The sequence below is a fragment of the Grosmannia clavigera genome (genome assembly GCF_000143105.1).
Source record: "Grosmannia clavigera kw1407 unplaced genomic scaffold GCSC_132, whole genome shotgun sequence".
Taxonomy (NCBI): domain Eukaryota; kingdom Fungi; phylum Ascomycota; class Sordariomycetes; order Ophiostomatales; family Ophiostomataceae; genus Leptographium; species Leptographium clavigerum.
The window spans coordinates 648762-856315 of NW_014040810.1; the positions used below are offsets into that span (position 1 = coordinate 648762).

The 207554-nt window shown below is 54.4% G+C and overlaps 53 protein-coding genes across 53 annotated transcripts; 26 read left to right on the forward strand and 27 right to left on the reverse strand.

The window, feature by feature from the left end:
- Window positions 1–21721: 21721 nt before the first annotated feature.
- Window positions 21722–22500, forward strand: CMQ_5220 (arp2/3 complex subunit protein; the record flags this gene model as incomplete). The annotated part of the gene is made up of 4 exons (XM_014318965.1): window positions 21722–21724; window positions 21849–22301; window positions 22377–22421; window positions 22492–22500. The coding sequence occupies 4 exons, from the start codon at window positions 21722–21724 to the stop codon at window positions 22498–22500; spliced, it is 510 nt and encodes a 169-aa protein (XP_014174440.1).
- A 1113-nt stretch (window positions 22501–23613) lies between these two features.
- On the reverse strand, window positions 23614–27329 carry CMQ_5200 (nonsense-mediated mRNA decay protein; the record flags this gene model as incomplete). Its single annotated transcript, XM_014318945.1, has 7 exons — window positions 23614–23825; window positions 23879–24169; window positions 24240–24282; window positions 24340–26233; window positions 26297–26942; window positions 27077–27155; window positions 27234–27329. The coding sequence occupies 7 exons, from the start codon at window positions 27327–27329 to the stop codon at window positions 23614–23616; spliced, it is 3261 nt and encodes a 1086-aa protein (XP_014174420.1).
- A 2129-nt stretch (window positions 27330–29458) lies between these two features.
- Window positions 29459–30179, reverse strand: CMQ_5140 (uncharacterized protein; the record flags this gene model as incomplete). The annotated part of the gene is made up of 2 exons (XM_014318885.1): window positions 29459–29858; window positions 30082–30179. The coding sequence occupies 2 exons, from the start codon at window positions 30177–30179 to the stop codon at window positions 29459–29461; spliced, it is 498 nt and encodes a 165-aa protein (XP_014174360.1).
- A 2094-nt stretch (window positions 30180–32273) lies between these two features.
- On the forward strand, window positions 32274–33815 carry CMQ_5312 (major facilitator superfamily transporter; the record flags this gene model as incomplete). The annotated part of the gene is made up of 1 exon (XM_014319057.1): window positions 32274–33815. The coding sequence occupies one exon, from the start codon at window positions 32274–32276 to the stop codon at window positions 33813–33815; it is 1542 nt and encodes a 513-aa protein (XP_014174532.1).
- A 1236-nt stretch (window positions 33816–35051) lies between these two features.
- On the reverse strand, window positions 35052–38289 carry CMQ_5353 (oligopeptide transporter; the record flags this gene model as incomplete). Its single annotated transcript, XM_014319098.1, has 14 exons — window positions 35052–35245; window positions 35314–35400; window positions 35461–35578; window positions 35639–35820; window positions 35884–35956; window positions 36014–36158; window positions 36213–36674; window positions 36820–36911; window positions 36973–37255; window positions 37340–37456; window positions 37512–37687; window positions 37761–37837; window positions 37904–37960; window positions 38040–38289. The coding sequence occupies 14 exons, from the start codon at window positions 38287–38289 to the stop codon at window positions 35052–35054; spliced, it is 2313 nt and encodes a 770-aa protein (XP_014174573.1).
- A 1331-nt stretch (window positions 38290–39620) lies between these two features.
- On the reverse strand, window positions 39621–48082 carry CMQ_5143 (glycosyl group 1 family protein; the record flags this gene model as incomplete). The annotated part of the gene is made up of 2 exons (XM_014318888.1): window positions 39621–47978; window positions 48065–48082. The coding sequence occupies 2 exons, from the start codon at window positions 48080–48082 to the stop codon at window positions 39621–39623; spliced, it is 8376 nt and encodes a 2791-aa protein (XP_014174363.1).
- Window positions 48083–49449: 1367 nt separating this feature from the next.
- Window positions 49450–50493, forward strand: CMQ_5176 (spherulin 4-like cell surface; the record flags this gene model as incomplete). The annotated part of the gene is made up of 3 exons (XM_014318921.1): window positions 49450–49670; window positions 49758–50109; window positions 50164–50493. The coding sequence occupies 3 exons, from the start codon at window positions 49450–49452 to the stop codon at window positions 50491–50493; spliced, it is 903 nt and encodes a 300-aa protein (XP_014174396.1).
- Window positions 50494–51840: 1347 nt separating this feature from the next.
- On the reverse strand, window positions 51841–53019 carry CMQ_5260 (cell surface protein; the record flags this gene model as incomplete). The annotated part of the gene is made up of 3 exons (XM_014319005.1): window positions 51841–52185; window positions 52435–52789; window positions 52931–53019. 3 exons carry the CDS (start codon window positions 53017–53019, stop codon window positions 51841–51843), a joined length of 789 nt encoding a protein of 262 aa, XP_014174480.1.
- Window positions 53020–54091: 1072 nt separating this feature from the next.
- On the forward strand, window positions 54092–55393 carry CMQ_5148 (udp-glucose 4-epimerase; the record flags this gene model as incomplete). The annotated part of the gene is made up of 1 exon (XM_014318893.1): window positions 54092–55393. One exon carries the CDS (start codon window positions 54092–54094, stop codon window positions 55391–55393), a length of 1302 nt encoding a protein of 433 aa, XP_014174368.1.
- Window positions 55394–57811: 2418 nt separating this feature from the next.
- CMQ_5205 (acid phosphatase) lies at window positions 57812–59991 on the reverse strand (the record flags this gene model as incomplete). The annotated part of the gene is made up of 2 exons (XM_014318950.1): window positions 57812–59582; window positions 59633–59991. 2 exons carry the CDS (start codon window positions 59989–59991, stop codon window positions 57812–57814), a joined length of 2130 nt encoding a protein of 709 aa, XP_014174425.1.
- A 1223-nt stretch (window positions 59992–61214) lies between these two features.
- CMQ_5096 (uncharacterized protein) lies at window positions 61215–61508 on the reverse strand (the record flags this gene model as incomplete). The annotated part of the gene is made up of 1 exon (XM_014318841.1): window positions 61215–61508. One exon carries the CDS (start codon window positions 61506–61508, stop codon window positions 61215–61217), a length of 294 nt encoding a protein of 97 aa, XP_014174316.1.
- A 2056-nt stretch (window positions 61509–63564) lies between these two features.
- On the forward strand, window positions 63565–65307 carry CMQ_5363 (uncharacterized protein; the record flags this gene model as incomplete). Its single annotated transcript, XM_014319108.1, has 3 exons — window positions 63565–63837; window positions 64261–64449; window positions 64924–65307. The coding sequence occupies 3 exons, from the start codon at window positions 63565–63567 to the stop codon at window positions 65305–65307; spliced, it is 846 nt and encodes a 281-aa protein (XP_014174583.1).
- Window positions 65308–66339: 1032 nt separating this feature from the next.
- On the reverse strand, window positions 66340–68667 carry CMQ_5291 (uncharacterized protein; the record flags this gene model as incomplete). Its single annotated transcript, XM_014319036.1, has 2 exons — window positions 66340–66751; window positions 67382–68667. 2 exons carry the CDS (start codon window positions 68665–68667, stop codon window positions 66340–66342), a joined length of 1698 nt encoding a protein of 565 aa, XP_014174511.1.
- A 2084-nt stretch (window positions 68668–70751) lies between these two features.
- Window positions 70752–71222, reverse strand: CMQ_5368 (uncharacterized protein; the record flags this gene model as incomplete). The annotated part of the gene is made up of 2 exons (XM_014319113.1): window positions 70752–71071; window positions 71144–71222. 2 exons carry the CDS (start codon window positions 71220–71222, stop codon window positions 70752–70754), a joined length of 399 nt encoding a protein of 132 aa, XP_014174588.1.
- An 834-nt stretch (window positions 71223–72056) lies between these two features.
- On the forward strand, window positions 72057–76185 carry CMQ_5207 (interferon-induced GTP-binding protein mx2; the record flags this gene model as incomplete). Its single annotated transcript, XM_014318952.1, has 9 exons — window positions 72057–72366; window positions 72444–73081; window positions 73158–73300; window positions 73711–73792; window positions 73856–74113; window positions 74167–74262; window positions 74320–74374; window positions 74419–74491; window positions 74550–76185. 9 exons carry the CDS (start codon window positions 72057–72059, stop codon window positions 76183–76185), a joined length of 3291 nt encoding a protein of 1096 aa, XP_014174427.1.
- A 5377-nt stretch (window positions 76186–81562) lies between these two features.
- Window positions 81563–83592, forward strand: CMQ_5232 (phosphoribosylaminoimidazole carboxylase; the record flags this gene model as incomplete). The annotated part of the gene is made up of 4 exons (XM_014318977.1): window positions 81563–82497; window positions 82549–82831; window positions 82970–83281; window positions 83386–83592. 4 exons carry the CDS (start codon window positions 81563–81565, stop codon window positions 83590–83592), a joined length of 1737 nt encoding a protein of 578 aa, XP_014174452.1.
- Window positions 83593–84927: 1335 nt separating this feature from the next.
- Window positions 84928–86739, forward strand: CMQ_5302 (siderochrome-iron transporter; the record flags this gene model as incomplete). Its single annotated transcript, XM_014319047.1, has 1 exon — window positions 84928–86739. One exon carries the CDS (start codon window positions 84928–84930, stop codon window positions 86737–86739), a length of 1812 nt encoding a protein of 603 aa, XP_014174522.1.
- Window positions 86740–87881: 1142 nt separating this feature from the next.
- Window positions 87882–91592, forward strand: CMQ_5361 (GDP GTP exchange factor; the record flags this gene model as incomplete). Its single annotated transcript, XM_014319106.1, has 2 exons — window positions 87882–89071; window positions 89126–91592. 2 exons carry the CDS (start codon window positions 87882–87884, stop codon window positions 91590–91592), a joined length of 3657 nt encoding a protein of 1218 aa, XP_014174581.1.
- Window positions 91593–92086: 494 nt separating this feature from the next.
- CMQ_5132 (uncharacterized protein) lies at window positions 92087–95060 on the reverse strand (the record flags this gene model as incomplete). The annotated part of the gene is made up of 3 exons (XM_014318877.1): window positions 92087–94148; window positions 94317–94579; window positions 94665–95060. 3 exons carry the CDS (start codon window positions 95058–95060, stop codon window positions 92087–92089), a joined length of 2721 nt encoding a protein of 906 aa, XP_014174352.1.
- A 4134-nt stretch (window positions 95061–99194) lies between these two features.
- On the reverse strand, window positions 99195–101233 carry CMQ_5206 (uncharacterized protein; the record flags this gene model as incomplete). Its single annotated transcript, XM_014318951.1, has 4 exons — window positions 99195–100373; window positions 100423–100797; window positions 100955–101091; window positions 101191–101233. The coding sequence occupies 4 exons, from the start codon at window positions 101231–101233 to the stop codon at window positions 99195–99197; spliced, it is 1734 nt and encodes a 577-aa protein (XP_014174426.1).
- Window positions 101234–101908: 675 nt separating this feature from the next.
- Window positions 101909–102808, reverse strand: CMQ_5267 (indole-diterpene biosynthesis protein; the record flags this gene model as incomplete). Its single annotated transcript, XM_014319012.1, has 1 exon — window positions 101909–102808. One exon carries the CDS (start codon window positions 102806–102808, stop codon window positions 101909–101911), a length of 900 nt encoding a protein of 299 aa, XP_014174487.1.
- A 301-nt stretch (window positions 102809–103109) lies between these two features.
- Window positions 103110–104181, forward strand: CMQ_5203 (thioesterase family protein; the record flags this gene model as incomplete). The annotated part of the gene is made up of 2 exons (XM_014318948.1): window positions 103110–103209; window positions 103265–104181. 2 exons carry the CDS (start codon window positions 103110–103112, stop codon window positions 104179–104181), a joined length of 1017 nt encoding a protein of 338 aa, XP_014174423.1.
- Window positions 104182–104428: 247 nt separating this feature from the next.
- On the reverse strand, window positions 104429–105180 carry CMQ_5325 (40S ribosomal protein s9; the record flags this gene model as incomplete). Its single annotated transcript, XM_014319070.1, has 3 exons — window positions 104429–104840; window positions 104894–104992; window positions 105116–105180. The coding sequence occupies 3 exons, from the start codon at window positions 105178–105180 to the stop codon at window positions 104429–104431; spliced, it is 576 nt and encodes a 191-aa protein (XP_014174545.1).
- Window positions 105181–105618: 438 nt separating this feature from the next.
- Window positions 105619–106213, forward strand: CMQ_5335 (60S ribosomal protein; the record flags this gene model as incomplete). Its single annotated transcript, XM_014319080.1, has 2 exons — window positions 105619–105722; window positions 105835–106213. The coding sequence occupies 2 exons, from the start codon at window positions 105619–105621 to the stop codon at window positions 106211–106213; spliced, it is 483 nt and encodes a 160-aa protein (XP_014174555.1).
- A 798-nt stretch (window positions 106214–107011) lies between these two features.
- On the reverse strand, window positions 107012–112819 carry CMQ_5341 (nuclear migration protein; the record flags this gene model as incomplete). The annotated part of the gene is made up of 4 exons (XM_014319086.1): window positions 107012–107124; window positions 107188–107347; window positions 107458–112281; window positions 112352–112819. The coding sequence occupies 4 exons, from the start codon at window positions 112817–112819 to the stop codon at window positions 107012–107014; spliced, it is 5565 nt and encodes a 1854-aa protein (XP_014174561.1).
- Window positions 112820–114812: 1993 nt separating this feature from the next.
- On the forward strand, window positions 114813–115850 carry CMQ_5271 (ccch and ring finger protein; the record flags this gene model as incomplete). Its single annotated transcript, XM_014319016.1, has 1 exon — window positions 114813–115850. The coding sequence occupies one exon, from the start codon at window positions 114813–114815 to the stop codon at window positions 115848–115850; it is 1038 nt and encodes a 345-aa protein (XP_014174491.1).
- Window positions 115851–116740: 890 nt separating this feature from the next.
- On the forward strand, window positions 116741–117695 carry CMQ_5150 (uncharacterized protein; the record flags this gene model as incomplete). Its single annotated transcript, XM_014318895.1, has 2 exons — window positions 116741–116754; window positions 116837–117695. The coding sequence occupies 2 exons, from the start codon at window positions 116741–116743 to the stop codon at window positions 117693–117695; spliced, it is 873 nt and encodes a 290-aa protein (XP_014174370.1).
- A 451-nt stretch (window positions 117696–118146) lies between these two features.
- CMQ_5116 (pre-mRNA splicing factor) lies at window positions 118147–119139 on the reverse strand (the record flags this gene model as incomplete). Its single annotated transcript, XM_014318861.1, has 1 exon — window positions 118147–119139. The coding sequence occupies one exon, from the start codon at window positions 119137–119139 to the stop codon at window positions 118147–118149; it is 993 nt and encodes a 330-aa protein (XP_014174336.1).
- A 1230-nt stretch (window positions 119140–120369) lies between these two features.
- CMQ_5245 (sorting nexin-3) lies at window positions 120370–121389 on the forward strand (the record flags this gene model as incomplete). Its single annotated transcript, XM_014318990.1, has 3 exons — window positions 120370–120489; window positions 120578–121250; window positions 121361–121389. 3 exons carry the CDS (start codon window positions 120370–120372, stop codon window positions 121387–121389), a joined length of 822 nt encoding a protein of 273 aa, XP_014174465.1.
- Window positions 121390–122269: 880 nt separating this feature from the next.
- Window positions 122270–124332, forward strand: CMQ_5318 (uncharacterized protein; the record flags this gene model as incomplete). Its single annotated transcript, XM_014319063.1, has 2 exons — window positions 122270–123907; window positions 124165–124332. The coding sequence occupies 2 exons, from the start codon at window positions 122270–122272 to the stop codon at window positions 124330–124332; spliced, it is 1806 nt and encodes a 601-aa protein (XP_014174538.1).
- A 415-nt stretch (window positions 124333–124747) lies between these two features.
- Window positions 124748–125392, forward strand: CMQ_5102 (uncharacterized protein; the record flags this gene model as incomplete). Its single annotated transcript, XM_014318847.1, has 1 exon — window positions 124748–125392. One exon carries the CDS (start codon window positions 124748–124750, stop codon window positions 125390–125392), a length of 645 nt encoding a protein of 214 aa, XP_014174322.1.
- A 156-nt stretch (window positions 125393–125548) lies between these two features.
- Window positions 125549–127057, reverse strand: CMQ_5164 (mRNA splicing factor; the record flags this gene model as incomplete). The annotated part of the gene is made up of 1 exon (XM_014318909.1): window positions 125549–127057. One exon carries the CDS (start codon window positions 127055–127057, stop codon window positions 125549–125551), a length of 1509 nt encoding a protein of 502 aa, XP_014174384.1.
- Window positions 127058–127346: 289 nt separating this feature from the next.
- Window positions 127347–128578, forward strand: CMQ_5138 (mitochondrial carrier protein rim2; the record flags this gene model as incomplete). Its single annotated transcript, XM_014318883.1, has 2 exons — window positions 127347–127492; window positions 127573–128578. The coding sequence occupies 2 exons, from the start codon at window positions 127347–127349 to the stop codon at window positions 128576–128578; spliced, it is 1152 nt and encodes a 383-aa protein (XP_014174358.1).
- A 374-nt stretch (window positions 128579–128952) lies between these two features.
- Window positions 128953–129392, forward strand: CMQ_5266 (uncharacterized protein; the record flags this gene model as incomplete). The annotated part of the gene is made up of 2 exons (XM_014319011.1): window positions 128953–129078; window positions 129141–129392. 2 exons carry the CDS (start codon window positions 128953–128955, stop codon window positions 129390–129392), a joined length of 378 nt encoding a protein of 125 aa, XP_014174486.1.
- A 302-nt stretch (window positions 129393–129694) lies between these two features.
- Window positions 129695–133552, reverse strand: CMQ_5137 (histone-lysine n-methyltransferase; the record flags this gene model as incomplete). The annotated part of the gene is made up of 3 exons (XM_014318882.1): window positions 129695–131434; window positions 131500–131882; window positions 131935–133552. 3 exons carry the CDS (start codon window positions 133550–133552, stop codon window positions 129695–129697), a joined length of 3741 nt encoding a protein of 1246 aa, XP_014174357.1.
- Window positions 133553–137882: 4330 nt separating this feature from the next.
- CMQ_5321 (small nuclear ribonucleoprotein) lies at window positions 137883–138354 on the forward strand (the record flags this gene model as incomplete). Its single annotated transcript, XM_014319066.1, has 3 exons — window positions 137883–137925; window positions 138018–138089; window positions 138146–138354. The coding sequence occupies 3 exons, from the start codon at window positions 137883–137885 to the stop codon at window positions 138352–138354; spliced, it is 324 nt and encodes a 107-aa protein (XP_014174541.1).
- Window positions 138355–138848: 494 nt separating this feature from the next.
- CMQ_5360 (uncharacterized protein) lies at window positions 138849–141633 on the reverse strand (the record flags this gene model as incomplete). Its single annotated transcript, XM_014319105.1, has 5 exons — window positions 138849–138881; window positions 139596–140287; window positions 140343–140490; window positions 140556–141373; window positions 141495–141633. The coding sequence occupies 5 exons, from the start codon at window positions 141631–141633 to the stop codon at window positions 138849–138851; spliced, it is 1830 nt and encodes a 609-aa protein (XP_014174580.1).
- Window positions 141634–142573: 940 nt separating this feature from the next.
- Window positions 142574–144303, forward strand: CMQ_5126 (ubx domain containing protein; the record flags this gene model as incomplete). Its single annotated transcript, XM_014318871.1, has 3 exons — window positions 142574–142711; window positions 142777–143993; window positions 144126–144303. 3 exons carry the CDS (start codon window positions 142574–142576, stop codon window positions 144301–144303), a joined length of 1533 nt encoding a protein of 510 aa, XP_014174346.1.
- A 403-nt stretch (window positions 144304–144706) lies between these two features.
- CMQ_5155 (imp-specific 5 -nucleotidase) lies at window positions 144707–146375 on the forward strand (the record flags this gene model as incomplete). The annotated part of the gene is made up of 5 exons (XM_014318900.1): window positions 144707–144731; window positions 144795–144830; window positions 144893–145224; window positions 145375–145459; window positions 145507–146375. 5 exons carry the CDS (start codon window positions 144707–144709, stop codon window positions 146373–146375), a joined length of 1347 nt encoding a protein of 448 aa, XP_014174375.1.
- Window positions 146376–156502: 10127 nt separating this feature from the next.
- CMQ_5217 (serine/threonine-protein kinase) lies at window positions 156503–159598 on the forward strand (the record flags this gene model as incomplete). Its single annotated transcript, XM_014318962.1, has 1 exon — window positions 156503–159598. The coding sequence occupies one exon, from the start codon at window positions 156503–156505 to the stop codon at window positions 159596–159598; it is 3096 nt and encodes a 1031-aa protein (XP_014174437.1).
- A 1377-nt stretch (window positions 159599–160975) lies between these two features.
- Window positions 160976–163961, forward strand: CMQ_5276 (protein mannosyltransferase 1; the record flags this gene model as incomplete). The annotated part of the gene is made up of 3 exons (XM_014319021.1): window positions 160976–161498; window positions 161552–163314; window positions 163368–163961. 3 exons carry the CDS (start codon window positions 160976–160978, stop codon window positions 163959–163961), a joined length of 2880 nt encoding a protein of 959 aa, XP_014174496.1.
- Window positions 163962–164188: 227 nt separating this feature from the next.
- Window positions 164189–165532, reverse strand: CMQ_5253 (autophagocytosis protein; the record flags this gene model as incomplete). Its single annotated transcript, XM_014318998.1, has 3 exons — window positions 164189–164242; window positions 164353–164836; window positions 164982–165532. The coding sequence occupies 3 exons, from the start codon at window positions 165530–165532 to the stop codon at window positions 164189–164191; spliced, it is 1089 nt and encodes a 362-aa protein (XP_014174473.1).
- A 515-nt stretch (window positions 165533–166047) lies between these two features.
- On the reverse strand, window positions 166048–167575 carry CMQ_5355 (dhhc zinc finger membrane protein; the record flags this gene model as incomplete). The annotated part of the gene is made up of 3 exons (XM_014319100.1): window positions 166048–166742; window positions 166792–167388; window positions 167437–167575. The coding sequence occupies 3 exons, from the start codon at window positions 167573–167575 to the stop codon at window positions 166048–166050; spliced, it is 1431 nt and encodes a 476-aa protein (XP_014174575.1).
- Window positions 167576–171576: 4001 nt separating this feature from the next.
- Window positions 171577–173125, forward strand: CMQ_5145 (phosphoglycerate mutase family protein; the record flags this gene model as incomplete). Its single annotated transcript, XM_014318890.1, has 4 exons — window positions 171577–171755; window positions 171973–172509; window positions 172582–172665; window positions 172999–173125. The coding sequence occupies 4 exons, from the start codon at window positions 171577–171579 to the stop codon at window positions 173123–173125; spliced, it is 927 nt and encodes a 308-aa protein (XP_014174365.1).
- Window positions 173126–177685: 4560 nt separating this feature from the next.
- On the reverse strand, window positions 177686–179844 carry CMQ_5104 (uncharacterized protein; the record flags this gene model as incomplete). The annotated part of the gene is made up of 4 exons (XM_014318849.1): window positions 177686–177712; window positions 177772–178373; window positions 179213–179310; window positions 179387–179844. 4 exons carry the CDS (start codon window positions 179842–179844, stop codon window positions 177686–177688), a joined length of 1185 nt encoding a protein of 394 aa, XP_014174324.1.
- Window positions 179845–180457: 613 nt separating this feature from the next.
- On the forward strand, window positions 180458–181237 carry CMQ_5307 (uncharacterized protein; the record flags this gene model as incomplete). Its single annotated transcript, XM_014319052.1, has 2 exons — window positions 180458–180595; window positions 180923–181237. 2 exons carry the CDS (start codon window positions 180458–180460, stop codon window positions 181235–181237), a joined length of 453 nt encoding a protein of 150 aa, XP_014174527.1.
- A 3117-nt stretch (window positions 181238–184354) lies between these two features.
- CMQ_5180 (c6 zinc finger domain containing protein) lies at window positions 184355–186141 on the forward strand (the record flags this gene model as incomplete). The annotated part of the gene is made up of 3 exons (XM_014318925.1): window positions 184355–184933; window positions 185007–185767; window positions 185856–186141. 3 exons carry the CDS (start codon window positions 184355–184357, stop codon window positions 186139–186141), a joined length of 1626 nt encoding a protein of 541 aa, XP_014174400.1.
- Window positions 186142–188079: 1938 nt separating this feature from the next.
- Window positions 188080–188820, reverse strand: CMQ_5202 (uncharacterized protein; the record flags this gene model as incomplete). Its single annotated transcript, XM_014318947.1, has 2 exons — window positions 188080–188423; window positions 188742–188820. 2 exons carry the CDS (start codon window positions 188818–188820, stop codon window positions 188080–188082), a joined length of 423 nt encoding a protein of 140 aa, XP_014174422.1.
- A 4562-nt stretch (window positions 188821–193382) lies between these two features.
- On the reverse strand, window positions 193383–195000 carry CMQ_5247 (transcription factor; the record flags this gene model as incomplete). Its single annotated transcript, XM_014318992.1, has 5 exons — window positions 193383–193699; window positions 193836–194456; window positions 194523–194604; window positions 194675–194710; window positions 194818–195000. 5 exons carry the CDS (start codon window positions 194998–195000, stop codon window positions 193383–193385), a joined length of 1239 nt encoding a protein of 412 aa, XP_014174467.1.
- Window positions 195001–197128: 2128 nt separating this feature from the next.
- Window positions 197129–197719, reverse strand: CMQ_5375 (uncharacterized protein; the record flags this gene model as incomplete). Its single annotated transcript, XM_014319120.1, has 1 exon — window positions 197129–197719. One exon carries the CDS (start codon window positions 197717–197719, stop codon window positions 197129–197131), a length of 591 nt encoding a protein of 196 aa, XP_014174595.1.
- A 45-nt stretch (window positions 197720–197764) lies between these two features.
- CMQ_5352 (sister chromatid cohesion protein) lies at window positions 197765–200437 on the reverse strand (the record flags this gene model as incomplete). Its single annotated transcript, XM_014319097.1, has 2 exons — window positions 197765–200066; window positions 200127–200437. 2 exons carry the CDS (start codon window positions 200435–200437, stop codon window positions 197765–197767), a joined length of 2613 nt encoding a protein of 870 aa, XP_014174572.1.
- A 1554-nt stretch (window positions 200438–201991) lies between these two features.
- CMQ_5154 (uncharacterized protein) lies at window positions 201992–202535 on the reverse strand (the record flags this gene model as incomplete). The annotated part of the gene is made up of 2 exons (XM_014318899.1): window positions 201992–202345; window positions 202467–202535. The coding sequence occupies 2 exons, from the start codon at window positions 202533–202535 to the stop codon at window positions 201992–201994; spliced, it is 423 nt and encodes a 140-aa protein (XP_014174374.1).
- A 1713-nt stretch (window positions 202536–204248) lies between these two features.
- On the reverse strand, window positions 204249–206951 carry CMQ_5255 (c6 zinc finger domain containing protein; the record flags this gene model as incomplete). Its single annotated transcript, XM_014319000.1, has 1 exon — window positions 204249–206951. One exon carries the CDS (start codon window positions 206949–206951, stop codon window positions 204249–204251), a length of 2703 nt encoding a protein of 900 aa, XP_014174475.1.
- Between the last annotated feature and the right edge of the window lie 603 nt (window positions 206952–207554).

A 207554-nucleotide genomic window follows, 5' to 3' on the forward strand; every position in this document is an offset into this window, starting at 1 on the left:
GTCGTTTGCTATTTGCTTAACGTAGTTAGATTTAAGTCCTTATAAACTAAACATCCCTACTATAGACGATGATCTAGCTTTACTAAACCTTGGCTGGCGACTGCTGTTTTATATATAACTGTTTGCTAAAGTGTTTAATACTAATAAGGCGAAGGAACTGCCCTTGTTAGCAAACATAGAGTACTTAATTAAGCTAGAAGACGGCGCAAAGGTGCTGTATAGCCCTTTATACTTACTATCTCTTACCTAGTAAAAGAAGCTTTGCTGCTTTATTAACAAGTTGTTAGCGAATAAGCGGATTGCCTATAGCAATAGTCTAGCTAGAGCCTTAGTAATCTTTGTCTTAAAGAAGGACGGTACTCTTTGTATGTGCGTTAACTACTAGGGTTTAAATTAGGTAACTAAGAAGGACTGCTACCCTCTCTTGTTAATTAGTAAGCTGTTAGATTGTTTAGACGGCGCGAAGGTATTCTCTAAGGTAAATATAAAGGAAGTGTACTATAGGATCTAGGTTAAGGCCTTTAATTAGTAAAAGACTGCTTTCTAAATAAAATATAAGCTTTTTAAGTTTTATGTTATACTCTTTAGACTAACTAACGCGCTAGCTATATTTTAAGCATATATCTACCGCGCACTAGCAGGGCTAGTAGGCACAATTTGCAAGGTGTACTTAGATAACATCTTAATCTACTTCTAGACTAAGGAGGAGCATAAGAAGCACCTCTAATTAGTTTTTAAGCGGCTAGAGGCTGTGTAGCTATATGCAAATCCTAAGAAGTACGAATTCTTTAAAGAGGAAATTAATTTCTTAAGGTTTGTTGTTACTATAAAGAGGCTGGCTATAGACTCTAAGCGGGTTAAAGCTATCGCTAATTAGAAGGCCTTTAAGTGCGTATAGGATATATAATCCTTCCTAAGGTTTGCGAACTTCTATAGACGCTTTATTTCTTACTACTCTTATATTATATAAGCCTTAATAGAGTTAATAAAGACAGGCCCTAGCTTGCTGCATAAGTGTAAAGCCGTTGCTACGCAACTGTTTGTGTTAACTAAAGAGGTAGAGGTTGCTTTTAAATTGCTAAAGATAGCATTTATAATAGTAACAATTCTTTGCTACTATAATAACATAAAGCCTACGCGGGTAGAAATAGATGCGTTAAGCTACGCTATCTTTAGCATTATCTCTTAGCTTGTAGATAGTAAGTAGCAACTAGTTGCTTACTACTTGTGTAAGCTAACGGCCTATAAGATGCAGTAGAGAGTAAGATAGTAAAAGCTCTTAGCTATTATTAAGAGCTTAAAGTACTAGCGTTACTATTTAGAAAGTCTAAAGGACTTATTTATAGTTTTAACTAACTACTAGGCGCTAAAAGGCGTCGTTAAAGTATTAGCAAAGAATCTTTAAAACTAAATTGCTTAATAAGTGTTTTACCTTTTAGCGTTTAACTTTAAGATTAAGCACTACCTAGGGTTTACTAACCTAGCAAACGGTCTATCCCGCCGACTAGACTATATAAAAGGTAACATTATATATAATAACGTACTCCCCTTACTTCTTAGCAAGCTATAGATTATAAACTAGTTGTTAAGGCTCTTTATGCTAAAAGCTTTATTGTTATTAGTATAAAAGGCGCGAGTTGCTACTAGCTAAGAACGGCCGTTGCAACCTTAGTGCTCTTTTAAACTATACAATACTATTTGCGACGCTTAAGGCTAAGACTAATTACTAAACAACTTGTTTATAAAGGCTAGACAAAGCTAGGGGAATAACACCTATTATTTGTAAAAAAGAAACACCTTGTTCTATAAGGATTGCATTATTGTCCTATTAATAGACAAGCTGCGGGCAAGGCTAATTAGTCTATACTACAACTCTTTTATAGCAAGCTATATAGGAGTCTATAAGACTATAAAACTCCTTACTAGGAAGTACTACTAGCTAAACATAGCTACTAACGTTTGTGCGTTTGTTGTAAACTATTTGTTATGCATAAGCAACAAGGTCCTACAGCATAAGCTGTACGGATACCTTTAGTTCTTACCTATGCCTGTTTAGCTATTCTAGCACATTAGTGTAGATTTTATAACCGGTCTTAGGTTAAGCCTAGGCTTAGACGGCCGTCTATATAACGCTATCTTAGTAGTAGTTGATCGCTATACAAAGCATAGTATATTTATCCCTACCTAAAAGACAGTTACAGCTGCTAAGGTCGCCCGACTTATCTATAACTGTGTAAAGACTAAGTTTGGTATCCTAGAAGTAATTGTTAGTAATAGGGACAGCTTATTTACTAGCTAATTTTAGCAGGAACTAATGCAACTTTAAAAGGTCTAGCTAATAATGTTAACGGCGTACTACCTATAGACAGACGGTAGCACTAAAATCCTTAACTAAACCTTAGAGCGCTTCCTACGAACGTTCTGCGGTTGTTTGCAATACTAGTAGACGCGGGTGTTAAGTACGGCAGAGTTCGCGTACAATAACGCCTGCTACACTATAACAAGGACCTCTTTATTCTATACGTTGTACGCATACCACCCTTGTTTTATAGACAACTTCCTTTTTACTAAGGCTGCGGTAGAGAGCGTGCAAGAGCGTGTTGGTTGGCTATAGGCTGTCTAGCAAAAGCTAGAAGTATTGTAGGAAAAAGCAATTTACTAATAAAAGAAGGGCTATAATAAGCGACGCCTATATAAGAACTTTGTTAAAAGCGAATTTGTAGGTTTATTAACAAAGCACCTAAACCTAGCCGGCTTAAAGAAGCTAAACCTAACCTTTCTACGCGTTTGCATTGTAAAAAAGCTAGGCCTAGTTATGTATTGGGTCGCCTTGCTATTATAGTACGCACGCTAACATAATGTGTTTTACGTCTTTTGCCTTAAGCCGTAGACTGCTATAGTAAAAGACAGGGAAGAGCTTTTGTTCCTAGAAATAGTAAAAGACTAAAAGGAGTATAAGGTTAAAGACATTATTACTTACCTTAGCAAAAGTTTGTAAACCTAGTTCCTAGTAAAATAGAAAGGCTAGCCGGCCGAGTATAATACCTAGAAACCTAAAGAGCACCTAGCGCACGCTAGCCGCAAGTTGTAGTCTTATTAAAAGACTACAAAACGCACTTATAAGAAATAAGAAGACTATAAGGCAACGGCTAGCCGCATACTAACCAATCGTTAGTTAACCACTTTAGCTATTTCTTGCGCAATTGCGCACTATAAACTACTCGTTCTAGCTCTAGGAGCGCCCTCTAGAGCTACAAACTTAAAACACACCGTCGGCGGGCTGTCGCTTAGCTACCGGCTACTTGTCACTGTCCTTCTTTGTAGACGTTCCCTTTACCCTCTTGTCCCTCTCCTTAACACTATTCTCCTTGTCCCTCTTCTTGCCGCTAGGCAAGCCTTTGCTAGCTAGTATATAGCTACTACCGGCTGCTAACTAGCCGCCTGCTAGCGCACTCTTACTAGGAACGGTCTTAGCGCTACACTAGCGCTTAGCTAAGGCCGGCAACTTAGCGCAAGACCGTCGCTTGCCGGGCGCCGCTAAAGGTAGCGGCTAGGGAAAGACTACTGCCTAGTTAATCTAGGCTAGCTTAACTAGGGCCGCTGTGGTCTACGGGATTCGCTTAGGCGGCCCCTCTGCTCCTACAGTATAGTGAAGCGTGCTGCCACGGCCGGCTTAGACAGCCGCAGCGCGCTAGGCCAGGCTAAGCATAATGGAACAAGGATTGGCCTAGGTGACGAGTTAGCGATAACTCGACAATAGGGATTAAGGGACTTGCTATTGCTTTAAGGGCAGTGGCAACTCGGGTCTACGCCTGCGACGGTGTGCCTACATCTAGGGACGTTAGCGGCAAAAGCTGGAGCTTACCTTAACGCCTGCGCAGCGGTTGGCAGAGGTAGCCTAGCTCCCGCTAGTACTGGTGGAGGACACTAAGGCGCAATGCAGCCCATTGTGCCGTCTTAAAACGTTCGCGCCGAGAGCGCTAGTTAGTTGCCAGGGGCTCTAACTTGTCTTCTTGTAAGGCGCGGCTAAGTTCCTTGGTTACCGCTGTTAGGGCTATTAACCTTTAGGCGATTGCCGCGTAATCGCCTAGCGCTGCGACGATATTGTTGACCGTTATCCGCTAAAGCAGCAACTTGTTTGTGCCGGCTAGAAATTTCTAAATGTATTAGGCTAAGCCCTTAATCTCTTTAAGGAGCTGTTGGTTAGCAATCGGCTACCGGCGTACACAAGTTAACGCACTTACTAGCAAGCACAACGTATTGTTGGCTATACAACCGACGCAGCGCGCTAGGTTCTTTAGCGTGGCTATATACAAGAATTTGTAGTAGACGTTTAGATAGGCTTTAAAGACGTAGTTTAGACATAGAGCCTACTATAGGGTTAGCTATCGCTTAGCGGACGCCGTGCTAGCGAAGACCTATGCTCTTAGGAGACGGTGCGTGTGCCTAGGAAGGGCGTTTTATAGGGTTTGTATCTACAAAAAAGTCTATTAAGACTTAGAAGCGGCTTTAGTTAGATATTGTCTATAAGCGATTGTTAGCTAGCCGCTACGCAAAGGCGCAAACCGTTGTATCGACCTACTACGCAAGTAGGATTAAAGAAAAAAAGGCTAAAGAGGTAAAAGTAGTCCTATAAGTGCGGACGAATTTGTCTTAAATTATAGAATGCACTTACTCTTTTATACCTTAAGGCAACAAAAAAGCCGCGTTCTTAGACGTTTAAATGCGTCTTAAGAACTTGCCTAACCTTGCTTTAATAGCAAAGTAAGAAACGTCTAAAATTAAACAAAAAGATGTCTTAGCGGCAGACCGCCTTTGCTGTCTAGTAGGCGACAGTTCTACAATCGGCGGGCGACAAACGGCCGCTGTTGCCTTTGTCCTGCCCTGCTAGTAGTTAGAAGTTGCAAGCCTTGCGCCGCCGTTTTCGGTTAGCGTACACTGCACCCTTATGCACCTAGTGTCTAAGGCTAGCCCTCTCGCAACACCTATTAGCAACAACCTAAGCGTTCCCTAACTAAGATCCAAGTTGCACGCCTTCTAAGGAGCTTTAACAAATAGGACAACCTATGCATTAGGCAAGATCCGGCGTTTACTGCCGCCATAGACCAAGCAGTACGTGTGCGCTTCTACGTTACTCGAATGTAGTCGCATAAGCAAGCGGTCTGCGACTGCTCGGCGACAGCTAATAACCTAGAGCGCTTAACTCTTTTTCCTAACTCTATAAGGGGAGGTTTTTTAACGAGCAAGTAGCTGCCGCGTGTGCACCTCTAGGTTAACAGGGGCGTTACCTAGGGAGGGGGGGGATAGTGTAAGGGTATTCTACACACGCGTCCCTACGCACCGGTTCGGCAACTAGTCGCTTACTAAGCGGCGGACTTAACGAACTATCTTAACACGTTGCACGGGACTAGCACAGCTACTTAGCTGCGCCACGCCCTACTAGGTTTGCGCTACACCGCATCTTCTAGCCACGTATATATTAGCTGGCAAGCCTTTGCCTACTAATCTTCTATAGTTTGTTAAGTTGAAGTCTTAATATAATAGTATAAACTAGTTAAGCCTTTGTAACCACGCATTGCACACTAGCCCCTTACAAAAGTAATAAAAAGCGTTATAAATGTTAGCCTTAAAGGTTATAAAGCTAACCTAGTAATAGCTTAAGAAGATATTAATAAAATAAAGAAGATAGTAAAAACTTATATAACTAAGTTTAACTTTAATTATATTTATTTAGACTAGCTAACTAGGTGTAGTTAGCTTTATAAAAGGGTAGTAATTGATAATCTTAGTAAACTTAGCTAAATAATAGGTTTTATAATGCGTATTATAGCAATTAAAGAGAGGAATGCTAGCTTATTAACAAGCTAACTTAATAACGTTATAAAAGGTATAAAGAAGTTTTTTATATATAATACAATAGTTAATAGTAGCTATAAAGTAGGCTATAAAAAGCGTTATTATACTAAGTATAAGAGCTAACTAATTTATGTTATATTTATTAGTTAGTATAGCATACGTAACTAAGTAATTATTGCTAACTAGCACATTAACGCTATTAAATATATTATAATAAATACTATTTTTTAGTAAAACGTTAGTAAAGAAAAGGTTGCATAGTATAAAAGAAGTAAAAAGTGCAAATTTAAGCGTAATATATAAAACTAAACTATCTCTTTAAAAGCATTAAAAGGTAATAAGACTGCCTTATTTAGTAGTAATAAAGACTTTAGCTATAGTAAAGCTATAAATTAAGTTATTAAGCTTATAAATCTAAGTAAACTAGTAAGCTGGATTAACGGTATAGTATAAAGCTCTAGAGTTAAGTATAATTTTATTTATAACTAACGTTTTAGGCGTAAAAGTAGTAGTAGAAAAAGAGATGCTATTAAAACTAAAGTACAAAAGCTCTTTAATAAGCTTACTAAATAAAGCGCTAAAAAGGTTAGTGCTAGTGCTAGTATTATTATTAAATATATTTATACTAGCTTTAACTACTACTATTAAAGACAATGTTTAGTTTTAACTAAAGTTTTTATAAAGCTTTAAGTAAAGCTAAAAACAGCTAGCTTTACTATTTAAATAATAATAAAAATATATATAATAAAAACTTTATTAAGAAGAGTACTAAAAATAATAGTAGTTATATATAAGGTGCGTTAAAAAACATATTTAAAAACAAGACTAATATTATATAAAAAGCTTTTATTAAAGTTTAGCTTTTTCCTTTTTATTTATTATTATTATTATAATAATAGCTAAAGCTACTATTATTATTTTTATTTTATCTTTTATATTATTAATTAACGCTTACTATTAATATTAAGAAGGCCTTTATAAGTTTTATTTAGTAACAAAGCACAAACAATTTATAAAGCAAAGTAGCATACTTAAAACGCTAATTCTAAAGGTTTAGCTTCTATTAGGCTACGCAAATTAAAAAGGTAGACTTAAATTAGCTATATAGAATACTATACTTATAAGCCTTTATAACTGCATATAGCGTAGCTAATAACTACTACGCTAGATCTATAAATCTATTAAGGTAAGACGTAAAAGTATTAAAAAACAACATTTTTAACTTTATAAATTTAATATTAAGGTTAGTAAGAATAACTTTACTTATCTTATAAAAATAAGCATAAACAGCTAAGTAATTAATATAAGAAAAAGCCTTTAGCTAGTAGCTAAATATACGCAGCGTATACTTTATATACTTTATAGTAATAGTAATATAGTTCTTTACTATATCTTAATAAAGTCTTTTATATTAAGTTAATTTAAAATTAATAAAAGAAAGTTGTTTTAAAAGCTAAAATTAGTATTATTTAGTATAAGAAGGTATATTACAAACCCTAAAGAAGTAGTATACTTTATAATAATCACTAAAAAAAATAGCCTTACTAATAAAAGGTAATAAAAACAGGTAAAAGAAAACAATCTTTACCTTAAACTAAAATCTAAACGTTTTTAATTAAAATAGTTAAAGGAAATAATCCTATACAGCAGAAAAACGCTAATTAAAGAAGGTTAGCAATAAGAAAGACTAATAGGTAATAAATAAAGCTTAAAAAAGGCTCTAATAAAAGAATGCAAGGTGTTAAGGTTAAAGAAGGCTATACGTAGCGTTTATATAACGTAATGCACTATAAGGAGTAAGAGGCTAAATAAGGTCTAGTGTAGGCGAAAGAGTGTTGTATACTAAGGAAGAAATAAATACATCGCAACTCTTCTAGGGATCCGTATTAATACTAGTGTTAGGCCCTGCTTTTATGCCTTCTAACCAATTACAGGCCTGTACAGCCAAGTAGGGCGGAAGGGCCACAGTGTAGCGGATTCTAATGCTTAACACTCCCCCTAAATACGCTACGTAGGCGCATCGCAATGCACTAAAATCATCCTTGGCAGCCCTTTTTACGGCTGCTAGCCTATTAAGCAAGGCAACAGCCTCTTAAACGCTGCCTTAGGCAGCGCCTTTGTTATAATATTAGCAATCTAATCTTTAGACTTTACATACTATACTGTTAACAAGCCGCCTAGTACGCTTTTATAAAAGTAGTGCCATTTAACGTCAAAGTGCTTTAAACGCTCTTTAAATTTAGGCTTCTTTGTAATGCTAATCGTAGAGGTGTTATCCATAAACATCTAGATGTTAGCTTAGAGGCCTATTTTAAGCATAAATTGCTTAATCTAGCGGGCCTGCGTTATTGCGTAGTAGGCGGCGCTATATTTAGCTTTATAGGTAAAGGTGCTAACGGTTAAAAGCTTCTTAGCTCTCTAAGAGACCGGCCCTTCTAAAATCCTAAAGACAAAGCTATATATAAAGTAACGATTAACTAGATCGTTAGCTTAGGATGCATTAACCTACTCTTTAACGCAAATGTGCCCTTTTAGAGGGGGCTTTTAACAGCGGTAGACTATTACGTAGTCCTCCTTGCCTTATAGGTAGCAAAGCGATTGCTTAGCTAACTTAGCATACGTTTCCCTAAGTAATTTTATTACCTTTAAGTGCTAGTGTATAGTAAAAGAGATGTCTAGTCTTATTATTACACTAGCGTAGATTAGCTTGCCGTTTATATACTAATATCGAAAGCTGTATGCTAAGGGCTTATACTCGTTAGGAGTTACTAGACTAGTAATAAGGGTTGCAATAAGGTGCGATTCGTTTATGCCTTTATATTTAAGAAGGTTGCGAATGTACGCCAACTAAGAGAGGCTAATCTAAGTACCCTCCTCTATAGTAGTAATCTTAATCTTAACGCCTAGTAACTATTTAGGCGTTAGTGTTATTTCTATCTTTAGCAACTAACGTATACTAAGTTTAAATAAAGCAACGGTAGTTTTAGCTCCTTTATAAAGAGCATTGTTAACGTACATTACTACGGTTACGCCTTTGCTATAATACATAGTAAGGTTTATTATAAAAGGCTTAAGCCTTGCTAATGCTATAGTTTTACGCAGCTTTTTCTACTAAATATAGCCGGCTTGCTTTAAGCTATACAACGCTTGTTATAGCTAAATAATGCGATTTAGCGCTTAGTTAAGCTAGCGTGCTACTTTAGGTTTTTGTTTAAAGTACTACTAAAACAGCTCTTTTTATTCTATAAAGATATCTTTATTTAGTAGTCTATATAAGTAGGTAGCGATTATATTAAATTAATATAAGGTTTAGTTAAACTAAATAGCTAGTGCTATAAGTATACGCTAAGAGTCTAATTAAGAAGTTAATGCAAAGGTTTTATTATAGTTAAGGCCTTACCTTTGCTAAAAGCCTTTAGCTACTAGCCTTACCTTCTTCTTTATCTCTTCTTAATTTAGTCTTTGCTTTTGCTATAGCACCTACCTACTAGTAATCGTCTTCCTGCTTTTTAGTTAGTCTACAAACTTAAAGACGCCTTTTATAATTAAGCTATCTATCTTCTTAAACATAGCCTTACGCTATTAATTTAACTTGCTTCTTAATAGCGCCTTCTTTATAGTTAGCTTATCTTTTTCTATATTATACGCACTTAATGCGCGCTATGTAAGGTTTGCGCTGCTTACTTCTATTAAATTATGCGCGGCTTAAGGCAGCACTACGCGTTTATAAATAAAAGTTAGATCTAAGATTATAACAATCTTCTAAGGTTAATTTAAGATGCTAGCTTAGTCTTACAAGGGCTCTTTAAAGTTTTCTAGATTAAAGATATTATCTAGATCTTTGTCTAAATTAAGCTCTCTTTCGACGTTAAAGTTAGGTTTTAAGATAAAAACGTTGTAGTCCTACGTTTTCTAATTAATCGTTACCTTCTTAGTATAGTGCTAGACTCTTTTAGGCTAGGATTTAATTAAATCTACGTCTTTTATAATTTCTTTAAATATATGCATATCTTTTATAACAACAAGCTTATTATAAAAGATAGCCTAATACTTATATAAGTAAGTCTTTTTAAAGCTTATAAGCATAGCCTCTTCGCCTTATAGTTTAAGCTTTAAATCGCCTGCCTTTTAGATAACTTGTTTAAGTTTTTTAAATTTATAGCTTTAAAGCTAATTATGCATAAGTAAGAGACGTCTAGTATAAAGTTTTCGTCCTTCTTTTAACCGTTGTTACATTACTACTAGACAATTAGCACCTTCTTTTTAAAGTTAGCTATATAGTTTTAAATATAGGTTGCTAACTTGCAAACTTCTAGCTAAAGCATAAGAGGGATATAACCTTAAAGATAAAGTAGTCTAGTGCAAATAATAACCTTCTTAACTGCCCTCTTAGCTTCTTTATTCTTAGCTAAGTTGTATAAAGGGCTAAGGATTACTCTAATGCCTCTTAGCACGCAATAGCGCTTAATAGCTATAATAGCAATGTCTATACCGTTGTTAAGGTGAATTTAAACAGGCTTATAGCCTAGTTTATTTATATTTCTTTTAAGCACTACTTTAATTGTAGGCGGTGCTTTTGTTTTCTTTTTATACACTAGCACTTTAATTAAACCTATAAATTTATTCTTAATAATAGTAATATACCTTAACTCGTTATAGCTAACTTGCTTAAATTAGCCTAGGTTAACGTAATATACCTCTCTTAGTCTCTATGCATAAATTTTACGTTTATCTTTTAGCTTAAAGTGCTTAGCCTTTACTAGTTTATAAAGAGTGCAAACTAGCTTAGTGTTTTCTATAATGTTTTCTAGCTTTATAAGCCCTTCTTCTACTTACTTTAACGTCTTTTTAAGCGCTCTCTAAGATAAGTAACCTATCCTTTAATAAATAAGGCGTAGTTTTTAGCGCTCGCTTAAAGACTATACATAGCTTTTAAGTTAAATTTATTAAATTTAGGATTAGTCTTAGCATCTTAAACAAAGTCTTAGTAAAATTCCTAAGCTACGCAATTTATCTCCTTTTAACTCTTCCCTTATATAGAAGAAGGCTTGTTCTAAATTAGCATAAAGAAGCTAGTCTTTTTAATATTAAATTAGCAAAAGGCTACCTTATTTATAGCTACTAGCTTAGTGCCGTTAATATAATTGCCTGCCTTATAGAAGCGTAGGCTAAACATAATGTTTAAGAGAAAGCCTAGTACTAAAAAAACATAGTTTAAGGTTGCTTTATATACTATGCTATCTAGTCTTATTATTTAGAGTACTACTTAGCCTATAGACTTAGTAATAATAAGGCTACTATTAGTGTAAATTATAATTATAGCAGTATACTCTATACTAAATTTAAATTAACTAAGGTTGCTAGTAATATAAATATTACCTTTTATATTAAATAGCTAGTTGTCTATATAACTACTATAGAAGTTATAGAAAGGGGCATAGTAGGCATAACCCTTTGTTAGTTAGGGGCACAAATCTAGGCCTTTGCAATTTGTTTGCGCATCTAGCGCGCAGCTATTATTATTTGTAGTAACAATGCTATTGTGTAACCTATAGTAAGGGTCTACGTTTACTGCTTTCTATAGGTTATTAGTAACCGTAACTATACTAAAATCGGGTGCTAGCATAAACGCAAGCACCTTGTTTATAGGTTTAAACTGGATAGTAGTTATAAAGCTAACTACTTTGCTAAAGGGTTCTTTTTCTACTATATTGCTAGTTTTGCCTTTAGAGGCCTACTTAGGGCGAAGCTCTAGGTTCTTCTTCTAGCATTTAGTGATTGTATGCCTAGTGCGATTGTAGTGCGTGCATTTCGCGCCCTCTTAGCGTTTGCTAGAAGCCTTAGTTTTTAGGTTTTTAGTGCTACAACTGCTGTCTTTTTCCCTAGTTGTCTTGTTTTCGGTTTTAATCTTATTAGTGCTAGTGCTGCTGCTATTGCTGCTTTTAGCGTTTAGTGTAGCAAACGTCTGCTCCTTATAGCGGTTAGTAACAAAAAGCTTTACTGCTACATAGACTTTGTTGTTAGCTATAGTAGTCTATCTACTTTGCTAAAGGTTAAGCACTTTTGCGTTTAAGGCAAGGAACTTTCTACAGATGCAGTTAATTAGATTTACGGCCTTTTGCTTGCCTGTAAGCGGCTTGACATAGGTATTGTAGCCGCGAATAATTTCTTTAATTTTAGTAAAAAAGTCCTCTATCTTTTCGCTATTATACTAGCGTATTGTTATCTGAAATTTAGTGCTATAATTAATAGCCAGATTAGCTTCCTATAGTTTTAAGAGTTATTTAAGCGTTTTATAAATAATCTTAATATTATTTCCTTTAGTCTACTTAAGCAAGCCGTCGTTAACCTATAGGGTTACGGTGTATTTAATTAATTAACAGTTGTTAGTAGCTATCTGCCTAACAGTAGTAAAATCGTTAATGCCTAGCAGGCTAAGGCCTTTAAATACGTTCTTCTTTTATTTATTCTAGTCTACGCTGCTAGTAAGCGTTAGCACTTGCTTTAAGTAGTAGCTTACAAACAGCTTAATGCATATTAGGTTAACTTAAATTATATTAGGCGCTGCTGCACTAGCTTATAACATAGTAGGAGATTTAGGTTTTAGTTTTAGATTGTAAAAAGATTTAAAGGTTTGTGACTACTAATTAGGTTCTTTACCACTAGCGTCGTTTTTGTTGTTTAGAGTGTCTTTGTTAAGCTTAGCCTTATAAATACTATTTTTGTTAGCTACGTAAATGCTACTTCTAATGCTTAATTTAAACTTAGCGTTTGATTTTAATTTAACAATTAGAGGTCTACTGCTTAGTCTGCTACTAAGAGTTCTGTTCTAGCTAGGCAAGGTTATAAATATAACCTTAGTAATCTTAACAAGGTTCTTTTCGTCCGTTAAATTAGTGCTTAAAGCACTAGGTGCTTTACAAAGCGTATTATAAAGGCTTTTTAGTTTATTTGTTTAGCTTTTTCTAGTCCTCTTAAGCTAGGCTTATAACCTATAAAGGTTAAAGAAGGCTATACATAGCGGTTATATAACGTAATACACTATAAGGAGTAGAAGGCTAAATAAGGTCTAGTGTAGGCGAAAGAGTGTTGTGTACTAAGGAAGAAATAAATATATTACAACCCTTTTAAGAATCTATATTAATACTAGTATTAGGCCTTGCTTTTGTGCCTTCTAACTAATTATAGGCCTGTATAGCCAAGTAGGGCAAAAGGGCCATAGTATAGCGAATTCTAATACTTAATAGCTAGTAGCTATAGATAGAGTAGTCTTTTACTAATTTAACATTAAAAAGACTAGCTTCTTTATACTAATTTAAAATAAGCCTTCTTTTATATAAAAGAAGAGTTAAAAGAAGATAAATTACACAGCTTAAGAATTTTATTAAGACTTTATTTAGAATGCTAAGACTAATCTTAAATTTAACGAATTTAACTTAAAAGCTATGCATAGTCTTTAAGCAAGCGCTAGAAACTATGCCTTATTTATTAAAAGATAGGTTATTTATCTTAAAGAGCGCTTAAAAAGACGTTAAAGTAAGTAGAAGAAGGGCTTATAAAGCTAGAAAACATTATAGAAAACATTAAGCTAGTTTATACTCTTTATAAACTAGTAAAGGCTAAGCACTTTAAGCTAAAAAATAAATATAAAATTTATATATAAAGATTAAAAAAGGTATATTATGTTAACTTAAGCTAATTTAAGCAAGTTAGCTATAATAAGTTAAGGTATATTACTATTATTAAAGATAAATTTATAGGTTTAATTAAAGTGCTAGTATATAAAAAGAAAACAAAAGCACTGCCTATAATTAAAGTAGTGCTTATGTAAGGGGCTAGTGTGCAATGCGTGGTTACAAAGGCTTACCTAGTTTGTACTATTATATTAAGACTTTAACTTAACGAACTATAGGAGATTAGTAGGCAAAGGCCTGCTAGCTAATATATACGTGGCTAGAAGATGCGGTGTAGCGCAAACCTAGTAGGGCGTAGCGCAGCTAAGTGGCTGTGCTAGTCCCGTGCAACGTGTTAAGATAGTTCGTTAAGTCTGCCGCTTGGTAAGCGACTGGTTGCCGAACCAGTGCGTAGGGACGCGTGTGTAGAATACCCTTACACTATCCCCTCCTTCCTTAGGTAACGCCCCCGTCAGCCTAGAGGTGCACACGCGGCAGCCACTTGCTTGTTAAAAAACCTCTCCTTATAGAGTTAGGAAAAAGAGTTAAGCGCTCTAGGTTATTGGCTGTCGCCGAGCGGTCGCGGACCGCTTGCTTGTGCGACTGCATTTGGGTAACGTAGAAGCGCATACATACTGCTTGGTCTATAGCGGCAGTAAACGCCGGATTCTGCTTAATGCATAGGTCGTCCTGTTTGTTAGAGCTCCCTAAAAGGCGTGCAGCTTAGATCCTAGTTGGGGAACGCTTAGGTTGCTGCCGATAGGTGTTGTAAGAGGGCTAGCCTTAAACACTAGGTGCATAAGAGTGTAGTGTACGCTAACTAAAAATAGCGGCGTAAGGCTTACAACTTCTAACTACTAGCAGGGCAGGACAAAGGCAATAGCGGCCGTTTATTGCCCGCTAATTGTAGAACTATCGCTTATTAGATAGTAGAGGCGGTTTGCTACTAGGACGTCTCTTTGTTTAATTTTAAACGTTTCTTACCTTACTATTAAAGCAAAGTTAGGCAAGTTCTTAAGATGTATTTAAACGTTTAAAAACGCAGCTTCTTTGTTGCCTTAAGGTATAAAAGAGCGGGTGCATTTTATAATTTAAGACAAATTCGTTTATACTTATAGGACTACTCTTGCCTTTTTAGCCTTTTTTCTTTAATTCTACTTACGTAGTAGGTTAATGCAACGGTTTGCGCCTTTACTCAGCAGCTAGCTAACGATTGCTTATAGATAATATTTAACTAAAGCTACTCTTAAGTTCTAATAGACTTTTTTATAGATATAGACCTTATAAAACGCCCTTCCTAGGCATACGCACCGTCTTCTAAGAGCGTAGGTCTTTGCTAGCACAGCGTCTACTAAGCAATAGCTAACCTTATAGTAGGCTTTATGTCTAAACTATATCCTTAAAGCTTATTTAGACGTTTACTACGAATTCTTATGTGTAGCTACGCTAAAGAACCCGGCGCGCTGCGTCGGTTGTATAGCTAACAACACGTTGTGCTTGCTAGTAAGTGCGTTAACTTGTGTGCGCTAGTAGCCGATTGCTAACCGACAGCTCTCTAAAGAGATCGAGGGCTTGGCCCGATTTATTTAGGAATTTCTGGCCGGCACGAACGAGTTGCTGCTTTAGCGGATAACGGTTAATAATATCGTCGCAGCGCTGAGCGATTGCGCGGCAATCGCCTAAAGGTTGATAGCCCTAATAGCGGTAACTAAGGAACTTGGCCGCGCCTTGTAGGAAGACAAGTTAGAGCCTCTAGCGACCGACTAGCGCTCCTGGCGCGAACGTTTTAAGACGGCACAATGGGCTGCATTGCGCCTTAGTGTCCTTTACTAGTACTAGCGAGAGCTAGAGCTTACCCTAACGCTTGCGTAGCGGTTGGTAGAGGTGGCCTGGCTCTTGCTGCTAACGTCCTTAGACGTGGGCATACTATTGTAGGCATAGACTCGAGTTGCCACTGCCCTTAAAGTAATGGCAAGTCCCTTAATCCTTATCGTTAAGTTATTGTTAACTTGTTACCTAGGCTAATCCTTGTTCTATTGTGCTTAGCCTGGCCTAGCGCGCTGCGGCTGTTTAAGCTGGCTGTGGTAGCACGCTTTACTATACCGTAGGAGCGGAGGGGCTGCCTAAGCGGATCCTGCAGACTATAGCGGCCTTGGTCGAGCTAGCTTAGATTAACTAGGTAGTAGTCTTTTCTTAGCCGCTGCCTTTAGCGGCGCTTAGCAAGCGACAGTCTTATGCTAAGTTGCCGGCCTTAGCTAAGCGCTAGCGTAGCGCTAAGACTATTCCTAGTAGGAGTGCGCTAGCGGGCGGCTAGTTAGCGGCCGGTAGTAGCTATATGCTAGCTAGCAAAGGCTTGCCTAGTAGCAAGAAGAAGGACAAGGAGGATAGTGTTAAGAAGAGGGATAAGGGGGTAAAGGGGACGTTTGCAAAGAAGGATAGTAACAAGTAGCCGGTAGCTAAGCGATAGCCCGCTAATAGTGTGTTTTAGGTTTGTAGCTTTAGGGGGCGCCTTTAGAGCTAGAACGAGTAGTTTATAGTGCGCAATTGCGTAAGAAATAGCTAGAGTGGTTAACTAACAATTAGTTAGCATGCAGCTAGCCGTTGCCTTATAGTCTTCTTATTTCTTATAAGTGTGTTTTGCAGTCTTTTAATAAGACTACAACTTGCGGCTAGTATGCGCTAGGTGCTCTTTAAGTTTCTAGGTATTATACTTAGCTGGCTAGCCTTTCTATTTTACTAGGAACTAAGTTTACAAACCTTTGCTAAGGTAAGTAATAATGTCTTTAACCTTATACTTCTCTTAGTCTTTTACTATTTCTAGGAACAAAAGCTCTTCTTTATCTTTTACTATAGCAGTCTACGGCTTAAGGCAAGAGACGTAAAACACGTTGTGTTAGCGTGCGTACTACAATGGTGTAAGGGGCTGGTGTGCAATGCGTGGTCACGAAGGCTTAACTGGTTTGTACTGTTGTATTAAGACTTCAACTTAACGAACTATAGGAGATTAGTAGGCAAAGGCCTGCCAGCTAATATATACGTGGCTGGAAGATGCGGTGTAGCGCAAACCCAGTGGGGCGTGGCGCAGCTAAGTGGCTGTGCTAGTCCCGTGCAACGTGTCAAGATAGTTCGTTAAGTCCGCCGCTTGGTAAGCGACTGGTTGCCGAACCGGTGCGTAGGGACGCGTGTGTGGAATACCCTTACAGCTTAAAAGAAACGCAAATAAACTAGGCTATAAGCTTATTTAAATTTACCTTAACAATAGCATAAACATCGCTATTACAGCTATTAAGCGCTACTATATGCTAAAAGGCATTAAGGTAATCCCTAGCCCTTTATATAACTTAACTAAGAACAAAAAAGCTAAAAGGGTAGTTAAGAAAGTTATTATTTATACTAGACTACTTTATCTCTAAGGTTATATTCCCCCTATGCTCTAGCTAGAAGTTTGCAAGTTAGTAACCTATATTTAAAACTATATAGCTAACTTTAAAAGAGAGGTGCTAATTGTCTAGTAGCAACATAACAATAGTCGAAAAAAGGACGAAAACTTTATACTAAACGTCTTTTACTTGTGTACAATTAGCTTTAAAGCTATAATTTAAAAACCTAAATAAGTTATCTAAAAGGCAGGCGATTTAAAGCTTAAACTATAAGGCAAAGAGGCTATGCTTATAGGCTTTAAAGAGACTTACCTATATAGGTGTTAAGCTATTCTCTATAGTAAGCTTGTTGTTATAAAAGACGTGTATATATTTAAAGAAATTGTAGAAGACGTAGATTTAATTAAATCCTAGCCTAAGAGAGTCTAGCGCTGCATTAAGAAGGTAACAATCGATTAGAAAACGTAAGACTATAATGTTTTTATCTTAGAACCTAACTTTAACGTTAAGGAGGAGCTTAATTTAAACAAAGATTTAGATAATATCTTTAATCTAGAAGACTTTAAGAAGCCTTTACAAGACTAAGCTAACATTTTAAATTAACCTTAAGAGATTGTTATAATCTTAGATCTAACTTTTATTTATAAATGTATAGTACTGCCTTAGGCTGCGTATAATCTAATAAAAGTAGGCAGCGTAAACTTTATATAGCGCGCACTAAGTATATATAATATAAAAAAAGATAAGCTAACTATAAAAGAGGCGCTATTAAAAAGCAAGTTAGATTAATAGCGTAAGGCTATATTTAAAAAGATAAATAGCTTAATTGTAAAAGGCATCTTTAAGTTTATAGACTAATTAAAAAGTAAGAAGACGATTACTAGTAGGTAAGTACTATAGCAAAAGCAAAGACTAAATTAAGAAAAGATAAAGAAAAAGGTAAAGCTAGTAACTAAAAGCTTTTAGCAAAGGCAAGGCCTTAACTATAATAAAACCTTTGCATTAACTTTTTAATTAAACTCTTAGCGTATGCTTATAGCACTAGCTATCTAGTTTAACTAAACCTTATATTAATTTAATATAATCGCTACCTACTTATATAGACTGCTAGATAAAGATATCTTTATAGAATAAAAAAAGCTGTTTTAGTAGTACTTTAAACAAAAACTTAAAATAGCATACTAGCTTAACTAGGCGCTAAATTGCATTATTTAGCTATAATAAGCGTTATACAGCTTAAAGTAAGCTAGCTACGTCTAGCAAAAAAAGCTGCGTAAAACTATAGTATTAGCAAGGCTTAAGCCTTTTATAACAAACCTTACTACGTATTATAGCAAAAGCGTAACTATAGTAATGCACGTTAACAATGCTCTTTATAAAGAAGCTAAAACTAACGTCGCTTTATTTAAACTTAGTATGCGTTAATTACTAAAGACAAAAATAACACTAACGCCTAAATGGTTACTAGGCGTTAAGATTAAGATTACTACCACAAAGAGGGGTACTTAGATCAGCCTCTCCTAGTCGGCGTACATTCGCAACCTTTTTAAATACAAGGGCATAAACGAATCGCACCCTATTGCAACCCTGATTACCAGTCTAGTGACTCCTAACAAGCATAAGCCCTTGGCAGACAGCTTTCGATATTAGCACGTAAACGGCAAGCTAATCTACGCTAGTGTAATGACGAGACTAAACATCTCCTTCACTGTACACCAGCACTTAAAGGTGATAAAATCACCCAGGGAAACGCATGCTAAGTCAGCCAAGCAATCGCTTCGCTACCTGCGAGGCAAGGAGGACTACGCGATAGTCTACCGCCGTCAGAAGCCCCCTCCAAAGGGGCACATTTGCGTTAAAGAGTGGGTTAATGCGTCCTAGGCCGACGATCCAGTTAATCGTCACTCCACGTACGGCTTCGTCTTCAGGATTTCAGGAGGGCCGGTCTCTTAGAGAGCCAAGAAGCTCCCGACCGTCAGCACCTCCACCTGTGAAGCTGAATACGGCGCCGCCTACTACGCAACAACGCAGGCCCGCTAGATCAAGCAATTCATGCTCGAAATAGGCCTCCAAGCCGACATCCAGATGTTCGTGGACAACACCTCCGCGATCAGCATCACGAAGAAGCCTGAATTCAAAGAGCGTTCAAAGCACTTCGACGTTAAGTAGCACTACTTTCGTGAAAGCGTACTAGGCGGCTTGTTAACGGTACGGTACGTAAAGTCTGAGGATCAGATCGCTAATATCATAACGAAGGCGCTGCCTAAGGCAGCGTTCAAGAGGCTGTTGCCTCGCTTGATGGGCTGGCAGCCGTGAAAAGGGCTGCCGAGGATGATTTCAGTGCATCGCGGTGCGCCTACGTGGCGTATTCAGGGGGAGTGTCAAGCATTAGAATCCGCCACACTGTGGCCCTTCCGCCCCACTTGGCCGTACGGGCCTGTAATTGGTCAGAAGGCACAAAAGCGGGGCCTGACACTAGTATTAATACGGATCCCCAGAAGGGTCGCGATGTATCTATTTCTTCCTTAGTACACAACACTCTTTCGCCCACACTAGACCCTATTCAGCCTCCTGCTCCTTACAGTGCATCACGTTATATGACCGCTACGTATAGCCTCCTTTAACCTTGACAGCTTTTGATGGAAATGCGGATTAAGAGGGCTCATAACCTTATGGAAGAAAAGCATGGGATTTTCTGAAAGAAAGCTAAAGCTAGTGGATGCACTGCGGCAGTGAAAAGTCTGCACAGTGACCCATAAGGTCACGTGCAACAATAAGTAAATAATTGGGCAACGTCGTACGATAGCCACCATAAGTTGATAGACCATCCATCCTAGATGCATGGTATAAAGTCCTTCCCTCTGCTTTTTACCGTATCCTGCAGTGAGCGGCATCTTCGATCGGTATTATAAGTAGCGAAGTTTTAAATATTGTAAAAGTTAACATATTGAATTGTCTCTTCAGTTATGTAAGAAACTCAAAATACGTTATTCTCCGAAGATGTTGCGAAGAAGCAAGCAAACAGGCACTATGGCAAACGACAGTCACCCCTTACACTAGAAAGAAAACAGAATTTGTTTTCAATGCACATGTTATATATATAACTAATAATTCGCAAATTTATAACGTAAAAAATATTATTCTGTTAGCTATGGAACTGATGTTTATAGGTGCTCAGTAAGTACGCTGTTTTAGTACTTTAAAGCTACATGAAATTCCCTACTAAATAGCGCCCTGCGCCGCATAGCACATACACGGCATATGCCTTCATATCCCGCTTATTCTAGACACAGGTAGGATCGACAGCAAGAGATATGAGAGATTGCTATCGCACAACTACTTCGAAAAGGCGTCGCTGTAACGCCGTCAAGATCTATGACTCCGACAGTGGGAAAACTGTCATGAACAAGAATGTTGCGAGCGTTAAGATCCCGATTAGTCAGCTCAAATGGGCCGGCCTTCTTCTCTTTATTGACACGTGCCAGGTAGCTCGGGATGGCAGGAAGAGGAAACGATGGGTCTTTCATAAGTTCTGGCTTTTTAAGAGCCGAGCTTAAGAGGTGGCCGGTAAGGTCATAGTACTATTTGGTAGACGTATTCGGGTACCTTTTCCTGTCTGTGGCTCCGGCCCGCCGTAGAAATCGGCTGTGTTTCGTCGTAGTAGAGACTAAGGTGCCGAACGATTTTGTTCCACGACTTGGCAGATCGCATTCCGACGCGACACTTCCGTGAACGTACTCTGACATGTAGGGCATACCACCAGCGTTTTGTGGTGGCATTGTCGTAAGAACAGACGCCTAGAACGGGCATCGAGGTTTTCACCTTATGCATTTGGTGAATGAAGGTTATATTATGAGAGAAACAAGCTGATTATAGTTGCAGCCATCTACATATCGGGAACTTCCGTAAAATTCTCCATGCTATCCACTTCAATCTCTACGGATTCAGCTGCTTGACAAAAGCTCACAGCAGGCAAATATGCCGTCGTCTACAAGACGCAGTCCAACACACTGCACGCCATCCGCAAAATCGACTTGCCTGACAAAGATTGAATTGACCGATGGAGAGATTGTCGCTGAATCTACGGAGTACAGGCCACACAGTCTCTGCTTACAAGTTTTACGGATGGCTAGCTACTGAGCTGTCTCGGAGAAGAATGTAGTGGCTTGGGTATGCAAATCGTCGCTGGGCTCATACTCACCAGTGCCCAGCCATGCTTCGCTGCCAATAGTTGATGAAGGCTCCGCCGTAACAGTCTCACTGCCCGCAGACTTGTTGTGTTGGATGACGTAGTAGGAAAGTGGTAGAAACGAACAGGGTAGACTAATGGGCGATGCTTTCAGAGTGTCATATGATACAGGAAAACTTCGTACGGCTTCAAGATTCATTGCAGTATCATTATGTCGTCGAATAGCCCTAAAGCTCCATACGAAGCTCTTATTAGTAAGATACAAACGGCTCTTGCTAGCACACAAAAAAGCCCACAGTACTCCGTAGCTCGCCAGTTCTGCCAATCGGGAAAGTCACGTGGACGCCCACGGGATGCGGGGCAGTGGCTGGTGACCAGCCAAGCCCTCTGGTTACGAGCCAACGTAATCCAGATCTGTTAGGTAGACGGACAGACATCAAGGAGAGCAAGGCGAACCGGCCATTGAGCAACGAGCATCCTCACCCGCGACACAACTCCCCCGATTTGGCCGAGCGAGCGACGACAGGCGATTCCCGGCTAGGACCCTTGGACGCTGCCAGCTCGAAAGAGGGTGCCCCCTGAGCTTTATTATTCTCGCCTGTTTCCTACCTACCAACGAGATCATGGTACGTTGCTCCTGGGAGATGGATGACGAGACGGCCAAGCAGATGGTGGCTGGACACGCGTGCCTTCCTTCTGTTGCTATTGTTGTGCCTGCTGCCGCTGCTGACACTTCCGCCTCCCCCGCAGTCACAATCCCTGCGGCCGTACCTGCAGGCGGTGCGCAGCACCCTGACGGTGGCCATGTGCCTGGTCAACTTTGCGTCGCAGGTGGCGGAGCGGCACAACGTACCTGAGATAGAGGCGCGGTCGTCACCGGAGCTGCTGCTGGCGCCGCTGACGGTGGCACGCAACGAGCACGAGCGGGTGCTGATCGAGGCCAGCGTCAACAGCGTGCGGGTCAGCCTGAAGATCAAGCAGTCGGACGAGATCGAGCACATCCTGGTGCACAAGTTCACCCGCTTCCTGACGCAGCGTGCCGAGTCCTTCTTCATCCTGCGGCGCAAGCCCGTCGACGGCTACGACATCTCCTTCCTCGTCACCAATTTCCACACCGAGGAGCTGTTGAAGCACAAGCTGGTCGACTTTGTCATCGAGTTCATGGAGGAGGTCGACAAGGAAATCTCCGAGATGAAACTGTTTGTACGTCCTCTGCCCTCTCCCCCTCTTTCGGCATGTCCCGCCGTCCCCGACTGCTGGACCACGACTGACCGATAGCTTAACGCACGCGCCCGTTTCGTGGCCGAGTCCTTCCTCACGCCGGTACGTGCTCACCGCCAGCTCCGTCTGGACGCCCTATCCTTGACCCACATACTGACTTTACGGTTTCTAGTTCGACTGATTGCCGCGCCCTGTCATCCATCCATACATGGCCTCCGATACCCCTTGAGCAACCGACCGTTACGCATCTTCACGACCTGTTCCCTTTTACTCACTTTCTCCACCATCTGCTTTCTCCGACTCATCCTTCTCTCTGTCGACTTGGATGGCTGTCGGAGCAGCGGGTACATTTCGAGCAATACTGTCGTGGTTGATTGCGGGCAAGATTCAAAGTGTTGGGCAAAAGTGTACATGGAAGGGCCCAAGACAGCAGTGGCGAGGCACAAAGATCTCTTCCCCCCTCGGTGTTGTAAATAGACGAGCTGGTTGCAAAAATGTAGACAACGGAGAAAGAAGGTTATCGCGCATGTCCCTTAGCCCTGCTACGGAGTACGTCTACGGAATATCTGGCGCCGTTTATGCTATCCAGTAAGCATGTCATGGCTTGATTATTTTTGGCTATGTACTAAAACGCAGTATGATATTTTTTTGTCTTCTCGTTCCCGGTTTTCCTCGCTCTAAAAGGCTTTCCTCCTTCGCCGTTCATGACGTGGTCGGGCCTGCTTTCGCACGCCAAGTCTTGATCTTCGTCCCGCCTTGGAAAGACGACGTTGGGTGGTTGATTTTCTGTGTTTTTTTAAGAATTTTTGTAGTTTTTGTTTCTGAACAGTTCGTCCGGCTCTCCCGCTCGGGTGTATGCATGCAAAATCTTATCGCGTGGGGATTGACATGTGGGGGGAAGGGTGCAAAGTGTATGATGGGAGCAGAAAGACGGGGAAGGGGGGGTGTCAGTGAGTGTGTGTGCATGCAGCGCCAAGAGAGAAGCAGAGCAGTCTCTGAACCACGACTAAGGACCGTAGACGTTTCGTATGCCGCTACCCCCTCGTGCATCTGCGTGACATCTGGCATGCGGGTAACGACGACAGAGAAGTAGTAGGTGCAGTTATTTCTATTGGTATCAGTGTCCGGCAGGCGGTACCCCAAATGATTATGGAAAAAATGTGTCTCGATATCCAACCGAAGACGGATGGACAGAGTGGAGGAAGATTCAAGTGAACATCCCCATGGTCCAGACGTCAGCCGGGCACGGCGAACGCGCATCGCCGGCTTGTTCACGTCGTGATAGCTCGACGGATTAGCTGGGGGAGTTCATCGACTGTGACCCCTGTGTGCCGTTCTGAGCTGTGATCGCAGCCGCGGCCGCGGCTGCTACTTGCTTCATATGGGACTGAGCATTCACGACCTCCTGGTCGGCCTGCTGGAAGACAGTCTCGATCGTGTCTCGCTCGTCCTGCGACAGATGCGACAGCAGCGATTGGTAGTATTGCGGCTCGGCTTGTTGCAGACCTGCAATCGTCAGAACGTGGACAACAGGGCGAGAAGCAGAAACAAAAACGTACGGGTAATTGTGGTCTTGAACAACATATAGGGCTCAATCTTGTCAAGCGCAGACTCCAACAACAGGCTCTCTTCGCCAAGCTCGTCGGCCGGCTCTGTCTGCAGGCGCAGACGCTCGATCTTCTGAGCCTCCTCGCTGAGGAAGTCAATGTAGGCCGTGTTCTCGTCCTTGATGCTAGGGTCGGTCTCTTCCAAGGGGGCCTCCTCCTCGACCCAGCCTTCGTCTTGATCGTCCCACTCGTCGTCGCCTCCGGAGCCGAACTGGAAGTCGTCCTTCAGGGCATCCTCACGGTCTTTTGTGCGGTCAGTATCACGTATTGTGCATGTGCACGCTGTAGGGGCAAGTCTGGGATACACTCTTACTTTGTATCGCCGCCGGAAGGGTGCGGAAGAGGGTGGTGATACCCTGGGATGCACGTCAGCCAAGAACAAACAGACACGACGGACGGCCTCTTCGGCTTACCTTGAGCAGACGCGGCCAGCCGACCGAGACGCTGGGGGGGATATTGCTGGGCGGCAGGCACAGCAGCGTGATGATGGCCGAGATGCACAGCTTCTTGTCGTGGACGCGCGTGAAAATGTCCATGTTGCCGAACCACATGGTAAAGAAGCGGTTCGTCCAGCCGGTGGCCTCGAGCTCGGCCAGCGTCAGCTGCGGGTTGTAGAAGATGGCGCTGATGATCATCTCCATCAGGTGGACGCGATAGCTGCGCGGCTGGACCTGGTGCACGGCCGAGGCGGCACCGGTCGAGAGGAACTCGCTGCTGGGCGTGACGGTGCCGTCGGCGTTGATCACCCCGCTCGACAGCGCGGCCAGGGCAAGCCGGATGAAGCGCGAGACGATGTCGTCGATGGCGCCCGGCAGGCTGACCATCATAGCCTCAGCCAGACGGCACGAGCACACCCGGTCGGCGCCCCCAACCTTCGGGTCGGCAAAAAGGCCGTTGACCATGGAGTAGAGCGCGTCGACGCGGGCCCGGTTCTGGCGCAGGTGCTCGGCGCCAAACTGCACAAAGTTGTCGAGGGCCGGCAGCATGTCCTCGAGATACAGCTCGGCACCGGCCTTGAAGGTGGCGTGGAAGAGGTCAAAGGCCTCCCACATGACCGGTGAGATCTGCTTGGCCGAGAAGGTGCAGCTGTCGACAATCTCAAAGACCTCATTGAACAGGTCGTACAGCCGGTTCTCCAGCGTGACCCGAATGATCGGCATGATCACGCTCTCAATGTGGTGCAGCACGTCCGGCATGTTCTCCAGCGTGACGATCAGCGTGCCGATCGTCTGCAGCACGCCCAGCGCCGTGATGCTCTTGTCGTCCACCACGTCGTTGGCCTCGGCGTCGTCGTCCAGTCGGCTGGCCCGGTCCAGCAGCTCGCGGATGATGCGCAAGTACGTGTCGCGCAGTTGCTCGCTCAGCGCCACCGCAAACGGCGTCAGCTCCTTGGAGAACACCTCGACAAAGTCTTCCATCACGTTCGCCAGCGCGTCCACGTCCGCCTCGTTGGCCAGCTTGAGCAACTGGCTCATGATGCTGGGGATGTTGGCCCGCATGTGCTCCCGGATGGCGTCGTGTCGGATCAGCGGCTGCAGCGCCAGGGCTGCTGTTATCCGTACCGGCAGTTCCGTGTCGTTCATGCAGTCAATGATGCTCTGGTACACCGTAAACAGGTTCGCCGGCTCGCGCCAGTCCAGCGATTCGAACTTCTCGATCGTGTCGCAGGCCCGCGCCCGCAGAATGCCCTTGTCGCTCGAAAAGTCCGGCAGGACGTAGCGAACCAGGAACATCTCCACCTGCTCTGCAATCGGGCTCTTCTTGCCCAGCAGGATCGGCGCCAGCGTGCCGATGAGACGCAGGGCGCCGTCCTTGGCGATATAGTCCCGCTCGGCCGGCGGCGTCTGCTCGTACGCAGTCACGATATTGTTGACGAACTGGAGGATCTCGTACACCTGTCGGCGCCGAGCCTTAGTCAGGCAGACGAGGAAGTTGGTGGCGGCAACATCCGGTGATGAGATCTCCTCATAAAAGTTCAGCTTGCGGTGCAGGTACTCGTCCGGCTCGTCGCTGAAGCTCGTTACGTCCTCCTGCGACAGGCAGAGCAGGGGGAACAGCAGGTGCGTGAGCAGGTTCGGCAGGTGTGGCTGCAGGTGTGGCCACATCTCCTTGGGCCGAATGCACTCCTCGAGGAAGACGACGGTGTAGGACAGACATGTGCGGCTGAGCCAGATCTGCTTCGCCACCCAACGCTCGATCTGCTGCAGGTAGACCTTGAGGATCTCGGGTGCAATCGTTGCCGTGAAGTTGTTGGCAAACGCAATCTGGTCGCGATTGTCCGTCGTGACAGTGTATGTGTTGCCGTGACTGCAGATGGGTCAGTACGAGGTACGAGGAACGAGAAAGAGAAAAGAAAGCTCCAGAACTCACCGCATGAACAACCGGTTGAGATTGAAGTACGCCCATTTCTTCGCCTTCCACCAGTGGTGCTTCTCGCGATCGGCCGTGTCCTCGGCCATAGAGCAGGCCGGCGGTTCCTTCGAAACGGTGCGCAGGAAGACGGTGCACCACTCGATGTTGTCTGCTCTCAGACGCGCCGGCAGGTCCAGCCAGGCAGCCTGCTTGTAGATTTTCAAGGCCAGGTGCAGCATCTCGCCAGCGTCTTCACTGTCGAGGTCCAGCAGCTGCTGACAGAGGAGCAGAAGATGGGGGAAGGATGCCTCGACAATATTGTTAAGCTCGTCACGGCTGACGCCGGAAGATGCCTTGAAGCGGTATGTGCGACAGACGGCGAGCAGACACTGGATGCCGGACACGACGCCTTGGATGTCATTCGTGCTAAGCAGCCGCATGGTGTATTCCATGTAGGTCGGCCATTGTGCCGGGTAGTCCCAATGCAGGATGCGTTGTAGCAGGGGCACCAGTTGCTGTCGGACAAGGCCTGGTGATGCGCCCAGAATGGGTAGCAGCCGGTCTCGCACCTGAGCCTTTTCCTCGTCGGTAAGTAGCCGCTCGTCGGGGTAGACATCCACAAACGTCCATGCCCGGTTCACTCGGTTCTTTACGTAGATGGCGGCTGTAGAGACGAGGAATTGCATTAGTAAACAGAGTTGTAGGACGAAGAAAGAGATAAAGAGGATAGCAGAGGAAGACGAAAAGAAAGAGGGCAACCGAGGACTTGGAGGACAAAGAGAGGCAAAGTGGGCGTACCAGAAAGCTTGATATTTTGGCTGTGCTCGGTCTCGAGAATGGTGAGGAGGACATCGGTAAATCCATTGAGGGTCTCGGCCTAGATGAGGAGGCACGGTCAGCGGCCTGCAGACAGCACAAGAGGAGCAGAGAGGCAGAGGAATAGTGAGGCACGCACGCTTTTCAGTTGGGCCTCGGCCGTCTGCCGGACAGCGCCATCCGGATCAAGAGTTGCAACGATGCAACTCTTGATGTTATTAAAGTCGAGGGCCATGTCGATGCATGTGTCGCGCGGACGACGAAACAGCTGAAGCAGAGCTCGGCGACTTCAGTTTGGATGGCGGGGAGTTTCGTGACGCCGTCCCGGAATTCCAAAGACGCAGTGTTGTGTCCGCGAAGCGGCGAATGAAAAACGCACGAGGGCTTCGGAAATGTACAGATGCACCACTCAGGTAGATGATATGGGCGGCAGACGTGAGCCCGGGCAATGGCACGGCACTCGTCGGGACGTTTGCTTAGATTGTATGGTGTTCCTATATCCAGTTTCGGTGTCCCTCAACCCTCACTCAACCTTGTCAGGCTTGGTTATTATTTACCCCCCCTTTTCGGTATTTTGTATCTTGGGTGGCGTTTCCTACCGATTCGCTGCACCTTTTGGCGCTCGTTGACGACTGTGCGTCCTCGTTTCCGCTTGCCCACGTGGTCGTGCCGGTCGTGGGTTGGGGGGTGTTGTGCGGTGAGTGCTGGACGCTGGACGCTTGTTTTGGCTCGACGCTCGAGATGGCTTGTATTTTTTTCTTTTTCTTTTCTTTTCTTGGCTGGCCCGCTTGTGTTTCTCGATTTCAGAGCATGGCCTGCTTTCCGTGCCTGGAAAAAATTACTGTAAGAAAAAATACAGAAAAATAAACAGTGGCGCTAACTCGGTCGCGGCCTGCTATGACCGTACTAAATGGCGGGGCAGCAAAAAGCAGCAACCACGATTCCGTCTTGATACTTCGTTGTGAGCAGCGTGATAGAGTGAGTACGCGCGGCGGTGTGATGTGGCTCTACTCTGTGTCACTTTTGTGGGACGGTGCAGGTCGAGGACAGTCGGCAGGACAAAGGTGAGAATGGCATTTCTGTGTAAACAGTGATTGCCAATCTTTGGCTTTCTGCATTCTTCATCTTCCCCTCGGGGATTTATCCACGTGATGCTGGGAGTATCTGTGGCGAAGTGTGGCTGGTTGAGCTTCAGCCCCACTAGGTAAGCGGTGTATACTGGCAGATTACTACACGCTAAAGGGCTTGTCCTCGACTCGCTGGATTATGCCAGTTCTCCCCTAAAAGCCAGCATAATCTTTTGCAGCGAACGGCCTGCTATAGAACAACAGCCGAGAATATGGAGGAGGGCACAGAAGTAGGAGACGAGAAAGAAAAAAATCGAGTACGACAGTAGAGTCACCTGATAGCCGATTCTGATTGCCCAAAAAACGGCAGCTCAAGAAGATAGAAAGCAGGGCCCAGGAAGCAGAGAAGCAAAGGGACGACTTGCGTTTGATTTCCGCCATTTACACTGAATGGCCGAGATGAACCGTCTGGCAGATTGACCAGCGGAATGGCTAAAGTCCTGTAAACGCTAAAGTCTTGGGGATAAGTCCCAAGCGGGCGAAGTTTCGATCGCTATGGTTCTTTGTCAGGCTTTCCATCTCAGTGCATGAAACCTTGTCAAGGTCGTCGCGTTCAATGCCTGGGACGGCCCTAAACATGGTTATAGACCCATTAGGCCGTTCTTCCAGCCATTCTGCCTTGGGCGAGGCCGGCCGACGACTGGTTTACGACGGTCATTCGTTAATGGAATGCAGTCCGTATTGAGCCGCAAGCATATGCGATCGTCAGGGACCATTTGCGTGTATATTGTTATGGACTTTTGATGGGGCAGAGTGATCTACCTTTCCCGACTATTTTGGCGTTACCTTGGCGCAGTGGCTGCAGGCTTTCCTTTACAACGTACGAGAGAGACGAGAGAGCAGTGATGGATGATACCGATTCTTCCATTTCAGTTCATATTCCAAGTGTTTGGGATATGCCGCTCCTGACACGCAGCTCCTTCCTGCATATACTATTTTTCCGGTATACGGTGCTCCTGCCGTTTGTTACTGTTTGGTCGCCACGTTTGCTTCATCTCCTGATCAGCTAATAAAGTTGAAGGGACGCCGTCCACGCAACCAAAGCGGCACAACCAAGGATGTGTCCTCCAAGGACAAGCCAACGTTGCCAGACAGCTTTACCGCCGTTGTCTTCCGCAACTAGTTCTGCAAGATTGAAGAGCCCACAGGGGCCAGCTGCCCCAATGTGGCCGGCCAGTACGCCGTCAATACGGGTGCCAACAGTGGCTTGGGCTTTGAGGCCGCGCGGCAGTTGCTCTCACATTGGCTGTCCCACTTCATCATGACCGTGTGCCCGCCTGACGACAGCAGCCGTGTCGCGGCCAAGCGCCTGCAAGGCGATTACCCAAATGCCGTCATAGAACCCCGAGGCCTCGCCATGAAATTCACTGACTCCATCCGTGCGTTTGCACTTCGCTGCCAAGACGAGATCCACGGTTGAATTGACCTTGTCAGCCGTATAACCTGTTTCTACCGCTGCGACGACGGGCCACGAGTCGATCATACAATTAACCACAATCTCACGGGCCTGCTGATCGTCCTCTTGCTTCTGGTTGTTGAAAGAAGAAGACCCTGCAGCAGACTTCAACATCTGCATCTGCATCCGCTCTTTCAAAATTTCCCACCGGCTGACCGTCGTCAGTTCCGTCATGGGCCATCTGTGCAAACTGCCCAACCGCAGCCAATGGCGCCTGTTGGCCTCCTTTGATAACCCCGTTTTGGCTCCGTTTGACCCGACTGGGCGCTATAGTGTTTCAAAGCTCTGGTCTCGGATGTTTTTTGTCCGCCTGGCCGACCATGTCTCTCCTGTTGGCGGCACGCCCATGATTAACAAAGTTGATCATGGTCTCACAAAAGGTACTGGCTTGTTTCGGGACATACCTGGTATCGCCGCTGTCGTGACCGCGGCTTTCTCGTCTGCTGTCGGGTGCCCCGTCGACGGCGGAACAGCGATCTACGTGGATGCTGTGCTGGGACATGGTTCAGAGATTACAGCCGCGGGACTCTGTTCCATGAGTTGGCCCCATAACTTCCTTCACGTTATTCTTCTCCTTCCGACCCGCTAAACAGATACTGACTCATAGAGACTGGCCGGCACTACAAAGACAAGCACTTGACTGAAATTGTCTGGGGGGAGAGACGCTGCAGGACGCTGGATTCTCCGGGTCCCATGATATTCTTCAATCAATGATGTGTTAGGTAAAGTAATTTGGTTCACTTCTCCGCAAATGCTATCTCGATAATATTTGCAAACCCAGAAGCGTATAAAACTGTTCATGTAACGTTATACTTTCTATCTCTTCTTTCTGTAATTTTCTTGTTCAGAACTATTATCTTGTCTGTTGTTTCAGCAGTCCTTTCATAAAAACGGGAAGTTAGGACCATTTCAGCCTACTGTGTATCAATGAGTCTGCAAACAAGCGATTGCCTCTTGCCTGTACGAGGTACAAGGCCAGATGTTTACCGAAAATGTGGATTATCTCCTTGCTTCTCATGAACCACGCAACGGAGATCTTAAGCCCTCTATTGAAGCAGCGACGCCTGGCTAGACACTTAATTGCCATGCGTGCATGAATAAGTTTTTTCCTTTGATCTAACTTTTGCTTATTAGTACGAGTATCTTTCAATTAATCGTATCATTTTCATGGTATTTTTTTTGCTTGCATTGAGGAACATCACACGTCCAGGGCGTTTTTTTCTACAAGTGACAATATGGTGAGCTGCAAAGGACTCTAATTTGAGAAGACAAATGAAATACTAATTGAGTTTCTGGGCAAGAGACACAACCCTGAACCATCTCGCAGCCAAGCCGAAAAAATCGACACCAGACTGCGACTCCGGATAGGAGTGATTAGGTACAGGGCCATTACGACTATATACGACGAAGATAGCGGCAATGGTGAATCGAAACTGTGGACTAAAACGCAGCGCCTACTATAGCCGCAAGTTTCTTAGAGAGGAGAACATTAGGAACACAGCGCCAGCTCAAACGAAGACGGTGTCTACAACGGGAATGGCATCAATGAAAAATGTGAGACAGCGACGAAGAGTAAGATACTGACGACGGGGCCGACCCCGAAAATCCAGTATCCAGGTCCCGGATAGACGCTCACTTTTGGCAATAATTTGGTGTCTTTTCCGGACACAATCTCAAATCGGGTGTATCTAGAAGGTTGATCGCAGTTGACATTGGAATCGAACTTGGTGATAAAGTGCACAGTCGCAAAACGCTGGGGAAATAGAAGAGTACGGATCGATAGGCGAAGCAATGTAAGCTCCCCCGTCACTCAGCTTCTAGCTACCTCCTGCATCTGCTGCACCCAACATGGGCGATCTACTCCGGAGAACAGACGCCCCGTCCCCCCTCACCAAAAAAAGAGGGGCAAAAAAACGATAGCAGCAGGGTTCGAACCTGCGCGGGCGAACCCATAGGATATGGATCTTCAAGTCCTACCCATTAACCACTCTGGCATGCTACCTTCCAGGGAAATTTTGCTAGTTGGACCTATTATAAGGAGTATTGTAGGCTGCCTAGGGAATATTGGGCTCTGGAATGTCGCCGTCATACTATGCTCTGCAAAACCCGAGGCCCACGACTTTAGCTCCGATCATCCAATCGCTAAAAAAGGCTCAGAGATGCCAAAAATTGCATGTACTCCGTAGGTGAAAGGAACCCAACTGACTCCCCGCATATTTCTCGAACCACGTTGTCGCGGTCTGACGTCGTCGAGATTCTGGTAGGGGTCTCAACGCCGTAGTTTTTCAACACCGTCTGTCCGGTCGCTGTAATACTGTGCCAAGGCCGACATTACGTCACCCACGCGCCTTCCACATTACGCGCAATTGCAGTTGTGGATGTGCCCTGTAGGAATTCTGGCTCCTTAGCGCCGAGATGTCCGAGCTCCATAAACAAGTATAAAGACGGCTGCCAGTGCCTCTTGGTCCTGCCTCAGCATACAAGTGCATCTGCCAGTGAATATACGCTCTTTCATCCAGTTCTTCCTTCTTTTGCAAAGCTCGCCTCACGGACAAGCAGCTCCTGGGAGTGCTACGCCCTTCACCGCCCTTTAAAAATGGCCCCGGCCTGGCTGACGCGCCTGGCTACGGAGAGCGGCTTGACCTCGGTGGTGCACTGCAGCAGCGATGTGTGGCTGCTCATCGTGCTGCGTTTCGTGCGGCTGTTTGCGTACGGCGCCTCCTTCCTGGTGCTAGTGCCGCTGCTGGCTGGCCTCGGCATCGCGGACGCGCGCATCGGCCTCTTCATGACGCTGACGCTGCTGGGCGACACGGCCATCAGCGTGCTGTTGGCAGCGGTGACGGACCGCGTCGGCCGGCGACGCATCCTGGCCGTCGGGGCTATGCTGATGGCTGCCAGTGGCGCCGTCTTTGCGATCAGCAGCTCGTTCTGGGTGCTATTGCTGGCAAGCATCGTCGGCGTCATCAGCCCGAGCGGCAACGAGATTGGGCCCTTCCGCGCCATCGAGGAGTCCGTGCTGGCCCACCTGACCGAGCCAGCCCTTCGCAGCGATGTCTTCGCCTGGTACACGCTGTCTGGTACTGCTGGCGCCGCCCTCGGTTCGCTGACTGGCGGCTGCCTCGTGCAACTGCTGGAGGATCGCGGCGACGGTAGCAGCAGCAGTTCTCAGCTCGCTTACCGCGCTGTGTTTTTTGTGTATGCTGCTGTCGGTGTCTTGAAACTGTTGCTGACGCTGGGCCTGTCGCCGGCCGTGGAGCTGGAGGAGCAAGAGGAAGAGGCGGTAGTTTCCCCTTCCGCCAATAACGCTGTCCAAAGCCAGGGTGTGGATTCTCTCTCGGAACCTGGAGAGCGCACTAGCCTTCTGCCAAAAGTTGACAACGAAGAGGCCGATTCTCGTGCAGGAGGGGGCGATTTTGCTGCTGTATCTGCCTCTTCTGCTTCTTCAGCTTCGTCTTCTCCTGCTCTTGCAGCCTCCTCCCCCCCGAAGCCATCCATTCTCAAGAGACTCCGCTTGCTCTTCCCTGTCATCTCAGCTGAGTCTCGCCGTATCCTCAGTCGCCTCATCCTTCTTTTCGCCCTCGACTCCTTCGGGTCCGGTATGGCCTCGGCTTCTTGGATCACCTATTTCTTCATTACAGTGCACTCGCTGGCTCCGGCTGTGTTGGGCACGCTCTTCCTCGTTACCAGCATTCTCGCCGCCGTCTCGAACCTCCTCGCTCTTCCGCTGGCCCGTCGTCTGGGCCCTCTGCGCACAATGGTCTTCACTCACCTTCCGTCCACCATCCTGCTCGCCATGGTGCCACTCCCGTCACCATCCCAGCGAGGCGGCACCACTCTGGCAATGGCATTTCTCGCGTTGCGCTCCTGCACTCAAAGCATGGACCAAGCCCCGCGCCAAGCCTTTCTCGCCGCTGCAGTGCTGCCAGCCGAGCGCACTGCCGTTATGGGTGCTGTAAACATGGTCAAGACACTGATGCAGGCTGCTGGCGTCGGTGTTTCTGGCGTCTTGGCCGGTAAGCACCATTGGATCCTCCTGCTGAGCGGCGCCGGCGCGCTGAAGGCCACCTACGATCTGCTGCTGCTGTGGAGCTTTACCCACTTGCAAAGTCGTGGCGATCGACCCGCGGGTGGACGCTAGAGAGGAGTTCCGTCTGTCTTTTACGAGTTGTTATGGATTGTGGTTTATGAAAAGTCGAAATAGAATACATATTTCATCACAACTTCGGTAGTGACGTTTATACAATAATATATCTCAGTGATGGGAGACAGTTAGAAGACCTAACTTTGAACCCATTTAAAGTAACGGTAAGCCGATGACGCAGTCTAGTACACCCGGACCAGTTTAGACGGGATGCCCCCTATACCTCCATATTGCCTCCAGCTCCGAAAATAAAATGCTGGCACTGCTACTCCGTACTGCTGTATCAACTCCATGATAACCGCGATCGTAGGAAGCAACGGTCAATCGGGAGCAAAAGCAAAAAGAAAACGACAAGAGAGAGATTCGAACTCTCGCTCCCGAAGGAACTGGCTTAGCAGGCCAGCGCGTTAACCACTCCGCCATCTTGCCTCTGCTGACTCATGAACTTGAAATATTGAGGCATTATGCTCACTAATCTTTATTGTCGTCAAATGCCCATCACCGCACGAGTAGTTTGCATGCACGACTTCTTTGACTTTGCAGAGTGACTTTTCAAATCAATGTTGTCTCTTCATAGCCCTTCCGACAAGCCTATATCTGGACAATACCGGATAAGCTTCTATTTATCATACTCAAGTCTAGGTTGGGTTTATATGTAACTTGTATATAGATTCCTCTTCCCATCTTATCCTATTAATCTACTTCAGCAAAAGGATTATAACAGAATATCCGTCAAAGTAAAGTCTTCATTTCCGATGCACGCGGAATTCTGTTGCAATATTATCTTAGCTAGGTTCTTATTATATTGTTGTCGAGTAGCCTAAAACGACTGCAGTGCCAGTCATGGAAAAGAGTCCCCGATCCGTCACGAACAGACCGTTAGCCTCTATTCATCGTGTTAACACCTGTGCCCGATGCTCGCCTTATTCGGCCACTGCGGAGTACGGAGAACGGCAACTGGATCTACCCTGGCCCTACCCGTTTTGCCCGTTCACGGGCCGAAGAACCTGATTTTCGTCGCCGACGCTTACATCGTACACGTGACTTTCCGTGCAGCTCACTACGTCACTGCGACACGCCTTGGACAGAGAACCCGGAGTGACTACAGAACTTGATTCAGAGACACGGGGACTGAATGTCTCTGAATAGCCTATATAACTCATAGAAACGTTTCCACTAAAGTAGTATACAAGAAGTCACATTCGTATCAGAATATATTCCGCTCGCATGTGCTCAGAACTGACCAGGGCCCTTGCCGAAATGGCCGCCTTTCGCAACCTTCAACCACGGCACTGAATTTGCGTCATCTGTGTTGGAACCCACCGTGTTTCCCCACCAATTGAACGTGGTGCGGTGGTAGTCTAGTGCAAAGTAGATAATTATCGTTGCGATGGCCGTACCTGTGTCCATTGCGGCTTGAAGAAGATCTACCGGGGATGGCTTAGCATTCATCACGACAAAGACAGAAGTAGAATAAAAAATAACAGTTTCTTACAGTTATAGCGCTGCCACCAGTTGAAGGCCCGCTTTCGGATGAGGTAGTTGAAAATGAAGCCGAAGATGAACCACAGCGAGTATTGTGCTGTCATTCAGTGTCACTACGAGCACAACAGCAGTTTATCTCAGAAAGGGGGTTACTCACTCGTATTCGCAGGCGGAATATTTCCCGCCGCATTGAAGAAAATGGGCACGTTGATGTATCTGATCCAGCTGTGTGGATGGCGCTTGTACGCAATGTACACGATCACGGTAACAGCTGGCTGTAGAGAGAAGCACTCTGTTAGCCTCAAATTTTCTGCTAGTTCTTATTTCGAACTTACACCAATGATAAAGAAGTACATGATGGACGAATACACCTGCCCATGTTGGAACATGCGTTGTGGACCAATGCTGCCCCAGATCATAGATGCACTGTACACAACTTTGGCACCGGCACAGGTGAACCGGTCTGTGTTCTTTGGAGAGCAAAGATTAGGGATGTGGCCGATCATCCAGCGCAGAACTATAAATTTCTGTTAAACGATGGTTTGTAAATTTGACATCATGGATGCAGAAAGAAACCTACCACCTGTCTGTGCCATCGTAGCTAAGATAGTGGCGTAGATCTGGCCGAAGAAAAGAGGTCGAGGAGGGATTTTCTAAGTGCCGTCAGCACAAAAAGGAATTTTCTGAGGCATCACAGGTAGGAGACATACCATGTATTGTCCAAGCTTGAGATCCTGGGCAAAATCCATGCCGTGTTTGACCGAGTTGTACCCAAAGCACTTGACCATCATATTGGCAATCGGCTTTCCTGGCCACGCATATCCAGCGACAAGCTCGGTGATGATGTTTAGGAAGCTGTGATTGTTGTGAGTAGCGGTTACCTGTGATTGCTTTGGGGGAAATGCTTACATCCGTTGGTTCGTTGTCCCCTCCAAAATTCCTTCTGGCACGATAAGGAAGAAACCAAAGCCTCCACAAACGACAATGAAGCCCCATACCGGAAGGCCCGTGTCCCAGTAACGAATAGTCATGATGCCGAGCCCGAAAACAACGATCGTGAGAACGCCATACCACCAGTCCGGAACCTCCTTGTAAGCGTACATAAGGCGTCTGTGAACATCTTCTCCGCCACTCTTGGCGTTCTTCCATTTCTCCCAGATTTCCGAGCCATTGTAGAGGTACGTATGGACGACAATGGCCGTCACGGCGGCAAATGAAAGTGCGTATGAGAGCGAATAGGACATGGTGATGTACATGGGCGAGTACGCTTCGTATTTGGTAACGTTCAATGTAAGGTCGGAATTAATAACACGCGTAATATTGTATGCTTTTCCCGTGTTATCAAAAGTCGAAGAGGAGAGTAGCGGCAGACTAGATGGCAGGATACGTCAGTGGCGAACTCGTGTATATAGAACGATGCGAGATATCTTACTATGCGCTGTTCCACACGTTTGTGTAGTAAAGAATAGGTGACAAGAAAAGATAAAAAAGTACGACAACAGCAAATGCATTGCACGTGATGTAAAAGGGTGTTTGAAGCGGCTGTCCCGCGTACGTGATTTGGGTCCAGTCTATACTCAAGGGCAAGAGGCCAAGACCAGAATTCATCTAGTTTTGTCAGCTAATCCTCCTGTTGCAATGCGTTTCCATTTAGACGTGGAGATCTTACCCCAAATATGGTATTGACTTTCTGGTTGTGCGGCGCAATCCAGGTGATAAAGTCAAAGGCGCTTGTGCTTGTCCATATATAATCTGGAATCCAGTACAGAACGAAGCTGAAAGCGGAGAAGTAGCTGAAAAACCGGTACCGCCCTACGGTCCATCCATTGACAGCCGACCTGTCCTGCGGCTCGTGCAGAGCGCGAAAGAGAACGGCTGATGGTAGGGACGCCGGCCAGATAAGGGCAGCCGGATAAACGAGCCAGCGGCGTGCAAGTCCTGCAAGTCCGAACCTATTTTGACAGTCAGCGGTGAGCTGGGATAGAAACGTGACGTACGCCGTGGAGAAGACAAGAAAGAAAAAGGAAAGAGCATACCCAAGTGACTGAGAAGTGAGAAGATACAAGAAGGAAAAGCCAGCCCCGTAGTCTAAGCCCCAATACTCATCGCTGATGATAGCCACGAGTGAGCCCGAGGCGTAGGCCGTCGAAACGCTAATGTTACAACACTTCTAAGTTAGCTCGTTGTCCACTTCCCTGACAGGAGGACGGGACATCTCCACGGACAATAGCAATCAGAGCGTGCTCTTTGATCGAAAAGCGCCCGGGGTTGACGTCAAAGGAATATTTGCCGAGAGGCACACGCCAGCGCGGCATGCGTTCCCACAAACGGCCCATGGGGAAGACTAGAATCTGGGCGACAACATAGCTGATCGCGAGAGACGGCTGTACAATATTATCAGCGTCGTCACGGCAGAAAAAAATAGAGACGAATAAGATACAAGGACATTCTTCGTACATAGCGCATGCTGAAGAACTGGTTGACACCGGCCAAGATAAGCACCCAAAATGTGGTCAGAACCCAAGCTCGAAAAGCTTGCGGGCAGCACGGTCAGTACCCCAAGCTGTCTGGTACAATGAGATCAAGAAAACAGAGCTCACTATTGCAGGGAATTGTTGGGTCGTCTGTATTCGGCACACATGCCGCGACCTCGGGGACTGCAAGAGGACAAGATACAACGAGTCAGCAGTGATGCGCAATAGAGCTAACCGGCTGCGTCTTTCTTTCTTCACCTACACGGGGACTGGTCGCCGTCGACATTGGCCTTGAACGCTTCCGTCGGGATCAGCTCCTCCTTGTCGGCCAGCTCCTGCAAGATCCGGCGCTGTTCCGGATTGGTCACGTGCACCTCTTCTTCGTCGTCGTCAAAGGCCCGTATCTTCTCCGACCCGTCCGAGGGCGTCGACGCGGACGTGGTCTTCTCGTGCAGGGCTTTGCCATCTATGGCGTCCAGCGCAATGGGCTCGACACTCGATAGGATGGCCATGTTTCCCAAGCTATTCTGGTGGTTGCAAAGCCGCAATGATCATTGGCAGGACGGCAAATGGACAAGATACGAGGCCTGCTTTTGAAAGCCGCTGAACATCGCTATTGCGACATTGATAGATATGATGACGAACAGTCGGTTGACGTAATATAATCCCTATCTAGGAAGGAGATGGGAACGTGGGGGGGGACAACGAGAAAAGCATTTTCTTGCCAATCACAGCACCTCTCCCGATGACTGTCCTGACGATTGCAACGTAACCCGGACCCGCTGCGCAGTTGCTACCGGGACCGGCCGTTCAATCGTACGGTTCCCATGATAACAAGACAAAGCTTGGCGAGTACGCCGCACTCTCAAAAGGATTTCCTAGTTATCTTGCAAATTGGTCGAGGCATGCGAGACAGAGATTGTACGACATTTTCGAAAGTTGATTAAGTCAGATGTGCTCACAGACGAGTCGTCAGTGCGCTAGCCTGGTTTGGATGGGGCTGTGATAATAGGTACGGATTACAGAGTACAATAGCTTCTTTGCGATACTATTGTGGATTTCCCCGAGGTCACCTGACTTGACCTCGGCCGCCGAAATTACTAGATAAGACGAAGCCCTGATCTGCGCGCATACTGCGCACGGTCTGGTCTTCAATCAGTCAACCACCGAACGAAATATCATCACTAGATTTTCTGAAGGCCTTAGAGCTTACTACGATACGTGCAACTGGTCCGGACGAATATCCCACAAGGATTACCGTACGGGTCTTACACTGGTGATCACGCAGAACGTGCGTGACAGACTAGTGGTGCACGGAGTAGAAGCCACACTATGCGCCGATGCTTTTAAACCACTCGAAGTGCTTCATATGAGTGCAGTAGCCATATTTAGAGCATGCTGCAGCGTACATGGTGACGTCACATCACGTGATGTCCCTAACAACATAATACACACACGAAGGCTCTGCCAAAATGACACGTTGTTACAGTATCTCGTCTAAACTATTCTGGTCATGCACACATCCTATCCGTACGAGCCAACGGCCCGATGCGCTTGAGCAAAGATATCTGGTGTCTCGTTATCTGTCTAACTATGCTGTTTTGCTGCTGGCCGGGTACTAATAAAGGCGCAGGAGGCAGAAAATCCTAAACTAACACAATGGATATGGAATAAAAGGACAAAAAGAACCGAAAAGACAGAAAGGATAGGAAAATGGTAAAATAAGTATGGTAAATATAAATACTGAAGTGAAGAGGACAAAGGAAAGCAGAGATGAAGAGACCGGATGCGATGTCATGCGTAAAAAGGAAAACAAAAAGGCAAGACCAGAACTTCGTCTCTCTTACTTCTCCTTAAAAAAGTCGCGCACGCTCACGGAACTGGGTCCGAGCGAGCGCCAGCCCTTGGCCGTCTCCTCGCTCGACAAGGAGATCCACGACTCGGGTGTCAGACGCGAGACGGGCCGGGATCGGGTGCCACCGTTCTGCGACCTCATGAAGCTCGAACGCACCGACGCCGGAGTGCCGGCCGTGGCGGTGCGCGCAATGTTGGACGGACTGGTCTGCTTGCCGATCCACAGCATCTGCTCGTGCTCACGCAGGTACCGGTCGGACGAAAAGTTCTTGAGCACGTTCTGGCGGCCCAGCATGCCGAGAGCACGGCGCTGGTCCTGCTTGGCGTACATCCGGTCAGAGATCTGCTGCACCTGCTCGGCCGTCGGGAGGGGGTAGCCCAGCACCGGGACTTCGACGCCCGGCTCGTCCTCGCCGTACGAGGCCCATGGACCCAGCAGGGCCATGACGCTGATCTGCGCGCGGGCCAGCGACTCGGAGTCGTTGGGTGGCACCACCTCACTGAACCGGTCACCCGTTGTCCGGTCTGTCACCACGCAGTAGGACGCACCCACGTCCGTACAGACGACCGGCACGCCCGTCAGCGCGGCCTCGCCCATGGCCAGCGGCAGGCCCTCGGAGATGGACGAGTTCAGGAACAGCCAGGCGTCCTGCAGCACCAGCGACGGATTGCCCAGGCCCTTGAGGACGCACACGTCTTGCAGATTCTTGGACGCGATCAGCTCTTGGCATTCGGTCGCAATGGCGGCCGCACGCTCCATGTCGCCGTACACGTGCACCTTGTAGTCCTTGAAGCCCCAGCGGTTGACGATAATGTCTGTCGCCATGATCGCGTTCTTGATGTCCTTGGCGTACTGGAGATGCGACAGCATCACCACCGTCGGGGTCTCTGTCCGGATTGTCTTGATCGGCTCAAACTTCTCCATGTTGCAGATGCCGTTGACGACTGGGTCGATCTTGCGCGCAAACGTGTTGCGGTGCTCCAGCGCACCCTCGGCCGTGCCCAGCTCCACCTCCCAACCCGGGTTGAAGTAGTCGCAGCACGGCAGGACGACGTCGGCGTGGTGCTCCAGCAGCACGCAGCTCAGGTGTGTCAGCGAGATGAGCGAGCTGTTGACAAACGGCGAGTCGAACGACACGGCCGAGCTCATAAAGCTGGTGAACTCGCGGAAGCTGATGCAGTGATCCCAGATGTGCAGCGAGCAGTTGCGCTTGACCTTGCACACGATACCGTACGTCGCGCCCGTGAAGTGATGCGACGCCTGGAACACGTCCGGAATCTGTTCTGGCACCGGCAGCGAGAAGATGAACAGGTAGCGACACCACAGGTTCAGTGCCTCGTCCAGCTGCTTGATGCTCGGCCTCTCAAAGTCCCACCACTGCGAGATGCTCAGCGTGTTCGGCATCTCCGTTAGCCAGAGCTCCCGCCACCGCTGCTTGACCACTGGGTGGTACCACACGTCGTTCCAGTTGCGCGACCGCTCAAAGTACGCATTCAGCGCCACCAGCGCCGCCGTCGCCTCCTCAATGTGCTGCCGGTTCAGGTCGATCGCCCGAGAGCACGTGACCAGGCTTGTCAAGATCGGCAGGAAGTTGTCCACAATGTCGGCCGCCCGCGTGTTGAAAGAGCGCTGCACCACCGACGAGTCCAGACAGGTCTCGATGATGCCGTGCGTCGGGTTGAGGAAGTCGAGGCCCCAGAGTGGCAGAATCGTCAGCGACTGCACGTTGCGCTCAATCTGGAAACGCGGCACGCCAAAGTCGTTTGCCGACTCGGCCACCACGTGCCACTTGATCGTCCGCAGATCGTTGACCATGTCGCGACGACAAGCCGACACACCGCCGGGATCGTTCGGCCACGTCGACGTGTCCATTGCCAGCACATGCAGCTCATGCTCGCTGCCCCAGAGCTGCGAGTCGGCCTTGCGCGTGTTGATCCGGGCATCACCGGCCTGACCGAATGCATAGAAGTCGCTCAGCTTAAAGGCCAGGTTCGTCCACGCGCTCGTCTGTGGGTCAATGTCGACCCGCGCCATGATCGTGTCCACCTGTGCGTCCACGTAGGCCGTGGCCGCGTCGAGCCGGCCAAAGTCGCGCAGCCGCCAGTACCGCCGCATGATCCGGTCCGATCGCAGCAGCTTCTCGTCCAGCCACCGCACGCTGATCGCATCCACGTCCCGGCTGTTCTTCCAGACCTTCCACAGCTGTGTGCGGGCTACCGATGTCGGGATCTGGTACCGCTTCACGTTGAACCGGAAGAAGCGCGCGATCGGGTTCGACTTGATCGACGAGAACGACAGCAGCGGGTTTTCGCTCAGGAAGCTGCAGCTGTCCGGCTTGTCAAACACGTGGAACCAATCCTCCTTGATCATCAGCGGCGTCTCCACCGGCTTGCCGTTCAGCATCACCGCCACCTCGGGGTGGAACTTGTGCTCGTAGTCCCAGGACGCGTGGTACACCTGCTCGCCCTGGATGAAGGTGGCCTCCGTCACGGTCGAGAATGGAATCCACTCCTCCAGCCGCTTGTTCGGGTTGCGTGGCGGCATGCTCCAGAGAACCTTGATCGTGATGTGCGGAAACGTGTACTCGGCCCACAGCAGCTCGTCTTCGTGCTTGGCGCTCTTGCGGTACCACAGCTTCCACGTCACCCTGTTCACGCCGCGCATCTCCGAGCCGGTAGTAATGTAGCCGCGACGGTCGTAGTTCACAATCTCGCCTTCCTTCTTGCCCTCGACACAGGTCCGCTGCATCGGCAGCCGCGAAGACGACTGCTCGTACTCGTAGCGGAACGAGTCCACCACCTTGCCCTTGGCATACAGCTGCCGCTGCTGTAGAACCAGCTTGTCCGTGTACGTGTTGATGGCCTTGAGGTCCTTGGTGCTTTGCGGCTCCTCGTTGTGCAGGCCGCTGTACTGCGACAGCCGCAGCACGCTGGCCCCGTCTTCCTCAGATGAGGTCCAGAACCAGGTCGACGGGCCGCTGAAGTTCTCCGTCACAATCCGGTTCTTCTCCAAAACTGTTGTCATGCCGCTGATAAGCCGCTTGATCTTGTCGATATGGTCGCGCCCATGGAAGAGGACAAACGGAATGATGAGCGCCTGGAGCATTTTGCAGTACACCCAGATGCCGTTAAGGAAGAACGTCACGGGGCCACGGATAAATGCGGGCAGGCCCTGCGTAACGTAGTTCAGCTCGCGCTGGTACTCGGGGTCGGCCGTGAGAGACAGGATCAGGAACTTGAAGCTCAGGTTAAACTTCTGCACCAGAGACGTGGTCATGGGCAGGATGGCATTGAGGCGCTCAGCCGCTACCGCCGCCGTCGAAGCAGAGAAGACAAGACCCTCGTGCTCGTTGTCGCTTCCACCGCAGTCTGTCCGCTCAAGCTCGGCAGCACATGCGACAAGGGCCTTGGTCATGGCCGCACCGACACGGCAGCGAGCCAGGTGCTCGTCGACAGCGACAGGAGCACTCGAACCAATCCGCTCCTGGAGCCAGATGGTGTCGGCCTCGGTCAGCTCGACCTGGGCGCCCACCGAGCGCTTCGTCAGGAAGCTGCGCACCGATTTCGGAAGGCCGTCCCACTCCCGCTCGCAGTCGACGCCGAGAAGAGCATATGTCAGCTGGACCTGGTCGGCGGCACGTATCACACGAAGCCGCTCGGTCGAGGACGCCTTGAGCTGCAGCTTCATTCCCTCGGGCACGCTGATCTCGGCATCGCTAAAGTGGTTGACTGCCAGCAAGCTGGCCAGCGTGGCGTCGCGGTGCGAAAGGCCCATGATGTGCTCGGCGGCCGTCTGGACGATGGCCTCGGCGATGGCGCCCCACTGCTCGTGCACGTTGAGCGTCTGCTCGTTGAAGACGTCAGTGCCGGTGACAACAAAGAGGTGGATAACCTTGTCGCTAGTGCGACGGGCCAGATGCAGCGTCTTCGCCTCCGAAAGCGGCAACTGGCTGCCAGAGATCAGCTCAACCATAATGCGGCCATTCTTCCAGCTCTGTGAGGCCAGGTGCATCAGCTCGTAGGCTGACGGGAAGGCCGCGTTGAGGGCGGTCGGCAGTCGGGCGCTGTCCTGTGGCACGAGCAGCTCCAGGACGCGCTGGCCAGGGTGCTGGGATGATTCCAGCGGGAAGCGCTCCTTGACGTCCTCGAACATCTTTCCAATCGTCGACTGGGACAGCTCCGGAATCGGCTCGATCGTGCAGAGGGTGTAGACCGGCACGTTCTCGCCGTCGCCGCTGAACTTGATGGCAGCATAGGACTTGGCCTTGGAGCCGAAAATGCTGTCAATGGTTGGCATGCCAATGTCGGCCGTCCAGAAGGAGGCGATGCAGGAGGCCCATGTAGCACTGCCCAGGCAGATGACGCCACTGTAGCCGAAGCCGGGAGATGCCAGGCGAACTGCCAGACCGACGGGCAGACCGACGAAGAAACCGCAGATGAGAGCATTGGCACCGTTCGTTCCGCAGAAGATCTTGTTGTACTGGAACCAAAGCAGGCCGGAGTAGGCAAGGATGTAGCTCAGGAACATGATGCAGTTGCCGGAGTCGTCATCGTAAGCCCAGATGAGAGCGGAGAAGATGGCAGTGCCCCACAGGTGGAAGAAGAAGAACTTGACGAGCGAGCGCCAGTACAGCCGATGGCGGGCCTTGATATCATTCTTGGTGATCTCGCTGAGGCTCTCCAGCGACGTGATTGGCTGCTTCGACTTCTCGTTCGCTGCGATCCACATCGGCTGCGAGACAATGTCGAGGGCCACGGCACCAAAGAGATAATAGCAGAGACCGAAGCCAATACCGAAGCGGTAGAGCGTGCTGCTGGCGGCCGACAGACCGACCAGGTGGCTGCGTGTCATCAGGGCGATCCACTTGTCCAGAAGCGCGATGACAAAGTACATGAAGCCCGAGAGGATGTCCTTGCCGGTCGAGCGCCAGTGCAGGAAGGCGCTGTGCATTTTCAGACCCTTCTGCATGTTCGTGATGTTCTCCAGGCCAGCCTTGAGGGTCAAGTTCCAGGTCGTGCTGTAGGGCATTGGCATACGCGAGCGCTTGTACTTGGAGTACCACTGCATCAGGTACATGGTCGCGCCATAGCCCTCGGCCAGCTTCTTGACCAGCGGGTCGGCCGACGAGCGGACAAAGAACCAGCGCTTGGTCTCCTTGACGACGGCCTTGTGAATCGCGTCACGGGCCAGCGGCATCACATCGTTGTCGCGCATATTTTCCAGGTCGACCGTGGTCGAACCCTTGCTGTTGCCACGGAACCAGGCCACGACCTCGGAGTCTGTCACCGGCGGGATATGCAGATACCACGAGCTCCACTCGGCCAGGGTCTTGCGGGCGCCATAGAGGAGCGACAGGCAGAAAACGGTCAGGACAGGGATATAGACGGCAATGTCGTGGCGTGTGAAAATGCTGACGACGGGCGAGATGAACAGGATCGGGATGCAGGTGATGATGGTCGTCCGGCCGGACAAAAACTCGGATCCAGGCTGCTGGTAGATGGAGAGCGCGTTCAAGGCCAGCATGTAGGTCGAGAGCATGACGAAATAGAACAGGAAGACGAGCGCGTTCGAGATGCCGTGGACGAAGATGACGACAATGAAGCCGATAATGGCCGTGACCGAAGTTACGGCGATACCGGCAACGAAGCGAGTCATGATGAAGTAGTTCATGGCCGGGAAGGCATTCGAGAAGAAATAGTAGCTGCCGCCAGAGCAGATCCAGGCACCAAACGAACCGCTCATCAGTAGGGACAGCATCAGGGCCGTCGTGGCCATGGTCTTCTGCTCGGAGCTCATGTACGTTGTCAGGTACAGACCTCGGCCGATTGTCGTCAACAACATGACGTCAACCAGGGCCGGAAGGGCGAAGATGCCGAAGAAGGTGATACGGTAGTAGAATGGGATCTTGGTCTTGCCGTCTTCGGGGTCGAAGTCGACCTGCATGGCAAAGTAGGCCGTCGGCAGCTCGGTAAATCCCTCCTCGCGCAAGGGCGGCTGGAACTCGGTGTAGTACGCACGGTAGCGATCCGAGAGAATGCGGCCAATGCTGCGCGGCGTGGTGTCAAAGAAGGAGTCACAGCGTGAGCCCAGGCCAAAGTTCTCGGCGAAGCAGCCAGCCTGATCGGCCGAGTGGTTCGGGTACACGTTGCGGTCCAGCACCTCGAGGTAGACCTCGTCCAGAGCCATCCTGCGGAAGGCCGAGAAAACAGCCAGCAAGAAGATGTCGGCGCCAGCGTCGAGATATTCACTCAGCACAATCTTCTGTATGCCCTCGCCGAGCTGGGCGAGCACCTCGGATTCGATGCCCATCAGGACGTCATAGAGTCGATCGTACACGTCGTGGAACAGCTTGTTGGCCTCGTACGCATCGGGAATATCGCAGCCCTTGTCAGCCAACCAGGCCAGCCGAGCAGCGATCATCTCCTCAGCCGTGACGTGGCCACTGAGGTAACCGGTCGAGCAGAGAACACGCAGCTGCGTCAACGAGGGCGCATCCACCAGCTGTGCCTCCAGACAAGGACGAATCAGTGCTAGCAGGGCCGAGCTTTCGCGCGACAACGCCAAACGCTTCATGAACAGCAGTGCCTCCTGGGGCGACAACGTCTCGAGGTCCTGGACCAGCCGTGGCGCCAGCTTCCATGGCATCTTCAGCTGGCCATTGCGGTCTGCCATGAGCTGCTCCACCATGAAGCATTCCGTGCGCGTGATCTGCCGGCTGGAGAGGTACGTGTGGAGGATCGCGCCAGCGCGGTCTGTTGCCTTGTTGGAGAGATACAGAATGAGGCACTGGTCTGCCCGCTCGTAGTCGTACATGCCGTAATAGACCGCGCCGCTCTCGACGTGGAAGCCAGACTGTAGACCGGAGAAAACCTTGAGGCGCGGGTTTGGCGAATCGGCCGCATCGCTGGTGCTAGCCTCTGAAAGCAGATCCAGCAAGTCCTTGACGGCGTCCGATGCGGCAGGGCTGAGCTCTTTGGCACCGCGAAGCACCTCGATCGTTGTGCGGGCCTTGTACAGCTCTTCGCCCGTGATGACAGCGAGCAGGCTGAGGTCCTGCAGGTTTTGCTGCGAGCGACGAATGGCGGCAAAGTCTTGGAACGAGGTCTCGTGTCCGAGCTGGAAGCAGCCTAAGCCGGTGAAGTCATCGCCCTTGCAGGAGACACCGAGCGGGTTGACGACAGGCGCATGTTCGCCGCCGCTGGCCATTCCAGGCGGTGCGAGCAGAGCGAGCGACTTGGACGTGCTGCTGCGCGTCATAGTAGTCGTCGGGTTAATCTGGAGCTGTTGAGAGGCCTGTGCAGGAGCTGGCTGCAGATGGAGGCGGGAAGCGATGTTGGGAAGAAAGGAAGAGATCGAATCATAGACGGCAGCGTTGTCAGCCTGCTGCGAGAGCATTTGATCGTTCCCGCGCCAGACGTTGTGGGCGCTCATGTTCTTGTCGTTCTTCAGCCACATGAGGGCACCGAGCGGCTTGGTAGGGATGGCATCGGTTGCAGCGAACTCAGCGTCGGTCAGCGAGCGCTTGTGGCCAATCCAGTTGACAGCGCAGTAGTAGAGGCACCAGTTGAACGTGCGAGTGATGACGGCGTGGTGCAGCTCCATGCCATCATCCACCACTTCCCACATCACGAGGGCGGGGTTGTGAGAAACTCGCTGGGCAGCCATGGCACGCATGACGGCACGCATCGCCGTCATCTGAAAGTAGTTTTGGCGGTCGCCGTCAGGGCGCATGGTACCATTGCGATACACGAGGCCCTTCAACAGGTGCAGGTTGATCATGGGAGCGTAGTCCTCGTCGAGGTAGTCCGGGTACGAAAGCTCCAGCCAGAGGTCGAAGCCGAGATCCTTCAGGTAGCGGGCCAGGTCATTGACAATGGCAGGGTGCAGGTGGCTCGCAAAGCCGGCCAGGAGCACGCCCGTGAAGCTGGCCCCCTGCACAGCCGCGTGCTGCACGTGCGTCTCGATGGCAGAGGTGAAGACGGTCAGACAGGCCAGGCCGTCGTCACCGTCCGCGGCCGTCTCGCCGCCGCTGTGCAGCGCCATCAGGGCGTCCAGGTCGAGGCGGGCCAGAACGTGGGCCGATGTCGGCTGGCAGCTCGCCAGGGCCGGCACCACGCCCATCTGCGTGGGATCAACCACAAGAATGTCCCATTGGGAGAGGAGGCGCTGCTGGGCGGCCGTCGGCGGCTGGGCGAAGCTGCCGAGAAAGGCGCCAAACGACTTGACCTCTGTATCATCATCACGTTTCTCCCTGCGCGTCACGCTCGACCGTCGCTTGGTCGAGCGGCGCAGGTTTTCAATGTAGCGAGCGACTGGGCGAGAAATAGAGTACTTGGGGCGTCGTCGCTGTTCTTCCCGTTAGCTCTCCCTCGACTCGCGATTTGACGGAGATAAAAAATCCGCCGTAGCGCTGTTGGTGGTTGGTGACGTACCTGCAAGTAACGCAGCATGAATCGACTGCCCTGGTAAAGAGCGAATGAAAGTGCAAAAACAATGCTGGCGAGAAGAACAGCGGCGATAATCTTCAGGACGTCAGTTTTGGCATTCCAATGGGTCCTGCCCCTTGTGCAGTTCTGACGTGCTTGACGGGTAGCTCCTGCCACATTCCAGTGGCATTGTAGTGTGCGTGCTTACCTGGCCCCATACCGTCCTTGTCATCACGTGCCAGCCAACGGCTGACATGCCAAGGTACGTAGGTCCCATCTTGCCTACTTGGACCTCGTCTTTTGTACGTTACCGAGAACAGAACACAAACTGAGCAAGAACAGGTGGGTATTTCGAGGAATGGTCCTAGTTCACTTTCTTATATATTGTTGCCCTCGATTCTCCAGGAGCGGCCAACGGCTGACATAGACCAGCCAATCCGCCGATAGCACCAAAAATCCTACTATCCCCCCAAGAACAGGGCAAAAAAAGGCAACATAACGGCGCCCCTGTTTGGGCCCCTTTTTACCGAGCTTGAAAATGGGGCGTGCTGGTCGGCGGCTGGCCGTGGCCGTATCAAGCGGCATCCTCTCTGCAGCTGAAGCGCCACTCTACTTTAGCGCAATAAAAAACTCGACAGCTAGAGAGGGTTGGTACTTCGTACTGGGTCGCCCTAGGACGTATTGCCGAACTAGCCAGGGCCGCATAGACCCATGTCCGTTTTGGTCGTATGGACCCTCCATGCACGAGAACTGCACATACGAGTCCATACTCCGTAATATCTCGTACAGAGTATGTGCTGAGATGGAGCACTATCGTATCGACGACGCCACCGATGAAAAAAAATTTAAACGAAATAAGCAAAAGATTAACGGCTGGTGCGAAGCTGAAACTCCACTTGTATCCGAAAGAGGAATTATCTTGCAGATACGAGATTGATGTGACAGCTGGCACCGCCATCGTCTCGCGTTCTCTCGCATCCGCCGCCATCCTCAAGCTCTAGATCGCACAGGCACCACCGCACCGTTTCGTCTGATGGCAAGGCATCCCAGCTGTGTGCCCAGACCACCCCACCTACTTTTGGTATAGCCCAGCTCGACAACAGTTCTTCCATCTTAAGTTTCTCCCCCCCCCCACCCCACTTTGCTTTTGCAACAACACTTTCAGCCCTCCTGCAGCACGGCGTCTCTTTTGCACCTCCTCTGCACCGCCTCTCCTTTGCAATAGTCCCGTGAACCTGTCCGGACGGTGTGGTCCCGTGAACCTGTCCTGTTCCGGCCAGTCCTGATCGCCTTCTTGACTTGTGCTCTTCTGGTCCTGTGGTCCAGTGGTCCTGTGTTCTATCAGCCTCACACTCTGTGTCCTCCTGTATCTATCTTCTCCTGCCCTCATCATGAATCTCGAGAAACACTTGCCACAAAAGTGGCGTCACTCCAAATGGCTCTGGATCCTTTTGGCCATCATTGCCATTATCATCATCATTGTCATCGTCGTCCCTCTGGCCGTCCTCCTTCCGCGGAACAATCGCCACCACAAGCACCTCAGCACATCCGTCCTGCTGCCGCTCTACATCTACCCGACCAACTCGTCGACGTGGTCTCCTCTATATGAAGCGTGAGTATTCGGTCAAAGACTCCTTTCTCTGCCCTATTGCCCTATGCTATAAACACGCCGCTCATACTCCCCCTCCCTTCCCCACAGCTTGACTAATAATCCCGTTCTCAACTTCACCATCGTCATTAACCCCAAGAGCGGTCCCGGCTCTGGAAACATTCCCGATGACAACTATGTGGCCGGCGTGAAGCGTCTCAACTCGTTTGCCAACGTCCGCACCGTCGGCTACGTCCGCACCGGCTATGCCAGCCGCAACATCTCAGACGTCGTCGACGAGGTCAACATCTACTCCGGTTGGTATACCAACAACAGCGACATCGCCATGCACGGCATCTTCTTCGACGAGGCGCCGCACCAGTACACCGCCGACGCGGTTGACTTCATGGTCACGGCCGACGCCGCGGTCAAAAACGCCACCGGCCTGCGGGGCTCCAAGACGGTAATACTTGTCGCTTCGTCTAGCTCCTCTCTTGCTGATCACCTTCCTGTATAGATCATCCACAACCCTGGCACTGTTCCCGATGCGGAATTCAATGTTACCAGCCCTGACATTACTGTCATTTTCGAGGACGACTTCAGCGCTTGGAGCGTGAAAGAAACCACGGTCAAAGCCTTGTATGAGACATATTCCACTCGGTCGGCGTACAGCATCATGGTCAATAGTTTACCCGTTATGGGTAACAACACGCTCAGCGGTCTTCTAAGCACTCTCTCCCGGTTTGCTGAGCATTTATTCGTCACCGACCTAACGGCCGACTACTACGAGGCCTTCTCGGATGACTGGCTCCAATTCACCGAACAGATGCCTCTTGGCACCAACTAGGTCAGGCCAACTATGGTCTTCTTTATTTAATATGTCGTTACATGTTTTCGCGCACTCTGTTGAGAAACGAGCCAGAGAACGGATTATAAGCTACGATACTAGTATTATAATGGATTGAGTCTCGCCATGTGGCAGGCTTACTATGCGATAACGGACAAAGCCAATAGCCGTGCTTCCGTTTCACGTTAGTAGCGGCGGCAATCGCCGAATTAGTAGGATCAATATTCAGTTTTGGCGCAAGCGTAGCATACGCTTCTCCATACGTGTGGCGTATTACTGCATACAGTTAGTACGGCACGTAGTCGCTAGTCAGGGACTGGTAGTGGCTGGTATCTTACTATGTAGTATTCGCTTCAGCGCATGGCGAAACAGGGGCTACCGTTTTTCCCACAGCAGTTTACGTCGTACTACGTCGTACGTCGTACGGTATTCCCTGAAATGGTCAGCGCGCTGCCGGAGATTAGATTCGGCGTACATACATAGAACCGGGTAAGATACATACGACAGGGTCCCTACACTCGTATCGTTTTCTCTGCTATTTGTCTCCACCGACGTACTTCAGCCGCACTCTCGCCGGTTCAGTGCTGTTTGCGACCGGTCATCCGAAATATCGTTCATAGCAAGCCCAAGTCTGGATGGAGTATACCGCCATGCAAATACTCGTCATGCGAGCACATTAATCACCGAGAAGATGTGCTATTTGATTGGAACGGCTTTAGGTGGGTCCACTTCGACATTTTCGTCGCACTCCGTACTCCGTAGTTTACTGGTTTTTCTTCAGCGGTCATCGTCCTGCCAAGTTGAATTTTACTACTAAAAGCTCGTATTACTATGTATGCCGTACTTCTGTCAAGTTGCACAGCCAACGGATGCGCTGGCGGTCACTTGGTGCGAGCCCGGGCCAGCAGTCCGTTCCTCTTGCTTCCTTCGTCACGGCATCATCGTTCCGTTGGTCGCTGCCCAGTGACGTCATTTTGTACGCGTCTCTGGTGCTCTGGTGCCATAGCTATTCCGTCCTTTCGCTATACTGTCTTTGCTGCCGCCCATTGTGTGCTTATTGACGTGTTGTCTGTGCCCATCCTTCATCCATCGCATCTCCACCCTTTTAGCCAATACTACTCCGTACTCCGTACTATGTATGTCCTATGTCGGGTCCACATGTGGGTCAGAAAAGTATCTTGTGCACTTTCACAGGGACAGTCGTGTCAAAGTGGAGCTCCCAGGCTACGACGTAGTATTTTTGTACCTGTTCTGGGGTATCTATTATTACGACCTATTATTATGTTCCGGAAAGCCTTGAGCGAGCTGCCGTACGACGTATTTGTGCCTCACTGCATCCTGCACCCTTCAGCTGCACGCCGCTCTGGCCTGCAGCTGGTTGCTCCGGTTCACCGCCGCCGCAAATCCTGCCCAGCTGGGACTAAAACTCTCGTAAAAGTCGTCGACCAGGTCGGTTGCAAACACATACTTGGCACGCTGACACAGCTCCTGCACTACGTCGTCCATGAGCTCGGCCGGGATGCCCGAAATCTGATAGATAGTCTGGTGCCAAGGCAGGGCGTAGTCTCTCAGCCGCCGTTGCACGCCGTCGTCACCGTACATCTTATAGGGCTCCTCGCACAAGCACACCATGTCGGGACTTCCAAAGTGCTTCAGGTGGCCCTCCGGGGGTGTTCCTGGATTGTGCACGACCTGCTCACACAACATCAGCATCAGCGCTTCACTAGCTATTAATAAGTTTCGAAACCGGGAATAGACCACGGCACTAGAACGGCGCCAAAGCCGAAAAAGGAAAACCCCGAGAAAACACGAAGAAGGAAGAGGAGAAACAGCGCCACGGCGGTTGCCAGCGGATCGATTGGCTCCCAACCACTGCGAATACGGCGTACGCTCGAGCGGCCATGCACGTCTTCCTTCCAACAAGATGGGATGATCACATACCAGACGGTCGCCCACTAGTCCCTCGGCGTTCTTGATGTACTGTCTGAGAGCGTGCAGGTGCTGCGCCCGCTCCGGCGCGACATGGTTCGGCGTTTCGTCCAGGTAGATGCCCTCCACGTAGAAACCCGGTATGTCGTCCCGCTTCCAGTCGGCATAAGTCCGTATATCCTCAAACGTCTCCTCGAGGGTCCGCCTGCACCAGCCCACGCGCACATAACCGACAGTGCACACGTTTGGATACGAGTTCAGCTTCGGCACCTCTCGAACATAGTCGTGGCCAGGCAGATCGGCGTCGCCTGGGCCACTGTTTGGGTTCACAATAACCAGAAAATTCAGGTCTGGATACCCAATAATCCTGCAGACAGGTGGGGGGGGCAGGATCAGCTTCAGACGAGACGACGGAGACAACGGAAGCAAGCAGAGACACGGAGAGGCATAAAAAAAGCCAAGAGGTCATAGTCAGAAAGGGACAAAACGACGGCTAGGTGACACATACACGTCATAGAGTGCGCCCCATGTGGATTCGGTGAGTGGGTAGATGTACAACGGCATCACAAGCCACGTCTTTGCGCTGGTCTCTTCCATTCTGAGCCTAAAACTAATGGTGCAATTTATTCGGTGTGATGGAAATGAGGATGCAGCTGTGGCGAGACGCTCCGTTGGGCCCTCAATAAATTTATACCAAATCTCAAAGGCTGAAACTGCTAGGCCTCCGTTTGGACGCCTACAATCCCCACCTCCAGGCCGTTTCTCCTCTCCTTAGCGCCCCTCCGTTTAGGCAACCACCACTACGACAACTTACGATCCGAGAACTGTCCACCAGCGCCCAATACTGCGCTAAAAATATTTTTCCCTGTCGGTAGGGCCCGGGGGCTTTTCTAGGCTCACGCCCCCAACGCCCACTCTATATCCCCCTTTTCACCCACTCAACGGTAATATAGCACTAACACACTCATTGACGTCTTATATCGGTATGGCATATTTGATAGGTTCCAGCCACAACGTCCAGCCGGATTTATTTCTGTTCATAAAGGGATCCCTTATAATATTGCCACGGCCAGAATTCGCCAAAGAAAGCTTGGACGAGAGCCAAACTTCGCTTCCGTATGAGCCTGCTGCTTCTAGTTGCCCCGTTCTCAGCCTCTGACACGGAAATTGGGCAATGGTTGCCAACGATGCCCCAGTGCAGCTGAAAGAGACGCAATAGACTAGGCGGATGATAGGCACTGACCATTCCTACATGAGCACGACATGTATTGAGCTGCGCTCACGTTTTCACCAAGTGGGAAATCCTGCTCTACACTAGACAGCTGGGAGTCTCCACCTCCTGTCTCTCTTCCTGTTTTTTTTTCTTCTTGCTTCGTTTTTGCCGCTTGATCGTCATCGTCTTGTCTCAAACTCGGCTCCAGCCACGGCCGAGCACACCCGTCTCCAGTTTTCAGACTACGACTGGGCTGTTCGTGTTTTGTATTTATCTTCCGACAATATAGTTCGTGTTAGTGGCCGCAAGCTTGGCCAACTATTATTATTCACATCAAGGCCGGCTCTTGTTTTCTATCCTAGGACACCAAGCAAATACACACTTCCATCGCTCCATCTCTTTCACTTTTCGTCCACACACACTCCCACTCCCACATACACACATATCCTACGGAAGATGAACCGCTCCTATCCTGCTTCCGAATATTCGGGCAACGATCAGTCCCGTTCCACAACCTCATGTCCACCTACACCCGCTACAGAGACCAGCGACTTTGATGCTGCCGTCTCGGATGTCTCGCTCAGTGACATTCTTCCCATTCCTTCAAGAGACGAGTACGTGCTCGTCACTGGTGGATTAGGTTTCATCGGCAGCCACACAACCGTGGAGTTGCTAAAGGCTGGCTACAATGTCATCATTGTGGACGATCTAAGCAACAGCTACCGCCATGTGCTCGACGGAATTCACGAGGTTGCCCGTCTTCATTATGCTGCACATGAGTGCGGCCAATGTCCGGTAGTCGAGTATCACAACATCAACTACCGAGACCTACCAGCAATGCAAAATGTCCTTGAGCTTCACTCGTCCATCGCACCGTCTCACAACGGGACAAAGATCACCGACATAGTCGGCGTCATCCACTTTGCCGCTTACAAGACGGTCCATGAGAGCATATGCCAGCCGTTGAAGTACTACAAGAACAACGTTAACGGCTTTGTCGATCTGCTCGCCCTGCTCGAGGAATTCTCCATCAAGACATTCATCTTCTCTTCTTCTGCCGTTGTCTATGGCTACCTAGGTCAAGCCGGCCGCACTCTTCTGGAGACGAACTGCCTGCAATCTTGCGAGCAAGCGCTGGAGTCTGAAGATAGCGAGCGTCAACCGCAGTCTGGCTGCGTTGAGATCACCAACCCGTACGGCCGCTCAAAGTTCTTTGCCGAGGCCATCCTCTCAGACCTGGTTGTTTCCGACCCGTCTTGGAACATTGTTGTACTCCGTTATTTCAACCCCATCGGCTGCGATTCGTCCGGTCTGCTCGCGGAGAATCCCAAGGGCGAATCGCTCAACCTGTTGCCACTGGTCACGCAGACCATGACCGGCGCTCGTAAAGAGCTTCTGGTCTTTGGCGGCGACTGGAACACGCCCGATGGCACAGCCATGCGCGACTTTATCCACGTCAGCGACCTGGCCCGGGGTCACACGGCCGCTCTGTCGGCCTGTCGAGAGGGCCGCCTCAAGGGCTCCTACCGCACCTTCAACCTGGGCGTCGGCAAAGGCTGTTCCATTCTGGAAGTGATCCGTGCCATGGAGTCGGTTTCAGGACGCAAAATTCCCTGGCAACTAGTTGACCGACGGCCGGGTGATGTGGAGTCGTCCATTGCAGCTGTCGGTCGTGCACAAGAGGAGCTCGGTTGGAAGGCCGAAAAATCCCTCAGAGATGCATGCTGGGATATCTGTCATTATCTCAATTTGATTTAAAGTACGGGTGATGCGACTTTTTTTTGTTTTTCTGATTACTGGGTTTTGGGCGTTTGAGTGTTCCATAAAATGTTTCTTAGATTTGTTGTGCTATGATACCGCTACATTCATTAGGTTGGCTTTAATACCAGGTGCTTTTCAATGCGATGAGATGTCCTAATACACAATCTTCTACTTGGCGCAATGGAGATTCTACATTTGTGGATTCATACTATAAAGAGGAAGGGATGAAGCCCACGACTTCGTAGGTTGACTGAATTTTTCACGGATTGAGGGCCTAGACTTTTATTTGTCTAGCACAACAAAACGCCTACAGCTACCAGGAACTAGTATTTCAGATGCCCTGAACGCCCTGAATGCGCCGCCCCCTTTGTAAAGATGGCAGCTAGATTATTATAATTGTAACAATGTGGTAGATGTATACTTCAATAAAATGCGGTGGTCAGATTGTGGTAAGAACATGCTTATAATATAGAGAACAAAAGGGCTCCCGTTTAAAGGCATCCGTAAATTAAGCTTTAAACTGATTTGCCACTCGGTTTGCGTTATATAGGCAGTTTCTAGGGTGGATCACGAATGATTTGTGTATTGCTTTGCAAGGCATAATACATCTACTTTTTGATACTTGTTTAACTATGTGCCATGCTAAGTTTCTGAAAAATACAATTACTTGGTGTTTTAAGAGCATTGTTCGGCAACTACATTAGTAATTCCATTTTTAAGGGTTACTACTGATTGACAGTATATGGAAGATTGACTTAGTATTTCTAGCTAGTCAAACAAACAATACTCCGGCGTTATCGTGCAGACTATTTGATGTGCAGTTAGGATACTAAAGTGATGATGTAGTGGCAGAACTCTTGTAAAATGGAACAGGCATCAATTTGCCGAATACTCCGCACAAAGTGTACTAGCCGCTTTTATGGCATACTTATGTACGGGAGGATTAGACAAGCCGGCATACTGTTTTTTCAATGTGCACTGCAAGGCGATGCTATTCGGAGGGACGAACAACAATCACATGACGTGCCACAATGCCGTTTCTATGACTAATAAGAATCTAGCATTGTTGTGCAGATCTGTAAGGCAAGTAGAACAATCTATAAATTGTATACTCGTACTGATCTTCATCATACACCGTACTACTCTGTACTAAAGGCCAGACATGTAGATCCAGGGCCGCTCCGTTGTGGAGGAGACGATCACCTGGACGAAAGTGTATCTATGTAGAAGTCGATTTTTGGAGGCAGAGAGCGCCAGTTCCTTGTACTGATGTGGATCCGTGATCTACACTTGCTACTGATGACTTGAGGATCGCCAGCCACCCCGGCGCCACAACAAAAGATACGTGCACACCACCGAGACAAATAATTCCGACATACATAGTAGGCCACAAATATGGATTTTCGCAGTCTCTCATGTCTTTGATGTTTCTACCGACACGTGACCTTCTGTGCATTGGCCGTCCTGGAGCCCCCTACTTCAGAATCTCGAAAGGCCACGTGACAGGCCACGTAAGATAATTAAACGCTCGGACCCAGCCCAACCGCCACAATTTCCCCCAGAATGTCGTGTTGGCCGCCGAATAGGCCGATATTGAGCTCCAGTTGCGATGCTGTTGCGGGACAGCACGAGCATACGACGTACGTCGTGCTCGTACAGAAAACGAAACGCGATCATTCCTTTTTTAGGGCCATGGTACATTGTACCTATTAATATCACGAAACGCACCGTTCGTCTATTCGTTCGGGCCCTACGACATGGACTAGCTCAGGGGCTGTCTTGGCGCCGACACATTGGCCGCTACAGGGGACCGTAAAGAGTAGGATTTACAAAGTCCCACGTACTGGAGTGCTGACGCGTATCTGATTGTTTCGTTCATCACACGGACCATCTTGAGCACGCTCCCCGATGTCCATCCTAGTGAACATCCACTCCCGGAGGAGTCGTAGCTTTTGCCGATCTTGCGTTCTTCCGCGACGGCAAGAGACCTTGCGAGTAGGGATTCCTCCGTTTCCAGCGGCACGGGCACCGTCTTGGGCGGGTCAGCGGCCCACCATCCGTCCCAATACCCCCGTCCCCCGGTACGAGTACATAGTAAACATCTCGAAACACGCCGAACCGGCCCGTCCTTTTCCAATCGAGGGATTCTGTAACAGACTCTCGAAGTTCTACTACGACTACGGAGTATGTGGCTAAGGGGCGTATACGAGCTTTACACGAGATTTTCACGAGATTTTCACGAGTTCTACGCGATTTCTATACGAGTTCTATACGAGCTCGGTTCCGAGCACGCAAGCGATCGTGTGCCTTCCAGAAGCCGGAGGATTAGAAGACCGACGACCCACGCAATGCACGCTCAACAAATTGCATAATTTTCAGTGTCTAGAGGCTAAGCTCAGAATGTACACGTGATTATTACGTAAAATACCACACTCCACACAGCAAGACTGCGAATGACGCCAACTCAATTGACGTCTTCTGCTGCAAGCTGCCGCTAGTGACAATCGCGACCGTACCAGAGATCGTGGTAGATATGCTGGCGGTCGCGCGATCAGCCGTGCCAGCTGGGGTCGTTGTAGCAATTGTAGCACTTCCTATGGACACACTTGTCGTGGAGACACCGGTGGGGAAGCGCGTGGAAACACTTTTAGTTGATGAGCTGGATGCGATATGGGTTGCATTGTAGCCAAGACTGGACGGTGTCGCTGTGCTATTGTTCGTGCTGTTGCTCCTCTTGATCAGTGTGAGGGAATCTCCGATGCCGCAGCCGTCGCCACGCACAAAGTCCCAAGTGACGACTGACGCGTTGTGCACGGTCAGCTTGCTGAAGCCATAGTGCGTCTGGTCTAGAACGGCAGTCAGGTTCAAGACAACTTTGCCGTCAGCTAGCGTGCTGTGGCTCTCAATATTGCCGGCCATGCCGTTGACAATGTGTGCCATGGACACACCAGTGTTGGTGTAGTAGGTGTTGTTGTCGTTGGCAGCCACGGAGGCCATGTCGATGGTGCCGTTGCGACCCATGGGAAACATGCGCTCGTACCAGTGGATGTGGCCGGCGAGATAGGCGTCCACGCCGTACTGCAGCAGGGTCTCTTCGAATGCGTTGCGTATGTGCAGTTGGTCTGACGAGTAGGCCGTGCTGTACATTGGCCGGTGGCTCATCACAAAGACCCACGGCGTCTTGCTGCGGTCGATGGCGGCAAGATCGCGAACCAGCCACTGGTACTGCTCGTATGCCTCCGTCTTGGTGTAGGCATTGTCTTTGATGTAGCCAAACGGGCCGCTGTCCGTGATATACGTCTGGTTCTCTCTCGGCTCCGTCGCCACGCCGTCAGTGTCACGGATGAACGGCCACTCCGGGCTGTAAGCGTAGTCTGTCTCGCCGTTGAGGCTGATAAAGTGCGCCAGCCCGTAGTCGAACGAGTACCACATGTTGCCGACGCCGCCGGTCTCGCTGCCCGGCATGCGAAACCGGTGCTGGAATGCGGTGTAGTTCCGCTGCGATGGAGGACAGCTAAAGTACGTCAGCTCCGACTTGGGCGCCGTTCCATTGGCCTTGTCGTCGACCAGGTATGCCGTCAGCTCGTTGTTCGGCCCGTCAAACTCGGCACACGCCGCCTCGTGGTTCCCTGGCATCACCATATAGGGGAGCCGGATCGTCAGGTTCTGCACCCACTGCTGCCACAAATCCCAGTTAGATTCGTAGAGAACGCTCATGTCACCGCCATACGGCCCGCCCTGTCCGGGAACTTCGCCCGCCGGCAATGGCTCGTTGTAGCTGTTCGGGTAGTCACCGGGCGGCAGGCTTGAGGATGTGCCGTTGTAGCACACCGGCCAGTCGTCGGAGCACGGAAGAATGCCAGAGTACCAATCGTCGGCGTAGCTGAGGTCGCCGCCGTGCCAGGCAAAAGCTAAGCCGTCGTCTGCGGCCAGGTTTAGGTGCCGGAACGTTCCCTGGGCATTGGTATAGCCCATATCATTCAGCACAGCCACCGAGAAGGGCTTATGATCGCCAACGGCACGGGCTGTAGTGAAGCTGAGCACGTCCGACTCCGTCGTCCCATTGGCTGCTAGGATCTGGTAGTAGTAAGTGGTGTCCGGCTGGAGATCCGTGATCTGGACCTCGTGGAAGAACTGGCTGCACTGCGTCACCGCCACCATGGAGCAAGGCGGTGTCCGGTCATAGCTTTTGGTGTTAGACACAGCAGACAGTAACAAGGAGAAGAGATTGCTTACCCATGGGTCTGGCCTGTGACCGTGTATAGCAAGGCCGCCTCGCTGGTTCCCCATTTTACCGACGGTAAGACGCCTAGGCCGAAAGGCGTCTGGTAGTGGATGTTCATGCCCTTTGGCACGTAGGACAAGGATATGACATTGACGTTGTTCGTCGGGTTGGCTGACGATGGCTTCACGCCTGGCGCCTCTACCAGACGTGGAAAACCCTTCCCATTGCCACTGATCGTCGGGTCGACCCAATCGGCAACGGGAATAGCAGGCCCGGTATAGGGATAGGTGGTATCGACTGTCGGGGCGCCATTGACAGTGGCCGCCAACAGGGCGGTCCCGGCTAGAGAGAGTGCCTGTGAGGTCTTCATCGCTTTCCTCAGAAACAAAATACAAGATTTGAGGCAAATCGAAAGTGATCGACGACTGAGAGATCGGCAGGTCAAGGAATGGAGAGAAAAAGAGCAAATCCAAGAGATCCACAGGGGCTGTGCCTGTACCCACATCCATCAATTGGTGAGCCATTGAAGAGTCCATACTGTTGCAAGTCTCCAAAAAACTACGTGGAAGCTTTAACCGGTGTGGAAGTTGCACCTGCCTGATGAGGGCATGCAGTTGGAGTATTGTTATCTTGTCCAATGAGGACAGAGCTGCCCACCATGTGCAGAGCCAATCAACGGGAGAGCATTTGAGATTGTGTATATAGACCAATAGCAAGACAGCTTTCCCGCCCTAACTGCGCCTCCACATCCTTAGTTTGTCTGCACTATCTCTTGCTTTCAGCTTTTGCAGTCACCGCTGGTGATGCCTGGTGCTATTTGGCGGCAAGTCCCTCTATGCAGTGCTGCAGTATTGCGTCAATTATATGCACCTCAGAGTAAGACAATGCAATTGGATTCAGCAGCTACTGCTGCATTTTATTATACGAGAATGGCCTTGGGACCTAGTGGATACGAATGTGCTAATCCTGGCTGTGCCCAATATTATGGTGATAAAAGAATTCAATGATGGCTCCTTTTGGAAATACTCACGGAAGCTGGACGACAGCGCGCTGTAGGCGGTCGCGGCGAACAGGTAGAGGAAATCATTTTTCTATAGGGGTGTGTTGGGGGTCAGAAATGTGATTTTGCCCATGCCGTTTCTGCTGGGAGTAAGTTAGTGCTTCCTTGTCTTCTTGTCTCTACTTTATACCGTACTTAATACTCACGTTTCATAGCTTATGTACGAGTGCCACTCAATGCTGCCGAAGAATTTTCTTGCCAATTCCCCCTTTTTCTCTTGCGAAGAGCATACTTTCAGCGGTCCTCTTCCCAACATAGGGCGCACTACACTATAGATACGGCTATAACAAGACAACGTTGTCTTGCAAGTTTACGTTCGAAATTGCCTGACTGGAATCCTATGTCAAATGAATGATTTCATGCCAAGTCCTGCTACATGTCATAGCCTCTTGTACGAATGTCTACAAGGTTGCACCATCTTCGAAGCTACGGACTGCAGGTGAATACCAATAAAGCAACTAAAATAATACTGAAGCAAGCCGATTCAGATTCCTTAAATGCTCGTATAGCTGTCATGAAAAGATTACGCTCTCTTACAGCCACTCCGGCTTGTCGCTGCCTAGCGGCTTAGGCATGGTCTCCCCGCTGGCAGCCCGGCCGTCGACCTTGGTGCTGTGGCGAACAGCACGCAGCAGACCGAAGTCAGACGGGTGCTCCTCCAGATGGGCGGTCGGAGCGGTCTGGCGAGGTGTAGGCGTTATCGCAACTGGGGTGTCGAAGCTTGTGGCCAGGAAACTGACCGAGGCTGCGGAGGTACTTCGTGACGGCAGCCAACGAGATGGCGATGCAATAGGTAACAGCGAGTGGTTGCTGGTGCTCACGGGCATCGGCACAGCGATGGTAGAGGACAGCGAGAATGCCGGACGCTAAGAGATAGCCTGCCGCGTAGTCGAAGGCTCAAAAAGGCATAAGACGAGGAGTGAGGACGAGATCTGGTCCTGTTCATGGTGCTTGGAAGCATGGCTGCCATTGTTTCTGGTGCTGTATGTTGTTTCGTACGGCGCCGGAGAGAAGAAAGGCACCTGATGTGTGGGGTAATATACGGCGATGTCAGACGGGCCTCTAATCCCCGATTCGGCCGGTTCCCAGCGCAAGAACACACCATGTTTCGGCCAAATGCTGCTTTGAGTAAGCCGGAATAATCCTATTAACGCGTGGCCCTCGGGGGAGTTGGGATGATGACACAGAAATCTGGCCTAGACGCTCCGTCTTTATCAAGTAAACGTGCAGTCCCTTGGTATATAGGCAAATCTAGGCCTGGATAATGAAATTTGTGTACAAGCCTTTGACTGTCACCTGCATAGTGTTCGACACCCTTTACATACGCCATCACCGAAAACAGACCCTAGAACATCCACATTGACCCGAATTCATATCCCAGAGATTACAGCTTCTTACACGACATATTACCCCACACAATGCCTGCGTCCGAAAGTCGAACAAGCCAAGACCCAGAATGATGATACCTTGGGTAAATACGTAAGTATTTCTGCTTCTCTGCGGGGTCTCTAGTATTGGTAGTCTAGACTTGTGTCTAGAACTTACGTAGTAAAGCTCTGGGCACAACATAAGTGGACCCACTCCCAGCGAACAACAGTTGCTCCTTCCAAACTCACTAGCTTGTGCATCTTACCGGTTCTTTAAAAAAGAGCCATGAAACTTTTCAACGTCAAAACAGTCTAATTTAACTCTTTTGCAGCTGCGTCCTTTCTCTGGGCTAAATAAACTACGACGGTACCGAGTCTGGCGTGCATGAGGGCAGGGAGACTAAATTTTGGCAGGGTTCTCCGCATTATCTGTTGCCAGCTAACCCTCTTGTGGCTCGTTCACGTTTCCCCTGCAGATGTCACCGAGGCTCACAACCATCACCAATTCTATCGAATCGGGATTGACAGCTGATTGCAGGCGCCGGTACGCTGTTACTTAAACATGCTCGTCCTCGTTTCTTTCTTCGACACATCCGGCATACTGCAATCTTACTTCCACGACTGGCATCGATTCCATCTACTATGTACAATTGTTCCGCTTTTGCTCCAGATCGCCATGCCGGATCATACATTCCAGCCTGGACAGGACTTCCACCGGTTATTTGTCGATCGTTGGTGCGTGCACGCCTGGCCGGACCCCTGCTGTCCTGCCGATCCACGCCATTTCCTCAATTTCACACCGTGTCTCGGATGAGACAAGGGAACAGAGTAAGGAGTACTTTCGCATCAACATGTGAGTACGCTATTGCTGTCTTCCCCGCCTTTTAGATCGTCACACTGGGCAGAGAACCCGTTGCCTGTGGGGGAATGGATCACACTAATCAGGGTCTCGTTGTTTATTTAGACCACAGCTCCATTTTTTGCCGGCAATCTTCCATCGCCACAGGCTATTACTGTATTGAGCCATGGTCCCGCTTCCTGCACTCTGAATACGACGCCTTGCATGCACGGATAGCCTGTCTCGGCTTGGCGGTACGCTGGATGCCCGTTGTTATACCGTGGAAGCATGTCCAACAGAGGAATGTGACTGACGTCAAGGCAATAGTTTGTTTAGTCCAATGTTACCACCCCGCTCGAACAAGTCGATAGCATGTTGGCGCCGATCTGGCCGGGAAAGGGTCGACTGAGATGACTCCAGACTGGTCTTTTGGCCAGCTCTGCAGCGGGCGGAGCGGGCCAGCTTTCGTGGACGAGCATGTGAGAAAAAGGTGAAGTTTGATGAGGGGAACAATCCATTCTCTGCTACAAAAGAGCGACGACTTTCGGTGATGAGATCTCGGCCGGGACAACCATGACATACAGAGATCTCACGCAGTCTCCTGCGTCTCCAGTGCCTCTACCTCGGCTATACAAAGTAAACAATCCGCTCGTTATTGCCATCAGGACGACCACCACGATGAAGAACGCCGCTCTGCTGGTGCTCTTCACAGCAACTGCCGTGCGTGCTCAGGCCGCTGCCTGTCCACCGTGCGCCGCCCAGATTGCCCTGGTGCCTGTGTGTGCCACTGACTGCATCGAATCTGCAGCCGTCACCAACGTCGGCTGCGTCAACGGGGACTACGCCTGCCAGTGCGCCTCCTCCTCTGCCATCCAGAACGCCGCGCTCAACTGTGTCGTCAGTGGCTGTGGCATCGCTACCGGTCTGGCCGTTATCAGCTCCGTGTCAAACGTGTGCACCTGCGTCTCGTCGAACGGCTGCTCTGTTAGTAGCAGCAGCAGCAGCAGCAGAAGCTCTGTCACGACTTTGACTTCGACTTCCTCGGTGCTTCTGACCACCTCCTCGAGCTCGTCTTCTTCGTCGACACCGGCATCCCCGTCGTCGACGCCATCGTCTCCGGCTTCCTCCACGTCCCCGCCCTCTACATCTTCGTCGTCTACATCTTCTTCGACCTCGACTTCTTCTTCCTCTTCTTCTTCCTCCTCCTCTTCTTCTTCCTCTTCTTCAACTTCTTCATCGTCCACTTCATCCACTTTATCTACGCTCACGCCTTATTCCACGCCGTCTTCCTCGCCCTCTTCTACGTCTTCGTCGTCGATAACCCTATATCTCACAACCACACAACCATCTTTCTGTACGCCTTGTGCTCCACAGATTTCTGCCGTACCTGCGTGTGCCACCGGCTGTATATCGTCTGCCGCCGTCACCAATGTTGGATGTGTTGATGGCGACTATGCTTGTCAGTGTGTCTCTTCGTCCGCCATCCAAAACGCCGCTCTGAACTGTGTGGTTAGCGGCTGCGGCATCGCCACCGGAATGGCCGTCATCAACTCTGTCTCCAACGTGTGTACATGCGTGACTACCAGCGGATGCGGAGGTGCCTCGTCATCGCAGCCTTCGTCATTGTCCTCAAGCACAACCTTGACTTATCCATCGTCTCCGCCCCCGACGTCTATACTACCGTCGTCTTCTATCTCGTCGTCCTATCTTACTTCGTCCTCTTCATCTTCATCTTCTTCGTCTTCTTCTGTCCCATCATCCATCCTCTCATCCATGTCCTCAACACGGACCCTCGTCCTCCCTCCCAATCTCTTCACCTGTAACTACTCCCCCTCCGGTCTGCTCTCCCTGTGCATCCCAATTCTCCGCGGTACCAGCATGTGCCAGCAGCTGCATCGAATCCGCAGCTGTCACTAATGCCGGTTGTGTTGAAGGCGATTATGTGTGTCAGTGCGCATCAGCTTCGGCCATCCAGAACGCCGCTGTGAACTGCGTCGTAGGTGACTGTGGTATCGCCACCGGCCTTGCCGTCTTAAGCTCGGTCTCAGATGTCTGTACTTGTGTGACGACAAGCGGCTGTGGTGCTTCCACTTCAACTCCATCCACCGCTCCTCCGGCATCCTCTTCTCAGCCTCCAGTATCTTCTTCAGCTACACCCTATTCTACATGGACCTCCAGCTCATCTCCACCCTCTTCTATCCCTCATTCCATCCCTTCTTCTCCCTCGGCTACCCACTCATCTGTTATTACCACTCCCTCTTCGACAACTCCGTCAACTACCACGCCGCTGCCTTCCTCGTCTTCACCAGTGACAACACCACCTCCGGTGTGCTCACCTTGCGCAGCGCAAATCAGTGCCGTCCCGTCCTGTGCCAGCAGCTGTATCGAGTCTGCCGCCGTAACCAATGCTGGCTGCGCTGACGGTGACTATGTCTGCCAGTGCGCATCGGCGGCCGCCATTCAAAATGCCGTCGTCGGCTGTGTCGTTGGCGGATGCGGCATTGCTACCGGTCTGGAAGTCATCAGCTCTGTGTCCAAAGTTTGCTCCTGTGTCTCCACAACTGGATGCAGTGGGCAGATCTCGTCCTCAACTCCCGTGACGTCATCTACCAGTCCCTCATCGGTGCCCTCGTCCGTGCCCACGTCTACACCGCCATCGACTTCGACACCATCATTCACCACATTGTCTACCTCGTCATCTAGGTCACGAAGGCCGTGCTCATCCCAATCCACCCCTTCGTCTTTCATATCGACAAAGCTGCCAACGTCTTGGACAATGACCCCAACGACTTCAACATCAAAGCTGTCAACGTCTTGGTATTTGTCCCCGTCTTCGTATGTGCAGTCGTCGGTTCTTTCGTCATCGCCGTCATTGCTGTCGTCGTCTTCAACGCCCTGGTTCATTTCTACCAAATCCGAATCTTCACGCTCGCACACTTTTTACTCATTCGGATCTATCCCTCCATCCTCCAAGCCAATAAAGACTCTGTCATCTACGTGTCTGTCTTCACTTGGCTCTGTTCAGTCCGGCTCTTCTCCTTCTAAAAGCACAAGTTCCGCCACATCCACAGCTACAAAGACCTCTCCCACCACCACTAGAGGAAGTTCTGGTGGATATGGTGGTTGGGGTGGCTCTGGAGGTGGATCTGGAAGCGGGAATGGTGGTGGCTACGGTGGCAGCTTTGGTGGCGGCTATGGTGGTGGACATGACTGGAGTGGATCAGGTGGGAGCCCTAGCAGTTCTGTAGGTGGCTCTAGTGGACATGGAGGTGGTTCTGAAGGCTCTGGCGACAATGGTAGCCCTGGTCACTATGGTTACTCTGGAGAACACAGTGGATATAGTGGATATGACGGCGCAGGAAGCTCTGAAGGTCCCGGCGATTCAAAGAGCCCCGAAAGCTCTGGAAGCCCTGCTAGCCCTGGTAGCCCTGGTAGCTCCGGTGATCACGGTGATCACAGTAGCCCCAGTGGATATCCTGGTTCACCTGGCGATGCAAGCGTTCCCAACACGGGTGGAACAGACAGAACAGGCGGTAGCGGCAGCAACAGCGGCTCTTGGAAGCCAGTTGAGGACAATACTACCACCACCAGCAGTGCCAGTGGTAGCACAGACGTTGGATCTTCTAGTTCCGGCTCCGAGCCTAGCTCAGCATCTAGCTCCAAGTCGGAATCAGGGTCAGGGTCAGGGTCGACATCAGGTTCTGAGGCCAAATTTGACAGTGAAAGCGGTGGTAGAACTGAAGGTTCAAGCACGAGCTCCAGTTCCGCGAAAGGTTCTGATTTCGGTTCGGAGTCGGGAAGTACCACATCTGCCTCTGGTGGCAGCGCTTCATCTACGGTGGTCACAGCTGGTGCAAACGCCCGGCTTGAAATCGGTTCTGTGACGGCTTTCTTAGGCGCCTTACTTGCAATCATTGCCATGTAATCGGCATAAGCGTCGGGAAAATCAGGAGAAGAAAAGCATAGTAGAATCATAATTTGATGTTTTGTACAGCCTTTGTTCGTGACCAAGTAATTGTTGATGGTTGCTCTCTTTTAACTTCGGAGCACCAGGCTTTCAGCCTTTTAATCACTGACAAAGTTCAGCTACCCCCATCATCACAGTTCGGATCGGAGGTGATAGAGTCATGGCACAGAAGGGTTTTCATGTTGGGTTCAATAAATATTGAGGCACAATCGGTATCTTGCACTGTGACATGGCATCCTCGTGGAAATTGATGTTTTTGTATCCTTCGCAAAATAACTAGAGCTAAGTGAGAGAAGCCTGCGTTACAAGTTGTATCGGCGATCTCTTGTGGAATTATCTAGAATCATCTGCAGCAAAGTTGGTGAGGCTGGTCAGGCCCTCTTGAATTACAACATAAAGCAAATCGGGTTTGAAGCAGAAAATAATCATACATTCTTCCATTGCCTTGCATCCTGGTATCGTTAGCAATGGACAGCGATTTCGGATTCTCACGAAGCTTACCTTGTTGTCTGTGGGCTTGGCGTTTACCACAGCTCCATGCCGAGGTACCGACGAGAGCCGGATGCCTTGTATGGGCTGGTGGAAAGACCAACGTACAACTCACCATTCAGACGGTCAGTGAGGACGTTTTGTCGCTCGTCTTCCGTCGGTTCGTGGACCGACTCAAGATCGTCATCTTCGGGCTCCTCTTGGGGCTGCTCATGAGGCTCCTCCTCGGGCTCGTCGTCGAACTGCAAAAATTGTTCCGCAAAGTGATTCACGGCCAGGTGAGATTTGTGCGCTTCAATCATTCCCCGAACTTCGGCATCGTCCCATCTGATCTTTTCGCCATCAAATTCTGAGGTTACCTTGTGGTTCACATCGGTGAGCACAGGGTGATCTCCAAAGACTGCAACCTCCTTCAGCCCAGGAAAAGTGTCAAATCTGCCGCCGTTGCGGTGGACATTCATGTTTCGGTATACCCAGTTGCGCATTGTAATTCCAATGCGCCGGATCAGATGGGTTTCAAAGACGGAGAAGGCCTCATTTTTTTTCAGAGACCATTTTGGGACATGGATGCAGCCAGAGGACCTTCCGTAGTTATCGATATTGAAGCTTGAATGATGACGAGATGAAAAATCAATCCCAACTGCTTCATACGAGACACCAGATCGCGTTTTTGATATCTCTTGAGCCTTTCTCGCAGATACAACAGCTTCATCAATCATCATGGGAGGCCAGAACGAAGGAAGATGATACCTCTGGAATGGGTAGAACTTCGGTTCGTGTCTGCCCTTCACAAAGATGTCGTCTTCGTAGGAAATGAAAGGGCAGCGCATCTCGACAATGAAGTGCGGCCATGTGGGGGTACGCAGGTAACGTGGCATCCGCGTGTAGCGAGGACTCGAGCAGTTCTTGCCACAGTACGTAGTCAAGAAGTCCAGAGACTCGTGGCAGACATAAAGCGTACTTGGAAGCCGCTGGTCCTTGGGGAAGACTGACCAAGTGCTGAAGACGCGGCCTGCTCCCTCCTCGTCAGAGACAATGTCGTATGCCAAAGATGGCGGGACGAAGCAAGTGACGGGGCCAAGAAACTGGCCATGCACGCGTGTTGTTTTCTGAAACTGCTCTGCAGAGCCTGTATTGTCATCCGGCACCTTTTCGGCAGGCTGACACACACCTGGGTCCAAGAGGATGAAGCGGGTCTGACGAGGTGTGGCCAGGAGCCAGATCGTGACCCTCAGCTCAGGGGGCAGGCCTATGAATCGATGAAAAGTCGACGGGCCTGCCGGCTGAATGCCGAGATGGTTGGAGGACAAGTCTGTATCAGACATCGTTGTCTCTTGTGCTTGAAGTGTCTTGCTTGATGAAGATATGATTCAAGGTGAAGAGAGGGATATTTCTTCTGTTGGTCTGAGTGAAGATGGATGGTGAAAAACAAAAGAGGGAGAAAAGGGTGAGGAGAAGTGGGAGGAAGGTGGGAGAAGAAGGGGGGTGAGACAAATGAGAAGAGGAAGAGGTGAAGTGAAGTGGAATACTTTGTCCCCAGCCACGCTTTCTCGTCCGAACCTTTGTCAAAACAACAGTGACGTGGAGTGTAGGCGTGTAGTGACGTCCGCAAAGCAGGAAAATCGAATCAAACTTTCATACCACGAGAAAGCCCGGCTTCGATCCTTGTTGCTTGATATAAACAGGATCAATGTATTTGTTTTTGCCTGAAGCATCTCTGTCATGCCTAGAATTCAAACGACAGGAAATATATCCTGCTTCAAACATCATTCTGTTGAACATTGTGCTTTATTTCAGACATATCTTCGGCGTTTACGCGCCTTGTTCACTCTCTTCGTGCCTTTTGTTTTCGGCTGCCCCTTCGTGTTTTTCTATCTGTTTGTTGTTCTTGTTTTGTGGCGGGACTTAATTTGTTTTGCACCACGGAACAAACGCATCTATCTTGTGTCACCTAATCTGTTGACGTGTATTTTCTTCATCTTGGCCAGAAGATAATCGTTCCAGCAATCTAGTAGAAAGGAGGCTGTGCTTATTTCTCACTATGAGTTGCTGGCTAGTTCTGACTTTGTTGCCTTGATTTATTGATAGAATAATAGGACGCTTTTGGGATGGGATGAAATATGAGGTTCGTGTTCTCTATGAACATACACGATTGTTTCTGGCTCTTTCTGCTTCTACTTTCGATTCGGACTTAGGAATTGGACAGACACTTTTCTTTGAGGTCACTGAACAAAACCCGAACTTCTAGAAATCACTTTGTCCGCCCCAAAGAAATTTGTATTGTTCATTCTTGAAACGACATACAATGTCAAGAAGACAAGTCCAGTCGGTGCCCCCTGCCAACCATTTTCTATTTCTGCTCATCTCCTTCCCAGCTGGCCCTGTGGTCATTTCCAGATAAAACTCTTTCGACGGTCATTCGAACGAGTCCTCTCAAGCGCAAGAGTGGACGTATACAAACGACTTCGACGGGCAAGATATAGGCTATAACCCACGTCCGTTTTTCAATAGTACAATTTGGCCGGTGTGACAAATCGGTGACGGTGATGCTCGTGCAGGTGCTGTCTGATGATATCTCGAAAATCCGCAAGTCAACAGGACTAACATGTGTCGACGACATCAAAATAGATGTTCACGATTCGCTTCTGGCGCCTGATATGTGTGCAGACATGGATTTTCTGGATGTCGTAGCAGCTGGTCGGGACCCTTACTCTTCTGTATACAGTCAACTCCGACAGAAAGGCATGGAAAGGATCTAGCGAGAGTCAGTCTCTTGACGGCACCAGAGATGTTGACGCGAAGGTGCTTGGCAGGTTCGGTCAGGTTTTGGTACCAAGGTATAGCGGGACGCATTGGCTCCGAGTTGGCGAATAATTTGGTGAAAAACAACTTGCAGGGCAATCTTGCGGAACCAATTTGAGCCACGGTCCAGACAAAGCACGTCTCGTTAACCTTTGTTCAGCTGGCCCTCTTTAGTCTAGGCCCACCCGCACTAGCGGCGGGCCTAAGTGCCGTAAACCATGTCTTTCTCCATAGCCTATGGCCCACATGACGATCGAGTGGATTGAAGTCGGGGTTGATCGAGCGCCATAAACTGAATTCTATTTTCAATACTTGGCGTTAACAAGGTTCGACGCCCAAAGTATGGATTGGGGAAGAGGTAAGCCTTCGGGGGACACCCAGGGCAGGTGGGAAGCCAGAAAACGATATAGAAATCTAACACCAATGTTTTGAACCACATCTACTTATCTATCACGAGACATCAGTCAAAACCCCAACTCGCATGCATCATCAAACCCATACAGAACTGTCTCTTTACATACACAACTTCAGAGAATGTACCGTAACCGAGAAGCCCATCTTTAGATTTCTCTGAACCCATCATCGTCCCGCGCATTACCACGATTCCTTAACCTTGAAGGCCGAGCACCCTCATGTTGGGGGCCATCGCTACCACCAGCTCAACAGCAATCATGATAAAATAGACGGCGAGGAACAGAAACCCAACCGAGCGAGGACCAGCAACGATGTTCTCCCCCCCTTCTGATTCGTCGTAACTCATCCTGGCCAGCTCGCCAGAGAATTTATGCCCGGACACATAATTTGGGGCAGCGCTGCGTTCTGTGTGGATGAGGGCCAGATACTTGTAGCCGCGCATCAGTTTGCGGCACATGGGGCAGATTCCATTCCCAAGAACATCGTTGTAGCAAGCGGTGCAAAAGAAGTGGCCTATGAGTGCGTGATCTGTGTCAGATAAACACGGTCAAACTTGGGGAGTAATCGGGATTTACCTATACTTACCACACTTGAAAACGACGGCGACATCGGGCAATTTGTCGTAGCAAACAGAGCAGCTAAGGCTGTCTCCATATAGGCGCATTGTATAATATGTAGTGCGTCTGTGCCGTGGAAGACAGATGATATGTTTGCTGTTTTTGGCACACCGATAGCACACAACGCAACCACATGACAGTAAGTGTAACTGGCTGTTCTTATCGCCTTCGCCGGATGTGTCTTCAACTATACAACCACAGCCGGAATTCGCCGGATGTGTCTTCAACTATACAACCACAGCCGGAACAGATGAGTACGGTCTCTTTGCCAGAGATCTGGGTTTCTTCCCGCTCGAGGGATTCCATATCGATGGACATATTGATTTGAGAACGATCGGCAGTGAGCACGTAAATGAATGAGCTGATATAAAAGACAGACAGTATTCAAGACGGACGTGGGACATATACAAATGTAAACGCCAGTGAACACTCACGTCAAGGCCTAGGGACAATAGTTTTCCAGTCCGAACTCATTATATCATCAACTCATGTAAGCGATAATTCGTAGGAGAAGCATCGTGTTGCTAGTGGGCATTCTATCAACTTACAATGCTCTCTCCCAACTGCTTAGTAACATATGTACATGCGGTTATGCTTCAGACGCACGATTCCACGAATGACACTCAGCCCTGTCTACCGGGTGTGCCCGTGAAACTGCGAGGCTGCAGCCCGATTTCCGCTAAGTGGTAGCCTAAACCACCAGCCACAGCACAGCCGCGTGTGACTTCCATTCCGAGGAGCTTACGAGCATGTGCACATCACGTGATGCTTATATTCTTGTTGCCTAGATATGTCGGTTCCAAGATGAGATCTTTATAAAATAAGCGACAGACCTTTCTTCACAACATAATTTCTGACTTTCTATATTCCCAACAATCGCAATGGAAATCCCCCCCAACTACTGTGACGACCCGCGCTTTAGCAGGACCTTTGTGCTGCCACCGAACCCAGCCAACGGTCGACCCAACCCATTCACAGTCAAGTATGCTGACTACGGCTATCGCAATGAGGCCCATCCCGAAGAGGGGATTGTCCTGCTCGTCTTCGGATCTATGCTGGCGTCCCGCCTGGTACACATCCCCAAGGACGAGGTTGCCAAGAAGCACAAGGTCCGCGTCATCAATCCGGACAGGCCAGGCATAGGGGGCACCGATGCTGTTGCCGTGGACGACATGCTTCCTCGGTGGTCGGGTGAGTGTCTCGTCTCGAAACGGTCTTGTCATCCGGCCATCCAACGTGCGGGGAGACTGACTCATCGTGCCGAACAGAGACGATGGCCGCTCTGCTAGTGCACCTTGGCATAAAGCACGTGGCCTTGAGCTGCCACAGCGGCGGCACACTTTTTGCTCTAGATCTACTGCTGCGCCACCCAGAGATTCTGAGCCCGGACAGGCCGTATCTGGCGATCGGCGCGCCGTGGATCAGACCTGCCCACACGACGTCGACGCTCATGTCCGTCGTCCAGGTCCTTCCTGGGGCCGTCGTCGGCAAGCTGAACAAATTTGCCCGTTTTTTTAACCAGCACCTCAGTCCGGTCCTGGGCGCTGCGGTTGGTGCCAGCCAGGCTTTCGTGTCCACGGTGACGTCCGCAGCCTCGAGCGGTAGCACTAGCGATGCGGCTGGCGATATGGAACGTGAGGGTGCCAGATTTGAAGTCGACGTGTGGCCGACGCTGCTGAAGCGCATCTACGTTGAAGGCATTGAGGGCATCTCATCGGAGGCGCTGCTGTTCACGCGTAAGAGCGACGGCGGTGCAGCTTCTGGTTGGAGTGACTGGGGGGACTACGACGTGCTGGTCCCACGCCTGGTCACCGCTCTGCGCAGCGCAGGCAGACGTCTTGTCGTCGATGTATTCTACGCCGAGACAGACTACATGATTGGGGATGGAGGTACCAAGGGTCCGCTGGTAAGATGCCTCCCTCTTCAGACCGCGCCTGGATTTTGTCAGCAAGGAAAGGCATTCTGCTGACGCTCTCGAGCAGTGGTTTGACCAGTGCTGGGACGCAGAACATCGCGGCGACGTTGTCGACTATAGCTCCACTGTTATCAAGGGTGCCGATCACGATCGGATTTGGGATCTCAGATGGGGTGTTGCGCAGCAAGTGTTTGAGACAATTGGCCAAACGTAGGTCACCGGTTGCACATATCAAATCCGCAATATACCCGTAGTTGTTTCCGTTTATGTAGATAGCCGCACCAACAAATGTATAAGTACCGATTCATGCAAAGTGTGGGAAGCCTATGGGATTGGGAGCCTAGCTGCGCAAATATTGCAAGATACCACCCCTTGGACTCCGATTGTTTCAGTTCGTTTGCCGCTAATGCAACCGCCAGCCACAAAGGTCGAATAGATAGGCCGAACAGCTGCGCGTACGCCGTCTTTTTTGGCGTATAAATACTCGCATTTGCCTCTGTGTGTTTGTTACTCCGAACTCTGCTTCTTTCCATCATGACGCGAAAGATTGAAGAAGCGAAAGCAAATCAATTCAGCCAAGATAAACAAGCTCCCCCGAAAATGACCTCTTCAGACGTCAGAGGTCTCGGGAACGAGGGTATTCTGAAGAAAATTGACAGTCTTCGAGCGGCCAATGTGGGCACGCTCATACCTCTTCCTCAGGTGAGTTTCCACTTGACTCTCTAATGGTCTGGCTCTTACTTGGAGGGCTAATGTGACCTGCAGCTCATCGTGGTCGGAGACCAGTCGTCCGGCAAGAGCTCGGTCCTCGAAAGCCTGACTGGCTTCTCGTTCCCCCGTGCACCTGGTCTCTGCACCCGCTATGCGACGCAGATCACCTGTTCGCGCGAGGCCCGCAAAAAAGTGTCGATCTCCATTATCCCTCGCCCTCATGCGGAAGATTCCCTCAAGCGACGTCTTCAGGACTTCCGCCGGGTTCTAGACGGCCTGGAAAACGATCACCTCACCAGGGTGTTTGAAGAGGTATGCGTTCACATAGTAGACGTCCGGGTCTGGTATACTGACATTGCGACAAGGCGAACGCTGCTATGGGGATCCGTATGAGCGCGAGTGACGATTCTCAAACGGCCTTTAGCGAGGACATTCTCAAGATTGAGATAAGTGGTCCTGATGTAAGAAGACAGCCTGCCGATGCCTTTGTTTTGTTGCGTGTGCTGATACAGAGACAGCAAGTCCATCTTACCGTGATTGACGTGCCGGGAATCTTCCGTCTGCCTACGCCAGGTACGTTTCTTCCTTCCACCTTGATTCTGTTGCTGACGATGCAGGCCTTACGACCGAGGCGGACGTCGTACTCGTCCGAAACATTGTCAAGCGGTACATGGAGCACAGCCGTACCATGTTCGTCCCTTCTTTGTCCTTGTCCCGAGAAAGCTCTCTTCTGACCCATTTCCGGTAGCATTCTCGCCGTTGTGCCGAGCAACGTCGATATCGCCACGCAGGAGATCCTCCGGCTTGCCGAGGAGGCCGATCCAGAGGGCGTGCGGACCATGGGTGTGCTGACTAAGCCGGATCTAGCAACGGAGCGGGCCACGCAGGAAGCGGTGGTCGAGCTGGTCGAGGGCCAGCGCAACCGGTTGAAGCTGGGCTACTACGTGGTCAAGAACCGCAGCGCCGATGACGGCTCTTCAGACACGGCTGAACGGCTGGCATCGGAAAAGGCTTTTTTCACAGCGCCGCCATGGTCTCTGGTGGCCGACCGCTGCGGCATCCCCCGGCTCAAGGCGCGGCTGCGCGAACTGCTGATGGAGATCACGCGCAGCGAGCTGCCGCAGGTCAAGGTGGAGATCCGGAAGCTGCTGCAGGCAAGACGGGCACAGCTCAAGACCATGGGTGAGCCGCGGGCCGACGCGAGCAGCCAGCGCCAGTACCTGGTGCACATTGCGACGCGCATGCAGAACATCACCAGCCGGGCGCTGAATGGATTCTATGCAGGCGAGGCCTTGTTTACGGAGAAGCCTGGGCTCCGGCTGATCACAAAGGTCATCAAGCTGAACGAGGCCTTTGCCGACACGTTCTGGCGTGAGGGCCACTATCAGACGTTCGAAGAGGCGTCTGGCTCTAAGACGCCTGTCAGCGAAAGAAACAGCCAAGCAGAAGAAGCGGACGAGGAAGATTTTGACGAGGATAACAGCAGACAAGACTTTTTGGACATTCCGGGCAAGGTACACGAAGACCTGATCGACATTGTAGACACGAGCTACCGCTGCCCTAAGCCGCTGGACGGACCGATGACGCCGACGATCCAGAAGGTCTACGAAAGCAACCGCGGGCCTGAGCTGGGAACTGTGAGCCTGCCACGTCTGTCTCTTTTTCATCATCTGGCCAAGCTGACATCGCAGTACAACGGCACGATCCTGGCGGCAGTGTTTGAGATCCTGTCGCAGAAGTGGGAAGAACTCGCGCTAGCCCACACGAGCCGGGTCATCATCCTGGTGCACCAGTACCTGCATGACCTGCTAGGCGAGGTGTGTCCAGACCGGGAGGTGCGACAGCAGATCTGGGACGGCATCCTGCGGGACGAGCTGAGCGAGCGGTACCGAGGCGCAAAGGCCCACGCGGAGGCACTGCTGGACGCCGAACGCAACACGCCACCGGCAACGTTTAGCCGCCGGTATAGCGAGCTTCTGCAGGCCAAGCGGCAGGCGCGGCTGGCCGACAAGCTGTCGGGGCTGACGACGAAGTCCGAGGAGGACGAGCGCAGGTACGTGTCGCTGGATGAGGTCGAGCGCCAAGTCCGGCCCATGGACATGAATGAGCAGGTGTGCGAGGACGTGCTGGATGCGCTCGGCAGCTACTACACGATTGCGCGCGAGCGCTTCGTCGACACGCTGTACCAGCAGGTCGTGTACAACCTGCTGCTGGGCGGGAAACGTAGCCCGCTCAAGGTGCTGGACGCAGACCGCGTACTGGATCTCAGTGAGGAACAGCTGGGCATGATCGCGGGCGAGGACGCGCTGTCGAGGGCGGAGCGGGCGATTGTAGAACACGAGATGCAGAGTCTGGAGGAGGCGATGCGAGTGTTGAGGAGCTGAAAGGTTGTGTAGTGGAGTTGTTGATATCATGTGACTTGAGTCGTTCCTACACTCGTTAGTAAGCCACAGCTTGGAGGGGCAAAGGCCCCGTAATACGGAGTACTTCCCAACTATGCCGACGGCATGAAATCCCCTACTACTCTATCCGACATACTCAACGCTCTCAAAAAAGATTCTTATTGAGGGTCATCTTCAGTCATGTCAGTCCGAGGCCTTCAACAAGAAAAATAACTTAAAACACCGGCACTCCTCCGTAATCTATATGCATAGCTCCACGAAAGAAAGAAAAGCTGATGGTACGGAGTACTGTTGCATGCAATGCATTATACCCACCCTATCGATGGAGCCAAGCTGCAGCACTGCAGCGTTAGTACAGGGTCCATACTACATAGTAAAGGCGAGAACCCCACAGGAGCGCCCAGGTCCCCTGCACGAGATGGCGAGGGCCACCTCCCGAACGGAACCCTTTCAAGACCCACCGCTATGACCAATCGTCGTAAATTAATTCTTGCCACTGTCCTCCCTACTACAACTTTACAACATGCTTCCATTTCTCCTTTCCAATAGAAAAGAGGGCAACAGACACACTTTGTCCATGGTTATCTCTCTTCTCTTTTCCTTTACGTCAGCCGCCTGCAACTGTGCGTTACAACGCCCTCTCTTCCCAGTTAGCTGACTGGATAATAGTTGGTAGGTTTGTATGGTTTGATTAGGCTGATATAAGACCTCACCCGACCTCTGCTTTCTTTCGTTGCGTTTATGCAACACCCACCGCAGAGCTAAAAAGACGAATTGGGCAGCCGTGCAGATTAGGTTTTTGGTGGCTCTATGCGCTGCCTCTTAATCGTTCGCCTACAAACTGAGCGTTGGGTGTGCCGCATCTTACTACATATGTGGCACAGGGAAAGCAAAGCATATGCCCAACTTTTATCACGCGTCGTTCCTCTTCTAATAGCAGCGCCGCGTAGCTCTGTGAATCAGCCGTATTGCTGCTCTTATGGGTTTTCATTGTCACCGCTTGCAACGCCTGTGTTGACCAATGTCACCACCCAAAGGTAAGCGTTGCGGAGGGTGTGCCGAAGTAGCGATAAAGCCAAGAATATACTATGTAGTGGATAGAAGATGGAAAATGGAAGGATTCCCGCTTGCTACGCGTACGTAACGAATGCTTGAATTAGGCAAAGAACCGGTTTAGGAAGGTCGAAGAGGAGTCCCTCGTAATATATCGTGAGCCGCAATTCTTCAACATGTTTATCGCAATAAGAACAAACAACCACCGCCGCCTTACCTGTCTGTAGCCAGACCCATACGCCTTTTGAGCTGGTGCCGAAAAAGGCTGCTGAGTTCTCGTCTGTCAAATCAAAGCCTGATCTAGTCTGAGAGTTAATCTAGTATCACCAACACGAACACCATAATGGCGCCATTGATCAGAGACTCTCCCGATGTAAACCTAGTCGAAGGTCTGATTGCGACAGGCCCAGGAAAAATTCACATTGGGAACAACTATACTCAAATTGACGATAAAAGCAGCGCTGATAAATGCATGGCCGACCTATTTGATATAGACCCTCGCATACATAAAAAAATGTTGGAGAAGAGGAAAGGAGGCCTTTTGAAGGAATGCTACGAGTGGATCCTCGATAACGCTGTGTTCCAAAAGTGGCTCACCGATCCAGAGAGTCGTCTGCTCTGGGTCCGGGGCGCCCCCGGCAAGGGTAAGACGATGCTTATGTGCGGCCTCATCGAAGAGCTAGCATGTGAGGTGCGAAAGACAAACCCCATTCGCGGTCTGGCATATTTTTTCTGCCAAGCTACCGAGGTTCGGCTCAATAACGGCGTTGCCGTGCTGCGTGGACTTATCTACATGCTTGTTGAGCAGCACCCAGCGCTTATCTCTTACCTTCGCAAGAGCTACGATCATAAAGGCAAGGCAATGTTTGAAGGCTTACTAGCATGGTTTACTTTGTCCGAAATTCTTGAGGCTATGTTGGATGACGAGGTATTGGAAGGCGCGGTTCTCCTTGTGGATGCTCTCGACGAATGCACAGCGGACACGGACCGATCTGAGCTGCTCGACTTAATAAAGAAGCCTTCCCGTGTGAAGTGGATTGTCTCTAGCCGTGACTGGTCAGAAATCGAGGAAAAAATTCGTGATACAGAGCAGCACATACAGCTGCGTCTAGAACTCAACCAGGCCTCTATCTCGGATGCGGTTCTAAAGTGCATTCACAGCAAGGTGAATGAGCTGGCTCGCATAAAGGACTACAGCGAAATAACAAAGAAGCTTGTACAAAACCACTTGACCGCAAACGCCAACGGTACATTTTTATGGGTCGCTTTGGCGTGTCAAGTTCTTGGCCGTCCTGAGACTCAGAGCTGGAACGTTTCTGAGCTGATAGAGACAATCCCTTCTGGACTATTCGACCTTTACCGGCAAATGCTGAAGAAAGTCGAAAAATCATGGTCTGCAGACCGGTGCAAGGAGATTCTGGCTATCGCCTCAACAGTATACCGGCCGATTGCCTTGGAGGAACTATCCGTTCTGTCTACCAAGTCTACATCAATGAATACAGCCGAATTAGAAAAGCTTACTAATCTATGCGGCTCTTTCCTAACCCTCAGCGAAAGACGGCTGTATTTCGTGCACCAATCGGCCAAGGATTTCCTCATAACAGAGGCTTCCGGTTCCATCTTTCCTTTTAGCATGGCATCCCAACACAATACTCTTTTCTTGCAGTCATTGAGTGCCTTGTCCAACACCCTTCGGCAAGATATGTACGACCTTGGTGCCCCAGGTATGCTCAGTAGTCAAGTGACCCCGAAAACGTCAGCTCTCTTAGCTCCGATTCGATATTCATGCGTTTACTGGGTTGACCACCTTTGCGATTCTGCAAACAAGGGAAGTAGGATGGACAACTTGCACGATGGCGGGGCACTTCAAGCTTTTTTCGAAAACAAGTACCTCTACTGGCTGGAGGCTTTGAGCCTCCTGAAGTTTATGTCGGAAGGGGTCATCGCAGTGCAGAGGCTAGCCGGCCTGGTGAGTGTTAATACGCTTGATACTGAAGCCGCCGACTGACGACGACATAGGAACACAAGGGGCGAGAACTATCCGACCTCATTGGCGACGCACTTCGGTTCATTCTGGCATTCAAGTATCCCATCGAGATTGCTCCACTCCAAACTTACGCGGCAGCGCTCGTGTTTAGCCCAAGCCGCAGTAAAATACGGAATCTGTTTGCGAAAGAAGCGCCCATGTGGATCAAAGCAACGCCAACTTTGGAATTGGACTGGAGTTCACGCATCCAGACACTTGAGACCATAAGTGCGGTTTTCTCGGTTGCATTTTCACCGGATGGTAGTCAGCTAGCTGCAGGCTTGCATGGAAATGCGATCGAGATCTGGAACACGGCATCGTGGAAATGCACAAAAACGCTGAATGGCCACGAAGGTTACGTTTCGTCAATTGTCTTTCTATCCGACTGTCGACTAGCCTCGGGATCGAAAGACAGTACTGTGAATATATGGAACACAGCTTCGGGAGAGTGCATGACGCTTAGGGGCCACAGCAAGAAGGTTAGTTCGCTTACCTTCTCAAGCGGCAGTGAAAAGCTAGCCTCGGGTTCACGGGACAAGAGTATAAAGTTGTGGGACATAGCCTCTGGAAAGTGCACACACACGCTCAAGGGCCACAAAAATGCGATTGATTCGGTTGCTTTCTCGCAAGACGGCAACCAACTGGCGTCATGCTCAACCGACAAGACCATTAAAATCTGGACATCAGAAGAGTGTACGCAAAGCTTAAGGGAGTTACGGTCAACTTCATCGGTGGACTTGTCGCCTGACGGCACACTACTAGCCCTTGGTCTTGTTGATAATACTATTGTCATCTGGAACACGAACCCGTTGAAGCAGGAGAAGACGCTTGAGGGTCACACCCACCGAATCGGCTCGGTTGTTTTTTCTCCTGACGGCAAAGGACTAGCCTCGGGCTCAAACGATGGCACCGTTAAGCTCTGGAACCTAGCCTTGGGAAAATGCACACGCACGCTCGGGGGACATAGCCAGCAGGTCGAGTCGCTTGCCTTTTCACCCAACGGCAAGCAGCTGGCTTCAGGTTCATTCGACCGAACTGTTCAGATCTGGGACACGGTCTTTACTGAGGATACGGTCGCGCTTGACGGACACAGCGAATTAGTGTCGGTAGTTGTCTTCTCGCCCACCGCTAAGCAACTAGCCACAGGATCCAACAGTGGAGGCGTCAAAATCTGGGACACGGATTCCGGGAAGCGCAGCTATACGCTTACGGGCCATAGCAAAGCAATTACCAAAATTGTCTTTTCATCTAACGGAACGCTACTAGCCTCCGCTTCATACGACAGCACCGTAATCATTTCGGATACGGCCGCCCGAAATGGGAAGACGCTCAAGGGCCATAAGAACTGGGTCTTGTCGATTGTGTTTTCGCCAGACGGAAAACGGCTAGTTTCGGGTTCATTCGACCGCACCATCAAGATATGGAACACGGCCTCGGGAGATTGCGAGAGGACGCTCAAGGGCCATACAGAATGGGTCACTTCGATTGTGTTTTCGATGGACGGCAGGCAGCTAGCCTCAGGCTCAGGCGACCACACTGTCAAGATTTGGAACACTGCCTCGTGGGAGTGCAGAAATACATTGAAGGGCCACAATTCTATAGTCAGATCGGTTGTGTTTTCACCGGGCGGAAATCGGCTGTTGGCTTCAGGTGACAACGACGGCATCGTCAGGATCTGGGACGCGGCCTTGGGGTTCTGCAAGATGACACTTCCAGGCCATGAAAGGCGGGCCTCGTCGATGGTTTTTTCGGCGGACGGAAGCAAACTGGCCTTGGGCTTGAGGAACAATACCGTCAAGATCTGGAACACAGCAACGGGGGAATGCGAAAAGGTTACCGAGAACTATACCTGTTGGGTAAAGCCAGATGTTTTCTCACACAACGGGAAGCAAGAGGACAACACGGCGAAGAAGCAAGAAAGCTGTCTCAAACTGGGAATAAGTGCGGACATGTCATGGATCACCCAAGACGAGCAAAACGTTCTCTGGTTGCCTGCGAGATACAGACCGATGGAATATGCCATATCTGGTCACAGTGTTGCTATTGGCTGCAGCTCCGGGAGGGTTTTCTTACTTGAGTTTGATCGGGCGCCAACAAAGATCGCAAGCACGAGCGCGACGATGAAGAAAAAGCCGGTTGATATCATGTGACTTGAGTATGTACTCATGACAGTCGTTAGTAAGCCACAATTTTGGAGGGGTACAAAGGCAATTCGCTCGTGACCAATCAGATCCTCTGGATAAGAGAACTCGAGATAAAAGGGCAAAAAAATCGAGTCCGATGACGCTTCTGCTGTCGACAACCCCACACGCGCAACGAACGAGCAGGATGAGTGCCGCACCCGTGATTGGCCTTTTGGGCGGCGGGCAGCTGGGGCGGATGCTGTGCGAGGCAGCAGCACCGCTAGAGGTGGAGGTAGCGATCCTGGACGCGGCGGACGCACCGGCGAAGCAGGTCGGCCACAGCGCGCATCACGTCGACGGCTCGTACAAGGACGCGGCCAAGATCCGGGCGCTGGCGACGCGCTGCCGGGTGCTGAGCGTGGAGACGGAGCACATTGACACGGCAGTGCTGGAGGAGCTGGAGGTGGGCGGCCGCGTGGCGGTGCACCCGTCATGGCGCACGCTCCGGCTGATCCAGGACAAGCACGAGCAGAAGGCGTATCTGGCGGCACAAGGGATTCCGGTGGCCGATCAGGTAGCGCTGGGCGACGGCGGCGTGACCATGGCGGCACTGCAGACGGCGACGGCGCGCTTCGGCTTTCCCTGGATGCTCAAGGCCCGCCGCGACTCGTACGATGGCCGGGGCAATCTGCGGATCAGCGGGCCGGCCGACCTCGAGCGCGCCCTCGCCGAGTTCGGCGGCCTGCGCTGCTACGCCGAGCGGTTCGTGCCCTTTGTGCGCGAGCTGTCCGTTCTCGTCATCCGCAGCGAGGACGCCGCTGGCAGCCCGCGCCGTCTGGTCGCCTATCCGGCCGTCGAGACGGCCCATGAGGACAGCGTGTGCGCTCGCGTCTACTTGCCACCACGCCAGACCGACGCCGCCGTCTGTGCCCGTGCCCAGGCCGTCGCCGTGCGCGTCGTCGAACACCTCTGGGGCAAGGGCGTCTTTGCCGTCGAGATGTTCGTCGGCCCGGACGGCGACCTCCTCGTCAACGAGATCGCTCCTCGTCCCCACAACTCCGGACATCTCTTCACAGAGGCTGTTCCATACATGTACGTCTTCTCCGGACCTTTATCGATACCCTTCCACCCCTGACAGATTAGGTCCCAGTTCCGTGCTCAGCTCGCCGCCATCCTCGATGAGCCACTCCCCCAAATTTTGGAACCTCACGTGACCTCGGCCATCATGATCAACATCCTCGGCGGCGTCACTGAGCACGCCCACCTGCCGCTCGTCGCCGCTGCCAAGGCCCTCTTTGGTCACCAAAAGGCCGCCTACGTCCACCTCTACGGCAAGCAGTCCAAGCCCGGCCGCAAGATCGGCCACATCACCGTCACCGGCGTCGTGGCTGACGTGGCTGAGCTTGAGGCCTTTGCCCAGCCGCTCGTCGACATGGCTGCTCAGCTGCGCCTGGACCGTCTGCAGGCCAGCAGCAAGGCCCTGCGGCCAGGAGGACCGACCACAGCTCAGGCTGCTGCTGCTGCTGCTGCTGCTGCAACCATCACCCCCTCCACATCCGCCAAGCCCCTCGTTCTTGTCACCATGGGCTCCGACTCGGACCTGCCCGTCCTCAAGGCCGGCATCGACGTGCTCACCGAATTCGGCGTGCCCTTTGAGGTCGACATCACGTCCGCCCACCGCACCCCCCAGAAGATGGGTGACGTTGCCGCCAAGGCCGCCGCCCGCGGCATCAAGGTCATCATTGCTGCTGCCGGCGGCGCCGCTCACCTGCCCGGCATGGTGTCGGCCTACACTGCCCTTCCCGTCATCGGCGTTCCTGTCAAGGCGACACATCTCGACGGGATGGACTCGCTGTTGAGTATTGTTCAGATGCCAGTATGTTTTTTTTTTCTCTCTTTCTTTTTTTCTTCTACTTTTATTCTTCTTCTTTTTCCTCTTCTTCTTCTCTCCTGCTACTCCTTCCCCCGCTCACATCCCAGCGTGGTATTCCTACTGCTACCGTCGGCATCAACAACTCGACAAACGCAGCCCTGCTGGCCATCCGCTGTCTGGGCGCCTTCCAGCCCGAGCTGCACGAAAAGATGCTCGCCTACCAGCGCGATCTCGAGAAGCAGGTTGACGACAAGGCCGCCTCACTGCATGACCTCGGTGTCGACGCTTACCTAGCTAAGATGGGCAAGAAGTAAAGAAGCAGAAGGTAGCAAATAAAAACTAGAATCAACACCTGCCATTTATCAGATCCCCCACCCGTCTTTTCCCTTCTTTTTCCACTCTCATCTAATCAGATGGATGTGCGCACGCTATGAATCCGCGTACGCGCAATCCCATGCAAGAATCCAATTGTGATCGACTCGCCACCGGGGACATGTCGAAAAAGGGCAGCATATATCCGACGGAGCATGCACTGATGCAGAAAGCGAGTGGGCCGTCCGCTCTGCAACGGTCATGTCCTTTTAGTTTCAGACTTTTTACTGCGCGTTGCGCGGCGCATCTCTGGCCATAATTCTTATCAGATCATTTAGCCTTCTTCCACGGCTACCCTCCTTTCCTGCGTCGTATGCACGACCTTCTTAGCCATTCTTACGTACAAGCAACATGCGACCCGCTTTCCTGTTACCGAAAGATGGCCTCGTCCGCTGGCTTTGCGCAACATAATAACACGCAGGATCAAGGGGGGCATGTAATGGCCGCTTTCGCATCCGCTCTCGCGGCTCGCAAGGGCCAAACCCTGCTCACTCTTTTAGGGCCGAAGTCGGCCGCCAACAGGGCGTCTACTATGCACCTATTCCATAGCCGGCCTACATCAGTCGTGACCTTCATTTTTCTTTACAAAAAGGGGAGGTGGTCAGTCTGCTAAAAAGGACTTCTGCACCCGAGACAATGAGGCAATATCGGTCCTTCTGAATCAGGAGCCCCTTCTCATTGTTCCCATCCATCTTATCAGATTTTTCCACGACCCAATTTTCTCTGGGTCTCCGTAATCAGATCAATCAGAGTTGTGCATTCGCAGCTGCCCTAGCCCAATATGGAGCTAGGTTTTGAGCTAACCTGCGCTATAGCGGGGCAGTAAGCCCTGGCTGACGAATAGCAGACCGGCGGCTTACCGTATTAACACCGTGCTGAAACCAGTCACACTGTACCAAGTCGATCGCAGTACCTTGTGGTATCACCTTCTGATTCACCCAGCCGGAGAATGCTTGCCACTTCTGGTGCATACCGGTGAGCCCGATGTGATGATGATGGGGGTGTGGGGTCTGCAACTGTGCGTGGCCGACCGGCCAGTGTGTACTTCGTAAAAGTCGTTATATACGGGTAAGCGCATGGGGGTGCATGAGTCGAGGGATCGGCAGAAAAGAAACGAGCTCTACGAGTACAAAGGTGGCGGATGTCCTGCATCTCCGGGGCCTGACTGGTCTGCTTCGACATGTTTCTACTGCCATTGCACCATTCGGCTCTGATTGTAGGTCAGTATTGATCTGACCCTGATCCTGACCTGATCTCTTCTATATCCCGCCGTGATCATGGGCGTCTTTTCCAACATCCGCGGCCGCGACCAGGCGATCGACGACATGGTGCTCGCACGCGAGGCCGGCTCGGGCACGCTGGGCGACGAGACCAAGGCGGGCGACTTGGGCGAGTCGGCTTCGGACACGGACCCGGTCGAGAAGAACGAACGCGAGGTGCGAGCACACGGCAACTCCGTCACGACGGACGCGCAGCTGGGCGTGCAAAAGGCCGAGGCAGCCGCGCTGGTGTGGCCGCGCTGGGCCATGTATGGGACGTACGGCTGGATCTGGGTCTGCTTCTTCATGCTGGCGCTGCAGCAGTCGATCCTGAGCAACGTGACGTACTACGCCTACTCGGCCTTCTCGACGGCGCCACAGCTGGCGACGGCCAACATTCTGGCCAGCATCATCGGTGGCGTGCTCAAGCTGCCGATCGCCAAGGTGCTCAACATCTGGGGCCGCTGCGAAGGCTTCCTCGTCTTTCTCGCCATCTACCTGCTCGGCATGATCGTGCTCGCGTCCAGCAGCGGGCCCAACAGCTACGCTGCCGGCTACACGCTCTACTGGATCGGCTACGACGCGCTCTACTTCATCATGGACGTCTTCGTCGCCGATACCAGCGGCCTGCGCAACCGGGCCTTTGCCTTTGCCTTTGCCAGCACGCCCTTTATCTGCACTGCCTTTACTGGCCCGCGCGCCGCCCAGTCCTTCCTCGAACACTCGACCTGGCGCTGGGCCATTGGCTCGTTCTGCATCATTCAGGTCTTCGTCTTCGCCCCGCTCGGCTGCGTCTTCAAGTACTTTGAGATCCGCGCCCGCAAGGCTGGCCTCTGGGTTCCGCGTCCTAGTGGCCGCTCCCGTCTGCAGTCACTCGTCCACTATTTTCACGAGTTCGACATCATCGGTGCCTTCCTCCTCATGGCCGCCTGGGTGCTTTTTTTGCTGCCGTTTAGCCTCGAGTCCAACGGTCGGACCGGCTACCGCACAGCCACCTTTATCGTTATGATCATCCTCGGTGTCCTCCTCTTTTTCGTCTTTGCCGCCTGGGAACGGTTCCTCGCACCCACACACTTTGTCCGCTGGGAGCTCTTCAAGCAGCGCACCGTTCTGGGCGCCTGTGTCATGGCTGCCGTGCTCTACTACAGCTTCTACTCGTGGGACCTGTACTACTACTACTTTATCGAGGTGGTCTACAATCTCGACGTGTCCGACACCGGCTATATGACGCAGATCTACAACGTCGGCTCCTGCTTCTGGGGCCCGGTCTTCGGCCTCTTTGTGCGTCAAACCCGCCACTTCAAGTACGGCGCTTTGGTTGTCGGCCTCGGCCTCCTGATGCTCGGCTCCGGTCTCATGATCCGCTTCCGCGGCCAGGACTCCAACATCGGCTTCATCATCATGTGCCAGATCTTCATTGCCTTTGGCGGCGGCACGCTCGTCATTGCCAATAGTATGGCCGTTATGGCTGCTGCTGATCGCGATGGCGTTCCCCTGCTGCTCGCCCTGCTCGCCCTCTGCAACTCGCTCGGCGGCGCCGTCGGCACGGCCGTGTGCAATGCCATCAACTCCAACACCTTTGTCGACGCCCTGCGTGAGCGCATCGACAACGAGACCCTCGTCCAGGCCCTCTACAACGGCGGCGCCACGTACCAGATGACCTACCTGCCCGGCGACCCGATTCGCGAGGCCACCAACTACGCCTGGGGCTGGAGCCAGAAGTGGAATTGCGTCTCGTCCACCGCAATCCTCGTGCTCGGCATCCCCGCCATCATGGTTTGGAAGAACTACAGCGTCGACAAGAAGCAGAACAAGGGCAACGTCATCTAGATGTCTGTGCATGTCTCCAGGCCATCCACTTCGGCCTCTGGGTCACGTGATGTATTCTGGAGGCCTCTAAGCGAGTCGAAATCTGCCCCTGTATTTTGTTGTAATGTGTGTGTAGGTTCTTCAGCAGAACCGCAGAGCGATAGCGATAGCTTCTTATATTGACCTCTAAACTGATCGCAACAATACTCCGTGCCCAATGATGCAATGTGGACGTCAGCGCAAACGGCAGCATGGATCACGGCCTGCTGCCGCCGAGTCGCTACGCGCTAACCAATCAGAGCAGGAGCTTAAGCACCTGGTCGGCAGACCCACCGGTCAGCAGGCCAGGGAAAGAAGAAAGTGCGCAGCTGGAACAAGCAGCGAGTCCGAGGATGCGAGAATGCGAGAATAAGGAGATTGTCGCCCTTATTTCTAAATTTGTCCGGCCGTCCCTTTTCCCTTTTCCCTTTTCCCTTTTCGCGCCCAGCTTTTTCCGCCACCTGCCCACGCGCTGTTTACGACGTATTTAATTTGGCGCCCGTAATCTGTTCCCCCTCGTCATTTACTCGTACTCCGTATCTTCTGCAGGTTTCCCCTGTCTCGCGTGGTCGTCGCGCTATTCCGCCAGGGGTTAGCGCGTCCAATAAACCGGAAAAAACGTGCTGATTCAGCTCCTGTGGCCACTACGCTGCCTGCTGCACCGGAGCTGTCAGGCCTTTTTCGCAGGGGCCGTCATGTGTTTGCAGCTGCCTGGAAAGCCAGTAATACGGAGTACGGAGTAGTCCCCTCTTCCCCCAGGAGCCGTAAATACGCAAATACGTAAATACGCCAAATTCGCCCATTACGCAGATACGTCAATCAGCCCAGACCAGCTTGTCGTCTCGGAACGACGGCTTCGCCTCTCTCTCTCTCCCTCTCTCACCACCACGGCGCCGACTGCGACGACGACAGCGGCGACGACGCGACTTTGCCAGCGGCCCTCTGCAGCGACGATTCTCTCATTTCCACGGTGCATCGGCCAGCTGCATGCCAATCAGACCCAGCTTCGGCTGACTGATTGACCTGGACGCCCCTGATTCGACGGCTGCCTAGCCCACGACGCCTTTGCAGCCCGACTTCCTCTTGTCGTTTCCGCATGAGCGCGACGCTGTCCTGCTGATCCGATGGCAGCCCAGGCCGCTGAAGCAGTGTCGATGGTGGCTGCGGTCGCAGATGAGCCGCCGCGGCCGACCTCGCCTGCGCATGAGACCGATGAGGAGCTGTACGAGTTCGAAGACACAGTAGAGGAGAGGCCCGATGCGGCCAGTGAGAAGCCAGAAGCAAAAGCACCGGCGACGGCCGACGAGCCAGAGGAGCGAATCGAGGTTGTCGAGAAACCTGCCGAGGAGCGGAAAGAGCCGCTTTCCGAAAACCCTGACGATAAGCTGAATGCGCAGGCAGTCGAGAAGGCAGATGAGAGGTTAATGGATGAGCCAGTCAAGCCGGCCGAGAAGCTAGATGATAAGCTTGTCGAGAATGCTGTCGAACCTGTCGAGCCTGTCGAGCATGTCGAGGAGCCGATCGAGTACCCCATCGAGTACCCCATCGAGAAGGCTGTCGAGCAGACGGATGCGCAAGAGGTTGAGCTGCCTATGGACAGTCCAGTAGAGAGCTCGACCGAGAAATATGTCGAGATACTGGATGCGACGCCAGACGAGATGCAGGCGGCTCCAAAAGACAGCACCGAGGAGCCAATCGCCGAGTCAATCGAGCTGCATGATAAGCTAGATGTCAAGCCTGTCGAACCTGTCGAGCATGTTGAACCTGTTGAATATGTTGGGCCTATTGAGGAACCGATCGAGAAAGTCGTCGAGAAACTGAATGCGACGCCAGAGGAGAAGCAAGCGGCTCTAAGCAACAAAGCCGAGGAGCCAATGGCCGAGTCAATCGACGAGCCGGTCGAGCTGCTTGAGAAGCTAGATGATAAGCCTGTCGAACTTGCCGAACTTGTCGAATCTGTCGAGGAGGCCGATAAGGAACCGATCGAGAAGGCCGTCGAACAACTAGATGCAGCGCCAGATGCGACGCCAGACGACAAGCCAGCGACTCCAAATGACAACGCCGAGAAGCCAACCGATGAGCCAGTCGAGCTAGTCGAGCCTGTCGAACCCGTCGAGCCTGTCGAATCTGTCGAGTCTGTCGAACTCGTCGAGGAACCGACCGAGAAGGCAGCCGATCCTATCGAGCCTGTCAAGCCTTTCGAGGAACCGATCGAGAAGCCTATCGAGAAAGTGGACGCGACGCCTGCGACGCCAGCCGAGAAGCCAGTCGACGAGCCAGCCGAGCCGGCGACGGCCGATAGCAAGCCCGATCCGTAAGTGCATGCTATGTCGTTCTGTGGGTCCCAACTGACAAAGTACTGTTGCAGATCAAGTCGGCCAGCGTCGAGCTCGAACTCGGCCGAAGGCCATGACGACTCGGCCAGCGACGAGCAGCCGTCTGCGCCGAGAACGATGCCGACCAGTCCAGAGCCGAGCCAGACGGACGAGTCGGAGTCGCCGTCAGCGTCGTCGGCGACGATAGCGGCGACATCAGCCGCGTCGGCCGTATATGCGGTGCTGGTGTCGCCATCGGTGTCGCCGTCGCCGTCGCCGACGCCAATGGGGCGACTGAAGACCGGCATGGTGGCCGAGGATGAGGACATGAGCACGCTACCGGACCCGCGCAAGCGGGCGCTGACAGCCGGCCAGGGAGCCTCGTCGCCGGGCATCGGCAGCCGTCAGTACAGCGCAGACAGCGTGGCATCGGACGAAGTGACGACACTGAGCACGAAGCTGATCGACGCGATCAACTACCAGAGCACGCTGGGCGACACGCTGTCGCGCACGCGGATGGAGCTGGCAGAGGCGCGGGCGCAGATCCAGAAGCTCGAGGTGGTGGCCGAGCGGCAGAAGGAGATGGTGACTGGCGGCGTGTGGGTGCGCAAGGCGACGATAGAGCAGGAGCGGGCGCAGGAGCGGGCGCAGTTTGCGGTGCGGGTGCGTGATGAGCGGCGACGTCGCGACGAGGCCGAGCAGGCCAAGAAGAAGATGGAGCAGGAACTCGAGGCTCTAACGGCAGAGCTGTTTGAGCAGGCCAACAGCATGGTGGCCATGGCCAAGGAAGAGGCCCGGCGCGAGCAACTGGCGGCGACACGGCGCCACGACAACCTGCGCGCACAGCTGGCCGACACTGAAGGCCTCTTGCGGTCGCAGCAGGAGCAGCTGGCCCAGCTGAAGCAGGTCATGGAGGACATGATCACCGAAGGCGCAGCTGCCCAGGCGGCCATCGAGGCCAACGCCCAAGCCGCTCAGGCCGCTGCCCAGGCTTCCGAGGAGCAAGCAGCACGCCAGGCTTCCGCCAGCCGACAGGCCGGCCATGCTGCAGATAAGCTCGGTGGCCGGGGCGGGGCTGCTGCTCGGCGCGATTTCGACGGGACCGACACGGACGTCTCGGAAGACGACGCCACAGGTTCAGCCACAGGATGCTCAGCCACAAGTGGCTCAGCCACAACGCCTGCAGTCGACCCCCCCTCGCTGCTGCCACCGACTCCGCCGTCATACCCGACCAGCTTCACCCATCTGGTGCGGCCGGTCCTGCGGTTCGACACGGCAGCCTATGCCGAGTTCCTCGACCTCATCCGTGGCGCACAGGTGCAGATGCTGCACCAACACCAGCAGCAGCTGCATCAGCAGACGCTTCTGCCTCACGCGCGGTCGCCATCATCCATCTCGATGCCCAGAACACCGCCGATAATGGCCAGCAGCAGCGACCTGGCCGCCACGACGCCGCCACCATCATCACCGGCACCCACAGCGTCGTTTGCAAACCCATCGCCGTCGCTGCTGTCGGCCATGCCGGCAGCCATCATGGGCAACGGCGGCAGCAACGGCAGCATCCCGTCGCCAAGCAGCTCGTTCTCGCAAGCCGGCACGCAGCACGGATCCAGCGGCCTGAAAGAGACCAAGTTTTACAAGCGCGTGCTGGTTGAGGACATTGAGCCGGCCCTGCGACTGGACACGGCCCCAAGCATCTCATGGCTGGGCCGCCGCGGCATCATGTCGGCCATGCTGGAGGGCACGCTGGTGGCCGAGCCGATGCCCAGCCTTGGCGGTCTTTCGAATGGCTCGACCCATTCGTTTGCCTCGGCCGGCGGTTCAGGAGGCTCCGGGCCTTCGCCGTATGGCGCGCTGTCAGCCAGCGGCTTCTCGTTGTCTCCGGCCATGGCGGCTTCAGGCTATGCTTCGTCGTCGTCGTCGTCGTCCGTCACCATCTTCAGTCCATGTGCGCTCTGTGGCGAGAGCCGACGGGAAGAGGCCCATCTGCGACGACACCGGTTCCGGTTGACAGAAAGCGACCGGAGCCCGCCATATGCGCTGTGTGGCTACTGTCTAGGCCGTGTGCGAGCCGTCTGTGACTTTCTCGGCTTTCTGCGCATGATCAAAGATGGTCACTGGCGTGCCGACGACGCCAACGCCGAGCACGCTGCCTGGGAAGAGGGTGTGCGTCTGCGTGAGCAGATGTTCTGGGCTCGCATCGGTGGCGGTGTGCTGCCTGTCGGCACGCTGGCCGCCGAGAACGCCAGCAGCAGCAGTCGTGTTGTCAGCAGCAGCAGCTACAACAACAGCCTTGCTGGTCGGCACTCGCGCATCGTCAGCAGCCAGGGCCTCGGCATCACGGCCACTCCGCCAGCAGCAACGACGACGGCAGCCGCGTCCATGGCTGATTCAATGTATGCTGCGTCCTTTCACTCGGCTCGGTCGCAGCAGCCGCCAGTGCCGCAACTGCCGGCTCGGACCGTGCTGTCATCTTCCATGGCCGCTCTGGTGGCCGGATTTGGTGGACATGTCGTGTAGGAGAGATACCCATAGAGTGCGAGTGCGAGTGAGAGGGAGTGAAAAGACACAGAGAGAGGACACGGCGCGGTCCTCCATTGTAACAACAGATCGGGATTGTCGTTTTTAGCTCCTCTTTTGGGTTCTGCCCCGAGGCTTCTTTCCTTTGTCAGCATTGTTTCCGGCGTTGTTTCTTCCTCTTTTCTGTCTTGTGCAACAAAATGAGGGCTGGTCTCGGCCCGTTAATGCAAGCCATCCGGCGTTGGTAGATAAAACAATTCCGGCATTGGCTTTTCCAGTCAGGGTATCACATCACCAGTGCAGAAACTTTGGGGCTGCCAAGATGGCTCAAAATAAATACTCCAATTGTAATAAGATCGAAGCAGGTCCGGACACTCCAAGAAGAAAACGGTATCGCGAAAATTCAAAAATGGTTTCCTCTCCCTTCATCTTGCCCTCCTTTTTGATACCCGGTCGTATCTATCTGTTTCATCCTACCGTCCAGGTGCAGGCCCTCATGGCCACATGGCTAGTCCGTTGACATCCCACAATGGCCCTTCTGCCAAATGCCTCGGTCTCGCGAACCGAATCTCATACGGCTGTCGCACACGAACATGGCGCGCCTGACCCGGCACCCAGGATAGCTCTTTCGGCCGGTCTTCGACGTACTCGACCAAATCGCTGTACTCTTCGCTGATCGTGTAATGAGCAGGAGAGCCGATTTTAGTGTTGGCAGTTCCGCTGCCACTGCCAGAACCACCCTCGTCGGCATTGCTCCGACCATCCCTGGCTTTTTCCTTTCCCTTTCCCTTTTCCCTTTTCTCCCCTTGGTCGCCTTTCTCGTCCTCGCAATCCTCGCAGTCCTCGTCAAGGCTCCGCTCTGCCACCAGACAGCGCTGTGACCGCAGTCCGATCGCTCGCAGAGCCAGTGCCGCTCCCACGCCTGGACTGACGTCGACATCGCGCGACGGCGCCAGAAACGTCGGGGCTGCCCACGCACCCGCTCCGTTCGCCGCCGTCAGCATCGTTGGCTCTACCGGTCTTGCCGCCGTCGGCGGAAACCAGTGCGTGACAGTCATGCCGGTCTCGTCGATGCCAGTTCCTCGCGGTGGCATCCAGCCACCGATGTGCACAGCAATTCGGTTGAGGGAAGCCATCTCAGGCAGCTGTTGCTGTTGTTGTTGTTGCCGGCCGTCATGGCACCTCTTCTCGTAGTCCTGTAGCCATTCGGCCTCGACATTATGCCTCCTCTTTAACTCCTCGCGCTGTCCCAGCAGATAGACCAGTCGCTGCAGCGTTTGGTGCAGATCCACGTCGTAACGGGGCACACAGTGAAGCCCTCGCAGGGCTGACGGCATTGCCAGCGTCAGCGACTCCAGTCGCGGCAGTCGTGCCAGTCGTGAAAGCGTCTCTGCTTCGATGCCCTCGGGCGGACCACCTGCATTTCCGGTGCCTTGCCCGGTCGTTCCAGCAGCCACATGGCGATCATCCATGTCGATCTCGAGCCTCTTCAGCCGCGAAAACACTGGGTTTCCCCGCCGCTTCAGCAGCAGCGCCCGACGCGTCTCCACCGTCATCTCCACGTACATCCCATCCGAGCCGACCTCCTCATTGCTGCCCTCTTCGAATAGCGCATGCAGACTGAGCGGCGTGATGTTGGCTGCCGCCGCGTCCGACAGCTCGGCTCCTGCAGCGTCGCCCGTGCTCCCTCCCCCAACCCCATACGGATGCCGCAGAACGAGCGCCTCCAGTGTGCCGACGTGTCGCCGCAGCGCCGCCATCGGCAGGTTGTCCGTGTAGCAGCGCACCAGCTCTAGCTGCCGCAGCTCCTTGATGTGGTGCTGTAGCAGGTAGCCAACGAGCAGCGCTGCCTGTCTGCCTTGGCCTGGCTGCAGCGCCCATTCGGCATCGTCCAGTCGCAGCGTCTGCAAGCCTGCCAGACATGCAAACGAGAGCGTGCCGAGAAACCAGCGCAGTGGCGCACCGTCATACAGAAGTGTGCGCAGCTGCGAGAAGTCCCAGTGGGCTGCCACGTCTGCCGATGAGTGTCGCCGCCAGTCGTAGCGCCACAGGTGTAGGTACCGCAGTGGCGGGAGCCGCTCGCCAGGCAGGAAGGAAAAGGCCGGCAGATAGAAGCGGCCCTGTTCCGCTTCCCCTGTTTCTCTTCTGTCTCCTCTGTCTGCACCTGCGTATCCGTCGTGCTCCGCTTCCACGGTCGCCCGCACAATCAGAGTCTCCAGGTTTGGTGACGCCAGCAGCAGCAGTCGTTTCAGTGCGTCCATGTCTGCGGCCGTCACCACTTCGTTTCCCGGGCCTCCGACTGTCAGCCGGATCGAAGTAAGCCCGCCCAGTGCTACCCGAAGCTCACGGTCTGCGTCCACGCCACCACTCACCAACTGGGACAGCCGCCGGGCCATCCCCTCCAGTGGCATGCCGTCGAGACACAGCCGCACAGACGGCCCGAGCATATGTCCCAATGCAATGCCCTGTAGCCCCCCTATTCCGTACGAGATGACCCCATTGCTAATGACGCGTTGGAAGCCTGCCGTTCGGTCACCGTTCGGCGGATACTCCCAGCTGCACGTCTGTTAGTGTGTGTGCGAGGGGAGAACCCGGGAGAGAGAATGTTTGTATGCTTGCCTGATGCTTTTCAGACGTGGCATGTTAGACACATATCGCGCCACGTCCAGCTCATCTGGCTGCCTGATCACCCGCACATGCTTGCCCCAGCGCTGCAAAACGTACAACGATTGCAACGACGAATTGTTGGTTGGCACGGCCTGGTTTTCGTCGTCATTGCCGTCGCCTGTGTCATCACCGCCGGCAACATGCATGTTATTAATCAAGCTGTTGTTGGCGTCGTTTTCGGTGAATCGAGCTGCCAGACCCACCATGTCCGGTGTCAGCACCACGTTTTCAAGCGCCTCCTCCGTGAATGACAACCTGTCTGGCTGGTACAGCTTGCAGGCAAGGTCTGCAGATGGGGCATCCAAGATACCAAGCCGTCTCTGAGACAAGACATGTTAGTTGGAAAGGCCAGGGCCAGGCTGTGTCTTATAAGCGAAAACGTCTTGAAGACTGGGGTCTTTTCACCTTTCCGAGGTCGCACAGCAGCGTCCGAAGAGAATATCCCTCCGTGTAGTTGCTCAGCGGAGGCAATATCAGAAGTCTGGCTGTTAGTGGGACGTCGCTGAGTTCCGCCAACCAAATCGGGCGTGGATTCGGCAGCGGGCGCTTTGCAAAATTCGGCTCCAGCCGGCCAGGATTCTTGCAAAGGCCCCGTAATGAGTTGTGGGCGCGCAGTATGTATTCCAGGTCCGGTGCAAACAGCGTGACGACAGTGCGGTTCTCTGCAGGGACAGGATTGCCGTCTGTGTTGTCACCACCGCTGGCATCGCTGCCGTCGTGCGACGAGACGGACGATGTGCTGCCCAACGAGGCGTGGCCAGGCTGCGGCGAGACGGGAGAGGGCGCTAAGACCATTACCATTTGGGGCAAGCGATGGCAGTCTGGCACTCGAGCTAGCGGACAGTGGAGGGGCAGAGGGATGATGGGACAGATGGCGTTAAGTACAGGTCCCGGCCACAAGTGCTCGGGGATGTAAAGATTAAGCCGGATGGTAGCTCCGCACCTTTAGATAGAACGTGCAGGGATGGCCGACAAGGTCGAAAGTGTCTTGGAACCAAGAGTCTGCGAGAGCAGACAACGCGTTCCGACTGTTTAGGAAAACGAGGCCGGGCGTCAATCAGGCCCAGGCCCCGAGGACAAGCCAATCCTCTCTGTGCCCACCCCTCCCCCTTCGCAGCTCGTAGAAAGAAAAGGCAGGAAGAGACAGCAGGCAGAAACAGCAAGAACGGCAATTGTCCAATGGAGCGTTTCAGTGCGCCGTTAGAATTCCATGCTAGGAATGACCGCCCTGTCCCTGGTCTCTGTTTGGCTGTCACCAAAAGTACAAGTATGCACGTTCCAGAGACGGAAGACTTCCTAGAGGCCGGTGGGAGGTTCCCGCCATGCGCAAAAGCACACCTCCGCACGATCGCCAGAGTGAAAACTATCTTCCCTTCTCGCCCATCACTGCCATATGGAGGAGAGCAGTGTTCACAAAGCAATATTTGGTGGGTATCCCGCTCCTGGCAACGTAGGATGCAGGGGTCCACGTGTAGTGTGACTGAGATCCGATATGGACCAATAGTCTGATGTGGCCGAGGTGCCTTGCTTCCCATCATTCTATCGACTGTCACATGAAGGGTGATATCATGAGCAGCATGGCTTCTGCAGCTGTTTCTAGTCTCTGTCGTACAACAGTCTCATATCGAAGCGGCAAAGGCGGCCTGACTGCTACGTCCCAAACCACTGGCATTGTTTCAGCCGAGGGACGAGAATTTGGCCGGTGGAGGACGGCACATTTGCCAGACTGTAGACAACTTGGGGGTATCATAACATGCAGCACCGAAGTAAGCGATGGTCAGCTATGCTGTGCGCAGCTTTTGCTTTTCAAGACGGAAAGTTCCGGCACAGTGCAAGACACGGAGTACTTGATTGCAAGCCCCTGAGAGCCCCAAAGAGCCCACCTGCAATGCAATGCCAGATGTCTAGATCTGACAGAGCACAAGTGAGCATACTCGTCGTTCGCTGTGCTATGCAGGGAAGAGTACCGCGGCTCAGCCGCAGCCAGAGTGGAACTCTATTTAGGAAAAATAGGCACCCTCGCAATGAGTACTCCGTACCGAGAAAGATAATAAGCAGACTAAGCTGAGATTGAGCAGAGCAAACGTAGCAGCTCTCTTGCCGAATTTCGATGCTATGCAGCACCTATTTTCAAAGACAGATAGAGGCAACGTAGTGAGTGGACAGAGGGACCGATGATCAGGATCGGCTGAGACAATGGTCGAGGCCTGGCGGAGACGCACCATCTCCGTGGAATCTCGTCCAAGCCCGGGCCTCAACATTGCCGGTCTGGGAAGAAGAAAGCGGTAAGAGGCCGGTTGATAAGAAGGAAGAAGCAATGAGCAGTTTGCCAAGCGTCCAGGCATAAGAGCTGGACAGCCGCATCGCTTCTCCAATTGTAACAGACGAGGCTTGCATCCGTGTGTGTGTCGGCCAAGCTGGAATCGTCGGTGGGGCATCGGCACCCAGACGGAGGGCGAGAGAGAAAAGTTCAAAGATTCATTCGAGGACGAGCTTCGAAGTTTAAAAGAGACAGCGGAGACAGATACATGAGACATAGAACTACGCGTACGTCAGTATCAGCGAACAAAGTCTGGAAGGAGGCCACATTTGCTGCCACTGCCTCGCATCGCGCCTTCCCGAAGCAACGTGGACAACAACCTCCGAAAGGAAGGTGTGAGCAAGCCGAGAAAGGCAGCCGAAGTGTCGCCTTGATTCCTGCCATGCAGTCGTGTTGGCATTTCCGGTATTCGCTACGGGAAATCACCCAGAAACACCTACATACACAACTACATAGTAAAATTTGCTGCCAACTATGTATTTTTAATGAGATATATAAAGGTTCAACGACTAGCTAATAAATATTATATTACTTAATTTTTAAGTAAAAGAATCTCCGTAGCAAGGGCATTGTTTTTTTTGAACATGATATCTGCGGGGATTTTCTCGGCTAGGAGCGCCAGTCGAAAGCCTTATGGCCAGCCGAGACAGTGCGGAGACACAAAGCACAAAGACTACGAGTAAGCTATCGGTCAGCGGTTGAGAATTTGTGCTGTTTAGCCGCACCTGCAGGAAAAGGCAGAAACCAGGTCATGGAGAAGCCCAAAAGGATTCAGAAGAAGAAAAGACACAGCCAAAAAAGAAAGGAAAGGTTAACAGCTGCAGATATACGAAGTTGAAAACACGGGATAGAATTAGGGATGACGCAGTAAGCTTCAGAGAGGACAGACAGACTGCTGCTCCTTGACGGAAATGCCGGGGAAATGAGCGGTCAAGCACCGATCGAGAGCCTGGATGGCAGATCCGCATATTACGTGCAGCGCATGGCCTATGGTATGGTAATCTTAATGATCCTGTTAAAGCCAGGAATGTGGGCATGTCGCAGGGGGTCGGACTCGTTCGCAGGGGGTCCATCACAGTGAATTGCGTAATGCAACACTGTATTGCTTACACAGTATACACTGCCAAATAAGCTATTGCTCAAGTAAAACCGGCGATTCAGTGCACCCAGCGCATTCGGTACACTCAGCGTACTCAGCGTATTGAATTTCACCATATTTGGTGCATTCTAAGCATTTAGCGCTATGTGCAGCGAATATATCTTACCAAATGCGCAGAATGCACTAAATATGCTGAATAATTCAGATACGCTGAATGCGCTGAACGCACCGTATGCGTTAGGTGTACTGAATCCGATAGGTGCACTGAAAGCAGTGTAAGCTGCTTGGTGAATGTACCTTACAGTGCGCCCCTTTTTTTAAATTCATTTTTAGTATGCCAGACCCCTACGACCTGCACACCCGTGGGCTAGCTGACAGCGCAGGCTTGCCGTTTTCTGTTTTATTTGCTTTTTGTACCAATGTCTGTCGTCATCGTTGTTCTTCTCCAAAGTAGGCCGCTTGAAACACGTAACTCCAAAGCGCCGATAAGCTCGTAACTCCAGGGTCGAGGGGATCGAGCTCGGAAAATTCTGGTACTGGTCTGGGGCTAAGGCTCTAATTCTGAGTTTTTTTAAATACACTTTTGGTACGGAGTACTCCGTACAGTATTCTATATATACTATTTACTAACTACCTTTGATATTTATAATAAAAAAAAAAGGCTTAGTCCTTGGCTACTAAAGTTGCTATAGTTTGCGTAAAACCGTTTAAATTATTCAGAAGAGTGCTAGACTAGCAGCCCTAGCTAATTCGGTAGCATATTCGATTTGAATTTTATCTTTACTATTTCTCTGTTTTCACTTACTTATAAGTATAATGATACCGGGTTCGCACAGAGTACGTAATACAGAGTAGTCTGTATACTATTCTTTATTTTCTGCCGCTCAACTATACCTTACGTGACTGGTACGAAATGTAATTTGCACAAAAGGTACAGAGTTCTCCGTACATTGATTTATTTGAGGGATGCTAGCCGCTTTAGGTATCGGTTATGCATAGCTCCACCGTATACTGTACTGAAAAGCGTACTGTAAAACTTGGAATTAGGGCCCAAGCTGAGATCACACATACATGACTAGCGCCAGATATTGTCTTTCGCTTAAATTCCCATTTACGGACGACATGCCGATCTGGGGGCAAATTGGAAACCAGCACGCAGGATGCACGATGCCAGCGGGGAAACGTTGTGTCTTTGGGTTTTGAATTTGGTTACGAGCAAGACTGAACGTTCCAATTAAGGAGGCAAAAACATCTTACAACGTCAAAATGACACCGCTTGCTAATGGGAGCTCGCACGACGGGTATCTCACTGAAACATCTTGTCAAGAAGCAAGCAGTCCAGCTAAACAAAAGGGGAGGGTGTCAACAGGACGGATGAAAAAAAAGAAGAAAAGAGGTAGGCCAGATGTTGAACAATTTTCAAAAAACTGCGAAAGCCAAGCTGTCACGTCACATACCGCAAAGATATCCCAGATACAGGAGCCAGGGACTGTCCTGCCATGGTCCCTTCCTCTTCTCAGTAGCGATACACCGGCCCGCCTGCATGTGCGGCCGAGTCGATGGCAGACGACGAGGAGGCACCAGCACCAGCACCAGTACCACCACTACCACTACCACTTCTGCCGCCTGCTGGCTGGTAGTCTTCTGGCTCGTTGGGCGACACGCCATCCAAAGCATAGGCAGCGGACGAGCCCGTAGCTGGGCCTTTTTGCCGTGCCTTGCCATTGCCGCCTGCTCCCGGACGCACGCGCGATGACGAGCGGGACGACTCGGCCGGCGCGTCTGTAAACGGGCTGTCCGTGTTGAGGTAGCGCTGTGACGGCCGGCTGTTGGCTCCGGGCGCCGTGCTGGCGGCAATGGCTGCTGCCATCCGGCCGTCCGAGTCCGAGTCCGAGTCCGAGTACAGATCGGTCACGGAATACCGAGGATTGCTGTCACCTACGAGGCCCCCGTTGCTGCTGTTGGCCTTTCCTCTATCGTTACCGCCGTAGACGTAAGCGTCGCCGCTGCTGGTGCTTCCGCCGGGTCCGTCCGCTATGCCCGGACTCGTTGCCGTGCCCTTGCCCTTGTCTTTGCTCTGGCCGGCCGGTGTCATCTCGATGGCTGGCACGCCACCCGTCTCACTGCGCCGCGTCTCGCCCATGCCTAGCTGTTTGCGGGCCTCCAGCACGGCTCTGTAGTAGTGGTGCAGCGACTGCTGCACGGCTTCGTGCACCGTCAGCAGGTGTGCCATCTCCGTGTTGTCCGGGATCGGGTTCTGCGCGTCGAGATAGTCGAGAATCTGAGCTGTCGCTCGCCGGCATCGGGATGACAGCTCGCCGGCCAGATCGTGGTCTAGCAGGGCGGGTGGCGAGCTCGTGTTGACAACATCGGCCAGAACCCCGGCTGTCGTGCGTGCCTCCTCTAGACGCTTTCGCACCTCCTGTGGTCGTGGCAGCGAGCGACTGCTGTGGTGGCCGCCACCACCGCTGCTTCTCACGCCTCCGCCTCCACTTCCACCATAAGACGGCCATTCATACTGGCTGTTGCTCGGCTGGTGGCCCATGGTGTAGGGTTGGTACACCGGATACGGCTGCATTGGCTGCATTGGCTGCATCGGCTGCATTGACTGTATCGGCTGCATCGGTTGCATCGATTGCATCGGCTGCATCGGCTGCATCGGTGACATGAACTGTGGCTGGCCGTTCGGATGGGCCTAGGGCTGTCAGAAGCGAGGAGGGCCAGAGATGAGGAGTCGTACGCACCGGATATGGGATCTTGCTCTTGGCCCTCTCCTTCTGCCACATCTCGACGATGCGGCCCAGGCCTTCGTCCACGACGCTCTTGGCCTCGAAGCTCTGCAGCGCGTCGATGAGGGACTGGACCGTCTGCAGGTTTTGGCAGTTGCGCAGGACCTCGCGGACGGCCTCGACAAACTTCTTGTCCATGTTGCGCGTGAACGTGTGGCCCGGGTTCTCGACCAGGATGCGCATCAGCATGATGGCGTTGTACATGACGGTGGGCCGGCGCCAGTTTTCGCGGTACAGGAACTTGCGGATGTGGCGAGCACACTCGGCTGCTGCCGCGGGTGACGACTCGGCCGCCTCGACGAGGCTGGGCAGCATGGCCTCTTCGGCTCCCTGGAACATGGCCGTCAGCGTGAATGTGGACATGGATAAGCAGGTCCGGACAGCCTACCGATCCGTCAGTCTCGCTCAGGCAGAACGTTTTCTGCCACGGTCCTTGTCAGCCACGGTCCTCCAATCGCTCTCGCTCGTCCTCGCTCGTCCTGCCTACCACCAAGCGGGCAGCCGAAGCCTCGGGCGTCTCTGCATCGTCGGCCAGGCTATTGCTGGACGTATCGCGCTCGGATCCGACCGTGCCGGAAATAGAGGCCCGTCCTGCGGGCGGCGTGCCGTCATTCGGAGCTAGTTCTGGCACGGCTTGTCAGCTGGACTGCTCGCAAGGCACCGATCGCGGCCGCATACGCCGGACACGTGCGGGGCGAATTGGGGGGGCCGGAGACAGCTCACGATCTTTGTTCTTCTTGCCCAGCACATTGCGAAAGGTCTTCATCCTGGCGCGGCCTGTTCTTTCGCCCTGCAAGCTCGGTGTCTCTGTGGCGGTGGACGGAATCGTGCTTCGCCGTGCGTACGAACGTAGCTGTTGCCGTTGAAATGATCGTCGCGCGTTGTCCTCGCTTCAGGGTTAGCGTGTTCGCCGGCGCCGCAGACTGGCCGATCCGTCAACGTCTGGCTTCGGATGGCGACAATGGGCGTTAGGATATCGGGCGTTTGGGATTGACAGCAACCATGGGAATGTTTGGAAAACAAATACAAAGAGGTGAGAGATAAAAATTACAGGGGGGGATGGCAAGGCAGAGAAGGAGTGGTAGGGCAGGCAGTGACGGCCCACGATTTCCCCATTTGGCAACAGAGGGGCAGTGCAGGAACGATCCCCTCATAGGTGACGCAAACCATTGCGGACAGCTCTTGGCTCTAGGCTGCAGACGAGAGCCAAGCATGAATGACGCGTCCTGGCAGGTTTCTCTGGTGACATGGGGAGACCGACTTGGGATGGCGACTTTACAGCTTCAATCTCCCTTTTTGCGGCTGAAGCTGACGGATTGCAGTCAGACCGAGCACGGTGTACACAGCTTCAAGACAGCCTCTCCGCTGCTGTCCAAGCCAGCCACCGATCGTTCTCGTCTAGTGTCATTTCCAGCCAGCATCATGCCAGCTATCTAGCCCGCTATCCTCTATTCGCCCCCTTGCCCTTCCACGAGTGCGCCCAGGCCTGTTCGATCGCCCCCCAGTACTGCTCCGGGTGCTGGCGCATGTGGCCGACGTGTGGGCTGCCGGCAAAGCGCTCGAGCGTGGTGTCGTAGCCGATCTGGCGGGCGTCGGCCGCGTGCGCCACCACGTCCTGCCACCGGACGATGTCGTCCTCGGCCGAGTAGAGGTAGAGCCGGTGGGCCGCTGCCGTCTCGTAGTCCTGGTCGTTGACCAGACGGCAACTAAACGTGGCGGCCGACTCGCGGCGAATGATCACGTGTTCGGTCACGTGATGAATCGCCAGAAAGCCCGCACACAGCGCCTGCGTGAAGACAAACGGGACGCCCGGCAGGTAGGCGGCGACGCCCAGGGCCACGGCGCGCGCCCAGCACCAGAGATTGGGTCCGATGGCATCGCCGCCGGGCGTGGAGTCGCAGACGAGCAGGTCGTGCGGCATGGCGGCGCCATGGCTGCGCGCATACGCGTTCAGCGTAGCCGCATAGAAGATGCCGCCGCCGTTGGACATGACGTGGACCAGGATACGCTCATCGACGTCACGCTGGCTTAGGCTCGCCGGTCCCCATACCAGGTCCACCAGCGGACGCATCGCCTCGGTGCGATCGTCAACGCCCTGGCTGATGGCCTGCAGAATCGGCGACAGCACGGCCACAATGGTCGCCTGCGGAAACAGCACGCGGAAGCCGGCCGCGTATTTGGCCACATGGCGCGGCTGTCCATTGCCCCAGCCAAACAGCAGCACCGTCGTCGGCTGATCGCCAGCAGCAGTCGTCGGCTCGTCCACACGCTGAATCCAGATCTGCTCCGTCACCTGCTCAAAGCCCGGGAAGCCCTTGTCGCTCGCTGCATTGACGGCCATGGTCGATGTTGCTACAATGTGCACACGAACACGAAAACCCCCTTGCCCTTTTCACATGGCCTCAACATCCCCTACAGAATGGCGCCCTCGCCATATGGCTGCACATGCTGCTCGAATTGTTGAAATAAGCCCGAAAGAAGTGGACCTCGGCTAGACCCATAAGTCCGCTGTGATTACTCATACGTCTTTTTGACATGCCTCGGTGAATCTGGGGTGTAAGTCGAGATGAACGTACTTGCGTCGAACAAGCCAAAGAACGGACGAAGATACTGAAAAAGAAACCTTCTACACACCATTCAGCATGACGTCCGACCCCAACTTTGACGAGGCCACCCGCATCACGCGCCTCGATGCCACCACATACGGGGCCAACTTCCCGGCTCGATACTGCATCGGATCCGGTAAGCTACCTTGTCCGTGCCACTCTTGCGCACACCCACACCTGCTGACCTGCAGTCCCCCATGGCGGCTTCATCGCCAGCTGCTTCCTGCGCGTCGTCCAGACGCACCTGGCCGGCCGTGGCCAGCCCGACACGGTCATTGCCCACGTCGAGTACGTCAGCCGGACGGAGATCGGGCCGGCCGTCTTTGTCGTCGACGAGGTCAAGCTGGGCCAGCGCACCAGCGTCGTGCACGTCAGCCTGTTCCAGCATGCCCTGGCCACCCAGGCGCCCTGGATCACGCCGGGCCAGTCGCGCCGCGAGGCCGTGGCTTACCTGACCAACTCGGCCCTCGATCGCGAGACCGGCCTCAGCCTGCCGACCGGCTATGTTCTGCAGCCGGCAGCGCTGCCGCCGCCACCACCGCCCGCTGACTTTGCCCGCCTCGGCCGCGACGGTGTCGACGACCACTGGCAGCGCCGGCCCATTCCCCCCGGCAGCTATCGTGCCGTCATGGCCCAGACCGAGTTCTACGTGCCCAAGTGGCAGCTGCAGCAGCCGGAATCCCCCCCCAAACATCATCCCTCTCCCCAGCAGCGCTCCATCGTCGACATGTGGATCCGCCTAGCTACCGGCGAACGCTTCACCAACACGCTCCTCGGCTTCGTCGCCGACGTCTGGCCCTACGTCGTCGAGTCTTATCGGCCCCAGTCTGACGATGACCCCGACGATGCCTACTTTGACCCCAGCCAGATCTTCTGGTATCCTACCCTCGCCCTCAATCTCGACGTCAAGAAGGCCCTGCCGCCCGATGGTGTCGAGTGGCTCTTTGTCCGCATCGCCTCCAAGCAGATTCGCAATGGCCGCCTCGACCTCGAGGTCGTCATCCTGGACGACCACCACGACCTCGTCGCCCTCAGCCATCACGTCTCGCTCATCCTCGATGCCTCGCGCAACCTCTCGGAGCGGAGCCACACTAAGAGCAGCATGTAGAACAAGAAGTAGTATCATTTTTCTCTTTTTATTGCTTTTTGTTTTACTCTCCATCGACCCGGCCGTCGGGCCCAATTTGTAAAATAAAAAATAAAAATGAAATAGCGGCAAAGCGGCAAAGCAAAAAAGCCTCTTGCCTCTTGCCTTTCTTGCCCTCTTTCCATTCTCTCGGATTTTTTTTATATCATCTCGCACAGTCCGCCGTCTTTCCAGTCTTGTCACCGTGTGTATTCGTACCGGACAGCGTCTACTCCTCCTCCTCCTCCTCCTCCTCGCCGTCGCCCTTGCTGGCGGCCGCGGCCTTCTTTCTCCGGACGCGGCCAGGACGGCCGCCGCCAAAGGGCGAGTTGAGCGAGAAGTCAATGTGCTTCTGCGAGTCGAGACGGACGATGAAAGACGGCACGTTGACGACCTGCTTGCCGACGCGGATGTGGCGCTGGCGGATGAGCACGCGCGCGTGGTGAATCGACTTGGCCAGACCCAGCTTGTAGACCAGCGTCTGCAGACGACGCTCCAAGAAGTCCTCGACCTTCAGGGCCAGCACGTAATCGAGCTTCATGCGCGAGTCGTCGAGCACACCGACACGCACCAGACGGCGAATCAGGGCGTTGCCCTCGAACAGCCGCTTGGGGTCCTTCTCGTCGAGCGTCAGGAGTTGACTGCATCTGTTAGCACCCTGCACTCCCAGCCCAACCAATCCAGGACCACTCACCGGGCCGCACGACGGATCTTGGACAGCGTCAGCATGACACGCCACACCTCGCGCTTGTTGCGCAGACCATACTCGCCGACAAGCTTCAACTCGGAGTCACTGTAGTCCAGGGGAAGAGGAGAAAAACCCACAACCCTCCATTAGCTGATTGCTCACAACGACATGGGCAAGAGACACGCTCCTGCTCAGTGGCCGGTGAGGATGGCAGGGGAAGACACGAACAGTCGGGCGGCCTCAAACGGGCGACGGGGGACCTTGGCGGTCTTGGAGTACGACAGGGGAGCCATCTTGGGACAGTGATCGAGACGGGACGATTCCTTGGTGTCGTCGACGTTGGGCGATTCGCGATGGAAGAAAAAAAAGAGAGAGATGTGAGAAAAGGTTAAGTGGAGGGGAGTCGACAAAAACGCAAGCAGAAAAAAATGCCCCCCAAAATTTATTTTTGCCCTAGGTTTGTGTGGCTGCTAACGCTGCTGACTCGCTGAACGTCACGTGGCGCCACCCGGCACGCCCACACACTTTATTTTAATTTTTCCCACGACCGACTTGGCCCTAAAAGATTTTGCATGACAACAATTTCGCGGGGGCCATTCAACGACACAAACCCAATCGCCAAATCTTTTTCGCAGTACCGCCCCGGGACTTCGAAAAAACAACAAGCACCATCGCAAGTGCAGTCGTCCACGTCGTCTCCTTTTCCCTCCATCCAATAACCCACCGTCGCCATGGGTAAGAGCGCAGGTCTGCGGTCCGGTACGCGGTACGCCTTCTCGCGGAAGTTCCGTGAGAAGGGCATGATCCGTCTGTCCACGTATCTCAAGACATACCGGTACGTACGATTTGGCGGAAGACGTTTTCTTGACCATTTGCGCTCTTTCTGCAGAGAAACGACGCTCTTGCTTCTCTTTCTCCCTTCTCCGCCACGCTCGCTAACAAGAAAGGGTGGGCGATATCGTCGACCTGAAGACCAACGGTGCCGTCCAGAAGGGCATGCCCCACAAGGTCTACCACGGCAAGACGGGCGTCATCTACAACGTGGCCAAGAACGCCGTCGGTGTGATCATCTACAAGAAGGTCAAGCACCGGTACCTTGAGAAGCGCGTCAACGTCCGCATCGAGCACATCTCGCCGTCCCGGTCTCGCGACGACTTTCTGCGCCGCGTCAAGGTCAACGCCGAGCTCAAGAAGCAGGCCAAGGCCACCGGCACGCCCGTCCAGCTCAAGCGGTTGCCCACCATGCCGCGTCCCGCCCACACCCTGTCGCTCGACGGCAACGCACCCGAGACCGTCACCCCGATCCCCTACGACACCGCCATCTAGGCTGGATGGCCGCGGAGAGGACGAGAGGACGCCGAGGAACAGGAGCGTTTGTGCACTGGGAGGATCTACTGGGTGTTTATTATTCCATGTGTTGTCCGTTTATTCCTTTACGTCATAAACAACCACGGATTCGGGGACATGCATGCTCTTATTTTAGTCTCTAGGGAGTGCAAACGGAAAACAGCAATAAATGAAAAAAAGAGAAACAAAATAAAGAAAAGATCAATGCTAGCTGCTGCAAACCGGACGGCTGGACTGCACCGATTTGCGGGACACGGCTGCTATATACGCAAGCAACAACACGTGCAATTTAGTTATGATTTGTCAGGTGAAATAAGCGAATACTGTTTTTTCTGGTTTTCCATGCTTTAACCTCCCAACAAGAATGTGCTAGACCATATGCTCCTCACCATGGTGAACAAGCAGCGCAGAAAAAAAAAACCAGGCAAGGAAATTAGAGCTATGTGCGCCCAGGTATAGAAAGACGGAAAATAATCCAAACGAGTGACGGGTGCGAGCACTTTCAGTGCCGCGACGAACAACAAAAGAAAGAGACGGCCCTCATGCACAATGCGCAGTATGAGCAAAACGCCGGCAGTTCGGAAACAGACTCGGCAAGAAACGAGAGACGTAAGGTCGTAAGGGATGTTGGATGAACGAACAGTTAATGCTTCGTGAACATGAACGGACAAAAACACAAAAGAGATAACACAGACGGGAATACGCCTGGAGCGCTCCCAAGCGACTGAAACACTGCACCAGAAGAGGCACACACCACCTCGGAACGAGCACGGCGCTCTAAGGCCGGTGACGGACGGTACTATGAGTGGGCGTTGACATCGTCGATGTGGGCTGCTGCGAGTGTCGGTTGCGACGCGTGCTATGCGACAGCGTGCCGACGTCGTGTTTGCCTGTGCCATGTCAGTCACATTCTTGCTGTCTGCGGTCCGAGAGAGCATCTCGAGTCGACTCACCATCACAACAGGCCCGCACGTTCTCGAGCCGGCCAGCTTCCCGGTCCTGGGCCACAAAGAGAGCACGAGCATCTTCGGCGCTGTCGTTGACCTCGCTGGCCTCGTATATCCCGCTTTCTTGCGGCACGTTGTTGCTCTGCCGGTGGCTGCGTATGCTAAACTGCGTGGAGAGCGATTTTGGCTCGATCGCCAGTAACCGCCAATACGGCTCAGGCGATTTCGCGACGCGATCCTTGCTGCCGACCGAGACGGCGTGATGGAGGAGCCTACCCGGCCATTCGTGTTCTTCTTCGGCGTCGGCGTCAACGTCGGCACGTTCATCGTCATCCCAAACGCAGGTGACTCGTTGTGCGTCGTCCGCGAGTTATACGACGACAGCGACACGGGCGGCTGACGCCGGGCTTGGGCAGAGCTGGCGCCTGCACGGTGCCCAAACGCAGGGTTGAACTCCTCCACGTCCTCCCGCGTGATCTGCTCCCCGTTGGCCGTCATGCCCTCGTCCTCTGCCCCTTCCTCCTTACGCAGGAGCAGATAAGACAGCGCGTTGAACCAGACCTCGTGGCCGTGACCAGTGCTGCACGTGAACTTGATCGTGCGGCCGGGTGAGATCACCACAAGGCTCTTCCGGTGCAGGCCAGGAGGCATCGGGTTGTCGTCTGTCACAACGCGCACGCCCTCGATAACGACGCTCTTCGCCCGTTGCTCCACGCGGCTGTCGGCAGACGGTCCCTGATCGCTCCAGTAGAGCATCCGCGTGTAGGGGTGGATCCAAAAGTACCGACGATGCCGTTTCTCAGACATGCCCGAGCGCCCAGTCTTACGCGTGTACTTCCACAGATACTCGCCTATCATGGTCTGGGTGATAGCCTGGATCATGCGCGGGTCAATGTGACTAGAAGCCCCACTTCCGAAGACGTCACCGTCGTGTATGTTGAACCGAGCATTGACTTCCGACGCGAACGACGACACGGATGTCTGCCGGCTGAGCGAGCCCATCGCCCCTGGTACAACACTTCCACCGGCGTTGCTTGCGTTCATACGAGACGAAGGCCGCGACGGCGCGTGCAGCTCGCCCACGCCGGCCGCACCGTTGCGAACGTTGGCCTTCGGAGTCGGTGTCCCGGTATAGTGCGCATAATGGAACTCCCGTGCAGCTGCTCCTGTCGGCGTCTGTGCCCGCCATGTTGCCATGCCACCAGGCGCGGCGACAGCAGCAGGCCCGCTGCTTCCCATAGAGCCGGCAGAACCGCTCCGGGCAGCCTCGATCACCTCTCTGTGGTTGGCTGGTAGCGGGGGCAAAAAGTCCGTCGAGAGCCGGTTGCTCGTTGCAGAGCCAGGCCGATGCAGAGCCGCACTACCAGTTGCATCGATAGCCTTGCCGCGTTTGATAGAACTGCCCGTGCCATCTTCCAGGACATTCTGCCCCATCGCGCCGACAGCAAAAGACTGCTTCGCCGGTTTGCTGCCAACATATGGCGTAGCACCAATGGCCTCCAGAGAACGGACAGGCTCCTCGGCGGCGATACTGCGCACGACATTCCCAGAGTTCGCGTTGGCTGAAATCTCCTTGAAAACACGGTCAGACTCTGGCGTCTCCGACAGATAATCAGTGCTCGGCGACTGCTGCGTCTCGTCTTCTGCGATAACTGGAGTGGGAGGACCAGTGTGCTTAGACCAACCCCCAATAAGGGGACCACGAGCAGACTTGCTCGGCGTTGTTGGCGCCTGGCGAGATTCCGGCGAACTCGTCGCGGTCGAAAGCTCGTCGCCATCGCGGGGTATGATGAAAGCGTTCCTCTTAGGGCTCCGCTGTCCGTCAGAGATCACAGAGCCGACTTCGTGGCCAGTAAATACGCCGCCAGCCACTGCCGCAGCACCGAGAGTAGCGATAGCCCCAGGAAGAAGCACAGGCTTCCATTCGTCCGTCTGCGTTCCAATGGAGTTGACAGACACCAGAGGAGCAGCCACAGCCACCAGATCTTTCTTCTCATCCTCGCTTTCCGCAATGACATCAGGCTCGACGTCCTGAGAGAAGACGCCGGACACGGCCATTTTTGGAAGCGGCTCTTCGGGGACAGACACCGGTTCGACATCTTCGACTTGCACCGCAGACACGGAAAGTGACGGTGGCGGCAGGACTGGTGGTTCTGGTTCGGATACAGGCTGGATTTCCTGCGACTGCACACCTGTGTAAGAAAATGGTTCCAACGGAACCACCTCGCGCTCTGGTTCGGAGATTGGCTCGACGTGCTGCGACAAGACTCCGGAAACCGAGAACGGCTCCGCAATAGGCAGAGCCTTTTCTGGCTCTGAAATCGGCTCGACTTGCTGCGTCTGCACATCGGAGAAAGAGAACGGCTCTGGAACAGGCAGTGCTCGCACTGGCTCAGGCTCAGACACTGGCTGAACGTGCTGCACCTGGACCGCCGAGAACGAGAATGGCTCCAGAGGGGGCAGGGCTCGCTCCGGCTCAGAGACTGGCTCAATGTGCTGTGACAACAACCCCGAAACTGCAAACGGCTCCACCGGCGGCAAAGCTTTCTCTGGCTCTGCAATCGGCTCGACGTACTGTGACTGAACGGTTGAGACGGAGAATGGTTCCCAGACTGGTGGCGCTGGCTCTGGCTCAGCGATCGGCTCCACATACTGCGACTGCATAGCTGTGAATGAAAACGGTTCCATGGGAACTGGCACAGCTTCCTCCGGCTCGGGCTCCGAGATGGGCTCAACCTGCTCCACCAGCACAACCGACAGTGAAAATGTAGGCGGTTCGGGAACTTCCGTCTCGATAGGACTGACATTAACAGCATGAAGAGCTGATGAGGTGAAGACAGGGGGCTCCGGCTCTGATGGACTGAGGGGCACAACATGTTCTGCCAGAACAGAGGACAGGGCGAGGATGATGGGGGACGGAGGAATCACTGGCTCTGCCACTGGCTCAATTGGAACCGAAACAATGACAGACATCGCCAGCTCCAGAGGTGGTTCCCCGACAGCCTGAAGCTCTCCACTGTCATCCTCCGTCTTCTGGCCGACTTCGATTGGCTTCGATGGTGGCGGCGAAAGAATAATAGGAGACAGGGCGAGACCGCGTACGGACGTCAATGGAGGTGAGGGGAACTCTTTCAGCCGCTCGCCCATGCTGATGTCAGACAGGAAAGAGGTCGGCCGCGATTCAGGTGCCAGGCCGCCCAGCTGTTCCTGTCTCTCTTCCTCCTCAGACCAGGGCAAAATCGTGACGGAATCCGTGAGAGTAGCCCGGTCTACCATAACGACCTTTGAAGTAGACAGAACTTGGGCCAGCGGAGACCGACCGCGGAACAGATTGCTGGTGCTCCTGGTCCTGGCAATTGCAGATGGCGTCAGAGACCGTGGGCTGCGGAAGCGAATCGGTGTCCCTTCGCTGGCCATGTCTTCATCGCTGTTCTCGTTCAGCTCCTCCAGCTCGGCAAACAGGCTCTGTTGCAGACCGATAACCCGTGGCGTGCTGTTAATTGAGTTCAGGCCCAGGCCGACACCAGGAGACCCAGTAGCACTGAACGGACTGGCCTGAAGACCAGCAGGGCTACTGCCGGGGTCCTCGATGCTAGCCATACGACGTATGCGGTGCGAAGCTAGCGTGCTGCGGCTGGAGCGCGTCCGCATGTGCGACGTGCTACCAGATGTCGAGGCAGTTGGCGTCCTAGGCGACTTGAATTCATCATCAGAGGTTGAGGCGGTGCTTTGATTGGCTGCGTCGGGATCCTGAGCTGGGGGTCCTCTTGCCGTAGATACGGATCCGCTCCCTCTCGAAGACAGTGCTCGGCCACGAGGACGTTGGTCTGTCTCCGTCATAGTCTCCTCGTCGCTGGAAAGGTCCTCTGCGCCGGTATGGAAAGCGTCGGTGGTCGTCTCGGCTCCTTCATTGGCAGTCGCAAATGACGCGTCGCTAACAACACCCTCGTTTGCCGTATCGAACTGGTCGCTGGTTTCCGTGCCCCGTCTCCGTGCCCTGGCTGCGGAGCCAGACGGAGACGGTTCGCTCTCGATCTCTTCCCAGTCAGGGTCGTTCGAAGCAATGATGAAGAGTTCTGTACGGCTTGAACGGGGACCGCCCAGCTGGCTAGGCCGCAACTGCTTCTGGTTCTCGCGCACGTCTTTCCGGTTCTTCTTGATTGCCGCAGCTGCAGCCGCAGCCGCAGCCGTGTTAGGATCGGCGCGGACACGTTCCAGGTCATCCCGAGTCTCTTGCAGCAGGCGCCGGAGCTCAAGCTTTTCTGTCTTCTCGCGATGAAGGTTGGTGCGCAGACTCTGTACAGTGCGTTGGGCGTGGAGGAGGGACGTTTTCAAAGTTTCCGTCTCGAGACCAGGATGGCGAGGCGTGCCCTTGACTGGAGAGGCAGGTGGCGAGTGATCGGGCGTGCCCTGGTCGTTGGAAGTATCAGCGTCCTCGTCGCTCTTTGCAGGGACAGCTTCGCCAATGACGGATTGGACACGCTGCTGCATCGAGACGGCACGAGCAAGTTCTTGGTTGAGTCCTGTCAGTTCGTCAATCTTGCGCTGCATCGTGGCCTTTTCACCATCAGCCAAGATGATGCTCCGCTTCGCTGTACCGAGTTCGATGTCATTGAGCTTGACGATCGCAGCGTGCTCATCAACCAGACGAGCGTGCACGCCCTTCAGTTCATCGAGTTCCCGCTGCGTCTTGACCTTGTCGGCCTGCAGAATCGCCAGTTGCTGAGCCATTTTTTTATCCTTGTCGGAGGCGTCACGTTGGGCAGCATCCAGGTCGTGGATGCGGGTTTCCAGATTCCAGTTCTCCTCTTTGTAGCGATGCTCGCCTTCGTCCAGTTCTTTGATACGCTCACGCATCGTATCCGCAGTGTCTTCCAGCCGAGCAAGGTCCTGCTTTGTATCGCGCAAATCTTCCTCCCGCTCAGCCAAAAGTGCCTGCAGCCCACGAACCTGCGAGATCAGCGACGTGCTAATTTCCGCAGCGAACTCAATGTCGTGAACCCGGTTGGAGTTTTGGTTCCGCTGTCTGCGGTTCGAGACAGTCAACTTGCTAGGCGATCCGGAGGCATGGGTCTCGTATTTAGAAGGACTCAAAGATCTCTGTGGCTCATTAGCAGACGGGACCCAGGGCAATGGCCAGGGAAGAGTGTATGCAGCGGTGGAAACGTACCCGACCTCTCGCATCCGGCGAGTCAGTAGATTCATTGCTAGGAACACGCTTCTTCGGTAGGAAAGCACGAGCGGTTTCTCGGGCCACATCGTCATACTCCTTCTCTAGCTCGGCGAGCTTCTTCTTGAGTTCTGGTGACAACTCGGATTCTTCTTGCAGCGTCTCGACTTCTTGCAGCTTCTCCGTCAACTCTTTCTGTTGTTGAACAAGTGCAGTTCCCAGGCGCCCAGCCTCGGCCATGCGTCGCTCGGTCTCAGCGAGGTGTGCCCGCAGAGCACGCTTGGCCTGCTCGGCCGAGACGCCTGCACTTTCGGAAAAGGACCCCTCGTCAAAGTCGGCGAAGCGATAATGGTGGCCTGAACCGATGCTCAGGCGGGGTGGGTGAAGGGAGAACGACGACCGGTCGACGCCGGAATGCCGCTGCAGCGGTGTGGGCGTGACCGGACTTCCATCCTGCTGCGAAGCCATCTTGACCTTTGGATATTCACCGGCTTCTCAGGCGAAAAGAGCCAGCAAGGCAAAAAGTCCCCAAGGGGAGCTCACGGGCTGTAACAAAGCCCCGTCCAGACTACCACGAGGGCATATGCTTCATCCAGCGACGTCTGGTTGGTGTAGAAAGAATTTACGTTTTTGCGTCGAAAATAAAAATGCGTGTCGCTCGGAGAAGGTGTCGCAAAAGGTGCGAAATCGATTTTCGAAAAGAGAATTAAAAGAGAGACTGAAGGGAAGAAAGAAAGACGGAAAAAAAGGAACGGCGCCCGATGGGCAGTGCGTGAGGTGGCTTTCAACTCTGTTTGTTGTCCGCACAGAATTCGGGCTTTCTGTAAGGGGGGGAGATGGCAAGCCACGGAGCGCGACCGCTATGGTTGTGGTAGATCGGCCCTGCTGTCAAAACGGAGTCAGAAAGAGCACCGAGTGAAATCAGGAGAGGCGCAGAAAAAAAGGAAAATAATACGGTAGTGGGGACTCAAAATTTAAGACAATCCTCCCCTACATTCTTTTCTCCATTATTACCTTTCCGTGGTTCTGTTCGCCTCGATCGGGATAGTGTAACTGCACTCAGACTGTGGTGCGGGCACGATCGAGACGAGACAAAACAGACTCAAAAACCCGAGTGCGCCCGAGACGACAGGCGAAGGTGAGGCCAACGACGGGAGCGGAAGACGAGCGGCAGAACTGCCTCGTTGACGAAAAATGCGACACAGCAGCAAGGATAACACAGCACTGGTCGGGATTCTGTTGCAGCCAAAGCTCTGATATCTGCAGTCGATACCCCCGTAATCTTATTCGCTATGCAAATGGGCGGGGAGGAGAGAGAAGCGGCGAGAGGAGCGTAGCTGTGGGGTCCAAATGTGACGCGTTTTTAGGAAGGGTCACATACAGCTTTTGTATGGACAGGAGTCGGGCAGCTAAAACAGCAAGTGGATGCAGAGGACAGAAGAAAGCTTCTGGACAGCAATAGTCTGATGTCAATCGGCTTCCACCCGACGGTGCCTTCGCCGTCTTGGCCTTTCCTTGTCCGTTTGTGTTCTGTAGATCGCTCTCGATTGCTTTCGAATCCGATAAAAACAATTGCAGGCAGCAGAGGCAGCACAAGCACCAATCAAGAGCGGGTATGGGAGGATAGAACACTCGTAGTTGTCGGGCAAACACAACAGAACCACTGAAGAATTGAACACGACAAAGAAAAAGAAAACGGCGGGTGAGGGCGAATGAAGGGAATGTGGAATCTGTTGTCGTGGCGAAGAGCCAGCGCATTGTTGACATCAAAGCAGGCGCGAAGGTCAACCCAACGTGAAGGGTCGCATCATAACAAGGCGCCGCGCTGTTTTCAGCCAAAAGGTGCTACTGCACTACGCTGCCGTAGCGTATCCACACGACCCGATACGGCTCTGAACTGAAGAAGGCACGACCCTACCCAAGGTCAGCAGGCGTCTTTCCGTCTATGCTATTTGGACTCTGCCACATGTGACAGGGGTCGTCTACGTGTACGGAGTACGGAGTATGACGGGCGCATACGAGGCCATGCAATGCTTGTGCACGTAATAGCAACGTCGTGCGGTAAACAGGCAGCTGCGGCAATTTTTAATCACCATGTCTCTCGCAATACCTCGTACGGAGTACTCCGTATGTATCCTACCTCGTCGAACAGATACAGGCAGCCATCGCATCAATCTGGCCAATGTCCAATTTGCTTTGGGAAACTCCACAGGCCCAACAAATTTCATGTTTAACCTTTGCGACCAATCATGCTGGAGATGTCTGATACATCTGCACCAGTTGAATACGGCTTAGTACGAGCACGGAGCACGCTTCTGGACGATTCATAACGATCGCGATGATGTAAGCAGCTTCGCCACACGTCTAGCTCGGCTTTCCTGTGGCTGATAATCCTTCAACAGAACGGCTCTATTCACGTCTTTGCGCTTCCGCTCTCTTGCCAACCCACCGCAACGAAATCATGACAGACGCTACGGAACCTTCTTCGGCACCGGCTGCGCTCATAGCGCCTGTTCTCTTCAAGGCGCGTGGCCGGGGAAAGGCCAAGGCCAACATGCGCAAGCGGTCGCCGACGCCACCTCCAGCACGACCAGCAGACAGCGACAGCGACAGCGACAGCGATTCGGACGGGGGTCTACGCGGCATCAAGCGGCGGAAGCGAACCGGCGGTGCGGGCATGATCAGCGCCTTCACCGAGCCAACAGGCGCGACCGCGACGTCCTCGTCGACGGGACTGGAGGAGCCACTGCACATCACCGACCGGAGCGCTCTGCTGTCCAACTCGGACGCGGCGACGAAGCAGAGCCACTGGTTCGACGACACCGACAGCAAGTCTGGTAAGGCCGGCAAATCTGGAAAGACAAAGATGCCGGCACCAACAGCCACGCCGGCATCAGCACCGGCTGCCCGATCGGTCGGGCCCGTCAAGTCAGCGGCCAACATCCGCACTATCACCATCACAGACTTCGCCCCAGACGTCTGTAAGGACTATAAACTGACGGGGTTCTGCGGCTTTGGCGACAACTGCAAGTTTCTGCACGCACGGGAAGACTACAAGCAGGGGTGGCAGCTCGACAACGAGTGGGAGGCGGTGACCAAGGGCAAGAAGCATCTGGGCGGCACGGTGGTGGCCAGTGCAGACCGCAGCAAGAATGCGGGCGCAGGCGCTGCCGCCGACGATGACGGCGATGACGAGGAGGCGATGCTGCGCGACATTCCGTTTGCGTGCATCATCTGCCGGTCGAGCTACAAACAGCCGGTGGTGACGCGCTGCGGACACTACTTTTGCGAGCGCTGCGCGCTGACGCGATACCGGCGCGACCCGACCTGTGCGGCATGCGGATCGGCAACGACGGGTGTCTTCAACAATGCCAAGCGACTGAGCAAGCTGCTGGAGCGCAAGCGGGAGCGGGCGGCACAGCGGCGGCAGGCAGCCATCGACGCCGGCGAGGAGCTCAGCAGTGAGGAGGAGGAGGAGGCCGGAGAGGAGGCCGACTAGGGAAGAGCTGCAGAGACAGGTTGGAGGAAAACAGGAACCAAAAGCAAGTGGCTTTCATCCGGCTCATCACGTTGACTGGGGTGTTGCAGCATTAGGACGGCGTTTCGGTCACAATTCGGCTTGGGAAAGAGGACATGTTTAGGATTTCTAACAACCTGTGTTCTCAGCGCATCAATTTCAGATGCATATGCATATTACACACAATGCCATTGTGGTAAACAAAAGAAGGAACAACGACTCTAGGCGACGAGACTCTAGGCGACGAGGCGGCTCTCGAGCATCGTCTAGCTCTACTTAGCCACAGTCAAGCCACATTTGGCCACGAGCAACGAACTGGAAGGCGCAGCCTCACCAGCAATGTCAACCTCGGGCCGCAGAAAATGGTCGCAGAGGGCCAGCTGCCTTGTGCTGATCAATTGCTGGCTGCTTACAGCAGCCAGTTTCCTGGACAGTCAGCGGACTAGACGGCAGTCGATTATGATTGACAGGATAGTCGTTAGTAGTCAAGTCTAGCCAATGAAGAGGCTCAAAAACTCCCAACAGACGCATCTCGGGAAGGTTTAGAAGACAGTCTGTGGATTACTTGTTCGTTTGGCATAGTTTTGACCCATTGGCCTGATGTTAGACAGGATGCATTTGTAGAGGCTGTGGCAATTGTTTGTAGACTAATATACAAAAAGTATAAGTATCTCGCCTCATTGCCTTCTTTGAGGAGTTGCTTCTTGCTTATATCTCATTGCCTCAAACTCTTGCCATCTTTTCGTTTACTACTGTGCTCAGCATCAACTGTCTCGACTCTGCCATAAAACAGCAGATTTCCGCTGTTATAGCTACTCCTTATATTCAACCAATTTTTACGCATATCAGCATTTCATTCGGTTATATCCAACATGACTCTGGGAACGTAAGTGCATTGTATTGTGCTGCATACTTTTTATTGTCTTCTGTCTTCTACACAATCTGCCAGCCCACTAACACTACGGCAGGACAAGCTCACATCATCTGACGTCTTCTGCCCCTGGCTCTGCGGGCCACGACAGAGCCGCTTCTGGCACGTGCTCTAATTGCTTTGACAAAGACGACGGAAAAGGCATCAAGGTCACAAATGAAGGCAATGCTTCCAACACCTTCTCTTTAGACCGCGGCTTCGGTAGCGGCTTCTCGAACTATACGGCCCCGAAGCCCAAACCCGACAGCGGCTTTTCGTTGCTGCCGACGACTTTCGACAGAACTCGTCCCAGTATTTTTGCTCCGGATAGCTACCAGACGGCTTCCCGCTATCCGCCCTCTCTACTTCGCCCCAGTCTCTTTTCAAGCGTCCTTCCCGAGAGGCCTGTCGGGGCTGCAGCGGTCAAGCCGACCTGGAAGCACGACACCACAGAGGGCAATAAGAACAAAGAGCACGACAAAAATGGTCGCTCCGATATGGTCGACACCTCCGTGAGAGACATCCTTGGGTCCACCCAGTCCGACAACAGCGATATCGTCCGCTTGACCGAATCTGTCAGCCGGATCGAGCGCGACCTGGCCGGCGTGTTGGCAAGCATCCACGAGCTCCAGAAAGATGTGCAAACCGCGCTGAACGCAGCGGCCAACACTGACGCCGGTGCCGATGCCGACGCTGCGGACAGCGAGAGCACGGCTACAGAAAATGTCGAGCAGACCCACGGCTGCGACGACCTCTATCTCTACGGCCAAGCCCAAGTCTCTGGTTGCCACGCCCACTGCTGTGGCTCCCACCCCCACTTTAGCTTGTCGCCGACAAGGCTTCACACGACTTTCCACCGGAGACAACACCACTGCGACCGGTGCGGCAGTCACGTCCACAGCTCACGGATGTACTGAGAAGCTGGACACGGAGGTCTTTAGGAAGATGCGCTGCTTTGTTGGCTCTTAAATCCTACTTAGATAGTTTAGCTTGGCTGTCGGACATGCTCTACTTACGTTTAGCAAATGTTCATCTTCATCGATTCCTGCTGCTTTCTCATGCTTGACATGAAGAATGACGCCGTGTTGCTATGTAGTCCTATCCTGGAAGCCTAAAAACGAAAAGGGAGAAAAAGGAACAGCCTTGTGGGCACACCGTCCCGTCCGAACCCCATGCAAGATGAGAGGAAGGAAAGCTGCTATATATCGAGCCACCGGCTCCGTACTCGTACACCACGCTTTTGATCCCTATCTTTCTTCTTTCATTCTTTCGCTCTTTCGCCATCTTTCTCTTTGGACTTGGGTATCGTTGCATGTAATGGTTGATGGATGATTTTGCGCCTGTGTGGTCGCCGGCTGCCGCATCCGCCTAGTATGGGAAGGCTTCCTCGATCATGCGGTTGGCCGCCATCGTCATCTTGCTCTTCTCCTCCAGTGAGGCGTACTGCAGGTCGTTGAGCGACGTCGGTGGCGGCAGTGCGGCCGCGTCGTCCTCGTCGCCAAACACAATCGTCTCCAGTACCGTGAAGTTGGTCCAGTCGATGCGCTCAACCTCCTTCTTCTCCACGTCGCGCTCGTGCTCCTCCTTCTTGCGCTGTGCCTCTTCCCACTCGGAATACGCGATCCGCTGCTTAGCCTGCAGCAGGATTGCGAATCGGTCGTCGGCGTTGCGTCGCAGCGTTGCCAGCCGGGCGGCCGAGCTGTCCCCGTCGCCACTGCCGTCCTTGCCATCCTCGCCATTTGTTCCGGGCGCCACCGCCACCCCCAGATCCTTGTTGACCGCTGCGTACTGGTCCACCATCCGCTGGAAGTAGTTGTGCAGCGAGTGGCTCGGCAGCAGGAACTGGAACTGCGCATTGTTCACCTCCCGCTGCAGCAGGCTTGTCTGGAAGCGCCGGCCGTGCACGGCCACAAACGAGGCTGTCAGCCGCAGCATGTCCAGGTCCTTGGCGTTCATGATCGGAAGCCGCGCCGAGAAAGCAAAGTCTGGCGGCTTTTCGGGGCCCTTGGGCGCCGCTGCTGCTGTGCCGTCTGCCGTCCCGCCAGCCGCCCCCGCCTGGCCCTCGCCCACACGACCGGCCGCCACGGCCGTCACCCGCCCTGCCCGGTACTCCTCCTTGCGCCATTCGTAGTACGCGTTGTACGGATCGTCGGGACTCGTCACGAAGCTGAACCGCGGGTTGTTGCCGTGGTTTTCGCGCAGCCGCGCCTCGATGCCGGCACCACCCCGCACCGCATAGCCGGCTGTCTTCTCAATCACCTCACGGATCTCACCTGGCGGCGGCATAATGACCCCCTGTGGTGGCTTGATGCGGTCCAGCGTCGCCGCAGCGGCTGCCGGCGCCGCGCCGTTGCTCGCCATCTTGTCGAATCGAATGAGCGTGGTGCAGGTCTGGCCGAAGACAGATTCCCAAAAACGGCAATCGGAAAAAGGACCTGTGAGTGAAGTAGAAACCAGCAACGAGACGAGGGTTTTGGCTGGTTGAGAGAACGAATCGGTTGCTGCACAAACAGCTGCCTAAGTGAGGTGAAGTTGGAGATGGGAAAAATTGGGTGCCAACCTCATTACCAGAAGAGGCTAGGGCGGAATGCAGCTCTCTGTCACGTGGCCATGCTGGATAATAACCGCGCTTGGGCGGGAGCTCTGTTCAATACGTGACGAAATAGCTGCTTCGCGCCTGGTCAAATTATGGCAAGAGAAGATGAGCACGTGGAGGAACCAAAAAAATGCTCGATTTGGGGCTTACGTGGAACATAAGTTGAGATGTCTTGTTTCGCATCAATGTTAGCTTATTTGCGTTGATTCCTTCACAACTGGAGATTATTTTGCATGTACTCCTAAAATATCTTCCTCTTCATTACTATGCATTGCTATTATTAACTTCACCGGATACAGTGCAATAATTCAAGAGTATATTTTTGCTTTCCAATGAAGACACGTAGTTGCTATAGTATCTTACTACCTGCTGGATGTGTAGCATTGAAACCCCAGGCTTTACGACCGTGATCTGTCGATGTAACGTATTGTGGATTGCGACTCTTATTGCTGGCTCGTTTACGGAAATGCCGCAAGTTGAAAAGGCACTCCACTATGTGTCTATCTAAAGCTTCCCCGGCTTGGCGCTGGAATTTCGTATGGCTTTGTGCTTATCACGGTCGCTTTTTTATTTCGCTTCTTGCTGTACCAAATCAACCTGCCACATAGAGGAGACAGGTTACTGTAGCCATTAAATCGCCAGATTCCCCTATATCTCCGCCTGCGAGGCGGGCTGTATCCTGATTTATGCCGCGGTCTTGCAATCCATGGCCATATCAAGGACCCTGAGACCAGGGATCAAGGAGTATTATTCGCCTTCCATCGTCTCGTATACTCGTACAATCTCGCTCCCGGAAATATGCCCAGCCTTGTGTTCCTGGTACCCCACAAGCAGGCAGACCAGCCCCACCTTCTCTTTTCAGGCACAGTGTGGCCGGGGTGGGATGCGAGAGCTGGGTTTCTGAAAGAGGCGATACGTGGACATGATGCTATCTAGGCCAAAGCTCTGTCGGTGAAGCTCGAGGACCGATGCGAGTCTGCGCACGAGTGCTCTGCATGCTCGCATGCGCCGACAAGAACACGAGCCGACAATTGAGAGCCGGTGCTGAGCTGCCTTGTCCAAGCGGCACATGCGACACTGTGCAATTGCCCCACTTTAGAGCTCTAGAGACTTCGGTCAGCGATCACGATTCCTATTTCCCATTTCCGCCCGAGTTCCTGCTCGTCGATCTGTCTCCTTCGCCACGGTGAGCGACATTCGAAGCACACCTCGCCTCGCCACGTCTGCACCATTGTCGGGACTCTGTCTCGCTGTCCGCCGATCGCCGCGTCCCCATCCGCACCCCTCTTTTCGGCCTCCGCCACCAAAACCGTCAAAACGGCGTCGCCACAGCCGAACCCGACGACCGCGCCCCCGGCCACCGCCGCCAGAGTACCGCGGGGACTCGGGTCTACGTCATACACGTCGTACACGTCGTCCAAAGGATCGAGCGGGTCAACGTCGCCGCCGGCCTCGCCGCCGTTTCACCGGCCCATCATGCAGACGCTGCCGGAGAGCCGGCCGCAGTCGTTTGACGAGATCTACGGCCCGCCAGAGAACTTTCTCGAGATCGAGGTGCGCAACCCGCGAACGCACGGGGTCGGGCGGCACATGTACACGGACTACGAGATCGTCTGCCGCACCAACATCCCCGCGTTCAAGGTGCGGCAGAGCGTGGTGCGGCGCCGCTACAGCGACTTTGAGTACTTTCGCGACATCCTGGAGCGCGAGAGTGCACGCGTGACGATTCCGCCGCTGCCAGGAAAGGTGTTTACAAACCGCTTCAGCGACGACGTGATCGAGGCGCGGCGTGCCGGCCTTGAGAAGTTCCTCAAGATTGTCGTCGGCCACCCGCTGCTGCAGACGGGAAGCAAAGTCATGGCCGCATTCGTGCAAGGTTGGTTTATATATACATGGACATGTTTTTTTGGCGTGTCCATCCATCTCTGTCCTTCTCTTCTGTCCTTTTCTTTCAGCCCCAGACCCTCCCCAGACTGACAGCAATAGACCCGAACTGGGACCGCAACGCTTGGTGAACAAGTTTTACGCCATTTTCCATTTGCATCTGCAGAGTTCTTTTTCTTTTGTCTTCCCTTTTCGGCGACCTTTGTTCTGCTGGCCTGCTGGTCTGCTGGCTTGCAAAACGCACAGACTGCCGCAGCCTGCCGCAGATACACAGGTGGTCAGATCGATTTCTAATTTCAGGGCAATGCGGAGGAGCCCAGCTGGATTAACACGAGATTGGTCATGTGTCTTGGACAGGGACGAAGGGTGCATGTTTTGTATGCCCAGCGGCTTTGCTTCGTTCTTCAATTTACAAAAGCGCCTACATCGTTCGGGAAGCCGCGTGATTCTGCCAACAATTCATCTGCTTGACCGCCTGTGCTTCTCGTCTAGAAGCTCGTATGCTGGCCGTACTATGCTACAGTAGTGTGACATCACGTGTGCGCCAGGGTACCGTCGCCGTAGGGTAGGCAGGAGCTACGGCCCTGCTAGCGTGCCTTCCCAGGGGGTGTGGGGGTGGACGGCACCGCTGAGAAGCCCCCAGCCAATCCAGGCCGCCACTGCCCGCACACGGCTGAAAGCCAGGGACCCCAAGAGGACAATTGAGCACAACAGACGGCCAGCTTTTGCGAGACTGCCAGCAACACACGCCAAGTCGTGTTCTGTGACGAGATCCACCTGTTCGGTACTTCCGACACTTCTGGGACACGTTCCCTTGCTTCGACGACAGGCGCATTTCATCTGTCGCTTCATACCTGTCCATTTCGTTCTTTCGTTCTTTCGCCAAATCGCCGATTTTCTCTGTTTCTCTGGACATGGCTGTGCGATGCCAGTCTGACCGAAGCGCCCCAGTCTGAGTGGAGGAGAGACAGAGCTTCTTTCTGCACGATACCACTGCAAAGGGCCAGCTCGATGGGCTTGACGGCCTTTCTCGTGGTCTACCTCTTTGGAGGCATGACATTTCTGCCGCTCCTCATCGCGGCGATCATCTACGTCTACACGAAGCCGGTGCCTCCGGGCGATGGAGCAGACGGCTTGACACGGCCTGGCGATGACCTGGCGGCGCTGGAAAACGCGCGTCGCGAACACGGACACGAACACGACTACGACCAGGGCCACCGAGGCGGGACGGAGAAGAAGAGCCGGTTCGACCAGCATCACCATCATGTAGACGACTTTGCGACGGCCGGTTACTTTGCAGTGTTCCGCGAATACGTGGCCATTGGAGTCAACTCGAAGCCGGTGGAGCCGTCAACCGTGGGGCCGAACACGGTGGCGCCACCCAGCCCGAGCGTGTACCAGACCTTCTTCCGCAACATGCTCACCAAGAAGGGGAGCAGCTCGGGCGGAGGAGCCGGAGCAGGCGGTGGGGTCAGCGGCGGGAAGAGAGTCGTCGGGGCCGCACAGGGACAGGGGGCGGTGGCATCGGCAGCAGCACTGGCAGCCGGAGCAGGCGGCAAGGGCAGCGGGCCGGTGATGGTGGAGGTGAGCAGTGCGGCCAGCCCGCGGCCGAAGAACGCACGCAACATGTTCTACGTGGTGCTGCGGCACGGCCATCTGATCCTGTTTGACGACGACCAACAGGTGGATGTGCGTCACGTGATCAAGCTGGCAGATCACGACGTGACGGTGTATGCAGGAGCGGGCAAGCGGGTGGTGCCGGAGGGAGAGCTATTTATCAAGCGAAATGCGCTGCAACTCAAACCACGACACCCGGAGCGAGCAGTGCGGGCACACAACGCGCCGGTGCCGCAGCCATGGTATCTGTACAGCGACAACTGTGCGGAGAAGGAGGACTTTTACTTTGCGCTGCTGCGCAGCCAGAGCCAGGAGGCGGCGGGGACTCGGGGGGGGTTGGGCGAGCCACGGGCGCGGGCGATCGAAGTACGGCACCTGACGAGCCTGATGGAGCGGCTGCACGCGTCGGAAGAGGCGGCCGAGATGCGCTGGCTCAACGCGCTGGTGGGCCGGATGTTCCTGGGGGTGTACCAGACGCCGGAGCTGGCGGCGTTTGTGAAGAACAAGTTTGTGACAAAGCTGTCGCGGGCTCCACGGCCGGGATTTGTGGCGAGCCTGGAGGTGCAGCGAGTGGACCTGGGAACGACGACGCCGCAGATCACGTCGCCACGGCTGCGCAGTCTGACGGCCGAGGGCGAGTGCGTGGTGGAGGCAGACGTGCGGTTTACGGGCCACTTTGGGATGGATGTGGCGGCGACGTTGCGGGTCAACACGCCGATCGGGACGCAAGAGGTGCGGACGTCGCTGGCGGTGGCCTTTACACGGTTGGAGGGCCCGGTGCTGTTCAAGATCAAGGCGCCGCCGAGCAACCGGCTGTGGTTTACGTTCCGGCACATGCCCAAGGTAGAGATGGAGATCCGGCCGATCATCGCGGCGCGGCAGCTGACATGGCCGCTGGTGATCCAGATGATCGAGGGCAAGATCAAAGAGACGATTGCGGAGAGCCTGGTGCTGCCGTTCTGGGAGGATATGCCGTTCTTTGGGACAGAGCGGAAGCGGTGGCGAGGGGGCGTCTGGGAGGATGACAGCGGCGTGCCAGGCGAGGAGGGAGGAGAAGGGGTAGAGGGAGGGGAGGGCGTGGAGAGAGGGGATATGGTGGAGGGAGGAGAAAGGATGGAAGGCGGGCCCGAAGACAGCATCGAGACGGATGGCGTAGACGCCGAGGTAGCAGCAGCAACGACAGCAGCAGCAGCAGCAGCAGCAGCAGCAGCAGCAGCAACGCTGACGACGGGCAGCGAGAACGTGTCGCCAGCGGTATTGCGGCTGCGGAGGCTTAGCCAGAACTACAGCGCACCGGCGATGGTGTCGTCAACATCGTCGTCGTCGGACGGAAAGGGGCCGTCGCCCAAGAAGAGCAAGCAGCAACAGCAGGCGGTCAGCGAATCGGGCAGCACATCGAGAAAGTGGCTTTCGCGCAGTTCCCGACAGCGACGAGCGGAAGAGAGACAAGAGGGTGAGTCATCTGGGGAGTCTGCGGGCGGAGAAGACGAGAGCTGCAGAGAGACGGGCGAGGAGACAAAAGAAGAAGCAGAGGCAGGAGGAGGAGAGGTGCTGGCACCCGTGTCCGAAGACGATGACGACGAGGGCGAGACGGCAATGCAGACGCTGGCGACAAATACGAGCAGCACGACGATGACGTCAGGACATAGCTCGACGACGTCGCCGACGAGAGAGACGAGGGAAGCGAGGGAGACGAGGGAGACGAGGGAGCTGTCATCCAACAACAAGCGCAGCGCAGCGCTGGCAGCGGCCATGACGGGCGCAGCAGCGACAGCGAAGCGCTGGGGCATCAATGCGCTACAGCGACGGGCAGCAGCAGCAGCAGCAGCAGCGGCGGACCGCAAAGCGCGACAGGGATTGGGCGAGCGGCGAATGAGCAGCAGCGGCGAAGCTTTGGACCTGAGCAAGCCGATGGGCGGCGGACGACCTCTGCCACCGCCGGGAGAACCGCTGCCGATGCCGGGAGAGCTGTCGAGAGGGGGAGGAGTGAAAGGAGTGACTGGCAGACGGAGCAGCGTTGTGGCACGGAAACCGGTGCCGCAGCCACAGCCGAGGAGGACGGCATCGAGTGAACAGATGCGAGCACAGCAGGAAGAACGGCTGCAGCTGGAACGACAGCGACAGTGGGAAGCACAGGTGGCGCTGACGGGAATGCGGCAGGAGGGCGACGTGATGGTGTTGCAGGCGCCGGTGGATTCAGACGAGGAAGAGGAGGTGGAAGAGGAGGTGGATGAGATGGAGGAGAGCCGAGTGGAGAATTCGGATGAGAGTCGAGTGGATCTTGTGGATGAACCAGCGATCCCAGAAGACGGCGAGGAAGACGACGGGCTGGCGGCCTGGGACGTGGACTATGAGACGGGGGGAGAGACGGGAGAGACAGGAGAGACAGGAGGAGAGATGGGAGGAGAGATGGAAGGAGAGACAGAGACGGAGAGAGAGACGAAGAGTGGAGAGATGTCGGGGGAACAGACTGCAAGGACAGAGGGAACCGAAACGGCAAGAGACGAGCGCACGTGACAGCGATTGTTAGGGGCATATCTGGAGTTTCGTCGGTCCGGTTTTGATTATCACCTATTCCGACAGCGTAGGAAATTAGAGCAGTCTATATTCGGTAGGCTATGAACGGACAGCTGTTGAATAGAGCGACAAGTGATTGTGTATAGTCTCATGATGTCAATCTCTTGCCTCCCGATCATGTGCATCCACATTCCCTCGACTCGTTCCATCCCCGTCAGCCTTGGCTAGTAGCAGTCGTCTCCGGGGCTTGTCCTCCCCCCCCTTTTCCCCTTCTTCTCGCCCCTCCTGACCCCAGTCGCCCAGGCGCTGTCGCTCGGCCCGTTCCCAGGCCGCCCTGCCCTCGTCGCCGGTGCAGTAGCTGTTGCGGACGAGCGACCGGCAGCAGGCGTAGCCCCAGGCAAAGTCGTGCCACCAGCTGCCCCAGACGGCCGTGTGGTTCATCGGCAGCACATCCTCGGCGTACTTGGACCGGTCCGCGCGCGGGGCCCGCAGACGTTCCTTGACCTGGCCGGTCTCGTCGTACTCGACAAAATGCTCGGACGCGGCCGTGATGCTCGGCACAGCTGCCGGTGTCTCGTCGACGCCGTACTTGTCCCGCATCAGCGCCGCCATGGTCGCCCGCTTCTCGGCCTCGACGTCGGCCTCGACCCGCCGTCGATGGGCCGCCGCTGTCGGGTTCGCCTGCAGATGCAAGCCCGCATCGCCGGCCTGGTCGTGCAGCTCCCACGCATAACGCTCGTCGCGCGCAAACGCGGCCGCCTCGCCCGACGCTCGCGCAAAGTTCTGCTCCGCAAACAGCCGCGCCGACTCGTCCAGAAAGGCACCCCCGTCCACCACCTTTCGCCGCTTCGGATCGTACTTGGCCGAGTCGGGATCCAGGTTGACAAGATAGCGCGCCGTGTCTTCGCGCATCCGCAGGTCCGCTGCCCCGTTCGTCCGTGACACGCCCATGTCCGCGTCTTCTTCGTAGCGCGTGTCGTTTTTGTCCCCTTCGGCTGCCGTTTTGCTGCTGCTTCCCCCTTCTTCTCCCCCTTCTGCCCCTCCACCTCCTCTTTCTCCCCCCAGCCGCCGCCGCGCCTCGTTCATCTTCTCCCGCCCTGCCACCATCGACGCGTAGTCCCGCGCATCAAAGCCGAGCCAGCGGTCTCGCTTCGCATCCCATCCTAGCCGCACATCCTGCACCACCTCGTCCGCCTCAATGTCCGTCCCCGTGTGTTTGGCCAGTCGCGCCCGCGGCCGACTCAGACAGTCGCGCATCTTGTGTCCCATCGACCCGCAGTTCTCGCACGCTCCCTTGCGGTACTTTGTCGCCGCTGGTCCGGCCTTGCGACCTCGCTGGTACCATGCTGTCTCCTCCTCTCGCTTGCGCAGCCGCTGGTGCTCTAGATAGTCGCGCTGGCCCGTCGTTCCCGCTGCTGCTGCTGCTGCTGCTGCTGCTGCTGCTGCTGCCGCGTCTGCCGCGTCTGCTGCCCCGCCCACCCGCAGCACGGCCGACTTGGATCCTGTCGCGCTGCTCTCGTCTGCCTCGTCAATCGCGTAGAACGGCCGCTTCGTGATGAACTGCGGAATGTAAATGTTCTGCTCGCGCGTCGCTGGCGCTGCCATGCGCGACCCGCCCAGCCGCTCGTCACGCTCGTCCGGCGACTGCCGTCCCAGCATCGACATTCTGGCAGTCTCTGTGTCTTGACGTCGGGAAGGTGGTGTTGGTAGGAAAGACGTCCGTGGATGTCGTCGTATTCTGTCCTGCTTCCAACATCGCCACACCTTCCTAGGTCGCCACAAAATATGTATGCTGACTAATGACCTTGACTAATGGCTATCGCTTATCGCCACCCACCATTCACATCTAAACGCCGTAATTCCCCAATCGGGTGTCATCCTGTCTGCATAATTTTTTCCCTTCCACTTTGTCCGTTGTATTAGACGATGCCAATGCGCCCGCGCAGGGATCGAAATGTCAGAACGTGTCACTACCCCTGACGGTTCTGTGGCCGGCTTTCTGGCCACGGCTGGGCCTGTGCCCGCGCAGCTGCCGTCGCAGCAGAGCGTCGTCGTGCCCGTGAAGAATGCGAAATCATGGTCTCACATGGTAGCCGGAGCGTACGTTGAGCCTCCTTTGTCTTGCACCCTTTTTTTCTCTTGTCTGCCCCCCTCTCTCTGCCCGGCTGACATGGTCGCAGTGTCGGCAGTCTGGCGGCCGCGACCGCGACCGCGCCGTTCGACGTCATCCGGACACGGCTCCAGTCGGACTTTTACCAGCAGCAGCAGCGAGCGCGAGCAGCAGCAACAGCCGCAGCCGCAGCAGCCCAGGCCGGCCGCAGCAGTGCTGCCGCGATGGTGCCGCCGTCGACGGCCAACCCGCTGCGCGCCATGGGCCGCCACCTCGGCGAGACGATGCAAATCTTTGCGTCCGTGCAGCGCAACGAGGGCTGGCGCGCGCTGTTCAAAGGCCTGGGACCCACGCTCGTCGGCACGGTGCCGGCCAAGTCCATCAACTTTTATGCGTACGGCAACGGCAAGCGGCTGCTGGCCGAGGCCGCTGATGTCAGCCAGGACACGCCCTGGGTGCAGCTGGGCGCCGGCATCGTGGCTGGCCTGGCCACGTCGACGGCAACGAACCCGATCTGGCTGATCAAGACCCGACTGCAGCTGGACCGAGAGGGCCCGACAGCTTCTCCCAGCTCGACCCACCGCCGCTACCGAAACTCTCTCGACTGCGTCCGCCAGGTCGTCCGCCAGGAAGGCGTCCGCGGCCTCTACAAAGGCATGACGGCCAGCTATCTCGGCGCGGCCGAGTCGACCCTCCACTGGCTGCTCTACGAACAGCTCAAGCGCGGACTCGCTCGCCGCCAGACCGCCGCCGCTGCTGCTCGCCCTCCAGACGCCTGGGATCGCTTCGTCGAGTGGACCGGTCCCCTCGCCGCTGCCAGCGCTGCTAAGCTGTGCGCTACCCTCCTGACTTACCCCCATGAGGTCGTGCGCACGCGCCTGCGACAGGCTCCCGCTGCTGACGGCCGCCGCAAGTACACCGGCCTCGTTCAGTGCTTCTTGCGCGTCTGGCGTGAAGAGCACATCGCCGGCCTCTATGGCGGCCTCACACCACATCTGCTGCGCACCGTCCCGGCTGCCGGCATCACCTTTGGCATCTACGAGATCGTCCTCAAGCTGCTGAACGCACCAGAGTGAATTGGAACACCTCAGCAGCACATACACCCTCTCCTCCACACTCCTACACACCTCATAGACGCAGGTCTGCATCCTACGGCGTTTGCGCTTGGTTAAAAAGGCCGGCTGGCTTAACGGGGAACGTAAAAGGCAGGCTGGTCTAAACGGGACCGCTGTACATCGTCTCCCCATATGTGACAATGTATAATAGATGTATTTTACCGACATTCGTCATTCTTCACTGCTTTGGGTGTACTGCGTCTTGCTTCTACTCCGTACTTCTTACGCCTATATTCTGCCGCCCTACACCGCTCAAATTTCCAAACTATACTCTACATCGGCATCTTGCGACTGTTTCCAGCCACGCCATCCCATCCGCCTCACGTCCGCTCGCCATGGAGCCCACGTCGTCGTCCAAGCTGCGCGTCCGCGGCATGATCCTGACGGCCGGCGTTGCCGCTATCACCATGGTCGGTACCTTTTATGGCGCCGGCCTCAAGTCGGACCAGGAGGCGAAAGAGGTGCCGTCATGCTCTGCTCGCTCGTTCCGCCTTCACTGCGCCGTGGCTGACCCTTTGTCCAGAGAAGAAAGGCAACCGCCGTGCTGTCCTCCTCGTCACTGCCGCCCTTGGCCCCCCTTCCAACTACTTCCGTTTCCGCCCCGCCGGAAGACGAGTTCATCGCTGCTCTGCAGACTCGCCGCCGCGCTATCGAACAGACCAAGAAGAACTGGGAGGCCAAGGCGGCCGTGTTGCGCGAGCGCATCGAGGCCAACAGCCGACGAGATGTCCCTGCTGGTAGCAACAATGGAAATAGCGCAGACACGGCAAAATGAGAGACGATCTTGTGCCAATCCTCCTGCGGCAGTACTCAAACAGTCACGTGACCACCACTCAAGAATGCTTGCATTACAGCTCAAATGACCAAACCCGTTCGCCCAAAGCCCTAAATCAGAAGCCGCTGTAATATGATACACATGGATTCATTTCTTGGAATACATCCCGGTTTCCCTGCCGGAGTAGTCGACAAAAATGGTTGAAAAATGGACCCGTCCAGATGTTCCTCTGCCCTGACTCTGTCCTCTACCCGTTGCTTCTGCTCTCTGTCGAGCCAGAACTCCACGCTCGCATGCGCAACCTATGCCGCAGCATTGAAGACACTAGAAGCAACGTGGATAACGTCTTCTGCAGTCCCCTGAACCACATCAGACACCTCCTGCATAATCTCGCTGCCGGTCGCGCCAACCTTTTCGCCCTGCTCCGTCTCCTTGTTGCTGGCCGGAGACGGCAGCGATGGTGATGTCGGCCGCAGCGCCTGCTGTGGCTTCACGGCCTTCTTCGATCCTCGTGGCCGTCCAACCGGCCTCTTCACATTGACTGGCCCGGACACCTCGCCAACCTGCGGCCTCACTGTGCCTATCCCTGCGCCCATGCTCTTCGCCTTCAGCGTCTTTGCAGATGGCGGTCGTCCGGGCTTTCGCCGGGGCGAAGATCCTATCGTAGGAAAGTCTAGTTTCTGTTGCACCAGCTTTGGAGGGCCGCCTTCTTTGGCCGTCTCAGCCACCTCTGTGCCCGTTTCAGTCTCGGCTGCGGCTTCGTCCGACGACGGCCTGCCTGATGTCTGCTCCGTTGTCTTTGCCTTGCCCGCTGGTCTGTCCACTTTCGCTGTCGTCGGCTTGACAGCCTTTGCCGGCATCTTGGCTTTGTCGGCCCGCTTCGAAGCTGCTGCTGCTGCCATTGTTGTCGCCCGCTTACCGACTGACGGTTTCGCTTTGGTCTTGCCTACCGCCTTGGCTGCCTTGGCTGCGTCCTTTGCAGCCTTTGCCAGCGCTCTCGCCATAGGAGTCGTCCGCAATGCTGTCTCGGCATTCGCCGCCTCCGTAGCCGCACTATTCACATCCTCTTCCGCATTCGTGCCTTTCGGCTTTCGTACGGGCCCTGCTTTTCCTCCATTTGCTGTACTGGCTGCCGGCACTGCTTCATCTGTGGCCTTGTGCTTCCGTGTCACAGCGCCATCGATTGGTTCTGCCAACGTCAACGCTGATGCCGTCGTCTTTTTTGTCGTTGTCTTCGTCGTCGTAACCATCGTCTTCGTCTTGATCGTCTTTGCTGCTTTGAAGCCCCGCGCTGTCTTGGTGACTTTCACTCCCTTTGCCGCTTTGACCGTCTTCACCGGCTTCTTCGTCTTCCCTGTACCGCCTGCTTTCGCTGTCTTGACAGCCGAGCCTGGCTCGGCTGCCTTTGCTTTTGCTACTTTGGTGGCCTTCGCTGCTCTGGCATCCCTTGTCGCTTTGGCTGCTAACGCGGCTAGTGCTGCCTTTGTCGTCGTCACCTTGGCAGCCGACTTTGTCTTCTTCTCCGGAGTTCGAGGCCGCCCGGGTCCTCTCTTAGAAGGAACCATGACGTTGGCCCTTTTTGCTGCCGGACTGCCGACACTCTCCTCCTCCTTGCCGTTGTTGTACGCATCCAATTTCCGCTTTCCTAGCATGGTGCCTGCTTTCTTAGCATTCTTCCCCTTGCCGCCCTTGCTCTTGGCCAATGCCGACGCCGCCTTCTCGGCCGCTGCCTTTTCTGCCGCTGCCTTCGTAGCCGCCTTGTCCCGTTTGCGAGGCCCCAGAATGCCACGGCAGTTCTCGCTGCCGCAGAGGCACGTCTGGACATTTTTCGACGAGTACGGATCAAAGTTGTAGTCGTATGTCAGCTCCTCTCCTGTCATGATCGGACGATCCCCGGCAAACAAGGCAATCCGTGGCTGTCCAGACACAATCCACTTGATCATGCGGCAGTTGGGCGAGCACGAGTGATTGACAAAACGAGCGATACTACCGCTGGTGCCATCAATGATGAGAGACTGGTCAAAGGACATGAGATAGTAGCACTGCGTACGATGGTTAGCCAAAATCCATAACCACGCACAGATTCATCGCGGCAAACGTCACTCACCGCATTGTTCTTGTACAGCTCATTCATTCGCCGGTCAGACTCCTCCTCCGTGATGATCTCGCCAATGTACTCCATGATGATCTGGCTTGGCTTGAAGCTCCGGCTGGCGCGAATCCCATGGCCGCGGTCAGGCGTCTTGAAAACTTCAACGCCAACGTGATATGGGTTTTTGGAGGCGGTGCGCTCGGCCAAGCGCTGAAACTCGCGGTTATGGCACCGCTCCGGGCCCACGTTGCAGTTCATGTCGTCACATTCGTAAAGCATGATCCGGTTCTGGCAGTCCTCGTCACAGCCCGTCTCCGGCTTGCAAACACACTTGGACGAGAAGTCGTCAAAGTCGGGGTTCTTCCGCCAGATGGCGTGAGCATCGCCGACAAATCGGTCTGGAGAGTCAGCTTTGCGAAGCACCAACCGGATTACATCAGCCCAACTCACTCTTGCTGAACCTGCCATACTTGACAGGCTTCGGCTGGCCGGGTGGCAGCGGATTAAAAACGTCAAACGGCATCTTAAAGTCTCGGCCATGGACCAGGAGCCGCATCCCGGTGAAGATTGGCATTGGTAATGTCTCGTTCCTAGGGTACGTCTTTGTGAGCTCGGGAAGCGTTGCCAGTGCCTTCTTCTCGGTAGCAGTCAAGCCCACTGAGGGATCGCCAGGCACGGGCTGGCCAGCATAAAGACCCTTGTCCAGCCACTTCTTCACCCGCCTTGGTGTCGGTTTGAAGAAGCCCTGCTGGTCGTCGTCTTCCTCTGCGCCAACGGCGCCAGGACCCAGTCTGCCCAGCTTGGCTCGTTTGCGTGGCGAGTCGCCTCTTGCGTCCTCATCGTCGAGAGAAGAAATCGCCTTGTTTCCCAGGGTGGCCGTCTTATCAGTGGCCTTCTTGTCGATCAACGGCTCTCCTGCTGCATTTGCGGGCACATACTTGCCGTTGCTCCAAACGGTGTAGACAACCGGCTTCTCGTCGACATGGGAAAACTCCTTTGTGTCTTCCAGACGGCGAAGCTCGCGAGGGATGTTGGCTTTTTTGGCTTCGAGACGGCGCCCCCGTTTGCCCAACGAAGATGCTGAGCTGGGATTTGGAAGCAGGGAAACAGCTGTGCCGGACAGGCGGGTGGCACGCCTTTCAACAGGAGACTGCACATTCGCCTTTGCATTTGACGTTTTCGGCTTTGCTGCGGCGCTCGGGGAAGCTTTGGCAGCGGGACTCGTAGCTGTCCTTACTGCTCTCCGCGGTCGTTGCATAGGGCTAAGGCTCGTTTCTGTCGCAGATGACGGCTGTGGCTGTGGCTGTGAGGCGGCTGCGCTAGATGACTGGCGGACTGATAACCGGTGACTTTGGCGGGCAGGTGCCTCGTTTGTGGAAATATCCATGGTCTCGGCGACGCTGACGGTAGCGGTGCAGTCCTGGGCCTCCACGAGCCCTGTCCGTTCGGCAGACGCTTCCTCCACGATGATGGGGCCTTCCTGCTCCAGGTACACCTCAGGCATCATCTCTGCTTCGACGATCGCTTCGGCTTCGGCTGGGCCGGCCACATGCACGGGAGTAGAGGACCGTGGCGAGGGAGGAGTGGCGAGGGATTGTGGGACATCGTTGCTGCTGTTGCTGCTCGAGAGCTCGTCTGTGGACGGAGTGGTAACAGCGGGCAAATGGGTCGGTTCGACATCGGCAGTGGCAACGCAGTCGGTGGTGGCGTCTTTGTCGAGTTCGCTGATGCCAGACAGCTGGGGAGAGCAGAGACGCGACGTTGCAGCGAGGGAAAAAGGCGTTGCGGGCATGTCGTCCGAGAGGATGGTGACAGACGCGATGGTGGCGCCGGCCGCAGAGAGCGCCATCACGATCTCATCGCCCTCAGGCTTGGCCGGCTGGGAGGCATTAGAGAAAGTCGAGGCGGGTGTAGACTTGGCGGTCGACTCGTGGGTCTCGGTGAAGACGGGAACATCTGAAATGCCCGTGTCGGCGGGGCTCTCCTCCTTGAGAGGCATTGAAGCCGGAGGTCTGTCTCGACGCGTCAGCATCTGGGCGATGGGGGTAGAGGCGAGCAGAGAAAACATGGTGATGAGCACGAGAGGCGACGAGCTGGTCCAAGATGGGAAAATGGAGGTATTTGGGAGTCGTGATTTGTTGATGATTCCCTCTCCCGCCTGGTTGTCAGTGCATCGAGCAGCCAGTCAGCTCCCGCTTCTGGCTCAGCGCGAACTAGCCAGAGCCGTTCTCTTTGTCCAGGTCTAGTTTGTCGGCCAAACGACGCGTCTTGAGACCAGGCCAGCTTAGTGGTCACGGCGCAAGAAACGTGGAGGGGGGGTGGCAGAAGAGGAGACGCGAATTGGGCGCAAAGAGAGAGAGGCAGAAAGAGGACGGGATGCAGGGAATGAAGAGCAGCACGTACACGAGAAGAGATGCCCCGTGCGATTGGGAGACGAGGGATCCGCTCGAGGCCAGACGATAGAGAGGGCAGAAAAAAAAAGGGAAGAGGTTCGTCGACGTCGACTGGGAAAGAGGACGTGCGAGAAGAAATGGGAAGGAGGCTAAGCGAAGAGCTGGGAAAGGGGAAGGCCGAAAGAGGAAAAGGAAGAACGACAATCCGCGGCGCGTCAACAACGGGGATCGCAGGAAGGAGCGAGAGCTTAATGCATTACACGTGCCGGCTGTCTCGACCGAGCCAAAGACTTAAGGCTTAATAGCCGTTGGCGTGTGTGTGGCTTGCGCGCGCGTTGGGATAAGGGAGCAGGAGGAGGGGGGAAATTGCTGTGTGGCTTGACAACGGCTGGTAAGAAGGGAAGGCGAGGGGGTCCGCCTTACTGACGCGTAGAAGCAGAACTAGTGGATGCTTTTCGTGTAGACGAAGGGCGTCAGGGCGCCATAGGCTGGGCTAGGCGGACTGTGGATATCTTGGATGATAGCTGGGGTGGCGAGAGGAGGTCAGGATTGAGAGGGAGGTCAGAAACGAGAGGAGAGGGTGCAAGTGAGAGAGGATAGGAAGGAGAGGAAGAGGGCAGAAATGGGACGAGGAGACCAGAGAGGAGAGAATGAGGATACGAGAGGGAGAGAAGGTAAGACGCCGGGACAGCGAAACGACGAGATAGAGAGCCGTAGCAGAGAGAAGACGAGGGCTCAGGAGACAAAAAAAGACAAGAGAAACGGCGAGACGACCGATCTTACCGAGGAGTGAGCAGTAGAGGAGCCTAGAGCGATAGCGACGACGAGAGCAGGAGCCAGCAGGAGATGCCAGGAGATGCCAAAGGCTGAGACGAAGAAGAAAGAAGAAAGAAATTCGATGCAGGCCAGATTAGCAGGAACAGGCAGATGCATAAGCCGACAGAAGTGGCTGCAGACGCTGTTGTCGTGTTTTTGTTTGTACGAGCACGAGGTTGTGCAAAAGGGGCGAGAGATAATGTGGGAGAGGTGTGTGCGTGAGAGAGAGTGAGAGAGAGAGAATGTGAGAGAGAATGTGAGGATGAGCCTGTAGAGGAAGTACGACGAAAAAAGGGTGGCCAGCCAGCGGGTCGTCTTAGCTCGGGCGGGACGAGGAAAGATGGCGGAGAGGAAGGAGGATGGCGGAGAGAGAAGAAGGACAAGCCAGGCCAGAGCAAGAGCGAGAGAAGCCCCGGATATCACGCGTCGATCTGTCCGTCCAAGACGGCCGTTGGTCCCTATCGTTCTGTCGACCTTTTTCTCTTTTATTCTTCTTCTCTTTTCTCTCTTTTTGTCTTTTTGTCTTTTAACTTTTTCTCCTTTTGTCCTTTTGTCTTTTTTTTCGTTTTTCGTTTTTCCCTTTTCCTCTTCCCTTTCTCTGCTCGGATGCCGCCTGGTACGGCCAATCGGATCTGTGCTCAGCAACAACACGGCGCCTGCTCATGGCCCTCTTCGCGCGCCTGGACATTGGACTGGCTCTGTGAGGGCATATCTCGTATACTGCTCTGCTTTACTGCCTAGAATTGGCTGCCAGACGCCTTCGTCTCCTGCTTCGAGCCTGTTGCCCAACGTCATGGCTCCAGGCTCGACCACGTCCATTTTAGCTGCCCGCTCTGCCGATTCCCGCCGGCTCCGTGAAAATGGCCGGTGATGCCGGTGCCATGATCCTGTCAATACTACTGTATGTCCCCTTCCCCGACCGTGATGCCCAACACCTCTTTTCTTCTGCACGACATCTTGCCTCCATCTCGAAATTGCGAGGCTGGGGCTGCGCCTTTTTCATCCCAATATCCACGGGTCTCCGTGCGCTCTTTCGCCGGACAGCCTGACAAAAGAAAGAAGCGCTTTCTATGATGGAAAAGGGAAAAGCTCTCCGGGTGAATTGTATTTCGGATACCGATTGCCGAGTAGGCTGGTCATGTGAAACTGCTACCCCCAAGGGTGGACGTGGGAGCAGTGCCTTATGGAGAGGCAAACAGCATGTACGAGGATCAAAAAAATTAATAGGATACCGGTACGTTTATTAAATTTGGCGAGATGTCGCGTGCAGCGTGTCCCAGTCCGTATTTGATGCCATCCACGGGTGCTGCAAGTGTGACCACGAAAGGACGAGACGGGTTGGCCAGACAAGTTGGCCGGGACCGAAATTCGACGCCGGCCTCCATGCCGGCTTCTTTGTCATGGAGACCAGAAAATAAATACAAAAGTCCAGAGCCATTCGCAACAGGCGTTCTCAAGGCTCTGTGGTGGGCAAGTGGTCTCCATGTTTAGAGACGTTTCTGTTTACACAGCGATCCGTTCACGACTTCGCGTCTTTTCACCGAGATGGAGAGCTAAAGCAGGCCGGCCAGACGGCCTTAACATTCAAATCAAGAAGCCGTGGGCACACCATGACCGAGTAACGCCTTCTCTACGCAGTCTGGCTTTTATTCCAAAAATGCGGTAAGAGCGATTTCAGCAATTCCATGTCGTCTCCCAGCTGAAGACTTTACTGGGGTGGACGACGCTCACAGCCGGGATGGATCTTGTTTCAATAAGACATCAGACCACAGTACAGAAAAGGAAGCGATATGCCCCATGACCCATTCGGCTCGACCAATTTGCCCATCCACTTCGAGCATCGTGAAATTGACAAATTCGACAGCCCTGTCAGCCTCCTATGGCAGATCCATACTCGTATAATGACCTGTACAAAGTGAACAATAAACTACAGGCAGTTTATGTACACAAATAAAATAGGAACTCGCCACGGCAGGCCTGTGCCGACCAAACAACACCATTGTCCATACAGGCCAAGCCAGCAATAGACGAGCTGAAGCTGACGATGCTATGCATATCCTTGCTTTGGTGACAACAATGCACATTGATTCGGACAAGGGGATTGCAACCACGTGATATCATGTATTGGATTGTGTTGCGCGTTATCCCTTTTGCATAACAGCCCCGAGTCCAGCTCGACAGTAGCTCTGCTGTCGTCAACAAGCAGGATGTCTGCCCGCATTCGTGAACAATGCGACGTTGCAGGAAGTCAAAATAGAGCGCTTCATTGGCTACGGAGTCAGCAGGGTTGTGACCTGTTCCCACTGCCGCCGCCGCCACTTCTGGGCTTTTTTTTTGCTCACGGCTTCCCTGTAGGGCAGTCTCACCGTCTTCCTCCTGGCTTGTCTCCCATCCGGTCTCCTTGCTTATTGTCTTACTGACCTCCTGACCAGCCCCGACCACACCCTAGCCAGCGCCGGCCTGCCTCACAGCCAGGATAAATTGAGACACAGCGAACCGACAGGATCGGGACCGATAATCCAGGATCGTGTGAGCAGTCGAAGAGCAAGAAGCCGCTCTCAACTGGACTGCTGTGGCCGCGTCTGGATGTAAGACGAGATGCAATTAAATGTAATCGCAAAACAATTGCTAAATTCCCCACACTTCCGTTTTTTCTGCCCAGAGCTCCCAAAGTCCGCCGCCCCGTCTTTTGGTCTTTTGGAGCGGGCAGCAGCCCCACCAAGACAGCCCGAGCGGAAATCCCAAAGTGGCATATTGGATTTGCGCTTTTTCGCCCTGTGTGCAGTTGACGACGCTCCCGCAACAACACCAGTGCCGGCGATCCTTGTTCCTAGTTTCTTTCCTCTACGAACAAGACGTGCGCGAGCTGCACAGCGACAGCAACTACCGACAGCCGGCATGTCGACTCCCTTTCGTGGCCGGTACAGCCCAGCCTCTCGGGGCGGCAGCAGCGGGCGCGGCGCAGCTTCGGGCGGCCGTGGTGCTGGCGGTGGCGGCCGTGGTTCGTATGGACGTGGCGGAGGACGTGGCGGCAGCGGCGGCGAGGGAGGCCGAGGTGGTGGCGGAGGGTTCTCGCGCGGCCGTGGCGGGTACGAAGGTCGTGGTGGCGGATTCTCGCGCGGTGGCGGTGGTGGTTACGAACGGGAGCCGCCGGCGAAGAAGGAGAACATCCTGAACCTGGAGCAGTACATGGACCGGGAAATCTACATCAAGTTTAACGGTGGACGAGAAGGTGAGCTCGAGGTGGAAGGAGCTGGAGGATGGAAGAAAACCGAGGCATAGAAGAGGCAAGAGGCAAAAGCAAAAAATCGCTGACAATTCCAGTCTCGGGCGTGCTCAAGGGCTTCGACCCGCTGCTCAACATGGTGCTGGACAATGCCCAGGAGAAGATGCGCAGTACGTGATTTGGCCCCTCGAGTCATCACCCCAGTACCCCTCTGACCAGATCCTAGACGCCGATGGCGAGACCAAGTCCCGGTCGCTCGGCCTGGCCGTCATCCGCGGCACCCACATCACCACACTGCATCCGGTTGACGGCAGCGAGAGCATAAGCAACCCGTACCTGGCGGCGGCCGAGGAGGCCGGCGGCGACGCGCCCGCGTACCAGTACACGCCCAAGCCCGAGGACGAGGACGAGGACGTGGAGATTACCGAGGCCTGAAGGGTGGCCGGACGACAGAAGCCGGAGGAGGCTCATAAAGGTCGGAAAGAAAGGTCGTCGACACACGCTGAGAGGGAAGACGGACTCGGTCGGGTTCTTGGGAGGGCGCCAGGCGTACTCTTTCGTATCATACATGAGGTTTATTTTTTTATCCTTTTTTTTAAACCCCTCGGAGGCTTCTCTGTCTGTCATGCGCGTCGCATGGGATCTGCGCAGGGATACGCCTGGTTTTGGACCGCAGAAGGAAGGAAAAGAAAGACGGAAAGTACAGCCAGGAACGACGTTCTTGCCGCCAGACTATTTCAATGTTTTACATTTGTTTATGTATCGGTTAAGCTGTAGTTGTCCACCGCCTGTCCGCAGGGCCGGCCTTGCTCTTAAGGCATGGCTAGCTGCTGCGAGCAGGACCGGACGTTGTGAAAAGCAAGCAAGACGCACGAAATGGATGACAAAAATCGCAAGAACACATCGAACTGTAGCCAAGCTTCGACCCATTACCGTCCGGCAGTGCTCTGGTGGATCCTGGTCTTTATGACTCCTTGGCCATGATCTCCTTGGTCGTGTTCTCTTCTCTCCTTTCTCCCCTTTCTTTTCTTCCAACTCTTTCTCCCGCCCTATCCCATTCTCTCCCACCTTCTCTCCCTCCCCCCTCATCGTCTGCTCGCCCGCATCAAATCGTTAAACGACCGCTGCACCATCTTGTTCAACTCCTTGTACGTCACAAACAGGTTTGTGCGTCCGTCCCGGCTTGACAGCCGCACCACCTCGCTCGACCCGGCGTCCATCTTGTTGAGGCACGACAGCATGTGCCACACGTCGATCACCGGCCGACCGCCCTCATCTACCTGGTGGAAGACGTAGTCGCGAAACAGCTTGAGCGGATAGCGCGGCCCGTGCTCGGCCCAGGTCGCGTCGCGCTGGTAGCTCTCGCGCTCGTTGATCATCCCCAGCTTCAGCAGCATCCGCGCCACCCGTCCATTCTCCACCTCGCGGTACACCATCGACATCAGCCCATCGTTCTCCTGCAGCGACATGTCGAAGAAGCGCGTCATCTGTGGCGCAATGCCCGTCACCAGCGCCTCAATGTTCTTGGGAGATACGGTCGAGGCCGTCATGGCTGCAGCCGTGGCTTCTGGCGACGACGGCGACGACAACGATGCCGGTCCTGTCGGTGGAGATGACGGCTGAGCGGTAGACGGCCGTGAAGGTGGCGATGGCGGCGGTGCCAAGAGCCAGGCCACGGCCTCCTTCAGCTCGTGCGAGTAGATCTCGGGGATCTGCTCCATGGGTGCGTACGGCTGCTTCAACTCGCCGGGTGGCGTGTACATGGCCAAGGCCAGCATGACCTCGCCAAACTTAACAAAGTCGTCCTGTTGTAGGTCCGAGACGCGGCGCGTCGGGTCATAGTTGATGACGTCCTGCACGGCGCAGCCGCTCAGCCGGATCCGGTTCTTGCCAGTGCGGATGATCTTGGTCAAGTCGATGGACCGTGCAGCCAGGCCGGCCGAGTGAATCGCTCGCAGCGCGTTGGTAATCTGCACAAAGTAGCCCCAGAGAATCGTCTCCTGGATCGTCACGTTGCCGCGAGGCCGGTTCTGTCCGTATGTCGGGAAGTGGTACTGCATCAGCGTCACCGACAGCGGGTAGTAGTCTGTCGCAAACACTACCGAGCTGTCGCCAAATGCCCGTGTCGTGAAGGCCTCGTGCACTGTGACCACGCTGCCGCAACTGACCCGTCGCCAGTCACGTGCCGCCCGAAGTGCGTTCTCGTTGCTGACCCGGAAGTTCTCCAGCCGACGCAGACAGTAGTGCTTGCCGTTTTTGCTGGCCACTGCCTTGTAAAGCCACGTGATCCGTCCAAACGACCCGGCCACCTTATGGCTGTTGGTGTCCAACGGCGTCAGCGAGTGGTAGCTCTCGACATTGACTGACACTGTTTTGATTAGCCGAGATTGAGAGACGCAGAGGACTGCTTGCGTGGTACTCACGCGTCAGAGCGGCTTGGCTCCCTGCTCTCGACTTCATGTGGACGTCCTGTCGGAGCTTCTCGGGCAGGAAGAAGTCATGCACCGTGCGCTGGCGTGGCAGAAGGTCCTGGCGATGAGGTCCTTGGGGAAAGTATAGATGTTCATTGAGCTGGGAGTGGGTCAGCAGGACAGACACACACAGAGAGAGATAGAGAAAAAAAAGACTCGGCTTACCGGCTGGTGCTGGGTTCCAAAGGGAGGTTGGCTCTGGAAATACGCAGCACCTTCACGGCCTGCGCCCCCGGCAGCGGCAGCATAGGGGTTGAAAGCGGTCACGCCAGCACCGGCGACGCTGTAGGAATCATAGAGGGCGGCGGCAGCAGCGGCGTCGGCGCCCGGGCCCAAGCCGTAGGTCAGGCCGGCCATAGTCAGACCAGCCATGCTGGCAGCAGCAGCAGCAGCAGCGGCAACGCTGTTGGCTCTGGTGCCGGAGGTGATGTGGCTGACACCGTCGACGCCGCTGCTTGCGTGGCTATTGGCCGAGCCACGCGACGGGCCGGTGGGAATGCTGATCTGCGAGCTCTGTGCCGGGCCAGTGGGAATGTGCATGTGTGCGGCAGGCTGTGTCGGGGCCTGGAGCGGAGGCTGGGAGGCGGTAGAGTTGGTGACAGCAGCAGCAGGAGTGGCATTTGTGGAAGCAGTATGCTGCGACTGGAGCGACTGCTGTGTCGTCTCGGGGGACGATTGGAGGGTGTGTATGGGTGCAGCCGAAGAGGCAGCCGAAGAGGAGAGGGCGACGGGGCGGAACTCGACAGCTTGAGCGATGTTAAAGGGCGAGCGGTCGCCGCGCAGGAGAAACTCTCTGGCCAGGGCCACGTTGTAGTTGGGCGGCGTGCGTTCGGCCGAGCGCGGGACAAACTCACGGGCCGTGGCGACGTTAAAGGCCGGCACGTCGCCGCGCGAGAGCATCTGGCCAGAGTCCTTGGGAGCGATAAGATCGCGCAGCTGCTCGCGCGGCGAAGCGGCCGAGGATGCATTGCTGGTCGAGACAGCTGAGCGGTTAGTTGGGTGGGGGGGCAGAACAACAGAATCGGAAGACAAGACGATAAACAGGACACGCAAGATGAGCCACGACACGATACAATAAGAAGATGCATCCCAACATAAACGTACCACTGCTGCCCCGAGGGGTAAACGGGATGGCTGCGGCAGCCTGCATTGATAGAGTGGCCGTCTTGCGCAGAGGAGACTGGCCGGATCCGGGCGTGAAGACGGGCGAGTCCACGTTTAGTTTGTTTTTGGAGGACGCCATGGTGGCGGTGAGTCGAGATCGGCGTCGGTGCCGTGGCCGCACTCCTCACGACGGGAGAAGACGAGTGGCGCCTGGTGGTTGACGTTTTCGCCAACGTTCATCTGGCGGGATGGGTGGAGATAAACGGGGCGGTGGGATGCGCGCGCCTGCTGGCTATGGATCTTGGATCTGATGTTCGGAGGTGTGTTCAGACGTGTGTGTTCGGATGTGTGTATGTGTAATCGTGGTGCGTAGGGCTCTCAGTCAGAGATGCCAATCGGCCTGAAGAGGTCACTTTTGCCTTTTGCCCTCTGTCCACCCTCCTGGCCTCTGTTTCTTGTTTCCAGACGACCCCAGGTCCCGGGCTCACGTTCGTTGGGCGAGTGCTTCAGCTGGACGCAATCGCGTCGTCGTGGCCATGTCTCGTCGCGGGCGGACACTGCATTGCACGTTCTGATGTTGTCTGGAAAGCACAGGTCAAGCCTCCAAGCCCGGGATCGCGTTGGGGAGGGCGATGCGTTTTTGGGCACAGGGCAGGCAGGCGCTTGGTGGCGGACGCATGGCATTGAAAGCCCAGCCTGCAAGCAGCCCCGCCGATGGCAGGGAAACCACGACTGCGCGGAACGATTAGGTAATGACATGGTGCCCCATATGCATGTAAAGCAAATACGACGAAACGAGCCAACATGCAGCTATCCAGCCCAGGCTGCGGCCCCGTAATAACGTAAGGCGTCTGGCCGAGAAAGCTACATACATCATTTCGAGGTATCGTTTGCTCTTCGCTCTTCATCATCACCACTGTGTCCGATGCGGGACGTCCAGACGTGCGACTGAACGAGAGCCTCGTTGCAACTGTGCGTATCTGCCAGTTCCGTTTCAAGCTCCGGCCTTTCCCCTCCAGCGAGCCTTGTCACTCTCGTCTATCCTCCCCGATCCGCCTACGATTGCCACTCCTCCGACCATGGCCACTCCAGCAAGCTCGGCTGCAGCTCAGCTGTCTCCACAAGAGCAGGAGTCTCTCGATCAGCTAGTGTCCATCACAAACCAGACGCAGGCAGAGGCCGTCGGCCTGCTGCGGAGGTCGAACTGGAGCGTCCCGGTACGCCGTGCTGCTGACTGTGATGCTTGTAGGAAAGAAGAGAGAAGGCCTGCTGACTCAGACAGGTTGCCATTGCCAAGTTCTTCGATGGCGAGCAGGAGCAGATCCCGCTCGAACCGCTGCCGCCCCGCCCCAACGGCCGCCGCGCAGCCCAGCCGTCACTGCAAGACCAGCTGCTGCAGGCAGAATACAACGGCCGCCAGGTGCAGCCAGTCGAGCGAACCGAGGCAGCCCGCCGGGTGGTGCCATCGCCACCGACGCCAATATGGCGGCCACCGCTGCTGGTGGCGCTGTTCTTGTCGCCGCTGCACCTGAGCTACCGCGTGCTCGTGGGCCTGTGGAGCGCAGTGCAGTATCTGTCGTCGTTTGTGCCGTCTCTGCGACGGCGGCTGGGGTCCGGATCCGGGTCTGGGCCAGGAACAGGATCAGGAACAGGGACGGGAACAGGACCTTCGCAGCGGCTGGGCCGGCGACAGCTGAGCCCGCGAGACGCAGCCGCACGGTTCCGGCGCGAATTTGAGGAGCAGTACGGCAGTAAGGCACTGCCATTTGCCGAGGACGGATACGCGCAGGTGTACGACCGAGCCAAGGCGGAGCCCAAGTATCTTCTGGTGGTGCTGCTGTCGCCGGAGCACGACGACACGGACCGGTTTGTGCGCGAGACGCTGCTGTCGCCCGAGGTGACGGCGATTGTGGCAGACCCGGCCAACAACTTTGTCATCTGGGGCGGCAACGTGCGGGATGCCGAAGCCTTCCAGGTGTCAGCCGAGTTTCAGGCGACACGCTTCCCCTTCTCGGCCGTCGTGTGCGTGACGCCCAAGGAGGGCGGCAGCACGCGTATGGGCACGATCAAACGCATGACCGGACCCATTCCGGCCCAGCTGTACGCCGCCCATCTGCGCGGCACCATGCAGCGCTATGCCGACGACCTGGCGGCCGTGCGTGCCGACCGCGTCGACCGCGAGTCTAGCCGGAACCTGCGGGCTGAGCAGGACAGCGCCTACGAGCGGTCGCTGGCCGCGGATCGCGAGCGTGCCCGCCAGCGCCAGGCTGCCGAAGCGGCTGCGGCTGAGCGTGAGCGGATGCTCTGCCAGCAGGAGGCCGAGGCGGCCCGCCAGGTCAAGCTCGCCCGCCAGTGGCGGCGCTGGCGCCAGGCCCAGCTGCTGCCAGAACCGGCCGCAGGCACAGCAGGGGTTGTGCGTGTAGCTCTCAAGCTGCCCGAGTCGTGTGGGGGCGAGCGGGTGCGACGGGCGTTTGACCAAGACGTTCCGGTCGAGGAGCTGTACGCCTTTGTCGACGGACTGCTGGCCCAGAAGGAGGAGGAGCGGAGGCGAGCAGAGGCAGACGACGACGAAGACGACGACGACGATGCGAGCGACAGCAACACGAGTGACAGCGAGGAAGAAAAAACCAGACCGCAAGGCTACACGCACGAATACAAGTTCCGGATCGCATCCATGCTGCCGCGAGAGGTACACGAGCCGTCCGAGAGCAAGACGATGCTCGAGGCCATTGGCAAGTCAGCCAGCCTGGTGGTGGAAGAGGTGGAGGACGAGGAGGAGGAAGACGAGGACCATGACCTCGACGGCTGATTTACGACTTTACGGACTAGGTACATATGTACGGAGTACGGAGTATGTACATACCTAGAATATGTACAATTACAGGCTTTGTAAGATAAGATACAGCGCTGATAGTGAAGACCCACACTAGCTGTCGGGCGGGTGCTCAATAACAGCCGCTAGTCTGGAAGCGGCGGCCGTCAATAATAAGTCGGATACGTGGTACAGAGCATGACTTCATCACCGCCTCGTGACTGTGTACACCGGCCAGGGAGCAGCTCAGCTACTGCACAACGCACAACGGCGGTCTGGAAGCGCGGTTGGTCCCCGCACCCATGTGCATTCAGCAGGATATAACAGCCGTCGGTCTGGCCACGTTGTGCCTCTCGTCCTCTCCCACCGACCCATCCTCTCCGTCTTTGTCTTCGCAGCCATGACGACCCGATACCGTGTCGAGTGTGAGCCTTCCTTCGTCTGCTGTCATTGACGCCTCATGCCTTCTCGCTCCTGACGACTGCCAGATGCCCTCAAGTCGCACCGCCGGGATCAGCTGATCGGTAGGCCGCACTCCTTCTTGTTCCCGCCTCTCTCCTCACTCTTCCTGACACCGCCCTCCCAGAATGGGTCAAGGGCCTGCTCATCAGCCCGTTTGTGCTCTTCTCGCAGCCGGCCGGCGGCTTTGAAGATGTCGACGCCGTCTTTGCCGCCGACTCGGCCGAGGTACGGCGTCGCTACGCCGAGATCATGCGCGACATCGAGACCATGGTGGCCGAGCATCGGCTGCTGCAGGGCGACGACCTGCTCGACAGCCGTCGTGATAGCTGGCCGCCGCCACGGCCGTCGCGCCTGCAGCTGCTCGTGCCCACCGTCGGGCCCTTCTTCACCCCGCTGCCGCTCGAGGCCGCCTTTCTCTTCCAGGACCGTCGTCGCCGCATCTCGTCGCGCCGCCTGGTCGCCCCCTCCTTCAACGACATCCGCCTGACCCTCAACACGGCTCAGATGATGGCCCTGACAGGACGCGACGATAGCAGCACCTCATCCTCGTCCTCGTCCTCGTCCTCGTCCTCGTCGTCCTCTTTCACGTCCTTCCCTTCCCTGCAGCTCGTCACCTTTGATGGCGACCTGACCCTGTACGAGGACGGCCAGAATCTGGAGCCGGACAGCCCGCTGATTCCACGGATCTTGGGTACGTAAAACACCAGCCCGACTGCCAGAGCCGCACTGACAACCCAGAACTCCTCCGCCGCGACATCAAAGTCGGCATCGTCACGGCGGCTGGCTACGACACGGCCGACCGCTACTACGAGCGTCTGCATGGGCTCTTGTGTGCTGTGCGTGACGCCGGACCAGACAGCCTGACCGATGCCCAGAAGCACGGTCTTGTCGTCGTCGGCGGTGAGGCCAGCTTCGTCTTTGCCTACAGCCCCGACAGCCCGGCTCTGCTGGCGGCCGTGGCCCCGACCGTCTGGATGCCCGACGCCATGAAGCAGTGGCCGGCCGACGACGTGGCCGAGCTGCTCGACCTGGCCGAGACGACGCTGCGCGCCTGCGTCGAGCGTCTGCAGCTGCCGGCGACCGTTCTGCGCAAAGCCCGCGCCGTCGGCATTGTGCCGCTGGTAGCCGCCGGCGCGGCCGTCTTTGGCCGCAGCAGCAACAGCCCTGGCTCGGCCATAGTGCCGGCGGCAGCCGCTCCCAAAACCAACATGTCACGTGAGGGTCTTGAGGAGGTCGTTCTGACTGTCCAGAAGCGCCTTGAGGTCAGCGCGGCCGGTCGTGCTGGCCGCGTGCCGTTTTGCGCCTTCAACGGTGGCCGCGACGTCTTTGTCGACATCGGCGACAAGAGCTGGGGCGTTCAGATCTGCCAGCACGCCCTGCGCTTTCTCGGCGGATCCACCACCACACATACGGCCGCCCGTCCCGGCACCACCCTCCACGTCGGCGACCAGTTCCTCAGCGCCGGCGCAAACGACTTCCGCGCTCGCCGCGCCGCTACCACCGCCTGGGTCGCTAACCCGGTTGAGACGTGCGCCCTGCTGGACGAGCTGCTCTTCCATCTCGGCGGAGGAGCGCCTGGGCCGACGACGGATGCAGACGCGCTGTAGATGCTGGCTCGAGTTCATGACGGAAAGGACAGGGGTACAGGATACCAATGTAGCAATTCGGCGGAATGGTCTAGGGGCGACGAAAGGTGGATGGGATTACTGGAAAAGGACTGGAATTAATGAGTTTGGTACTGGTCAGAATATAAGACGCGTCTATTCTGTCTGTCTGTAGTCTGTGGTCTGTCTGTGATCTGTAGTCTGTAGTCTGTAGTCTGTTGTCTGTTCTGTTGTCTGGTGGCTGTCTGTTTCAGTCGTGTGTGTTTGGGTGCATGCAACCCAGAAAAGAAAGAGAAATAAAACAAAAACCCAGAAAATAAAGGATTAGCCAGATCCCTAATTCTCTCTCCAATCTTCTCCCCATCCCTCCCTGTCCCTCTCCATGTTCCCTCCCTCGTCCTCTCTCTCAATATCGCCCCGTTCCCTTCTTTCCTGTCATCCCTCCTCTCATGCCCCTCTGTCCGCTTTTCCCCTTTCTTCCCCTTCTCTCTCAATCAAACCTTCTAGGATTGAAGTCTCCCAATCGCCGCCCCTTGTCACCAGCTTCCATTAGTCGTAACGATAATGGCAACAATCAGAGATGGTATGAGGGCAGCTTGGGCAGTTCGATCCTTTAGCCACAAACGTTTTTGTGTCTTTTGTTTGGCATTGACAGCAGTACAGCATCACTTCTGACGGTGGTGATGGTGGACGGCTTTGATCATCGTCGTCACGAACTGGGGACGAGTCGGCGGGTGGCATCACGTTGGTTTTATAGCTCGGTTCTCTTTTCCAAATGTTGGATGGGTGTTATCTCTGACGTTTAAGGAGGGGGTGGATGTTGATGTTGATGTCGACTGTGCTGTTCAGAATTGTACTTTGAGAGGTTCTTTGATTCTCTTTATACAAGTTTGAACACCCCATCCACAAGCCTCAACCGGGCCATATTACTGTCAGGAGGCAACACGATACACAGCTTCAAAGCCCACTACGCGTCGGGCAACACATGTCCTTCTGCTCCTGTCCTACTGCACCATAGCCCGGCACATCGGCATCAGCTCCATGGCGCTGGTAATCAGGGCACCTGTGGTACTGGCAGTTTTCAATCAGCTTGTGCTGCATCCACCTATCGTCGTTACCCAACGCCCATTGCCGGCATGTCTATCCCAGCACACACCTCATAGTACGTGGCTAGGACGAGGCAACAAGGCCGACTGGCGAGATGATTCCAGAGAGGCACCGGAAATCAGGCAAATAAGAAGCTGATAAGTAGCATCATCCCGAACCTTCAGCCCCATTTTAATACAGTTCTCTTGTCATGCCCTGTTCCCATGATGGCTCAGATGGACATACCCACTGTCCTAGCTCGAGCCTCCATCGAATTTACGGCCATGATAGGACCGGACAGATCAAATAGGAATAGAAATGAGCCTGGATGCGGCCTCATGATAGTACTAGCACGGGATGAAGGGGCTCAGTCCTACCAGTCTCCGTTTGCCTTGGCTCATCGTCGGGATTCCCGGAGCCAAAAACATGACGGGGACGAGGCATACCCGAGACGGGAAATAGTCTGCCAGTGGAGTACGAGGCCAAAGAAGCGAATTAGGCACAATTTGGCAAGACAGAAAGCATGGGCTATAAATCACCCCCAAACGACAATCAGAGATCCAAGGCCCGTGATTTGTGACAAGCAATCCTAGTAGCTGGAAGCTATACTTGACATGCCAAGCTATATGACCTACAGTAGCCTACGTCCACATGGCAGGAGAAGGATAAATGAAAACAATCGTACCCCATCGTAGCTGAGCCCGAATTCGGCCTGCTAAGACTTGAGTATTCAACCTGACTCACACGAAATCAGGGGCTGTGTCGGTGAGGGCATCATATAATCCATAGATTCCACAATCTGACCTTCAAAAGGTGTGGCTTTAACCAAAGGACCCGCCCAGAGAGACAGGGCGGCAGGTGTGTAGTGAAAGAAAGACATCGGTCTTTACATCCTCAATAAGACAGGCTTTGTCCATAGGGCACCTCGCCCGATGATAAATTATGCTCGCTTCGACGAAGGAAACGATTACCACACTGATCGGGCTGTATAGAGCACTGACCATGTGGAAACGATGGGGTGTGTTCGGATGGAATAACGCCTGCCAGGATGACAAGCATGCACAACAGACCCATCTATTCGTTCTTGGCGCGGTGCCACGAGGTAAGGTACCAATGCGGTAAATGGCGAACAGCCAAGAGGCTGAGCGAGCTGTGTGGCTAGACGAACGTTGACGTGCAGCCCAGCAGCAGTTGGAGCCTGAGGTGGCAAGGAGATGGAGGATGTCATACCTAGTGTTCCACATCAGGCCGCATCTCGATGGTCCACAGGATTGGGCAAGGGCGCCACAGACCGAAACGTGGCCAATTGCCGTGATCGGCACCAGCCGAGACTGTCCGCAGAGCGGTATTGCGAACCCGAAGCTGTCTCCGTCCCTTGGCATGGAGAAAGGTGACATGGTTGCAATTGGGCAAAAGAGGCCTCTTTGAAGGCATTGAACGACGGCGAAGACGGTGAAGAGCGAGTGCTTCGTGTACAACTACCAAGAATTGAGTAAGTAGCTTAGAAACACTGATCAAGAGTCAAGCCCGGTAGTTGAGCGGCATCTACCACCTCTCCGGTGGGTGCTGCGGTGTGCCTCAGTAAAAATGCAAAGTATCGGTGTGATGTGCAGATTTTTTTTGGAACCTAAATATGATGTATGACGTAACGCCCAAAAGGCCAAAAGAGGGAGAATGGAGGCTCTGCTGGTCCCAAGGCAAAAAGAGGAAGGGGCGTGATAGGTTGGGCTTGCCACTTTCGCTCTTGTCCGGACTGCTCCTTTCTCAGTAAGCCTTTCGGTCCTTGTTCTTTTCCTCGTCGTCGCTCCTTGCACTCGCAAGTTTCGGGGGGTGGTTACCGATACTGTATCGTGCAGCGATACACAGCGTGCGCCAGAGCCGTTTCAATAAGATCTCTTCAATAAACGTGATGAAAGGTCACCCTTTCTGCCTCGTTTGAAAAGCTCGAAATACGGTCCCCAAGCGAGGAGCTCACTTTGGGCCGACTCCACCCATGTGCTCTTCTGGAAGACGTTGGCACTAGAGGAAAGAGAGCGAGGCTGACAGTCGTCATTCCCCGCTGTTGCCCCTCTATCTTTCTTCCCAGCAGGGCTCCTGCTTAGGAGCAAGCTGAGGGAGCGAGAGCTCAAGAGCTCTAGACAAATTTCAACAACCTGACATCAATAGACTCAGAGGTCGACAATCGTCTGGCATCGTCGAGAGCACCACTGAGAGACAAGCGTTGGAGCACGGGATAGACAATGAGTGAAAAATGACCTAGTGGGATCTGTCGCCTCGAATTACCCGTCCTGTCGAGCGAGTACGAGTAGGAGATCATCAGGAGCAAGGAGCAGAGCGACCACATGAGCTGTCCAGGAGCAGCGCGGGCAGAGCATTAACATACCGGCCGAAGGGATTAGCCAGGCCAGGCCAGACCTGCCGTACCCCCACGCTTGGCTGGCACCATCCAACACGTTGGAAAACCTGCTGACGTACGGAGCACTATGTAGTCTGGTGTCTTTTGCAGCAACCCGATCATGCTCGGGACGAGTCGGGGAAAGTGAGATGTGATTGTGGGGTTGCCAGCCAAAGCCTCGAGCTACCACCGAGTCACCAGAGCGCATATGTAAAATGGCAGAGCGATAGGGACAGAAGCGGGCTAGAGCAGCCGACGGACGCTGGGCGTGGTTGGTGGCTTGGGCCAAACGGGCCGAAGGATAAGAGACGAGAGCCATGGACGGACCTCTCATACGACAGGTGCGGGAGATATCCAAAGTACGGATTGACACCGGATGGGCGTTCATACGAGCGATGGGCATGGTTGCCTGTCTCCAGTTCTACCAGAGGAGCCCGCTGCTTCACGAGGAGTCACAATGGAGCGGCGAAGAAGCGGCGTGGGAAGTGAGCGGCACAACAGGCATGATATGAGGCATTTTCGCTACAATGCTCGTTTTCTCGAAATTCAATACTCCAAACTGTCTGGCGGCGATGAAACAAAGCCGAGCAAGGTGGCAAACCGGAGCAGGGCATTGGTCCCCTTACGGAGGACTTGTGCCGAGATGCAGTCGGCCAACAACGGCAAGCCGTCACGCGGGATGGTTTCATTGAATAGCAGAGATGGATGGCGGAGACCGTCCTGTAAGGGTGCATGCGTGCTGCTCGTACTCTGAGGTAGGCTATGGTTGGGAAAACGAGCAATACGGGCAGACAGAGCAAGTGGTGACAGGCACAGAACAGGCCTTACTGCTTCTCGCAGCGAGTAGCTGTCTGACCGCCACTCTACTACCGCCAATGAGGGTGGGGTAAGACGTGAAACTGGCAACTGTGGCTCATAGTATACCCGTATTTGTAGGGGTTGGTGTAGAGGATAGGGCGCATACGAGACCTTGAAAACGACAGTAAATGATGGAAAAGCATCCCACGGTACTGCCGAATCTTCCACTTCCTCTTCCCAGACACAGGAGGGATTTGCCGGACAACATCCGCGTACTCGTTGGCCACAAGGTGGCACGGCAGAGACACGTAGGCATAGGGGTATGCAGGACAAAGGGAAGGACAGGAGGCCCCTATCTCGTTTCGTTCTGGAGGCAATGAATACGCATCCCAGCAGAACAAGCAATTTATGTTTTTATTTTTATTTTATTTTGTAGAAATTGTCATACTCCGCATTCACTCCGTATTCGCACTTTGTGCATTCGTATCTTATGCTTCGTTTATCTCCTATGGCCGCACACCAACTTGGGCTGTCTTGTCTCTGTCCGCCGCATCGGAGTCGGCACTCGGCCAGCTAGAAGGACACCGATGAGCTCCGAGCCAACGGAGGAGCCCACTTGTGCAACGAATGGGAGCGGACCCGATTGACTGCCCCCGTCCCCTCTCATGCAGAGCAGCCGCCAGGGCGACAACTTTGGGCTGCCGCTGTGCAGTCCCTAAAGAGTGCAGTTTCTGGTCACGCGGCCACAACCTGCATTTGGAAGGGGGAAACCCTTTCTACTCCGGCGACGCAGGCTTGCCCTGGTTTTCTGCCTCGCCTGCCACATGTTCGCTTCTTGCATCCGGACTCTGCTGCACGTAGAGAGCCAAGAAAGCTTCTCTTGCTGTCCCCTGCTGGATGCCCCTTATCGACTCCACCGGCTGCAGCGTCTTTCAGCGATGCACTCGTACGGAGAAGATCGTATGAACCCTGATTTCCTTCCGCTTCGAGGCTCGGTCGCCGAAGGCAACAAATGGACAGGCCCGATTGGGCACAAACCGCGGTGCAATGCCCGTACGTAGGAGCAGTCGAACTGCCGCCATCGGCCTCTGCACGAAAACAAGGCACATGCGCGCCTGAATGGAGAGGTCGATGGCGAGGTCGACGGAGCATGGCTGGCCAATAAGTCGTACGAGCCACTCCGTACCGGAGCGCTAAAGTGCTCGTATCCTACGGTACAGTACTACTGCTCAGCAGCGAGTAATAAGGTATACACGGTACTAGACCAAGGCGCTTGTCGGAAACCGAGGCGGGAAATATGCCGCGATAATCTACGGCTTTCCCTTTCTCGGCTTGGTCTAAGATGACAGCTGCCTGCCGGCCATATCGCCCACGATGGACGGATCTGCCGACAGAGGACGGTGTGCATTGCTCGATTGCTGGCTACCGTATGGCCAAGCAAGGTGAGAGTGTGGTGCCCAAATGACTTACTTGCTCCGCACAAAGCAGTGTGCCAAAGCAGGAACCAAAGGGCCAAGACCGATCGCTGATCACAGCAGTTCTCGGCAGGCACGCTATGCATCATTCGCTAAACCTGGAATAAGTTCTGCCAGTTGGTCAGGGAGTACTCCGTATGTAGATGTTTTGAGCTTAGATTGGCCACCTGCCTTGTTGCCAACCCCAGATTTTCTTGGCGCCAGTGCATCGCGCAGGTTGCGTTTTGGGAGCTGGTACTTACGCGTCGTAATGGCGAATGCTGATACCTACGGAGTAATGCATATGGGCCTCACATCAGACAGGTTGTACGGAAGTACAGCAATCGATCACAGGCTTCTTGGCTTTGCCCCCCCGTCAAGCGTCGTCATCATGCCTCCCGTCGGCCACTTGGCAGAGACATGGGCGGCGATTTGATCTGGGCAGTGAACACATGCCAAGAGAAAGAGCGAGATGATCTGAGATTCTATTTGACGATGGGCGAGGCAGAGACCACATATAGAAACGCGATCTACCGGCCGCTGATCTTCAGCTCGTTTGATCCCTCTACTCCTTCCTCTCTTACGCGTCCGCCTCTCACAGCCAAGACGAAGGACGGCTGACTTTACGGGCTTGCGTTCGCCGAAGAAAGACCTCGCAAGCTGTACGAAACAGTCTTCGTCCACCGCTGGTGCTCACATCTGGCCAAGGGCTGCTTCGAAACCTGCTTGACGGTGGGGGTGGACGGGCTACGATCCCATGGGGGCAAGAGCGTCCCAGAGGCAGGAGCGATCCTGCTCGTTGTCTCTGGCCCGGTTGCCTGCTGGCGAGAAGCGCGTCTCGCGACAGCTCATCGGTCACGGGCCGTCGCTTGCGTGAACAGAACCACGTCTCCTGCGTTGTCGACGTGGCGACGCCGTCGAGTCGTAGAAGGAGCCGTTCGCTAGTACCAAACACCCCCACCCGGACGGCGGGAGCTTTCGGAATCGAGGCAGGTCATAATGGATCAATGAGAAGAGGGGCGATGCAAGCGGGCAGCAGTCTTCGCAATGCTCGCTCCTCACTTCTCGTAGCTCACGGATCACGACAGCGATGCGATTGGCAGGCGGCACGCGGACGGACGGGGCTGCTGAAGGATCCAGGATCCCCTTTCCGAGCACGGACAGAGGGGCTATTCCCCAGGCAGGCTTCCGCTGTCGCTGCTGCCGCCCTTTAGGCTGCGACGCCTGTATCCTCCTTCCTGCGAATGGGCCATGTCGTGTCTGTGCTGTGTCACAAGGATGAAATAGCGTGAACGGTCTCGATAAAGCCGGCCAGAAGACGCGGCGGGCTCCCGTGACATAGGCTAGGTACAATATCTGGGGAATTAAGCATCTTGTTCGCCAAGCTCTTCCTGCCCCGTGATGGAAGCGACCGGTGCCCGAGTACGTCATGATAGCACTATGTAGCGCCCTACGGAGTACATACGATTATGTAGTATCTTGCAAGTACGGTGAACGGCTGGCGCTCATTGGCGAGTGCGGCTTGTCTCTGGCCTCGTGCTCCCCCACCAATAAGATACGTCATACGAATAAAATGCCAACTCTGGAAGGAGCCCACAAAAAAGCGGAGTCCATCTGATCTGCAGCGAAATGACGGAGGAGGATAAAGAGCGAGGCGCGAGAAAAGTGGGCCTGGAAACGAAGGGACATGCGCGAAAGAAGTTGGGCGGTGCGCTCTGTGGTATTATTGCAGCCCCGTACGGACAGAAGCAGAAAAGAGGTACCGGCTTTGTCGTAATTCCCGACCGTCCAATGGAGTGCCGCCATCTGACGGCGAAACCGCGGCAGGACGACTTCTGGTCAGCGGAAGGCGGCTTTGCTGTACTGCAACCGGATCCCTTGGAAGAAGTCGTCCTGATGACCAGAGTACGGAGTAAGCAAGGGAAGGGCTGAGAAGTGAGGTACATGCGGCAGCCATTGCTGATCAAAAAAAAGCGAAACTCGGTACTGCCGAGCGGCGTGCTGTGTGCCATGGGCAATGCAATGTGCTCTTGCAGCACCCCTTTAATTCTGGTGTTGCCCGGTGTACGGAGTACGGAGTACTTTTACGAGGTTGTCTTACTCGTTCCATGACTCGGATAGCTGCACGTGTCGGAGACAAGCGCACCGTATGCAATAGCGGTCTGTTGCCAGTAAAATACTTTGTGCGCGTATCTTACGAAGATACTCCTACATATGTAGGTGGCTATCTACGGAGTATGTGCATACATAGGAAGGTAAGATATTTTTGGCAGTGGATACACTTACCTATCTGGTACACGTAACTGCAAGCAGCAAGGCGGAGGGGTCATGAGTGGGTTCCTTTGCCCCTGGCTGGCGGCGGCGCTACGGATTTCGCGTCGCCTCGCTCGCTGTTTCTCCGTCACTTCGGACCTGCTCCTTCCAATGCAGAGCTGTAAAGCAATAGGGGCGGGATCCGCCCACGGCCAACGATTCATCGTTCTCGTATCTTGCTCTGTATTCCGGTGAGGGGTTGACTTGGGCGCTTTTTTTGCTTCAGGCGCTGGAAATGAACAGCAGCAGCAGCAGCAGTAGGAGCCCCTCCTCCCCAGTCTGGTTCTGGAGCTAAATGCGAGTGAGGTGCAACATGTGGCCGTGCGGGACGACTACTGCGTGAGCTTGCTCGCAACAAGACCAGGGTCGACGTTGTTCGTCCATCTCCGCATGTGCCGGGTCCTGGTGGCATCGTCCATGGCCGAGAAGGGCAGATATACGCGGACAGGGCCCGGAAAACGAGTCAATCGGTTGGAGGCGTGCTGGACGGCCTCGAGCAATGTCTATTGCCACACATTCTTGGCAAGTGACCACCGTTCATCCAGGAGAAGGAGAAAATCCCGCTCAGAGAGAAGGATAAATCATTTCTCGTAGGAAGGCACATCCCTACGTAGCGCCTGCCATTACATGCACCTCCTCTACTAATGCCATCCCACGCTTGTCGCTGCTCTTCCTGTCTCTCGCTTCCCAACACACCAACGCTATACGCACGCACGCACACAACGTTCACTTTCTCGCTGGCACTCACACTCTCACACACCCCCCGGCCAAAAGCCGCACTTTGTTCCCCAGAGCGTGTTTGCATTGTACTATGTAAGATATCTCCAAGCTTTCCTCCACCACGACGCCCACACCCACATTGTCTCCGTTTTTTTTAATGGCCGCTGAAGGCGTCGTCTGGCCCTTGCAGCTATTACTGGTTCGCGTGTTAAATATTTTTTTTTTCTCCTCCCCGTTTATTTAGTCTTCGTCGGTCCTCGCAACTTTGCATGCAAAGCAATCTTCCTTATGAACTTTGTGACGACCGCCCAAAGGCTGCACTACATCCCTGTCCTTTTGGGATTGGCTTTTATACTCCCCTCGCCCACCCGGTCTCTTCTGGGTCTGAGCCTGCTCGCCGGTCTCACTTTGTTCTTGTTCCACCCTCGCATCTCCCACTTGCACACCGTCACGACTTCTCCTTCTACCTGTTCTGCTGCTCTGTCCTTGGCGTCTTACGTGTAAGTCAAGCCTCTCTCGGTGGCTCATCAGCAGCTCCGGATTGCTTCCCTTCTCCGCCCAATTCTTCCTGCCAGGTACGTAACGTCTGCCAAGGCTTTCTCCTCTCACGGCCACATCCACAAATCCGTCCCAGAGACCGCCAAGGCCCAATTCCAGATCGTGCACCGCCCGCTGCGAACATCGCCATTTCCACTCTCATTACTTGCATCTTGGCGTTTCTGGCTTGTGTTATAAGGCCTGCCCTCCTCCCAAGCCGGCTGCCGTTCACGACAAGAAGGCCCATGGCTCCAGAGTCCAAGCCTGCCGTCTGGATAGAAGAATGCCCATTGCCCACTGCCCTGTTCCGACCTCAATCTCAATCCTATCACAAGCCACTGCCAGCCCATTGCCCAGCTCTGCTTATCTCTGCTAGTTGGCGGAGGTGCCGAGATTCAACACCGCCGAACATTCCCGATAGTGACAAGCTACACGCCAAAGGCCGCTACCTATCTTACATTCGACGGCGATCCACCACCCAGTCGTCGCTAACTTACAGCGATTAACTAACACGCCTTCAGGCCTGTAATCAGCACTACTGCGACCAACACCACCACCATCACGACTACCGCCCGGGACCGGACAACCGATTGGCAACGCCGTATCTGGGCCCCGATTAATTACCAAGAAAAAGAACCTGGACCGCCGGAAAGAACAGCACCCCCTCGTTCTCGTGGCTGTTGATGGTCGGCTGGGTATCGCCACCTGCCGCGCCACTGCTACTCTTCAAACGGTGAAGACGGCCGGATTTGTCCAAAAGATCACGTTCCCACGACTCTCCTGCTTCGTAACCATTTTCCACATCCATCTTTCTTCCTCTTTCCAAAATGGCAGTCTCGGCCTCTGTAGGGCCTGCAGTCACCCAATCGGCGCTATTAGGTATTGTTACCCTGCTCAATCTGACTGCCGCCACAAACGCGCCCTTTTATGCGTCATCTGCTTCTTCTGTTTCCTCCCCTGCTCTTTTGCCTATATCTTCTCATGCCAACCCGTCTACAGAGAGCGACGACACAGACAGTGAACCGCCCCTTTCAGCACAGACTCCGCGACCTGCTCTGCTGGACACATTCCGCTTGTCGCCAAACGACCAATCACAGCCTCGGATCCCCGCCAATTTTATCCCCGAGCAGCCCGAGAACAAGCAGCGCTGCAAGCCGTACGAGGATCAACAAAGCGGCGATCTGCACCCCTTTGTCCCGCCCTCTTCCTTTTCTTCTTCCGTATCCTCTGTCCTGTCTGCCTCGCCACTCTCCCCGCTGCGCCAGTTTCCTACCACTGAAGTCGAGGTTCACGACACCATTCCTGAGGAGACTGACGAGACCGATTACGACACGCCCAACGAGCCTGTAACACCTGTAAGCGGCCGCCAGTCCCGTGACGGCTTTCAGCACACCGATCCGGAGCCCGAGTCAGACTCCAGCACCGGAGCCGTGCCCATCCCCATTCCCGGCTTGAGACAGGCCGGTTCGGCCCAGCAGCACAGCCAAAAGTATTCGGGCCAGCACAGTCTCCGTCACGGCCGCCGGAACTCGTATCACCAGCGTACTCCCAGCGACGCAACCGCATCTATCGGTGGTGCGGACCAGAACGACATCTTCGTCGTCGAGGACAACTTCTCGGCCGCAGCTCTGCAGGCAACGCCAACCAAGGCTCAGCTGCTCCCGTTGTCAACGCCCAGCCTTCGTTCGGAATCACCACCAAATTTCCGGCCAGCTACTGCTGTCAGCGGCTCTTTCCTCATTGCTCCACCGAGTGGCAGCAGCAGCGACACTGCCACGATCGCAAGTACAGCCACTGCTGCAATCCGGGTGCCTTCAGCTAGCACCTCCACCATCGCCGCCGAACAGTCCCCGTTGAGCCCCGTTCCAAATCGTCGGTCGCGTGGCAGCTCGTCTACCACCAGTTTCAAACGCACGATGACGAATCTCTTCCGCCGCAGTAACTCGCAGACCGACAAGGCACCCGAATACGACACAACTGGATCCGAATCCAATCTGCCGGATATGGCCGCGCCCACCAATGGGAATGAGGCGCCGCTCGGTTCCCACAAGACGCCGAGCCGTCGCTGGTCCATGCATCGCTCTCTTGCCACGTCGCAGTCACACTCGCCACCGTCGCCGGGGAGCCCTCCTCTGGAGATGGCCATGGGCTCTAAGAGTTCCCGGAAGAACACCAACCGCGCAATAAACGCAGGTGCTGCCTCTCATGGAAAGGCCAGCGGCTTGACTGGGACGGGTGTGAACACACTCCAGCTTCCGCAGATGCCGACGGAAGACGACTTTTTGCAAAACGACAGCAAGAAGCACCGGCAGCGGGCGACGACGACGACGAACCTGAGCCTGAACAATGCCATACACGTGGTGACGGGATCCACCGGCAGCCGCCGCCACCATGGGAAGCTCAAGACCAAGCAGGGCACCGACTATCCTCGTCGTGCGAGCAGCTTCGAGCATGGCAACCAGAACCCGGCCATCGAGATCCGCGGCGAGCCGTGGATTCTCCCGGCTGAAGCAGGCACCGGGCTGAAAGCCCGCCGGATGAGTCTCAGCCTGCCGGACGACTTCACCGTGGATGCAGCTGAGCTGCACACCGAGTTTGAATACCAGCATGTTCTGGGGCGCCATCGTCGCCACCTTGGAAAAGGTGCCACTTCCAAGGTGACGCTGATGCATCGGAAGGGCTTCCCGGATGAACTGTACGCGGTGAAGGAGTTCCGTGGTAAATCGTCCAGCGAGACGCGCGAGGAGTACGAGAAGAAGGTCAAGAGCGAGTTCAGCATTGCCAAGAGCCTGCACCACCCCAATGTCGTGGAGACGGTTCGGCTGTGCACCGATCATGGCCGTTGGGATCACGTGATGGAGTATTGCCAGGAGGGCGATTTGTACGGCCTGGTCGAGAAGAAGTACCTGGTCAGTAATGAGCGGGAAAAGGACCGGCTGTGTCTTTTCCGGCAGCTCGTGCAGGGTCTCAACTACCTGCACTCGCACGGTATCGCGCACCGCGACATCAAGCTTGAGAACCTGTTGATCACAAGCAGTAGCAAGCTCAAGATCACCGACTTTGGCGCCTCGGACATATTTTCCGGCATCCACCCCGGTATTCGGGAGGCGGGCGGGCGATGTGGCTGCAACCTGGACGGCAATGTCAAGCTGTGCAGGCCGGGCATCTGCGGCAGTCTGCCGTACATCTCGCCAGAGGTTCTGGAGGCGAAGGAGGCCTATGACCCGCGCAAGCTCGATGTATGGGCCGCAGCCGTGGTGATGCTGAACCTGATCTTCGGAGCCCCTTTGTGGAACGAGGCGCGGATGAAGCCTGGCCAGGCCAACCCACAGTATGCGTCGCTCCTGCGTGGCTGGGAGAAATGGAACGCCACGCATCTGCCCAAGAGGTTAGAAGCCGAGAAGCAGCACCTTGAGGGAAAGAGCGCCGAGTCGACAGAGACGGCGACAAACGGGACTGTCGAGGAAAAGCCAGCAGCTACCACGGATGCGACTGTTCCTGCTCCTGTAACAGCGACGGGACCGGAAATCAAGGTGACGCCTGCGACCGATCGGCCATGGGTAAAGGCCGATCCGGTGACGGACGGAAACCCTAACAGCATTGTCGAGGGACCGTATCCGACAGTGATGGCGCTGGATGTTTGTGTGAACCCCCCGATTCTGCGGCGGATCATCATCCAGATGCTCAACCCGGACCCGAAGCGACGGGTGACGATCGAGCAGGTGGCCAACCTGCGTTGGATGCGCAACATTGAGTGTTGCCAGCAGGATCTCTCGGAAGACTCGGTAGTCCTGTGTCCGGGCCCGGCGGCGACTGGGCCCATCGATGCATCGAAGCGCAGCGCCGTCCTTCCTGGACAGAAGATATTCTTTCACGACCACCTCCCGGCAAAGGTGCATTCTCACTCGATAGGCCGCATCTAGCTGTGTGCTACGATGGCCGTATTTAATTGATACCTGCCTCGGTCTTGTCATATACCTCTAGACCTACATATATTTTTCTTCATGACCTGTTCATATGCACCGAATCTGACGCCATTATCTGCTCATACTGGCCTGTGGTTACGCGCACTGGGTGCAGCGTTACCGGCGATTGGGATGGCCGCGTCCACAGATGACGTGTCGGGCAGTTCTCGCGATACATACTAGCAAAAGCAGCGGTCTTAAAGTACGACAGATCAAATAGACATCATCGTTAACCCTGTGGCCAGACCGAACGCGGTGCCAACGTCACTAACACTGGTTGTATGTCTTGTCGTTGGGTCTCACGCGGCTCGTTGATCCGCAGTACGTAGCGATATGAGACAGCACGCTGAATGTGGCATCAATAAATGGTCCCTTTGCTGTGTGTCATGTTGTGCCATTCAGCCGGTGGGCAATTGCACACTGACAGTGAGGACTGTGCCGATTGAACGTTGTGTACGGAGTAATACGGCCGAACCACTGGCGAATCAAGTATTCTGATTTCCGATTGTAGCCCTTGCCCTGTACACCGTGCCGTGCTGCTTTGGTATGAGTGGATGGACCGATCGCTGTCTCATCTGTCTGTCGGCCAGCTCTGGTGGCAGATGATGTCATCACAAGGAACCAAGGGGAACTGCACGCAAAAGACATGGGCATGGCAGCCAACTGAATACAGCAGGTGCGCCTCCAGATCTGCCATGGCAAGAACGACAGGACGATAAATGGAACTTCTCAGCGACGTGGCTGTGATCTGGGAATGGCATGACGAGAAAGTGCGGTTCTGGGTGGGCCCCACATATGGTGCCCCAGGGCCAATCAATGCACGGGCTACAGTAACCGGCAGGCGGTTCGTATAGCACTAAGGAAGGGGGGGGAGCTCGTAAAGAGGCCACTTCAGCAAAAAAGTCCAGAGTGTAGTGTCGGGGCTGAAAAGGGAGCTCTTTCGTACGGACTCGTTTCTGCGCGCTTGTGTGTTGCCTTCGCGTTCCTCGAACCAACACGAAGGGATTCGGCACGCTCTCCCTCTTGTTCCTTTCTTTTTCCCTTCTTCCCTTCCGAGCGCCCAATTCTGCGTGAGGATCGAGAAGGCTTGAAACGGGACACTTCTTCTTTCTTCCTTTCTTATTCTCCGATTCTCCCCTTGTCTTTCTTCGCTTCGTCCTCTCCTTGACCCAAACTTCCGAATCATCTTTTCTGCCTCTTCTGCCTCTTCTATCTGTTCGCAAACGGCGTTCTTTGCATCGCACGCCCGCTTCCCCCGTGTCTCTCGCCCGACTGTGCTTCGAAAAGGCTCGCCAACGATCGGGATCTGCAATACGTAGCCTTGTCCCCATAACAATGGCCCGCCAGACCAGCGTGGCCCGGGCGGCGGCTGCCTCGCCGGCAGCTGCTGCTGCGGCGCCTCCGAAGAAGGCAGACAAGGACTACACGTCCGACGGCGTGGCCGACAACGACGTCTTTCTGCTGCCGTTTTCGGACTTCAAGATTTTGACGGCCATCACGGTGGTGTCGGCGCTCGTCCGGCTCTTCCGCATCTACCAGCCGAGCAGCGTGGTGTTTGACGAGGTGCACTTTGGCGGGTTCGCGTCCAAGTACATCAAGGGCCGGTTCTTCATGGACGTGCACCCGCCGCTGGCCAAGCTGCTGATCACGCTGGCCGGCTGGATGGCCGGATTCGATGGCGACTTTGACTTCAAGGACATTGGCAAGGACTACATCGAGCCGGGGGTGCCGTACGTGTACATGCGGCTGTTTCCGGCCGTCTGCGGCATTCTGCTGGCGCCAACGATGTTTCTGACGCTCAAGGCGTCGGGCTGCCGGTCCTCGACGGCGCTGATGGGCGCTGGCATGATTATCTTTGGTGAGTCTGCATTTCCTGCTCTGCTCTTGCTCTGATGTCTCCTAACAGGTCAGAAAACGGTCTTCTCACGCAGGCTCGGCTGATCCTGCTCGACTCTCCCCTAATGATCGCGACGGCCTTTACCGGACTCTCGTTCACGGCCTTTACGAACCAGCACGAGCTGGGCCCATCCAAGGCATTCGAGCCCAGCTGGTGGTTCTGGCTCTTCATGACGGGCCTCGGGCTTGGCATCACGACCAGCATCAAGTGGGTGGGCTTCTTCACGATCGCGTGGGTGGGCTTGCTCACACTGGTGCAGCTCTGGGTGCTGCTGGGCGACGCAAAGCACGTCACGGTGCGGCTGCTGGCGAAGCACTTTATGGCACGGGCGTTCTGCCTGATCGTGGTGCCGGTGACGTTCTACATGGCAATGTTCGGGATCCACTTCCTCTGCCTGGTCAACCCGGGCGACGGTGACGGGTTCATGAGCTCGGAGTTCCAGGCGACGCTCAACTCCAAGGGCATGGCGGACACGCCAGCGGACGTGTTGCTCGGCAGTGCGGTGACGATCCGGCACGTCAACACGCAGGGCGGCTACCTGCACTCGCACCCGCTGATGTACCCGACGGGTAGCAAGCAGCAACAGGTGACGCTGTACCCGCACAAGGACATCAACAACGTGTGGATCCTGGAGAACCAGACGCAGCCGCTCGGTGCGGACGGCGAGACGATCAACGGGACGGATGCTTGGAACACGCTGCCGGCCGAGGGCGCGGAGCTGCCGTACATCTACGACGGGATGACGCTGCGGATCTTCCACCAGGCGACGGCACGACGGCTGCACTCGCACGACGTGCGGGCACCGGTTACAGAGGCGGACTGGCAGAACGAGGTGTCGGCATACGGATACGAAGGCTTTGACGGCGACGCGAACGACTACTTCCGGGTAGAGATTGTGAAAAAGTCATCCGACGGCGAAGTGGCCAAGACGCGGCTGCGCACGATCGAGACCAAGTTCCAGCTGGTGCACATCATGACGGGCTGCCTGCTGTTCTCGCACAAGGTCAAGCTGCCGGACTGGGCGTCGGAGCAGCAGGAGGTGGTGTGCGCACGGGGAGGCAGCCTGCCGAACAGCCTCTGGTACGTGGAGTCGAACGAGCACGCGCTGCTGGGGCCGGAGGCCGAGAAGGCCAACTACCGGCAGCCGGGGTTCTTTGGCAAGTTCCTGGAGCTGCAGGCGGTGATGTGGAAGACGAACGCCGGGCTGGTGGAATCGCACGCGTACGAGTCGCGGCCGAGCTCGTGGCCGCTGCTGCAGCGCGGGATCAACTTCTGGGGCCAGAACCACCGGCAGATCTACCTGATCGGCAACCCGTTTGTGTGGTGGAGCGCGACGGCGGCAGTGGTGGCGTACGTGTTGTTCAAGGGCGTGGCCGTGCTGCGATGGCAGCGCAGCTGCGGCGACTACGCGGACGCGACGTTCAAGCGATTCGACTATGAGATCGGCACGTCGGTGCTGGCCTGGGCGCTGCACTTTTTCCCCTTCTACCTGATGCAGCGGCAGCTCTTCCTGCACCACTACTTCCCGGCGCTGTACTTTGGTATCATGGCGTTCTGCCAGATCTACGACTACGCGACAGCACGCAACCGACTGCTGCGGCCGCAGGAGAAGGCAGTGGTCAACACAGCGGGCGCGATTGGCGTGCTGGTGCTGTCGGCCGTGGTGTTCTCGCTGTTTGCGCCGCTGGCGTACGGCAATGTGTGGACGAAGGAGGATTGCCGGCGCGTGAAGCTGTTTGACACGTGGGACTGGGACTGCAGCAGCTTTCTGGACACAGTGAGTGGGGAATTGATATGAGTGAATGATTGAAGCCAGGACTAACGAAATAGTACGAGGCATACGACTCGCAAGCACTCGTGGCGGCTGTTCCGACGACGGCCGTAGAGGCAGCACCGGTTGCAGGAGAGGCAGTAGCAGCAGTTGGTGAGCTGGAGCAGGAGCAGGTGCCGATGGGTGACGACAAGGCAGCAGAGCGGGCAGCACCGCCACCGGCAGACATCTCGGAAGCACCGTCAGCACCACCGGCGGAGAAGCTGCTGGCAAAGACGTTGTTATCACGTGAGCAGCGAGTGGAATACCGCGACCAAGACGGCAACGTGCTGGACGACAAGCAGGTGGAGGCGCTGCGCGGAAAGGTGGAATTTAAGACGCGCTACGAGACGCGGACAAGGCTGGTGGACACAGCCGGAAACGTGGTCCAAGACGCGGTGGTTGACAGCGGCGATGTAGCCGCTGGTGAGGAGGCCGTAGCTGTGGCACCACCGCATCCCGATGTCGAGGGTGTGGACCAGTCGACACGGCAGACGGCAGCCGAGGAAAAGCAGCCGCAGAGCGTGGAGCCAAGCGTGGAAGGCGAGCGGGAGGCAGAGCAGAACCGTGCTCGACCGGCCAGCGAAAGCAACGAGGCAACGGTGAAAGAGTGAGGAGTGGTTGAAGTAGAGAAGATGGAGATGGTGGAGATGGAGGAGATGGTGGAGACAGTGGAAATGGCATGTACGAATAAAAGGAGTATTTGAGTATTCTTTGATTAAAAGCACTGAAAGATCGGGTTGAGACGGAGGACATCTATATCACAAAGAACGATTGTGCAGCCGTGGGGGAGAAGACAGATGGAATGGTCGGCTGTCTGGGTATAAGAATGGACGGACAGCTAGACGCTCATGGTGAAGTCGTGTTCGATACCAGGGGTAACGCTAGCGATGAACTGGGCTTGTTAGCAGAGGGAGGGAGAGAGAGGAGGAAGAGCGCGGGAGAGCACGAAAAAAAAAAGCGAGCGAAAGGGAGAACGAGAAAAAGACCGACCTTGAGAAAGACAACAAGGTACTGGTCGACACGGATGGCGACCTCGCCGTCGTCGACATCGGCCTGGACCTCTTCCCACTCGTTGTCGGTGGTGGCGAGGTCGAGGCGGCGGGTATCGTCAGCGAGGGCGTCGATGGACGAGGCTGTGGCGGAATTCGTTGTTGTCGATGTCGTCTGTGCAGCAGCTGCCTTTGCCTTTTGCGCGGCGACGGCCAGCTTCTCGCGGCGGCGCCGGAGCGCACCGTCTGCACGGTCCAGCAGCGTCTTCATGACGGGGGCGTGCTTGCAGGGATGGACGCTGGCCATCTTGGAGCCGTTTTCGAAAAAGGGAAAGTCCTCGAGGGTGACGGTCTTGTCCTGGTAGTCGCCGACGATGTCGTCCATCATGAGGTGTGGCGGCAGCGGCCGGCCGTCAGGTCGGTAGCCAGACAGGTAGAGACGGGGAGTGGCGTAGAAGGGGGAGTACATGATGTAGAGCGAGTAGTTGCGGTGGCCGCTGTATTGTTAGTGAGGGGGAAAAGAAAAAAGAAAGAAGAAAGAAGAAAAGAAGAAAGAAAAGAAGAAGAAAAGAAAAGACAGAAAGACAGAAAGACAGAAAGATCAAGATACGAAGATAGCACAACACCACAACACACACGTACCTCTTGACGTCTCCTGCTTCCGGGATGATCGCCTCGTCGTCGTCCTCTTCCTCCATGTCGGGAATGTCGTCATCGTCATCGTCGTCGTCGTCGTCGTCGTCTGTCTGCCTGTTCCCCGAACGCGTCCCATCACCACCATGCCGGCTTGCCCCCCCCTCGACACGGCCACCTTCCAGCTGCTCGCCGCCCGTGCGCAGCCAGCCGTCCTCGTCGCCGCCCGTGCCGCCGCCCTCGACCACCTCCTCATCCGCCGCCGTCGGCCGGCCATCGACACCGCCGCCGTCTCCGCCGTACGCCACGTCGCTCAGCCGGTGTCGACACGGCACGTTGCGCGTCACCAGGTACTGCTTGCCCGGTGGCAGGTGCGACACCCGACGGCTCGCCGGCTCGGCGTCGGCCCACGCCCATGTCGGGAACTTGTACACCAGATAGTCGCCCGCCGCGACAAACTCCTCGGGTGTGATCTGGCCCGTCTTGCGGAACGTCGACGTGTGGCGCGCCGGCGTGTACCGGTCGCGCAGCGTGTTCACCGTCGAATACAGGAGGTTCATGTCGAAGCGAGTCGGTTGTTGTGCTGTGTTTTGTCGTGTTGTGTGTTGCGTTGCTGTTCTTCTTTTCCGTCGTCAATCTCTTCTTTAGTTCTGTTCTCTTGTTCACTCCTCGTCTGTCCTCCTCGTTTGTCTCCCTCAGTTCTGTTCTCGATTGTCCCGTAACTCTGTATGTGGAATCTTGTTTGTGTTGGTCTACTCTGTTCTCCGTACAATCGCCCCTACTGGAAGCTAGGCAGATGGGCGGGGTCACCAGAAGCTCCCCGCCACTCTTATCTCTCCCACGTGACGGCCCACATGACCATCGCTGACCAATCATACAGCTCGTGATCCAAGTCGTGATACTATGTATGTACTCCCGTGTCCTGTTGTCTATCCATGCTCGCTATGTATACCAATGTGTGTGTGCCTGTCGTTATCAAAATGCAAAACGCCGGGTATCTGCTCATCAAGAACGCCGTCTGGTCCATCCTGTCTGACCTTTCTGTCCAGCTTCCTGGACAGCTCCAACCTCCCGCTCAGACAGCCTCTCCCCCCCACTCCTCCATCCCCGTGCTCGGTGGCAGGCTGTACTGCGCGCAAAGCTTCCGGAACGCCGGGCTGAGCCGGTAGAAGCCGTGCTGGGCCAGCATGTCGCGGTCGCTCGTGCAGCAGGGCGACTGCCGCAGCGGCAGCAGCCAGTCCAGCGGGCTGGCCCCCATGACCGCCGTCCAGTTGGCGCACCAGCCGAGGTCCCAGACGTTCATGCCGCGAGGCACGGCCACAATGGCAAACGTGCGAAACGCCAGCTGGTCACGAGCAGCAGCCCGTCTCGCCGCCGCCCTGGCTGCACGTGCCACAGCAAAGGGGTCTGGGTCCTGGGGATGGTCCACCTCGTCCAGCCCCTGTCCGACCTGCTCTCCCTCCTTTGGCAGCGGGTACGTCACCACGTTGTAGGCACCCTCGACGGCCGGCGCGCCACGGCGGATGTGCACGGCCATCAGCTTCGCCCGCTCGCGTCGCTGGTGCGTCTCGACCGACGTCTGGTTCGTCAGCGCAAAGTGCACACACGTGCACGCCATCGCGCTCGCTAACAGGCCCAGAACACCCGTCAGCGCCAGAGCCGCAATGATCCGGGCGTCTGTCCCCTGCGAGAGCGCGTAGCCGCCAATGCCAATCGTCAGGGCCCACAGAAGCGTCGCGTACACGTTGAACTGCAAAAAGAACTTGAAGGCTGTCTGGTCAGCACAGCACAGCCAGCTACCACCACCATCATCACTCACTCGTCTCGGACACCACGCCGCCAACCCACGGACAGAAGTGGTCCAGCTTGCGCACGCAGCGGTTCAGCTCCGAAGAATGGTGTGCCCGGTCCGGTTTCCATGTACCACACGCGTTGCACCACAGCGGCCGTCCGTCTGCGCCGCACTCAAACGCTTCCTTGGTGTAGAACAGCTCCAGCCCGGGACTATCGGGGTCCAGTCGCGGGTCTGCTGTCTCTGGAGACCGCCGCTGCCCCGAATCCACACCGGTCCCGCCCGTTGACCCGTATGGAACCGTGCCACCCAATCCCGCCTCCAGGTCTACCGGGCTGTTGCTTCCGTGCTTGACGTGGCCGCTCGAGTGCCTGTCTTCGTCTCGTGCGTCCTTGGCGCCGCTGCACCCGTGGTTGCGCCCGCTTCCGCGCCCGAGTGCCGCCTTCTTTTTCGTGTGGTAGTATCGCGCACTCTCGGGGCCGAGCGGCACGACGGCGGGGTCTAGACGCGCCGTAATAAAAATCCGCAGGTAGCTGGCCACCATGAGCGCCGCAATCACGACGTAGGGCACAATGAGCCCAATGGCGAGCCCGTGCCGATCGTCCTGGTGCCAGAATTGGTCCCCTAATGGTCAGTAGGGAGGAGCAAGAGAAGAAAAGAGGCAACACATACACAACACGTGCTTGGCAATCAAGTAGAGGGCATAGCCCACGATCCCGGCCAGAAACACCGGAATGCCCAGCGCCACGCCGCGCATCGTCGGGTTGACGCTGTGAACCGGCGGGCCGGCCGTCCTGAAAGCCGGCGTCATGGCGTCCTGGTGGAGGCGAGGCCGAAGAGCTTCGTCGCAGAAGCAGCGGCTGGCTCGCGAGTCGTCGTCGCAAACGGCAGCCGGCAAGGTCGGACAAGAGACGAGCAGACGGGCCGCAGGACAGGCCGCGCCATCCAAACACAAAAAAGGCAGCGGGCACGACAATAACACAGAAACAGGCCAGAATCATGTGGAGAAGCCGAGATGAGAGAGAGGCAGCGAGGGAATTGGCGATGCCGCAAGATCACGTCCGCCACACAGCTCCGCTGCTCCAGATCGATTGACAGAGCGGCGATGGCGACACTCGGCGACGGCAATGGCGCTGGCGACAGAAAAAGGATGTTGATGCAATGTGCGGCTGACTTGCTCTCGTCTGTCCAAAAGCCTGCCTATCAAAACGCCCATCAGGTGTCCACCTGCGGCAGCCTTGCAAACAAGGAAGGGTCGACCAAAACATCGCGTGGGGCCGAGTCCAACAGTCACATGATGTCGCACGTGCTACCAAGCAGACGACCAGTACATGGCCTTTGGCCAGGCAAAGGCCAATTATACACTTTTTCGTAGACTCACCATCATAGGTTCAATGTCGAGTCTCATATTTCCACGTAAGACCGGGACGTGCCTTGCAGCTCGTGCGGCTCTTGAGGCTCTGCCAGACCAACTGCAACTCTTCGCCTTCATCACCGCAAATAAGCGGTCGTCACAACCTTTTGTCCGTTCAGCTCTCCAAGCCATGGCCATATCAATTCAGCCAGTCCCACACGCGCACTTTCCGGCATCATCCCAGAAACGCCAAAATCGCGCTGTCGAGAACTGATATTGCCTTGTCATCCCACGCCGTCTTTCGGTGACGCGTGCACAACATACGCGCACAAACACGGCCCGTCTTACTCAAAACAAAGCTTCGCCTATCCTCTTTCACGCTGGGTAGAAGTGGCTTCACGGTGGCCCCTTCTCTTTGATTTGCTAGTGGTCAGGCGTGCCCATTTTCGCCGCCCAGGCATGTCTCATGACTCTGACCGACCGCCAGTTCTTGAAGCTGCCACTTTCCAAGCATGAGGCGAGCTCCATGATCCTATAAAGGCGGCATCTTTGATATGTGAGGTATCAGTTTCATCTGTCTAACGTCAGTCCCGTGGTGGAAAGACTCTTCCTAAAATAGATTGTTCATCTAGGCTACCACTTACAGCGCCCGAACTCGCTTTCTTGGCCCTACCCTCCATCGTCGATGCATAAGATCTATAAGAAAGTTGCCTGCCTTGCTGCTTCGCTTTTTATAACCTTGCATGAAGGGCGTAGCAAGGCAGGAAGTTGCGGCTGGAAAGAAAAGGTAAGCGCAGAAAAAGATATAAGATAAGGTCATCCTCCATCTACCAGAAGTCGCGGAAGGGGTGGACAAGACAAGACAAAAAGCGCTGTGATTGGCTGCTCGGTTTTTACGTCAGCGAGCCTTCGAGCCGTGCTCCCCGCTTTCCTCAGCAATGTCTTTCTCTCGCCCCGGACCACGGATCATTGTTTTTACTTTCTCAACTCCTTCTAACAACTTGCCTAGGTGAGTGTTATACTCCGTACTGTGTCCCACTTCGCTACATTCTCCACAGAACTTTTGAGCCTCAACTCCACCACAGCTGCCTATGCGGACTACAGATTTCAGCACCTGTTGGGCAAAAATGAGTTTGACGACAAAACCCACGCAGAAGATGGTACAAGTGTGCTGTGCATTGAGGCTCTTATGGCTTCGCCACACCTTGATGAAACGTCGGTATACTTGAGAAAAAAAGGCACACAAGAATGCCAACAAGAGTCATCTCCTCCCAAAACGCCCAAAGAAATTAGGTCCTGCTGAATAGGCGGTAGGCGAAGGTAGGTTGCTCTTGCAGCGCCTGTGGAGTCCTATCTAAGGCGACCGTGGTGTATCAGGGGGCGTTCTCGCCCAAGACTGCCTAACGACATAAGTCAGGCTCCACGATTCAAGGTGAATGCAGGCAGTGCGGTTGTTGTGTTGAGCCTTTACAGCGCACGAGTGTATATACGAATTGATGTATGCACAAACAATGCAGCTATTTTACTTTATTTTATCAGTATTACTTTCCCCGTTCTTTGCCGTGCTGCTTGCAAGTCTTTTGCTTGCCGGGCTGCTTTACTACCATACATATCTGCGTTCAATTACGTTTACAACAAAGCAGCAGAAACTATTCTCTTCACTTATTGTGCTGTTGTGGGCTTTGCCCTGTTGAAGGAGACTGATCGGAAAGCACAGCTGTGACTAAGTCGGGGCACATTTCAACTTGCAAGGGTCAAATGACTGCGCACTCACCAGTTACTATACCCCCCCTCCCCCCTGGACACTTGAAAATTCTACATCATTGATTCCAAGTGATGTTGCTCGTCATGGGATGTGGCTGTGAATCAGTTTCCCTTATGACTCTTCGCCCCCCTTCTTGCAATATGTGCTATTGCTAACTCTTCCCTTTCCTGGGCACAGCTGTGTTCGACAAAATAAGGCCAACGCGGACCGGAATCACTTTGCGGCGGCTACCGAGAGTGAAATCTTCTACTTTTGCTGACTGAGGCTGTCTAAGCTTTGCCAAAGCACGTCTCTTGATTTTAAGGCGCCGAGGCTCAAAAGCTTATTCTTGCCACCGCTCTTCAACCCTCAACGAGAAGAGATGGATCTTGCAGAGAAAACACCTATGCTCAGCCAGCTTTTGCCACTTTTGGCCAGCATCAGCTCCACATCCGCTCCTCGTCGCACGCATTGTGCCCTTTCCGTCTCCGCCCTCTCTCCAAAACAAAGGGTCACGAACGCCAACAACATGTCCGACATGGCCGTTGTGCTGTTACACGGTTTTGGCGTCGATGAGTCCGTCGTCGCCTCAGATTTCAGTGTGGCCGTGCTTTTAAGATGTGATGCCCTGGAAACTTGGCTCTGTTTGTCTTGCAATGTATATTGGTCCATTGATAGGTCGAGAAGACGCGATCAGGAGGCATCTCCCAACAATTGCTTTTCCCATATGGGATTACACTGCTGCGCCTTTTGCGTTCATTCGCATGGTCCGCATCTAGGTTGGTGGTATAAAGGCGCTCGTCTGCGCCAGCAACAACCTTCATTATATCAGTCTCATATCCCCATACCATAATCCACCGCTCCCACCATTCTTCCTCTACTCGTTTTCTCTCTCCAGATTAGCCCAACCAAGCACAGGTCAAATTCAAATAAAACATTCATACGCACAGTCGCCGGCTCCAAACATGCACTCCAACGGATTCAGTTTCAGCAACAAAGCCCACAACGTTGAGCACGGGTCTGAGCTCCTCAATTATAGTATCTGGGTTTGCGTACGTATACATTTTCTATCCGTTCTGCTCAATCAAATAGCTCTACTGACTTGATTGGTTTTCAAAGCATGTGTGCAACGAGTCCGTGAACGGCCCGAGCTCCTCTATGTGCCCGGAGTGCCAACATACGAAGTGCACTGACTGCCCACCCTGCAAATAAATGCACAGATTTTGAGACAAGAGTATTATTCAAACTCGAACTTGCTCTTACCTCGATCGACTTCCTCCAGCATTCACTCATGGACTGGCTTTGATATTTCTTTGGACATACAAATTTTGGTGTTGTTAGATTAGACAGGGGAGTGTACTGGATTAGACAGAGGAGCTACTGGACTCTTGGGGCGTTCATTGGTTCGGTATAGATCTCTTTGGTGCGAACCCTCTCATAGATCTCTGTGGTAGAAATTCTGACAACATTGCAACATTGTGTTTCTGTTGCTGTGAATCTGCTTGGATTGTCACGTGGCCCAATGACGTAAATTACTGATACGGAGCTACCCCTCTCAAGCTGTCAGTCAACACTAAGTATTGGCGGCCGTACTTGCCGAAGAGCCCGTTCTATCAAACTTCTGTCGGCCTTCTATTTCCTTTGTGCCATCCCAGTCGGCCTCTTCTTTCAAATTGTTGTCTTCTCCGGTCATCGCCTCGTCTCCGTCTCTGCCATGACTACGCCCCGTGTCTTCATCATCCGCCACGGCGAGACCGAGTGGTCGCTCAGTGGTCGACATACCGGAGTCACTGATATCCCATTGACGGCCAATGGAGAGCGGCGAATCATGGCCACTGGCCGGGCAATGGTTGGCAAGGACCGGCTGATTGTTCCCAAGAAGCTGGCTCACATGTGAGTGTTTTGTTCTTTGTTCTTTTTTTTTCCTCGCTTCGCTCGATCTTTTCCTTCTTTCCTCGCTTCGCTCAATCTTTTTTTTCTTTCCTCGCTTCGCTCGATTCTTTTCTTTCTTTGCTTTGTTCGATTGTGTTCTATTCTCCTCTTGTCGATTTCTTTTACTTCTTGGTCTTCTCTCCTCGCTTCCTCCCTGTTCGTCCGCTCATCCTCACAGCTACGTCTCTCCCCGTCGCCGTGCCCAACGCACCTTTGAGCTCCTTCATCTCGACCTCCCCGAACCGCTTCCGTGGCAGTGTCACGGCTCCTCCGACGGCCGCACCTCGCCACCGCACCTCTGCAATGCCCGGGTCGAGATCGCGCCCGACGTGCGCGAGTGGGACTACGGCGACTACGAGGGCATCACATCGCCCGAGATCCGGGCCAAACGTGTTGCTCAGGGCATCCCTGGCCGCTGGGACATTTGGCGTGATGGCTGTCCCGGAGGCGAGTCACCCGCCGAGATCACAGACCGGCTCGACGCCCTGATTGCCGACCTTCGCGAGCGCTTCCACAAGCCCGCACTCGAGGCCATGGTCAAGGCCAAGACTACCGGCACCAAGGCGGCCAAGGACGCTTCTGCCTCTCTTGCTGGTGACGTCCTCATCGTCGCCCACGGACACATCCTGCGGGCCCTGGCCATGCGTTGGGTCGGTGCTGCACTGCAGGACGGGCCGACCTTCCTTCTCGAGGCCGGCGGCATCGGAACACTGAGGTAAATTCCAGAGCGCAAAAAAGCGAGCGAAGCGAGGACCAAAAATAAAAGGCCGTCACTGACGTACCACAGCTACGAACACAACAACATCGAAGAGCCGGCCATCCTTCTGGGCGGTGCCTTCACAGTCGATCTGGATACGGATGGCGAAGAGAAGTGAGCGAAGCGGAAGGAGAGAAGAAACCCGGACAGAGACGGTACGTGTAGGTGCCTCATGTCGCAGGGAAATTGGGACGTAGGATCAAGATCGATCCCTTTAGATGGAGTACATACAGAATAGATCTAGGGGCGCTGGCCACTTCACTTCACGGCAAGACCGGCATTGGAGAATCAGGAATTCTTTTTTTCTCTGGACATTGTTCCAGTTCGGTGCCTCCGGTCAGAGTCCGGCCCGCTGTTCTGTCTTCTGTTGGTCTACTCTGTACAAGTAGCAGCTTTTTTCGTGGACCGTCTCTGCTACAATATCCGGTGATCAGGCTGGCGAAGCAGCCAGGCACTTGCCATGGCACTCGCTCGTATCTCCGTCGGCCGGGTCAACCTGGGTAGCTCGGGCGGAGATGTTACGGAGTGGAATGGGGGTGGAGAGAAGGCGGAGTGGACCGACAGTGAGATCTAAGCGGTGGCTGCCGGTTCAGGGAGGTCCTGTTTCTTTCTCTTTTTCTTCTTCTTTTTTCTTTTTTCCCCCTTTCTACGAGGAGTGTGTCAGAACAGATGCGGCGCTCGGCGCTGGTCTCGGAACAAAAATATGTCCAGAAGGAGAAACGTGGTCGTTGACATGTGAGCTGGACGACGTGAGGAAGGCAACCGAAAAAGAAAAAGAGAGACATTTGATTGTCTCAGACAGCAGCCTGGAAATTGGAAAAAGGAACGAGTTGGGCAGAAAAGGCAGGTGAAAAGGTGGACAAGCGGGCTGACCCATTGGGCCACCGAGTCTTCTCTGCCGGATGTCGGGGAGTGCCGCCTAATGCTAGATGATGATCCGCCTCGTTGGAAAGACAGCGGCCGCTAGCCCTTCTCCCGCTTTACTATCTTACTATGTATCTTATGTCCTGTCGTCGGCCTGCTGACGGCCCCCCAGGCCAGACGTACATAGTACGACGTATGTTGTAGCGGTTGCGCTCGCTTGGACAAGCTGCAGCTCTTCTGGTCTGCGAGAGCTCTGCGTTCTTTTTTGGCCTCGTCCGGCCCTCCTTTCAGCTGGCCGAAAAGACGGTGAGCAGGAACAGAATGGGAGCCCATGCTTGCGTAAGCCCAACCCGAGGATAAGCAGGAAACACCGATAAGCAATGTAACCACGGCAGCATTCCTGGACAGGAGAAGAGCAGAAAAGACGCACGCCACATAGAAAGTGACCCGGAGAAAGAGAAAGAAAAGGAACGAGGAGGGAGAAGAGGGGGGGATGCAGCACAGAGGTGGAAAGAGAGAGAGCAAGAGAGGGCCGACAGATGGCGCAGGCCTGCAGATACATACTCCGTACTCTGTGCTCCGTAGTCAGATACGTGCTGCAGGCCAAGGTCATGCCTCTGCATTCGAATGCGCTCTTAGCAGCCCGCATGTTGGATCATGCCGCCTTCAGCACGGCCGGCCAGCGAGGAGGCCAGCGAGACTCCCGATATACGGCAGGCAGAACGACAACAAGTCCGAGGAGGAGAGAGCGCGTGCTACTGTGCGCTTGGTCATGCTGCCGGAAAAGACGTGGCTGGTGTGTGCGAGTGCGTGTGCGTGTGCTGTGTGCTCGGAGATCTATTGGCGTGCCAAACGGAGGAGTGGGAGCTTGTCCAGACGGCAGTCCGTCGTCCTTTTGGGGGGGGTTTCTTATTTTCTAATTTTCTAATTTTCTTTCTTTCCTTCTTTTCTTTTCTCATTTTCTTCCTCTTTTTAATTCTTCCTTCACCTTCCTCTCCTCTCGCCCCCTGCCCGATTCCTGACGTCTGCAAAAGCAGCCTTGCCCAGGCCCCGGCCTGTCTCTTCCCCCAGACCCAACATCACGCCGACAAGAGGAGACCGGCTGTGCTGGCGGGCCGACAGCCTATCGATGCAGACGGCCAGGGGGGTAGGTGGGAATGAGGAGGGGGGCTGGCCGTGGGTGGATGCTGCAGGCGTGGCCAGATGCCAACCAGTCTGGCTGTCGTTGCAGGTGCTGCCGATAAGAAAAAGGAGGAAAAAATGGGAGACATACCATGTAAACAAAGAGAGAGTAAGATAGATCACAACACAGAGACAACGGTCCCCCCTTCTGACCGCGAGCGCCAATCAGCCGACTGTCCGCACAGACATGTGTGCATGATATTGAATGGCTGCACGTCTGCACGTCTGCATGACTGCATGACTGCCCGCCTCCACCCCATCCATCGTTCGCTCCCGCCATCGGCACCTAAAGTCGACGCCGCTCTCCAGCCGGCCAAGGACACGACAGTGTTCCGGGCCAGCCCCCCCTCCCCAGACTTAAGCGAAGGCAAAGAGGCAAAGAGGCAACAAGGCAAAAGGCAAAAGGCAAAAGACAAAAGGGTTCAGATATCAGGAAGAGACGGCAAGCCAGAGAAGGAGGAAAAAAACACGAGCTCGGACTGCCAGGTCCTTTCTGTCGTCACATCGTGCCTCTGACGTGGGCCTCTCGGGCTGCAAGGGTGGGCAGGCCAGCCAGCCACGGCAGAGAGCGAAGAGTGACAGAGGCAGCAGACGAGAGAAGGCAGAAAAAAGGGAAAAGGGAAAAGGGAAAACAGGGATCCGAGAGCCTGGCCAAAACAATCCGAATCCACATCACGTGAGCTGCAGGCGCTGCACCCCACCCCTTCCCGCGTCGGCGCCCCGTTTGGTCGGCCAGCGGTCGAACGGGTGCCTATGCCGTTTTTGCTCGCCTGGTGGCCCTCGGCCGTTTTAGTGCTCTTAGCGTACGAGTAGTGCTGGCCGTCTGGGACCGGCAGAAGAGCCTTCCCTGTCGCCTGGCGTTCTGCTGAGGTCGCACTCGTTCTGTTGCGTTGCAGTTGCACTCGCGCTTTCAGAACGGTGTATCGCGGCTGCTGAAGTCCTGTGAATCTGTCCTCTTGTCGCTTTGTTTTGTTTCCTTTATCCTGTCCTTTTCGCCTTGACCTCTGGCTCCAGTATTTCCACGTTTCATGAGTCTCGTCGTGCTCAACCTTTCTCTGCCTGACTTTTGCTGACTTTCTGCCCGATCTTTTCTCGTCTTTTTTGCCTGATCTCTCTACTCTTTACTACCTTTTCTACCATTCACCACTCTACCACTCTACCACTCTACCACTCTACCACTCTACCACTCTACCACTCTACCACTCTACTACTCTACCACTCTACTACTCTACCGCTCTACTACCTCCTTGTCACCCCCCTTCGCGCTGCCTTGTCCGTCAGGTGCCGCTCCCCAATTGCAGCCTGTCCTCGCAGACGACAAAAACCTCTCAATCCTCCTACTATGCATTCCTTCTTCTCCTCCCCCTCTCGCTGCCCATTCGCCACACTGCACCCACCCCCTCGCACACTCGCAGACCCACTCCCTGCTGCATCTACCCCCTCCCCTGTCTGCCAGAACGAAGTACCCGTACTCGTACTCGCAGTCCACCAGGCGGTGTGACAACCAGTGTCTGTCGGCGCTGCCTCGCCGGGGACCTGCCAAGGAAGAGAAGACAAGAAGAAGACGAGAGAGAAAACCGAAGGAATAGAGCAGCAGACCAGGCCGGGCGAAATTAAACCCGCATGCCTGCCGTCCAAACCGGAAAGACAGACGCGCCTCCCAATAAACAGAGGCGCAAGTGCAATTCCGGCCCCTCGCTCTTGTTGGCACTGAGCCGTCTCCCGTCGCAGACGGGACGGTGCAGCGAAAGAGGAGCCCCGGGCAAGCGAAACCAAAAGAAGGCCATGAATGTTGCAGCGTCACACTCCCACTTGCTTTTCGGCTCTCCCGTGACCAAAAAACGTCCCCGCTTCGACCCCCCTAAATCTTCCCTATTCAGCGGGACGGTCCTTTTTTCAGTCCGGTCTTTCCCAATGCCCGGTGCGGAAAGGGGCGTTTTTTTATAGAACGAGGAAAACGGAACTAGAGAGCTGCAAAGCGACGGCTTGGGCAATCCAGATGTCTCAACCACGTAGCCAAGAGAGGGGGGATGGCCGGATCCCATAAACGGCATGTGGATTGCTGCCTGCCTTGTGTACTTGTCTCGCACGCATGCAGACTCGTAGTCTTGTCTGTCCGAGACCAAGGCTGGCAACTCGTCATATGAGTCGTCGCACTTCGCCCTGTCGGATGCTTTTCTCCTGCGGTGGATTCCGCTGATATCCACCAAGGCGTCCCCTCCATCTTCATAGGCCCACTGTGCAAAGAAGGGGAAGCCTGTGGTGGCGCGTGTTGTGTTGGTAATTGCAGGCTGCATGTACAAGCAGACTCGAATGCCACCCCAAATTGCTCTCGTCGGATGGATGCAGGCGAAATCCTGTTTCGGCCTGCCATATCGTGCAGCGCAACATGCGCCCGATCCTCCCTCCGTCACCAACCGGGCTGCCAGACGGAAAGCCTCCTGAGTCGTGCATGTGCCCTTTCGCGCCTGTGGGTGGCCCAATGGTCCAGCACGGCCGGTATCGCGTAACCTTCCGGTATCTGGCTTGCCTGCTACCACCCAGCATCCCCGGAGAGTTTGTCCCGTGTGTGTATGCGAGGCGAACCCAATCGCGACAGCCGCCGGCACAACAGGACGAGAGGGCACCCCGGCAATTTGCCCATGCACAGACGCTCTCTCGTAGCACAAAGTAGCACAAGACAGCCAAGCGACAGGCACGCTCGCCTCGCCAGAACAAGGCCGGCCTGCCAACGTTGTGCAAGTATCAGACCAGTTCGCGCTCCGCAGCTGCCGACTGAGTAGTGCCCGTAGTGCCCGAGCAAAACTGGAGGACTAGAACGTTTTAGACCCACCTCCACCATGAACGATCTGGCACCCCAGTCGCCGACTGGGTCTCCTTTCCTCGGCTGCCCCAGTCGTGCTCTCATCTGGCTTTCCCATGCTCCATACCCACTGGGCCGCCGGCGGTGGGTAGATACGGAGCAGATAAGTACTCGTACATACGGCCTCTGGACGAAGTACGACCAGCCCTTTCGAAAGACGGCACGGCTAAAGGTCCCTTGGCTGGTTAGGATGACCTCAGCGCACATGTGCTTATTCGTTCCGGATTAGGCATGTGACGGGTTGTGAAGGGGCTGCAAATGGGACATGTCGACTTGCATCAGCAGTCTGACGGCTGTGTTTTTGTCATTACGCCTCGTCCGAGCAGTGCATCGGCGACCCTGCCATCCGTGCTCGTACCCCGTACGGAGCATTGCACATAGTAGCTGCTGCTCGTATACGAAGTCTCGCTGATCGCCTTCTTCTGTTCCGGCCTGCCACCCCACCAGCGGCCACCCTTGACTCTATCCCGCGTATCGTATCGTACTCGTAGGCATAGGGTGGGCCCGAGCCTCCCTCCGCGGGAGATCACCTGAGTGAAGATACAGAGCAGGCAGGTGGATGTGCTTGCGGGCTGAAGAGGGCTGTTTGCCGTCGTCTTGGTGTGCAGGAGCGGGAGGGAACGAAAGAAGGGACGGGCAGCAGGGTGGGACGACAGGGTGTCCGCATCGTGTCGGTAACGTGTACGAGCATACTCTGGCCGCCATGACGAGGAACGCTGACGGGAACCCAACACGGATGCAGGTGAGAATGGCCGCACCCAATGGCATCTGCGTACAAATGCGCTAATACCAGAATGCCAGCAGGGTGCAGCCGTCGGTTCGGCCGCTCGTTGCTGTTGGTTGGCAGACGGTTTCCGGAAGGCCCTGTTAACTGGAGGGGGAAGAAAGTACTCGATACCTGCGTCGTGGCGAACTGTGGTAGGAGAGTCTGAGGAAAAAGAAAATCATACCATCAAACAGGCACACAGCCTCATTTGGGCCTTCATCCTTGCCTGGTAGCAAGGCGAGGCGAAATACGCGCCGAGCGGTAAGATTCCAATGCTTGCAGACGATGTCAGACGGCCGACTCCGGAAATCCTTTTTCTGTTGACCCCGGGACGATGTGCTCCGTACTCATATGTGATAGGATATCATTGCACTATGCTTATAAGATACTGTGATCTTACTTGTTGCACCTTTCTTGTTTTAGCCTCCGCTCTCATGCAGACGGGGTATGTGATCGCTGAAAGCGGCATGGTCGTGGCCGTGATTTTGGCCTCGGCTTCTTTTTCTTTTTTTTGCTTTTGCTGCTGCTGCTGCTGCTGCTGCTGCTGCCCTTTCTACCCCATCGTGTGCATGGCATGTCGTCTTGACACGCCCACATGCGGCGTTCCACACAGCTGTCCGGCCAGCGGACATGGGCAAGCTGTCAGATTCAAAGACGATTGTATCGTTGCACGAGACCGGCCTTTTTCTGTTCACAGCAGCAGCTGTCATCGCACGGCATTCCCGCTGCAAGAAAGGCAGACAGATGGCTGTAGGACCAGGGCGGCCTAGCAGGACGTTTCAGAGCTGTAAGACGGCAGCGTCCATGCCGAGAATATTGGCCACGTTTCCAGGATTCAGGTATTATTTGTGGACACCCGGCCACCGGCGATGAGAGAGCCTTTTTGGGGTGCCGCGCGACGCCTAGCTTGGCCGGAAGAACAGCAGAGGAAGAGGGCGAGACAGACGGGTGGTGCTCGGAGACGACTGGCCACAATGTTGCCTTACCAGTGGGCGAGACAGAAGGAATATGAGCAAATCGTCCGGGCTGCTCCACCGGCCTAGCTCCCCCTCCCTGCTTCCGGTGGGCGAGCACTATTGCAGGCCTGCAGACATGTACCATGTAGATACATAGTATGCAGACATGCAGACTTGTATGGGGCTTGTACCAGTACTCCGTACCAGGCTGTGCTCTCGGGCGTTGTGCTCCCGGGCCAGCGTTCTCGATGAAAAGCCCCGTAGAGGCCAGGGCCGCAGTTGGACGGTTGGGCCATGGCCGGCCGGTCAGGAACACCACTGCACGCTGCCGCTGTCAGGTCGCTTGCGAGGGGGGAAATGCCTGATGCGCGTACCTCGTACGAGGCACAAACACGCGCAAGTACAAAGTAGCTCGCGGCCTCAGCCGTGGGCCCGCTAGATGGCCCGTTGTCCCGCAATGGGTCATCGAAGGGCCCTCTCTCGTCCGTCGCCACACTCCCGCGTCGTGCTGATCTGGGATCGCTACTTGTTGGTGTGACACAAATGGTAGTGCCGCTGCCTGAAACAAGAGCGCGCTGCCACCCGGGCTGCAGTGGAGGGAGGCGGTTCGTGCGCGCCGCTGCCTGCTCGGTCTTTGTCCTTCCACTTTCCCGCGCTCGCATCCGGCCTTCTTGACCACATCTCAGCTGGCGACAACAAGGCCGATGATAGGGCCCTGCTCGCAGCAGCAGCAAGATTCGGCGAAGCTAGAGCAGCGACAGGACACAGAAGCGACATGTCTGAAAGGGAAAAGGGAGCATACATACATAGTACGGCCCCCCACACCGCCGAGTAGAAAATGAGCGCTCGACTGCATGTTTGTGGTCGTAGAGGCAAGGGCATGGGAAGGTCTCATAAATGAAGCCAGTCTGGTGGCTCCAGGCGGGGCGAGTTTGTCCCTTTTGGGGCGAGGAGAGGGGGTCGTGAGATGTAGGGACTTCCGTGACAAGCCGGTCCTGGTCCCACAATGGCAACAATGCATCGTCGATATCGTATCTGGCCTGCGACAGGAATGTGCTCGTGCTCGTACACGTATTGCTGTCTCGACCGACTTTGGATTTCGGCCACGACGACAAGCCAGATTGGGGACAGACGGTCCGTGCACGAGCCGCGACTGCCTGGTGCAGGGCTGGTCTGGGACGTTCCTTCCTTCTCGCCGCCCTGCATCCAACAGGCCTGATGGCAATGCTTGTGGACTATTGGTTTCCAAATATTGATCCTCGACACCGAAATCCAATGTCCATCCGGACTGCCCACCACGAACAGACAGCAGACAGCACATCGATCGAATGGACGCCCCCCTCCCTGGGCCCTGGGTGGGACTGCTTCCCGCAAACACGGGCGGAACGTTCCTCGCTCCTTACGACGTACGGAGTATGTCCATGTGGCTCCACTACAACACTGGTCACCCCCCGTATTCGATACCGATCGGAGAGCGATAACCATCCGTGTGTACGGAAGCTTCTGCTGTTCCTTGTTTTAAAATAGCAACGTGCCATGGTGCCCGCCGCGCTCAGTACGTAAGGATCGTGGCGAGGAGGAGCTTTCGCGCGGCCATACGTCACCTTGGACAATTTCTGGTGGCAACACGCGCTTTATTTTGTGGCATCCCGCGCAGGGAAGCCGGCCAATCCGCTGCTCGTCCTGTTCGAGTGAGGCAGAACGCGTCCAGTACGGTCGTATCGTGCATACGAGCAATAGCCTCAGCCGGACGAGAGCGGAACTGGCAGGACGGAGCAGCAGACAAGCTCACCGCCTTGTGGTGTCACCTGCCTGCATGCAAGCGAAGTCCTGCGGCTGGCTGGCAGCCTGTCAATGCCACGGACACCACTGGACCAGACCATCACAGCCGGCACAGCACAAGACACAAAGCACAAAGCAGGCAGTCTCGAAACGATGCCGGTGGTCGAGGTGAAGCCGCCCGATTGGCCGGACCGCCTGGCAAGCCTGCCCCGTCCCGTGCCGACCAGAAGAGGGGAGGGAAAGACAGGGGACCAGGGTGTGTTCTGGTGCTGACCCGACCAGTGGAGGCCATGCAGAAAAGCACCGGCACACCTGCCAACTTTGTGAGCGCTCGCATCTTGCTCGTACGAGTGGCCGTGCCATGCCACTTGGCATGAGCTTCGTCGCCACCACCCTCCCCCATATATACTATGTATGTGTACGAGCCATTATGCGAGGTCCTTTCCGTTCTGTTGAGTGACTCGTCCGCCCTTCTCCGCCAACGACAGCACGCCTCCCGTTTCCGGCGCGCCACGGCATCAGCTGTCAACAGTGTGTGTGTGCATCCGGTCGTGCGGCCGTGCAGGCGCGAGGCGTTCGGTTCGGTACTATGTAGTCTGGTCGTAGACCTGTGCGCATCGAGGCAACGGCCGAGACAGGTGTGCTTCGATGGCACCGCAGCTCGACATCCACCACAGCGGACGAGCTAGGTGAAAAGGATAAAAGGGGGGCGAGAAACGGAAAGCGTCTGCGACCCGTTCTGCGGCCATTCTGGGGGAAAAGAACTGGCGGGTTTAGGCATTAGGGCATCGAGCGGTGGGTGGCTGATGGTTTGTCAGATACAGAGTACTCGTACGGAGCACGTCGCACTATGCACCTTGTCAGCATGAGAGCGTCCCACCCTATCCGCAACCGGGCTCGGCAGGTGCCAGCGACACTACTATGTACTCGTACCAGTCACAGCAGACAGTAGGCCCCAGGGGCGCGTTTCCAGCGCATGCCAACCCGAGACAGCTCACGCGCCCGCCACAGACGCCGCAAACGCTCTACTCTTACAGGGGTCTTCCCGCAGGGACAAGCCCCAAGCACCCGTTCTTGTGCTTACACGATACCATGTATCTTGGTAAAAAAGCGAAATGATGGGAAGCCGGTGAGGAGCAATTACGGACAAGCCTCGTCGCTCGTAGCCGTGGCCGATTCTTTCCAGCAAGTGTATCGTACATGGTACCTAACCAGTGCCATGGCCGGTTCCCACCTGAAACCTGCGTGCGTACTAAGGTCACTCCCGGGCGTGCAGCTCCCACATGGTATCCTTCGCCCACCCCCCTCTTCAGACCCCTGCTCCCACCACCAGCTTCATCCCTGGTGGCTGTCGCTCCCAAGATACATGCGACGTAAGATACATACGGAGTAGTCTCTCGACCGCTCTGGGAAATGTTTCTTCAGCAGGGGCCGACAGCGCTAATCTGCTGCCTTTCAGGCGGCTGCTCGCGGTATCGTATTTCCCAAACGGTTCCGTGCTCGCGGCTTAGGGCGGGGTGGCCTGGAGGACCAGAAACACTATTAAGCAGACCGGCCCGCCTTTCTCTAAGCCGCCTTCCTGTCCCTGCCAACCTTTCTCGTGTTCTCTCTTGTACCATCTTGCCTCCTCCTTGTCGACCGCGAATACCCACCGCCGCTCTCTCGTTCTTTGGCGTCGCCAGGTAAGAACTGCCTCCTTTACTCATCCCCGCCTGTCTGTCTCTGGTTTCTTGTCATGTCCTCGTGCCAGTCCTATTCCCCCAAACGGCCCATGTACTGGCGGCGGATGATGCCGTTGGTGATAGCGGCACATTCACTTTTCCTCTCTCGTCTGCTTGCCGAGCCAGCGTCATAGCCAGGAGGGATGCTTGCTTAGTATCGTTCCATGGCCGCTTTGTATATGCCATGTGTCCGCTCGCCCAACACGGCTGTCGTTGCACCCCAACAAAGCAGCCGAAAGGGTGTTAGTCAGTACCGCTCGCCTTCGCTCTCCGCAGCGTCTGACAAGACCGTGTCGGACAGACGCGGAAGGGCTGCCTGTCACCTGCTGTCTTACCCGGCTGCCAAATCCGGGCACGGCCAGACGGCTGGAGCGCAAGAACAAAGACGGCCAGAGCGATGTACCCCAGAGCAATAGGATAGTCAGCACCCAACTGGAGAGAGACAAAGGGCCACAGCACGAGGAAGACACGAGAGAAGAGGCAAACGCGAGCAAGTGCCCACCGGTCTTAGTCTTTCTTGTCTTTTTTTCTTTTCTTTTCCAGCCTGTTCGCTTTACTTTACTTGCCTGTCTTGCCTGTCCATCATTACCCGCCCGCTCTTCCCATAATTCCTTCCGTCCTCGGCTAGGGCCCCGCCGTGCAGGCCAGCACAGGCTAGGACGGCACACCCACTGCCACTGGTACGCTGGAAAACACGGAGTCGTGCGTCTGGCTCCTGCATCAGGCCAGCACGGCGCGGTCCAGCTACCTTTGGCTCCCGCCTCTAGGCGCTGCCTTCACGCGTACAGGTACCTGCCGCCCATGTCCACATCGGACCCTAGATCGCTGTCCCATGGCCTACATAGTATAGCCCATCCACTATCCCACCCACTACCACTATCCATCATCCACCTCCACTCTACACCCCCCCCGTCTCTCTTCCTCACTACCTGTAGGCGGCTGAAGCCCTAAGACGCCTGTACCTCCGCTGTATGTGCTCGTATATTAGTGCGGATCTCCCATATCTCCTGCCTTTTCCTCTTTACTACCCTCCATCGCTCGCTCCTGCCCCCGTCTCAAATTCTCTCCTTCTGTTCCCCAGAACAAGAAAGAGCAACAGTCCCGCGACTTCCCTCTTGGGTCTTGGAGGACAGGAAATAGACTTCTTGGGGCAGGAACATCAGGTCACTGCCCAACAACGCATCACGACCAAAACCAGTCCGTCTCCCGGCTTCTCTCCATTCTTTGCCTCTTGTCCCATCCTCACGCATTTCCCATTTCCCATTTCCCATTTCTCCTGTGCTTGCGCTGTCCGATTGGCCTGCCGCCCCGTTGCTAACATCGCGCCTCGCCACACAGCGACTATCGTTCCTGGGCTGCCGAGTCATACGACCAACTCTGGCTTGCGGCATCATCAATCGCCGTCAGATTCCCTCCCTAGTCTTTCCGCTATTTTAGCTATTTTCTCTCGCCCTCGCCTTCCCCACCTCCCTCCCCCCAAACTCTTGTATTTCTCTCCTCTTTTCCCACTTTCCTCCTCTCCCAAACTCGTTTGTCTGGGGTGTCGATATTTTGTCTTCGCCGTCTGCCTTTTTCTCTCCCTCTCTCGCTCTCGCGTTTCCGTCTTCCAACCGCAAACCTGGCGCCCATCACGGAAACTCGACCCTACCAGTACCCATATCCTCACAGCATGGCTGAAGAGGTACGGCCAAAACTGGCCCAGATCCCCCAGGGCCGTGATGTGCCTTCTCTCGCCGGCGTTCCCAAACAAGAGGATGACGACCAGGACCGTCGCCACCGTCCGCAGCCGCTGCAGCTGCCGGCCAACACCGTGACCTTGCCTTCGTTTCGCGAGGCCTACGGCTCCGCTCTGGCGCAATATCCTGCCCCTCCCCCTCCACCAGCTCACCAGCCGTATGTCGACCAGATGGGCCGGCCAGGACCACGGCCGCCGTATCCCGACTCTCCGAACAGCTCTGGCAGACTTGGTCCTCAGGGCCCGCCCGGTCCTCTGGGTCCTCCCGGGCCTATGAATGGCGGTGGCGATATGCACTACGCCCCTCGGCTTCACGCTCCCGACGTGGCCAGCCGCGAAAACAAGGACTACTACGGCGGCTACCCGTACAACCCTTATGCAGACCGCGCTCCTCCTCCCCATCCGTCATACTGGGCCCAGCACCCAATGCCTCCCAACTACCAGTCCCAGCCGCCTGAGTCGGCTCCGCGGCAGAGAACTTCGATTGCGTGCAAATACTGCCGCAAGCGAAAGGTGTGTACTCGCTTTCTATTGTGCTTGTGCTGCTGCTTGTTCCAGTGTTTTTGTGTGTCTGACTCGTGGACAGATCCGTTGCAGTGGCTACCAGAACACACCAGACGGCAAGTGCACCAACTGCAAGAAGACCGGAAATGACTGTGTCTTCCAGCCGGTCTCGTCCACCACCTCGACTGCCTTTGTCCCGGTGTCTGCCATCCAGGGCGGCGTGCCACCGGGTACCCCACTGTACGGCGCTTTCGGACAGCCATTGGGCCCGAACGGCGGCCGTGGACCGGCACCTGCGAACGGTCCTCCTGGTGGACCCAATGGCCCGAACGGCGGTCACGGAGGCATGAACGGGGGCGGCGGACCGCCTCCTGGCTACGGCCCGAACTCGCCGGGCGGCGGGGGCTACTACCAGCAGCAGCATCTGCCATCGCCCATGGACCAGAACGGCCCGCCACAGCAGCTTCCTCCCTCGTCTCAGGGACCTCCATCGTCAGCAATGAGCATGCGCCAGCTACCACTTCCCTATCCCCAGCCCAACAACGGCTACCCTGGCGAGGATCAGCGAAGACGCAACAGCAAACGTCCTCGGGAAGACGAGGAGGCCGAATACTCGAACCGACTCCCTCCTCCGGCGCCGGGCTATTCAAATCACAGCAACAACGGATACTACGGTGGTCCCGACGAGCTGGCTCGTGCTCATGGCGACATGAACGTAAACCGGCACTCGCCGCCGTCGATGCACGGCTCCAGCGTGCCGCTGTCTTCGGGCTCGCCGACCAACGGCCATCACGGTTACGGCCCTCTTCCGCCACCGCCACCCATGTCTTCCGTTGGGACTGAGTACGTGATCCGTATGGACCGCAGCGCGGCAGCGCAGCAGAAGCAGAAGCAGCAGCAGCAGTCGAGCTAACAAGTGAGATTCAAGCAGTACCAGCGTGCGTAGCAATGGCAGTGCTGCCGGAACTGCTGCGACGTCACCGATTGAGCAGAGTGGGGCGAGATCGCCCAGCAGCGAAGCGGAAGACAAAGCGAGGGGACAGGCTGCTGGCTGGCACCTGCAGCAGCCGCACACGTTTGCACGTGAATGCGATCTCGGCGCTGGGCGCGACATGGACCGCTTTATGCTGAACCGACTGGGCAGCGCTCGCCCCGACCCACGTCCCGACTACGTCGCCGACCAGGCGCAGGCACATCTTCTCCGCGAGAGGGTGTAGGGCCTTGGACAATTTCTGCTTTTTGCGGGCTTCCTTTCCGACCTCCTTCACTTCATTATAATTAATTAGCGGCCCCTTGTCGACAATTATGTTTGCTCGCAGGCCATTGGGGGCCCATGACGCTGTGCGGCAGTTCTTTTACTTTCCATGTGTTCTTACGTCAAAGATCGAAGATGGGTCTGAAATTTTCCTTATCTCGATTTCCTAGAAAGGCTGGGCGGCAGCGATGCTGGTTATGGGCAATGATTTTTTCCGAACGGTTAGCTGCTTTGATTTATGTCGTTTTTTGCTGCTGTTACTTTGTTTTTCTGTTTTCCGTTCTGCGATTACGTTTCTCCCTTTCTTTCGGTTATTGTTTTTTTTTTTTTTTTTTTTTTTTTTTGGAAAAAAGACCGGATCTGCCTCACGGCATACGAATTTTTTATATCTCTGGATACGGCATTGCAGGTATTACTACTTTCCCTTGTGTGAGTCCGACCGAGTTGGCGTGTGACGAAGGATGAAAAAAAGGCTTTATAAGATTGAGCAGCAGTCTGGGCGAGGGGAAAAGGGGCGTGGAATGCAGATTACATCAGTGTATTAGGAATGTTGCGCAAGCAAAACAGAAACGGCAATTGACAAGCGATCAACTATTGGTTATCTTACGACATGCACAGGTGGGCCTTTGAGACGAGATGCCAAAATAGCACATATCTACCAGTCGCCGCTTGAAAACAGGGCACGAGTACTTTTTGGGGGGGTGTGTGTTGTCGTAAGAATCTTGCCCAAGACGGCCGTTTATAGCCACTTCTGGCGCTTCACGCCTGTGCGACGGCAAGGGGCGAGGCGACCTGCAGGACGGACGGGCAGAGCGGGCAGCGGGCGACGGACAGACGGGCATCGGCGGTCAGCTAAACAGGGGCGGCTGGCGGGGCAGACAAGAGGCAGAATAGAGGGAATGAGAAAAAGGATGGGTCTGCAGGGAGGCCTTTGTGCGGGAGGAGTGCTAAAGCACAGCGCCTGTAGCCGAACTTGTGCCTTGGCACGGCTGCTGGAATCAGAGCCGGACACAGGCGCTAGCGAAAACGGCGGACGAGCACAAAGAAGCTGCCGTGAGTCAAGTTGTTGGGAGTTGGGGGAGATGAAAGAGAAAGAGAGAGGGGTAGAAGGAGAAGAGAGAGGGAGAAAGAGGGGGAGAGAGAGGAAAAAGAGAGAGGAAAAAGGAAGAGAAGAAAGAGGGAAGAGAAGAAAGAGGGAAGAGAAGAAAGAAGGAAAACAAAAGTATTTGAAAAGAAAAAGAGAGAAAAGACAGAAAGGAAATAAATACAGGGAGAACATGATACAGTTACACGACACAGCGCTGACAGCTCTGAAGCAGAAGATAGGGTGTCGCTTGACCAGCAGAAGCCCGAGTTCCACAGAATTCCACCGAAACGGACACACGACGGACAGGCGATCCGACACGCCATTGGCCAGCCAGAGGAGCTCGCTGCAAGGCACCAGTGACGAACCGGTGACGAGCCAGCAGACAACACAGCCAACCAGCACGCGAGGCGGCCAGTTGGCCACCGGAAGTACTATGGCGGACGGGCTTGAGCAAACAAGCGCCACCCACTTCCTTGGCTTGCGGTGGCGGATCAGGAGGAGGGGGAACGAAAACAGAGAAGAGCAAGAAAGGAAGAAAGAATAAGAAGAAAAAAGAAAAGAAAGAAGAAAGAAAGCAGAAAAAGGAAAAAGAAAAGGAAAAAGAAAGAGGAAAAAGAGACGGAACCAGCTCATCCACCCCATCCACAAGCACGTTGATGCCACCTACGACGTATTCCCCCATACACACGTCCATGCCACTCTGATGCCACACCCCGTCGGACAGCTTCGCCGGAGCTCCCGGGCCTGGTACGGGTACTTCACGTGGGCTGCCACTACTCACCGCCGCCGTTGCTTTTCACGTTCCCTGCCCCTCTACAGGGAATGTGGCACGGCCGCATGTCCGCTCGTCTGCTCGTCGCTCGCTCGCTCGTCCTCGTCCTCGTCCCTCGTTTTCTCCCTCTGCCTAATCTCTAGTCCCCTCCTTAGCCTCTGCTGCTTTCTTTGTTCGGGCGCCTCGTGCGGGTCGTGGCCCCGAACAAGCGCGTGCCGTAAGCTGCTTGGAGAAAGGCGTACGGAGTACGACGCAAAGGGGGGGCGTGCTGGGAGACGACTCTGCTCGCCCGCTCCGGCTCTCTTGGACACATCGCCAAGGCGGAAATCATTCTCCTCCATCTCGCCCGCCCATCCTCTCCCTTTCCGGCTTGGACCTGCTGCTCCTATGTACGTCGTACATAGTATGTGTTAGCGTCCCGGCCACAAACGGCCACTCGGGCGCCGCGCCTGCAAACTGTCCTGTTGGGGCTTGTGGGAAGACCTGCAAGGACCGGGCCTCGACCTCGAGCAAGATAACTTGGCTCTGCCCCCTGACTGCTGTGTGGCTTTGTCCCCCCCCTTGTCGGCCGTCTCTGCATCCTTGTTCCCTGCCGCGCTGGGGAGACGAACCCCGAGGGAAAACGAGAGGGGAAAGAAGAAAAAAAGAAAAATCAAACAAAGGGGGCTCCTGTTCTTACGGACTACGCCGTACTACTCCGTACGGAGTATGTATGAGCCAGCGTCGGGCCTCAGACCCGTGAGCATGATGCTGCCAAACTGCGCGATCGCTGGCTTGGGCATCACTAGGCTGAAAGGCCCGGCCTTAATCACTCATCCTCATCCTTGCTTGCGGCATCGTCTGTTCCCCCGCCCTCGAGGCAACATCTTCTCTGCCGATCGGCAGAGTACACACTCTGCATGCTTTCTGGCCAAAAGTCGGGCCAGATCGACTCTCCCCATCAACGGCCAACCAGTCCCTGGCTGCCAGCACAGCATGTCGACAGGTCATCCTTCCTCCTCCTGCAGGTAAGGCACCATGTTCCGTAGTCAATGTTGCAGTGCATTGCAGCAACCCATCTACCGTGTACATAGTAGAGTCTGCCTTCTGCTTCGTGCTTCGTCTACGCGCCCAGACATCCATTCTTCCGCTCACCCCCCCTCTACTTACTGCATCGTATGCCTCGTATATTATGTACGCTCCTGTATCATCCAACGGTTGGGCCTCTCAAATGGCTCCTTGGCTTTGTCCACTCGTCTCTTTTTCCTTTTCCGTCTCCCCTGTTCCCTGTCACCGCTCTTCCTCTTTTTTTCTTCTTTCTTCTCCTTCTCTTTTCTCTTCAGTCCCCCCTCCCTCCCCCCTGTCTTTCCAGGTCACATGGTTGAAAGCATATGCGAGTAAGACCAACAACCGCGTCTGTGCGACGGGAGGAAGGGAAAACGGCGGGTCTCCCACCCCTTACTTCCCTCCCGATGGAACCAGTGCGACAGACTGGTTGCTAATTGCACGACGTAGCACCCCGTCGCTGTGAGCTGCATTGTGTGCCAGCTGATGTGCCTGAAAATTCCGTCCTCCGCGGGATTCAAGTTCGGCGATGTTGCTTCCTTCTTTCATTTCGTCGTTGGACACCGGCTGAGAGGCAATCAAAACTGGGCAAGGGGGCTTCCTACGAGCCTTGGAGGTAACATTACTGATGCCGACAATCTCAATGTTATTTGCTGCCACTCGTAAGATACTATGTATGTGCGGCGGAGCAAAGGGGCGGCTGGATCGAACCATCAGAATGCAGCCGTGACCTTGGCTGTCTGAGATGTTGCTGCCTTGACAGCAGGGGGAACGAAGTGCTCGTACGGAGTCCTCGCAACCCACTCCAATAATCCTGCTCTTGTCCTCCAATAGTCGCTGACAGTGCGTCCCCTAGCCGCAGATTTCAACCCGGGGGTTCCTTGCCGTCTGTTATCCGGTCCATTTTCTCCTTAGCTCTTTTTCAAAAGTATCATGCCTCGTCCTCCATGCTGTGGCTGTAGCTTGTCATTTCGGACAGCGTCTCCTAATCGGCTCCTCTGACCATCTTCAAATATATTGAAACGGGTCATCTCCCCGGGATTTCGTATTGGATAGACGCCTTAGTCCTAGGTTCGGTCCTTTTGCGCGAGGCAGCTAGGGAGCCATCGACGGGGGTTGTTAGCAGCCAAGGAAAGCCCCGGTTTTAGCTGCTGTTCGGCACGAGACGGGACTGTGAAGCGTAGCCAGGGTAGTGGCCGTACGTAGATTCAACGGCTCTCGTTGTATTTCCTCATCCGAGCCCTTTCCCCATCCCGGTCGTGCTCTGTGCTTCGAGATTAATCACACTAATGGGACAACAGGCTAGCCGGAACGCAGGGATAATACTACGACGTACTCCGTACATGGTAAACGAACAACAGCTGAGCTCGATGTATGTGCGAATGGCACGTTTCCTAGCAGTGCAACAGTTGCCTCGCCGGGCCAGTGTTCTTTGTTTACAGGCTTCTTGTGCAACGTGTTCCAAAGGTTTTAGTCGAAAGCATCGTCCTATTTCACCGGAAGCCCTATCAACGTAATGCTGTTGAGTACTGTAGTCAATCAAATCTCACAGAAAATGCAGTTGAGCTGTTATAAAATTCTATGGTCATATAGGATGTGATAATCTGCCTAGTCGGTTATCAAGTTCCGCCATGTCGAGATCGTAATGCTTTCATAATCGAGCCTTAGTCGAGACTTAACAGAGTGTGAAAAGAGGACACATTTACTTTACAAAAGGGCAGCAAGAACTGGAATATCATTCTTAAGCAGCTTATTTCGAGATTACATGTCACACTTTTCGATCGCGCTCTGTCCTTTGTGGCTCTACATAGTAGCACATATTTAATCCAAGCGCTAGTATGGCAATAGCCACGACCGATCAATACTACAGACTGTTGCTATGTATATACTGGTGCCCTGAAGTGAGTACTGGCCGACAGACTCAGCGTTGTGGGGGAAGTATCAGAAGCAACGGTCGACAGCATCATATCTCATCGCTATGACTTCTCTCATAGATCATCACAATCTATCGATACTAGCTTCTAGTAATGGCATCATTGACACAAAGTGCTCACAGCCTTTCACGTCCTTATGCTTTGACTTTATGCAGCTTTCAAGTGAACAAAGGGCATTACAGCCCCAAGATTACATTTTGTCCCTCCACATACAGGAATCTAAATGGCCAACTAGAACAACACTTGGCAGAACGAGGCATACCATGAAAAAGCCACAATCACCCCAAACTCCTCAAGTCTCAGAGCGAAGACTCGTTTTACGTGGTTCACTCGCCCCTAACTTCAAACACTCAACAAGAAAAAGAGCCAACGAGGCAACATCTGAGCCATGTTGCGACAGTGACGAAATACACGCAAAGTCGGGTACTCTAAGCCAGCCCACGAACTGAATATGAAAAAGTAGCACCGGTCCGACAGCCGTTCCTGCAGAGGATATTGTGCCGACGGCTCCGACGTGCAGGAGCAAAAGAAATTTACGCACAACAGCGTACTGGGTATCTTCCATAAGGTGAATGGCCAAAGCCACAAGAATGTGCGCAAGAAGTTGCAACTAACCATGCGAGAGGGATATGAAGGGCAATGGACAGTGTTGGCGAGACACATTGCTGTTCCGTTCCAAGAAAGGGAGGCACACAATAGGTAGATGACACGTTGGTTCCTGTCCAACAGGGCTCAAGCCGAGTAGCTCCACCCCCCCAAAAGCTCTGAGGCCAACTTTGGATCAAATGACATATTCAAGCGGTATTCCTGCCAGGTCTGTGATGACTTGGTATGAGAACATGTGTCTGATGATCATCTTTCTGTGGCAAAGTCATCCTGTCTAGTCGTGCTTGACAGTGTGATGCTATCCTGGGACAGGCAACGGATATGTATCCGATGGATATTGAATGACTTTGATTCTCCCTCAGTGAGTCTAGACAGAAATGATTCAAATCTAGCAACCAGAACGAAGAGGGCTTCACGCATCAGAAGAGCAAGGGAATAGACACGGTAACATTCTACATCAAACACATTAGCTGGTCTGATGCAATCCAAACGGAACAATGGGCGACAACGTGGGCTTACCGTGCCGTACAACACAAGTTATAAAAACAATCAATGGTATCAACCCCGGCCCAGTTCTCTTTGAGAACTCTTTCCTTTCATTCCCAAAAAACAAACAAACGAAAACGGACACAAAGAAAACAATCAATCCTCGAAACCATGACCTTCAGCGTAAATTGAAGTTCGCTGCAAGTGTGTTGGCAGGCGAAGGAAAAAACCGCACGTATCCGGTATGAGTAGTCCTTATGGCGGGAAAGCAACGGCAAAAAAAAATAGAAAAAAGGGACTAGTAGATGACATTCCTGTTCCCAGACGGGAAATCCATTTACACGGCTGATTCTGTCCAGTTGGCTGTTGACTTGTCATCTGCTTAAAGATGCTTTGACTTTCTTGCAAAAACTCCATCCAAATCTACTGATGGGTCGGCTGAAGAGTAAGTTCAGATTGTGATTGAAATATGCTGACTCCAGGAAAGAGAATGAATCCAAATTGCGTGAAACAATATCCGTAATCCATGGACATCCAAGAGCGTGGCAACAGTCCTATCATCCAGATTGAGCAGTTTCCGAAGAGGAAACCGAGGCGATGCGAACTCTTTACGCTGAACTTATGCACACATGGACGAAAGCTGGCCCATGGGGCTTATGCTTTACCTCTCTCAATGTCGAGAAGGATCCCCAGTCAAAGGGCTGTCCAGCACGGACATCTCCTGTGTCTTTCCAGTGCTTGCTGTTTTCCAGATCCTGCGACAAGATTTGTTTGCAGGAATGAAGAGTGAAAAAGGAGAAGACTGCCGGTCGGACCGGAGGCTCAGCACCACTTTCCAAGCGTGAGCCGATCATCGCTTATCACCCAAGTGGAAAGCGAGTTGTCAAGCCATGTTTCGATGTCCTTAACATCACAATGCTCCAGGAGAGTTTGTAGTCCATTGGAAATGAAGAGCGCGCGCAGAAGTGGTCGTGAAAATACGTATCCGCATCATCCAGTTGAGGGTGTCCAGTCCGTGGAAGTCGCAAAAGAACAAAGACAGGACAGAAAATGAAAGCAAACAGTGAGAGAAAAATAAAAAAGAACAGAAAGGCCCATTAGTCAGTCTAAGACGACACAAAGAGGCCAGAATCACGAAATGTTTTAAAGACAATGGGAAAAGCAAGGCGAGGCGGAAACATGACGGATCGAGGCATCGTCAAATTAGGCCTGTCCCAGGAGGACGTAGAGGCAGACAAGTGGAAATTCCGTCCTGGTTTGCAATCTCTGCAGACTCAACGTCTGGGGTAGTGGTGCTGTCCAGGTGGACCTGGCTTGTTTGCTAGTCCGGCCTTGTTCGGAGGAGTCGTATCCCGGTGATCCCGTTCGGACATGCCACGATCCCGATACTCGGGGCGGTCACTTCCAGCACGTTCCCCGTCACGACGGGGTCCTGTAGGCGGTTCACTAGGGGACGGAAGTTGAGTCTTTGTGCTTGGCGTGGATCCGGGACGGGAGGGGGAGGAGGGATATGCAGGATCTTCATACTGTTGCGGCTGCTGTATGGGGAAGTCGTGGGGGTTGCTAAAACCCTGGGTTGGCATGTTGGGTGCTAAAGATGTGAGCGAGTGATGACGGAAAACGGGTTGGGGGGTAAGACGGGAGAGAGCGGAGAGAAGGCAGAAGAGAGAAGAGAGGGGCTGCAACAATTCAAAGGGAGAGTTATAAGAATTGTGCCATGATCCTACCTCGTCCGTAGTTGTTGTCAACCGGCTGAGCGAAAGCTACACCGTGACCGTTGGGTGGGGGCGGATAGGCTCCGTAGTTGCCGCCAGCACCTCCAGGAACGTTGGGAAACGGCCTGCGGAAGTTGGTCCCCGGGTTGCCACCGAAACCGGGATTGCTGTTGGGAGAAGTCCGCCTGATGGGTACGTTGGAAACATCGTCCATGGCCATGTCCTGCGAATATACGTCCCGGCTGGAGCTTGCCTGGTAGTAAGAGCCAACGGAGTAACCTTCCGGCGCGCCCATGGCGCCGTTGTTGCCGGCATTGACATAGTTGCCACCGTGGCTGGGCACTGGGCCAGTTGGAGGGCCAAACCTGGAATCCGGCATACCTGTGTGCATGGGGGCTGGGAACGACGGCGGCGGCGGCGGCTGTGAGTAACCAACAGGATATCCGCCGGGGCCTCCGTATGGAGGAGCACCCGGGCCGGCGCCGGTGTTGTAGCCCAGACCGTCGCCCTCGGGATAGCGAGGCCCGTTGTCATACTCCCGGGGAGGTCCACCGTACGCTGGCACGCCGTGGCCAACGTTTCCGCCAACAGCCCGCTGGGGGCCGTCTCTGATATGTGAATCCTGGTATCGGACTGGTGAAGGGTTAGGTCTTCGCGCATGGCTATCAGCCCAGTCTCGAAAGGAGATTGCTGGTGTACCTGCAACTGCACCCGAGCCCGACTGCCTCCGTCGTTCTGCTTCCCACCGAGCAGAATCGTTCTTCAGATCGGTAATCATCGCCTGGAGAATCGGAACGTGGTTAGCTGGAGCCGTGGAATGTCGGAAAGTCGGTGTGTCAGCGAGCGCTTACCGATGTCAAGTTACGGTACGCAGTGATATAGTACCCCTGCGTTGCTTGGTTTGTCTTCAAGCTGTTAGATTGGGAAGAATGAAAAAGGGTCGCCAGACAAGCATGCAGCATGGATCTCCGGAGAGCGGCAAGGGAAGACGCACGTCAGGGTTGGTGTAGTTCCCCGGCCGGACGAGAGCATCGTTTCCTAGATACCGACAGATGTCGGCGGTGATGACTTCTCGGTCTATTCCATCGCGCGGTACAAAGTATTCGTTTGTGCGAGAGGCAGGGTTCGGAGCATACGCGCTGCCGTTGCCTCTTGGTGGTGGTGGACGTCCTGCCATGGTTCTTGTTTCGTATGTCGGTATGACGGATAGGAAAAACAGAGGTAGCGATGGATATGCGGGGAGGGGAAGGGGGGCTACGAAAGGGAACTTCCGGACAGCGCAAGGCGAGAGAGAGAGAGCGAGAGCGAAATGGTAAGAGAACAATGAGTTCCCCAAAAAATATTCGGGAGAGGGGAGGAGGAGAGTGGAAAAGAGTAAAAAAAAAACCCAAATCAAACCAGAAACGTTTAAAATAGGAAGGAGGGAGGGAATGGGTAGAAAAGCGAATGCAGACGACGGCAGGCAAGGAAGGCGCGTGGAACGAGAGAGACGGACAGAGTACGGAGTAATCGTACTTGGCTTTAGGGGCTGGCGATGTGGCGTTGTGGGGCGACTGGCCCAGGTGCAGCGATAGGGTACAGGCTTGACAACGTTGCAGCCTGTTAAGAGGTTGGTGCGTTACCGACGGCTGTTTTCCTGCTGCATGAAGAGGGGGGCCTTGGGTTATGCAGCCTGACGGGGGGGGGGAAGGGAAGGCAGAGAGGGAGGGCGAGACAGGTAGCCTCCGTCTTCGGGAGCTACGACTACGAATGTGAAGAAAGAGTGTGGCGAGACAATGATTTTGAGGCTTGCTGTCAATGGCTGTCATGTCTGTGCATTGGTTCCACTGTCGTGTGGTGGGTGGTGCTGTTTGGGCAGTTCTTGACGGCTGTGCGTGCAAAAAAAAACACAAATAAGGCATTTAAACTGGGGAGGGGAAGAAGGGGGCGGAAAAGGGGAAAGGAAGCGGGAACGAGAGGGTCTGGTGCTGGGCTGCACAAGAAGCTGAATTTGCACACAGCGTGGATTCGATGGAATCGAAAAAGCCCCAAAAACGAGGGAAAAAAAAGGAAAAAAAGAGAAGAACGCCTAGAGTCATCCGAACAGCCCCAGTTTTGGCGGCAGTGGAGAGGGAGGGGGTGAACAGGGACGCGAGGGCCAATGGCAAGAGGAAACGCTCAGACAGGGGAATGCTGGCAAGACGTGGGATGCCCCGTCTGAGCGGTCGTGACTGGCTGGAGCGACTTCCTGATGGTGGGGAGGACGTGCAGGCGGTGATGATGTGGGCAAAGGGCAAAGGACAAAAGGCAGCATGACAAACAGCGAACAGAGGGCGCCCGGGCTAAGCCGCAAGCAGAGGGCCGGTAAGGAGATTTTGGCTATGCATTTTTCCATCTGGACGAAAATGGGCTCAAACCATAGCAGGTGTGCCATCAGGCTACGAGTAGGACACTTGCTAATACTGCGTATCTTCTTAGTAGGGCGAATAGGCCGCTTTGTTGGGCTGCCGATGGCTGCCTGACAAGACACGGTTGCGTTGAGTAGAAACGGCGCCTAAAAACTGTCGACCGTCCATGGCGGTGAGAGAGGGCGGAATCCGATTGCTTACGAGAGCAGAGCCAAGACGCGTCAGAAGCTGCGAGTCTCCTGCTGAGATCAGAAACAACGTCGTAAGCACAAAGTCGGTTGCCTGCTGACGGCTGCAGCTGCTGCTTGAGGGCATACGAGTACGACCCCCCCGTCTGATGCAGGTTGCGATATCACATTCCCCCAAATCGCGCCCTGCTCTGAATCTAGGATGAGATATCGAGACACGTCTCGCGCTGCTGTTCGCCCGGCTCCTTGCAGTCGGCCGAGCATGGGAGGGTTCCGACGATGGACATTCGCTTGGCCTGCGAACAAGCAAAGGATGGCTAAGAAAATCCCGTTCGGTGTGGGGGTGGGATCCGGGAAAGCGAGGCATGTGCGTGCTGCTTCTCGATGGCCGTTTCCTGCATATCGCCATACATAGTAGGCAAACGGTGCTCCCCATTCGCACGCATTCGCACGCTGCGAAAGGGGGGGGTCGGCTATGTTGCAACCCTCTCGCGCTGAACGGGCGCTGGACGAGGCGAGGGCCAATGGTTGCTTCTTCTGGCATATTGCCTGCCACGTTGGGCAGGAACGAAGAGGGCAAGGTTGGGCATGCATGCATGTACTCTCGTATTGCTGCCCAAGGCCTTACAAGAACGTACTGTGCAAAAATCGGACACACTGTGCAGAGCAAGAGTCATCGCTGGCGTCTGGACTCGAAATCCGGCATCTATTTCAATGGCTGGTCGCCCATCTACATATCCCGCGACGCCCTTTCTTTGTCGACCGGCTGGTCCAGGCCAGGGCTTGCCCATACGCCCGGAGGCAAAATGTCGGGTACAGGTTTTCTTGCCGCCATAGCCTCTGTCGTGACGCTTGCCATCGATGCCTGGCAGCCAAAGACGTGCGTTTCTGGCTCAGAGAAGCGGAGCCACGGCGGGAAGTGGCGGGCGGTGGCGGGTTTTGGGGGGTTTATTGGCGTCGTGACCTCACCGCCTGTACGAGAGAGGACGGACGTCTGTAACCCAACCATGCCGTTTAGCCCTCGCAAGAAATCGGCCTCGTATTTAACCGCTGGAGCCTGCGGTCGAGAGGACCCGTGGCCGGGTCTTTCGATATTCCGGCTGGCCTCCTCTTGCCCTGCCCTTTGGCAATCACTCCACCACTTCCGGCGTGCCTTGAAGCACGCGTTTGCCTCGTTCCGTCTTAGTATGGAAGAATCCGGCCAGATGGCAGTCACGAGAGAGCACGGAGACGCGAGGAAGAGGATGGGAAGGAGGAACAAGGCACAACCCACCGCTCCCCATGTTTTCGGGCTTCGGCTTTCATGGTTATCAGTTTTCATATTTTTCCATCATTTCTCATACTTGTACCATTAGTCATCTCGTCTTCACCGACCGGACAGGTCCGTGGCGAGATGCCAGTCCTCGTGCACCTGGAGACTGTCAGGGTGATCAAAGTCGGCTGAGCAGCGGGAGCAGACATGTGCCCGGCTGGTCCGACTGGTCTGTCTGCTGGCCTGCGCCATCGTCGTACTCTCTGTTTCCATTGCCTTCTTTCCCGCCGGCCGCTGGAAGAAGGACGAGATGGGCGTATTGGCTCGCTTGGACACGACACCACGCGAGCGGCCGCCGGATGCCTGGCGAGCACTGCGCGTACTCGTGCTCGTAGACGTCAGCGTAGTCCTTTCCTCGGCTTGCAGGGTCCGGGCCACATGCCAGTCCTGGTGCTCCTGCAGCTGGTTGGCCGTGGCAAACGACGTGTCGTGGCAGCGGTCGCATCGAAACGTTCTCGTGCTCGTATCGTCGTTGCTGTGCCGCTGCGCGTCGCTGCCGCTTACCGATACAGCCGAAGACGTGGCTGCAGGCCGTTCGCTGCTCGGGTCATCTTCAGCGAACATGGCTGACACGCCAGGGGTCGTCCTTCTTCGCTTGGCCAGCGGCCAGTCGTTTTGGCTGTCAAGGGTGCTGCCACGGTCATCTTGCCTGTCCCGGTCGTCCTGGCCGTCCTGGCCGTCCTGGCCGTCGTCCCCCTGCATCTCTGGGGCAGCTTTCAGGCGGAAAAAGGCGGCAATGCTCTTGTTGCCCAGGGCCGGCGGCTCCTCAAAGCCGTTGAGGCTCATGGCCAGGTGGGGACAGGGCCACACGGAATCTTGCCGGTGGGCCTGGTCGAGCAGGGCGATGCCCAGACGCAGCAGCTTCTCCTCGTCGAGTGGGGAGCCATCGCGGGGAATGCGCATTTGGCGTGACCGCCAGTGGCCGAGAGCACCGTGATGGAGACGTATCGTCTGTGGCAATCGAGGGGGTAGGGACCGCTGCGTCTGTGTCTGCGTCTGCGTCTGCGTCTGCACCTGCGTCTGCACCTGCATCTGGTCCTTTCTGGTTTGCGATAGCTGCTGACCGCCACTTCGGCCGTCGCTCTCGCCAGGCCACGTCTCCACCGCATCGAACGTGGCAGGAGTCCCAGGGCCAGGAGGGCCAGTGGTGCCAGCGAAGCCGCCCAAGGCAGTCGAGGTGTCCACCGTCGTCCCTGGTTGCTCTCCCTCGCCCTGGGCCTCGTCCGCGTCTCTGCCGACGGAGACCGCCTCCAGCAGTGCCTGCGACAGCCGCTCGTCCAGCAGGCGGCAGCGCAGCTCCGCGGCAAAGACGCGCAGCCAGCGGCGTCCCTGCTCGGGCGACGTCAGCGGCGGCTGGAACGACTTGGCCGAGATGAGCGACTTGATCTCCGTGCGCGACGTCACCTCGCCGTGGTCAATGCCGCGTAGCATCCCGTAGACGTGGCGGGCGGTGTCGGCGTCGATGCTCTCGCCAGCACCACCGCCAGCCAGCCGGCTCTGCATCTCGGCCAGCGGGATCGTGCGTAGCTCGGCAATCGACTCCGTGTCGAACGCAGCCACCACGCGAGCGCCCAGCTTGCCACCGAGACCGCGCAGCCGCGTGACCGACGACAGCCGTTCCAGAAAGGAGCCGACGGCCCGCGGCCGCACCACCGTCTGGCGGTCGGGCTTGTGCTGGCTGGAGCCAAGCTTGCTGACCAGCTTGTTGGACGCGATGCCGGCAGAGCAGCGGAAGCGCAGGTGGTCGTAGATGGCCATGCGGACGGCCCGCACGATGCGCGCGCCCTCCAGCATGGCCACGTCGTCCCAGTCTGGCGGGTCGTCGTCCACACCACTTTGGGCCATCTCGTCACCACCTCCACCACCTCCCTCTGGCCTCTCTTCACGGCCTCCGGTGTCTGGCTGAATTACACCGCTGCCGGTGGCTGCCCAGTCCAGCGCGATGGCAGGTGGCGGCGGCAGTGGGTCGTCCGGACCGTGGGAGCTGGCGTCGCCGTCGTCGGCCAGCAGCTCTGGATACGTCTCGTGGACCAGAACGTCGTGCACGCAGGCCGAGAGGTCGATAAACACCTCGTCGATGCCAGCTTTTTCGATACGGCAGCGGCCCGCCGGCAGGCTGGCCTTGATCGTGGCGAGAATTTCGCGCGACCGGATCCGGTACGGCTCCAGCGACACCTTGTGCGTCTGCATGGCCTTGTCGGCGTCGGCGTGATAGGCCCACTGCGTCTCGCCCTCTTTCCATGTCGGCACATGCTGGAGAACGAGTCCGGGACAGAGCCGGCGGGCCTCGACGGCGGTGACCATGCGGCCAATGCCAAAGGCGCGCGCGGGGTAGTTGACCGCAATCAAGTTTCGCCTGGTCCGTCAGTGGGGGACAAAAGGGGGGAGGAGACTGGGAACAGAGAGAATCACCCACCACTGCTGGACGGCTAGCGGAGTGTCGTCATCGACGCCCAGACGCAGCATCTCGCACTGGGCGTAGTATGCATCGAGATCGATGTGGGCGACGACCCGCAGCGGGCAAGACGTCACTGCGGCCGCCATATCGGTGAGGTGGCGGCGGGTGAAGCGCGAGTGGCGTGCATTTCTGCGTTGAGCCGTTGAGGTCATCTCGATGTCCTTGTCATTTTCATTGTTGCTGTCGCAAGAGCCAGGTGGAGGCGGGGGCAGAGGGTCTGTTGTGTCTGGCCGTAACTGCTGGGCAAGCGGCTGCCCGGATGGACGCATCGAGGAGGACAGGAGGAGGCATCGGCAGCAGGATGGCGGCGTTGATCGTTTCGTTTGAAGAACCAAAAAAGGCCGATTGATCCAAAAATGAGGAAAAGGTTATGTGTCAGCAGCGCGAATTCCCCGGAGGACGCGTTGAGCGGGAGAGACTAGGGCGTAGTTAGCGGGGGCTTTAGCGCGACTGTAGTGGCACGACGGAACTACGACAGAGGAAGGCACAAGGTGTTTTTGAACGTGGAAGGAATGAGTCGCTGGAGGTCGCTTTGTGTTATTTTTTGAGACTTTTCGGACTTTTCTTGTCACAGTAGTCCAACTTGTGATATCAAAATCACAGCAAATGGCAATGTCAATCAAAACTAACAACGACCAGCTCATCCAGATGGTAAATCTACAATTAGCTCATACAATAACTATACAAACACCCTCTTTAGCCACTCCCGACAGAAAGGATTCTGACAAAAAACATATGTCCACATAGTAACAAATGAAGATCCCAAACCGATCCCTATAAGCGTCGCGAGTGCTTTTTTCCTGTTCGATCTCTAAAAGACGTTGAAAATTGTTTGTTCTTAGAAACAGCACCCCTTCCTTAGAAAGATCTATCAAAGAGATTTCAAATCCCTTCAACCAAAAGTATACATGCCACAAGAGTCCGCCATCTGCTGGCCAGTCCGGGCCAAACAATTACAGACAGGCACGATTCGCAGTCCAAATGCTGCCGACCAAGCTCGTGACCATATACACCACATCTAGACGAGACGGCGAGCCTTGGGTGCGGTGGCGGTCGATGATGAACAGCACCTGGACCAACGGGGGCGGTGTCACAACGAGTTGACGCGGCTGACGTCTAGAGCAATACGATCGTGGCAGCTCGACCAAGGGGACTATAGCTGGACCAGCCGACACGGACCTCATCCTTGCCGACGGTGATAGGGTCAGGATCTGATAGGCATTTACGTCGAGCAGGTTTAAAAAGACGGCCAGCTGTCTTTGGCCATGGTCGTGTTGCGGTCGGATAGGCTGTTTTGTTTTTCACACTGCAGAACTGCCGGGCCTGACTGTCTGGATTTGCCTGGCCTAGGTTGAGCAGGATTCGGGCCAGAGCCTTGACATTACCGCAGGGATCCGGGATATCGACGTGCGCCGTCTGACAACCGGAGTCAATCACCAGGACGTGCGAGGCATCACAGGGCCTTTTGATTAATGGCCATGACTTCTGACATCATGCTTGATATTGTGGTCGGCTGCGGTCGCAACTGGGATGCAGAAAGTGGCCATTCAGACGAAGCCGTTTTGCTGGCCGTATAGTCTGGGAAGACGAGATGCCGAAGAAGTCGTCTCCAGAGGCTCCGGCTCTCACTGCTCTAGAAGGCAAGCTTAAATCGCGCTCCCTTAACCAGATTACCGTACTTGTCCTCTTTCAGCCCACCGTCATCTGGTTCACGAGGATTCGCCTTCAGACTTACCGACAAGGTCTCCAACTGGTACAAGGTAGCGCACTGTCTTGCGGGTTGCCGATCGTGCAGCAAACAAGGAAGCAATTTGCTGTGGGCATCATTCCCGGCCTTCATACGGCTTCGGAGAAAGACAGAGTCCCACGGCGGCCATGGTATCGCCGTTTTCTCTCTCTTCGCCGCGAGCCGCTCCGGTTGACGTGGTCACACTCAGGTCTCTGACAAGCACGCGGACGGTGAGAACGGTCTCGCCCGCAGGATAGAATGAAACAAGATCTAGCGCTTCTATCAAGAGGCGCATCGACCGGAGACGGCCCTTCTCACACAGTGGCCATGTCTCCAGGTTTGGTAGCGAAAGGCGTGGATCCTCCTCGAGGCTTTCTGCCGGAGCAACAAAGTCGCCGGTTTGAAAGTCTCGTCCCGTAGGAACTCGGCCAGCAAGCCGAAGAAGAGCCTAAATTGGAGATAATGAGCTCGGCCCTCAGAGCTGACACTAGCTATAGACTCCAGCGGAAATACATGGCACTCTGGAATTGCACAAAGCCGCCGAAGTCATAGGGGACGATGGGACCTACCAGGGTAAAGCGGAGGCGCGGATAGGGGTCTTGAGGCTGTGTAATAAGGCCCGTGTCTATGTTGTGCATAGTGGCATGGCCGCAAGATTGCAGAGCGCCGTTTCACCGCTCTTCAAGTAAGACAGAGATCTTAAGAGTCTATTTAAGGCAAAAGGGCAGACTGATTGGCAGGCCCCCCTTTCGAAGTTTGGTGGTGTGTTGAGGTAAAAGTCGGGCCTCTTGAGTCACGTGAAGAATGATCACAATCCATGCGGGATCTAACGGTGGCATCCCGAATGCCTGACCCACTCCCGAAAAGCCTCATTTTTGGCCCCTTCGAGCCCGCACTACGGCCCCTCTGACGCCGTCTAGACTTCTGCTGCGCCGTCTACTTGATGTATATAAGGAGAGCCTCTTACCCTCTGCATATATAGCTAGCCTATGCATCCTATTTTTATTAAAAGGCTACTTTATAGTGTATACTTCCTATACCGCTACTATAGCATTACAAAGAACGAAAGGCTACACCTCGCCCCTCTATCCTTCGCTCTTTATACAAGAAAGAGCTTTATCCCGTCCCTTTCTTAGTCGTTCCGAGTTGTATTACGATGACTCACCGATCCGTTAAAGGATTGCCTACGCTGAACGGGCCTGAAGATTGGCCCGCCTGGTATACGGAGCTGATTTGTCGTGGCAAAAGATCACTAGTCTGGAAGTACGTCGACTTTACCCAGACTGACGAATCAAAACTGGAAAAGGCTCCAACAGAGCCTATTTTGGAAGAATTCGCACCCGATCAGATAGCAGTCTACATTGATAAGAAGACAGACTGGCGATATTATTTGCAAGGCATCGCCAGTTTGGGAGATATGATCGATGACTCCCTTGGCCCCAACGTCAAAATCCAAGTAGTGAGGGATCACAACACCTCCCTCTGGCAGCAGGTTCAGGATATCAAGGACTTCATAGAGCCTTCGCTTTTGTAGATTGTTAGGAATTCTTCAAGATGGTGCTATAAGCACAAACAATGCCTGTTGTCCCTCCATATTTTGCATTGTTTCGTCGTGCTCTCTCGCCGACTATCTTCTCCAAGCGAAGGGGCTCGTCACATATACTCTATACAATTACCCGGGTTGTCTAGTTTGCATACTTCTACCAGGATGAACTAGTTTCATAATCTTTATGCCGACTTTCGCTGCATTGTAGGTATTGCGACACCTACAGAAACCAATAACGGACTACTGTTATTGAAGTCTCAACGGAGTTGTTACTTAAGAAATACCCGTACTGTGGTCGCATAGTATCGGCACCAGGCAGGCTTCTTTTTAGCAGAGAAGGTTGTATTAAGTTGCGCTATATTTGACATGGCATGGCGACGTTAGTTGAAAGGTCTGCTTCCTATAAGAAATACACCGTATGGAGCAATGAAGCTCCCTTGATGTTAGTAGTGCGTTGACTGACACAATGCATCCCTGGGAAGCGTTGGCCAAGCCCTAAAAAGGCCGACGCTGTCCTCAGTGTTGATGCCACTGGCTTCCATGGAGTAGAAGACATATAAGACGGCAGAGAGCATGCCTCTGGCCGAAGGATGTTCAAGAGATACGACACTCCCCAATGAGCTCAATAGCTCAAAAGGTGTCTGCAGAGAAATCGTGATATGTCTAGTGCAAAGGTAAGTTCGGGTGAGCTTTCGCTCCGCAGTAGTTCAAATGTGCAAGTTCCACCTGCTGACAAAAATACGTTACCGTTGGCTGGGGGGTACGGAGATTCAAGATGTCATTATTCATTGGGTTCTATAGCATTCTATTGTTCGTGGCCAAAGGAGGAGTTCCACGGACGGGGCTCCATGCCTAGCAGCATGTCGCTGATGCCCTCCCAGTGCATCTCGGGCCAGGCGACAGGGTCAGAAGCGGCAGCGGGCAGCGGGAAGGCGCTGTAGCCGTAGAGGCTAGGGTCGAAGAGGTCTGGGGCGGGCTGACGCACGGTAGAGACGGTCGAGACGGTCGAGACGGCCGACATGGCCGAGACATCAGCCATATCGAGGAAGCCAGTGGGGACGCTGGTAGGACAGGCAGCCAGCAGCGGGAGGGAAGTGGGAGGATGGTCGAAGGAGGAGACGGCGAGGAGCTGTTGGATAGGGGGGTTTTGGTGGGTATGAAAGGAGTGGTGGCTGGGAAGGTGGACGAGGTGGTTGTGAGTGTTGGGGTGACAGTGGTTGAGATTGGACGGGTATTGAAGGATGAGACTGTTGTCGACATTCTGGGTCTGGCTGTTGTGACTGTTCTGACCATTCTCGCCATTTCGGCTTCGTCCATGACCCTGTCGGGTCTCGCCGTCCGTCCCGTCGTCCGTCTCGGCCACCAGGGCATACAGCTCGCCGATGACGGACATCCAGCGACGCATGGTTCCGGGCACATGCGGGTCGGCGTGGTGGCGGGCGGCGAGGGCGCAGCCGCGGTCGAGAAGGGCGCGGAGGGACGTGTGGCCATGGGGGCTGCTGTTCTGTGGGTAGAGGCTGTCCGCTCCGCAGACAATCCCGAGCACGAGCACGAGCACGGACGAGTACAGATAGTAGACGTCTGCCCAGGCGTGCGGGCTGAAGCAGCCGAGCCGGTCCAGCTGCAGCACCAGCTGACACGATAGCCGCCCAGACTCGACGCAGACGGCGGCCAGCGGCGACGGCGTGGTCACGGAAGTCGACGCGGCTGCCGGTGCCGCCCGAAACTGTTGTAGGAGTGCCGGCCGCGACACCAGCGCGGCCACGTAGTGGTACTGGATATGCAGCAGCAGCAGGGGTCGGCGCTGGGCCGGTGGAACGGCATCGACGGCATCGACGGCGGCGGGACTGAGGTCGAGGGGCAGGCTGTCGCGCCAGCGTGCGAGACGACGGAGAACGGATTCGTGATGGGGGGTAGTCGTGTCGGCATCAGCCCGGAAGCTTTTCCTGTCGCTGGAGCCCCGGTTGCGGATGGCCCGACAGGCGAGACCGAGCAGAACGGCAAGACGGCTGGACCAGACGGCGTAGGGTGGGAAGAGGAGGCGGGTATCGTGGTCGTGGTAGTTGTGGTGGTCCTGATTGGATTCCTGGGTGTGATCTTGGTTGTGACCGTCCACCTCTCCAGGCCCGTCTTCGTCGAGTCCGTCTTCGTCAAACCCATCCACCCCCTCGCCCTCACCCTCCCATCCCACCGCACTCGGCCGGTCGTGCGACGATACCTGCAGCTGCTCAAACGCAAAAAGCGTCCACCAGACCCGTCGGCGCATCGCTCGGTCCAGCGGCCACATTCCGTCGCCGTTCACGTGACCATGATCTTCACCACGTTTCCCATGTCGATGCAGTCCGATGGCGTGGCCGATGCGCACGGCTGCCCCCGTCAGCGTCCAGCACACATCGCGCGAGTTGGTGTGGTGTAGGTGCAGGGCCGCCAGCAGGAGTGCCTGCACAGCGGCCAAGCTGGACGTGAAGAGCACGCGACAGAGCAGCGCCTGAGCCTGGCGCCACCATCGATGCTCGAGGCGGGCGCCGAGACGGCGACCCTCAAACTCATACTGCCGCCGCGACAGCAGCAGGACGCAGAGCAGCGTGCACAGCCAGACAGGGTCGACGTCATCGGGCTGGCGACACCAGTTGTCGAGCTGCTTCAGAAAGGTGGGCTCGTGCAGCACGGCAAAGTCGCTGTTGACGCGGGCAAAAAAAGTCTGCACCAGGCCGTAGACCACAAGCGTGCTGCCGGCATCGTCGTTGTGATTGCTGTGGCCTTTGTTGTCGTCGTCATTTTCGTCATCTTCTCCCTCGCTCTCTTGCAACAGCTCGTCCACGGATCCCGGCCACGCCATCATCCCCGGTAGACTGCTCGGCGACTGTGCCGCGTGGGCCATTGACTGCAAGTCTACTGGTCCTTCGTGGAGGTCGTTGTCGGCACCACCGTCGTCCCCCTCTCCCTGCTGTCGACGACTCACCATCGTTCGCAGCCTCCGCTGGAAGAGAAAGGAGCTGGCCCGGCCAATGTACTGCGCCTGGCCCTGTCGGTCGTGCATGAACCGTCCCTGCTCTGGAGGTGATGTCTCAGTCTTTTTTCTGTCGCTTCTCGTCTCATATGTCCTGTCTGCCGTTTTGTTGTCTGCCCTTTCGGCCGCCATCCCTCCCGTCTCGCCCCCCATCCCCTCCATCTCTGTCTTCCCCCCCACCTCTCGGACCAGTGCCTCCAGGCTCTCTGTGCTCGACAGGTCTGCCGTCGGCATCAGCTGTCGCACCACGCTCTCCAGTAGAGTCATGCGTGCATTTTGCACCTCCGGGCTGCCGTACAGTCGCTGCTTGCGTGGCTTCGTCACCAGGCACTCGTACCCGTGCTTGAGACAGTGTCGGCATCGGTCTTGGCCTGGCACTGCGCTGCACTTTTGCTTGCGGCTCTTGCACCGGTCACAGCTGCGTTCCGTGCGCTGTCGCAGCTCCTGAGGCACTCGCCGGCTCTTGGGAGCACACCGTCCGGCCGAACTCATCGTCATGTTGGAACGTGTGGTGGGTGAGGAGTTGTTGTCGTGTTGTCGTCGTCGTCGTGTCGTCATCAATGTGATTCTTCGTCGGTGTGGTCCGAATTGTCTTGACAATGTGCGTCGTGTTGTTCTGTCGTCAAATCGATCTTCTTTCCTCTTTTCCTGCCCACTTTTCGCCCACTTTCCCCTGCTTCTCTTCTCTCCCCCTTCTCGCTTCTATGTTCGCTTCCTTGCCGCTTTTGTTCCTTCCGCTGCCTCTCGTATTTTCGCCTCGCTCGACTCGTGTCGAACTGAACTTTCGCTCATGGGTACAGCCTTCAAGACCCTCCCCCCAAAACCTGGGGGCGGCATACATGTATACCGCTATCTGACAGCCGGCTATACTACGTATGTAGCAAAGACCTGGACAAGATGGGGAACATGCCCGTTTGCTGCATACGGCACACCGATGTGGACCCCCCCCAAGATAACAGCACTGTTGCTACTCCGTAATGACCAGAAACGCTCGTAGCGCACGCCTTGTCGGTCTGGGCCGTCATGCTCTTTTTGCCAAGCAGCAGAACTTGATTTTCCTGCTGCGTGTCCACCGACCCACCGTGCTGCGTGCCTTCCCGT